General features: G+C 44.2%; 19 protein-coding genes and 3 long non-coding RNA genes across 46 annotated transcripts; 15 read left to right on the forward strand and 7 right to left on the reverse strand.

The window, feature by feature from the left end:
* Positions 1-10,608: 10,608 nt before the first annotated feature.
* On the reverse strand, positions 10,609-28,785 carry LOC115252135 (uncharacterized). The gene is made up of 3 exons (XR_003890579.1): positions 28,648-28,785; positions 17,552-19,748; positions 10,609-14,733 (listed from the first exon to the last, which is right to left on the reverse strand). It is a non-coding gene; the product is annotated as an uncharacterized lncRNA (long non-coding RNA).
* onecut1 (one cut homeobox 1) lies at positions 15,645-25,019 on the forward strand. Of its 2 annotated transcripts, none has more exons than XM_029846563.1 (2): positions 15,645-17,220; positions 19,995-25,019. In XM_029846563.1, the coding sequence occupies exons 1-2, from the start codon at positions 16,161-16,163 to the stop codon at positions 20,282-20,284; spliced, it is 1,350 nt and encodes a 449-aa protein (XP_029702423.1). In that variant the 5' UTR covers positions 15,645-16,160; the 3' UTR covers positions 20,285-25,019. The 2 variants fall into 2 exon arrangements, with proteins under 2 accessions (XP_029702423.1, XP_029702422.1); XM_029846562.1 differs by having other exon boundaries at positions 15,655-17,235.
* On the forward strand, positions 26,343-48,709 carry atosa (atos homolog A). 2 transcript variants are annotated; one of them, XM_011609725.2, is made up of 12 exons: positions 26,343-27,608; positions 41,724-41,908; positions 42,144-42,340; positions 42,960-43,085; positions 43,236-45,096; positions 45,182-45,307; positions 45,565-45,644; positions 46,445-46,541; positions 46,711-46,869; positions 46,975-47,043; positions 47,250-47,443; positions 47,534-48,709. In XM_011609725.2, the coding sequence occupies exons 1-12, from the start codon at positions 27,578-27,580 to the stop codon at positions 47,685-47,687; spliced, it is 3,279 nt and encodes a 1,092-aa protein (XP_011608027.2). In that variant the 5' UTR covers positions 26,343-27,577; the 3' UTR covers positions 47,688-48,709. The 2 variants fall into 2 exon arrangements, with proteins under 2 accessions (XP_011608027.2, XP_029702421.1); XM_029846561.1 differs by lacking the exon at positions 26,343-27,608 and adding an exon at positions 28,765-29,051.
* A 370-nt stretch (positions 48,710-49,079) lies between these two features.
* Positions 49,080-52,116, forward strand: arpp19a (cAMP-regulated phosphoprotein 19a). Its single transcript, XM_003969566.3, has 3 exons — positions 49,080-49,270; positions 50,311-50,433; positions 50,758-52,116. The coding sequence occupies exons 1-3, from the start codon at positions 49,214-49,216 to the stop codon at positions 50,926-50,928; spliced, it is 351 nt and encodes a 116-aa protein (XP_003969615.1). The 5' UTR covers positions 49,080-49,213; the 3' UTR covers positions 50,929-52,116.
* A 556-nt stretch (positions 52,117-52,672) lies between these two features.
* myo5aa (myosin VAa) lies at positions 52,673-83,659 on the forward strand. 10 transcript variants are annotated; one of them, XM_029846302.1, is made up of 44 exons: positions 55,555-55,698; positions 60,326-60,436; positions 60,713-60,884; positions 61,411-61,555; positions 62,278-62,434; positions 63,279-63,422; positions 64,314-64,395; positions 65,272-65,379; positions 65,510-65,616; positions 65,826-66,091; positions 66,173-66,254; positions 66,346-66,486; positions 66,862-66,987; positions 67,576-67,659; positions 68,310-68,312; positions 69,057-69,212; positions 69,389-69,486; positions 69,623-69,709; positions 69,828-69,936; positions 70,014-70,225; positions 70,382-70,538; positions 70,631-70,870; positions 70,959-71,207; positions 71,766-71,859; positions 71,944-72,089; positions 72,228-72,341; positions 72,467-72,601; positions 73,213-73,269; positions 73,378-73,605; positions 74,967-74,975; positions 75,630-75,730; positions 75,827-75,883; positions 76,829-76,909; positions 77,604-77,802; positions 78,307-78,372; positions 78,719-78,812; positions 78,901-79,050; positions 79,183-79,337; positions 79,421-79,510; positions 79,600-79,750; positions 79,823-80,105; positions 80,182-80,356; positions 80,729-80,809; positions 80,969-83,659. In XM_029846302.1, the coding sequence occupies exons 1-44, from the start codon at positions 55,666-55,668 to the stop codon at positions 81,119-81,121; spliced, it is 5,688 nt and encodes a 1,895-aa protein (XP_029702162.1). In that variant the 5' UTR covers positions 55,555-55,665; the 3' UTR covers positions 81,122-83,659. The 10 variants fall into 10 exon arrangements, with proteins under 10 accessions (XP_003969614.1, XP_029702163.1, XP_029702167.1 ...); XM_003969565.3 differs by lacking the exons at positions 55,555-55,698; positions 74,967-74,975 and adding an exon at positions 52,673-52,939; XM_029846303.1 differs by lacking the exons at positions 55,555-55,698; positions 68,310-68,312 and adding an exon at positions 52,673-52,939.
* Positions 83,660-84,363: 704 nt separating this feature from the next.
* Positions 84,364-91,032, forward strand: gnb5b (guanine nucleotide binding protein (G protein), beta 5b). Its single transcript, XM_011609717.2, has 13 exons — positions 84,364-84,433; positions 84,935-85,084; positions 85,789-85,900; positions 86,542-86,678; positions 86,869-86,910; positions 87,304-87,380; positions 87,534-87,666; positions 88,788-88,931; positions 89,022-89,113; positions 89,214-89,262; positions 89,390-89,486; positions 89,772-89,938; positions 90,113-91,032. The coding sequence occupies exons 2-13, from the start codon at positions 84,959-84,961 to the stop codon at positions 90,122-90,124; spliced, it is 1,188 nt and encodes a 395-aa protein (XP_011608019.2). The 5' UTR covers positions 84,364-84,433; positions 84,935-84,958; the 3' UTR covers positions 90,125-91,032.
* A 1,135-nt stretch (positions 91,033-92,167) lies between these two features.
* On the forward strand, positions 92,168-95,201 carry bcl2l10 (BCL2 like 10). Of its 3 annotated transcripts, none has more exons than XM_003969562.3 (3): positions 92,168-92,294; positions 93,074-93,538; positions 94,299-95,201. In XM_003969562.3, exons 2-3 carry the CDS (start codon positions 93,077-93,079, stop codon positions 94,419-94,421), a joined length of 585 nt encoding a protein of 194 aa, XP_003969611.1. In that variant the 5' UTR covers positions 92,168-92,294; positions 93,074-93,076; the 3' UTR covers positions 94,422-95,201. The 3 variants fall into 3 exon arrangements, with proteins under 3 accessions (XP_003969611.1, XP_011608017.1, XP_011608018.1); XM_011609715.2 differs by having other exon boundaries at positions 92,214-92,313; XM_011609716.2 differs by lacking the exon at positions 92,168-92,294 and adding an exon at positions 92,387-92,588.
* A 1,466-nt stretch (positions 95,202-96,667) lies between these two features.
* Positions 96,668-129,397, reverse strand: trpm7 (transient receptor potential cation channel, subfamily M, member 7). 3 transcript variants are annotated; one of them, XM_011609713.2, is made up of 43 exons: positions 129,224-129,397; positions 118,435-118,514; positions 117,577-117,615; positions 116,611-116,818; positions 116,171-116,384; positions 115,243-115,367; positions 114,975-115,146; positions 114,002-114,176; positions 113,392-113,515; positions 113,086-113,158; positions 112,096-112,196; positions 111,520-111,654; positions 111,383-111,436; positions 111,155-111,295; positions 110,852-110,983; positions 110,457-110,734; positions 110,147-110,375; positions 109,784-109,939; positions 109,317-109,460; positions 108,036-108,164; positions 107,614-107,865; positions 107,103-107,277; positions 106,073-106,205; positions 105,811-105,989; positions 105,607-105,739; positions 104,707-105,509; positions 103,694-103,782; positions 103,500-103,593; positions 103,263-103,339; positions 103,147-103,184; positions 103,038-103,066; positions 102,747-102,800; positions 102,315-102,359; positions 102,150-102,215; positions 101,198-101,481; positions 101,007-101,089; positions 100,554-100,759; positions 100,404-100,455; positions 100,214-100,320; positions 98,687-99,860; positions 98,494-98,588; positions 97,613-97,689; positions 96,668-97,398 (listed from the first exon to the last, which is right to left on the reverse strand). In XM_011609713.2, the coding sequence occupies exons 1-40, from the start codon at positions 129,224-129,226 to the stop codon at positions 99,748-99,750; spliced, it is 5,724 nt and encodes a 1,907-aa protein (XP_011608015.2). In that variant the 5' UTR covers positions 129,227-129,397; the 3' UTR covers positions 96,668-97,398; positions 97,613-97,689; positions 98,494-98,588; positions 98,687-99,747. The 3 variants fall into 3 exon arrangements, with proteins under 3 accessions (XP_011608015.2, XP_029702159.1, XP_029702161.1); XM_029846299.1 differs by lacking the exon at positions 129,224-129,397 and adding an exon at positions 119,333-119,703; XM_029846301.1 differs by lacking the exons at positions 96,668-97,398; positions 97,613-97,689; positions 98,494-98,588; ... (21 more) ...; positions 109,317-109,460; positions 129,224-129,397 and adding an exon at positions 119,333-119,716 and having other exon boundaries at positions 109,799-109,939; positions 110,154-110,375.
* On the forward strand, positions 129,244-131,175 carry LOC115252072 (uncharacterized). Its single transcript, XR_003890510.1, has 3 exons — positions 129,244-129,361; positions 130,729-130,788; positions 130,982-131,175. It is a non-coding gene; the product is annotated as an uncharacterized lncRNA (long non-coding RNA).
* Positions 129,926-138,388, reverse strand: sppl2a (signal peptide peptidase like 2A). Of its 3 annotated transcripts, XM_003969561.3 has the most exons (17): positions 138,202-138,388; positions 137,224-137,334; positions 136,882-137,064; positions 136,335-136,424; positions 136,107-136,240; positions 135,854-136,002; positions 135,668-135,764; positions 135,026-135,127; positions 134,282-134,363; positions 133,976-134,050; positions 133,649-133,705; positions 133,264-133,317; positions 132,177-132,276; positions 132,012-132,092; positions 131,724-131,884; positions 131,133-131,166; positions 129,926-130,411 (listed from the first exon to the last, which is right to left on the reverse strand). In XM_003969561.3, exons 1-17 carry the CDS (start codon positions 138,253-138,255, stop codon positions 130,371-130,373), a joined length of 1,605 nt encoding a protein of 534 aa, XP_003969610.1. In that variant the 5' UTR covers positions 138,256-138,388; the 3' UTR covers positions 129,926-130,370. The 3 variants fall into 3 exon arrangements, with proteins under 3 accessions (XP_003969610.1, XP_011608014.1, XP_011608013.1); XM_011609712.2 differs by lacking the exon at positions 133,264-133,317; XM_011609711.2 differs by lacking the exon at positions 131,133-131,166.
* A 5,868-nt stretch (positions 138,389-144,256) lies between these two features.
* Positions 144,257-147,876, forward strand: LOC101077044 (gonadotropin-releasing hormone II receptor-like). Of its 3 annotated transcripts, XM_029846364.1 has the most exons (5): positions 144,257-144,617; positions 145,286-145,864; positions 145,951-146,155; positions 146,604-146,983; positions 147,743-147,876. In XM_029846364.1, exons 2-5 carry the CDS (start codon positions 145,313-145,315, stop codon positions 147,779-147,781), a joined length of 1,176 nt encoding a protein of 391 aa, XP_029702224.1. In that variant the 5' UTR covers positions 144,257-144,617; positions 145,286-145,312; the 3' UTR covers positions 147,782-147,876. The 3 variants fall into 3 exon arrangements, with proteins under 3 accessions (XP_029702224.1, XP_029702222.1, XP_029702223.1); XM_029846362.1 differs by lacking the exon at positions 147,743-147,876 and having other exon boundaries at positions 146,604-147,299; XM_029846363.1 differs by lacking the exon at positions 147,743-147,876 and having other exon boundaries at positions 145,303-145,864; positions 146,604-147,299.
* Positions 147,877-148,377: 501 nt separating this feature from the next.
* On the reverse strand, positions 148,378-164,173 carry LOC101076818 (EMILIN-1-like). Of its 2 annotated transcripts, XM_011609710.2 has the most exons (14): positions 163,725-164,173; positions 161,765-161,890; positions 159,064-159,311; positions 157,404-157,663; positions 156,976-157,143; positions 155,763-156,677; positions 155,319-155,670; positions 154,978-155,205; positions 154,651-154,899; positions 154,178-154,369; positions 152,469-152,567; positions 152,284-152,301; positions 151,995-152,120; positions 148,378-150,994 (listed from the first exon to the last, which is right to left on the reverse strand). In XM_011609710.2, exons 1-14 carry the CDS (start codon positions 163,856-163,858, stop codon positions 150,672-150,674), a joined length of 3,438 nt encoding a protein of 1,145 aa, XP_011608012.2. In that variant the 5' UTR covers positions 163,859-164,173; the 3' UTR covers positions 148,378-150,671. The 2 variants fall into 2 exon arrangements, with proteins under 2 accessions (XP_011608012.2, XP_029702177.1); XM_029846317.1 differs by lacking the exons at positions 159,064-159,311; positions 161,765-161,890; positions 163,725-164,173 and adding an exon at positions 158,199-159,034.
* A 3,769-nt stretch (positions 164,174-167,942) lies between these two features.
* On the reverse strand, positions 167,943-211,282 carry vps13c (vacuolar protein sorting 13 homolog C). 4 transcript variants are annotated; one of them, XM_029846297.1, is made up of 86 exons: positions 211,078-211,281; positions 209,916-209,959; positions 208,661-208,703; positions 208,110-208,205; positions 207,902-208,003; positions 207,080-207,142; positions 205,974-206,039; positions 205,714-205,823; positions 205,546-205,605; positions 205,412-205,471; positions 205,060-205,140; positions 204,291-204,348; positions 204,032-204,159; positions 203,576-203,682; positions 203,293-203,467; positions 202,321-202,383; positions 202,102-202,237; positions 201,671-201,765; positions 201,428-201,570; positions 200,497-200,689; positions 200,282-200,396; positions 199,469-199,605; positions 199,068-199,188; positions 198,854-198,971; positions 198,650-198,782; positions 197,869-197,941; positions 197,626-197,720; positions 197,263-197,416; positions 197,083-197,162; positions 196,791-196,850; positions 196,451-196,601; positions 196,231-196,347; positions 196,045-196,148; positions 195,728-195,895; positions 193,429-193,733; positions 193,131-193,278; positions 192,884-192,992; positions 192,675-192,796; positions 192,435-192,591; positions 190,135-190,214; positions 189,952-190,011; positions 189,600-189,744; positions 189,218-189,337; positions 189,038-189,141; positions 188,297-188,464; positions 187,759-188,063; positions 187,502-187,646; positions 187,166-187,304; positions 186,947-187,071; positions 186,276-186,442; positions 185,937-186,190; positions 185,574-185,800; positions 185,408-185,500; positions 185,012-185,242; positions 184,723-184,854; positions 184,395-184,484; positions 184,033-184,188; positions 183,647-183,911; positions 183,251-183,411; positions 183,057-183,178; positions 182,249-182,546; positions 181,736-182,125; positions 181,181-181,285; positions 180,694-180,849; positions 180,489-180,614; positions 180,276-180,409; positions 179,997-180,123; positions 179,399-179,634; positions 179,128-179,272; positions 178,903-179,043; positions 178,746-178,827; positions 178,512-178,581; positions 178,307-178,418; positions 178,016-178,129; positions 177,817-177,944; positions 177,023-177,104; positions 176,527-176,640; positions 176,192-176,267; positions 175,148-175,311; positions 175,021-175,066; positions 174,803-174,926; positions 174,125-174,239; positions 171,831-171,922; positions 171,434-171,557; positions 168,431-168,511; positions 167,943-168,346 (listed from the first exon to the last, which is right to left on the reverse strand). In XM_029846297.1, the coding sequence occupies exons 1-86, from the start codon at positions 211,175-211,177 to the stop codon at positions 168,248-168,250; spliced, it is 11,160 nt and encodes a 3,719-aa protein (XP_029702157.1). In that variant the 5' UTR covers positions 211,178-211,281; the 3' UTR covers positions 167,943-168,247. The 4 variants fall into 4 exon arrangements, with proteins under 4 accessions (XP_029702157.1, XP_029702156.1, XP_011608011.1 ...); XM_029846296.1 differs by having other exon boundaries at positions 207,065-207,142; XM_011609709.2 differs by lacking the exons at positions 205,974-206,039; positions 207,080-207,142 and having other exon boundaries at positions 211,078-211,280.
* Positions 210,534-214,673, forward strand: agrp (agouti related neuropeptide). Of its 2 annotated transcripts, none has more exons than XM_029845623.1 (4): positions 210,534-210,542; positions 213,972-214,111; positions 214,210-214,307; positions 214,387-214,670. In XM_029845623.1, the coding sequence occupies exons 2-4, from the start codon at positions 213,973-213,975 to the stop codon at positions 214,555-214,557; spliced, it is 408 nt and encodes a 135-aa protein (XP_029701483.1). In that variant the 5' UTR covers positions 210,534-210,542; position 213,972; the 3' UTR covers positions 214,558-214,670.
* A 1,309-nt stretch (positions 214,674-215,982) lies between these two features.
* On the reverse strand, positions 215,983-217,629 carry LOC101074582 (chymotrypsin A-like). Its single transcript, XM_003969560.3, has 7 exons — positions 217,494-217,629; positions 217,246-217,349; positions 217,087-217,166; positions 216,809-216,887; positions 216,547-216,727; positions 216,313-216,446; positions 215,983-216,216 (listed from the first exon to the last, which is right to left on the reverse strand). The coding sequence occupies exons 1-7, from the start codon at positions 217,543-217,545 to the stop codon at positions 216,055-216,057; spliced, it is 792 nt and encodes a 263-aa protein (XP_003969609.1). The 5' UTR covers positions 217,546-217,629; the 3' UTR covers positions 215,983-216,054.
* Positions 217,630-218,823: 1,194 nt separating this feature from the next.
* On the forward strand, positions 218,824-220,696 carry LOC101074356 (chymotrypsin B-like). The gene is made up of 7 exons (XM_003969559.3): positions 218,824-218,981; positions 219,118-219,221; positions 219,296-219,375; positions 219,610-219,691; positions 219,893-220,073; positions 220,182-220,315; positions 220,419-220,696. The coding sequence occupies exons 1-7, from the start codon at positions 218,930-218,932 to the stop codon at positions 220,578-220,580; spliced, it is 795 nt and encodes a 264-aa protein (XP_003969608.2). The 5' UTR covers positions 218,824-218,929; the 3' UTR covers positions 220,581-220,696.
* Positions 220,697-222,986: 2,290 nt separating this feature from the next.
* Positions 222,987-224,848, forward strand: LOC115252056 (chymotrypsin B-like). Its single transcript, XM_029846370.1, has 7 exons — positions 222,987-223,140; positions 223,277-223,380; positions 223,455-223,534; positions 223,761-223,842; positions 224,045-224,225; positions 224,334-224,467; positions 224,571-224,848. Exons 1-7 carry the CDS (start codon positions 223,089-223,091, stop codon positions 224,730-224,732), a joined length of 795 nt encoding a protein of 264 aa, XP_029702230.1. The 5' UTR covers positions 222,987-223,088; the 3' UTR covers positions 224,733-224,848.
* A 2,300-nt stretch (positions 224,849-227,148) lies between these two features.
* On the forward strand, positions 227,149-229,003 carry LOC105417243 (chymotrypsin B-like). Its single transcript, XM_029846371.1, has 7 exons — positions 227,149-227,294; positions 227,431-227,534; positions 227,609-227,688; positions 227,915-227,996; positions 228,199-228,379; positions 228,488-228,621; positions 228,725-229,003. Exons 1-7 carry the CDS (start codon positions 227,243-227,245, stop codon positions 228,884-228,886), a joined length of 795 nt encoding a protein of 264 aa, XP_029702231.1. The 5' UTR covers positions 227,149-227,242; the 3' UTR covers positions 228,887-229,003.
* Positions 229,004-231,298: 2,295 nt separating this feature from the next.
* Positions 231,299-233,154, forward strand: LOC101077910 (chymotrypsin B-like). The gene is made up of 7 exons (XM_003979246.3): positions 231,299-231,446; positions 231,583-231,686; positions 231,761-231,840; positions 232,067-232,148; positions 232,351-232,531; positions 232,640-232,773; positions 232,877-233,154. The coding sequence occupies exons 1-7, from the start codon at positions 231,395-231,397 to the stop codon at positions 233,036-233,038; spliced, it is 795 nt and encodes a 264-aa protein (XP_003979295.1). The 5' UTR covers positions 231,299-231,394; the 3' UTR covers positions 233,039-233,154.
* Positions 233,155-234,549: 1,395 nt separating this feature from the next.
* Positions 234,550-236,420, reverse strand: ctrb.3 (chymotrypsinogen B, tandem duplicate 3). The gene is made up of 7 exons (XM_003979245.3): positions 236,266-236,420; positions 236,026-236,129; positions 235,872-235,951; positions 235,556-235,637; positions 235,174-235,354; positions 234,932-235,065; positions 234,550-234,828 (listed from the first exon to the last, which is right to left on the reverse strand). The coding sequence occupies exons 1-7, from the start codon at positions 236,315-236,317 to the stop codon at positions 234,667-234,669; spliced, it is 795 nt and encodes a 264-aa protein (XP_003979294.1). The 5' UTR covers positions 236,318-236,420; the 3' UTR covers positions 234,550-234,666.
* Positions 236,421-238,403: 1,983 nt separating this feature from the next.
* Positions 238,404-241,267, forward strand: galr1b (galanin receptor 1b). The gene is made up of 3 exons (XM_003979247.2): positions 238,404-239,121; positions 239,523-239,588; positions 240,585-241,267. The coding sequence occupies exons 1-3, from the start codon at positions 238,450-238,452 to the stop codon at positions 240,894-240,896; spliced, it is 1,050 nt and encodes a 349-aa protein (XP_003979296.1). The 5' UTR covers positions 238,404-238,449; the 3' UTR covers positions 240,897-241,267.
* Positions 241,268-245,816: 4,549 nt separating this feature from the next.
* LOC115252063 (uncharacterized) lies at positions 245,817-247,763 on the forward strand. The gene is made up of 3 exons (XR_003890498.1): positions 245,817-245,858; positions 246,934-247,101; positions 247,702-247,763. It is a non-coding gene; the product is annotated as an uncharacterized lncRNA (long non-coding RNA).
* The last annotated feature ends 31,262 nt before the right edge of the window (positions 247,764-279,025 follow it).

A 279,025-nucleotide genomic window follows, 5' to 3' on the forward strand; every position in this document is an offset into this window, starting at 1 on the left:
CTGATCAGAGGTGATATTATTGACTGAAAGCTCAGGCGGCTGAGCTTTGAAAAGAAAATGAAAGTAAACTGAAATGGCTCCAAAACGCCAATAGACACAAAGTGCAGCCAAGAAAACTGTGTTGTGAAAAGCTCTCTGTGTGTCCTGGGCTTTTTCTGACACTCAGCAGGAAGAAGGGGATAAAAGTGTCTTTAATGTAAGTTGCTTCAATCCCAGCCATTCAGCAGCATTAAGAACATCTCCTTAAATAGACCTTTAATGGATTGTTGGTTAATATGAGAAGAAATGGGAGACGTAACAAGACGACAACACTCATACTTTAATTAAATGCTGACAACATATTTATAGTGAACCTCAGTTTCATATGTAGGTATCATAGAAGTCACAGTATTGTCAAAAAAATGTAAGCTCCAATAGAGTTTGTCAAAAAAGTGTGTGTGTGTCTGTGTGTGTCTGTGTGTGCGTGTGTGTGTTTATACTTGGGTTTTTAGGGGCAATAATGTGTAGTTTGATGGGGGTTTTTTGGCATGACCTCACCCATCGAGGAGCGCTCACATGTCTCTAATCTCTTTTAGATGCCTTACCTTCCCATCATGCACTGTTTTTTCCTCGTGGCCCCTGGGTAATAAATCTAATGGTCTAAACTTCCACCCCATCCCCTCACTATCTTTCCTCCCCCCCAAAAACCTGCTTGCTTTATGTTCTCTCGAACTTCGTTACGCTGGGCCAGAAAGGAGTGATTTCACAGGAATATGTATACATCTGCTTTGATTTTTGTCTACTTTTTCGCAATATGGCCCTGCTGTAGTCAAATAAAGATTGATTCTTTTGAGCTTTTTTGTGCATTAGCTTTTAAACTTGAAATGGTATTTGCAGAACCTGGTTGTGATCAATGATATAAATCACGGTTTAAACTGGGATGTGATATGTAGTAGTGGAGGAGCGCGTTCTGACAGCTAGAGAGGTTTTATGTTCCAGATTTAGAGTCTGTCTGTCTGTCAGTCTGTCTGTCTGTCTGTCTGTCTGTCTGTCTGTCTGTTTGTCTGTCTGCCTGCCTGTCTGTCTGCCTGTGTCTCTAGTGGCATTGCCTATTTTTATTGTTTTTTCTCTTACTACTTCAACCTTTAAAGGGCTAAAGAGATAAAAGCAGATGGTCCATTTCCTCTCATCTCTTCCTAATTACTCCTCTTCATCGTCATCTTCATCACCTGCCTCTTTATTTCTGAGAAAGCCTCTTTAATGACTTGGTTTGATGTCCTGTCTCCAACTTCAAGGAGAGCTTCCTTGAAGACCAGCAAGTGGCTTTTCACCAATACACATACATATAGACTGCACACACGTACACACACAGACACACGCACAGACACACACAGATGGCCCCTGTTCCTGCCTGTCTATTGTGTGTATCTGCAGCCTTTAAGAACCTTGAGGACTGTCTTAAAAGCATGAAAGCGGTTCTAAGCGAGATACAAATAAGAACACACACTAATGGCCTCACATTAGCCACCAGTGTCAAGACACACACACACACACACACACACGCACACGGATCCACTTCATAGGGTCTTTTCTTCTGTTTCAAAAACTCTTTCTTTGGGACTAATTTTGTAAGGTCAAAGTTCTGAAAATGTGCATCTGGCCTCGGAAGTCTGTACAACTCCTATAACTCTGTATCAGACTCAAAAAGAACTTCTGTATGTTTAATGGTTCACAACAAAAGCGAAAGCGAGGCATATTTCTTTGAAATTGCTTTTTACTGCAGCTTTTCGGCACAATTGTATAATACCAAATAACAAATACAAGTGTCCTTTCCCTTTTAAACAAAACTTTGCAAAACTGAAAAAGACTCTTAAACTATGACCCTTTTTTAACTGAAAGAAGAAAAAGTTCTGCTTGCCTCGCATCGCTGTTTCAGCGTGCTTTGACATTTTGTTCAAACACAACCCGTGAAAAATCAAAGCTACTGTTCAAGAGCCAACCTTGTAGATTCATTCCTTTGTCTCCCCTCTCTTGGACTATGTCTCTTGTCAAAGGTGTTTGACCGAATTTTACCAACGTGGCAGATTGTTTTTTGAGCTGTACAGAAGTAAAATTGCTCAGTGGAGAATCTAGCTTAAGAATAAAATGCATCCTGGTATTTGTCACTGTCCTATTTAAGGCCCTTTTTCCTCAACAAGCATTAATAAAGGCTGACGTATCTACACAGCTTTGTAGCTCTAAAAGGGACAATCCAGGCACCAAACTGTGAGGAGCCACACCGATACAGGGCAAACATATCTGGTCTGGTTGAGTCGGACTAACAGTGTCAGGCTAACAAAGTGTCTGAGAAAGAGCCGAAAACACTCCATCTTGGACCGAGTCATCTTTCTGACTCTCCGCTTTTTCATTTCACTCCCGTCAACATTCCCTCGCTGCCGTACCAAAGACAAAGTGGCGGGATGTAACCACTCAGTGTTCAGAGGTTGCACTGGGATGCTCTGCACAGACCTTGACTGACTGTGGTTCTGTGTCTTGAGGGGGGGAGACCTCTGCAGACCAGGAGGGGGCAGTAGTCTATATCTGTCAGTCAACACAGACTCACAGATATCTGTTATGTTAGATACTGCGAATACACTCTAGCGCTTCCTCATTGAATCAGTGTGGTTGATAAGTAGACAATGTGTCAGAACCAAGGCTGCTGGTACTAGAGGAATGGAACAGATTATAAGAATACCTGATTCTACTGCAGCAGGTTTACGTCCATCTGTATTCTTATGTGCTGATTTCTTGTGTGTCCCACAGGGGTTAGAGTTACACACAGACACCCAACACCTGTGTGCTGGTCTTGTTGATGAGACTACTGCTCCATGTAGCTTCCAAGAATGGTTAAATGCACCCAAAGGTTTACAGGACGGTGCAGAGGTTTTTACTCTAGCATGTCAATTTCTTTGAGAAATGCATCAAATGGCATGAATTCTGTAGATGCTAGTAATGGCTGTCAGCTGTTTTGACGCAGATTCGGTTGAGACCATCTGCCTTTGAGATCTCTCCCAATTTCAGTGGGTTAAAAGTCAAGATTAAAATTTGCTATCACACAAAGGTCAGTCTCACCTGAGAGAAGCTGAATCATCAAACAACACAAAACGTCCTGCTCATTACGTCCCCTGGCCCATTAATAAATGAGAACAGAAATATTTCATACCACAATTCATAACAATGATGAATGAAAAGCCTTTTTAATCCTCTGAATTGTCTTCATAGAGGAAAGTTGTTTTTTTTATTAATCATTGCATATCTCCATGTCATATAGTCTTGATAACTTCCTTCAGTCACAAATCAAACTGATTTAAGTTTCAAGGGCAACTTTATTTCTTTCTTGTTTTTTCTTTTGTCTTCTGCTGCATGTGTTTGTGAGCGTGCTTGCATGGCGGCAGCCTGCTAGGCTGCGGCGGCTGTTGGTGCCGGGGGACATTGATTTTTTTTTTCCAATCCCCCCCCCCCCCCCCCCCCATGCCTCTGTTTTCTATGGGATTTTGACAGAATCATAGCACCATGGAAACAAAGAAACTGCTTTGTGACAGAGGAAAACCTTTCATTTCAGCTGGAGTGAATGGCGGCTCGCTGCTGATAACAGCATGGGTAATCACACACACACACACACACACACACACACACACACACACACACTTTCAAAAATTGGCACATACACCTATGTGGGACTGCAAAGCATTCACATGGAAGGTTAAAGTATGATTGTTGCACGTGATTGGGAAAATAAACAAGTCAAAGGTCCAGTTTCACTAAGCTGATGTTCAAACATACAATCTCAACAATCTTAAGCTCTGCCAGCAACCACTGGAGTTAATGTCAATTCAAACAGCATTGCTGACTGTATCATAGATGTACATGGACTACTCTTTATTTTCTTCTTGTTCTACTTATTATAATACGAACTAAAAACATGCAGGCAAACGCACATAAATAATATTGTGAATATTTCACTGCACAAGATTGTATATAGAGACGTAAACATGCTCAGACTATAGATGATGTCGTTTATGTCACTCAGAGTAATAGCTCAATCACAAATATGTCTACAATGTGATTATAATGATTTGTTTGGACAATTCCCGGCATAGTTTGAAGCAAACGTAATCCAGCCAAGCATCTGCAAGAAGAGCATCCTAACAGATAGGAAGCAGTAAGAGCAGCGAAAGTCCAGAGTCAGATTGCTCTTCATTAAGCGATTTGACCCCAAAATATTAGATTTCAGAGATTCTATTGCATTTAGCATCTTTTCTATCATTATTGAGATGACGAGGGATCAAATCGATTCCGTGTCAAATTAACTTGAGGAACACCAGACTGCCAGGCCTTCTCTGTGTTTGTGCATTTGTGCGTGCACATGTTTCCAGATGTGCCTACATGCGCTTAAATGAAATTATTGTCGATGTGCAGGCATGTGTCTTGTCTTCTACAGTGTTCTGTGATTGTGCAGTGTGTGTGTGTGTGTGTGTGTGTGTGTGTGTGTGTGAGAGAGAGAGAGAGAGAGAGAGAGAGCATGTTGAGATCGTCTGTATTGAGCTGTTGGTGAAATGTGAACATCTCTACTGAGAGGCTCCACCTGTACCAGACCAGGCAGACAGTGGTCAGTGGTCACTGAGCTGGACAATCTGTCCCGTATCAGCCTACAGAGGTTAGAGACGGCATGTCCTCATTGGCTGAGAAGACGATGTTCACATCGGCTCCAGGAACCTCAATCTGGTTGTTTGTTGACGGGTCTTTGTCAACTGTTCGGCATAACTTCATTTAATAAACTGTCATTTTTGTAAACAAAATCTGATAGTCATTTTCAAGGATTCGTCATCGATCCAGACAAGATCTGAAATTTTCTTTGTTCGTGCACAGAAGCGCGTCGTCTGCAGCATTCCTGATTGCCTCATCAATCGGCACAATTATACGTGTCTGGACGGAACAATAACTCTTCAGGCGATGGGCCCCAGCATCCACGCAGCAATTTGTTAGCGTACAAGCACAGGAGAATCACACAAACACGACTGCAGTTGGCTGTTTCGTCACGCCGGTCTTATACAAATAGGCAGGAGGAAGCTGCATTTAGGGTCAACAGAGAGAGAAATTGTGGGCCTTTGGATGCGCTGAAACAACTACAATGACAAGTCTTCAATCACCTGAATTAGAATAAGCTCATCTAGGAAGCGAAAAACCGTTTTAAATGTGTTGTAAAACCGGAAATAAAAATACTCTAGCAGTAAACAACGTGCGTTCAATAAAGAGTTTGAAAAGTACGCACAATTCAGAGTTTGAAGGTGACTCATGTCCTCAACCAGAGGGAAAGACAGCATTTGGTGTTTTGATGTGCATTCCCCGCGTCACTTTGCCCTGGCCTTTCCAGGATGACTCGTCTCATCTGAAGCCACTCACAGCTAAATGTCCCATCTGGTAACATTTCCACGTTTCCCCGCCTTAAATCAATAACAATAATTTTCCTAAGACCCTTATGCACGTACACACACACACACTCAAACACACATACACAATGGTGGGTCTTCTCTTCTTTGTTTCAGCCGCTATTTAATTTGATTGCCATTTGCGTGGATCTCTGTCCTTTAAGCAATTGGCTGTGGAATTGCCATTTGAAGGAAAACAATACGTCCGCTGCGCATCCTTCTCATATTCTCATCACTCGGGCGGATCCTTCGATTGCTTCCATGCCGATATTTCTGATTTGCAGCTCGTTTTTCGAGGCCTTTCGGCAGCCCCTGCAGACCTATACATTTGTAAAACAGCTCCGACGCATACAGGCACCAACACAGGCGCGCACACCGGCCTCCATTTTAGCTCTCTGCAGTGGCGGGTTGGGCTGCGTGATGGCCGATGGGGCAGGCGCGTGCAAACACGCGACAGACAGCATCCGTTCCTCCCTTTTTTTGCTTTTTATCTGCCTCACACATGTAAACTGTTCTCTCTGGGCGATTGATTTGGGGCCGGCGTAGCCGAGGCAACGGCGAGTGATGCGTCGTTATAACTGTATCCAAATGAGATAATTACTCAGCCCCTCTGCTCCCTCACTGGTCGGCCAGTTAGTTAAACACGCATTGGGGATTATGATGTCAGGGAGATTAAATGATCAATTACACGCATAATGCAGAGTGCACGCTCCCTCTCCTACTCTGAAAGGCACGCGTAACTACACACATGCAATCACAGGCAGGGAGTGGACATGTGTCAGTGTCGTGTGTGTACTGTATGTGTGTTGGTCAGTGGTTGGTTGGTGGGTTGGGGGCCCTGGCTTTTGACCTTGAGCTTAGGGGTCAGGCAGCAGACGGCCAGCCAGCTGGACATTTCCATCTCAAAGACCCCCGAGGACCCCTCAGCTCTATCTTTGCACACACACATGCACACTCTTCTAAGTTCCCCTCCCTCCTTTCACTTGTATCTCATTTTCTCCTGCTGCGGATGGTCGGATGGTTTATGAGTGTGGAGGAGCTACAGCCATTCATTTCTCTCTAACTGGGGGTCTAATGGAGAGGTCTACGCTGGAAACCTGAGCTCTCACTGAGTAATGAGCCACTTTTTACTGTCCTGTGTGTACGTGCACCTCGCCTTCTGTGTGTTTTCCTTTGGAGGGTCTGTGCAGCCATGCTCTGACCCTGTAAATGATGTCTCTCCTCCCTTAGCCATGGTGGGTCTTTACTGCTAATATCCTCTGATCAGATCTTGGATGGCATAGCCCACCACTGGGCCTGGACTACCTCCAGACCAACAGCACGCTAATATGCCTCAATTGACTGTGGACTTCTCTGATGAGTGAGGAGGGGTCATACCCAGCGCACCCCTCCCTTGAACTCAATAGCACACGCGAACCCCCGCTGACTGCCTTTACCCTCTCTGAAGGGGAGAGGAGGCAGCAGGAGCAGCAGTTGTGTATATAGAGGAGGGGGCGAGCAGGGAGGCAGCCACTTCTCCATGGTCTAATATGGTTAGAGGAGGCCTGATCAGTCATCCCAACCAATACTAACCATGTCGTTGGGCCTCGTCGCCCATCTTCCCCGTGCAGGAGCCATTGAAAGAAGCGCAGCACATTTACTGTACCTGCAATTAGATTTGCTTTGGTATCCTGCTGAGAGCAGTGGAAGCCCACTGGATGGAACGCTTGTGCTTTGTCTTTGCATGTGTATTTAATACGTAACACACCATACATGGCCAGTTTTAATGTACGTGTAAAACTATATTTGAAAAGTAAGTCTTCCTGTGACCTCCTGCGTTTTTTAAAAATAAATTATGACAGATATCAATGGTGAAATCAGCACCCGGCTTCTCGTGCTAACCACAAATTACAAGATCCAGGAATGAATCCAGACCTTCCAAGACTTTTGAAAGTTACTTGTGATGAGACCAGTGATGTAGAAACGTGATGTAACCCAAGAGCAGCTGTAGACACACCTCTCCCTGGCCTTTGATTTAGTCACCTTAATTTAACCAGCATTTAATCCAACCTTCTTCCTACTTTACCAAGTTTATTGAATCAAAGGTGAGACTTCTCTCTGGACACCCAAGACCCCAAACCTGAAATCTTCTTGCTGTGTGGGAATGGATGTCACCCATGAAAAGGCCTCAAGTCTACCTGAATTATAACCCCATGATCAATCTCGCTATTGTGCACTATAGCCATGTATAAATAAAGCCATGAGAAGAGTTTGGGTAGCAGTTAAATGGATCCTCACATTCTATTTTAGGGGGTGTAAAGTAGAATTAATGTAGATCTTGGCCATTTACCATCCTGACTTTAACCAACCGCAATGAGTTTTTAAAGGCTTAATCAATAGCAGCTGCAGCTGGACCTCAGCATCAACATAAGGCGAGCCGTACACACGTGTGTGTGTCTGTAGTAACATATTAAACACCAGTGCTGTGTGGTGACAGCCCAGTAGTGTTTGACTAGTCCTTTGAGAAGGTGGAGGATTGATAATGATTTAACTATTGAAGATTACTGATCAGGAGAATACAATAGAGAGGCTGATAACTGCCTCTGTGTTTGCTGTGCTGGTACTGGGACCAGAACACACACGCGCGCACATGCACACACATTGGTTCATTCCCATCACCAAACTCTGGTGTGTGTCTGTGTGTGTGTGTGTGTGTGTGTGTGTGTGTGTGTGTGTGTGTGTGTGTGTGTGTGTGTGTGTGTGTGTGTGTGTGCTGTGTGAACCTATGCTGTGCAAACACTGGAGCGGTTTCGGAGGGAGGCTCGTCAGAATGCACATACACAGATTACATTCCCTCATTCTCCCATCTTTTCTCTCCTCTTCTTTCTCCACCACGTGCTACTTTCTACACTTGATACCCACAAACACACCTCTCTTTTTTCTCCCCCACCTCACTCTTTGATTTACGGCTCCTGGTGCCTCTCCACACCTTGGCAGCACATTAAGAGCATTTAAACTGTAGCCGTGACTAAACAGGGGTCTTTATAGAGCCGGGCCGTGCATCTAAAGCCCATTACAGCTACATCAGAGCTGTGTAACAATGACTAATGAACAATAGATATCATGAGAGACTGCGCAAAATCAGTATTCACTGTTACTGAGACCTGTGGATGTGTGTGTGTGTGTGTGTGTGTGTGTGTGTGTGTGTGTGTGTGTGTGTGTGTGTGTGTTTGGGGGGGCAATCATAACGCCACCAATCCTTTTTCCCCATTTAATATGAGCAGCTCTTTCTGCTGTGTTCTCCTGCACAATTCTGGGTTTCAGTCAGTGTGCTTGTGCGATTGCTGCCCTTATTTGTTCTGTGATATCCGAATATTTTAATGCACAGGGTCAACACCCCCGTCCTTCAGTCTTTAAGGATTTCAATGGCTTCGCTCAGCACCGAAAAGTTGAACGAGAGGATGGAAGTGGTGTAATCCCATAATGGCAGGTACATGATGAGAGGGAAACCCATGTAATCCTCTTTTAGATGCAGCTATCACTGTCTTTGCCCCATCCTCTTTCCCTACTAATCCCTCCACCTGGAACCCCCCGACCCACACCCCTGCCCCCTCCACCGGCACACACACACGCAGGTGTGTACGTAAAAACCACTGCATCGGTCACTAATGAGAGCTAATTGATAAGATTAACCTCCACTACGTGGCATTTTTTATACTATAATTCTACACCACAGCCTCTCCGGGTCTTGTCTGTGATTGGCTGATGTTGGAAATAATCTTAATTAATTGTACATAAAAGCACACATGCCCGGTCACACACACACACGCACACACACACACAGTAGGCTTCTTTTGTGCAGAATGCTGTCAAGCACTCACACCTGCACACATACTGTACACACACACACAAAGAGAAGACAGTCTCCAGTCGACAGGAAATATATAATCCTTCCTTTTTCCAAGATATAGATTTTCAGGCACAACTAAAGGACAGCAATCCTTGACCTAACCACTGAGCACCTTGTTAACTCTTCACACACTGTGCGATGGCTACGCCTCACTTTGAACAGGTAGGTATTAAATGTGGCACCTCCCGTAGTGTAAGTGTCTGAGAGCTTCTTAAGTGATCAAGAGGGACCCTCCACTTCAAAGATTTATAAAAGTTTAAACAGGGATCTCCACATTTGAACTCGTCATTCTAATGGAACACTGCACTCGGTTTATCCTCGGCCCCTCGTAGTGTCGTGGAGAATCCTGCTGTGTTGTTAAATAAACAATAAACCAACCTCATCAGGATGGAAACGTGTAAACTGAAATAGCAATTCAAGTAGAAAATTCAGTCAAACTTGCAAGCATGAATCCTGATTCATTTATTATTTGTCAGTGAAATTCGTCTTTTAAATGCTGTCAACCGAATTATACAAATGTAGCCTTTGTGGGATGAGATACTGTGGCGGATTAAAATCTGCCTTTGTGTGCCGGATGGTTGATCAGTGCCAAACAAAGCACCCTCTTTTATTTACCTTATAATCCTGTCCCATGTGTGTACCTGCAAGCACACTGACCACAGAGCCCTCGGGCCAACGGGTCGCCTGACCTTTCACCCATGACCCCTTCCTCAGCTGGCCAAACTCTAACCCCGGAACAGATGGATAACGGACTGGATGCTTTATCTGCTCTTGACCACACGCTCCTTCTCCCTGCCTTCCCCACAGCCGCTCCTTTCACCTTCTGTTGTCCTCCATCTCTTTTCCTTCATCTCTCTTGTCCTGCTCTGCCTTGGCCAAACTCCCAGAACCACCTTTGCTTCACTTTCTTTTTTTTTCTCCCCCATTTCTATAATTCCATTTCCTCTGCGAGTCCACAGCGGTCATTTATTTAATCACATCATTTTCTCCATGCATCCGTCCTCATTCAGGTGCTCCTATGATTTGTGAGCAGTGTTATAATGCTGAGTTTAATCCCTGATACGCATCTAAGATTATTCTGATTTACACAGATTTTTTTTAAATCCCATTTTTATTTGCTCACAAAATGATGGATTGACGCCTTTTTCTGTGCGTAATGCTGATTTTTCTACCATCCTTTGTGCCCTCTCTGTAGTTGTAATGTAAGAAAAGATTCAATCTCTTATGATTAAAGACTAATTTAATCAATGGAGGCATAATCAAGGCACATGAGAAGTTTAGTGTTACATGATACCCTGGCGTGTTTATTGCATTAATGGAAATATGCTTAGAAATTGAGTCACTGAAGCATCATTTAACAGTTCTCAGAATTTAGATTTTTATATTTGTGTAAAATAATCTTATTGCTGCCTCTTGATGAAAAAAAATCCTCCTTCTCTCTGCGTGTTAATATCTGAGATCATTATAAACATTTATGCAGCAAAGGAGCCTCCCGTGCCAAAGGGGCTGACGCTCAGGCGGATCGAACCTTTCGATTGATACAGAAACAATTTGCATACTGATTCTCTTTCAGCGCGCACGGATCCATAACAACACCAGCCAGCTATTCAAATGCGCCTGCATCGAGAAAAGCACGAAGAGAAGCTCCGCAGCCGCAGCAGGAAAAGAAAGGTTTTGATTACGGGAAGGATAATTCGCCATCGGAAAAGAAGACACCTGCAGCGGCTTGAGTCTGTTTATCTCCGCCGAGGCTTTGGGGACTCTACGGCTGCGGTACGAGCGGGAGTGGTGGAGACCGAGGGGTGAGGAGGCGGACGACGAGGCGCAGACGGGACGGACGCGGCGACGCGAGCGCACCCGCTGCTTTTGGTGCAGCTCGTATGTTGGAGTTCAAGAGTTTACATGAACGTTGGTGTTAAAGCTGCAGCTCTGCAGCAGCGCGGGAGGTTGCTGTTGAAAATGTGGTACAGTCGCACTGTGTGTGCGTGTGTGTGTGTGTGTGTGTGTGTGTGTGGGTGGGTGGGTGTGCGTGTGTGTGCGCGCGCGCGTGTACTTGTGTGTGAGGGGCTGCGCTCGTGTGTCCAGAACAGGTCTTTAAGTGGACATTTTGCACCCTGGCACCATGTTGAGGAGAAAGAAGCGCCGTCAGGTTTTTGACGCAGCAACAGTCTGCGCCTCTGCGCAAAACCCAAACTCCACTGCACATTTTGACCTGTAACGTCTGCACACTGACGCCAGTTTAGGAGCAAACCGCTTATGCGGAGTAACAATAGGAAAGTGAAATGAGTGATTTTACTGCCCCGTCAGTCAGTTGAAGCCAGACAGGCGCATTAATATTAACCAGTGACTGATAATAGCTATGAATGATCAACCATAAATGCGCATACTTGTCTACAGACGCATACTTTATCTGTGTCATAACACAGGATCTGACATGTTTCCGAGTTCCTTTTATGACACAGGGCGCTTAGAAAAAGCTGCCGTGATTGTGGCAATCCTGCGCTTTCATCAGTGTCAAGCAGCCTCGTGTTGTGAAAATACTGTTAAAATACAGCACAAACTGAGACGCAAACCTTCCATTAATGTGAAAACAAAGTGGAATTGAATAGAATTTTAACATGATTCTCATCATGTTGGATATTTTACAGTGTCAAATGATTTATCCTCCTTTTTCCTTCCTTTACAAAAACGTTTAAAAGTTCATTACGTGGACATCCCTCATTTAAACCTGAACAAATGTAAACCAAATATCTGCACAACAGAAAATGATTTTCAAATTTAATTTAGACGTCAAAGAAAAAGAAAAAAAAACAGAATTGTGATTATGCTTTAAGCCTCCCCACAAATATTGGTAATTCTACCAATTTCTACCCTTTTTTTTCTGGTTTCCCTAAAGTGATTAGTGCTGCTGCTGGAGCCTCCGTGAGCTTAAGAAGTCATTTGGATGTGAAGAGCGCGTTCAGAGCGTCGCGGTGGGGCTGGTTTGGCTATCGTTGACACGGTTTTGTTGTCGTAATTAGAGTCTCACCAAAGTTACAGAGAGTAATTGGGCGGCATATGGACACTTTAATGTAAAGTGATGCCTTGTTAATTTCACATGAGTGCGCGAATCAGAGCAAGTGACGCGGAATAACGCGAGGGCAGAGGCAGTTGATTTACCCCTGAGCAAGGCAGCAGGTCCGGCATCTGCTGCTCGACCTGATGGCATTTTTTATTAATTAGACGAGCATTAAGGAGGGAGAGGAGGCCAAAATTCCTCAATCGGGCAAGATGGTACAAAATAATCTTGTTATTTATTCAGCCATACAAGTTTGTGCATGTTGTTACTGACATTTACACGTTTCCACAGAAGAAAAGCAAGAACACCTTTAAAATCTCTATTCGGGGATTAAAAAGAAGATGTTTACTTTGGATTTAATCCACCGCTATACTGGTTTTAAGAGCAAACCATAGTTTTCTGTATTTTATTGAAAATACAATTAACGTCATAATGAATTTAAATCTAGATTTAAACAGACAGAACCCGTATTGATTTTGCCAATAATTTATATTTAGAGGTTAGTTGTTGAAATAAGCGTCTAATTTAAATAAAAACTCTTTGACAGCCAGGCCTGTTTACGTCCAAAATGCCAAGGGCAAGGCATATTTATAAAAACCGTGTATTTTCAGGTTTTCTCCCTCCACCAAATCAAAGGCAGTAGCCTTAGTTCCTCCAGGAATTATAATTTTATTCAGTATTGATTGGCGCGGTGTGGTGTGTTTTCAAGGCCTGCGCTTCAAATACGCTGTAAAGGCCAACACCAAACCCTGCAATGCTCGCTTAAAGATAAAATAAATGCAAGGGCATAACTTAATATCTCCAAGAAATGTAAACACTTGACACATTTTCAGCTTATATTATTGATCTTGTATGGCGAGGATTTGAGGGACGCGCCGAAATTAGTTTTTTTTTTTTTTTTTGCAAATGAATAATATTAATGGTGCTCAGGATTTAAAATGTGAAGCAATAGATTAGGTCGTGGGTTCAAAAAGGATAAAACAAGACTGATATGATTTATTTTCGAAAGGCTAATTCGGTTTCCCCACGTTCTTCCGCCCCTCTGTCATATTGTCCCATAAATGAGAATGCGGGCCAAACTCCAGTTACCTCATTTGTTAGAGTTTAGTTTGACCAAGTGCCATTTAGCAAAAGGCGTGTTCCCAAACAAGCTGAAATTGTCATTTGGAACATCTATAACGTCTGCAGCGCCGTGTCACTCTGCAGAGCTGCTGAAATATTGATCCGCAGCTCCTCTCTGCTTCCGCTCGCATGTGCTGCTGCAGGAATGATGCTGCCCATTAAAAAGGTGGGAACTGTTCCCTCAGTTCAGGTGCGCAGACCTTTCGTGGCTAAAGGAAAGTGAAAAGAAACGTTTGGATTTCTTTCATTTTCTCCTCAGATATGCCGTTTGCATTCGTCAGCGGAGCAGAAATACTTCCCTTTTCATGATCCTAAAAGAAAAAAAAGGTGGCCCTTACAATCTCTGTAAAGCAAATGTCACCAGCTCTCGGGAACAGGCCTATATCTCGACATAATGGCCGTAGAAAAGCCAGCACACATAAACAGACAGGCCGGGTCGTGCAGACATGGCAGCAGCATATCGATCCGCATGAGTATGTGTAGATGAGCTCTGCTGCCATGTGAGGCCAAACCGTAACCTTTGGTGCTCTTTGCATGTGTCCGCCCGCTTGTGTATTGAAATAACATCAGGAGAAATGAAGCGGTGCTGCAAGAATACGAGCTATCGGCAAAGATGGTGTTTTAAATGTAAAAGAATTTCAGTGAAAACAAGCAAACAAAATTTGATTCTTAAAAAAATGCAATATTTTGACAATAATACAGAGACAGGGTGGGTTGAAAATAATGTGTGTGTGTGTGTGTGTGTGTGTGTGTGTGTGTGTGTGTGTGTGTATTGTTTGCCGGATGTCAGTCCTAATTTGCCTGCTTCTGTAAAGTCCATTATGTCCTCAGGACTATACGGTTGGACAACCACAGTTGGAGGAATTAGTGTTCTTTTGTCTCGACACACGTCACACACACGCCGTTGACATTGACTTCACATCAGAGACAGTTTAACTTCTTCTCTTTTTTTTCTTTTCTTTTATTCGAGTCATTCAAGCGAGCGCTGGGTCTATTGTGGGGACCCTGACAGATGCGGGGGCCCTAGCAGGTCCTGGACAGGGAAAAGTCTAAAAGGTTAATCTGTCCCCCCGCAGATGTTGGCTTTGGGAGTCTTGAAGCGTCACCTTTGACATGTCCCTCATTCGGCGGGGGGTCCAGCAGGACACTGACCGCTGCAAGCTGTCACTGCGGCCGGCTGAGGACGCCCTGCCAGAGCTCTATAGGATAAGCAGCTCCTGACATGGAAAAGCAGGAGTTGGCTATTATCCGACTGCAGGTTTTGAGGTGTTTAACACTCGGGGATCACAATGCATCAGGACAACAGGACCATATGATGTGTCATGTCATTTCCGGCGTGACTGTGGTTTTTGCATATGTGTGTTTGTATTTTTGCAAGTTTCTTTTATGAAATAAATGTTGGTTTTTTTTGAAAAAGTTGTATGTTTGTGTCTTGTTATGTTGTACATTTTTGTTCTTCTTTAAAAAATGTTTCTCTGTCTCTCTCTCACACACACACACACTCACACACGTACACAGAGTGCTGGGCTTGGTTCGTTAAGCCTAATGGCTGAACAATAGTCACATCTGCTCTTCTTTTTCTATCTAAAGAGAAGGTACCGCAGTCCTTGTTTGGTTAAACCGCCACATATTTGACAGGACCGCGCTGTTGTGCGTGCGTGTGCGGGGGCGGGAGCAAGCTGCGTGACTATCCTTGTAGCTTCATCCAAGTGTGCATCTCTGTGCTGCGAGTGTTAAAGAACAGGCAGTGTCACAGTTAAGGGTTGATTAAATCACCCTTTGTCCTTCATCCCCTCATGTCACAGCGTATTCCCCGTATTGTTTTGGGAAGAATTAAATTGGGGTTTGGGTTTGTTTTCTAACCTCACTGGTTAAAAATCAACTCCAAATGAACCCGGAAGTTTACTTCATTTGCACATAATGATTTAAGGAGGACTGAAGGTAAACTCTCATTAGTATTCTGATGAATTCTCTTCCACGAAACAATCGCCAACCAGGCCGATAATCGCAGTAACGAGCGCTGGAGGATTGTGTTGAAATCCATCGATATGCATTCGCAACATTTTAATAAAGGCTGCCCGATATGGCTTATAGGGGAGCCTTAACAGCGTTCCACACCATCTCTTCCTTAATAAGTAAAGTGACGTCAGAGAAGACGGTAGCGCGTGCGCGCGCGTGTGTTTCAGAGAGAGGGAGAGAGGGAGGAAATGACCACTCGCAGTGCGCATGTGCGGGCGCGGTTCTGCGCTGCGGTGGAAGAGGTGCCGGAGACACACAACTAGAGAGATGGCGCGGCACCCGACCGGAGCGCAAGGAAAGCTGGTTGGCGGTGGGGGGGCTTGAAGCATACAGAGTAGAAGAAGAAGAAGAAAAATTCGATAAATAAATAAATAATTAATTAAATAACACTATCGAGAAAAAGAAGAATTTGGAAATGGAATTTTCATCCTGCAAATCCCAGCGTCAGACGTATCACAATTAAATAGGAGCTTGTAAGTAGACGGAGGACGCAAGAGCGGGAGGCTGCTGCCAGAAGAAAAACAGCAACAAAAGAGAATTGAACTTTGCCGGACGTGCGGACTTTTGGACATCAACTAACTGCGGTAGGTCAGATAGATGGTTTGTCCACAGCGCTGCCCGGATCATGAACGCACAGCTGTCGATGGAGAATATTGGCGACCTGCACGGAGTGAGCCATGAGTCCGTGTCTGGTCATGGAGAGCTGCTGAGTGTCCACAGTCCACATTCTCGTCCGACCCCCAGGGGTCTTGGCCACCGCACTATGGGCATGGCGACCCTGCTGGACAGCGGAGACTATCATCCCGGCCACCCCGGACACCTGCATCCTGCCATCAGTATGTGTGAAGCCCCCCCTGGCATGAGTGCGAGCAGCACTTACACCACCCTAACCCCCCTGCAGCCCTTACCCCCCATCTCGACCGTGTCGGACAAGTTTCCTCCACATCACCACCACCACCATCATCCCCATCATCCTCACCACCCTCATCCCCACCAGAGAATCCCCGGAAATGTCAGCGGTAGTTTCACGTTAATGCGGGAGGATCGGAGTCTGGCGCCTATGAACAGTCTGTATCCCGCATATCATCACAAGGATCCCTGCATGGGCCAGAGCCTCTCCCCGTTGTCTGGATCGGGTCTGGCCAGCATACACACGAGCCAGGCAGGAATCCCTCCCTACGCTCATCCCGGTGCCGCCATTCCCGGTGAGAAGATGCTCACTCCCAGTGGGTTTGAGGCTCACCACCCGGCCATGCTGGGCAGACACACGGAGCAGCACATGAGCTCCTCGGCGGGCATGGTACAAATCAACGGCCTCCATCACCACCCGCACGCCCACCTCGGTGCGCAGGGACACGGCCAGGGGCTGGGGAACGGCCGGGAGCAGGCCTCGGGGCACGGGCAGCAAGGGGGCGGCGGTGGAGTGGGCGTTTCTGGGGGGCAAATGGAGGAGGTGAATACCAAAGAAGTGGCGCAAAGAATCACCACGGAGCTGAAGCGCTACAGCATCCCTCAGGCCATCTTTGCCCAGCGAGTCCTGTGCAGGTCCCAGGGGACCCTGTCCGACCTACTAAGGAACCCCAAACCCTGGTCCAAGCTCAAGTCCGGCAGAGAGACCTTCCGCCGCATGTGGAAATGGCTGCAGGAGCCTGAGTTCCAACGCATGAGCGCGCTCAGGCTCGCAGGTGAGCGAAGCCTCGGTAAAGCCCCCTTTTTGTTTTATCCTCTGAATGTTGTGTCGAGACTATGGACCGGATCATTAGCCCCTAATGCTACCGTGGAATATATCAAGAGAGATTGGAATAAATTTAGATTCATGCTTTCTTTCTAAGAGATTTTGCCCGCCCAAAACATTAGTGTTATTTCTAAACCTCACGGTAGCACTCGGGACAAATGTTCCCCCAACACCGGCAGGGCAACATCATGTGTCCAGTTATTTTTTAGAAATGGCTTCGAAAATTGTTTATAAAAAAGAAAAAAACACCCCGCTCTCCCTAAAGTTGACAAAAGCCTCACCAAACAGACGTTTCTGCCCCAATTTGGCATCCTGACATCGATACGCGCAGCTGTCGGTCTCCGCACTGATTTTCGGGGTTGTGTGAAACGAGCGTTCGTGTCATTTTACCTCAAATTATCGACCTCGGGACTGCGAGCGGAAGTCGATCCTCTGCCCAGAAATCGTTAGGAATGTGTTTATTTTGGTGTAGATGCAACTGATCGGTCCTTTTGGCTTTGTCCTGGATGTAAACACTATGAGGACGAGATGTGTGTGCGAGTGTGTGTGTGAGTGTGTGTGTGAGTGTGAGTGTGAGTGTGAGTGAGTGTGTGTGTGTGTGTGTGTGTGTGTGTGTGTGTGTGTGTGTGTGTGTGTGTGTGTGTGTGTGTGTTGTTTATATGCTAGAAAATGACATTTGAAAGTCAAAAACGGCGTGAAATGAGTTTTGCATAACGTGTGATTGGACAGAGGGAGGACACGTGTTTCTGTTTGGGACTAAACTCAGCCTGACTCGGCTCCTCATTAACTGTTGGACCTCTGTATTAATTTGTCCCTGAGGTACACACGAGTCAATTAGGACGCGTAATGAGGCCCAGATCGCACGTGTGCGTTCGCATGCACCCTGCACAGGATATTTGTGAACGTTTGCAGACCTGATCAATGACGTGCAAATGGGCTTGTTGGCGGGTGCAAACGCGAGGCTGCAGCCACGCTGCCTTGCGTTCAGTTGCGAGGCACTCAAATGCAATATTTTTTGCAGTTTCAAACATGTGTGAGTGCGTGTGTGTGTGTGCGTGTGTGTGTGTGCTTTAAAGCTTTCAAAACTTCATAAAATGATATTTAAAAGGACATTTAGCAAACTGTGCCGTCAGTGTTTTTGAAGCAAATTATTTGCAATGGTTACCACGAGGATTCTCCAACATTTTCAAATTTCGTGTCAACCAAATTCATCCTTTCTTGAACGGACAATCAGAAATGTCAAACTATCTGTTCAAAGAGAATCGCAACCGGGATGAGGGAGGATAAATCTTTCAGTTAAAGACACAATTAATTAATAGTCTGGGCGCCATTTTATTGATCCCTTCGTTCCTGTGCGAACCAGATATGTGATCGTGTCCTGAAGTAGATGTGATTTTATTGATTTGGGCCTTCTGAAATTAATCTCGGCCCTTTTCCCACGTATTCAATTATATGAATTGAATAGAATGTGTGGAGTAGGAAAGATCGACATTTTGAACGGAAGCAGCTTTTGATTCAATAATTAAAAATTGATGGTTACTATTCATACTATGCTGTGTTCTTTAAAAGTGGATGTCACCCGCCGGCGGCAGCCAAGTGTGCGTGTTAGAAGGTGTTCCTGACAGCACAAAAAGTCTGTTTGTTGTTCCGAGACATTATGAAAGTCGCGGTCTGTGTCAGTGGGCCCACTGTGTGCGGGTGTGTGGAGTTATCTGTGTGCTTGTAATGATTAGCTGGGAGCTGCACTAATATCTGCTGTTTGCGTGCGTGCTTGCGTGCGTGTGATCTGCGTGATAACGAGGCTGTTGTTATGTTATGTCCTGGGAAAGGCCGCCTCTCCGGCCGGGCCTCTGGTTCAGGGGCCCGGGTCGCTCCGCGGTGGCTCCTGCTGTCACAGTGGCCTTCACTCGGGCTGATTTATAACCGCTTTTACACGAGGAGCTCCGACTCTCGGTTAATGTTTACCAGCGGTGGAGACATCGGGCTGCGAGGCAGGGCTCGCCAAATAAGCCTGGTTTCATTATTTAATCTGAAATGTTTGCATAATCAGGCTTGTGGTTTCCCGGTGCTCACTGAACTTTGAAGGTTGTGACGGATTTGAAAATAAAAAAGTACATCAAATAAATGTTGTAATCCCATTTAGTAATAAAGTCAAGCCATTTATTTGCTTCCAAGTGTTGGTCATTTCTATAACTGGAATGATTGTTTTTTTTGAATTATTTCCTCCTCGAATCAACGCTCAGCAACTATTTAGTAGCTCACCGCTGACCCCTTGTGGCCACTGTTCATTAGTGTGCCCCTGCCTGGGTGGGAGTGCAGGGTGGGCAAACAATAAGTCAGGGCTGAGAGAGCGATCAGGTGATGGGAGGTTTGATTTGATGGTCTTCCGGCTTCCTGAGGTCCTCTTAGCAGAGCTGTGGTTCCTTTTCCCTTTCGTGGCTGTTTTCAGCACCCTGGACAGCTCCCATCGTTTCCAGACTGAACCAGCAGAAACAAAAATGCTTTATCACCATCAAAAGCATAAATAAAATGGAGTCTTCTGCTTATTACTAAATGTTTTCTTATAGTTTAAAAAAGCCAAATAATTTTTATTTTTACGGTTTCCCTTTTGGACACATGCTGTTGTTGCTGCTGTTGTCGTTGTGCTGTTATCTAGCATATTTTGCCCTTAGTTGCTCGCACTTGTCCTCTAACTGCTGTGTCCCGTCCCTGAATTGTCCAAAGCATGCAAGCGCAAGGAGCAGGACCACGGACGGAGCGAGCGGGGGAACGTGAGCAAGAAGCCCCGGCTGGTGTTCACGGACGTTCAGAGGCGGACTCTCCATGCCATCTTCAAGGAGAACAAGCGTCCATCCAAAGAGCTCCAGGTCACCATCGCCCAGCAGCTGGGTCTGGAGCTGGCTACGGTCAGCAACTTCTTCATGAATGCACGCCGCAGGAGCCTTGATAAGTGGGTGGATGACGGCTCTGGTCACCCAGTCAACTCTGGGTCGAATGCCTGCACCAAAGCCTGAAGGACTGGTTTGACTAACTCATGGACAGACTCAACATCGGTGGAAAAGCTTTAAAACTAAAGACAAAGAGAAACTTAAAAAGACCTTTAAGCAACATTTTGCCCTTAAACCTGTACTATATTGATATTTATAGTATCCAAAGATGAAAAAACAAACCAAAGACTTCTTGTTTGACCTGCTTTGAAATGTTCATTTCAGCCACACGTTTATGTGTAACATACTGCAAAAAGACTACAGTCTTATCCGAACACACAAACACAAACTGTCAATGGTCTATAGCTTTACGACCCCCTTCACACAACCCCCACCCAGCATCAATCTGTCTTTCACCATCTTTATCTTTAATCTGTTTGGTTGGTTTAAATGATGGGTCCCTGAATGAAGGTTTAATCAGCCTATCGGCAGTCTGACCTACAGCTGTCCACAACTCTGAAAGACTGAAGGCGGTGCTCCGGCAGGATTGGCTAGTATGGGAAGCATCCCAACACGTAAATTGCTAAGCTCAAACCCAAATTTCAGAACAAACCCCCCCCCCCCCACCCCCACATGGTAGTGCTTTCTTCCAACATGCTGAAAAGTTGAACAATTTAAAGAGATACCAAAGCCTTTTATAGCCCCCAAAGCCAAGACATCAGCCACTTAGGAACCTGCTATAAAGTTGACCAAAGAGAATATTTTGTAGTTGATAATCTTGAGAGTGTTTTACCTCATTTCCTTCCTGAAACTGACTGTTAGTTCTGAGCCACAGAGGAGGATGTTATGAGACACGATCCAGCGAAGAGTTGCAGCTAAACATGTCACAAACATGAGAATTAGTGAGGACATTTGCCTTAGAGACGCCTTCATGACCAACCTGGCTAATGGCCTGTGAGCGCACATGTGCTTGTTAAAGTGAGTTACATTAGCTTTAGCTGATACCTACAAATCAAGCTCAAGTTGATGTGTTCAGGTACAAGCGGCAGGCTTTCAAACAGTGTGGGGTCCCAACGTAGCGGTAGCTTGAGAGACAAAACGTGTGGCTGCTCTAATAATCTGCATTTGGCATCTCTTTGTTGTCATCGTGCTTCGTGAGTATTTGATCCTTATCGTCCCCGGGACGTACGATGGGTGCAGGGGACGATAACAATGACGGAATCAGCTTTGGGCGCTCACAGCCGCGTCAGCACACCACATCCATACGAAAGCGCCCCACCCAGCCTGTCGCCGAACCCCCCGCCCCTCACACCCAACCTCAACCAACCCCCTGCGAGCTATGCATTTCAGCAGTGGGAGGAAAGCACTACACAGGGTTCGCCCAGGGCGGCGGATCATTAAAAATATCGAGCTGGCCCCTTGCCGTCACCCTCCTCGATGACCGGGGCGAGCAGCTCTACATTCATCACAAACAGGCGCTGAAGGAGAGAGGAGGAGAGAGGGAGGGAGAGCTGCTTCTTTATTCTGGAAGGGGAACGAAACCAAAAAAAAAAAAAAGCTGATAAGCAAAACAACAAAAAAATGTGTCAAGACCTGCTGGTGTTTTATAGTATGAACCAAAGATTCTACCTCACTCGAGTTCCACACATGATTTCTATCACTTTGACGATACCAAAGATAACCAAAGATTATTTCTCATTGCACGGCCTGCGTGAGTGGTGGTAAAAGATGTTGTCTGTCTCCCCTCCCCCAGCCCCTTTTTCTCTTTTCTCCTCCCCATCTCTCTCCTCTCCTCCCTCATCCCCACCCCCCACCCCTCCCCATAACCGCCTCCCCACCCGCGCTCAGCCCTATGTGCCCCTGCTATGCGTGCTCTTGTTTCATCTGTGCTCTGATTACAGCTCCATAGGTAGTCGTGCTGATGTAGCTATGGGCAGATATGCTGATCCAGGCCATAGATACACACAAGTGACCACACAGGTGCCTGCGGGGGTTCTGGCGAACAGCACGCTCAGCCTATAAAAGCATCGTTTTACCATCGTAGGTGCAAAAGAACAGTGTTGAAATTGAAGAGGTACCCCCAGCGTGTATCTATCGGCGGTCTTATATCAGCCCACCAGTTAGGTCGGACACCTTCACGTGACACAACAGGCACACAAGCCGACAGCCGTGGGCGGAATCAGCTACAGGCAGACGTGTTCCTGAAAGTAGCAGAAAAGCAGAAAGTAGACATGTTGCAATCTTTCTAAAACTCCCAGGACGAGTGCCTTTGCTTGAACCAAAGTGTTAAACCGCAGTTGACCTCTCACCTTTGACTCTGTGAATACCTCAGCCTGCAGAAGGGCCACCGCCGAAGAAACAAGGAGGAACAATTGCTTTTCTTTCTTAATCACACCGTGGTGCTTTCCGCCAGCGCAACCATGCAATGAAAAACATACCAAAGGAATTTCTGTTGTCCAGCTCTACAGATTACACCAAAAAGTCTGTGTCCCCCACCCCCCCTTCCTCTCTCCCCCCACCCCCCACTCCTCTGTCCCCCTCCACCCATCCTCTTCCCTCCGCTGTGCGTCGGAAGGCCCAGCACTCTGGCCGTGCATGTCTTTACCAATGTCTCTGAATACCTCATAGTAATAATTCCTTTGAATTCTGCATCGGGAGGTCTTTCTCTGAGGACGGCAGAACTCTGCTTGCGTTGTTACTGTTATTGTTACTTCAAAAAAAAGACAAAAAACCCCAAAAAAATATCAAAAAAAAGAAAAAAAACGCTGTGTGATGATCTATTTTGTAGGCTTCCTTTTTGGCAGAAGTGCTCATTTCCAAATCAAGGAGGACAAGTTTCAGGGTTGATGTATGAAACTTAAGGGATGGAGGGAGAGATGTATTTTTTATCAGACATTGGCTCAGGCCAACATTATGACGCTAGACTTGCTTTTACAGGGTAAAACCAACTGCTGTGATATTGTGTTCATATTGCCGCTTTTTCTCTACTCCTGTGTTGTGACTTTTAATTTAATTGCATTTTTGTAATGTTCAACACTGCTTTTAATTTATGCATTTGTAGGATCTTTAGATTTGTACATAGTAGAATTTATGGGGGGAAAAGAAAAACCAACCAGAAAAAAAAGAGCATTTTATGTTACAGCCTTATTTGCCACCCCCCCACCCCACCCACATGCTTAGATATGACAAAGTAGTTTGTATTATTCTGCAGCTGAATCCTAGTCGGCATTTCAATGTGTGTTTTAAACACTGCCAGAAAGAGACGGTCGATTTGCCAATGAAGACAAAGTTATACAGGAGCTACTTTGTTGAACTGCTGGCAAAAAGCAGTGTGTGTGTGTGTGTGCGTGCGTGTGCGTGTGTGTTTTCTATCCTTTTATTTTTTTAAAATACATTTATTTTATGGATATTACTGCACATCCAAAGATTTTTAAAACAAACCAAAAAAATTGGGTAAAAAAAAATGTTAAAAGCACTGGCATTTGTGAGGTAGACTTGTCGAGTTTTGATTTGCCATTCGCACGGGTATAGAATGTAGAAGGCGTAGGGCTGTGTAGGCAAGCTGACTCTACCATGTGGGGAATCTCCTGCTCCGTGTACAATCTGAAGCATCACAACGGGGCTGCAAGTCCTGCTCACTTTGCTGCCTCACGCACAGAGTGAGGTGGAGCGAAGGCTGGGCAGCCGGACTGCCGAGGGGCCGTGCCACGGAGCCGGGTCTGTTTTTAATTGCCGTGGCACAGCCACCTCGCTCCACCTAGTATCTGTTCTTTTGGTACGTACTCGTGTGATGACCATGAGCAAAGTCTAATAAAACTGGCTGAATCAGTGTGAGTGTGTGCGGAGGTAATCTGTTGTTTGGGGAGGACAGACTGGTGTGTTTTGACTGTGGACTTTTTTTTTCCTAGTCTGCTATCAGTGGTGTGTGTGTGTGTGTGTGTGTGTGTGTGTTAAGTGCATATAACCACAGTGAGTCTGACTGACTCTGCTGTTTCCCTGTCAGAGGACAGATGATATCAGCCTGTTATGCACCTCAGTTAGTCACCAAATGTTAAATTAAGGTTCCTCAGTCCTGTTATAATGACCGAATGGATGATGCTCTTCTAATTTTTATTACTTTCCTGTTATTTATTTATTCAATAAGGAGTTCCCATATGATGGGTAGCTTGGCTACAAGTCTCATAATAATAATGCGGCGCCTAAGACAATCATCTGGCTCTTTTACGCTGGGGAACGTTTCACACCCAGGGGGGTGTCCTCCAGCTATTCATGTACAAAGATGCTTGAAGGGTTTTGATAAACAAGCATATTTCTTGCCATGGCCATTTTAGGACTAGATTACTGTAGTTGTTCATCTTGCACATGCAATTCAAACCAAAATGTCGTCGTTCCCAGCAGCCTTGTGCTCTCGTCAACCTCGATCTCTTATGCTTTGACCTTCCCGGCTCACGAGGCTTCTACGGTTTTTCAGTTTGTGTGCGTGTGTGCGTGCGTGAGAAGGATCGAGAGAAAGTCTGACGGACTGATTGCGTGCGAGCATGTGCGTGCCAGAGAGGCAATACCATCAATGTTACCCTCAGATGTATAACTCCATGTCTAATGATTTGATTTGCCATTGCTGTTTCCCAGGCTTTGCTACTGCTTTCTCAGTGCCGTGCAATATCATCTGTTGTGATTGCTAAGCAAATGGGGGGAAAAAAAGAAAAAAGAAAGAAAATTGAGAAGCAAGTGATGATGACATCCAGCTTTTTTTCAGTGTTCAAATGTTTCAACATTTCTGTAGTCACAAAAAAAAGTAGAAAATAAACAGTTGGTATTTCCAGCTTTGTATTCTTCTTCTTTTATCAATGAGATTTTTCCTACTTTTTGAATAAATGAAAAAATAAAATAGGACAGGTCCGGTATTAGGGTTCTGGGGTTTGTTGTTAGAGTTTAATTTCAGTGCATTCTTGTTACATAGTTCAAAAGATTAAAAAAAATACCTTCTTTGACCAAATCATTGGATAAATTGTGTTTTGTTTGACTAAATCATTGAATAAGCAATGTTTCTTACAGCTAGTCAAGTGCCTCCACAGATAAAATGCAGTGTGAGGGATCAAGTAAGATGTGATACTCTTATTATACAGCAGTGTCACATCAAAGGAAGACCGTTAATAAATATGTCTCCACCTGAAATTCAGCTTCAACATGTTTATTTTTACGTGAACAACGCAGGCTGAAAATGGTAATTAGTATTTTCCTCATTGAATGAAGTAGTTATATGTGTAATTACGCAAGATTAAAGCATCCTGAAGGCAAACAGCATGATAAAACTGGAGATATTTCAAGTTGAGTCTGTACCATTAGTTAGACTATACAGCTAAACACTGATGACAAACTTTAGACACAATTTACGGGTTCAACCTTTACTTTCACTGCGTTATTCAAAAGCTGCCGCTAGATGGAGACGTGACATGAGCTTTTAGAAGTTCCATTGGCCAACTTACATTATTAAAGGAATGTAAGATTTGTCACAGCTATACTTTCAACTAAAACTTTTACATTTAAAACAGTGCTGTCGGGTCAACCATCAACTATCGTCAAATATGCTTTTTAGGGGCAATTTAAGACGACTTTTTGCAACTGTAATAGAGCTTTTACCTTGTCGTCACCAGAAGATCCATAATGTGACATGATTATCCAAATCACAAGCCAGCAAAATATAAGGACAGTGCTCAAACTTAAAACGCCAATTATATCACTTTCCAAATCCAGAGAAGCCATTATTCAATAGATCTACACATGAAATCTCTCTTACTGTTGAATACGCAACTAAAACGATTTGATTTTAAATGTCCCAACTGCGTAAATGTTACTTATAGTGATGCAACTGTGTGAGAGTTCTGCAGGTGTTCCGCACGCGTGCGAGATGTCGTGCCACGACATAGAAGAGCATTGTATTAAACACACACGATCTTTGGGTCGTGCGATCCAAACAAGGCAGAACAAAATGTTCACCGAGGGGGGAAAAAGGAAGCCCTCACGTGCGCACGTGAGCGCGCATGGACTTCCACTGACCAATCAGCTTGAGGAGAAAAGCCCCTCAGCGGCGCGTGCCTTCCCCTCACGCCAAAAACGTTTATTGTCAGTAATGTTACAAGACACCGCAGAAACGCCGCCATCCCGGGTTAGTGGATCGAAAATAGATCGCGGTTCTTTATCGATCTCAGAAGTTTGTTGTCGGTCGCTCTGGTTCTGAGTTCATGCGAGGCTGACAAAGCGGGAAGTGACGTCAGGGGCTGTTGTTGGGACACGTGACTACTGGAGCAGCGCTGATCTGTTTTGACAAGCAGTGGGGAGGGAAGTGAGAAGGGGAGGCCGACTGTGAGCATCACGACTCGGAGGAACCACCGTTCCTTTCATCCGAATTTCGCCTGTTTATTATTAGGATTGGCCCCGAATTCTAGATTTACCTGCCAGACCTGCCTGTCAGCGCTAGAAACGCCACCGTTGCTCGGTGAACGCTCCCGGAAGCCGCGGAAGTCTTACGGACGCGTTCGAGCACAGGAGTCAGGCTATTTGTGTGTGTGTGTGTGTGTCGGTTAGAAAAGTTTTAATGAAGAACGCAAAAGGAGTCGGCACAGGTGGCGTTTCTGGTATCAAGTAGCTGGTGACGAAGAGAACGCCATGGGTGTTTAGAAAGTGGGTCCTAACTCTGGGAAATTCACGGTTTCGCCAGGAAAATGATACCTTGAAAATGTCGTCGTGCGACTGACCACCGTCCGTCATTTGGACTCGGTGTTCGTAGCCGAATCGTGTCTACCTGTGCTAATATCGCGGAACGCAGCCAGATCCGTAAAGTTGGTCGTGTCCATCTTCGTCTCTAACGACGTTGCGTTAGCCGACGTTCGGTTCTGTCGGGACTATTATGAGAAGCCAGTGATGCAGGAGCGGACTTAGTGGGGGGAAAATGCATCGCGACGTAACTGTGTTTCAGGTGGTGGAATTTGAGACGGGATGTAGAGCACCGTAGTCAGCTGGTGAGATTTCACAAGGAATCGGATTGGTTGCTCGTTAGCAAGCAGACTGGCGGCTCGATCACCTGAAGCTAACTACTGCTGGCATTCGCGATCAGCTGTCTTTGTGTTAGTTGAACCAAAACAGCGCGACTCGATGGAGGCGTACAGTAGCATGCTAACAAAGCTTGGCTTTGTTATTGGATAGGGGGCAGCTGGGACTAACACGCAGGCTTCATAGCTGATATTGTCGCTTGGCTAATACGGCAGGTCTCAGTCAGAAGGTTTGAGGGATCCAGGCACCGTTGTGTTGCTGTCAAGGCTTTGTGTTACACGCAAGACCCAGAATACTAAGAAGAAGCCCCCCCCTCCCCGAGGCGACCCGATGACACTGGATAACATGAAGCCCGAGCGAGGTATGTGGAGCACCAGCAGCACACAGATACACGGGGGTTGTCCTGGTGATCAGCGGCCAAGCTGTGCAGCTCTTCCATCTTTATTCCTCTTACTGTATATTCCTGTGAGAGCAGAATCAGGCCAGGGAATTATGCAACAGCTGGTCAGCCTGGTGACTGGTTGTGTGAATGAACAAAAGCCTGACCTAACTGGTTGGGGACGTATGACAGGGCTGTGATGCTTTAGTTTTGGACGTTAACGTGTGTGTCCACAGCTCGCGTTCCGGAGCTCTTGTTTTGACAGTCTCACAAAAGGCTGCTGCAAAAGGTCTTGACACCCACCCTGCTGTGGAAAAATATTCAAAAAAAAAAAAGAAAAAGGCTCCTGCCTTATGTTCCACAACCTGCTTACAGGATTCTGTGTGTGCAGGGCGAGGTGAGACAGACAGAGCGGACACCTTTTGCAAAGCATCCATGGTAATTGTACTAATGCATTCATTTGTAAAAACACCGCAGTGCTTTGATTCCCCCCCCCTTGACACTGTTAGGGTTTGATGTGCAGGCCCCGTGTTGTGTAAGCTACATGACAGTAATCTGATCTGTTTCATCAACACAATTACGGTGTACAACAGAGGAGGAAAGGAGCAATGTTCCCAAACCTGATGAGATTAGTGTCAGTTAATCAGGGATAGTCTGTGTGTTTGCACAGGCCACGCAACTGCCCCGACTGGGACCTTGATTAGAATACGGTACATTGATAATGGGAGGCCGCAACAAACCATAAACAGCCAATACGAGACAAGGACTTAAGTCCTTACTTTGTCTTGAGTGGGTAGGATTCCAGTATTTATATCTGTGATGTCACTTGCCAGAGTGAACTACATGAAACGCACCGCACGCTCGGCCAAATGTTAAGTGCAAACCGAGTCCCTTCTGATGCTCTGCGCTGCGGTGTTGAGATTATATGTAACCTAATGCTTCAATAATCGCATGTGTGCATGTGCGCAAGCTTCTGCAAATCTGTTTATGGATTGGCACTGTGTCAGAATGGCTCGCTCACCCTCGCGCTGTAATTACGAATGCTTCTGCCAAGGTGTTCCACAGCACTAACTTGTTCTCTGACAGGCAGACGGCGTCTTGCTATTGTTATTTCGGAACATGTCGTCCCATTCCTGAGAGGGTGGTGGGTCGAGGGGTGGTTTGAAGCAGATGGTAGTCATGGCACCTTTCTTCCTTTGCCTCTCAACTCTTCTTCCTCAGAGAAAGGGGGCTGTGGGGATGAGCGAGCCCTTTTACTTAAGAGCCCAGGCAACAAACAGATTGAAAGGAACAAACGGGTAGTTTCAGTGCTCAGATGCTGAAACTGGAGGCACCGAGGAGGTCACCTTGTAAGGTTGCAAGCCCAGACATGTCTCTCTGACGTACTGTGTGCAGGCATGAATAAAGTCACGACCTGCTGAACAGGTGGGTGTGAAATGTCAAGCCAGGCTAATTTTTTGGGTGTTGAGGTTCAGAATGAAGCAACTTCTTCATTTGCCCCAAACTAATATAGCATTTGATAGGTTTAAATATATCAATGAATGCTACAAATAAACACAAAAATTTAAATGTAGATCTTTCCAGGGTTGTTACCAGTATTGGAACAAACAGTCAATGGTAGCACTGGATAGCAAGTGAATGCTAAATGGTGTTGGAAATCCTGTCAATTCTTTGGTTATTGTCTTAATTTCTGAATTTTCAAGGCAAAGTTTTAGCACATATTTATAAAAGACAAACTTGGTTCATAGCTGGGTATTATATACTATATATGAATAATAATGACAATACTTAATTTTAGTGTATAGATCACAATGTAATTTAAGGATTTAATATTATAATTGCCAATGGTGAGCTTTTATTTTTTTATCTTAACTGATTAAAACATGCAATTGCATTCATTAAATAATAGTCAAGGAATTTAAATCATTTTTATGCAATATTATGGTCAGATTATCTAATAAAATGCCAAAAACTAAAGAAATGTAGTTAGCCAACGTGATACATAAATGATTAAAGATACTAAAAGACTTAAAATCAGTCCTCTTTTTACCTCTGTTTTTGGATCTTTGCATGAATCAGGGCTAACCTGCAGTTTTATGACCGTCTTGTTTTTGTGTAAGTTGAACAGTAAGTCTCAGGGTGTGTTTGTGTGTGTTGTGTATGTGGCAGCATGCAGTTGTGCGGTGGGGGTGCACAGCCACGTTGCTCTTGCTCCTATTAAGCCCCGGAACGCTGCACCACATGGTCCAACTGTCAGTCCCCATTCCATGAAGGTACATATGGAAAATCCATGATTTGTTCCCATTAGGCATTGAAAACGTGTCTTATCGGATTTCACGCTGCTACTGTCCAGCCACGGTTACGTTTTAGTCATGCTTTCATTTCTCCACGTAGTAGGACCTTTTAAATATTCTGTAAACTGTGAATGCGCCTCAGACTCACAGTCAACAGCACATGTAGAGATGACCAAGGAATCTGTGGCATGACCTGCCATCAGACGAACCGCAGCTTCCTCCTGTGTGAAACCCTCAGTCCTTCATATACAAGAGCACCTCCAGCTCACAGACAGACAATTCCTCCTCCTGCCTCTTTCGTGCACTCAACCAGATTCCAGCTGCCGCGACACGTCAGAGCCACATGTGAGCACATCAGATGCATTCTCCGAAGAGTCCCAGATAACATGCCGTTGTCACACAGCATCTGTTCTATCCCCTGGTGCTTTTTTCTGGCCGATATTTCACACCACAGTGCACATCAGAGGTACAAGATCAAGATTCAGTTAGGCTATTTGGCACCGGGTTAAGCTGGCATTCAACTCTACTGTGCAGCAGAATCTAAATGTCAATTTATTTAAAATGTACAATTATCTTTTTTAGTTACTACACACACACACACACACACACACAGAGTTAACCTCATTCATGGACATTTTGACCGGTTTGACAACCATTATGGGAACTCTGCTTGGGTGCTGCACTGGTTTTAGTAATCAGTCATTCCAGTCCAGCATTATCTTACATAATCACATAATCGCTGCAACCCTACATGTGTATTGGCTCAAAGTCATACACGCAAGCGCAAGTACATATTTAGCAACATGACTCAAGGTCAGTACACACAAAAATATATCATGCAGAATGGCTGCTGGGCCCGGCTGGCAGTAGGTCACGTTTCTGATGCCAGGGTGCCACTGTGTAAATGATGTCATTTGCTCGGTCCCCTCCTTCCACCCCACTGGCTCCTCATAACCAACCGGTGGCCTGCTCTACAGGAATAGGAAGATAGCCATCTGGACATGGTGGTTTAATCATGGTAGGGGTGACAACGTGGGGACTGTGTCGCTATTTCTACAATCTGTACAGCATGAGCCCTCTTTAGTGTTAGAGCTGCCAGAGTCGCCGTTTGTACACGGCTATAACCCAGCGATTATAGATGCGTCGATTTTTAATTAAAAAGGGGCCGGGGTTACGTGCAACTTGGACAATTAGCTGTTGTTGTTGGGAGCCTGTATCGTCTTCAAACATGTCTGCCTGAATTATTTCATTACACAGTTGAGTGGGCTCAGCTCATACCCTGACATAGGACAGACAACTGTAGGGATAAACTGGGTAGGAGCCAAACCAGTACTCCCATACACGAAATCAGGTGTAAAATTCTATCAAGCCAGTTTTAGGGGCTATTGTCTAAATACAATATTTAGGTATTTTAAAACTGTATTTATCAGAAGCAATCTTTTGCAGTAACCTGTCAACAGAAGGGGCTGTTTGCATAAATATGTCTTCTGGTCTGTTCTCAAGATGGTGTCTATTAAGCTCACAATGGAGACATTGGTTATTAATAACAACGAGGTTAATTTAAAACTTCTTTCCATGATAATAATGATCATAACAAGACGTTTTAAATAATTAACAATCAGGTTAATTTAAAACTTCTTTCCATGATAATAATGAGCATAACAACCTGAGTGTTTGTTGTATTAAAACTAGGTTACTGCCATTTTTCACCTGTCTCAGGTTGTGCTTTGACGTCCTGGCCGAGAGCGATGCTATTGAGGTAGCGGGGGTTAAAAATCAATAACGCGTAAATCCAGCTACGCCGTAAATGCGTTAAATAGGAGTTAGAGTTTGGCACAAGCATGAAATATAAGAAGTACTTGAAAGCAAACTGGTGATCAGGGAGCCTTTATTTTATTGTAAATGACTGGCAAACAACTCTTTCAGGATAATGTCGGGGCTTGTTCTTATTCTCACTAAGACTGGTGTTGTGCCCAGCTCTTCCCCGTCTCCCACACACAACCACTTCAGTTTTATCTGCTTTTTTTGGGTCTTGGAGCTACACTGCTCAGATTGCTCCATTTTAACTCCCCTTTTTCAGAAAGTGGCAACAGCAGGAGGAAGGAGGTCAAAGGCCCCTAAATCTATGTTGGAATAGGGGTCTCTGGTTACGGCGAAGGCTGGTTTGTCCTACTGCCCCAGTATCCTGTTGCCACCAGTGGCCATCTTGCAGAAATTGAAACTGGTGTAGTTAAGTATTGGTTTCAGATGTTGCCTTTGGTGGGCGACGGGTTTGGCCCAAGTGATCCCATCTGTGCACATAATCCAGATTGTTGGCGTCACAACCAAGAAACCAAACGTGATTTCGCTATGGGTGTCGGCTTTACTTAAATTAGCAAAGCCCACTATGGCTAAACCAGCTATACTTTTCCATAATTGAGAGTTTCAAAGGGGGCAGATTTACTGTATGTTTCCAAAAGGGGGGAGGGAAGAACAGCACAGAGGGGTCAGACCCCTGCCTCCAAACCTGGTGTTTCAGCTCAGAGAGGCAGAGAGGTGATGAATTGGTGTAATCTACACCATCTTCACACATTTGCTTGCCTCATTGTTTCTCCTTTGTGGAGTTTTTGCATTAGTATTCATGGGTGTTTTACATCTCTGGAAAATGTATTGCACGTTTCCTTTTTCATTCACTTTTGCTAATGCGTTCACCTGGGAGCCGCTCCGTGCAGACAGCAGGCTTCTCTCAGACACGGAACTCTTTGGAATATTAAATGAAAATCCTTTTCAAGGACTCCGGTTAAGTGCGCTGTTGCGTGTAGCGCGTTCAGGTTTACGTTTAATTCATCACAGCACCGGCTGGATTTTAATTTTAAACCTTCTCTTCGCTGTTTTAATGTGTGCCGCTTAATAGCCCCTACAGACTGTTTGGTGCTCTATCAATTTTTCCTTTGTTGCCAGTGTTTTCATCATAATTTAGTGTTAAAACACTGCAAGGAACCTGAACACTACAGTTGATTTAGGTGGATTTGGGTTAAAGAAGATAACCTACCTTTATGGCTGAAGGCGGCGGTAAACTAGATGACCCATTTTCTGCATTTAGAGCTCGATTAGATAACAGGTTTTCCCATTAACATGAAAATGGTAAACATTTACAGAGATTTGCATTGTAGAAATATATAAGAACGGTTTCCCCAGTAACTGCAGCGTTACCCAGAACACCACAGTGAGCTGGCCTGAACTGGCTGGTGTGTTCGACTTAAAAATAACCTAACGTGACAAATGGTGCCGGAGAAAGACCTTCCCGACCTTCCGTGTTTTAAAGGAAAATGAGAAATGCCAAAGTACCTTTTAGGGGAGTAGAGTATCTTGCGATTATGGCCAAGGGGGAGAAGTCTAAGGACACTACTAAGCAGTAAATGTACAAAGTTAATCTGGCATCTAGACAGCAAACTTTAGCCCGAACTCTCCTCATTAGTTAATAAACAGGGTGAGTTTACAGGATTACACAACTATGGCTCATGTCTCTGTACAATGTTTTGATCCACTTTCATCTGTCTTGAATATTTGAATGCTGCCCAACCTATATATGCGCCGCCAACAACATCAACAGCGATAAGGTTTACAAGGACACGTCGATAACGCTGTGAAAGTTCAAACTGACGGACAAAACAATTCTCTGAAAACTGGAGTGTTTTCTTTCCACATCAGCTGAGTTGAATTTTGTCTGTTGAGTTCCTTCACCTCACGATGACTCTCCTTTTCGGTTTTTTTTTCCTAACCAGATGCTTGAAGCTTGTTTACCATGTGACTTCACTAGTGTGCAAGAAGCCCCGTGTCCCAACAACAGCTCCCTTTATGACTGCTAAATGTGAAAGGGCAAGGTTGTGTGTCAGTCTGAGTTGAGTCTGTGAGTGCATTGTTCGATGAGAGCCGCAGAACAATAGCAGCAGAGTTCACAAAACAGCTCAAGGGTTTTCCCTCAGCTGGAACTAGATGGACACCTCCCAGCCAATCAGGGCCTGTTGCTACAAGGACTCTAAATCTGCCCTGTCGTTCTTGCAGAGGGGGGAAAGAGACAAGCACCTTAGGAAGCCAAAGTCCAAATTTTAGATCAGTTAACCAAGTGGAATAGTTTTCGCCTTCTGTTAAATGTTCACTGACTCTTGCTGTGCTCCAAAGTAGTTGCTTCACAGCCCTGGTCAAGTTTACCGAGGAATGGAATCAAATCCTTCCACATTTGATTCACAACAGCCCCAGATGTTTTTCACAAAACATGGCCAGAATCTGAAAAAAATGTATTTGCCAGAGAGCAGTCAACAAATATAGACTGCTCAAATTCTAATTAGCCATTAAATATTATATAGAAATATGTGGCACCGTCTCAGACAGTTCTGTTTACTTAGTGAAGAAAGTTATACGTGGACAAACTACACCACTGAAGGAGGTCAAGGCCGCCGTGATCCCTTCTCTTCTTAAGGCTGTTTCAAAAAAGTAGTTTTATCTTTTTAATGTCCTTGAAACTGTTTGTACATTCAAGTTCAACACAGAACTCGTCTAGATGAGCTCTCCCAGTGTTCCTGAGAACATTTTTTCCATAGACTTGGCAGACTTCGCCACTAATTCTAGTCTTATTTAAAGGGAAGGCAAACAAAAACAGGAAAAGTTAGCTGGCAGCGATGTGTGGTAATGCTTTAAAAAAAAAAAAAAGAAAAAGGTCTGGGAACTCGGCTGGCCTTGTTATTAAAGTGGAAATCTTTCTTGCAATATTTGTCTGTGGCTCACAGAGTTGCAACAAAAGACACAAGATTGACATCAAGCAATAAATACACACCCACACACATAAAAAGCAAGTATGATCACACAATACAGTGTAACAGATGGACCGAGTTTGCCGTACAATTGTATGGTTTTCCCTGAGAGCCCACAGACGCGATTCAGTACACAAAACAACAAAGTTGTGTGTATGTTCCCAGTGTGTCACACACCCGCTGTGTTCTCCTTCAAGCCCACTGCCTTATGCAAAGATGCACGTTGGCGCAGCTCATTCCTACACAGACACTCTTCAGTAACCGTGACGGGCATGTTTAACTCAAGGTCTTGGTTGCCTTGGTAACACTTATCCTCCCCTCCCTCTTTCCACTGGTCATTGATCACGGTTCTCCAGGACTCCCAGGTCAATCACATCTCTCCGGTTTAATTGTGTGCTGAGGGATGATCCAACTCCCTGTCTTTTAGCAGCTTTTCTTCTTCTAATGACAAGCGTACAAATTCTCTTCTTTTAGCTTTCCTGCTTTTGTTATGACTTGTACATTTCTCATGTTATTTTAGACTCAAAAATGTTCCAGGTCATTGAGGCCCCAGAAGTATTTGAATCCAAACTCCAGATATTTTCACAAGGCTGATCTATTAATTGTCATAATTCCCTCAGTAGTTCTCAAAAATAGCAATATTAAATGGATACTTAAACCAAAAATAATAATTTGTAGCTCACTCTCAACTGAAATAGCTCCCAAACAACAACTGAAGTAAACAGTGACAGATCTACCAAGCCTGAAATAAATAAAATAAGTTGTTCATCGAGGGCTAATTATTGCAGTGCTGGACAGACACTGCTGGGGTGCAGCTGTTGCGAGCTCTTTTGGACTGTGTACCAACATTAATGCAACACCAGTGCTAGCTAGGGAGATAACGGTGCACGTCAAGGGCAAATGAAACAAAACATGGTGTGTCATTACGTTTTAAGTTGAATTTGAATGTCAAAGCTACCGAAAGGCAGCATAAAATCCGATGTATTGCATTACTACAGGTGACTTTATTAAAAAAAAGGCAAATAGTTTTAGGTTTTTGGACAAATTCCGTCTTGCAGTGACACTGTAACACATGAACACCGGCACTGAAAATGATGGCGAGGGGCACAGCCAGAGCTGCCGCTACTTAAAATGTGCTCGTTTCCATCGTATTTGCATTTAAATTCTGTGTTTGGGAAGCGTCTGTGTGCTCTCCCGCTTAAGGATTCACCTGGTGAATGCAAATAGAACTTACCATCACAGTGAAGATTTTCTTCTTTTTTAATTTCTTCAACAATTTACCCGGCAGAAACGGCATCTTGATATTTTATTGCTTTATTGTGCATTAGCAACAGTGCACATAGAATAAGTGATGAATTATTAGGCTGGATATTTCCTAAAAGTAATCATGCCGTTGATTTTATAACCTTGTGCTTTGAGATCAGGCGGAGTACAATAGAGGGAAACTAGGAGCTACTAAGTTGTGTCTATATTTACCAAACCAGCAGCTGCAGTAAGAAGATTTAGTGAAGAGGAGCAGTCCTTGTCTTTGCACATTCTCCTCCCACATTCTCCTCTGCACAGAAGCTACCTGCAGGACCTACGTACCTGATGGGTACATGTACACGCTGTATATTTTAACAGGGCTACATCAGCAATGTTTCAGCTTCATATACGCCAGCTTCTTGGTCTTGTCTCTAGTCCAGTGATGCAGAGGGGCAGGGGAACGTAAATTTGTTCCTGCTTCTTCTGCTTAGTCTGCACAGTCCCAGATATGACTTTCTGTTCCCTTGTTCAGCAGCTTCATCAGACGCTGAGAGTTTCTGGACAGTGCAAATTTACTTCAAACGTCTTTGAGGTGTGAAATGAAACGGCGTTTTGTGCTTGTCTGCCATAGACGAGCTATTGGCTTTTATGAATCAAGGTTTCATCCTCAGAAAATCGAGAACAGGTTTTTCTAACAAAAGATTTGATGAATCATCCAACACCTGTGAGTTAAATATAAATATATATATATCTTTTAATTATATTTTTATCTAGGAAGGCAGGAGTGAAATACAGTACATGTACAAAAGATTATTTCCCCTTGGAATGAACCCTAAGAGGTGTGTCAGATCAGTCTCCAGGGCACATAGGGAGGCTAAAAACAGGCTGTGTTCCAGTCCTCTTAACTAAAAACCAATGCTCCAATTATTCCAGATTTGATACAAAGTGCTGAATATTTTAAGGTAATTCTGATCCAGTCCTCTTGCGTAGGTGGGCCTGGACTGTCCTTGAGTTAAAAATGATGATTTGGGGGGAAGTGGGCCTTTAGAATTGATTTTATTTGTCTCTTTAAATAATCCATGTGGCACTGTTGTTCTTCGAGACAGAGAGCACCACTGTGGGGTTGTTCCAGCTCTACAGGTGATACCAACAGTTCCTCAGGTGTATCACATCTGACCAACCCAACATGCTGTCATGGACTTTGAAGCCTGAGTGTTTATGTTACGGGATGTTTAAGCTCACCCACAGCAGACAGTTGCCAGTGGTGCTCTGAAGCTGATGGTCCTCTGGCGTCCCCGCTTCATTCTCGATACAATTACACTGACCTCTGTTCTCTATCTTCATCTTGAGAAAATTGCTTCACCACCCCTGGAGCAGTTAAGAGCATTAACATTTTGCTCAGGGGATCCTAAGCAGCGGCAGCTCCGGACAGTTAAGCTGCTTTTCCACCAAACAGTTCCAGTTTAGTACAATCAGGACGTGCCGGTTAGCTTGCGACTCGCGGGACTTGTAGGCAGTTGGGCTAATCATTCAAATAACAAATATTGTGGCCATGAAGTCCACGACTGACAGAGCAGCCTTGGGATTTGGCTTGGTTGTTAATTAACAACATGTTTTCTTTTCTCTCTGCCACCGAGTGATGCATCAGTAGGTTGGCTATGGTGACGTGCTAGCCATGCAGCAGAACTAAAGACACAGGTGATTCACCACCTTGTGTTCTATCAAATGATTATGCGTCCGGTAGCTAGGTCAGAAATATTTTCCAGACTTGAGGATTTATTTTGAGGACTGACAAATTAATGAGTCGCCTGTTGATTCTTATGACTCCCTGCAAGTTTTTACAAGAAAAGGCGGAGAAAAGGAGGATGGTAGCATCTGAAAGTATTTCTCCTCTGCTTCATTAAATCTGATTCCAGCCTCATGACTTCTGATAGGCTTCCTGGAGGTGCTGGATCAAATCCCAGCTGTCTCTGGGGGAGAGGAAAGGATGGGATACATTCTAAACACATCCGTCACAGGGCCTATCCTTAATAAAATAAAATAAAAATGACCACCAACAAATTGAGTCCATTGGCGAGGCTCGCTGAGAAGACTCCGCTAAAAATGAATCACACCAAAGTGTGTGTCACCGTGTGTGACTGAGGAGCCAAACTTGGTGTTGGCTGTTGAAGCTGACCTCTCTTTTTCCATCCCACACTGCTTTACGCTGATTCGAGGAACCAAGGACACAAACAGCTGAGGGTTTGTGGCTGAGTGTGCGCACGTGACTGGCTGAACCCGTCAGTCTGCACCCGCGCTCCAGCTGTACTCGGTGTCAGGCGGTCACGGGTCTAATAATAAGAATCCTGAGTCTAAATCCAACCTGTTACATAAGTTGCAATGTTGAGGAGAGGGCCCGCATGCATGTAGAGGAGTGGGATCAGCTTTTCCATTGTGTTCTGTATTTAAAAAAAGCCTCTTGGCTTTAGACAACAGTCATTTAGGCTACCTGGTTTCTACCCTGAACAAGGAGACGTGTTCATATCACACAGTTTAACTGCTATCCGGTATATTTTTTTGTGATTAATCTTTAGATTTTTAAAGATAATTCTGGTGTGCTGAAAGATGTTTTGACCAAAAAAGAACCAGGAGTGTGTGGGCAAACTACTATAATGTAATTTACAGTGTGTTAACCAGGCACAAAGCTGCTCTCACTTATTTATTATGAATGATTTATGTTACCAACTATTTGGAAGCGATCATACTTCCATCAATGCCTACACCTTCCTGTACTTGCGTCTCAGCTCACTTGGAACCAAGCTGGTATTTAAAGTAAACTACCAGCTACTGTAATTTTTCAGCAGAAAACCATCAAAAGTTATTGAGAGAGTACTGCGGTTCTCTGGGTGTAAATATGGAGGCTTTGCTGTCATGCTTTACTCCCTAATGTTATAAACATACCCTAATAAAGACACCAGAGCAAAAAGATATTTGAAGGTCTGCTCATCTGTTAGAATCGTCATTTGCATGTGCTATGATATCCTCTGGTTCACATTCAGAAGAGGACTTGAGGAGAAACAGGTCAACTGAGTCAGTAATCTCCAAGAAATCCCCTCTTAAAACATACGTTATTGCAAAGCTTTTTTTGACTATGCTTGACTTTTTCTTGTTTGTCTCAGTGCTAAGTGGGAGAGAATGTAATTAGAAGAAACCAATTTTGTGCTCTGGACTTTGCTTTTTAATGCTCAATGATGAACGAACAATGCACAAGTTCCCCATTTCCTTAATTTTATTGTGTTGATACGATCATTTTATTGTCATTAGACAAAGACGGATATCATTTAGGCCTTTGTTTCCATCCGTAGGTGTGTGAATATGTTGCTCACAGAGTGTGTTTCTTGGCATCATTGCGTTTGTCTCAGGAGGTCTTTGTGTGTGTTTTGTTAGGTGGTATATACTTTAGGGATTTTGCGTCTGCGTTCTTGAGCCTTTCCTACAAAACACCCGCTGTGCACACACAATTAGGTGATCTGTCTTTACATTGTGTGTGTGTGTGTGTGTGTGTGTGTGTGTGTGTGTGTGTGTGTTCAGGGGGGGAGGGGGGTTCGTATGTAGCACATCATTTCCCAGGGGCTGCTCTTTATTCCTCCCATAATCACTTTTTTTATGTCTCCCTTTATCCATCCATGCCTTTAACCTCCTTTGGAGTTTCATCATATGCTAAATCATCTGGCAAGACCATGAACTGGATCATGGAAGTGTTGACTGCAAATATACCATAGCCACCGCCAGTACAATGTATGTAATGGTCTCGCTGAGGGTGATGTATGCTTTGACCTTGAATTTTGACTTTTCCCATATATTTTCCCTGTGCTGTGTCTGCTGTTTCCTTTGTTCCGGCCTTTTTATTACAGCCTGTAAAGGAAAGGCAGTTGTTACTGAATATAGCCTGCTTTATCTCTCTCCGGCCTGGTTTATTCAGTCTACAGATGACTAACAGACCCCCATCTTGCCTCTTTTCTTCACGCCCTCCCTCATGTTTTGTGTTGGACTGTGCCTCTCCCCACGTGCAGCCGCAGAGGCATAAAGACGTGTAGGAGGAGCTCCCTGGGAGTAATGTGTGTGAGTGGCTGCCTCAAGTGCTACACATAGTCACATATATAGGGCCAAGCAGCTTGTAGCTCACACCTCTGCACTAGCAGCCGAGGAGGAACACTGTTGTAGGCAGAGCCTCTAGTGTGAGGAAGCCGGGTGATGTTCTGCCCTAAGAATGAGATGTCAATGCAAAGGTTTGCTAGTCCATTTTATAAACAGACATACAGTGGAGTTTAGGATATTCTGGGAGAGAAAGAATGGGTCATTTATATATGTATATATTTTATACTTGTGCTGGTATATGTCAGATGACATCCTGTGGCATTTCGGGAGTTTTTTCTAGATAGGAGGAAAGGATTAAGACAGTTTATATCTTGGTTTTCAATTAAAACACAATAGTTTTTACCTTGATTTGCTCTGTAATATGCCAAAAATGGATTCATTTATTTTAGGAATATGAGAAGACAACATCCGCGTTGTGTTTCCTCAGTGAAAGATTGATTGGGTGTGCCTGACCTGGTCATACTGCCATGAGTAACCCAGGGCCACCCAGAAAACACTGCAGTCATTGGTTCTGCAGAAGAACTGTTGGCTGTAGTCTTTCCTGTTTGTTTGTTTGTTTGTTTGTCAGCAGTCGATTCTGACTGCAGTGATGGGCTGAATCATACAATAAGAAATATCTGAAGATAAATCACTCTAGAGTTACTACACTGTTGCCCACAGCTGTGTGTTTGCTCACACATCGTGAGTAATATTCTGTGTGTGGGGGGGGGGGGCAGAATTGGGCTGGCTATCTCTTGGTCTGCTTCTTCAATGACAACTGGCTTTACTCTCTTACGGCAAAATTTTCCACAGCCAAAGAGATTTCATTCATCTGATGTGAAAGTGGCTCTTCATAAGATTCCGTTTGACTTTCAGATTGAAAGAGGAGGTGAATGTCTGCTCTCATTTGTCTCTAGCATTTTAATGGCTTTCAGGAAATGTCTCAAAATGAAAGAGTGTGTGTGTGTCTGTGTGTGTCTGTGTGTGTATGTGTGTGTATGTGTGTGTATGTGTGTGTCTGTGTGTGTCTGTGTGTGTGTGTTGGGCAGGCTAGAACTGAGGACCTTTTTGGAAAGTAAGGACTGTAGTCCTCACAACTCTGGAGGTCTATTTTGGCACGTTAGGATCACTGTTTTATGTCAGTAAAGGTCATCACAAATATTGCAGTACAAGTGTGTGCATGTGTGTGTGCTGACCTCTTGGCTGACATGAATTAAACCCATATTAACTAAGCCTGCATCCTGAAGGGATGGTTGAGGCCCATTAGCTACTGATCAATATGAGGAAACTTCACAGCCTTCAAAACGATGTTCAACAACCTTCAAGTTTGCATGTGATCGACTGTAGCTCTCGACTGTTCACAAGCTTCCTCTGCAATTCTCATTGATCACATGTTAGTTGATGAATGGGCCTCTGGACTCCTGTTATTTTAGGATGAATGCAAGACTGTGTGGAACACAAAAACGAGATGTGAACATGGAAAACCTTACCAATCGTTGCATCAATATAGTCACACGGAGATAATAAGTGGGTTTCCTCTGTGATGTAATTGCATGCAGCAGCTTTGGTCCCAGGGTAGACAGATATGCTGTTTATCTGTCAGTAAAGCAAAAAGAAAAACCCAATTTCTTCTTTCCTTCTTTCTGTTGCAGATGCAAACGAGGAGTTTTTTGAATATGATGCGGAGGAGTTCCTCGTTTTCCTGACGTTGCTAATCACAGAGGGACGGACGCCGGAGTATTCCGTGAAGGGCAGAACTGAGGGGCTGCACTGTCCGCCTGCCCAGTCAGCCATGCCACCTCTTCACAAGCATGAATGCAGCGACAAACTGCCTCAGGTGAGCAATCCTAATGCACGCCCAATGTTTGTTTTGAGTGTTTGTAGTTCTCACGTCGGGTATTTTCAGACATCAGCGACTCCCCGGAGCTTCATAAAATTAATGGGGGGGGATTGAGCTTTAAGTGAAGCACTTTCCAGGTCCCATCTGCTTTTGTCCTAAATTTCAAGGCCAGGTGTTGACATCCAGTAATAAGCGCTAACCCTCCACCTTTATCTGTGCTATGTTGGTACAGTGTCGGCAGGCGAGGCGAACCCGTTCAGAGGTGATCCTACTTTGGCGAAACAACATCCCCATCATGATTGAGGTCATGCTTCTGCCAGACTGTTGCTATGGTGATGAGTGCCCCCCAAGTGACCCCATCAGTGACCCAGTCATCAAACAAGATGCTCTACTGTTGGAAAGATGGACCCTGCAGCAAGTTCCAAGGCAGTAGGTCACACACTCACTGATCTTGCAATTTAACTGTGGACAATATTAAGTTTTGCTAAATGTTAAAGTATTTACCCCAAAGTTACCTCTGCTGTTTACCAAAGAAATACAGTAAATACTTCTTTATGTTGTGCAGGCACTGTTGTAGAATGAAAACATCGCAAAAATTGTGTAATTAGGTTTATCCTACTGCTTTTCTTAGCTTTCCTGTGATAATAAACATGAAACAACAAAAACAAGCACAGCAACCAATGATTTGTGAGGGTACAGATATCTCAAATGTTGCAAAGGCCTTTGGGGACCATCTCAGTTCCGCTTAGCCCTCAAAAGACGATCTCCAAAGACTGAATGTTTCACAAATACAATAGTCTACAGAGCAGCAAGAACAGGTCGACCATAATAACGTTAATGCTTAAAAAAAAGTTTGTCAGGGGGTCAATTATCCAATTTTTCTTGGCTCTCAGTTTGTTCATTAACCCAACAGCTTGTCCCATTTTCTCCTCTCATGTGCCGAACAAAGGGGCATTAGAAATGCACAGATACAACCTTGAAACATTTGTCCTACTAACCTGACACACTGGCTCATTTCTTCTTGCCTTGCTTGTTGTCCTTTTAATAGAAGTGGTGATCGCTTCATAGAGGAGAAGACTCTCCTGCTGGCCGTTCGATCCTACGTTTTCTTCTCTCAGCTTAGTGCCTGGCTCAGCGCTTCCCATGGCATCGTCCCGCGAAACATCCTGTACAGGTGAGACTCGCCTCAGATCTTGACACCATTTGGTTTCAGGTTTACCCAATGCTTCTATGTATTGTGTAGATTCTGTGGTAGGTATCTTGCGTGCTCTCGGGTGATTTTATTTTATTAATTAATGACAGTTGCTTTCCCTCTGTCACACAGGATTAGTGCTGCTGATGAGGACTTGGTTTGGCAGTTTTCCCAGCCTCCGTCGGAGCACATTTTCCCCATCCCCAACGTGTCCCACAGTGTTGCGCTGCAGGTCCGGGTCCAGTCGCTCCCCCGTCAACCCACTTACCCCAGTTTGACCTGCAGTATCCACACTGGCCTGCCTCCACTCTACAGTAAGACCCCCAGCCTCAACCCAGCCTTCAGCAGCAATGGTGGTCTGCCCACCCCAAAAAAGACCCAGGATCCCAACAAGGAGAGCCTCCTTCAAAGCTCTATTATGTACAATACCAGCAACATGTCTAGCCTTCTGCTCAATAGTTTACCAATTCCCAATTTTCCTATAAACAGCATCCCCATTAATAACCTTCCACACGTCCCAGTGCACACGTCCCACACCAAGAAGGGCCAGGAGCCTGGGGAAGAACACTTCTATCAGAATGGAGAGCTTCCGCAAGTCAGCATTCCTCATCATCAGAGTTCCACCCTTTTCCACACATCTTCTAACTCCCCCACTCCCTCCCGTGCCCATTCTCCTTCCCCGCTCTCTACAAGTAAAGCAGGAAAGTGGCTTTACTCAACTTTCAATGGTTCTGCTGATCCTGCACAAGTAGAGGCCTATGGCTCTGGCACCAATGGCACTGAGAGGTCAAAGGGGCCCATCCCTGAACCGCTGAAAGCTTTTAAAAATATCTCGCTGACAGAGCCAGCCCGCTGTCCCTCCCCAAGGCCTGCAGCGACGGAGACAAACCCTTTGATTGGCTCGCTGCTGCAGGAGAGACAGGAAGTTATTGCCCGAATCGCACAGAGGCTTAACTTTTGTGATCCCACAGCACCCCCGCTCCCTCTTGGCCTTTTCACTTCTGACAGCTCTCCCAAAGCCACTTGGGCCAGTAACCATGACAACATTACTGCCAGTAAGACCAAAGAGTCTGAGATGCCACCCTATGAGTCCGTAGGCTGTGGGTGGCAAGGTACACCCATAGCCGACCCTTCTTTTACCGAGAGGAAGAGCTGCTCCCCCAAACCCTCAGCCTGCAGAAAGCTAAAAATGGTTGAGAAAGGAGATGGAGAGATTGGTAGAAACAGGGAAAGGCAAAGTGACAAAGAAAAGGAAAGGGACAGAGAGAGCTCTTTGATCACACAAGCAGTACAAGACATCACCAGACTTATCCAGGAGAGACTGTCTGTCCCCTCTCTCTCCCCCACACACAGCAGGAGCAGCAGCCCTTTGCACCACACACACACAACAACAGTCACACACACTGTGCGCACATACATACACACCACACACACGCCGCAAGCTTGCTCTACCACTGCCACCAACGGCTACACAAACGGCCACGTGCCCAGCCACGAGCCTAACAGAGGGAACGCGCGCGCCTCTGTCCCTCATGCGTCCATTTGCACAGACAAGCCCCACGATGATCCAGGGACTGAACGCCACCCACCCCTGGCTCTAAATGGTGCTCACTTTACACTTGAAGAACCCTCATTAAGGAGCCAGTCCCACCCTGAGGCTGGTCAATGTTTACAAAGTTCTCTACAGGACAGGGTCAGGACCCCCAGCAGCCATGATGCCCCCTCTGCCTTCTCTGTCCCCGAAAAGAGCCTAAGGAATTCCCAAACCTCAAATTGGACTTGTAATGATTCCAGCACAGCCATGAACTTTAACATAAGCCACAATGAGCCTCAGTTTCAGTACCAGTCCCAGACACAGATTCGTATGAGTGGCCAGGCTCCCGCCTCGTCTTCCTCCTCCTCCTCCTCCTCTTCCTCACAGGATGAGAATCAGGCACCCACAGAGTCTGGATGCTCCATTAGTCCAGATGTTGCTCCTCATTCTATGTTCCAGGTAAGAGACGACTGCTGCTCATGAATTTTCTTTCAAGAATACGTATTATAATGTTGATATTAATGGTGTTTCCTCTTTGCACCAGCGTGCTCACAGCCCCTCCCCCCTGCGCCCATGCAACAGCTGGAAGAAACAAAATCGCCACTCATTAGATGCCACAGCCACTAAGGCCTTTCACCCTCGTACTGGCCTGCCACTGCTCTCCAGTCCAGTAAGAAACACACCTGCTCTCCGCACCATAAAAAACCCCATTGACACTTTCGCATGAATGCATTTGACTCATGGACAAAACTTGTGTTCACCTTTTAAATATTTCTTGATTAAGAGGTTGTTGATGCCTTCATTGGTTATAATAGCAGAATTCTTCCAACCTCAGCCGGATGTTAAAAACATAAAAGTAACATTTTGTGTTGTAATGTCTGTACTAATTGGTGTGTGTGTGTGTCTGTGTGTGTGTGTGTGTGTCAGGTTCCCCAGAGGAAGAATCAGACTGGCTACTTTGATAGTCTCCTCAGCTGTAAGGTTTTGCCTTGGGCCACTGGGAAAAGGTACCTGCTCTGCCACTGGGATTTTATTACACTGTCCCACCTCTATACAGGTTGAACAACCATTCCCAAGGTTTCAAGCAACATCTCAGTTGTTAGTGTTATGATTTAAAGTGTTTTAGGCCATGAACAACATTGATGGAACTGTTTAATGTCAGGGGAAGGATGTGGTGGAGCTATTTGACAGAGGACAATTGATAGAGCTATTATTCAAACCTTAGCACTCTAATATTGCTTTGGATCAGCAACAGATTCTAGAAATTATGTGTATGTGTTGTGAGATCAGACAATAAGAGTATTGTTCTTGGCTGTGAAGGCCAGGTCAGCCCTATTCTGCTGACTAGTCTTCTCGCTGCCACCTGCTGAAGCTCCGCTGTCCTATCCATCTAGAACGGAGCACATTCAGCTCAAAATGGCAGACAAAACTGATTTGGCTTTGTGCGCACATGGCCCTGCCTACACGCAGCTGATGTGGGTGGCAATGCAGAGCTGCTTTACAAGCAGATGTAAGATTTTAGCTGTCAGTCAGATGCCAGATGAGTTCAGGTCAGTTTAACTGTTGCTGAGAAAAGTCATCTCGCCTGTTTTCTTTATTTATGTGCCTGTTTGGAAGAGTTTGCTCTGCTGAAGCAGTGGACACAAAAGACATGTCTGCTGTGTTACATCATTTCAAATCTATTTACATATAAATAAGAGTTCACCACAGGCTTTGTTTACACGTGTCAGAGATACTTGTCAGCATGCTCTTTGACTGCCTGTGTACTTTAAACATGTTGCTCAAGTGTGTGTTTTTATGTTTGCAGGGTGTGTCCAAAGCGAGAGGGGTACGCAGATGAGTCACAGCAGCAGTTCAGCGCCAGCGCTCCACCTGCCAGCCTGAGCCTGCTGGGAAATTTTGAGGTACCGCAGACAAACACAGTCACAGCTTCAGTTCAAACAGAGCCAGGATCCAGAATGGCTGCTGTCGGCACCGATTGGTTGCTTGGTCACTGCCGTCTTTGATTAAACCGGAATCAAACTTGGATAAAAACACTGATTTCTGATGTATAATTGAACTTAAAATCTGTAGGAATGTGTGCTGAACTACCGCCTGGAGCCTTTAGGAGTAGTGGAGGGTTTCACCGCAGAGGTCGGTGCCAGCGGCTCCTTCTGTCCCAGTCACCTGACCTTACCTGTAGACGTGTCGTTCTACAGTGTCTCAGATGACAACGCTCCCTCACCATATATGGTAAAACCGTTTCTCCAAATAGTTCGATCAGAGGTTTGGTATTTGGTTTGGTACCATCCGGTCTTTGCGCAAGCTCCGATTTTTAAATTTGATATGTTTTTACAGGGTGTGATAAACCTAGAGTCTCTTGGAAAAAGAGGCTACCGTGTACCTCCGTCAGGAACCATTCAAGTGGTGAGGGAACCTTTCTGTTGTGTTTTACAAACGTGGACATTTTCAAGTATTTATACCTGTCACGCTGCTTGAGGCTGATAACAAAGAGACCCCTTGTGGTTATAGAGGTAAACTGCCATGCTGCCGTACAGGCGTGGCTTAGTGTATCTTTGATGGTATTTTTTTTTAAATACGCCTTGTTTAGCGTCTACTTTTCTCTTTCTCAGACCTTATTCAACCCCAACAAAACGGTGGTGAAGATGTTTGTTGTGATGTACGACCTACGAGCCATGCCAGCCGGGCACCAGACTTTCTTACGCCAGAGGACGTTCTCTGTTCCTGTCCGCCGCGACACAATCAATCAGAACAACAAGAAGCCCCTTGGCCACGGACGCACCTTGCGCTACCTCATTCATCTGAGGTGAACCGGCTGACACATCGTCCTTTTTTGAGTTTAGAACTGTTGTTTTGTGCCCTAATTCACCCTCCTCATCCTATTGATCCCCACCAGGTTCCAGAGTTCCAAGTCTGGGAAGATCTACCTCCATAGGGACATCCGCTTGCTGTTTTCCAGGAAGTCCATGGAGGTGGACAGTGGTGCTGCCTATGAGCTTCAGTCTTTCACAGAGTCCCCCGTCGATCCTCCGTTCTCGCCACGCTGCTGAGACGCCCGCCACCTCTTCCACCGGGGCCTCAGCGGCACATCAATGCCAGCGATAGACTCTCACTCGGCCATGGCCCTCGGAGAAGGCTTTAAAAGTGAACAGATCCAGAGTCAGAATTCAACAAGACAAGCTGACCATTGCCCAAAATCTTCAGTTTCTTCCCTTCTGTCACCGAGAACTGACGCGGGGGCAGCTGAGACGCTGGGAGACTGGTCAGAAGTAGAAGCTTGTTCTCTGTCTGGGTCAGAAGCTGCTGGTTAATGAAGCCTTACTGTACATGATGGGTAATCATTTCCCTCCAGCGTCTGGCAGGAGCGGAGAGACGGCAGTGGTTGTTTACCCTTAAACGATTTGAGCAGAGTTCAGGCAACATTGCCCTGTCTATCAAACTAAGAAGGTAATTGGACCTGTCAATCTTATTTTCTTATAGATTCAATAGAGAACATGGGCGTTTCAGGGGAAAACATTTTGTTTGCAATCCAAAATGATTAGATTGATTGGACTGGAAACAACCATTTAGTTTCGCCCCAGGGTTTCCTCACTTTGGGTCAGAGCGAGGGTGGACTGACGGGGGAGAACGTGACAGACCGAGCCACAAGATGGTATTAAAGAAAGAAACGAAAGGACCGAATAAAAATATTACGGACCACTATAGAAGCCGAGCAGAGTCGAGGTCGATCCAGCCGAAAGCATCACTGCAGAACATCAAAAGTGCACTGTGGATTCTTTTTCTCATTTTAACTGGAAATGAATCAGAAAATAGTAATATTCTAATACTTTTGTACTGTTACAGAACCACTTTCTTGAAAGTGTTGCAATAGAAGAGTAACTTTAGTTTAGTGTTTACACATTCACTCAGTTTACTTAACCAATTTATTTAATATTTAAATTACTATTTCAGTTACTACTTGTAACGTCTGTCATGCTAAGGTAATGTAGTGCAAACTGTATATCATAGTATGTATTTTTGACATTAATATTCAAATCTGAAAAAATATATATCTTCTGAAGCAATCATGAAATGCTGTCTGGGCTTTTGTTGTTGCTAGACAGTAAACGTGCCTCTGATAAGTACAGTAAAGCTGCATCCACTGATGTATTTCTTAGGTATCTTATTCATCCATCAATTTGACAGCTCCGACGTGATGAAGGTTGAAGAAAACGTCTCTTCAAAGGTTACTAATGATCAATAACAACCATCGAACGGGACTTCCGGCGGGCCTCTGCGCCGCCTGGTCCCGTCACCTTTACATAACGGCAAGATTTGCTCGGACAAATCTGCCTTTTGTCCCAACATATGGCTCCAACAGCTGATCGCTGCGTTACGCAATGTAAATCCGATTCCGGATTGAAATGCGCGCGCCCGAGCGGGCGGGCGGGAGCGCGCCTGGTGTCTCCGCCAGTGACGTAGTTCTTGTGCGGAATCGTGAGCTCGTCGGGACTCGTATGGGTGAAGGGAAGTCATAGCAGCGCGGGATTCGCGGCTCACTCCACTCGTCCGAGGTCACCGTAATCTAGAAAAGAAAATGTCGGGGGACAACGAAGACCCGCAGCCGGCTGAAGAGTCGCCAGTTGACGAGAAGGTATCGTAAACCGTGCTGCAACAGGAGCGACTTTGTTGTGGTGCCACGTTAGCTTAGCTTCGCCGTTTCGTACTCGCTATTGTTGACTGTTATTCTAGAAAACTGCGGGTTCGAATGATGCGTTTTTCACCTTGTTAAGATATTGTGCTGCCGGCTCCCTGGTGAGTTTTTTTCAGTCGCTAATGGAGCAGATATTTCGAGTAGGCGGCGTGAATGTCAGTGGCGGTAGCGTTAGCAGCTCGCCATTTTCCTAGCTAACTGTCATGACATTCATACACACGGGGAACAGCTAGCATAGCGGCTAACGCGATTTTAGCTAAATCTATCGGATTTATTTTTATGCGGTCATGGACTCTGGTTACATTAAGGTAACTGGCTGTCGCAGCTTTACTTCTTACATGTGGCCAACTCTACTTCCAGGGAAACAAATGACAGCTCCGAGAAGATTGGTTTGAGGCATTAGCGGCTAATTTCAACCACTAAGGGCTAGGTTCCCTCCGCAGGGTGTATTAGTGACTTTGTGACAGTCACAGCGACGTCTATATTTTATCATATTGTCATTAGATTGTTATTACATGCAACTAGACAGTACTGTCGGCTACTGTGGTAGAGAGCTGTGGGAGGAATATGTGGTTATTCTGGGTTGACAGTCTGATGATGTCCTATTCGCAGTTTGAAGCAATTAAAACTGGGTGGATGTTTTTCCCCTGAACATCGTGGTCATTAATAGCATTACAAATACATATTAGCAAATACAGTTTTTTTGCAGGTGTTTTTGATTGTATGTTAAGATATTATTGTTGTTGTTGTTTACTATTGTGCTGTTTACTCCTGAATGATTATGTCATATGCTCCTTACTGTGCTCGCCCATGTGTGGAAAATATTTATGTTGAAAGTGTTCTTCAGTCTAGATCTTAACCATAAATGACATCATCATTCTAATTATTTGGATGAGGAAATTCTCAATTCTTGATGAAAACTAATTTATTGCGAGTTGAGTTTTCCTTAGGTGGCTTTTGAACGTCTCTCCCTCCCCCAGGAGATTCAGGACAAGGTGATCAGTCCTGAAAAAGCAGAGGAGGCCAAGCTGAAGGCCAGATACCCCAATTTAGGAAACAAGCCAGGTGGCTCTGATCTGCTTCGAAAACGCCTCCAGAAAGGAGTGAGTCTTCTCTGATGGGTTTTTCCTCTAAAATATTTAGAGATGTGTAATTTCCTGCATCGTGTCAGATGTTTTTGCCATCTTAATCGTTGTGTAAACGGGGCCTGAACCGGCTTAACGACACCCGGTGCACAGACGGACTCATCAGGTTCCCGCTGACTTTCAGGCACCTCTAATTTGCTAAAATTACAGTGTAACACACTGAGTATTTGGTATCTATTTACCAAACACACGAGGGAATTACCATCCGGTCTTGGGTCGTGGTGCTGTGGGTTGATTTTGAAAAAAGGTTTTCACGTTTTTTTAATCTCACCTCTTTTCCAGCAAAAGTATTTTGACTCCGGGGACTACAACATGGCCAAAGCCAAGATAAAGAACAAACAGTTGCCCACGGCTGCACCGGAGAAGGCCGAAATCACAGGAGACCACATCCCCACCCCCCAGGACCTCCCCCAGAGGAAACCATCTCTGGTGGCCAGCAAGCTGGCGGGCTGATGTCCACAGCGGCTCCCCAGCACCCCTGCAGCGCCTCCCAACCGTAGCCCTCTAGCTCACGTCTGCAGCGTTACCTCTCCCAGCCCTCAGCACCACCTGTCCCCCGCTTCAGGGCCCCACCCAGCTTCTGTTTTCCAAACCCTGCCCCCATTACAGCGACCTACCCCCCCCCCCATCCAAAGTGACTGCTCCTCTGTCCTCATACGTTTCCATGTTGCATTGATGATGATAAATCCTTTTCCTTTGATGTACGATACACAGAAAGACAGGGGTGACGGTAATAACAGGACTGTAGCGCCTTTGTACAGCCATCGTTGGGGCGGAAGAGCAGCAGAACATGCTCTTGCATGGTTGGAGGGCTTTAGTGTGGTCGGCAGGATCCCTTCATGGGGAATTGTGTGTATATTTATATATATTTGTTCATTCTGGCACAGGAGCAGACAGCCTTTTAGTGTTCTACATCCCATGTTCTTCGACTGTCCCTATTCAGACATTGACTGTCACGATGCCTGAAAGCTTAGAGAAACCCAGAGGCTCTTTGTGGTGGGAGCTCTGGCGGAAGCTGTCCTAAAGGACCACGTGTTGGTCGGCCCTCTGAAAGTGCATGTGTGACACGAACCTCACCAAGCTTCGCTCCAATTCATCACGGTGCTTCGCCCACAAAATGATGCAGAAGCTGGGAAAGTAATACGAGAGCGTGCCAGCACCGTTTCAGATAGAAGATTCCTCCTTAAAATTCAATGTTCCGCTTTTAAAGTAAGAGGCCAAAGTTAGTGTTACGTCGTGGAGACGGGGTCACCACAGCTGAGGAAGACGGTGGTTTGCCGCAACTGAAGGACCATTTCTCCCCAGCAGGGGGCAGTGTTTGTCCCGTCCGCTGCATTAATAAACGAAATCAATAAGGGAGAATAAACTGGGAGCAGCTCTCAGCACTGGGAACAAACAGTCCTATGTGTTCTGTTCAGACACTGGAAGAAATATTTTAAATCTTATAACACTTAGGTTACAGTAGTTTTATCTTTGAAATGTTGCGCTTTGGGGGTCCGTTCTGACTGGACGACGTTGAAGCAGTGATGAGGTGAAAGTAATGTACAACTTCGTCGGTCTGGTGTGTGCATGTACATGGCTGCCCTGCTGTCACTTGGTGCCATTTTGTTGATGTAAATAAAATAGTTTTGCACAAATGTTTAATCTTGTGTCGTTTTAATGCACAACGGTGGCTACATATTTTGGTAAATTACGGTTGAAGTCATTGTCTCTCTGGCAATCTCAACTCCAGAGGTGTCACTAGGGTAGATTTCACAAATAAATAAATATTATAACATATTAGCTGCGAACCAGGGAGGATGTTGGTTAAGTCACATGTACAATCACAAGTGTGACCAAAAATGAAGTAACAGGTGCAGAACATTTGGTGGAGGGGCGGCTCTTAAAAAACATTGTAACCATGAATGAGCCTGGTCAAGATGGAAAAACCAGAGCGGCGCATGAGAGAATTTACCGCGGTCAACACACATTTAACCTTGATTATACGCACCAAATCAGTCATGTGATGTGTCGTTTTTAATATACTATAACATGTGCAACCACAAAATACACATATTGTGTGACTATAGAATAATGGCTGATTTTTTTTTTTAATTGACTGTCCAAAATATGACATGAAATGATTTGGTGTAGTTTCGCATCTGCGCCTCCTAGGGGGCGCTGTTTACCCGAAGACGGCGGTCCTCCCGGGGCTGAATCATTTCATCCATCGTACCCAGAATGCAAAGTGAGACGCCGAAACCTCGCGGCGGCCGCAGCCTCGATCCCTCCAGGTTATCATGACCACAGGAGAGTCGCCTTCCAGTTAAACCCCGACGCGCAACAAAGGTTTTCCTTCCGCGTCCGCTCCATGAACGCGCGCAGCCGGTCCCATGCAGCGTGGATACCTGGCGGATTCGTAGCCCAGATTGGAGAGAGGATCTAGCGAGGGATCGCCATGGCAGCCTCAGAACTGTACACAAAGGTGAACCAAAGTGAACATTTCTGTCGGTGCATGACGGTGTTGGCGTGTCGGCTGCGTAAATGCCAAACACCGGAGGCTGTTGTTGTTTGTTTGTTTGTTTTCGCGTCGCGCTAAAATACGTGGACGCATTTCTGAGTGATGTCGGTTTGGTTTTCTTGTCGGGGGGGGTGAAAAAAAAGCCCTTTTGACAACAGTTCCGTTGGTGGTTTGGAATGAATGACAGTGATCTTGGAACCACATTTAAACCCGCTGGACTGAGATTAAAAATAGAGCCTTCACGTGCACAACAGCGGCCAGGCGTGTGCGCGTTTCACATGCTGTTTAGCTTAGTCATTTAAAAAAAATAATACACGTGTCATTTGCCACTGTATTTCCTCATCCAAACAGCATAAATCTGCCCCCCGGGCCTTGGTGCTCCCGTCCTCCCTCACCGGAGGCTACGGTGATGCAAAGGCGGTGCCAGCGTTCGCTGAGACGCGGCTTTGTTGATATTTAAGCCTTCATGCTTGGCTTTAAATCAGACCTGCACATATAAACGCCCTTTTCTTAGGTGATACGCGGCCTGGTCCCTTTTCTCGGGCTCATGCACGTGTTTCCACGGCTGACAGCCGACCCCTGTCACTTGGGTACCGCCGAGATGCTGCGTTGAGCGCCGCATCCTTAGCTTAGCATCCTCCTTTAGCATCCAGGATGTTTTGACCAGCAGAGGCCCCGAAGCCTCCCTGCTGCTGGAAAAATCCCAAATGCTCCCTGACAACATGTCAGTGCTGCTCGTTGGCACGTTGGTGAGGTCACCAGTGGTCCAATCTCTTCTGTGTCTAACATATGGGAAATTAAGACTGTGTGTGTGTGTGTGTGGTGTGTGTGTGTGTGAGAAGGAGATGAGTCACCCATCCCCCTGCTTTAAAAAGCTTTATTCCATTGCAATAAGGTTGGAGATGGGACGTAGCGAGCGTCAATTCTGATGATTGAAATCCCCCCTGAATCAACACAAACTGCACTTTCAGCGCGATGTCTCGTGCTGCTGGCGTGGTTTCCAGCCGCTGCTATCTCAGCGGCTTCAGACTTGTGAAGACCAATGGTGAAAGAGCAGAGCTAATAGTTCTCTAATCCAGCTGGCAAGGGATTGATCTCTGCGGGCCAAATGGAAAGTCCGCTGAGACGTCTGAGCCTCTGATGTGAGGAAATCAAACCTGCAACCTTCAGGCCAACATTTAGCTTGTGTTTCCTTCATTGACTCTGGCCCACAGGTTTTAAGGTTGCCTGGAAATGCTGTTTCTTTACAAGAAACAAATCTTCTGCTTTGAATGCCACAGTCTGTTTTAAAAAGTTTCGCCTCCCTTCATTTTCTTTGGGCTGGAAAACACTCCAGTCTTTGTGTGTGTGTGTGTGTGTGTGTGTGTGTGTGTGTGTGTGTGTGTGTGTGTGTGTGTGTGTGTGTGTGTGTGTGTGTGTGTGTGTGCTTGCAGTATCACATCATGGAACATTTTGGTGGATGCAGATAGAAAAGTTGTTTAAAGATGGTGAGAGTGCATCTATGTATGTCAGCGCGTCTGAGATGGACTATATTTGAGGAGGAGCGGAGTTGGATCTGGTTATGTGGTTATAAATAGGTGAGCTGTCATTAGCTGCAGTTCAGGGAGCTGAGTGGAGGCAGGCTGTGGTTGGCTGATGGTGACACACTAAAGAACGGTGCTCTGTAGGTTAAATAGTGAGTCAAATTATCCAGATGGGCCCTTGATACTGCAGCTGGTCCTTATGAAGCCTGTGGTTATATTCCAAGAGGGTTTTCCACATTTGAAGGTCGTTGCAGGGAATATCCGCAAAGAAATATAGTAGATCTTTCCTCACGCTCCGTAAGGGGCTCGTCTCCTGGTAGGTCCCCCTTCTGAGAGCTCAGACCCAGTGTGAGTCCCCTCTGCTGGCCTAACATCAGCCCGTGTGCCCTGCTCACCACTGTGTCCAGTGTTGGTTCTGCCTGCAGTGGGTTGCCCTCGCCGTCCCTCGTGTGGCCCGGAGGCCGGGGCCTCGGCGGTGAAGGGCAGGAAAACACCTGCTGCCACCCGAACACGTCATGGCGATGATTTGGTTGTTGTGGAAAAAGACCCAAACCAGCGAGTCTGCTGTGTCCTCGTTACCGCCACAGCAGACGTTTCCAGTTTGAGCCAAATGTTTGACGTTTGATCCGGACAAATTTGATCTGAGCCATCTTTAATCGCGTTAAGCTGATCGAATGTCTGCGGTTTATTTGCGCTCTACCCTTGGATGTAATTAGGAGCGTGTGCTTTAGGTTTCCAACATTATGGCGTGCGTATTCGCTGGCGTGCAGCCGCCGCAGCGCTCGCTAGCTGGCTTTAATATTCTGGAGCGGTTCTAATATTCAGGAATATCAGGTTCGAGTTCCCGACAACATTTTGAATTGTTCTGTCATCCCCACGTCGATGTCGACGTGTTTCCTCGTCGTGGCTTTGCCGCCGTGCTCATGTGACGGAGGGGGGGCGTCCAGATGCTTGACAGACAGCAGGGACGGCCGCTGGTCGGTCACAAGACGAGGACCTTCAGGGAACATTGGTGAACGCCACTTGTGTCTGCAGGCACAATGGGGAGGTCTCATTGCAGCAGCTCCTGCTGGAGCTCAGTGCTCGATCCGCCACCGTCTGGTCTGCTGCTGTGTGGGGCTGGAAGCCAGACGTTCAGCATGAGTTAGCCACCTGGTTAGAACCAAGATGAACTGGGAGTTGGAGTATATGTACACTGACGTAAGTCTGCTTCTCCTCCACCTTTTCATGAATCATTCAGTTCCTCTGTAAAACAACGAGAAGATACTTTTGCTACTTTTGCTATTTGGAGATCGTGGATTTGGTGCAGCATGGATCCCCAATCCTAGCACACCCTTGTGTAGAGGAGACCATTATATTACTGTGACTGGGTACGGACGCTCGTAACAGAACCGGACTTTACTTTAAGTTTTATGTCATTAATCGAACACGTCTGGGGAACCCTACATGTTTATTGTGTGCATTCTTTGTCCACAGTAGATCACATGTTTGCCTTTAAAGGCAGGCTTTTATTTATGGGCGTATTTAGTCAGAGAAGCTGACTCTACAATTTCGGGATTTTCACACTGTCCACCATTTTTTAAAGCTGTTGTTGTCTTCGAAGTGGAGGAATCTTGTTTGTCACAGCCCATCGTAATGACCTGGTGAACCCCCGCGACTCAAAACTGAGTAAAGTTACGTGATTAAGTGCTGGGCAGCTTCACTGCGTTTAGTCAGTGGTCCTGATGTGCAGTCCCTGGACGCTGGCGCGCTAGCTGATATAAGAAGGGGCACTGTGGAGCATAGCGAGGAGAGCGCAGGGCTTCTTCCCAAGGCAGCCCTCCAACAGTACCCGGGTCTGTGTTGCGGCGTCATGCTGTTGCGTCTGTCCAGCTGAGCAGAAAAACAGCAGATTCTCACATGAGTGGCATCATGTGACGAGGCCTCCGCAGTCTGGGACTCCGCTGATGACTTTACTGGGAATTTGGTGAGCCCAAATGCTATTGGCTCGCCGTCGCAGCATCGCTTGATTCACTTACGTCCTCCCGGTTCCAGACTTAATATGAAAATTGGATGATCTTCATAAGACGGCATTTGACTTCAGAGTTTTCTGTTGACTATATATAACTCATTAGTAGAATTGCCTCAGGGTAGGACTTGTAGGATTTCCATTTGTAATGCCAAATGTGGGCAGGGAGAGCAGGGATTTAAGTTCTGCAGACCTGTTGGTCCTGGTGGGAGGGAAGCCCAAGGAGCTTCAGGAGCCGCGGCAGGCCACCGTGCCAAGAGTGAAAGCTCAGTCCCTCTAATCTGCTCTTGACTTTGTGCAGAGACGTAAAAACTTGACCTGCGCGCCCTCCAAACGTGCACACATACGCACAGCGTGCACACTCGCCAGTGTCTTGGTGAGTGTCCCCTCCCATCCTCAGGCTTGATGTCAGCCGAGCTGCTCAAGAGGATCAAGAGATAAAGGAGAATTCACTTTAACGATTGACTTGCCTTTATGTTTATAAATTCCAGGCATCTCTAGTAGGCGTAATTACACCAAAACAGTAATTCTGCTAACACCTTTTACCTGTAGGGACAATTACATCTTTACATAATTACAATATTCTGCCTTCCTTCTTTGGTTGCATGAAAGGGAAGGAACCACTCATTCTATTGTGTCAACCATGTCACTCCAAGAAAACCCCCACAACCGTGTGTGACTGTAATGTAATCACGGTGTCGTTGACTCCAATAAGATTAGGCTGTGTTAAACCCCACGTTAGCCTAATCTGGTCTTGATCCTTTATCTCAACATAAACCAGTATTAACGTTGGTCTTCCACCTTGCAGAACAGACATTTTACTGCTGGGAGGTGATATAGATTAAAATGTAAATAAAAATGAAACGTGTGGTTATTTTTGAGTGCATAGACATAAAATGCTATGTAGTAATTCTCGTATGCATCTATAGTTCTATGTATGATTAGGTATAAATCCCAAAAACAGACATTACCAGAAACGGTTTCGTTCTCTTCAGTCTCATGAAACAGCACTTAAACGTGCGTTGAAGGTGAGATCACACTTACGAATAGTGAAACCGTCAGATCTGCTGGTGATAGTTGGTTCTGATGTAGTTGGACATTTAATTACGCTCGCTTTCACTGACATTTAAACTCCGCCCACCTTTGTCTCGAAAACGTGACCGTGGTGTCAAACTGGCCACAACCTCAGCCTGATTTTCATTAACTGGGCAAAGTCAAACTGCCTTGGGAGATCAACCACCATTTTTGTTATTGCAGTCTGGTTCATAACGCCGCTGCCACCATCTTTGACACACGACTTTGCGTCCCTCCGTCCTCACTCTTCTGACTCGTCACATTTGCTGCTGTGGTTCTTGTTGAGATTGTGGAGAAATTTGTCCTTGAAATGTGTCTCTGATGACTGAATTTTATTCTTTATCCTGGGGAGGGAACTTATCGCCCATACGGTTCATATATTAAAACACTGTCTGTCTCGGTTTATCTCATATAGGTCAAACTTAAATGTGTAGGTTGGTAGTCAGCAAATACATTTTCAGAATAATCCAGCATTTGACACCTGGCATATGAAATGTTTGGGGGTTAAGAGATGGTTTGAGGGTTGGTTCGGGACTGGGGGGATGTATTGTGCGTAAGTCCTCACAAAAATATATGTATAAGGATGTGTTTGTGTGACAGGGTGATAATGGGGATTAGCAAGCGTGCTAACGCTGTGGCGCTGCTATGAGGTGCGATGCTGCCTCAAAACTCGGTGGAGCTATTTTAAGCCATCGTCTTTCCCCCTCTTCCTCCTCCCTCTCTTCTCCAGTTGCTAGGAGGCTCACTGATGGGATGGTGTCCTGCAGGGACCAAAAAGGTGAAATGATTAACAAAATGGTGGAGTTGGAGCGGAGATAAACAGAAGCACAGGTCCCGTGTAAACAGACTAGATTCAAATTAAACCCATTTCCCTTTATTTTTAGCTGCTTTGTTCTGCGGCCCTCAAATATTTGATTTATATATATTTTTGCTGATTTGATGTATTTAAACATCATGTTTTATATTAAATTCCTGTCATTATTATAAGGGCTCGTTAAAATATAGACATACACACATTTATAGGAGAACAGCCTGGTGCTGTGGTGTAAGCTTGATATCTAGATTCAGATTTTATGCAGCTGTGTTAGCTTTGTTTCCCCTTCACATGTCAATAATACCAACATATCTGCTTTAATTCTTTGTTATTAGTCAAATCCAGTAATTAGGTGCTTTAATATGCACACGTGTGACTCCCTTCCCTCTTTAAGTCTTTTCATTCATTTCCGTATGACTCCCGGCGTCCCTCCGTCTCCTCTTCCATTCATCTGCTAACCTAAACCACACGGCGCGGGATCTCGCCACACTGGTCCGAGGCTTCGGCTTCCCTGAAGCCAGGAGATGGAAATAAAAAGAAAAAAAGGAGGGTAAAACTGGAGCAGGCTTTGGGTTTAGAGCTTTGAGGAGGAACCCGTTTAGTCACACTCTGATGGCGCTGTGCCTGAACATTCTCAGACAGGAAGTGAGGACGTGTGAGCCTGATGTCATGGTTCAGGTAGTGGATAATGAAGCCGCATTTAAAGTTAAGTGACTTTCTCTCTCGTCCTGCTGGTGGACAATGAGGTCTCGCTCTCTCTCTCCCGTCTCTCTGAAAGCGTCCTCAGCCGTTTATGTAACGGCGCCAGAGGAACCCAACAAGCCTCCTCATACACTTCTGCAGCAGCAGTCCTGCTGACGCTTGCGTGCACGTTTGGTTTTTATAGTATTTTTCTCAAATGAAAGCTCGTCCCATCAAACGAACAGCTTCAGCCGGTGCGGTCCAGTTCGTATACTTTGACACATCCATGCACGACGGGCCCGCGTGGGGTTTTTCCTGCGGTAAAATCTGAAAATATGGATTTTGGTCTGGCTAAACCTTCCTGAAACGACCTCCTGTGTTTTCATACATCTGAATTCCTCAGCCATGTGACTGCCAGGCTTCATCACCGTTTGCACCACATGTCTGTGATCAGCTGATTGCCTCCAGTCACAAGTCTGTACAGTTTGATAGTAGTGTGTGTGTGTGTGTGTGTGTGTGTGTGCGTGTGTGCGTGTGTGCGTGTGTGTGTGAGAGAGAAAGAGAATCTTAAGATATAGTCACAACCACATTCTTCCCTGGTATTCAGCAGTTTGTTCCCACAGATTTACAGGCCATTAAGAATCTCCTGGACCATAAAGATGGAAATATTGCAGGATTTCTCAGTGGCTACATAAAAACCTACCACATAAATGTTGCAGCCTGGTGTCTCACCATTCCATGAATTGGGGACTCCAGGTTTAGTTACACTCGCTCCACCAATCAGGTGACTTTTATAGTCCGCGTCGATCTTAAATTGATGTTAGTAGTGCGGGTACATTTATCACACATTGGCTTCAATCGTATTTCTTTCTTCAGTAAGGTTCTTCTGCGTCTCGATCTAGTTAGATGACACAATTTAAAAGATTAACCTGGGGAATCCGTCAGGAAGTAATGAGCTATAAACAGTCACTTTCTCGGCGATTCAATTGAATTGAGCCCATTTTAAGGGGCATCAGAACAGAAGGGACCTTTTTAGAACCACTGGAAAGTGGCAGCCAGTGATAATGATCCTGCAGACCTAGCATTTCCTAGCATTTTACTGTTGTTAGCAATGAACTCTCAATAATTAGATGTCACTATTTTCTTCATTTAGTGTTTTCTAGAGTTCTGTGTTGTTTTCTGTAAACATGCTGTGACATGAAGCAACAGGCATGTGGATACATATTTATTGTCCTTTCTACACTCCTCAGACCGCTCGGGTGTGGATCCCCGATACAGAGGAGGTGTGGAGGTCTGCCGAGCTGACCAAGGACTACAACAATGAAGACAGCTCCCTGCAGCTGCTGCTGGAGGACGGAACGGTGAGGATTGAGTCTCCTGTTTCTTTCGCTCTCTTTCTCTATTTCTCTCCCCTTAGCGTTGCCACGGATGAGGGCTGCTTGCATAGATGCCCTGAGAACATCTAATGTTCTGCCTTAGTCTCAAAATAGTCTCAATAATAATAATGTTGGAATAAATCTTGAGGCTTTTCTGTGTGTAGTTTTCTGTCTGTGTTCCAGCTCCCAGATGGTCTGTTGTGCATAGAAGTATGTAAAAAAACCAAAAAAAACGACTGCACATGTATGTTTGATTCTCAGAGCCTCGAGCACCTCCTGGACCCCAAAACAAAGAACCTGCCTTACCTGCGAAACCCTGACATCCTGGTGGGCGAGAATGACCTCACAGCGCTCAGCTACCTCCACGAGCCAGCCGTGCTGCACAATCTCAAAGTCCGCTTTGTCGACTCTAAGCTCATTTACACTTACTGCGGTAGGTAGCGCTTCCCTCACGTGTCACAACCTTTATATGATGAAACCTCGGATGGATTCACCAGCACAAATGTGTGATTTACAACCGAAGCGACCGTGTTTGCCTTTTTGCTCATTTATTAGCAGATTAATTGGCCCCCTCAGCATGCATTATATTGTCATCGGCCTGTAATAATGAGTAAATGTTCCTTAGATTGCTAGTGCTTGTCATTTTGAAACATCTGCGGTTGTTATTGACCGTTCACACTGTAAAACTTGCATGCTTGAAACGACCATCATGACACATATTTGCCTTTCTCCGCGTGGCCTGTAGGGGGCAGACTTTCCCCCTGTCTAGTTTATCATTGTACTGTAAAGCCACATAAGGCAAAATTTCCAAAGTCTGTCTTAAACTTAGCTTATTTTCATAGCATTTATCAAATGTATGTTGTTTCTCTTGAAATAATGAACCATTTAAATGTTACCTTAAGACCCTGATACTTCATTTATGTCTATTTCATTCCACGTGTTTGCGTTTTGGGTTGCAGGAATCGTTCTGGTGGCCATCAACCCTTATGAAACCCTTCCGATCTACGGTACCGACATCATTAATGCTTACAGTGGTCAGAACATGGGGGACATGGACCCACACATATTCGCTGTGGCAGAAGAAGCATACAAACAAATGGCCAGGTTCGTATGTGTGGAGGAGAGACCCGAGGGGTCCTGGTTCTGCAGGTTAGTTTGTAGGTCAGAACAGAACCAGAAATAGTGATTTCTGAGTGATTTCTCAGGTATGCATTAGAGGTGCAAAACAGACTTCCCTCTCTATGTCAAACATTTCAAAAGGCTTCGTATATCGAGAAGCCACAGAAAAACAAATTAAATCAGACTCCATGTTCAAGGAAAAGAAGGAAACGTTTCAGCAGATGCAGCTTTCCTAACAGGAAGAAAAGAAGCAGCAATTACTGAGCTCACACCTGAAACCAGGAATATGAAGGGCGCTCAGCAGGGGTACGATGTAGCGGCGCTGGGTTAGCACATGCTTTGCCTGCAGCATCAAACATGTTCTGTCTCCTCCGAGCTTTAATTGACAGGCCATAATGACACTACTCTTGTTCTCCTGTTTTCTCTTAACACCACTTGCTCTCTTTACCTGTTGCCATCACGTAAAACTGAGCTGCACTACAGCTGAGGATAAGGAAGCTGGCCTCTTTTTATCTGTAACATGCACAACAGCACGATGTTTAGTCTGAGCTGCACGCTGAATAACTGAGCTAGCTATAGGAACGGGAGGGATGCCAGGCTTTAAGTCCGCCTCATTATTGTTATACAGCTGTTTAAAATCTTGGCCACTGTGGTTTTAAACGTATTGTCCATTATATTGTTTGGTTTGGGTTTTGCTTTTCCGCCAGGGATGAAAGGAACCAGTCCATCATTGTAAGCGGGGAATCTGGTGCGGGAAAGACGGTCTCAGCCAAATACGCCATGAGATACTTTGCCACGGTCAGCGGCTCCGCCAGCGAGGCCAACATCGACGAGAAGGTGTTGGCTTCCAACCCCATCATGGAGGTGAGGACAGTTATGATCCTAAAGAGACAGACATGTCCTCTCTAGCTTCAGAGATCAGGAACATGCAACGCCTTCTGACACTGCAGTTGCTCTACTCTGACTCTTACTCACTTTATGGAATGCGAATCATTCGGGCTGAATATTATTGTTTGCAGCGTCATATCCTCTTTTCTCTATTTCTTCATTGCTGATTCCCTCCCTTCAACTCAGTTTCACCACTTTCACTCTCTTCTCTGTGATTTATCTGTGTGTGTGTGTGTGTGTGTGTGTGTGCGTGCGTGTATTGCATTTCCTCCTGGAGAGTCATAACGATGAGGAGGGAGAGAACTCTCCTGTTCCCATATGCCACTAATCCCCTCCCTCCTCTAGGCCCTACCATCCCCCCTCCGCAGCCGCGGTTTCTCACCGCTCTTCACCGTCATCCTAGTCACCATTTTCACCTCGAGCCAATCTCAGACGAGCTGACTCCGTGAAGAGAAAGCTTTCTTTTATTGTAGTGATGTCATTCCTGCCTCTTAAGCGTGGGCGCAGATGGTTGCATCAGCCTTTTCCGTTATTACCCAACACGTGAGTGCGTGTTTACGCGTGTGTGGCTGATGGGAGCGGGGAGTGGAATACCTGCTCTGCTGAAAGGGTCCTTGTCTGCACTGAATGGCCGAGTGTTCTTAACTCGCCAAGAACGTCCTGTGTTCCCTGCTCAGGCACTAATAACCCTGAGCGGTCCAGCATCCACCCTGTGTTCCACCCTGTAGGAGGAAAGTCAGGGTATCAAAATAAAGACGCAGGTCTTGAGCCGCTTTGTGTAAAAACTGTCCTCACACATCTATTGCTGTCTGTCACGCAGGCCATCGGGAATGCAAAGACAACCAGGAACGACAACAGCAGTCGTTTTGGGAAATACATCGAGATCGGCTTCGACACTCGCTACCGCATCATCGGCGCCAACATGAGGACGTATCTACTGGAAAAGTCACGCGTGGTCTTTCAAGTACGAACGCACACAATCGAGTTTAGGTACAAATGCTTCAGTCGGACTTGAATTTCTGCAACAGCAGCTGGAAAAAAGGGAGCAGGATGTTAGAGTCGGAGTGTGGAATCACGTGTTGATATTGAGCATGTTTTGGTTTTAAACTGTCCCTTAAATAGGTGATGGGACATACGGTTAAGTTATTAATGATACAGGTTTCACAAAAGAGGCCAAAGCACACATTTGAAGCTGGTTGAGGAGCTTTGTCTATTTATTCTCCTCTACACTGGTTGATCCAGTTGTTGAGATAACACACACATGCACGAGTACACGCACACACACGCTGCTGTCACGGTCAGAGCTTTTGAGGAATGAGGACGGTGCTGTGAAATGTTGCCTCTGCATTTTTCACATGCTAAGCTCAGCTATCACCCAGTCACAGATGCATGTTTGGGTGTGTGTTGTCCTAATGTAGGACGCTTTCCCAGGACACACATCCGTAGCTCCCCAGGGTGCAGGTATTTCTGTCTGACAGGTGGTTCTACTGGATGGAACGGCACCTCTCGCGTTGTGTTTGTGGCAGATGCAAATCTAATAGCATCACTATCATGTAGCGTCACCTGACCCGTTGGTAATAACGTCCTTCAGCGAGATGTTAAACCAACAACAGCTGCAGTGGAGCTTCCAGATGTGTGATTGTGCAGCAAGTGTGACGTACATTCACAGTCAGTGGTGAAAGGAGTCCTCATGAATGAGCTGCAGGTTGGACACGCTTGTGAATATGTGTGAATTCATTTAATTTAGCAATACAATACCGCATATTGTATGCATAACATATGGTGCACATGCATTCCTTTATACATTAGTTTTAAGCATGATTCTACTTTTTCTGATTCTGTTGATTTATTGTAGGCGGATGAAGAGAGGAATTATCACATCTTTTACCAGCTCTGCGCTTCGTCCCATCTGCCGGAGCTCAAGTCTCTGAAGCTGAGTAAGTCTCTTCCATATATCTATACATCTGCACGTAATGAATGACAAGCTTCGGGCATTTGGGGGTGCCTTACCTTTAATGTCAGCAGTAAATACAGAAACAGACCTTTTGATGAGGAAAACTGAAAATCCACCTTTTAAATCGGCCGAAGGCTCAGTCAAACAAAACAGTGCTTAAAAGCTCTGTTTGCAGAGATTTCACTCATTTTAACTGGAACTGATGCAGCTCATTGCAGAGTAAAATCCAATCATAAATGTGCGTTTTCCCCTCTGGAACTGAGAACAATAACTTGCCAAAACAGGCCTGTCAGACAATAGATTAAAGGCAGATTAGATATTACATTTTCAGTGGGTTTGGATTTATCTCTGTGGGTGTACAGACTCTCATACAGAAGCCCCCCTATGTGGACCTGCACCTGCTCATCCTAGTAAACACACACACACACACACACACACAGCTGGTGTCTTTTCCTTTCGTGCTGACTTCCTGGCCCAGTTAAAGGAGCTGTTGTTGCTCAGGTCAGAGCGTGACGTCTGCGATGGTATAAAGCCGTCCATTGTGGAGGTTTTAACATCATTTTTACGTAAAAATGGTCTCTTTCTTTATCTTTAATAAGCCTGAACAGTGATAATCATCATGGAACCACATGTGCTTTGCTGTTAATCTCGAGTCAGTGATCCATTTTCACCCTTACTTATGAGTTAGAGTGCCCAGCGTCTTCAGAACCTTGGCCATTATCTTGATTTGCAGACTATCCTGTTGACTCAGTGGGATCCTTAATCACAAATGAATGTGAAGGAGCATGTCGTGAATGCACAGTTGCGTTTGGGTGAGCGCAGTATGAAGCTCTTGTATCACTCTTTTCTCTTGGCTCAGGCGGTGCAAATGAATTCCTCTACACCAGGCAGGGCCGCAGCCCCGTTATTGACGGTGTGGACGACACCAAAGAGCTCAGCAACACTCGGCACGCCTTTGCCCTCCTCGGTAACACGAGTCTCCTTCATTTAACGCACCAGAATGTGCACCCTAATCCTGACAAATCTACTCTCGTGGCGGTTGCACTAGCCTTTCACTGCTTTTAGGCACAGATGTGATGTTTTGGATCCATTTGCAGGTATTAATGAGAGCTCTCAGATGGGCGTCTTCCGAGTTTTGGCTGCCATTCTTCACCTGGGGAACGTGGAGATTAAGGACAAAGACTCTGACAGCAGCATCATCGCAGTGAGGAGGACACAATATTGCAGGACTCTTAGTGTTCTGTGTTGACTGATGATTAGTTTTGCTTTCTAATATATTGCAGTATCTCAAATTAAGTGTAATTTTTAAAACAACATCAACACACGCAGTCACGTTGCTACTAAGCACATTAAATACTGTCTTCTCTTCAGTGGGTTTGAGATACTTGGATTCACGCTCTTTCCTCCCTGCAGCCCAACAATGTCCACCTGACAGCATTTTGCAACCTTGTGGGCGTGACCTACCAGGACATGTCTCACTGGCTGTGCCACAGGAAGCTAAAGACGGCGACCGAGACGTACATAAAGCCCCTCCCGCGTCTGCAGGCCACCAACGCCCGTGACGCTCTCTCCAAACACATCTATGCCAAGCTGTTCAACTGGATTGTGGAGCACGTCAACAAAGCTCTCATCACCAACGTCAAACAGCACTCCTTCATCGGGGTTCTTGACATCTATGGGTAAATTTCTATAAATTGACCACGTGATGAAAATATACACACACCTACAGAGACCTGAATAAATCTGCTCTTCCCTTTAAGGTTTGAGACATTTGAGATCAACAGTTTTGAACAGTTCTGTATAAACTATGCTAATGAAAAGCTTCAGCAGCAGTTCAACATGGTGAGTAGGAGTGTTGGGAAGAACCTGACAGTATTTCATTTATTCAGAGGCGTCTTCATCACCATATGCACATGTGTGTGTGCTCCTGCAGCATGTATTCAAGCTGGAGCAGGAGGAGTACATGAAGGAGCAGATCCCCTGGACTCTCATTGACTTTTATGACAATCAGCCATGCATCAACCTTATAGAAGCCAAGATGGGCATCCTTGACCTTTTGGATGAGGAGTGCAAGGTAAACAGGACCTGGCGCGCTGAAAACCTTTCCAATAATTAGCTAATTCTCCTCATTTTAAATGATTCAGGCACTCAGGATGCTTCAGAGAGCAGCGTTTACAACAGATTAAAGAGGGAATGTCTCTGTAGCATCCACTCAGTCAGTAAATTGCTACAAATACTCATTTGAGGTGGCCTCAAATGAGTCAAAACATTGTTCAACGTTTTGAGGGCTAATGCAAATACTATAATTAAGCTTTGATTCACTACAGTGTGATGCCCTCATATCATCTTAAATACTTAAAGGTTTTCTTCTCTTCAGGTGCTTTAAGCAACATGTTTACATGTTTCTTCAATGAACATTTCCATTGTGTCTCCTGCGTTTTCCTACCAGATGCCGAAAGGGTCAGATGATTCGTGGGCTCAGAAGCTCTATAACACTCACCTAAAGACCTGTTCACTTTTTGAAAAGCCCCGCATGTCCAACCGCGCTTTCATCATCCAACATTTTGCCGACAAGGTCTGTTCTATTAGCATTATAGCGTTTTTATATGCCCAAAGTCAGCGTTGTGAATGGTTTAATCGCTTCAGGGAGTCCATGTTGTGGGCAGAAGGTGTGTGTTTTAGCTCAGCAGACAACAGGTAAGGACAGATTGCTGCAGTGTCTGCTGCAGTGCTCGCATGTTTATTTTTAGTATGGCCGGAGGACTTTCAGTCGTCATTGTTTCACATTAAAAACAGTTTAAGCAGTGAAATATTTGAGTGTGTGCTGGTGTCTTCCACATTAGTGTGGCAGGAGAAGTGCTGCAGAGTTGGGTTTCATGTCCATTTTTAGGTCCTCACTATAAGGTTACAGATAAATGGGTCAAGAACTAATGCAGACCTTCCCATTTTAGTCTCCTGATATTAGAATAGAAGGACACATTTTCTAACCATGACTAGTCTTTCCACCTCTGTCATATAAGCATAATTTGGTTAATTTATTTGTCAAGTGCTGATAAATGCCATCAGAAATGCAGTAGATGCGAAGTAAAAGTGCAGCAAAGGCCCCAAAAAAGGATGAAATGGAATTTCAGTCATTGTAACAGACTGTTTGTTTGGTGGGCAGGTTGAATACCAGTGTGAAGGTTTCCTTGCGAAAAACAAGGACACGGTGAATGAAGAACAGATCAACGTGCTGAAGGCCAGCAAGGTGAGCACAGCCACAGTGTAACATTATGACAGCCCAGTCGGAACCGAAGCTGTCCATACATTCATACATGCCAGTAGCACAGTTTAGTGTTCAGGGGAACATGTAGCGCCTGCTGGTACCTGCCCTTTTTACTCATGTGAAGGGCCAGCGCCCCCACTGGCCAAATAAATTATTGTTACTTGGTCAATTTAAATAAACAGAACACACACACACTACTTTGACTACACTCAGTATTTTATTGAATTCTACATCATTTATTTAACTATTCATGAAACATGATTTCAGGCTTACTGCTTCAGTTTTTACGTCCCTGAAGGAGAATACAACAATGAAATGTTTACAAGAGCACTGCTGGTTCAGTCAGAACGGTGTATACATGTGACACAAATCATGTTTAAACCTTTGTTTTCACAGTCATTTCATTCAAAACAACACTCGTCACGTATCTTCATTCCGCGCCAGCTCCACCGTCGATCTTGTCTGATGCCACTGCAGCCCTCAAAGGGCCTTGAGCTGATTTTGATTTTAGACTTTTGCTGTTTCCATTCAACCATCCTTATTGCCATTGTGTTTTCTGTTGTTGCCATGTCTCAATGTGTTGTCTATGTATGTCTGGTTGTGCCCTCATCATGACAACACCCTGCCAGCAGAAGGTAAACAGAGGTGTTCTTACAACACTTGCCTGTGCTTTCCTTTCCCTCCATCCCTCCCTGCCTCTGTCCTCCTGTCTAACACTGACTTATTATCTACTAACTACACTGAGGACTGGTGAACTATATGTGTATTTGTTAGCTGCATGGGGAACATTAAAGACTCTCCGGGAGGACTAAAAAGAGGGGGAGGACATGAAACACAAAGAAGAAGGGTGTTTTTATTTGATGACAGTGCTGCAGCCGTGCACAAAGTTCTGGCTGAAGCTGGTGAGTGAGGCTGCATGGCAACGCTGGGAGAACAGTGGGAGGACCTGAGGTTTCATCCTCACATAACATCAGTGTTATATAAAATATGGTAGCATCACAGGCTAAATACGTGTCTGGTATACCAGTAATGTAATAGCTATGTATGGCCACGGCTAATCATTATTCATTTTTAACCACTGTAAATGTAATGAGCACTAACAAACATTGTGCCATCCACTTACACATCTAGTTGAGACACTTATGCCACATTAACTCATGCTGAATCAAGTAATCATGCTATTTTTCTTAATTACCAACCGAAGTATTTATAATTGATGATGAATGCTTTTATTGAAGCTGTGATTGTGCTTTGTTTGGCTGTGTGCAGTAGGGATCTGCATGGATGCTGCTCAGTGAGAAGCCCTGTGTATGCGGCACCGCTAGAGTAAAGCATCTCCCCATCATTGCACCTCTAAATAACCTGCCTGTGCTCCACAGTTTGAACTGCTCATGGAGTTGTTCCAGGATGAGGAGAAAGCCACCAGCCCTACCGGTCAGGCCCCCGGCACCGGAGGCCGGACCCGCCTCAGCGTCAAACCCGACAAGAGCCGAGAGAAGAGCAGCAGGGAGCACAAGAAGACCGTCGGCTGCCAGGTTGATAAGACCCCCCCCCCCACCCCCCGACCACTGTGCTCAGTCCAGACTGAGTTTTTGTTCTATTAAATCATTGTGTTTAAAAGTTTGCATTATACACAATGTATAAAATATTCCTGGCACACCTTAAATGTGCCCTGCTTTAGTCACATATGCTTTGGTGTCCTCCATTTTAGTTCCGTAATTCTCTGCAAATGCTGATGGAGACTTTGAACGCCACCACCCCACATTATGTGCGCTGCATAAAACCCAATGACTATAAGTTGGCCTTCACGTAAGTCACCCTGGACGACCTTTGTCTGGTTTTAGGCATTAAATCCAAGTGGAACTTAAGAATTTGACCTTCCTTTTTATTTTAATGCTTTCTGGCTTTGCTGTGGCAAATAATGTTGTTCTGTGGATGTTGGCAGGTTCGATCCCAAACGTGCTGTGCAGCAGCTCAGAGCGTGCGGCGTCCTGGAGACCATCCGCATCTCTGCTGCAGGTTTCCCATCCAGGTACTGTTTCGGTGCCGCTGCCAGGGTTGAAATCTGATGAGGACAATGATCTTAAATTTCAAATCATCGGGATATCAGGAGTTGCTGAAACATTTCTTTTCTTGTCCCTGTTGCTCAGATGGACGTACCAGGAGTTCTTCAGCCGTTACAGAGTGCTGATGAAGCAGAAGGATGTGTTACCTGACAAGAAGCTGACCTGTAGGAACGTTCTGGAGAAATTAGTTCGAGTCAGTCAGACGCCTTCGGTGTCAACCTTTCGTTATCGGTTTCCTTTCAGCTTCTGATCCCTGCCTGTGTTTTTCAGGACCAGGATAAATACCAGTTTGGGAAAACCAAGATTTTCTTCAGGGCCGGCCAGGTTGCCTACTTGGAGAAGTTGAGAGCGGACAAATTACGCGCCGCCTGCATTCGCATCCAAAAAACCATCCGCTGCTGGTTGGCACGCAAGAAGTATCTGCGCCAGCGAAGCGCTGCCATCACCATCCAGAGGTTCACCAGAGGATACCAGGCTCGCTGGTGAGATGATCCTTCAGGCTGGTCAGCCACACAATGACACCTGGCGGCCAGTGTTTGATATTTAGTTCTGTTGCAGTTCGATTGGTGATAAATTTGAAGTAATATGAACGTCAGTAAGGGTGTTTAAAGAGATGATTTCATCGTGGTCTTCCTCAGCCTGGCCAAGTTCATGCGACGCACTCGAGCAGCCACCATCATCCAGAAGTACCAGAGGATGTGTGTGGAGAAGAAGCGCTACAGGCAGAAACAGGCTGCCGCTCTGGCCATGCAGACGATTCTCAGAGCTTACATGGCGCGACAGAAGTACCAGGCGGTAGGATGCACCTGAGAACTTTGGATGGTGGAGGAGCAGTGCACTGGTGATGATGTCATAATCACATCTTTTGCACCTTTTCTGCACTGTAGCTGCTGCGGGAGCATAAGGTGGTGATCATTCAGAAGCACGTTCGGGGCTGGTTGGCGCGCTGCTGGTACGAGCGCTCCCTCAAGGCCATCGTGTACCTGCAGTGCTGCATCCGCAGGATGAGGGCCAGGCGCGAGCTGAAGAAGCTGAAGATCGAAGCCCGCTCAGTGGAGCACTTCAAGAAGCTCAACAAAGGAATGGAGAACAAGATCATGCAGCTGCAGAGAAGAATCGACGATCAGGTCAGTTTCTAAATGTTGTCTCGATTTTTTCAAGTATTAATATATTTTGGGTATTTTTCCTGATGTCTGGTCAACCTCATGTCTCCAGAACAAGGACAACCGGTCCCTCAATGAGAAGCTGTCCAGTCTGGAGAATTCCTACACGACAGAGAGCGAGAGGTTACGCGGCGAGCTGAGTCGACTGCGCGGGGTGGAGGAAGAGGCGAAGAACAAAACCAACCAGGTGTCCTCACTGCAGGAGGAGCTGGAGAGGCTGAGAAGGGAGCTGAGCACCACACAACAGGAGAAGAAAACCATCGAAGACTGGGCTAAGACCTACAGGGACGAAATGGAGAAGGTCAGTCAGAAACCCAGAGCCGTGTCCAGATTTATCTGGAGCCCGGGACTTCTTGACTTCAACCCTTACTGCACACATTTCATGATGTCTGTCTAATAAGCACTGTTAATTGATATATTTATTTGTTTTGGTGATATTGAACGTTATTTCCCCTCCACATAGTTGTCCAGATATAGTCACTGTCCCCTGTGCACCTTCCCAATTAATCCAAAATGCAATTAGTGGTACTCGGTGAGTTTAGGGTGGTGGTGTTAGTCTTAGAGGTTCAGTAGAAACAAAGGCTCCTGTAGTTTTCTGGATCAATGGTGAATATAAGCAATAAACAGTCATGCCAGTGTCAGAACAAAACAAATGTTCCCTAATTTAGGAGCCAGAGCGATCCAGGGGGAAATGTGGTGGGCAGAGAGGGCCGTGTTGGCCAGAGGCAGGTGAGAACAGGAGGTAGATTAGTTCAATACTGAGGTCAATACATGGTGTCTTTGTGTGTCAAAGAGTGTTTCCTGAACATGAGTTAAGGTTTGATGAACTGTAACTAAATTTGTGGGTTTGTGTATGTAGATGGTCTCGGAGTTGAAAGAACAGAATGGCTTCCTGAAGAAGGACAAGGACGACTTGAACAGATTGATTCAGGAACAGAATCAGCAGATGACAGGTATGTAGAAATAATGCTCTTTTTTAGCCTTATATAAGCTCTTTCTTTAAGTTCTCCGCATCTACTCCCCCCCCCCCCCGTCAGAGAAAATGGCCCGTGCGATCACGCAGGAGACCCAGCAGCTGGAGATGGATCTGAACGAGGAGCGATCTCGCTACCAGAATCTCCTGACAGAACACCTTCGCCTCGAGGAGAAATACGACGACCTGAAAGAGGAGATGACCTCCTTGGTGAGTCTCCCTCTCGGAGAGATCTACATCTACATACCTTTTTGACGCAAATTATTTTATTGATTTTTTTTTTAAAAACATATGTTGGACTCTTCAGTGAAGAATTAAATGGAATTAATATTTTTGTGTGACATCTAGAAGGTCTCCAAGCCTGGTCACAGGAGAACAGATTCTACCCACAGCAGCAACGAATCAGAGTACACCTACAACTCCGAGTACGCCGAATTGGAAGAAGGTTCCCGCGCCGCCGAAGTAAGAATGTCCTCATAAAATAAAGTTGGACGTCGCCAGGTGTTGAATGAAGATTACAGCTGTTGTGTGTTTGCTTATCCTGTGGAGAGACGTTGTGCGCCTACTCTAACTTTGGTGTCACGCAGGATGTCACACGGGGAATGGACACCTCGCTGACCCTCAAGTTACAGAAGCGCGTCACAGAGCTGGAGCAAGAAAAGCAATCACTGCGCAATGAGCTGGAAAACAAAGAAGATCAGTTCCAGCGGGCCAGAGCCAGGGTACCGCTAACTACACGTCACTCATCTCTTCCTTAAGCAGCTCGCTGGTGTATTTTTGATACAATGTGTTAGACGGCCACAAACCCAGGTGAAGTTGCAGCGAGGACAGCAGAGAGACTAGTTTTGTTGTTGCTAGGACTAGGACTATTCTGAAATATACATTTTATTGACGTGAACGTTACCTTCAATGATGCAGCCATTAAAAGTGTTGGTGTTTCTGAGGAGGCACCATATGCTCACTCCATATGGTTCGCCATAGCGTTCCCTACAGGACCGTAAGTCTCTCAAAAAAATCATTGAAGTGCTGTTTAGACACTATCTTAAGGTCTGTTGACACACATGCATCTTAACAGCAGTCTTCAATGTGCTCCTTTTCCATTTTCTCTCTTACTAATGTTAAAGATTATCACTTTTGTTATGATTACTTTAAGGTAGGAGTTTGTTGTTGAGTCTCACACGTGGAGTTATAATATTAACAGGCAAAACTGTGATATATGGTCATTATACCACAGCTAAGATGGAATCAGGTGACTTGACTTCACCTTTTCCATTTTATAGTATTGAGTTTTTCAATGTCCTAAATTTTTAACACCTATTTTATGGCTTTTCAGGATGACGCTGAGCTTAAAAAGGCTCGTGGTGCAGAGCTGGAGTACGAATCCCTGAAGGTGAATCGCCTGATCCAAAACATCTTTATCACGTTTATTTACTCCCTGATTTCTACCCGTGTTTTAGTCTTTATGTCCTCGTCTCACGCTAATGCTCTCACTCGTCAGCGTCAGGAGCTGGAGTCAGAGAACAAGAAGTTGAAACATGACCTGGCAGAGATGAGGCAAAGTCTTCTGCGAGATGCGTCTGCAAGCGCTGGAGCCCCCGGCTCTCCCGCTTACAAGGTGCTCCTGGAGCAGCTCACTGCCTCCTGTGAGGAGCTGGACGTCCGCAAGGAGGAGGTGCTGATCCTGCGCTCCCAGCTGGTCAGCCAGAAGGAAGCCATGCAGCACAAGGTAGAAGAGTTTACGTCCTGTGCTGTTCCACCTGTCTGTGAACATCTGAAGACTGTGGTCTGCTGCTGCTGTGCTGCTGGATGATGGCAGATAACACTCTGCTGACATCCAGCTTCTTACATATGTGTTGTGTTTTCATGCATTCAGATTCTTTGTGTGTCTGTTTGTACAATTTTTTAAAATAACAACAGCCACCAGACTAATTTCTTACCTGAGATGACCTTTTTGTGGCAGAAGCAAAAAAATATAGCATTGCCTAACTGTTAAAACAGAAAGTCCCATGTTTACTAACTGGACAGACACAAATACCCAAGGGAATTGAAATAACAACTGCGAGTGCAGCCTGTGTATGCGGCAACATCCAGCATGGCCTGGAGATCCACTAAATCGTGGGGAGGAGAACAGCCGTTTGCGACAGGACCCCAGACCGTTCCGCTGTCAGTACATGCAGGCAAAGGAGGAGGATAAAGCTGGTGTGGCTAAGATTGATAACATCAAATCACTCACAGTCAGGAAGAGTGGCACAGAGAGAGAGGGACAGAACGCAGGCAGCCAGCATCGTATTTTGGATTCACTAAGAAGATTCTCAGGCAGAAACAAAGTGGATGGCTTGACTGCACACAAGACAATGTTAATAAATACCTTAATGCCACCTACAGTTACATCTGGGTGGGTATCAAACAAGACACAGCTATAACAACATCAGGGGAATTAGGGGCCAGCGAGTCCAGAAGGAGGTCCGAGCAGGGTTGGAGGAAGCCCGATACTACCTGAATTATAGGAGGCAGAGCTAAAACACCACCCGAACCAACCAGGAGGCCTTTTGGCAACAGGGTCTGACCATTAAAGGTGGACCTTGGGTAACAGTCAGGCTAGACATTATGCTCATTAACTGTTCCTGAGGAAACAGTTAATGAAGGAGGCCTTTGAGTGGAAGAGCTGTCCCGTATGTGTCGAAGCAACAGTCGACCCAATGTGACTCCATTGAGGTTGGGTGCTGAGACTTTGCAGGCCAGTCACTCTGGAGAGCAGTGAGTAAACTGGGGCTGCTCGGCCAGCGCAAAAGTAAAGCCATCAATGACATCACTGATGCTGCAGTGAAGGTGACGAGATGGCTGTGGTTCAAGCAGGGAGACTTTATAAGCCACTCAGAGAAAAGCTGGGACCGGATCGACCCTGGCTGGGCCGGGCAAGGATCTCTGATCCAAAAGACCCAATGACCCCATGTTCCATCACTGATGATGTGTCTTCGCTGCACCTAAATGGTTATGTAGATAATAACTAGATGTTTTCACTACTACCCTCAGTGTGTCTAACGCTCCCGTCTCCACCTTCTCTCCTCCATCCATGCTTGCCCACAGGATGAGAAGGTACCGTTTAATAATCCACCATGCATGACTGTTGCCCCGTCTCACACAGCGTTTTTTGTTTGTGAAGCCTCCCAGAACGATTTTGAGCAGTTGTTTCCATAACTGCAGTCACGTGACAACAATGGTAATGATAGGAGCACTCGCCAATGGAACTTCCTGCACAAGCATGAAGTCACGTGACTGCTGAACGAATCCAAACACAAAATGTGAATTGGAGGAAACAAAAAAAGAGGGTTCACACAGAGACTCAAGCTGTGTTTGTCTGTCCTGTCTGAATGCATTTATGGTTTTGTTTGACTAAAATTCAGTAAGATCATCGGCTGTTTTACAGCACTTTTATGTAAGAATGAGTCTGTTAAGCACACGCTGAAGACGTAAAACTGTGACATCAATAGTTCCACGAACCTTACTCAAACTAGCATGACCAGTGGGCTGATTCTCCACGTTCAGCAGCACAGTTTGTCTCATGAAGAGATCCTGTGTGTTTAATGTTTCTTCCCTGTCAGCCCGAGAGTTGATGACGCCACAGTAAAAGGACAGTCGCAGCCTGCAGCTTCACTGTAGCTAGCAGACAGCCAGGAACACACACCGATACTTAGGAGTCTGCATCTGTAACGCGTAAAATCATCCCACAGTGATGTCTTTTATTTCCAGGAAACCATGACGGAACCGTCAGTCTACGCCCAGGATGTGTCCAAACTGAAAGACGCTGATGAGCTCAAGCAAGCTTGCATCGGCCTCAAAGACACCAACAGGTACGCCCTGGCCTTTTCTCCAGTCACCTCCACTCCTGCTGTTACTGTGGCATTGACATACAAGGAACGTGTGGCTGTGAACCTTGTCCCGTGCAGATCTGCGCCATTCATGCGTAGTTCCCTGGAAGTCAGTGATCTCCTGAGTAGGCTGAGGTAATGAAACGTGGCCCATGCATGATGGAACGGAGCCTGCATGGCCACGTTGGTGCTAAAGATGAGGCTGAGCGTTGCTGATTGTTGATAGATGGGGTAGATCTGTGTCCTAACAGCATGTGGAGTCACGTAGCACCACAAGCACTACAGTAGAGTTCTTCTCTGCTTTAACCAGCTGCCGTTTGAGATGGTAGAACATGTCTTTGTCTTTGAAGAAGAGTTCTGGGTTGTTCTTCTGCATGGTTTTCAATGCTGCATGTTGGTTTCTCTCAAACTTAAAAAAAAATCTAAAAAATAGAGGTTTGAAGGTGCTTCAGCAGTTCTAGTCAGTTTGCAATCTTTACAACGCAATTTTTTTTTTTTTTAAACTGCAACACAAAAGCATGGATATGAAACATTTTCTATATATTCAGCTTTTACTAACGAGTAGATTAAGAGATCGCTTCCTGAAATGTATGCATTTAATGATTTAGGGTCATGTTCCTTTGGTCACGTTACCCAGAATGCCTGTGGTCTGTGGAGGCACCATCAATAAAACAGTGACCATGAATTTACATCATGTTCCCTATTCGGAGACACTTCAGCTCCATGACCCTAAAAAGCTGCATCCATGTGTCGTGCGATGGAAACAAGCCTTTTATTTTATGCACAGCCCCTTTAGGTGACTGCGGATGTCTTTTTTTCTGTCTTTGGTAAAGACCTTACCAGGCTCTGTTCCCATGTTGCCTTCTGTGCTGTTTTTCTCTCTTTTCAAACATACAGACATCATCTAAACTGCAGCAACACAAACACTAGTTTTGTCTGTTTCCATACGTTTGTCTCTAACACCGTCTGCACACGCGCCTTGCATCGTGGTTTTGTTCTCTGCACACATCTCCCCATCATCCTGCAGTTTTTCCTTTTTTTGTGATGTGTTAATGTTCCTCTGTGTTGTGTGTCGGTCAGATCTGCTGCTCCAGACCTCCATAAGCTGAATGAGGACGGAGAGCTGTGGCTGGTTAATCAGGGCTTAAAGGAAACCATCAGGTGTCCCTGATTTTCGAGCATGATGCTTTGGCCCTTTGAAAGAAAAGGAGGAGCACTGTTCATTCACTCTATCACTGTTCCATCAGCCTCTTTCTTCACTGTCTGTCCTAATATCCGAGGGGAGATCACTGTAGACCAGCTTGGTGTTGGGTTTTTGGGTTGTTTTCTCATGCTGCTGCTGCTGTTGTCTGTTCCAGGGTACCTTATCTTGTTGCTAACCTCGTTTGCCTTGTGGATCCAGGTGCAATAGTTGTTAACAATGTTACTACCATGTTACAATTTTACACACGTCACTATATCAGTACTGATCATTCCTACGGTGTGACGGTAACTGTGATTCGATGTAAACGTGACTTGAGCACGTTAGTCTGATGAGGCCGATGCAGATTGGTGAGGCGGTGCGTCTCTTCCTCTCGGGTCGGCCTGCTTCAGCACTTCTCGGCAGATATTAATGACTTTGCAGAATGAGAGTTTCAGCTCTGTGCTGCAGCAGCATGCTGCTTTCCTTTGGTGAAAAGCTCCACCTGCTCTCTATCATGGGTTAAGGCTCTGTCACTGACTGCTGTTCCCTCCTGTTCATGTTCTTTCTCGTGGTTGTTCCTTGCTCCCACACATCGCCCCGCCCTCCTCCCCTCTGCCCTCCTTCCCCGTCCCATGTGGCCCTTCCCTTCCTCATCAACTTTTCAACTTCAAGGTTGCTGGAGCACCAGCTACAGACTCAGAAGCGATCTTACGACGTGGAGGTGGAGGCGCTGCGCGGCGAGCTGCAGAGCGTGAAGGAGGAGAACAACCGCCAGCAGCAGCTCTTGGCCCAGAACCTTCAGCTGCCTCCGGAGGCTCGCATTGAAGCCAGTCTGCAGCACGAGATCACACGGCTCACCAACGAGAACCTGGTACGCTGCTGCGTACAGATAATAAAAAAGAGAATTAATGTATAGATTACTAGAGAAATAGGCATAACACTGGTAGTCATGGATACATATGAAGTTGGATGTGGATATTTCCTTTGAGGGACCAATGATTTTAGAAAAATCTAGTTTGTTCCATCCTGCTCTCAGGTTAACTTGATTTCAGATATAGATCAAAACAGCTGTTAGATATAAGTTGAAACCAAAATTCACATTCAAGACACTTTAATCTTTACATCGACAACATGAACTTTTTCTGTGACTTTCAGGCGCCAATCTGACATCTCCCAGTATTTCTAACAAAGTGAAATAATATTTGCTCTACATCAACTTTAGCTTTGAATGGATGGTGATAAAATATTGAAATTAATTATGTATAACAGAAATATAATCTTCGTTTCCCACGCATGAACTCGAGGACCTCAAACATCCAGACACATACGCACACACGCACACACACTTATGTGTATGAATGATGTCACCTGACAGGAACTGTTGGCCGATGACCCCACAGCCTATCAAGAAGCTCGAGTCATCATCTTACGACGGATGGTTGTATGTAGAGACGTGGTCTGTCTGCACGTGTGCCTGCATGCGTTTGAACTAACGGAGGTTGTTTTGACTCAAATAGAGCTGAGCGTCGCTTTAACTCTTCACTGCAGTCTCTGTAATTCACAGCAGCCTGGAGCACTTCCCTCTTTTCCTGTTTAATATAGATCAGCAGTTCCTGTTATGATTCAAACTTTACCACCAACTAATGACTCTTTTTCCAAAGAAACTTTTGCATATGGGGCGCTACAATTCCCCAAAATGCGTTGTTACACCAGTGGGGGGCAGTGTTGCTCATCTGAGCAGCCTTTCAGTTTGTCCTCACAGTTTTCTTTTTTCTTTTCTCTTTCAGGATCTAATGGAGCAGCTGGAGAAGCAGGACCGAACCATCCGCAAGCTGAAGAAGCAGCTGAAGCTTTATTCCAAGAGGATTGGAGAGATGGGTGGTAAAGGACGCGCTCTGCTCATGTTTGTGTGTCCGAGAGCTGCTGTCCAACGTGTCGTCTGATGTTCTGTCCTTTTGTTCTCTGGCAGCGGGTCAAACCGAGGGTCAGACGTCTCCAGGTCAGATGGTGGAAGAGCCGATTCATCCAGTCAACATTCCTCGCAGGGAGAAAGACTTCCAAGGGATGCTGGAGTACAAGAAGGAGGATGAGCTCAAACTGATCAAGAACCTGATCCTGGGTGAGAACCAATAACAATGAGGAGGGAAATGACGTCCATGGATTAGTAATAGTGTTTCACAGTGTATTACTAGATGAGAGAATCTGCTTCACCTCCTTCCATCAACAATCTTTTCTGTGTGCGTCCCTCCAGAGCTGAAGCCCCGAGGCGTAGCCGTCAATCTGATCCCAGGTCTGCCGGCCTACATCCTCTTCATGTGTCTGAGACACGCAGACTACGTCAATGACGACCAGAAGGTCCGCACCCTGCTCACTTCCACCATCAACAGCATTAAGAAGATCCTGAAGGTTCGTATCAGACGGATGTGGGATGTTCTGGCCGACTGTCGCCTCTCTTACTGACTCCACTTTGTTCTTCTTCATCCCACCAGAAACGTGGAGACGACTTCGAGACCGTTTCCTTCTGGCTGGCGAACACCTGCCGCTTTTTACACTGTTTGAAACAATACAGCGGGGACGAGGTGAGTCAGTCCCGAAGGACACAGTCACCGCGCCGGACCCTGTAATTTCTCACTGCAGGGGTCCGTCTGTGCTTGTGTCTTTGTTTCAGGCCTTCATGAAGCACAACACATCGAGACAGAACGAACACTGTCTGTCCAACTTTGACCTGGCGGAGTACAGACAGGTGATCAGTGACCTGGCCATCCAGATCTATCAGCAGCTGATCAAATGCATGGAGAACATCCTCCAGCCCATGATCGGTCTGTGCACACGCCCTCCTTTGTTAATGGACACGGATGGTGTGTGAAACTCACTGAGCCTGTTTCCTGCAGTCTCCGGGATGCTGGAGCACGAGACCATCCAGGGCGTGTCGGGGGTGAAGCCCACGGGTCTGCGCAAGCGTACGTCCAGCATCGCCGACGAGGGTACCTACACCCTCGACTCCATCCTACGGCAGCTCAACACCTTCCACTCCATCATGTGCCAGCACGGCACCGACCCCGAGCTCATCAAGCAGGTGGTGAAGCAGCAGTTCTACATCATCGGGGCCGTCACCCTGAACAACCTGCTGCTGCGCAAGGACATGTGCTCCTGGAGCAAAGGCATGCAGATCAGGTGATGGAACTGCTCAGAGGAGAGGCCGGTCACAGGAAGTGTTTGTTTATGGACTGATGTGTGCGTGTGTTTACAGGTACAACGTGAGCCAGCTGGAGGAGTGGCTCAGAGACAAAGGTCTGATGATCTGTGGAGCCAAGGAGACCCTGGAGCCTCTGATCCAGGCTGCACAACTGCTGCAGGTGAAGAAGAAGACAGACGAGGATGCCGAGGCCATCTGCTCCATGTGCCAAGCCCTCACCACTGCTCAGGTAATCTGCCCTAGTGTGCTCCGGCTCCATATGGTCCAGGCCAGAGTTTCTTTTCAACCGCAGTTTATCCAAACTAGGTTAATAAAGCAGAGAAGGAAAGACAACTTTATTTATAGAGCATTTCATTACCACAAAACTCACTGAAATAGAATTTTAAGAAGAAACAAAACCATCAGTTTAAACATATTGACAATGCTCAAGTACTCAGCATTCACACACTAATGCTGCCTTAAAACATCAAAGAACGGGACAGGAAGTGAATCCTCTGTTAAATGGGAAGCCGTTGAAGTGATCTGAGTATTGGAGTCACGATGATGTCTTCTTGGACCTTGTTTTGTTGAGATAACTTGAGATAACTGTTTGATGTCACAGATCGTGAAGGTTTTGAACCTTTACACCCCGGTCAACGAGTTTGAGGAGAGAGTGTCTGTTGCGTTCATACGCACCATACAGGTACGTGCAGTTTCAAGGGTAAGACAATGTTGCTCCTGAAAACACCACTTTATATTTACTCTATTACGGTTTTTTACATGCTTCTTACATTTCACCATCTCTTGCATTTCACCAGCAGCGCTGACTGAACTTTCACCTGTTCCCTTTTTCTGCCCACAGACTCGTTTGCGGGACCGCTGTGAGACTCCTCAGTTGCTGATGGACACAAAGATGATATACCCCGTCACATTCCCGTTCAGCCCTTCCTCCCTCGCCCTGGAAACCATCCAGATCCCCACCTCACTCAATTTAGCCTTCCTTACCCGCGTATAAACACACCAAAACTAAAATCTGCTGGTTTTACCCCAACATAAATAAAGTCTGATTGGTGTCTACTTGAACACCCGCTGAACCGTCCCCTTGCATCGGCGCGTCACTTCTTTCCTCTGGTCACGCACACACACCTCTGTGATACACATGCCACCATCCATCTCCCACTTGTGTAAATAGCTCGCCTCATAGAGAAGCCGCAGGAGCTACATCCAGATATCCAACAATGGTCCCAATATAGATCCTTGGGGTACACCACAACTAGAACTAAGACCAGCAGGTAGCTCACCATTTGCCCCTCCTCTCCGAGATGATATATACCCCCTTCAGATTCCCGTTCAACCCTTCCTCTCTCGCCCTGGAAACTATCCAGATCCCCGCCTCGCTCACCTTATCCTTACTCACTCGCGTCTACACACAACAAACCCACAATTTGTGTTTTTAACCTAAATTAAATAAAGTCCGGTTGGTTTTATTTTGAACACCCGCCGAACCGTCCCCTTGTATCTGCACATCGCTACATCTCTCCCCTCCCACACACACACACACACACACACACACCCCCGGTATACTGTTGTAACACAGTAGGTCAGTGTATTTGTCTCGTTATCGCGTGAGATTTTACGTGCTGATGCGAGAGGGAAACCTGAAACGTGACACTCGCGTACAGGAATGAGATTTCACTTTGATGTCAGACATGATGAAGATCACCTCCTGGAGCAGACAAACACAGCACACACTGTACCATGTTATTTATACGTATGCTTATAAATATGTGTTCGTATTATATGATGTGTTTAATTTATTGCATTCACTTCTGCCCCTATGCTTTAAGATTGTACAACATGTCTGACCGCGTTGTTGTTGGCAGGTTTTTGGCTCCATCCTCATATTAAAGTCGGCATCATCAGTAAATGTAGTTTAAGGATTATTTGTTAGCCATTTAATCGGGTTTCTCGATACACCTCCCGGGTTTTTGGCAGATGTAGCGTGAATTTTAGCCGACGGGGGAGATTGAGCCAACGTTGAAGAGTTTTGACCTGCTGCTGTTTCTAGACCAGAGCTGAGCGCCGCATGTTGTTTCCTTACGTTATCATGCAAGTGCGGCTGTATCATCAGGAGTTTGCACTGTCGGATCTTTCTTCTCTTATCTCTGGTTACGGCTCTAAGCAGAACTTTGAAGATGTTTTATTGTTGTGAAGTTATTTATTTCAGTATTGTCATGACACTTTCTCTTATAAAGCCATGCGTCACTGAGGAGAGGGTCTCTCTTCTCCGCCATATTCCAGCGCTGTTGCTAGCTGTGTCAGCGGACAGATTGCTCTCGCTTTCTCTCCTTTTGCCTTCCTGTCTGTAGCAGAGAAATCAGAGTTTTCCTCACCAAAACCAATAGAACAGGTAGAACGTTTGTGCTCAGGGTAGGATCTGTGACCTGCGTGGTTTTGGTTTTGGTAGAAGAAAAGCCTCCATTTGTTCCAACAACAACAGCAAATCCTTGCCTTGTCTGCATTCTCCTTGCTGCTTCATGGTTGCACTTTTACCTCCTCAACTCCTGCTTTCTTAACCAGCAAAATTTGCCTTTTTCCCCCCCTAACATGAACCTTTTTCTTTGCCTGCTTTTATTACAGTGCTCACATATGAAAGAGTTTGGGATTAGACCCCAAAATTGGCTGTTTTCATGTCGGCGACCCTCTGACAGACCAGTGCTGATGACATTATCAGGATATCAGAACGGAGGAGTTTAGCATCCGAGTTGTTTAATGTTGCACATGTTAATATCCAGATGTTGCCATGGGGACCACATCATCCATCTGCCTTTTCTTTGTGTTTGGTGTAACGTGTAGTGTAAACAGTGCATATCTGCAGTCTGGGGCGCGACAGACTGAAGTAGTCGCTAAAGCCCACGAATGTTCCAAACATTGTTAATAAAGTGTGTTCTGATCTTAGCTGCACATTGTGAATGAAGCCTTATCTCAATCATTTGCTCTGTAAAGGATGTTTATGACCAATATTGTGGTGTTATCTTCTCTTTGTTTTTTAAATCATCTTTCTTGTCCTGCCATTATTGTCAGAACCCCCATCACACTGGTTCATTCAAATGCACTTTTTTAGCAATTCGCTTCAACTGTTCTTCCTTTAATTCCCCCCACCAGGCTTCCTCCTCCACGTCGCACAGCAGCCTCCCTGCTCACATCATCGTCATCATCATCATCGCGCGTTGATAGTCGGGAGAGAAACGGTCCACCGCCAGTTGAGCGATGTAGTTTTCACGCCCAGGAGTTTCTGTAGAATACGACGTAGACACATGTCACACAATCGTTGTTCTTATCAGCATTAGAGTTTATTGTGCCATTAAAATAAATATATAAATATAGTTATAAAGTCTAAAGTCATCACCCTGGTTTCGGCCACGCCGGTGTGAGCCCCGCTTCCCCTCTGACCCCTGTGTACATTTGACAAACTGGACTGTTGGTAGTCTTTGGTAGCTGTGATTAGTGAATGTGTTCACCGTTTAGAAACTTAGACTAAAGTGTCAAATCTGTAAAAGAAAAATAAAAAACAAAAGCTCATTACCGTTGGACTGTCTGCAGCAGCTTCTTTACCTCTGTGCCAGTCGATGCCTCGGTCATGTAAATGAGAATGTAATCATGGATGTCACATGGTGCAGTTTCATTTGATTCCAGTTTACACTTTGACTCAGCGTCGTTCTGAACAACTGACATGTGCTCCTGTGGCTAAGCTAAGGCGTACGGATCAGGTGATGGAAGCCTCCCCACTGCTCAGGTAAACTGTCCCGTGGGTCAGTGCTCTGCATCCACAGAATCCAGGCCAGAGTTTCCTTTCAACCGCAGTTGGTCTAAACTAGGTTACTACAGTAGGAAAGGAAAGACAACTTCATTTATAGGGTATTTCATCACAAAGGAACTAACTGCTTTACATTAGAAACACGTTAGAAGAATTAGAAAACATTAAGTCGTTCAAAGAAAAGCAATATGTACTTAATCGCAATGCTGAGAAATAATGTAGTTTAAGGAGTATTTGTCCTTTAATCACATTTCTGGCAGAGGTGTTACACACATTTACTCCAGTTTACACCTATTGGATTCATTCAGAGCTGAATCGGTGGGACTTTCCTCACAGTTTTAGCCTCCAAACTCAGGTCTGCAGCAGTAAAAGCTGAGCGGAGTCGCAGCTTAAACACTAAGAAGATTACCACCTTCTCCTCCTTCTCCCCCTCAGTCCTCTCCCACACTAAAGTCAGTTCCTCAGGTCAAACACCTGCTGCCCACAGAAGAGCAAAAACATTTCTGCCAGGTAAGATATTTTTTTAATGTCTTTGACATTGCTGCTGGCTGTTTACTGATGTTCATTGATGGTATCATCAGCTGACAATGGAGACATTCCTGTGTGAGCGCTATAACCCAGCAGAAACAACAAAAGTCATAACTCATGTCATTGTTTGACACCTGGATAAGTTTAGCCCAAATTTGTGTTACAGCTCATAGTTCTGACTGTTGCATGGCTGCCAAAGATGTGAGATAATGCTTGCGACAGATATCTAAAAAAATAATGGTTTCAGACTTTAATATTCAGCTGTTACTTAATATTTAACTGAACCGGGTTTCATGTGTTTGACTGGACCTGTGCAGCACTTAAAATAGCTGCTGCACTCCTCTGGAGCTCGCATGGATCAGGCTGGAGTAGATTAGCAGCTACTTATCTCCAGACACAGAGCTAGAGAGAGACAAACGCCAATAAAACCACCAGCTACACTCACGCTGCATGCATTGATCTCCGCGTCCGGGTCGTCGACAGGCGCGTCGCTCTTCCTCTGCAGCCATGTGCGACCAGACGTTTGTGGCGGCCACTTTTGGCCCCTGCGACAGCTGTGCGAACCCGAGTCCACTGATGAACATCTACATCAAGAACGAGCCCATCAACTACTGCTCGTTCTGCGTGGAAATGGTACGTGATCAACCAGAACTCACTGAAAAATAAAAAAAACAGCTCAGTGTAAACCCCTAGGAATCACTTTAGGACATACGTCTAACTGGCTTCTGTTCTAATTACTGGAACATATAAATGAACAGAATTTTTTTCCACTTTCAACACCTCCCGCATGATTAAAGCTCTTCTGTTTCACTCTTGTGAGGAGGACTGTTTATCTTTATGATGATAAGAGAGACACTAGATGAGTGTCGCCATCTCAGAGTGATGGTTCGATTTACCGACACCGATGTTTGAAATTAAAAAAATAAATAAAGTCTCACTAGAATAAATGATGAATGCTAAATTAATAATGATGCCAGTGATCAAATATTAACGAAACAGGCAAATATTAATGGGAAAAAATAGTGAATCTAAAGTATTTGCTGTTGAAATTGTTTTATCTATGTTGTTATAATCTGGACTGACTCGTTTGGAGCGTTGACAAGACTTTTGAGTGCGAAGAAAACAGAGAAATGTATCATCAAAGCAGCATAAAGATGCAAGTTGTAGGCTGGGTTAAGAGTGGGAGGAAGAGCCAGAGCTCCTCATCATCAGTGAAAGCTCTCCAGTAACTCGCCTCCCCCCTCCTCCCCCCTCTGTCCCCCCGCCGCCGCTCCTCCGGTGCTCCGCCGCTGTGTCGCGGTGCTCCGCGGTGCTGCCGCCGTCCTCTCCGGGTCCAGATGGCCTGTCGGGAGCTCCAGAGGGGAGAAACTCTGGCCAGCCTGAAGCGGGAGAGTGACACCCTGAAAAAGAAGCTGGAGGAGGAGCGGGGCAAACTCAACGATGTGGAGTGTAAGTGGATTTTAAAAAGCAACGTTTATCCGTCAGCTTAGAGTTAAAGTTATGAAAATATATTTTTGAGTTACGGTAACCTCATCTGTTGCAGATTATTAATTCTTGGTTACGTGTTGATTATAAAAATCAACACGTAACCAAGAATTAAATAAGAGTCACTCCAGTGAAGAGTCTGCAGTTACTTGACCTCGCCACGAAGAGGCGCTCTTCTAGAAAATATGCTATTGTAGTCATAAATATAACAAAATGGTTAAAGTACTATTTATTTATACTATTGTAGTCGTTTGGTCATTATAAAAATATCCCGTTCAATCCATGCAAGCATGTTAAGAGTTCTCTACATCTCATTTTGTGGAGTTCCTCAGGTGTGAACTCATTAGTTGCTGTTGTTGTGACTTTACGTTATTAGTGTGTTTGATCAGCCACAATGAGCCTTCGACAATAACCCAACAAAGTTTTATGTAATTAAGCTGTTTAATAGTCATATATAGTAATAGACATACTAATAGATCTGATGTATCTAGTACAGATGCAATTTTACTTAAAGGTGTGTGTGTCTGTGTGTGTGTGTGTGTGTGTGTGTGTGTGTGTGTGTGTGTGTGTGTGTGTGTGTGTGTGTGTGTGTGTTTGTGTTTCAGTGCATCAGGTTGCTGAGAAGGTCGATACTTTAGGGGCACTGTCATTGAAGACCAAACGTGTGCTGAAAGGTCACGGGAACAAAGTGCTGTGCATGGACTGGTGCAAAGACAAACGCCGTCTGGTCAGCTCCTCTCAGGTACACACACACACACACACACACACACACAATATTCCAACACAAAAATCAAATGAAGTTTGATTTCTATGCTGTTTAACACAACAGACCTCACACAGATTCAGATTCTTGGCTACAGAACCATAACCAGGCGTCACGTGTTCCTGTTATTGCATTTAAACTGATACTGAATCGTCTTTTTTTTATCCAGGATGGGAAGGTGATCCTCTGGGATGCGTTCACTCTCAACAAGGTGAGACATGTACAAGTAGAATTGCAAAAATGAACATGTGTTAAGGAAAAATACCACTGTCTTTAATAGAAGAAACAAAAACGACTTATTTATCTCTACTGATGTTGATCTTCACATCTGTTTTAGTAACTATATTAAGCAAGTAGGAGAGAAACCATTTATGAAATGTGCGTTCAAAGATTATCCACCCATCTGTCCCCCCGTGATGGCCGAGCGCCACGTAAATGGCAGGCAGGGTCCGTGCACGCAGCAGACGCTCACCCTGAAATAATCCCCTTTAATGCTCGACACATCCCCATCACTGCAGCCATGGCAGCGCGTCACTGCGCTCTTCCTTTATACTTTTATCGTTTTGAATGTTAACAGATTGCCTCTGTTGTGTGCATGTGACAGGAGCACGCTGTGTCCCTGCCGTGCACGTGGGTGTTGGCGTGTGCTTATGCTCCGTCAGGCTGTGCTGTGGCGTGTGGGTAAGTGAGACATTCGCAATCAATAATAAATAATCTACAACAACGAATTGTACAACCTGTTTTTAAAGGATCAACATAGTTGCTTGGTTGCATTGCTTCTTGCAACCAGTTGTTTTAAACTGTAAATGATCCCTTTTTTATCTCCATCCACAGAGGATTGGATAACAAGTGCTGCGTGATCCCGTTGTCATTGGACAAAAATGAGAACTTGGCTGCAAAGAAGAAATCTGTGGCCATGCACACCAACTACGTGTCAGGATGCAGCTTCGTTAACACCGATATGCAGGTGGGGCCCTCAGGTTATCCCTCATTCACATTTTATCTCTGTGCTGGGGTCCCGAGAAATCACTCCTGTGTAGATATTGATCATTGGATGATTGCGTTCAGACGTGCACATCTTGAAACGAAATAAACATTGCGTGGGGAAATCTTTCCCATCAACAGCAGGAAATATGTGGCTGCTTTAAAGAGGCACAAAACAGTTTGTTCACACCACTCCTGCACGTTGCCCCTGCGGGGTCCTTCAGGGAGGGAGGGATGGAACAGATGAGGGGTGGGGTGGGGGGAGAGGTCTGCTGTCCTCTGTGTATTAATAGATGCTGAGTGGCTTTTATCTGGAGAAGAGTGGAACAAACTGATCTGAGAGCAGAGCATGGAACACATAACGCACACGTATGCGTGCACGCACACTGAAAACAGACCTCGGGTTTTTCATTAGAGGCGTGTACATGTGTGAGATCAACCGGTGAACCCCTCCCTGTCGCTGCCTATGATGCAGACGCTGACAGATGTAGATGTGTGTGAGGTTGCTCCATGTGTGTGTGTGTGCGTGCATCAGTAATTGTGGCCCTTGTGATAAAGTGCACGCAGGATGTGGCCTCCAGCAGGAGCTCTCTAATCCGTCGCCCTGCAGAGCTCTGATGTCCGCATGTGTCTTTAAGTGCTCACAAATCACCGCCATTTTGGCATTTTGGGCGTGCAGCCAGTCGTCCGTGTGCGAGAGCTGACGTGCCGGTCGTTTGTTATAGAATTTTCTGCTTCCTTCCTTCTGTTCAAATGAAACTGAGTCAGTTCCTCCCTATTTCTGGACGTTTTCATGTCCTGCTTGAGGGTTTAAATTGAGAAATTCCATGTTGAAATCACATGGAGAGAACCACAAGATTATTTTTTAAAGAATATTAACATAACAGACAACCGGCATGTTTTATACGTATATAAATATATATTTTAGCATTGTTGAACATTAAAAAGAGCACGAAATTTTGTGACTTTCATTTTAAACTAAAGAAAAAAGTCACAATATGTTGAAATGTTTATGTTGGTTATAAAAATGTATACATAAAACAGTCACTGCTGTGTGTGTGTGTGTGCGTGCGTGCGTGCTGTGTGTGTGTGTGTGTGTGTCAGATCCTGACCTCCAGTGGCGACGGCACATGTGCCCTGTGGGATGTGGAGAGTGGGCAGCTGTTGCAGAGTTTCCACGGTCACACAGCTGATGTTTTGTCCCTGGATTTCATCCCATCTGAGACGGGAAACATTTTCATCTCTGGGGTGAGAGTTTTGTTTTTGATTTCAGACATGACAGCAGCAGCATTTTCTGGGACTGCGTTTGCTTACGTGTGTTTTTGCGCACGTCAACAGGGCTGTGACAAAAAGGCCAACGTGTGGGACATGCGCTCTGGACAGAACATCCAGTCTTTCGAGAACCACGTGTCTGATGTAAACTGTGTAAAGTGAGTCTGATAGGAAATGTTTAAATCTTCAAGCCTCCTCAGGAGGAGTTCACTGGTGCAGCAGGGCTAACTGGGCTAACTGGGCCGTGTGTGTGTTCAGGTTCCACCCCAGCGGTGATGCGTTCGCCTCTGCTTCTGATGACGCAACAGTGAGTCTCATCATAGGTTTAGTCTGGATTTTAGGATGTTCGCTGTCATTTCTCCAACATGTCTGTCGCACCAGAACCTCTACTGCTCATTTCATGTCTGGATCACTTTGTCTTTCCTGGCTTTCAGTGTCGTTTTTATGATCTGCGAGCTGACCGAGAGGTTGCTGTCTACCAGAAGGACAGCATCATATTTGGTGCCTCCTCCCTGGATTTCTCTCTGAGTGGTGAGGATTTTCGAAGCCCGTTTAAAGGCTAATATTCTTAATAACCCACCACTGAGAATTAAATATGTTAACTTGTGATTTGAAGGATGATGTGGGAATATTAAAATTTGTATTTTCGGTTTACCTCCTTTTTAAACTTGTCTCTGATTTGAATTAAGTCATTTCTTTGGAATGATCAGTTACCGAAAGCACCAAAGGAAAATTTTGATATTTTGGTGACCAAAAAAAACGATCCCTCATCTGTCCCACTTCCTGTTTTTCTGAACTTCCCACTTCTTTGCACAGGACGCCTGCTTTTCACTGGGTATAATGATTACACCATCAACGTGTGGGATGTCCTGAAGGGATCTCGGGTGTCTGTTCTGTTTGGCCACGAGAACCGTATCAGCAGAGTCAGAGTGTCACCTGACGGCACGGCTCTCTGCTCGGCATCCTGGGACAGCACCTTACGGGTGAGCAGGTGTTTCCCTGCGCAGATGATATGGGGTTGAGTCATTTAAAGAGTTATATTAAGAACAGGGTTCTGTTCTAAACACAACTCCTAGTCAAATCAGTTTCACATGTTCATTTTGTGGAAATGTAATTAACTGGTTAATAGTTTATGATTTATGGTCTTGTCTTTGCAGATTTGGGCCTAAAGGTTTTTCTGCAGTGAAGAGAGCAGCAGCATGTGACTCCAGGTTCCTGCTAATAGGATTCATATGTTTTTATAGCTTGATTATGTATACTGTAGTTTTCTCTCTCTATCTAGTGACTTTAAATCAGCAATAATCACAGTAATAAGTGATTGTTACAGTTTATTTGTACCAGAAACACAGGAAATTTACAGGTATAAAACAATTTCCCAATTTTATTTTATTTTTTTTAGCTTAAACTATTTAAAAGTATAAACTTATAGTTACATTTTGTGAGGGGAAACAGATTATCAAACAGTTTTTGAGTGTGAATGTATGAACCAAATGTTTGTCAGGATTTCATCAAATGTGCTGCAGCAACAGTGAAAACTGACGTGGAATAAAAAGGTGCAAAATGTGCAGCTCGCAAAGACTTGGAGTTTTAAATTGTAGGAATTGTTGTATATTCATTAGAAATCTAATTTGTTCTGTGATTTCTTCTCACAAGTCTCCTATGTACATTCTGGAACACCCTTAACTCTATCTAACAAAGAATCTGATAACTTTATTTAACCTTTGTCCTTTTGTTGTTGTTTGTTTATTTATTTAAACAATTATTTATATTTATTTTATTGCACCATTAAGGGAAAACAGAGTAACAGATGGCAGGATTTAAGTTAGCAATGTTTGTTTGTTGAGATAATTGTGTTCAGGAACAAACTGGTAGAGTTTTGGTGGTCTCCTTGCGACAGGGGGCAGCACTTAAAAAATGAGAATCTTGCTTGAAGTCAAGTCCTTCAGTGGGGTTCAATTTGTCTTTAAGAAATAACCTCTAAGATCAAATAACTGTGAACAATGTGGGCAAAAGGACCAATGTCAACAGTTTTTCCCTGATGGACACCCCCTAAAGGGATCAATAAAGTACTCTTGTTGTAAAACTGCGCATTTGATCGTAAAAACAACCAACCAAAAGGTTCCACTGCTGGATGAAAAATCCATCAGGTCAGCATTTAAACCTGCATGTTGTTTTGAAAGTGTTATTTCTAATAGGTGACTCACCAAATTGCCAACGTGTTCAGTAAAACTGTGGGAAAATACCGCCACCTCCAATTGTTATTGATTCAATGACCAGCTGCTCACTATTCCACATCTTTTCTCATCGTTGGTCAAAGATCAGCCGTCCACATCATCACATTACATCAGGCAAACTGACAAATTCAAACAAGTTCAGAATGTCAAGAGTCTGTGTTGGGGGCCGAAAAATGAACTCAAATGAAGAGGCTTAAAACGTGGGAAAGTAGAGGGAAATAAAAGAGTGTAGGGAAAATGTAAAACCAGTAAAGATGATGACGTATGAGCAGGAATTACCCTAAAAAAGATGCACAGAAACTAATATTATGCTTTGATCTGCATTTCATTTGAATACAATCGCTGGTGTTTTCAGTTCCTCATATGCTCATTCAGTGGTGGGTGTTTGACTGGAAATGAAATAACCTTAAAATAATCATCTGGCTGCTAAAAATAAAACATTTTAAAAAAGTTTTACAAATCGGAACATTTATAACAATACAAACCAACAAAACCAACACCCAAAAATCTTGTTCGAAATGTATGAAAGTGAGGCATTTCCAAGGTGCAATATATTGACCTAGATGAGTTTTTATTACCAAACACTTATTATTTTTGAAGTATTTTACAGTAAGCCCACAGGGTATGAACTTACTGTTCTGTTTGGAGCAAACATCTATCACTATTCTGAGGGCAGCTCACCTTTAACCTTTCCCATCCCTCTGCACTGGTTTTCTACACCTGGTTATTTGTAATTTGTCCAATGAGCTTTTCTATTTCTCTTTCAATATGAGTTCAGCACTAAAGCTCATATAGAATCAACATCCAAAGACAGGAAGATTATTTGATTTGTACAGTCACTAGAGACGCTTTACTTTGTTTAATTTAAAGCTTGAATAGCACAGAATAGTTTCATTTCTCGGAACTTTCGACCGGTTTGCCTTTCGCGGGGGCTTCGACTTTCGTTCGTAAGGTTAATTTTCGGGGGATTCTCGGGCGGATGCAGCGCGTTGGGGGCGGAGTCACGGCATAAATGGTGCGCCGGCTGAAGGGAAGCGCCGCGCGTCGCCTGCCTTGTCTCCTTCCGCTGTCCGTACTTGCATAGAGCAGTCACACCGCTGGGAGGGTAAGCTTTTGTCTCCTCTGTACGTCCAAACGCGGATTCACACGCGTTCTTTCTTAACTTGTTGTATTTCAGAAAATCATACTTGTTGTATTTGAGGTGGTTTTAGTGGCGCTAAACAGAGCGGGGTGTCGTAAATGAGCCTGCCGCTGACGCAGCTCGGTTGTCGCTCAGAATGAGCTCCTTTGTGTCCTCCATGATGACAGATCAACGCTTCTTGTAGCGGAGGACACGGCCGCCGGTAGCCGGATTTTAGCTGGTCGACCTCTGGTTTAAGGAGAACAGGGATAACACCAAGTACTGCTGTCTTTTCTGTCGGTTTTTTGTGGGTATTATCATCGTTAGCTCGCATCATTCGACTCGCTTTAAACTGCGCATTTGCTGTTCGTTGCGCCACTGCTAACATTGACCAAAGAATTCAGCGTCAGAAAATTAACACCGGTTTTTAATCATCTGAAAATATCAGCTCAGACGGTGCGCGTACAGAAAATAGTCGCAGCTGTTTCAGATTTCTAGAATAATGCTGAAAATTGGACGGGGTTTAAATTGATGCTGCATGAGCTTTGTGGGGCTTGTGGGTAATGTAGTTTTTGCGCAAGAACGGGCAACGGTAAATCCCCTGTTGGACGTGGAAATGGGCCTTTAAACGGTTGGGTTCGCACTAGTTCAAAACTATTTTGGTAAATCGAGGGCAGATTTATACTTAAAAGTGTGGTTTGAATGAGGAACAAATGACAGGCACTCAGAGTCCTCAACTTTTTTTTTTTCCCCTCTGCGTGTAGAAAATGTCGTGCGGGCTGTGGAAAGAGACCCTGGCTCTTGCAGAGGACTACCTGTCCCTGTGCAGCACAAGCCAGTGTCCAGCCCCTCCACCTCCCAGCGAGTCGGCCACTGCCATGAGGCACCTGGGTCAGGACATGGAGAAGCAGCACCAGGCTCGGTTCAACTCCCTAGCTCAGACCTTCCTGAGACAGTGCGGGCCGGACCTCTGCTCCAGCCTCAGGAAAGTGATGGAGGAGCTGGTGGGAGATGGACACTTGAACTGGGGAAGGGTTGTATCCCTTTTCACCTTTACTGGGGTGCTGGCCAGACTGATGCAGGAGCAGAAGAGCACAAAGCCGGGGCTGGACCCTGGACAAGAGCAGCAACTGGGACAGGTGCCCGAAAACTGCAGGGGACTCGCGGAGACCATAGCAGACTATCTAGGAGAGGAGAAGAAAGACTGGCTGCTGGAGAATGGCGGATGGGTGAGTTGTAACAACATGTCTGCCTCTAACCTGATGAAAGCACAAAGATGGTTGTGTGGAACTGGTTGCGTCAGCGCACCAATTACAGATAAGATAAGTGAAAAGCAGAACTATAAAATAAAACTGCAGGCTTGAAAGTAGTACTTGTTGGAATCCACCTAGTTGGATTGGACTGTTTACTTCCTGCTCGTGTTTGCATTCAGATCTTGGTGGTTTCATCTTGCCTGCAGATGGGAGGAGTTGTCCTCCTTCTCATGTGGCTGCTCCGATTATCTGAATTGTAGAGCAGAGCTCAGATCTGACGGGCCCAAACTGCAGCTGCAGCATTTGTATAATCAACAGTAAAATTCAAACTGGAAATACAGGAAAGGTTTGGTCACAATGGAGTCATGGTGTCAACAATAAGCCCAAAGAATAACTTGGCCTTCATTTCAAAAAGAAAAGGCTCCTTTCTCTGGCTGCTGGTTCGCCCAGACACGTAACTCAGCAGATGGGCGGCGTATTACCAGTCAGAGCTTCGCCGATGGCCTTATTATAAGTCGGTGTGGTTTGACTAGGAAAACAAGCAGCAGGTGCACTCGTCTGTCCTCGGTTTTAAAAAACACGAGGGAGAAATGCAGCTGGGGTGAGCGACAGCAGGTCTAGCTTAGGTTCAGTTCAACCTGCGGAACTAAAACCGTTGCTGTTTTGCTTTCACTTTAGCTGATGGATATTAACTATTCCTTCTGTGTCCCCCCCCCCCCCCCCAATTCTCTCACAGGAGGGGTTCTGTAAGTACTCCCTCGCTGCCAGGGAGGTGAATCACGACTCGTCCATGAAGACCGCACTGTTCGCCGCTGCCGGGGTCGGTCTCGCCGGGCTCACGTTCCTCCTGGTGCGCTAGCGAGCCCCCCCGCCGGTGATCGTCCCCGGCCACGCTGTCCTTTCATTCAGCACACTAACGTAGATGTTAAAATTCCAACATCGATGCTGCAAAAACGGGCAGAATCTGTAGTGAATTCAGGGTTGTGATCGGACGTCATCAGTTGAATGTTTGCACACGCTCGGACCCAACAAGCCACATTCTGTCACCCGCTCCTCAAAGATTGTAAAACACAATTCAATGCCTTCAGAAATTCGAGAGTCGGTGGCGTGGGTTTCATATCGTTTAATGAGAAGGTGCAGTTTTCTGCGCGGAAACCCTCTTCATTCAGTTTGTTTTTCAGCCGTGCAGCTAAAAGATTTAAGTTTTTTCCACTTCTGGTTTTATGTTTTTAAAATTGTCAGCTGCCTTTTTATTCACGTGTTTACCTGATTTGTGTATGTGGTTTAGAGCCATTCTAGTGTACAATGTATAAATTAATATATTATATTTATATAAAATGAAACAGTGGCCCCCTTTTTTTTTCTTCCTCTAACCGCTAATCCAGTGAATCGTTGAAATCCATCCTGCATTTCCGTGAATGTGTGATTTCCCGAGGTTTCCAGATCTGTCCTGACCAAACACGGTGCTACGAAAGGTGGAACCTACCAGGGACCAATCTGATTTCAAACATCCCTATTAGAACAAACTGTTGCTATGGCATTTATCTCCCGCAGATCTCTTGAATTTTATATTTTTTACATTGTTTTGTTTAATTTATTTGTCACTTTTTTTTTCTAATAAAAGTAATCATGGACTCTGGCTTCCTCTGGCTTTCTGGCTGTCTCAGGATGTGACGGTGCCTCCGCACACCCAGACATGGTTATAAATAAGAAATGTTCTGCCGTCTGTCTACACGTTCCTCTTCACATTATTATACAGAACGTACACAAAACAGAGAAAGCTAAACACCGGCACAGCTGCAGATTAAATTCTGGATTTTATTTTTTTTTCTTAAACACCCGATTGCGCCGGTCTGTCTTTAGTCGCTAGAAAGTTTCACCAAACCTGAAGTTTATTAGTTAACCTGCAAGAACCCCTAAATTTAGTTTAACACAAAATTCTGAATGGTGAAAATGATAAATGGATGATTATTGCTTTAAAAAGTCACATCAGCTTTGTTGGTGACCCGTTGAACCCTCCACCCCAGTTTAGTCTGAAAAATCCTCCTTGACTGAGCAGCAGACTGATTTATTGAAAACAAGATGATTAATGTGGGATTGTTTTTGAAAAGATTGCCAGCAGCTCTGCACCACAACAGGCTTTTGCCCGTCCATATGTTGGTATTGATCTCTTTAAAGGACAAATCTGAATGTTTTGCACTCGTCTTTTTTTTGATTCCCACAAAGGCATTAATCTCTACATGGCCTTTAGTCTCCGCTCTTGCCATCAGAGCTGTGGGATGTTGAGAGTAAGCGACTGGATATCCATCGACCGTCCAGAGGGATTATCAGGAGCAGCTTATATCACACAGCTGCAAAGTCTGTGACCTCGGACAGACAAATTCAAAACATCTGTGTGTAAAACCTTTTGGAATTTCATGGTTTTCTGCATTCATTGGTCATAAAATGGTATCTGACATATTTAACATTCCTTAAATATTAACACAAAACATATTCCTTTCTTTCTTTGTTGTTGAGTGGTGAGTAATTCACTACTTTATCCTGAAGAGCAGACACAGATGCCTGGACAGGAGCAGGCAGGGAGCCTGAGTTCTCCTCTCTTAATCTCCTCAAAAACTTCTAACCTGTTTGAACTTCTTTATCATCGTGTCTTTCCACAGTCAACAACTGAAAACCACCATGTAATGACCATTATTAGCATTTTTCCTACTGTGTACTTGAAGTACGATATGACCCTGAAATTGAAGGAAAAATCATCATTCTTAAGGTAATGGAGAGGAAAGCTGGTCGTGAAACACTCCCCACCACCACGGTGCATCCTTCAGGTGAAGTCCTTCCTGTGCTGTTGAACATAAAGTCATTGATCTATTTATAAAATGATTCTGCTATTATCATGCAAAATATTTTAATTATTTGATCAGAAAATTCTTTTAAAATTTACAACAAAGAAAATTATTTTTCTTGTTGCTGCACCTTTTCCCACCATAACTCAGCATTAAATAGTCACATAGTTCCCCCAAAAATATTCTCTATTGCATTGTTGAAATTAAATAGATCTTGAAGATAAAGGAAATACAGAGGAGAGAATAAATTGCACACTGCACATAACCAAGTTTTACCTTTATTTAAAAAAGACCAGGAATAGTTGTTTGATCAGTCTCCAGCTAACAACCAGTACAGGCTCCCAAACCATCAGCGATAAACTACAAATTATTATCTTTCTTTTTCCCCAAGTAAAAAGGAAATGTTACATTTTGGTTCATTATTCATATTCTTTTAACTACATTATTGAGTGATCTGATGAGAAGATTTAGTTGAAAGTATAAAACCATGCTACATTATTAAGTATAGAAGGCATCTATTCCCAAAAAGTCAAAGCATTCCATTTATTATCTGTTGAATGATTTAAAAGCCTGTTTGTGATATACCTAATTTAATTTGATAAACCCTTCCAGAGAAAGCGCAGTAGTAAAGTGGGCTTTAGATGGCTGTGATGGGAGTAGTTCTTCAGGCTCCTTTCAGCTGAATAGCTTCTGGAATTCTTCGTGTACACACCGTATCTTTTAGTGTGTACAGTCATAAACAGAAATGCCAGTCAGTGTCTGGCTCCTCAGAGTCGCTCCCATCACCTATCTGTACTCACACTGAAAAGATTTGGTCTGCTGCTCCTCACTGCACTTTCAATTTTGCAAATTATGGTAATGTTTGTGATTTTGTCCTGAAAGGAAAAAAATGCACCATATTTCTCTCAGTGTGAATACAGAGGGGCCTCCATCTTAAGGGCACTTGTGAAGATCCCGTATAGGCTACATCTTCTGTTTAACTTTGGTCACAATCTGGCCAGAAAAAGAAAAAAAAAGACAGTTTCATTGTCTCATTTTACTTGAACCTCATTTGGTCAATTTACTCTAATCTGAATTTTATATATTACATGGATGGCATACACTAACTACCTTTTGTTGTGTTACTATAAATGAATAAATATATTTCGTCCATGAAATGCAGGAGTTGCTATATTGTTGACAGTAAATTCATGATGCATTCACTGACCTCCGAAGGCTGAGGAAAACTTCCCGTTTCCAGCTTGGAAAAGACCAATTTACCGTCCATGGAGACCTCAAAGGAACCTGTTGTGGAAATCACGGTGCAATTGTGTTAGCATCCTAACTGGGAAGGTGCTTTAACGCTGACAGGTTTAACGTGCATCGCGTCACAAAGTTAAATGCACATCACCAAATTATGCGTATACAACTATTACAAAAATATGTTGGTTTAATTTTTTGAGAAGATGCCTGTACCACTTGCTACCGTTGCGAATTTTCCACATTAACGCGATTCCCTTCTTCTGTGTTTGGTTTCAAGCATTTGATTGGTCACTTTCACTTCCGCCTTTTCTCTTCTTCGGCGCTTAAAAATATGCGGAAAGTAAGTAACAGGAAATGAAAACTCGACAGAAGAAGTCTCTTTTATTTCGGAATAAACGGGAACTCATGCTTCCTGCTGTTCCACTTCTGCTTGTGCGCAGTTTTTCTGACCTAGTATAGTATTCTGAGCGGACTTTTTTTTGTAAGACATGCCAACTTAGGTGTTACTTATTTTTATTATTATTATTATTTTTGTTGAGTTGATTCAGTGATGTCCTCAGGTTATTTAAAGGGGCTAAAATCCTGTTACTGGTGTTTAAAACATGCGTCCCCATTCCAACATGTGTTTTATGATAGACTCTGTAGTTTGAAATGACAAGATAACAAAACACGAAAGAAACAGGATTCCACGTGGAAACAGCGCCGCCTTGTGGACTCCCTTCGCTTTAAACCTTTTGACGTCACAGGGTTCGCGTAAACAATGTTAAATGTCATTTTATTTTACGTTGTACTTTCCCTCCTTTTATATCGACAGAAACTCCTAGAGAGTTGAGTGAAGGATCTTACTTGGTCTCCCACGGAAGGAATTGACCTTCACACCAGGAATCTGACTGAGCTCGGCCGCCAATTTCTGGCTTCGGTTAAAGTAACCTCATCCGCTACTGTCGAAACAAAGGATGCAAAAAGCAGCTGACTGTATGGCTTTTGTGCATTAAGATCAGTAAATTAATGAAATGAAAGGCAAAATGACCCAACTGACCAATATTCGATGGTGACGACTGTCATGGTTGTGTTGTGGTTGATGTCCTCCTCCTTCAGTGCAGACAAGCAGAATAACAAGCTCAAAATGTGGTTTATGGACTGAAGTCAAGTGGAACACACCCAGTAGGAGGGCAAATGCGTGCATCATGTTTTGACTGGAAAATCCAGTCTCATTCTAAATTCAACAAGTCCACAAATTCAGCTCATGTTCAAACAAATCTATTATCGTGCTCCTCTCAAGACTCTTCAATATTAAAGATGGGAGCCAAGACAGCTTTTTGAAATTTTATTTGTTTAAAATGATATCCAGTACAAAATGTATACATGTAATACCCACATCATTGATCATTTCCCCTGAATAAAATATTTTAATCTGCTCAGCCCGTGCCAGATAATAGTATCTATAAGATACACTATAGATTGTAATTTGCTCATACAACAGGTGATGACAAAGATAAAACCATAGTACCTTCGTAACAATAAAAACTATCAATATTGTGGTGGACACATTGTCAAAATAATAAAATGACACACACCATTCTGTAAAGTTGCATTGCAATCTGCCCATTTTTCATCAAGCCTTTCAAATTCATGTCCGTCTCCTCACCGAGTCAAAACAGTTGTGATATTAGTGCAGACACTTCTAATAATGATCTGTCCAACGGCAGGTTGTCCTCTGCCATCATAGATGTACAATGCACTTAAGATTTGATCTTTTTCTTAAAACAAGGCAACTTGTCAACTTTATAATAAATAAAAACCCTTCTAAAATGATAATGTACCTGCCCATATATCCAGTTCATTTACATGTATTTGCATTTTCATAAAGTTGTACAAAATACATTAAAAACCTGTCCCCCCCGCCACCCTCATTCATGAAAAAAAAAAGGTTAAGATGCTTGAATCGTGTTCGACATTTTTTGTGGAGAATGCCAGCAATAACACAGTGTGCATGCGCCGACTCATGGAGAGTCTTCCAGTTGGTTGGCCGGGCTCCTCTGCTCCTTGGCTTTGACTCAAAACGTAATAGTTGCTCTCCTGCGCGGCCCAAACACTCCCTCATAGCATCAGTTTCATCGACTGAGGAGACTCTTTGACTCCACCGCCTGAGTTTGGAGGCTCCTCCTGTGGGAACGTCACCTTGTCGGGCGTGTAGTCGTTCCTCTTCAGATCTGACAGAGACACAAGGTTGCTGTGTCACTGTGTTCTATCATCTTCATTCAATAACAGACAAAACCCTTGTAAGCCAGAAATATCAAGGGCACCAGGTAGTGGTAATACATTATTATCATTATTATTATTATCTGGGAGCTCAGGCAGTGTAAAACCACAGACGTGCACCAACAAGAGCACAAAACCTGGTAAATTTGACACTTGCAGATAGAATTAGTGATATTAGTAGTTTGATAGTTCCGATGTTTGAATATTCTTCTAAATACATCTGCAAAAATGGATTATTTCTTCAGCTGAAATTCTGAGCACTCCCCCCCCCTTAGAGTATAAATATAAAGTGTGGATTACTCACCGGGGAGCTTGAGTTTCCGGCAGCAGGAGTTGCAGTTGTGTTTCGCTCTGAAGTTTCTGATGGCGTCGTCCCCCAGGTTGGCAGGTCCAAATATCATATCACTGGACCTGCGGTCACAATTAGTGCAGACGTAAGACTAAAAAATGATCTTCTGGTAATCACTCGAATATAAAAGCCATGGCTGACTCACCCCTTCTCACCACTCTTAATAACCGAAGGATCAGTCAGAATCTCCCCAACACCTACACACACACACAGACAAACACACACAAACATGACAACATCAGCTTTGAGAAGTGCGCATTGATTCTGAGGGGCTCTGTCTGCTGAGTGTTATTACCCTGGAGGTCGAGCACCAGCAGCTCCCCGCGGGTGTACTCGTAGGTCCAGTGGCTGAAGGCCAGCATGGTTTCCTCCAGCAGATTGGTGGGGTTGATCTCCTCTCCGTTATTGTTGTTGAACTTACGGAACTCCCCAGTGATGCACTCTTCTATAGCAAACCACTGTCCAGCAGAGTGGCAGTAGAGCAGAAACACCTCCAGAAACCTGCAGAAACCAAATCATTGCTGAAGAATGACAATATTGCTCCTTTTTTTATTTATTTGAGCATGTAAGAATGCAGAAGAGCGGGGTGCGTGGCTGTTGCGTCATGTCATTTATTATTGTTCTTACTGGGAGTATAAATGGAACCAAAAGTCTCATCCTGCATTTAAAAAAAAACAACACTGTTTTGCATCCCTATAGGTTGTTGCCATGACTACGCATCCACGCACCCTCCTGTTTGCGCTCTTACCTCGGTGAATAGGGAATAGTCTTCGGCCTGATTTGGTCGAAGGCAAAAGTCAGCTTCTGAGCAGCTCGTTGCTGCTGGATTTCCTGCAAAGACACAAGGGTGACGAGCGTTAGCGCGGCCGCACCAGCTGATCAGAGCTGCAGGTTTCACCAACAGCTCTGGGCTTTATGAGGTGACAGAAAGTGTCCTACCCTGAGACAAAGATGCAGCACAGTGTCCTCCTTGTAGATGCTCTGCCAGTTTTGGACCACCCCAGGAAGGAAGGATTTGACTATGTACAGATGTCCTGGTTTCAGGATGTCGTACTCTGACCACGTGCAGAGCACCTTGAGGGCTCGTCGGAGTCCTCCGCCCATCTCCTCTTTACTGAGAAACTCGATTTTGGCACAGAGGCCCTTCTGAGTCCAGGAAGACATGCTGTTGTTGATGGTGTTGGGGGAGCTCTCTTCCAGCCGGTACACAGTCACCGGCTCACCTGACAGGACAGAGCGCCAGGTCAAAGGTCACGGTCACCAGCAAAGCTTATTCTCTGGGATTTGATCTAATAACTCTTCGGTTGAGTTCTTCTGTGACAACTGTCAAATAATGTGGCTTATTTGCATCCAGGACCACAAGCAGAAGAAAATGTTTAACCTTTCGGCATAAAAAAAGTCATAAAAAATAGCTTGCTGAGACCCGCCAGTATCAAGCCTTGTTTACAGACAATAAACAACACTGGTTAGTCTGGTTGCAGTGGAATCTTTGCAGTTTATTGAGGGTGACCTTATTACACTTGTTGAAACACGCCATTTCTCTGCAGCTGTTTTCTGTTGTGAAGAATCCCAGATGTGAAACCTGAGCTCAACGCCTTTGAGAGCAGACTGGAGTTAAGCTGCATTCTAAAGGGTTTTTGGTCCAATGGTTTCTCATTGTGACTGGACTAATACAGCCCCAACATACCATCCCACAATCAGAAACAGAACCCGTGCTTCCTTAACGTGGCCAAAACAAAACAAAAGAAACGGCGCCGGTACACACCCACACGGTGTGACTGTTTGGTGCGACTCTGCACTTCCTCATTCTCAAACTGCCATTTATTCGATCAGTAAGCAAGTTTCCCCCATTAGGTGACATAGCAGGGCAGGCACCGGATTTCACACCTACCTCTTGGGGGCACGGGGGTGAAAGGGATGCTCTGGGACAGCCTCATCAAGTTGTTGCGTTCCACAGCTACAGCCATAAAAACAAGCAGAAAGATTCAGACAATTTTCCTTAAAAGCATGAAAAGAACAGAAAAACCGACAGAGCAGCTTATTTTTCAAGACTCACCTGAGTAGTGATAGTTTTCCACGGGTTTAAAAGGTGAGCCAATAGCTACAGAGAAAGAATTACAGAATTAGAGCGTAGACAGAAATAGTTGGCTCTATTCCCGCTTCAACCACTAGACGTCTCCCTAAAACTACTACAGCAGGTCAAAGGAGTCAGTTGTCCCTGACAGTTTGCTTTTAAAGGGGCTGCTGTCTTGCCATATTGTCTTTACTGCAACTTTTCTCCTCCAGCTCATTTAAAGTACCAACAAACAGACAAAACCTTTACATGCTGATGTAAAATGACATAATCCTACAGCCAAACCAAATTAAGGAGTTGCAGCTTTCCGTACTATTTGGCTTACTGATTCAATTTAGACATATTTAAATAGAAGATTCGGGGTAAAACAGCCTGTTACGTTGCTGCTATTTACTCCACTGGTGGGTTACTCACAGTCCTTTCTGGCTCCGAGGTGGGTGTGTCTCGGGGGGTAGAGTGGAACTGCGGCTGTAACCACAAAGTGCGAAGAGCACAGTGACGCTTTCTTCCAGAAACACGAGCAAACACACATGAAAGGTTTGACCAGTGCGCGTTTACGGCGGATATCGTGTCGAATCCTTCTCAAACACAGAAGTGGAAAGCAAACAGAAGCCGCGAAGGCGTTTCTCTCGTGTGAGGAGAGAAACGTTCAAATGGCAGGTTTGAATCTAAGCTGGATGGATTCGTTCAAACAAAGCATCTTACCGCTCGGTGCGTCTTCTCCGGGCATTTCTCTGGAAAACACAAGAGACGCCACTTGAAACAAACACAATAACAGACATGGATGCACATTAATGTCCGGCAGGGCACTTACAGGCTGGTGGCTTGGGCTGATTTGACCTGAACTCTTTCCTGAAACGGCAAACCATTAAAGAATTAAACAAAACGTTAAAAAACGAGTAACAAACGAGGCAGAATTGTTTTCAATACCATAGCTGAAGCCCTGGGGTCCTCCTGAGTGGGGAGGTCCTCAGCTGACACTCTGCTCTGGTCTTTCTCTGGGAGAGCTGCAGACACACAGTCACCAATTACCCACTAGAACTCTCAGATCCACTCATGTAGCATCCTGCTAACACAGGTGAAACTCCAAGTTTGAAGCTTGACGGATCATATCAAGCATCTGTTGGCAGTGTCAATGTAGGTTCAAGTTCATTAAGGTGGGCTCACAGGAGTCAGGATGGAGGAAAGTTGGGCTTTTGTCAAACTCTGTGAAGCCGGCATAGGAGTTGACAGCTCTGAGACCACGACATTCAGGTGAAATCTGAGGATACGAGGAGGATGGAGGGACACAGACAAAATGTTCAACTAAAAACATCTAGTTATTAAAGGCTTAAAACTTTATGTTCTATAAACACACTCACCAGTGACCTGGGTCTGGTTGCTGGGCTGTGCTGTCTGCTGGAACTCTCTTTAGGTGTGGAGTGCTGAAGCTCCACAATGTCTTTATGCCCTGAAAAATGAACAAACATTCAACATGTGTAGTGATGCAACCTTTGGCGAGGTTTCGTGATCTAAAGGATTAACTTGGCTTTGATTAAAACATTCCGAACAAAGACAGGAAGGACACTTTGCCCAGTCTGGAGAAGGATTATGACGATGATTACAGATTTACTCCTCCCCTCACCTGAATTCCAAATAAAATCTCAATTATGATGAACTTTGTGTTAAAAACCTCATTCAGCTGATATTTCATTCATTCATGCTCCATTAATAGCATCAGGCATCACAACCTTAAACCCAAACACAAGCAACTTGGCAAGGCTGGAAAGAGTTCAAGAAGGAGCCATGGAAAGGCAGGAAAATGCACCAGTTACAGCTTCACCGGGGTCCTGATCTGGACAGGGAAGGACCCAACCACCAGGCAGACGCCCCGCTCGACTGAGCCTCAAACCTCTTGTTGCGTTTGCCTTTGTTTCAGCGTCGATTTGGTCAAGTGTTGCTTCAGAAACACTTGGATCCTCACAGCAGGTCGCTGGAGAGGCAGGTGCTCCTGACACATCCCAGTCCCTGCTCTTCGTCTTGCAGCGCCTCCTGGGTGCTCGTGCGTGGTTACGAGCGCGACCTGGGACGGTGCCCTCTCCGCGGGCGCGGCATGGCGATGACTCTGGAGCCGCTGGGACTTCGCCGTCACTACTCTGTATGCTCAGAGGTCCTGGTCTGCCCTCGTCATCGCAGAATGCCTCATTAATGTATCCCCACCTCCTCCCCCTCTCTCTAGGCCCCCTTCCTAAACCTTGTGCATTTTCAGTGCAAGCAGGCAAGCAGGCAGGCTGGGCAGAGCCCGAAGTCTTAGAGATAACCACAACAGTGGGATACGCACACACAGAGTTTTCACACTCCCCCACCTCTGACCCACCCTCAGTCTTGTACTCACCTACAAATGCCCCAAATTCTACAGGGCCGCTGTCTGCTTGAGGTTGCTGCTGGTAAAGCCCAGCCAGGGACAGTTCTGGGTGGCTGGAACCGCTATGCTGCAAATGCGAGCTGCGGATGTGGCAACGAGTTCCCGGGGAAGGTACATTAGGCAGGCTGGATGGGGAGTCGGAGAGGCCCGGCTCTTGTGGACGGGTCAGCTTATTCTGGGTGAGAGAGTGGCCCCGGGGATGCAGCTCTGGAGGGGAAAAGACCGCTGCACTTTGGACAAAGGCACTGGAGGTGGTGCTGGCCGAGGTGCCAGCCTCTACAGAAGGGAGCCCGAGCCCAAACAACCCCTTCCTCTCTGGACTCAACGTTATGTTCAGGGTGGGGTCCAGCCCCTGTGCTGCTCCAGTGCTGGGACCGAATCTCCGGCTGCCTTCTGCTCCAGCCCCACTCCCTACACCGATCCCGAAAAGAGAATCTGCCATGTTAGTTCTGGCCTGTGGAAAAGACGAGCCGAAGAAGGCCCCCACACTGCGTTTTCCAATCACGGACGATTTCGAGTGGGGACCAGTGTCTGTTGTCACGGGGCCAATGCTGGGGACCACATTCTTGGACAGACTGAGCTCGCGGGTTATCTGATTGTGGACTTTGCTGGCCTCTGATGCCCTCTGGGCAGTGAGAGTTTTCAGAGTGTCTACTGTCAGAACGGAGAGGTCCTGCAGGTGGCCGATCTGAGAGTCCAGAGTGTGCAAGGAGCGTTTGATAAATGTAACCTTGTTCCCGACCTCTCTGAGCTGCATGCACATGGTCTCAACCCTGCAATGACAAAAGGCAGTTGAGTCATTTACTTCCAGTCCCCGACTTTCAATTAACATATTTACATTAAATTATACAATGACTTGAACATTCTCACCTCTCTGAAGTGGCACGTATGCGCTCTTCACCTCCCGAGTGGAACTGATCCTCCTTTTCATGGAAGTATGTCTCCACGCACTGCTCCTCGAAGTCATGAAGCTTCTTTTGGTCTTCCTCAGTCAGAAACAGCTCTAGAAGAACAAAGGCGGTCAAAACATTAAATCCCTCGATACGTGTGAGTTAGAACATGATGTAGCCATACTTGGTCCATAGGTGTTCTCCTTTTTCCTCTTCCTGCACATGCAGAAGAGAGAGTAAATATGGCAGAGCAGGATGACAGGCGGTGGGAGGACAGGTTTCTCATGGTAAACCATAATGAAGTGGTAGCGCTGGTACTTCCACACCAGATTGGAAATGGACTTCACTTGCAGATACACATTGCTGAAAAACAGCACGCAAACAATAATGACTATGGTGGTGATGAGAACTATGAGAAGTGCATATGGCAGCGGAGGATTTCTTACTTAAAGAAGGCGATGAGGAGGTTGACCATGAGTATGTACTGTACAAAGAGGTAGACTGCTTGTAGGAGAGGAGTCAGCCACACTCCTGTTGCGCACAGCTGCTTCGCTAATGGTTCAGTATTGTTGGCACACACTGGAAAATGGAAAAAAGAGATTTCCACCACATACAAGACTCAAGTCCAGCACATTTGTCATTCTTAGGATGTAAAAGTCTCACTGGTAATTATTCTCACTGTTCTTCCTGACAGCATTATTCTAGCATAACTTCTCATTAGCAGATCAAAAGAACATAATTGATGCTTTTACATGTCTTCTCACTTGCATTACATTACACGTTCCCACTGCAGAGCTGATATCCTGCAGAGCTTAGAGGTGGGGAATTTAAACGGTGGTGACCGTTGGTGAGGCTTTGTCAGGGAAATGGAGAAGGTAAGTTGATCCTGTCTCATCCAGTCTCATGTACATTTAATGGGAAAGGTTATACTCCCATTATGATTGTGTTTATTTAATATAAGTTGACTGTCAAATTTTCCATTGGTCCGCATTTCTAGCATAATGATGTATAAGTAGTGTGTAATCTCATTCTTATTAGGATAATGAATAATAGAACTACCGTTTCAGCTTTCCCCAATATTCTCAACTTTGGGGCATTTTGTGCAACATTTCACCTCCCCTCTGCTCCCACCAACTTATATTTAAAATCTGATGCAGAAATTTGAAAATCAACCCTTTGACTCTGAAACCCACTCTTGAATCAGGCTAGAAGCTCCAAATGAGTTGCTATGGTGACTGGATCTGAAGACAGTGTGCTTTTGGTGTTAACTGTCTCTTACATCTTCACCTTTTTAACCAGACCAGTTACAACGCGTACCTTCTGCGTATGAACCACGTTGTGAGGCATGAGTGGAAATCTGTGCGTTTGATTCCCAGCGTTGGTTTTGAGTGACAATCAGTAATCGTGCTGTGGGAAGACTTTAAATAATGCCAGCCTTACCCTGAAAACCCTTCCTACCGTCCTCATTGTCCTTACCATCGATTTCATAGGCATACACTTCTCCGTACATCATCCAGTAAGGCTGGAAGACAACATCTTTGGCCAGTGTCCAGCTGGGTTCCTCATCTGGGTACAGAATAGCTTTCCTTGGTACGCCAAAGCTCAGCAGCACTATTGCCATTATCACCACAATGTAAAACATATTGGCCACCTGAAAGAGATGCCCAGTGAGTGAGACATGCACTATTATGAGATTACTTCATTTCCCAACATCTTAACAGGAAGCTTCTTGAATTTTATTCCGGTGTCACGTGATTCGAAGCATCGTTCTGTGGTGACACGTCAACGGCAGGAGCCATTATGAAAAAGAGCAGCTGAAAACTATGAATGTCTATGACGTCTACATGTGAACGACTGCACAATGATGATGAGACTATTGCTATTCCATTGCATCCTCTTCATCTCCGCTGTGGTGTGCACATGCAGACTAAAACAGCAGAAAACGGATGATTCTGCAAACAGGTCGGCAAAGATCTCTCCCTCTCACCATTTTAGCGATCATCATGACGTATGGTCCAGCTTGCTGGTTGACGGCCAGGATATCCATGAGTCTCACGTACCAGAAGATGATATTGAGACAATAGACAATTCTTCCGGGGATAAAAACATCTCCCCCTGCCAACCTCAGCCCGAAGCCAATAAAGAAGGTGGTGATGGCCAGAAAGTCACATATATTGAAATAGTCACTGAACCACACCTTTATCTTTTGGCTTATTTTGCCTGCTTCAGACATAAACATCTGCAAAACAAGAGATGTAAGAAAGACGATGATAGTTAGCCGGCAGTCCTTGGTCAAGTTAAACGCTACTCTGAGATTTGCTTCCATATAAATACATTAATTACTGTCATTATCTTTAAATTATAGAGCCAGGCAACACACGTCTTTAAGAAAAGATCAGCTGCACGTACCTCCCGAATTTTCTCAATGGCAGAGGTAAATATGTAGAGGATGACCACCCACTCTTGAGGAGAAGGCCAATCGGGCATTTTCACCAGCACGACATACGAGTAAATCATCAAGAATCCCAGGTAGAAAAGCTGGTGGTGGAGGCAAAATAGTAAGAACAATTTCCTTTAAATGTATAACACATGAAAGATTACATTTTACAATATATTGTAGAAAATACTGGACAGAGCAACCAAAGCCACATGCTGCGCCCTCGATAAATTTAGCAGGGGCCCTCTCAGGGGGCTGGAACTCATCAGAGCACGGCGAGTTAGAAACAAACAGTATTTTGATCTCTGCACCCTCTGAGGTCAGCTGGCCTTTGGCCACTTGGATAAGAACTGTGTGTGAGACAAAAGTTCAGCTGCCAACTAAGGTTGCTCTTAAATGGAAGAAGTGAGGGGGGTGGTTATGTAATAAACAGGACATGAGAATTTCTGCCTAACTTGTATCCAGTATTTTTAATACCAATGAATGAATCTATTGAAGGACTCTAAACAAGAAACAAGCACATGCCGCATGACTGTTTCCCACTGGTACATGAAATCCTCACTGAGGTTTACACAAAAAAGCTCCTTTCTATTTAAAGCTCCGTTACCCATTGTTCAAACTGTGGGAATGTTTGAAAACATCCATACAGCTAGGCAGGTTACACACACGTACCATCGGTGGGAAGAAGGCTACGGTTTAAAAAAAAAAAAAGGTTGAACCTTGACATAGGTGCTAATTGGTGGAAAGTCTGCCATTAACAAGGATCTGATGGATCCTGCTGAGCTGCACTAATGTAGTAAAGTCAGGGATTGGAAGGAGGCACTGCAGATGTAGATAAGCCAGGGCACAGGCTTTATTACGCATGCAAACAGTTTGGGTGATAATATCAGCTGCTCGCAGTTTCGTTCAGCCTGAAAAACAGTCCTGTTCCTGCAAATAAAGGTCTGAACGACGACTCTCCACCTCCTGAGAACCAGCCTCAGGCTGGTGTGTCTGAATAAACATAAGACCAGGTGATGAGTGATAATCCCGTACACGCTTGTGAATCTGACAGCACCAAAAAAATGCTTCTCCAAGACAATTCATTGGCCACATCCTTACATGCTCATGTCATTCTTCTTGAAACAAAAAACAAGAGACGAACACCCTCCCTGTGTAGTGCCTATGACCGAGAGCTCCTCTCTGATAAACAACCACAATGGTTGGACATGATTGTGCGCACGAGCCTGAGATCTGCTCTGTAATCTCCCTACCGTGTTGGACCAAAACTTGACAATCGGAGCACGGTAGAAGGCATAAATTTTCCTGGTTAAAGGCAGCTTCCTGGAGCGAAACTGGGTCTCCGTGTCGTTCTTGGCATCCATGTGATCATGGGATCTGCTCTCTTTAAACACATCCTGCAGCAAGATTAGAAAGGCTCAAATCAGTCAAACAATAGATCTCCTCAATTACCCATTTGTGACTAAACTTTGAGAATACTTGGAATTGAAGGTTATAAATTCCAGTGCCAAAACCATAATTCATTCTCCATTTTCTGAACATTTGTATAACTAAAAAAGTCATTAACATCAAGTAGATGACTGTTTGTAGATCATTTATATTTTTCCAGGAGGTTGATGATTCTCTCATTAAATTATTAGGTATTTAAATGCAGCTTGTCACATTTAACTCCTTTTATTACAATGAAAAAATTCTAAAATAGGAGAAAAAGAAAAATCACCATTTGAATGTCATCAGCAACATTCTGGAAGTTGTTTTCGCTGTCTTCCATGGTCATCTGGTGGTCGTCCTGGCTCTGAGGGATGTGAGCCATCTCAGCCTTAGATTTGTATTCCAGCAGCAGGATGGCGGGAGGCACCAGAATACTCAGAATCACCTGGGAACAAATACACACTATTGTGAATGTATGCTAATTTTCAATGACAACTAATCATGCCCATGTGAACTTCACTAAAAATAAATTTACCATGTTACAGAAAAAAAAATCCTATTGCTCCTGAGCATCATTTATAAAAACATCAGCCAATCCAGAATTGTCCAGCTTGTCATTCAATACCAAATAAAATCTAAATGGAGCATGAACCTTGTACCAGGAGTTCTTGCGCATGTTCAGCCTCCCCATCCACATGTCTGATAGCAACATCTGGGTGCAGGTATGAGCTACAAATGGCCGCAGGTGCGAGGAAACGGCCAACTTTAAACAGGTGGAGTTGCTCCAGTTCTTGAGTTCATAGGTCAACAGCTTCATGGCCATGGTCTCATCCTGCCTGAACGACTGCTCCAGAAGGTCCACTGCTAAGGTTCCAAACTCACTGGAATAGAAAGAGTCCCGACATTAAGTATGGGGTCAATTTAATCTGTCTGGTTTATAAAATGCCAAACAGGCAACATACTTTGAGTACTCCTTAAGCTCCTCTGATGTGTCGTCCACCACGTCGCTCTTTTTGGCCTCGTAGCCCATCGATCTGTAAAGTTTACAGGCCACCAGTGCCTTTGCCATGTTTTCTTCACCATGCTGCCAGAAGAAGAGTGACATTTTCTGCCTCTTCATCAGAACAGCCCACACCAGCAGCTCATTGAAAGGGTAGGGAAAGCGCCGTGTCTCTGGGTCGTCTATGTCCACAATCTCCTCTTTGCTTCTCTTTTTGTTCTGGTCACTGGTGGACTCCAACTGGGAACGGTGGGGAAGGAGGGGGGGGGGGGGGGGGGGGGGGGGGGTACAGACTCAGCCCCGTGATTCCTTACACACAGAAGTCTCATCATTCCTCTTGGATTGAAAATGGCTTACCTTGGGCTTGTATGGCTGTGCAGTTTTGATGAACTGGTTGTGCCTCGTCTTCTCCTTCTTGTCAGCCTCCATGCTGAAGGTCTCGTGATTCCTCCTCAAATGAGACCCAGGAGCAGAGTGCCTCCCTGATCTCTGTTCAGGGTGCAGCAGAGTTAACAAGTGAATGGACACGACTCCAAGATATTAGGTTGAATTAAAAAAAAGAAAGAAAATACAAATGGAACTGTCTCAAAATAATTTAGAAGACATTCACAAAGTACAGGCAAGTGCTGAAAGTCAGAAATTAAACCACTACAGACTCACCCTACTGTTGCCATGGAGATTGTTGTAGATGATGCGGAAGCGTTTCCTGGTGTAATTGCACCTATAGGTCCCTCCCATCAAGTACTCAATAATGAGGCCGATATCAATCAAAGTGATCTTATAGTTTGGGGGCAAATGACTCTGTGGGACGGCACCAACAACAGCATGAACCACCAAAACGCTCTGGATCAAACGTAAATAAGAGATTTCAGGACGACCGACACCTACCTGCTTGACATCTCTCACCAGGTGGAGGAGATTTGGGTTGTTTCCAGGTTGTTTCTGCAACAGAAAAACAACATCTTAATTAGAAAGCCTAAATCCACACTGTTGTTGATTTATGTTTAGTAAATGCAGGAAATTACAGTGTTGTAGAGCTCCTCCAGCCGATTGATTGTCAGGAAGCGATGCATGCTAACACCATTTTCTATGAGCAGTTTCACAAAATCCACCCTATCCATCACGAGGGCGTCCAACATTGCTTGCTCTAAGGAGCTCACCTACACAAAAATAAAGAATCCATTGCTAAGTAGTTTTCATAATAAATTAGTTCCAATATAATAAACAAGTGCAGGAGGAAAAGCCAAAAATCTGGCCAGATTACAAAACACACATAATAAACTTTAATAAATATTATTCATCTTCTCACTGTTACAGAAAGCAGGATTCCCCAAGTTTTAAAATAAACATGAACAGTGAGGGCAACTTATAAAAACACTAATGAAAGGGTTCATGTTACACTCAAAAGCGTTTCATGGCAGCCTGCCCACGTCGGTCCCTCGGCTCCTCGCAGTGCCGAGGGTGGTCAACGGGGATTCTGGGGTCACTGCTGCAAGTCCAAAGGTTCGGCACTAATGCTAAGCTAACCAAACATCGTTTAAAGATAGGCTAAGGCATGCACGCAGGCGCGCACACACACACAAATAAACACACGGACATACCAAGAGCTGCTGTCCATAGACAAACACATGGTTCTTGGCAATGTCTACACGGTCCCAGGCCAGAGTAAGGACCAGCTGATCGAAGGCAGATGCGTTTGTTCCTGAAACAAATAGGTGCAACATAGAAATATATCCTCATAAGTAAGTAAAACACAGCTACGAATTCACAGGCATGAAAATCTCCAAACCGTATTTTCAGTTAGCCGGCTAGCGGGATTAAAGAGGGTTATTAGAACACAGCCCGAGCAGTAATGCAGTCAATTACACACTAACACAGTAATACGGCAGATTAAACTCCCGAGTAAATCCCTATTCAGTCTAGTATTCTCTTCCACAGTGATCTGCTTTACCGTGATCCAACAGCCATCTGAATCAAAACGATCATAATCACAGTGAGGCGCTTTTACTTTTACTGCAAAGCTGGAATGTGGGGATCTGAGACGGATAATAACCAAGAAATCAGCTTGTTGATAAGAAAAGACAGCTTTCATTTTCCTTTTCATTGGACGTTTCAAGGATAGCAAGAGGATCCCCACTGACTTTACTTTTCAGTAATATCAAAAGCTGAAAAAAAAACCATGTTTGTCTTGTTTGCAGCTGAGCCTGTTTCACCACAGCATCAATCAGCACCAGTCACTGCCTTGCTCCACGTGAAATAAAGGTGCACTGCTTTGTTGCAATTTGTGCCCCTTTATATTCAGCACAAAGTAGAGGTGCAGTGAAATAAGACAAGTAAGAGAGAAGTGGAGTTTGAAGCCCCGTGACTGTGAGACACCCGAGCTCCTGAGCAACACACAGTGAAGGCAACAGGAGGGGAGCAGTGTTCTCAATGCATATCTATTTCAGAATGAAAACATCACAAAGTCTAAATCTCCCTGTGCCAACAAGCTCAGCGTACGAATAGACTGAATCAACATTATGTAAGTTTAATCCTCCAAGAGAAGGTTGAGGGAAGAGGGACAAGGTTCAAAAGGGAATTCGTTTACTAACCTTTCAGTAAGGCCCTCAGAATGGCAACATCGATGTCCTGGTGCTCCTCGGAGCTGATGTGAAACACCGTTATCTGTTTGCAATGAAATAAGATAGCACTTAATAACAGGTTCCCACAGGCATTCTCCAAATATTTCACGGCCGTTTGATATGCGATATCGTCGCCTGTCAAAGCAAACAAGATGATCTTCAAAACTCGGTTCAATTTGTCTTTCACTTTTTCTATTTTCAGTACAAGCGGGAAATTTGCTGCAGGACGGATGGGCTACAAGCAAATTTAAAAACCAGTTGGAGAGACAGACGCACCAGCTCTTTGCTCTTCATGCATTCCATCAGAGTCTGGAAGAGATGGAAGGCGTCACTTTGGCTGAAGTTGAAGGTTTTCTTGATGGTTGCAATGATGTCAGCTTCGACCCCATCAGGAAGACGTCTGTGGGAGAGTTACGGTCAAATGTACCTGCTGTTAAGGCACCGTGTTTAACTATCCCTTTAACAATAATAGTAGAATATACCAGTGCTGCGACTGTCCAAATGAACCCAGCTCATCTTAATCATATGGCTCAATAAACCTTGTTAAAACACCTGCCGATACATCAGGACACTTCGTGCCAACAAGTTCATAGTTAACAGTCATACTAGATGATTATCTATTACTGGCTCACAGGGAGGGATTTGGACTTTTATAGGGTCACATTATCAGTTCAATAAAGACATTTCCAAGTAACCGGTGACGGATTCTTTTAAACCCTCTTATGGTATCGTTGTTCTAACAGACACAGGCAGTATTACAACAGGACAAAATAACTTTACAATACTTTACACCGATTCATTCATCTTGTGTGTATTTTCACTGAAAACAATCAGGGAATTCTGTGGCCGTTCGTTTTCACTGCGATTGTATCAACACGTGCCGTACCCTCGTTCCTCGGTCTGCTTGTGGACGTAGGCCAGTATGTCAGCAGCGCGGCCAGTCCCCTCACACACCACCACTGGGACAGGAGGACTCTCCTGGAGGTACTCAAGCACCGTCAGGATCACATTGGGACCCCCCTCAAAGATCAGGGCCACAACAGGAACGCCCTGACCAATACCTAAGAAGAGGGAGGAGATACGAAGCGTTACATTCTCTTTTTCCTCCAGCAGAACCAAACTCACAACCGCTCCACCCAAGTGTGTTTGTCAGGGGGTGTCGTGATAATGGCCAGTGTGCAGTTATCATTCAGTTACCACCACACACCCTGAGTTAATGGTTGCAAACTGAAGTTCAGTCTCGTCTAAAAGGTTTGTCAGGATGGTTCGCTGTTACAATTAAAGACGCCAACACACACACACACAAATATGTTTACTGGTTTTACTGGCTGTACTTCCACAGCCTAACTTCCTGAACCTGGTTCGATATTGATACACCGATGGTGCTTCCACAGACATACAATATGTTACTTAATACCCCTCCCCCAAAAAACATCAGTTAGAGAGTTAAGTTTGTAGAACATATTTTAATACTGAACGCACACACAACCTTGCTTAATTACTTTAAATTAATTGTTGTCCTGGTTATCTTGTGCTTAAATGATCTGGATTGCAGGCAAGTATGTAGAATTATCAATGTATCAAAACAAGACTCAATTAGACGACTTTAAAAAGCCCTCAATTCCAAAAAGTGTTTCCCTTTGACGTCATTAATTTCAACCATTTTAACCTCCAAGACTGTTATTTTGGCTATAAGAAGACGTAATTAGGGTCCTGTTTTTTGGCTTTGTTAGTCAAATGTCGTCACTGCATTAGCTCAGCAGATCTAGAGTGTTTTTGCGGATGTCATGTTAAACCTCTGGAAGCACGCAAACAAAGAAAATTGCTGTGCCCTGCTTTAAAAGGCTGGTTTTACTCACGCGCATGGATCCTTTGAAGGTTGATGTGTTTCTCTAGTTGCCGTCGCAGGTTGACCTCGGCACCATACTTGCCCACGGTCCCGTCGTCCACCAGGAGGAAATGGGAATGGAGACTGTTGAGAACATTTAGTTTGCTGAGCGGATTCAGCAGCGTCTGATACGGAGCAATAATCTGAAGGAGGAAAGGGAACAGCAGGGAAAACCAAAAATTAGTGACATTCTTAATTAGACCAGGCAATAAATGCAACAATATGAAGTTGCAACTCACGTCTCTGCCGATGAGATCGTTCCTGTTCTCGATGACTCCCCAGGGTGCGATCCCAATAGTGCAAATTTTCTTTGAGGATCTTGAGAAGTGCTCTTTGAGAGCATCCCCCACATGCTTTGCCACTCCTGTCGGCAGCAGCAATGGTCCAAATTATTTCTTCATGTAGAATTAATGTTTCTTTTCACAGAATTATTGCTGGCTAACCTTCCACACACACACCATGCCCAGTTCTGAACAATGAATAAAAATATCCAGGGCAATTAAAAGACCAAAGCCGGTAAAATATCAAGCATGAAGCTACATCAGGTACTTGATGTTATTCCTGCGGGTGACTCGGACACCGCACTTGACAGCTAATGGATCTCAGATACTAAAGAGCCATGCTAAAGCAGGGGAGACCGGTCTCGGTGCCAAAGTCATTTAAAGTAATCACTGGTCTGGGTAATTGACCCTTGTGAGCAATGATTTAAACACTATGATCAGACCACATCATCTCCACACCGTGCTGTGGCTGCAGACACAACTCAGCTCGGACACAGAGCTAAATGACATGCTGGGAACCTGGTATTAAACCATATGCCTTATCAGCATTTCGCCCTGATGGTGGTTATCCATGTGTTTGTGTAGGGTTGTGTACAAGTTAAGACAGTCGGGAAAAGAATGCCCGATTAGCTTCCGTATCCATTTAATAACAACACTGGTGATTCCTCAATACACACAGTAAAAGTTAAGTTATAAAGCTGTCAGTTTTTTAAAATACTTCCAATATACAAAGTGTATCTTTCCTTTAAAAAAAACAAAAAACAGATCTAAACCAATTATAAACTTCCATTTAGTTTAACCTCTCTCAGTTATGCATTGTTCTCCCCAAAAACAATCCACCCACCCAGGTTCTAGCGCAGTAACAAGATGGTAAAAGGGCACATACCGGTGTTGACCCCTCCGGTGAGGATCCAGGCCCCGGTGGTGACCGCAGCATTGATGAGACCTTTGCCCACCACCTGCTTGATGCGTGGGTGCAGCTCAAAGTTCTGAACTCCTCCGTGGACAGAGATGAGAATCTTTGGGAGTTCCATTTGCCATTCTTTCAGCATCAGCCGCAGAATGCACTCTGGCCGCGTGTCGTAGGACAAACGCACATACTGGTGTTTGGACATGGGGAGAAATCACGTCAACAGAACACAAAGCAAAGGCACAACTACAGTCTGCTGCGTTGGTTTTGATGAAATTAAAATAATTTCCAAATTACATTTCTAATCTTGTTTTCCCCAGCAGCAGTGTGCTTAAGAAAACAACTGTAACCGGTGAATGTAAAACTTGGCACCTCTTTAAGTTCACACATCAGCAGTGGAGAATTTGACCTCCTACCTTGGCTCTGTATGAATGAGACCCTCCCTGGAAGTTGATGACACCATAGGCGTCAGTAGGGCTCGCTTCTGTGTGTTTTTCCACTGACCATTCCTCAGCCGCTGAAGTGGACAGGCCGGTGTTTTCACCCAGCTTCACATCCGAGTATTTTGAGGCCAAGCTGGCTGTGAAGCCAACATGCTGCCTGACCAGGCGTCCACAGCAGCACCTGGAGCAGGGAACAGAATTGCTTTTAATTCATACCTCCTACTTATCACAGCAACAAAGATACAGGACTGTTGGGAGGGGGGGGGGGGGGGGGGGGGACAAACAGCAACAATAATTACGAGCCCGGCATTATTCTCAGCACAATAATGACCCGACGCTTCAAAAGGAGGGAGGCAAATATTCAGGGTCGACTTTTCTAATGCTTGTTGGCAGATCTGTTCTACTCATCTTTCTTCAACTGTTTACACTTCTGACATCCCAGCCAAATCTGAGGCCCAGTCAGCTATTGCAGCAGCAGCGATATCATGTTTGGCTCTTACACATGTTGCATAACGCATACAGTAGCAGAGCCGATACCATTAGATACTGGCTCTATAAGTCTACTGGAAAACAGAACACAGCTGGAGAGGATATTTTTAAATAAGGTATATTCTGAATAGGTTCATTAGCAACAGCTGGGGCATTCAGCTTACTACAAATGTTTAAAAATATCATTTTAGCAATATTGTTTAAAATTCTTTTGAGTTATTTGTATGCGCTTCAAGGCATTATGTTAAAGAGTCAATGTGCATCCTGACACTCGAGACCTCAAAGTTAATGGTTTCCTGGGGAGGGCTGCTGCTGTGTGGAGCTGCAATGTAAAACAGTTCGGAGGCAGACCTTTTCTGGTGTAAAGTAACCCATTAGCAGGAATTCTTTCAGGCTTATCCTGTCAGGTAATAAAGATTTAGCACAACAAAAGACCAAACGGGTGCTTACCGGACTAGCTGTTGGCAGACCTGGCATCCTGGAAGGCATCTAGAAGAAGTTCACAGGAACAGATTTCATTTAAATGTGGAGGGCATTTGCAAATACAATAAAGACATGCTAATGTAACCTGGTGAGAACAACATTCCCAGTAGACATTTGAGGACATTTAGGAAGGTTATCAGTCAGCTAGGCAGCCAGGATAGATTGGTCTTTAACCAGGACAGAAACCTGCCGAGGGCACTCTCTTTCTCATTGACCGGACTCATGCAGGTCATTGAACAGTGATAAATGGACCCATGTTCACCAACACGTCTCAATTATCTTTGAGAAATATCACGTACTGCAGTTATGGAAGAAAACCCTGCAAATTATTGATGCAAAGGAAAACACAACTGAAAAGGAAAACTGGATCAATGGGAGTTTATAGGAGAAGAGGAATGTTTGTAAAAGGATAACCAAGAACAACACAGAGGTAAACATACATGCAGTTGGGCAGGAATCCTATTCTTTTCATTTTTTAGAGTTTCTTTTATAATTGAACAGCACCCAGGGCAAATATGAATACGAATGGGACTTCACCGAGCCTTCTAAGCTTCCAAACCCAAAAGGAACAATAAGGAATAAAAGAGGAATTCCATCACAAAGACTGACAAACGTCGATGCGTTCAAAAGATTCATCACTGGTCTTCCCTTTTAACGCTGTAATCATAGTGACAGACATAAACACAGAAAGTATACAGAAACAGACTCATTTACTCTTAGCGGAGCGGTGGTTAAGGTCTGGGCCTTCTTTAACACACACCGTGTAATTACATCGTGTCCATGGTAATCACCACTAGAGAGAATGCAGAAGGTCTGAGCCCATACCTGTGGGGGTCCTTTGACACTGGAAGTATGTACACGCATTCCCTCTTGCTGAAAGTGCTTTCTATCCAGGGTTTCTTGGACTGCGGACAAAGAGAATAAGTGACCTGATGTGAGGGACAGCAGCTGATCTGATTTGTGTTGTTCAGATACATTCAGTGCAGTTTCAGGCAGATTTCACAACAGAGCAAGTCAAAATTCAAAGGGCACGTGAAAAATGTTTTATTAAATAAGAACATTTCAGAGGAAATGCAGCCGACAATGTTGCCATGTTATTACCGGCAGTAAAACTGTATCACTGCCCCCAAAACAAGGATTTGTGTCAGGGGAATTTTCATTTAATGCCCCATGCCTTATTGTTCCGCCAGCACAGCCACGAAGGATTAGCACCATTAATCCCTCCAAGCATGGGGGCCAATTTCATGAACTGGCGGCAAACACTGTCACCCGCCTTCTGCAACAAAGAGCTTCAACAATTCCTAAAACTCACACAATGGTATTATTCCAAGGGGTGACGGAAAAGCTGTGAACCGGGCAGCTCATATCTTATTTTCTGCGGCGTCCGCGGCAACAACAAACGCTCCCCGACAGCCAAAGTTTCCACACAGAAACAGCCGGGAGAGAGTGTGACATTTTACCTTCTCTTCCTGTGCTATTACCACTGATGATTAGTGTAATTACCTGTTAAAATGGCTATTAGTAAACCTTTAATCTGAATTCTCTAGAGACCAAAAGCAACTTAAAGTTGTTTTTCTTTTGTTTGGAAAATGACACTAAAACCAAAAGCGGTTTTCCTACAGTGGAGACTCTGACGAGATCACACATGGCAGCTCAACGCACTTCTCCCACACAAATATCTACAGGCGACGCCACAGCCTGATGGATGCCACTGAGTATGTACCTGGACGTCCTCCTCTTCGTCCCTCTGTTTAAGACTTTTGTACAAGAACATGTCGAGGCTCCTCCGTGCATCTCCAGACCAAACCACAGTTACCGCAGCCTCCTCCTGAGCGGCGGACCATCAGCAGCTCATCACTGCACTCCTCAAAGGCTCCGACTCTTGGGAGACCTGAACTCCGGGTCCACGCAGGAGTCAAAGTCTAGAGTTGACTCACGGATCCGGCCGGAGTTAAAAGCTGAGTGATCAGCGAGAGTTCGGCTCTTACAGACTCCATCCACTGTTAATATGTAAGAAGTCTCTCTTGGGGCAGATGAATGTGTCTGAGACCAACTAGATATTATACTGCAGAGGAAGAGCCCAGGGAGGCGGGGTGCGACAGGATTAAAGGATGGGCAGAGGCCTCAATGATATATACCTAGTTGGCTACTGAAGACACTAACGACTGTGATTCATCCCACACACGCACGAAACCTTCCCACCGACGCCGGCACCACTGATTATACTTTCTTATTCTCACAGCAGCGCTGGAGGACAGTTAGGGAAACCTGGAAACAATCAACAAAAGCCTCAAAATGGTGGATTCACTTCATTTCATTTTAAAGTTGATCATTAGAACAAGTGTCCTAAAACATGCAAAGTTAAAGTTTTCGCACTCTCTCAATGCTGATCAAGGATTTAGAATGATACCTAAAATGTAAATATAGACATTCACATTCGACCTGATCAAACGTGCGATGACAAATGTCGTTACAATGGCCGAATCAACCATGATGAGCATTGATTGGATGGTTTCTGCTCAGACAGAAACCATCAGGAGCTCTGCTGGTTTCAAACAGCAAGTCAGACCTAAAGATCTAAACTTTGAATTTCTCCAGCCTCTTATCTAACGTTCAAACATGGCAGCGTGACTTCTGCCAGGAAGTGAGCAAGCACACAGTATTTCACAAATTTCAAACAACCAGCTTTGTCCGTTCGGTTAGAGTTAGCCACCTGATCAGCGGACGAGCTCTAATTTGGCGTATTAGTGATCCAGCACCTATTAACAGTGATAAAAGTCAAAGCTAATGAGTTAAAAGAGGTCTAAGTCAGTCAGGCACTGTTAGGTTTGGCTGCGGTTGCAGCTCTGGTTAAATGGAAAACTGTCCTCATCTCAGACTACGAGTACGGAAGGGAAACGGATTCACTGGCCCGCGTACGTCAACTTTAGAGGGGTGATACACCCTCTTCAGGTCTGCATCTTTTACCAAATGGTGTCACAGAACAAATAACTGACAAGTCAGATTGGACTTCCCCCAGGAGTGAAGAGTGGTGCACCAGTGACGCTTTAGGTGCAGACATAGTTAAACACATTATGCGGGCGTGGTGGTCTGACTAAAACAGCTCTACAATATTTACTTTAAGTCTGGGATTAGTCAGACTAACATAATAAATTGACTTATTTGAACATCATGTGGTGTAGCGCCACTAAGTTGCTGCTTGCAGAAGATAAAGAGGTATCAACTCAAGATATAGGAAACATCACGAGTGCTGGAGTCTCTCTTTTAGTGGAACTACATTCAGTTTGTCCATGCTTTGTCGACATCAATGCTAACGAGTAAAAAAGGGCTCATATTGTACCCGGACGACAACAGTATTTAAAGTAAACAGCCCATTGGAGCTAGAACTACATAAATGCATCAACATATAAAGTGTTGCATTCTGGGAGAATGCTTTGGACAGAAACACAGGGTCATGTCGATCCGACAGGATTGTTTGGGAGGATACGGCGTTGCTGTACCCAGTTAACCTGTAACCATGGCACCTGAGAATGTTAGGCAACAAAAGACTCGATCACATTACAGCCCCTGCCAACACACACATGCGCACACACACACACACAAACACACCCTCTCTCTTCCTTTCTAGTCTCTTTATCTGACTTTAAAAGTTGTATGACTGTTGTTCACGCACAGATACACACACACGTGCACACACATGCACACACAACTCCACTGGAGCTCTTCCTTCCCTCCCTTTTCACCGGTGCTACGATGTAACTATTCCACCCACCACTCCCGCCTGACGAAGTTCTGGGAGCGATAACATCGAGCTTGGCAAGGGCTAGTATAACTTTAAAAAAGGATGTGGGAATTATTTGACTATCAGCAGCACAATGTTTTAGAGTGAAAGAGCAGATGTTCACCAATATGTTCCTCTTAAATTGTAGTTGAACTATAATGACCTCGGGCCTCCCACCTCAGCCACATTCACAGGGGATCAGTCTCACCTGGAGTCCTCCTGAAATGGAGGAATAACCCCCCACATCCGAGGTTAGGCATTTGCATGAGCTCAGCACTGCCTGTAGGTTTGCTCGAATTCACCAACATTACGGCCTAGATATGACGTCAAAGCCCCGTCTAACATATATTCATCTTCCTGCTACTGAAAAACAACAACATGTTAGAGTTTAATTACTGTGTAGATTCAAATGGTGCCCAATTATCGTTTTTGTTTGTCCTTTAGGTACATGGGCCTCCAAAAGGAGCCCCCCCGAACCAAAAACAGGGTCAAAACAAGACTTTTCTCTTTGAGTGTCACGTAAAACGACCAAAGGTCACAGGGGTAGAACCAACAGAATGGATGTGCTTTGGAGTACTGCATCTAATATTTTAAGAAATGTCTGATAATTATAGAAAACAGATTATATCGATATTATCTGAGCGTCAGATGCTTTGAAGGCACTCAGCTGAGACAGAATGACTCAGTAATTTCCATTAACTCCATCTAAGGACCATCTACTAACACTAACACATTATGCCTTTCTATACTAAATACACACTGCTCAAAAATATTAGAGGAACACTTTTTAATCAGAGTATAGCAACCTATCAGTCAAACTTCTGGGATATTGATCTGGTCAGTTAAGGAGCAGAGGGGGTTGTTAATCAGTTTCTGCTGCTTTGTTGTTAATGAAATCAACAACAGGTGCATCAGAGGGGCAACAATGAGACGGCCCCCAAAACAGGAATGGCTTTCCAGGTTGAGGCCACTGATACTTTTTTCCCTCCTCATCTCTTTTGGCTGATTTTTTACTGACTGACTTTCTCTTGCTGTAGTTCAGGGGTGGGGAACCCCCGGCCTCCGGGCCGTATACGGCCTCCGGGACCATTTCTACCGGCCCGCAACGCAATAAGATTTTTATATTTTATATGTGCACTTATACAGTGGGACCGTTCGCTAAACTCCGCGAGCTGCGAGTAGCAGCGGTAGCGTATTTTAGCCTTTCGTATCCTGAAATTTCTTTCGTAACAAGAGGAAATATTTTCCCGTTTTCTGAGACAAAACGGACGGTTATGTTATGTCCGAGACAAGGTCAGGGTCAGTGAACACAGCATGTGATGTACGTAGTGGGCTGGACTGATTGACACGGACGAAAAATGCATAGCGAAACACGCTAAACTCGACGAGTTGAAAGGACAGATGAGTTTGGATAAAATTAATGCTCTTCGTCGGAGTTTGGAGGCTCAACAAGCAGCTTTCACACGACGATGTACCGACAGAGAGAATATTACGCGTGCAAGTTTTGTGGTGAGTGAATTAATAGCCACGAAGCTGAAACCTCACGCCGAAGGAGAGTTCGTGAACGTGCCTCGTAGCCGCTGCTGAGGCGCTCGCGCCGGACAAAGTAAAATTGTTTCAAAGCGTGAATTTTTTTTCGTGAATAACTATTGAACTAAGACATATATTGTTATGATTCCAGTGGCTAACGGTATGTTTTTATGGTCAAGGAATCTAAATATGAGACTTAGTAACACAGTGGTTATAGACTTTTTTTTGTCTTTTTTTTTGCATCCCTAGGTATGTGTTCATAATAGTATGGCCCTCGGAGGACTTTATAAAAATTGAAATGGCCCTCGATATGAAAAAGGTTCCCCACCCCTGCTGTAGTTCTTCATTTGGCTTGGATCAACATCTGTTAATAGCATGGTGCGGTACCTGGACGCTACAGAGGTTGCACAGGTAGTCCAACTCCTCCAGGATGGCACATCAATACGTGCCATTGCAAGAAGGTTTGCTGTGTCTCCCAGCACAGTCTCAAGAGCATGGAGGAGACTCCAGGAGACAGGTGGTTACTCCAGGAGAGCTGGACAGTAGTGATGGGACGAGCGACACTGGTGCGTCAACACTGTGCCGAGAGCTCAAGAGTGAAACCCCATATCGGTGCGTGTATCGCTTTAAGAAAGAATCACGTGACCGATACAATAATTGTATCGTTTGGATGTGCCGCTCCAAAGTGTGTTTATAAGGAAACAAACTGTATCGACATGTCGTGGGTTTGTTGGATGGAGTTTTGCAGTTGCATGATTATGGATCGTTCTAAGAAGTTTTCCCCAGTGTGGAATAATTTTGATCTTGTGACTCCAAACAAGGGAAATATTTTTCTCCTTTGAGCATTGTTTACTGTTGTATACAATTTTTAACGGTGGCGCTTTATCAGTTTATCAAGTGAATGACCTGTGATACATATGATAGTCAAGTCAAGAGCCTTACAGTTGCTTTATTGATTTTATAGGGTGTCTATTTTTTTAACAAGTGAATGCAAGGCGCCACCTTAGTCTTTACTCTGTTCTAGTAAGAGGTTTGAATTGTTTGTAACTTTTTATGTTATTGTAGGTGAAGTGTCGGCTCTGCTCCACTCCACAGAGCTCTCTTACATCAATAAGAGCACTTCATCAATGCTGAGGCATTATAGAGCTCGGCATGGCAATGAAGAATTGGCAGATACTCGTGACAGAACCAGAAAACATATCCACATCTGCATCAACTTGCACTTAAAACTCTCTGCTCACCATCGTCATCTGCACCGTGTGAAAGAGTATTTTCTAAGGCTGGGGAGCTGGTGTCTAAGAGGAGAAATCGCCTCCAAAAACTTTTGTTTCCCAATAAAAATTCATAAACTAATCACTTTTTTGTATTATTTCATATGATTTAACAGTTAAGTTAACAAAGAATGTGTGTACATAAGTAAGAAATTGTAACTCTGAATTGTAACTCAAATTTGCTATATTTTACATACCAACTCAGTTTAGCAAACAAGGAATTCCTTTACCTGCAATCATTTTATAACTACTGCAGGGGTCACTATCGGGTGACCAACACAGTATCAATACAGTGCCGACACAGTTTGTGTAGTGTGTCAATACACTCCTTGAGGTATCATCGTCCCATCACTACTGGACAGGGCCGTAGAAGGTCCTTAAACCCTCAGCAGGATCGGTATCTGCTCCTTTGTGCAAGGAGGAACAGGATGAGCACTGCCAGAGCCCTACAAAATGACCTCCACCAGGCCACTGGTGTGAATGTTTCTGACCAAACAATCAGAAACAGGCTCCATGAGGGCGGCCTGAGGGCCTGACGTACTGTAGTGGGCCCTGTGCTCACTGCCCGGCACCATAAAGCTCGATTGGCATTTGCCATAGACCACCAGAATTGGCAACTATGCCACTGGCGCCCTGTGCTCTTCACCGCTGAGAGCAGGTTCAACCTGAGCACATGAGACAGATGTGAAAGGGTCTGGAGATGCTGTGGAGAACGTTATGGTGCCTGCAACATCATTCAGCATGACTGGTTTGGTGGTGGGTCAGTGATGGTCTGGGGAGGCATATCCCTGGAAGGACGCACAGACCTCTACAGGTTAGATGATGGCACCCTGACTGCTATTAGGTGATGAAATCCTTCGGGATGAAATCCTGGGACCTGTTGTCAGAACCTACGCTGGTGCAGTGGGACCTGGGTTCCTCCTGGTCCATGACAATGCCTGACCTCATGTGGCTAGGATGAAGGAAGGCCCCCACGTTCACCTGACCTAAACCCAATAGAACACCTCTGGGACATTATGTTTAGGTCCATCCGGTGCCGCCAGGTTGATCCTCAGACTGTCCAGGAGCTCAGTGATGCCCTGGTCCAGATCTGGGAGGAGATCCCCCCAGGACACCATTGGTCGTCTCATCAGGAGCCCCGACGTTGTCAGGCATGCGCACAAGCAGGTGGGGGCCACACAAACTACTGAGAATCATTTTGAGTTGCTACAATAACATTTTGGCAAAATGGACCCGTCTGCTACATCATTTTTCACTTTCATTTTTGGGCTGTCTTTGATTTCCCCCCTCTATAGGTTGATCATTTTCATTCCTATCAAATTATGTGGCATCATTTTGTTACTAATACATCACCTACTTTTTAACCAGGAAAGATAATCAAGATCACCCCCCACCCCCCCCACCCCCCGGGTTTAGATCTGACGTGTTTTCGAAGTGTTCCTCTAATTTTTTGGAGCAGTATATTTTAACCTGAAGTCTATCTTTCCATTCATTAGCATGCTAGCCTCACCGGAATAAAAGATTCGAGTTTAGATAAGATCCTTCTTTATGTCTTAGGATCCCCATTAGCATCGGCTAGTCTTCCTGCTGTCCCAGATACATTCAATATCCACATTTTCATTCTCCCTTACATGCAACAAACGTTATACTTTGAGTAACAGTTGCCAAAACACAGGAAAGTCTAAAAGCCTTCATTTGACAGACATCACAAATTTACAAAGTCCCTTAACGTCACTCAGATTTCAATCTGTACTTCAGTAATACCTAAAATATAATATTAACACACAAAAATCACAATAATAAGCACTGACTGAAGTTCCCTTATCCATTAAATTCTAAGTGATAGTGTTTTAACAGCCTTTTAAACAGATCTTTAGTACTTTCATGAGCAATATGAACAGCTGAGACCTCCAGCCGACCATAGTTCTGGACAGAACTGTTCTCTGTATCACACCCATCTCTCTCGGCAACACAAACCTCCTTTCTGATGCACTCTATCGATAGCTATGTTGAGCACAACGGGAGACTCATCTTTCATACAGTAATTTGAGCGCTCGTGTCACAAGTGAATTTCTTGGAAAATGTAATAAAGCATAGGTAAACCTATAGAGTATCGTGCAAGGCGGCTTTACAAGAACAGGCTACAGCGGCTTTATTTTGAGCTACTTCACTGAAATATCAAGCTAAAGGACAATGATCAAGTTGCAACAAAGCCAAAGTTTGTTGAAAATTACAGCCTCAATTTGTAATTATTATCCAAAGTTACACTCAGCACTTAAAACTTAGCAGTCATTGCAGTCATGAGACCCACGTGACGCCCCCCCGCTCTCTCACATACCTCCTCCAGACACGGCTCTGAAAGCATGCGGTGGGACGGCTGATGCCCTGCCGGCCGACACGTACACACCTCCAAGCAGCTGCGTAGCACAAATGTAAAGCACGTGACGGCCGTCCTTCTCCATCTTGGGGTGCTGACGGAGCCAGCGGGGCCTCGGGCTGAACCACTATGGTGACTGTCGCAGGGATGCCGAGTTCAGGGCTCAATATGGCCCCGACCTTCAGACATACGTGTACCTCCTGCTGCCTGTGCCAGCACAACACGGATGCTCCCCAGTACGGTTTATTCAGATGACTCTTGTCTGCATGTGAAACAACAGGAGCCTGGTAGAGATGATGGCATACCCACCAAAGAGGACTTAAGTATTGGCTGGATCATGAGCTCATCCATCAAACGCATCACGTTAATCACGTCTGAACGAAACCGTCCTCATCCACCTGCTTGCTGCATGCCCAGTATGTGTAAACTGGCCAGGATTTAGTTTCCTTCCCAACCTGAATAATATTCTCACCATTCTAAAACCTCCTTTCATACACAAAACAAGCAGAACAGGACAGATTTTCCTGAAACCCCAGTTTGGGACAGCTAGAGAACTTTATCAGCCATCTTCACATTAGCGTGTGTGTAATGCAAATAGATAAACGCCAAGAGAAGAGGCCAAGAAATGCATGTCACAGCTACAAACACACACACAAACACACACCGCGAGTGCTCAAGCCTGTTCTGGATGTCAGATAAGTGCTTAAAGCCCATAGCACTCAGAGAATTAAACCTTGAGCGGATGGCCAAAGGCACCACCATCCAAGAGGAAGCAGACCGGCGTACATTAATCACAGTTTTATTCTTGACTCGGCTGGGTAGTTCAGCATCGCAGTCAGCAGCAGCCCCAGAGTGTCTCTCATCCACTCTTAAGCTGCTGCATGTGACCAGCCCATGGGAAATGTCAGAGTTCTGCACTATGGCCAAAGATGGGCTCTGGATCCACTGGCATCACCACAATATGGCCAATATAACATATACTGGTGTCATCTTCAGACATCGTCGTTCTGCATTTGCTGGCTGTATAAAACACAGTATGGTGATGTTTTTAAAGTTTTTAAAAGGCAAGGACAGACTTAAAGGGGGGAAAAGATGATTTTTGCCTGAGTAAAATGGAAAACCTTCAAGGTCTTATTTATTCCACTCCACCTAATCTCACCATCTGATCCAATTTTCCATGCAAAAGTGCACACAAAACAACACATTTTATCTTAGACTGCAAGATTCTCCCCCTCAACTGCAATTAATATCAACTACTGTTTCATCTGGTTATTTTTATTCATACTATCTATGATAGTATCTATCAATGAGGAAAAGTTACGATCATGTCAATACTAGCTAGCAAAGCAGCTTTTGTTCCAGATGATTTTTCACCTTAATTGCATCGATGAGGTCACAGATGGAATGAGAATTTTGATTTGGACATGTTAAAAACAAAAAATGATGTTCTGGAGTTGAACAGCCGTCTGCACCCGTCTGCCGGTGGCGTTTACCTGCCGTTGGTGATAACAGCGGCTCCAGCAGGGAGACCACCGTTTCTGATGAATGTCAACAACTGGGAGGTCCATAGAAACTGGTCTATGAGCTCCTTCTGAACTTTGTAGATTCACATTGTCGGGTGGGGATTGAGATGGTTGAAGGGCCAAATGTTGGCCAGGGACAGCAATGTCCAATTTGTGACATTAGCAGGATGCAGGATGCAGGATTGGGTGTTGGTCCAGATGTATTGATACACATGAGTTCAATCGTTTTTCCGTTCTTGCTGTATTTTGTATTTTTGAAAGGGTTGAAGATAATCGATCCCAGCAGTCTCAGACAGTTGACATTCCTTGAAACACGGTTGTAACACACCAAGTTGCACTTGCGATCAAAGCGCGATTATCCTCGCAATATCAAAACGTCGACGTCTCTTTCGTCCTTTGTTCTTTACGTCTTGTTTGAACGCATTTCCGCGTGAGACCCCGGCGGGCAGAAATCAACACGCCAATCACAAAACGCGTCTTCACACCCGTCCCCATCTGCACCATGACGATTGAGCGGTTTAAACTGCAAAGTCCACATCGATCCGTCTGCCTGCCACTGTCCTGCGTGACCGCTGTCGAAAGCCCCGCGTCCATCTGCAGACGTCGGTCGGATACTTACAAATACAAATTCCACAGCCTGAATGAGGGCAGTTAGACTTAAATCTTTCTTATGGCGCTCCTGTAAGCGTTTTATACGCAACCTGGCTGCTTGACGGGTGTCCTGTCGAGACAAGCGTCTCTATTGTCCCCTTACCCCCCCAAAAAAGAAGCCGCTGCTAACATCAGCCGCAGCAGCTGTAGTAGCTAGTTAGCTCACGATAAGTGTCTAGCATGTAGCGCTAGCGAGCTAGCTACTTAGCCAGCTAACGTTACGTCTGAGATTCATTTCGGGGACTTTATCACGCGCCGATAAGCGTCACTAATCTGGTCGGGATGGAAAAATTCTTTGAAGGGTACAACCAGAGTGTCCGAAAACACGACAAAGCCCCCCTCCCCGTGGTCTCGGTGCGGTCCCTGACAGGCAGGAGGCAGCGTGCACGGGGGGACCTGCCAGTCAAAGGGACCAGTCATGATCGAACCTCGGTGCCGACTTGACAAGCGCATAAAAGCCAGAGGACCAAAAGGCACCTACCATTCTCTTCACCGTTGAGACTCAGGAAGAGACGCGGCGTGGCCTTTATCCATCTATCGGTGCTGCTCGTCGTTAGCCCTGGAAGGAAAGCCCGTTGGACGTAGGAGAGCTTCGCGTCGGCTGCAGCTCCAACGGAAGGTTGGTTTTTCATAATTGTGCGACTCCAAACTGACGCTGCGTGACGAGCCGGCTGAGTCAGCCAAGCCCCGCGCGCGGTCACGTGTCTGGGGCGGAGCCAGCGGCTACACGTGCGCTCTGTTTTACTCCCCGCAAATGGGAGGTAAACACATCCCGCACTCTCACCGGGAGCCCGGACCAGCCCGAGGTTACGGATTTAACACTAAGGATCAAACGATCGTTAGAATACAAATGATTTTTTTGCTCTTTTTATCTATTTATTTTAACTAGTTATGGTTTGGAACCAGACTTTGATTAGGTGGTAATAATAGTGTCCATTTTCCGGTCAAAGCATTGCTAAGAAAGTCAAAATATGAAGGTAAATGTGTCTTCTGGGTGGTTATTCTACAGCAAAAACGTCCCAGTTCCTTTTCTGCTTGGCTGAAAAATATATTTCAGCAATATGGCGTTGAACAACCCTTCATGTTTGTTATAAAAGGAGGTAAAAATCAATTTAAAGGCTTAATCAAAATTATCCAGCAAGAAATGAAAGCTTGGACAAGACCAGAAAAACTCACACCTCACTTTAGATTTAATTCAGTTTAATATAAGGCAATAAAACATACAAACAACTTACACAACACGACCCAGAACAATAATAAAATGTATTATTAGTGACTAAGGAATTAAAATGTCATCCCAGCCCCACCCCTGATGTAACTGTCAAGCTGAGAGCTATAAAGTGCGTCCCTGCTGTATGTAATCACCAAAAAGGCAGCTATTTCAGTATTTTTTTCTAAAGAAAGTTGAATATTTTAGGCACTAAAGGAGCCTTGTGATCACTTAAAAAACAAAAGCTCTGTTCCAAATACACAATATTTATCAGCCTTTTAATTTGTCAAAAGCTATTATTCACAGCAACTCAAAATCCACTTTACTTTCAACATTCAGGTGATCGAAACCGTATCTTCCCTTGCATTGCAAATATAGTATTAAAAAGCATCCAGCAGTTTTGTCTGTGATCAACACATCAGCATTTTTGTCCTCCTATGGAGCAGTCAGTTCTTCCCTCTAAAAGGATAAAGGAAAACAGTCAGTTATTCATTCCAGTTCTTGGAATAGCCGGGATGAAATTCATAAACACATGACGGAGATGTGCTGCTATTTACATTAGCCATAAGAGAAGAAATGGCAAAAAAAACAAAACAACTGCAAGCACCAACATGCAGCGAGACGCACAAGAATGCTGTCGACTGCTTGGAAGTTGGAGTTAAATGGTTAGCCTTCCAATGATGGAAGAGAGGCATTAATGCAGACAAAGAATGATGAAAAGACTGTAGAAATAAAGATGGGGGTTATATTAATTATTATAATTATTCGTTTTCCAGGGCCGTGGTTGTAACAAGTGCACCTTGGAAGGTGAGAACTCCTCCTTCTGCTACTTGGAGGTACATTTTTGGTCAACTAGAGACACCTAGTGGTCACTTAGAGTAAACCAATATATATATATATATATATATATATATATATATATATATATATATATATATATATATATATATATATATATATATATTAATCATGCAACAGTGCGTAATGAATATTGATTTTTTTTTTTTTACGTGTTTTTTTTTTTTAAAGGTGTGTTTTTACATGTCAAGTGTGTCTCTGAATATCACACTGACCCTGGAAATCTGGCATAAATATGTGGTGGGGGGAGAAAAGGGTACTGCAGTAAGCAACAGTGGCAGGATAGATGCAGTGGAAGGATCTGCAATGACGAGAATCACACCTGGCAGCAAAGGTTCCCTTGATGATTCCAAGACCTGGTGAAAATGAACCCAGTTCAGAATGATCTCCTCCCTACGTTTTGTCTCTTATATACACGCAAACATGCTCAGAAACGAAGATAAAGCGTCAAGATGAAAACCAACTTGAGGTCTGCTCATTTTGTCACATTTTCTTCCTTTACCTTCAATAATAATGATACCCAACATACATCGTGTGCTGTGAACCAGGAAGTCAATAAAAGACACGTAAACACAATCACGATATTCGCAATACGTCGAGCAGGAGAACAGACTCAACTGATCACAGGAAGCTCTAACATTCCTCTTACAGGACTGATGTTAAACACATGGACCAAATTGTCAGCGGCAGCCTCGGGTGTCCAACATGCTCTCAATTTACAGTCAGTTTATGGTTAGTGTGAGGTTACGCAGTGGCAGCTCTGCAATCAAAGCTTTATTATTGTATTAGTCATTATTAGCTGCAATGTTTCAGCTCGTTAAAAGTACATTTTTGATGTGGAGTGTGCATAAAACTGAGACCTGTTTAAAAGGAGTGCGGGGAAATGCTTCGGAAAATGCTTTGGCGCCCTCACCTCATAGGTGGTTCCTGTCCAGAACTGCCTCATCTCTTTCCTGTAGCCAGCCACTGCAGCGGCGGTGATCAGGGTGAAGGGAACCAGGTAGAGCAAGGCAGGCTGGCCCATTCCAGACAGCAGCATCACAGCAAATGTCATGATTATTCCCAGCAGATAAGCTACAGGAAATTACAGACACACACACATCCAGAGAAGGAAAGAGGAACATAAACAAACAGCAAAGTCAGGTCATGATCAGGTCTGGATACAAAAGAGTCTACAGATTACAGGTGAGCAGCGATGTACCTATGCAGGAGCTGATGAAGTAGACCTTGTTTCTGCTGTTGATCCGGACGTCAAATCTGCTGCAGTAGGCTACCAAGAGACCTAATAAAGAGGATGGAAACAACCTCCAGATAGTTTTGCTGATATTATAATACCAAAATCGTATACTGATGTTTTGAATCTCACCTGGAACGATGATATCTCCAAAACCAAGAATGGAGAACTGCATCCCGCACATGTTCAGAGCCCAGGCCGAGAAGCGCGGCACACGCATCACCACCGGCAGCTGGGGAGACAAAGCTTGTCGTGACTCTGACTGTTCACGCTGGTGTAGCAGACATTTCTGCACATCTGCTTTGGAAACATGGTGTCAGGCTGAGCTGAGCAGTAGATACACAAATTTACATGGCTCATATAGCGCACGCTGACCTACTGATGAGATAAATACACAGATGAACAGAGAAGAAACAAAAGAGGAAACAGAAATCACATGACAGAGATATTTTTGTCAATTATGGTGGCAGCAAATGAGGAACACTTCTCTTTCTCACTTGTGTGATTTAATCCTTTGTAATGTTAAACAAAATGGAATGATACGACATCACACTACATGCTACAGCACATGGTTCAGTTAATTATTGGCTTTATGTCCAAAACCTTAAGCTCTGCTGCAGGATAACGCTCTGAAATACTTGGCATTCTTTTGGACAGCAAAAAAAAAGCTAGTTTTAGTAAAAGAAACCAGGAGCACATATTCCAAAAGTAAATAACTGAGCCCATTGACTGGCAAATCTGTCGGCAGAGCAGCTGGGTTTAAAGAAAAGAAAAAACCCTAAAGGGTCTTATGAGACTTCAGACCACTTGATAATCATGTGAGAGCATGCTGGTGTGGTCCTTTCTCAGATTCAAGATATATAAAACATTGTTTTCACAAGTAAACCACCACTTATTCCTCACCAGGCTCATGGCTGCTAGAGTATATCCCAGCAGGAATACTTAATGGAGGCTTATCACAGGACACACACTTCACCCAGGGGGAATTTCAGACATGAATCAAGCTAATGTGCATGTTTTTGGACTTTGAGGGAGACTATAAACATCAAATGCATTATATATTATTTTATCATTGTTTTCAACTTAAGTGCATTTTTATTTTGCACTTAATTAGAATTTGTCAGAATGCAGTTAATCAGTGCTTTGTTGGTAAAAAAATAAAAAAAAGCACAGTAACCTGAGTCAAGGCAGAATGGACAAGCAACAAATCAAGCCTTACTTTCTCAGAGGGAGCCTGGGGTTCAGCAGGGACCTCCACCATGTTACTTTGTGTCTAAGACAGAGCCCACACAACCCCAGTTCAGTTAGTAAACCAACCCATTGCACCGTTGATAATGTGCAGATTAGTTAGGTTGTTAAAAAGAAAGCCAGACCAAACCTCAACGTGAGAAAGAGGAAACTCTTTGTTAATCATCATTTTGTCTAAAATGATTTCTTGAATCAGTTGAACGTGAGTGATAATATAGCAGCTGACATCAAAGGGTATAAAATATATAAATATACAGGCACGCATACAATTTGTTCCACCCATCCTATGATTGAAAATGTTTCAATAAGTTAGTGGACCTCCACCTCCAAGTCTAATCCTTTGCAGAAGTTCTTACCCTCTCTCCTGCAGCGTCGGGGCCAAGGGCAACCTGCACCATGATGCTAACGCCATTCTGTTGACGGAGAAAAAGCCTTCACTGAGATGTTAGATTAAAAAACAGCCCAAACTGGAACTGACTTCATCTATTATATCATCATCACATTGCAACATTACAGCTATAGGTCCATTTCCTGTTTAATTTTCTAGCGTGTCATTTCAGTCAGATTTCAACATTTCAACAACAGAACCGCTAACACAAAAGCTGTAAATACAATTCATTAGTTGACAATTCCTGACGTTTTATGTCAAAGGCAAAAGAACCTGAAAAGAGAAATGGACATACCTTGGTGAAGAATGGTGTGATGAAAACGAAGAAGACATCATAAACAAGAAGGAGGCTCAGCAGAATAACACAGATCTGCAAAAGGCAATTATTAGACCACTGCTAATCATTAGATGCTAACATCTGCCCTCTATTGGAAAAAATACTTATCACACATGAACCTTTTTATTCTAGTAAAATAAATAAATATTTTGTATCAAAATATATACATTAATTTACATAATAACACGTGACAGCACTGGAGGGAGAAGCTCCAGACTAAGTGAAAAGCAGATGAAGGGAGGAAGCAAATTTCAAGTGATGTACTTTGAAGTTGGACAGTGAGATGGTCTTCATGAAGTTAAGGCAGAATGCAATTCCAAGAAGGTCCTGCAAGATCCAGATCCAGCTGCAAGAGGGAGAGGGAGGGAGGAATGTGTGCATTAGGTCACGCGATTTGAAATAACATTTTCTCCTGCAGGATACAAACGGGGGACGTGCAGGTTTCCAATCTGATCCACTGTGTTCGAGTTATTCACGTTTCTTCGTGTGTGATTCAGCTGAACTGACAGACCTCATTGGTAGTCAGTCGTAAGCACTAGCAGCCTGCAGGCAGATAATAGCCAAGAGTTTCCTTCTTCCCCTTCCTTGCTGTATTTTACTGGTCTGTGCAGATCCAACAAACATGGATCAACCTTTAGCGCTTTTGCTCCCATTACATACTGTATCAGCACAGACGAGACAGTGTCCGGCAGTGAAATGTCCAATCTAAACATGCCCTAAATTGATTCTGATGGTGTTTCTTATCCAAGGTCCCCTTTATGTTTTAAACTTGAGATACCTTGTCATTAAAGTGCTCGCACTGGCCAACTCTGCCGAATGACTCCATACAATATAACTGCTTTCTAAATACGCTAAACTATAAACTTTGCGCAGTGAGACATGGGAATAAAAACACTGAGATAAATCAGCATTGCCACGGAGACCAAACCTAAAATCGCAAACCTTTTCCGACATCCTAGAAGGCTGTTGGCACGCTTTTGTTCTGACAGGTTAATGACTCAAACTCACCTGTCTTCATTCCTGTAGACTCCCCAGACCACAGCGATGCTGATGCACACAGCTGCCAGGACCAAAGACCGCAAGGACAACTTGCAGTTTTTAATAGAGAAGCTAAAAAAATACAAGTACAGAAAGTCAATTTAAAAAACGGTGGCAGCCATGAGTAAAAAGACACGCAGAGGCTCTGTTAAACTGCTTCAGACTACGAGCACAACTTCCATCGCATTAGAATAGTAAGAGAAAAAAATGATCATTGGCATAACCTGTGTGTAAATTACTCATAATTTGAATGATAACATTGAATATGTCACTACAGTCCAAAGAGTTGCAGGGAACCTCTTGATCCTGAGATTCCTGCTAATGTTGTTAAAACAGAACCGTATGTCTGTTGTTCTATACAACTGCTCACACATGAACTGAGCCTGGTGTGGCCATGCAGGCCAACAGCCTTAGAAACTGCTGCCATCATGCTTGTGTCACACACATCTCTTGTAAACAGATCGAAGCTGGCAGCAGCGGATACTAGTAAATGTACAAAAAAAATGTTTTTCCACACAGGAAACCAATGATTAAATCATTTCCTTAAGTAAACACATTTGCTCGCAAGTAGGAGCTACTGTGAGACGATTAAAAAAATAATAGCTTTCTTACCTCACAGTGCCACAGCCAATGACGTCCATCACGGCGTCCAAACAGCTGAACAACGCAGAGGCAGATGCCAGGCAGAATATTGCAATAATGACATAAACTGGGCGAAAAAAAGAGGGACAACAGAAGAATGGATCATGTCAGCAAACTCCTGTGGGTGCACAAGTGCTGGTTTGCAAGTCTACTTACCCAGGATGTTATAGAAGAAGTACATGAGGAGCAGCATCACGGACATCAGGCCCACAAAGATGATGACCTTGAGAGGAGAGTAGAGGAAGAGGTCGCCACCCTCTGCTCTGCTGTCTCCTCCTCCTTCTAGGACACAGTCCAGTCGATCCCTTTTACAAACAAACCGATAGTTATAACACAGTGAATCTGGAATCAATCAGAATCATCTCTTCAACTGGTTCCTTCAGTTCACCTGTGAGGAGGAACGTCTCACCTCTCACATGCTCGGCACCAGCATCCACCCAAGGTGACCGTGACAACAGCAATCAACAGCATGACGACGATGCTTGGATCGATCTTTGATTGCGGGGGAGCGTAAAGCTTCACCTGCATATTTTCACCAAAGACCTGAGGACATATGTAAGAATTTATCATTTATTGACCTGAAATGATCTCATGCCACTTAATTAGGCAAGTGTTTTATTTTTAATAACCAACAGACCTGCTGAGCATCCAACAAATCCCTGTACCTCATGAGAGCCAGAGGGATGTGGACAGATGAATATTCAGAGACATTGGCTGATGGGGTGATCTGAAGAACACAACAAATCCAATCTGATTAGATCCATAATAAAGGTCTTGAGTCAACTGCACAGAGTTTGGTGTAGTACAAGAGGGAGAACACACAAGTAAACAGTACATTCATGAGGAAGTTCATAGGAGGAGCAGCGTCTCCACACCGTTTCAAACATGGGAAACATAGAAACAGAACAATCATAAACTGCCATCTGGCAGGCACAGTCACCGCTGTCCTGCCAGGACATTCTAACCTGAGCAGGTGAAGCTGTAGGTTACAGGAGATTTTTGTATCAAAAAGAGGGGGGAAATAGCCAGTCCAACAACAACCATGGTGTTTCATTTTGTATTTCCCTTAAAGATTTTGTACTAATATCCAAAGTAAAAAAAAGACCAAAGCTATGTTAACTTGTAAAGAAGATTTTTATCAACTGAAGTTAAAATTTGGGTTTACTTAAGAGTAATTGTCTTACCAGCGTCGTGTTGCTAGCCAGAAGCAAAAGCGTTGCTCCAAGGCTTTGGGCCACCACAGCTTTCTGGCTGAAATCGCATACCCCCCTCATCACCACCAATGCTTTTCCGTTCACCACTTCTGGTTGGATCCCAGTGGCATCACACAGCAAGGTGGAGGTCAGATTCACCAGAGGATACTGCAGCTGGAAACACACGTGCACAGAAACAGGACAAGGATAAAACTATGCAGCCTGGCAAGGATTCTAGCTTCTGGAACACACAGGAGGTGTGTTATATGCACACAACATAATTATTTAAAAAGGTCATAGTTACAGAAGAGTGACCCAAATGAAAACACTTACAGCAGCATCAAGTGTTTGTGACAGCGGTGTCCAGGATTGGTTGTAAACAAGGCAGTATTCCTTATCAGTAACTCCATTTGAAATGTGCAAGATTCCCTCTTGACAGTTTACCTGGTGGCAAAAGAAAATCTTATCTCACGATTTCAAACAAAAGTGAATACACCTTGACGATAGCTCTGTAATATTCTGTAAAGGACATGCTGGCTGGATGTAATTACAGCTGACCTGGGAAAAAACATTGTTTGAAGCTGCGACAGCTTCAAAGGTCATGCAAATAAATGTGTGGGCGTTGGAATATTTATGTTTTAGCTATGCTTTATGATGTTTTGTGCCCCAGCTCTCTCTTGTACACTTGAATTCAGTCTAAGTCACCCTTTTACCTGGTTATTGGACAAAGCTGCATATGTGACAAAGGATCGCAATAAAGACGCCGAGTTTTAAAAGACAAAGCGGAAGAAAAAGCGTGACTTAGTCAGCAAACCTGTTCATCTGAAACGCCATTCCTGAAGCAAATGATTAATCTCTCAACATACTGCAAATGCTTTTACTAAAGTTGGTCTCTCTCAAGTTTATCTTGTTATCTTGTTCCATTGCCAAATAGCAACAATACACCAAACATTAATAACAGAAAAATACTATTAATAAACACAGAACAGTAGCTACATGGGAGATAGATAGATAGATAGATAGATAGATAGATAGATAGATAGATAGATAGATAGATAGATAGATAGATAGATAGATAGTTTTACGGGATTTGCCGTCAACTATAACAACCAATGCTAGTTTAGCGTCACTGGCAGCGACCTTTTGTCTCATTTGCCTACTCAACTGGGTCTCTACCACGGAAATGTCTCTTAGCGACAGCAGGATTTCGGTGTAGCCAGTCAATAGTCGACGTTGGACGGCTGCCTTGACAGCGAAACCAGCCTGAAGCTGTTTAGTTTCTCTTTCTGTTGTTAGCGTCCGTCATCTTACCTGCGAGGCCAAGACAATGGCCGTAAAAACGACAATTCTGACAGCCGTGTCCATTTCGGTAGCATTCGCTTTTTGTAGGTTCTGGTAGCGTCAACATTCATGGGCTCCTGTGCAGAAACCCGACCGACTCACAGGTTTCGCGTCTTCTTCTCTCTTCTCCCTCAGCTGCCCGCCACTTCCTGTATTGGCTCGTGACGCTGACGTCAGTTCCTATTGTTCTTTTCTTTTGCGTCGCAGGATTGGCGGCCTGCTGCCCCCCACAGGTGGATAACTTTTATTGCCCCACTTGCCCCTTTCAGAACCGAATATTTTACTATTTATTCAAACTGGGAGGTCTGGCAGTAGTGCTTTGCAATAATTTTTTTTTTGCTTTGTACCAGTTATTATGGGCAAACATAGCTCAAAGAAGAAAAAGAAAAAAAAACTGTGGCTCACACACACTGATTAATGAGAATTTGACCTCTGAGTTTAATCTTTACACTCTTTGGGTGGTCACACACAACCCCAGCAGCAACAGGGATTTGGTGCCTTGCTCATGGGCACCCAAGCGGTGACCCATCCCAGTGTTTGAACCAGCACCTCTCTGGTTACAAAAACAATTTGTTTCCTGTGAGTTACAAGCTGCCGAAATAAGGAGAAAAGGGTGAAATAGAGGAAGGATCATGGATTCAACAGGCACAAGATAAAATAAAATAACTTTGAATATGTGCACGATGTTACAACCATGCATACGACACACGTAAAACACGAGGACAGAAAACATATCAGGCAAGCCTGTCAGAGAGGAAAATGTAATCGGGAGGAATGGGGGTGTTGTCTGCCAGAGAGGAAAATTACTGATTTTGCTGCAGGTTTTTATAAAAAATATTCCGACCTATGCCTGTTTTTGCAGCCAACATCCCAAAACCAGCTGAGCCTGTGCAATGGGGTCCTGAGCCTTTTGCCACCTTGCCCCCTCATCTCTGGAACTCCCTCCAACAAGAACAGCAGTGCTCTCTCCCTATTCAAATCTGGCCTGAATCTCAACTTTTTCTTTTATTATTATCATTCTTATATTGTAATATTGTTGTTATTGGTTTTAGTCTCACCTCTGACTCAGCTGTTTGGATGGATGCTATCTAATGTTGCTTTCATCCCAAATATTCTTGTTCACATGAATTTCTTTGAGAATTATTTACATTGCGGAGAAAAATTGTCTCTCAAACATCAACACTCTAAATATACACATTTGTCTCCTGATAATGCCACAGAGCATGTTTGCAGGCTGTGAATCACTCCATAATGGTCGGAGTTTGTCAGTTCCGATCTTTCAAAGAGCCCCTCATATTCTTCTTTTGGCTTTGCATCAGTAGCCCAATGCTTGACTCATGCAGTTCGCCCCGTCACTGCAATACAATCAGCTTGTCAGACGTAATCATGCTTCTAACGATGACCTACACACTCATGGGCACCAATTAACTCATAAATGAATGTTCACTCAGCCAAGAGGTAATTATGCACATTGAATTCATTTGAATTAATCCGATTCACAAGGAGATTTTCCATCTGACTCATTACCAGTGGTCAAATCCAGACATTAGTTCTTCATACTAACATGATCATTCTACTGTGCCTATATGAGGTATAGAAGAAAAATAAATGCATATGAATGAACACAGCACGCAGCAAAAACCATTCTACCCAGAGTGCAGCATTTATATCAGTATACCAGTGATCAACCTGGACATTAATGGCCTTTTTTTGATTTCTTCATTTCATCCTAAGATGATTGTGTCTTCTTTTACAGCAGAGAGCAGCAGTGAAAAGCAGCCATATGGGGAAGAAGATTGTTCAACCCTGAAGCTCTGCAGCAGCTGTACTGCTTCATTTAACCCTATTTGGACCCCTTTGACATCTATAGCTTGAGGGCTTAAAATTACAGGGTTATTGGATTTCTGTTTCCTTTTGACTGCTCCGTGAGCCTTTTGATTGTTCAGTTCATTTTGATTGTACAGTTTTTGAAGCAACAGCAAGAAATCCCCACTGATTTGAGAATCTCAAGTACAGATTTTGGCAGATGCTGCGAAGGGAAACTTTAGATGAGTGCTTTGCATGTAAGTCTGAATGCAAATCTCTGCTGTGTTGATTACGTCACATGCACTGTGCAAAGTACCACACACCCATACACACACACTCTCGTGCACACACACACACACATTAGACATAATACATTACCCTAATCTTAATCCAATTCTGACCTCAACCTTAAAGCCATGTTTTAACCCTCAAACACCTGTGAGGTAATGGGGACCAGCCAAATAAGTAGTTTGCTCCACAATATAGAGCAACTATAAGGACACACATATGCACACACGTGCATAGTTGTTCTGAAGAACCATGTGGTGAAGTTTGATTTGTGCTGTGTCTCTTCTCTGTTTGCTTCTAAAGATATCTTCATTTACGTCACAGTGAAGATCCCTTTCTGTGTCTCTCTGCATCACGTTATTGATGATGAAATAAGAGGAACAGCAGATTGGACAAACAGCAGAATTCCATGATGAAAACTGTGGAGTGCAACCAAGACCCGGGGCTCGGCAATTCATTTAAAAGACTCTTAAACTTTAAACAAGCAAGCCACAATATTATTGTTATAATTTACTGAGAGAGAAAAATGCTTTACTTGCATATAGAAAAGAGTTACGAGAACGCTCAGTTACAGCTCGCCAATGACACTTTGACAATGACAAATAAAACACACTTTTTAAAAATCATGCAAGGCAAGAAACCCATTCAGATATAGATCCCAGTGCTGCAACAAAAGGCTAGTTTGAAACAGTCCAATCACCAAATGTTGCGTTCACAATTATTTAAAATAAAAGCTGCAAAAAAACTGCTGCAGAATTAACAAAAGACCCACAAGGACTATTACTATTAACTAAATTAACAGATGAAGAATATTGTTCCTCTGAACACACCTCTCATCCAAATCATCCTTCAATAATGGTTATTTTTTGCAGCGTAAAGTCACCAGTTGAGAAGGTTTTCAAATGGCCACTGTGCCCCCCCACCAACAAATGCAAAAGATGCCAATCAGAGGCGTTTATTGATTAAATCTCCTGCGTTTTCATTGTGCCCATGCTGCCGGTAATCAATGCTCGCTGCGTTTTAGTCCACAGTGTCTCAGGTCAGAAACGATGCCAGGTTCTTTCCATAGTGCTCCAAACACTCCGCTCGCCTTTGTGCATCCACATTCCTCTCAGAGATTGACGCAATCACTTTGCCCGATCAATACTGAAACCATTTTAGCTTGATATTGTGAACCTGAACCTTTCGGTTACTTTTAATCAAACCTGTTGTTTGGTTCTGTTGATAAAAAGAGAAGTTAAGTTTCTTAACTTACGTTTCAGTTAAGTTACCTACACATGGTCAGTATTTGCCGGTAATTTTCAAAAATATTTTAATTAAACGAAGACATCGATTCTTGCATATGTTCAAATCAAGGGCTATATTCCACTTATTTATCCAGGATGTCCGGTTTAATCCCTGACCCAGTTGTACGCTGACTTTTGGCCGGAAGAGGTACCCGAAGCCTTGTTTTGGGTCAGCTCGATCTCTTCCTGCCTGTGAGCTGACCAGCATATTAGTTCTCCTCAGCGTTACAGAAGGACATTAATCCGTGGCGATGAATCAAAAGAGCTCCTGCGCCACAGACACAAGCGTCACCAGACCCGGAAGGTTTGGTCCAACGCACAGTAAACAAGGTTCCAGCTGCTCAACCCTCACAGAGATAGATGAAACAATTATTCCTGCCTGATTAATGAACACGCTTGACTCTTTCTGATTGATTGATTGATTAGCCACAAGTCCCGTTAGGCATGAACAGTCGGGAGCTGGACAGTCAGCAGCAGGACTGAAGGTGTCGCATCGAACCATTCAAATATGATTATTCTGAAGTGAGAATGTTTGGTTTTGTTCCACCACTGAGCTCTGGGAACATCTGCAATCTCTGACCTCAGGATCAAAGAAAATTGTAGAGCAAAGCCTAAAGAGGCTAACTGCAATTTATTTTTACAGGAGTCACATCATTTTGATAAATCCCATGTTTTCCTTCGGTCACGTGAAGATATCTTGTCCTTTGATCTGTCCTTCCCATCAACACTGCAGTTGAGCATCTCAATCCCCCCCAAAAAGATCAAATTTCCACCTCACTTCATTTCCATGTAACAACAGCCAATAAGGTTGTGCAGCTTCAAAACTCACCTACTCCAACAGCACTTATTCTTCTGTGATGACATCTATTTGTGGCAGCTTCCTCCTAAAAATGACTATTAAAATGTCACACAGACAGGAAACCCTTTTCTCAAAAGGCCCTGCCGCATGTAGTGACACATTACTTACAATCCGGTTACGCTCGCATTTATTCGAGGCAAGAGATGTCGGCGAGAACGCCGAGACAACAGGAAACCGCCGAGCTTTTAAATGTTTCTGCTTTATCAGAGTAATTTAAAAGCTTTCACGTCTCCGTTGAAGAAACCAGATGGACACAGTCTTTTATTTTCTCCTCAATGGGGATCAAACAGACGCACCGACAAACGTGCAGGTGTGTGAAAGCTGCCGTCATTCACGGTGTTCGCTGACACCCAGGCTGACATCACGCCGGGAGCAAAAGCTCACTTGTGTCACAGTATTACAATTATTCCGCCCTTCAATTTATCGTGAGGTGAGATATGCACTAATGTCAAAGGTCACGGAGGGGTAATGGGGCTTTGAATGTATAATTGTGTGCTGACAGTGGTCTCAACTCTCCCCCTTTCCCATTTGACATTTCTTTTCAAGCTGAAATAGACAATGAGAATATGCCTGGAGTGTGTTTTAATTAATCCCTGCCACCTCTCCTCATCACACTGACCTGTGTTTAACTTTCAGTCAGTTATTGCCATGGAAACAGAGCACAGTCGTTAGACTCCTTCTGACATTATAAAGCCTTGCTGTGATTATGAGGATCCTACAGCAGATGTTCTGAATGAGTGGTACCACAAATGGCCTTAAGGCAGGATGATGATGATGATGATGATGGTGGTGGTGATGATGATGATGATGATGATGGTGGTGGTGATGATGATGATAATGATGATGATGATGATGACGATGATGGTGGTGATGATGATGATGATGGTGGTGATGATGATGATGGTGGTGGTGATGATGATGATGATGTTGGTGGTGATGATGATGGTGATGTTGGTGGTGATGATGATGGTGATGATGGTGGTGATGATGGTGGTGATGATGATGATGATGATAATGATGATGATGATGATGACGATGATGGTGGTGATGATGATGACGATGATGGTGGTGATGATGATGATGATGGTGGTGATGATGATGATGGTGGTGGTGATGATGATGATGATGTTGGTGGTGATGATGATGGTGATGATGGTGGTGATGATGATGATGATGGTGGTGATGATGATGGTGGTGATGATGATGATGATGGTGGTGATGATGATGATGATGTTGGTGGTGATGATGATGGTGATGATGGTGGTGATGATGGTGGTGATGATGATGATGATGATGGTGGTGATGATGATGGTGGTGATGATGATGATGATGGTGATGATGATGATGGTGGTGGTGATGATGGTGGTGATGATGATGGTGATGATGATGGTGGTGATGATGATGATGATGATGATGATGATGATGATGGTGGTGATTATGGTGATGATGGTGGTGATTATGGTGATGATGGTGGTGATTATGGTGATGATGGTGGTGATGATGATGGTGATGATGATGATGATGATGATGATGATGATGATGATGATGATGATGATGATGACGACGACGACGACATTTGGCATTATTAGTAGCAGCAGAATTTGAAGTTTATGGTGGGGGGAGGTCATTTAAAATATTATATGTACGTACATTTAAATGCATCTTAAATGCTGAATGTAATTTGTCATATTTTTTCTTGCGTTTTTAAAATTGTTCCCAGCCGGATTTGAAGCATCCAAGTTTTATTCTGTAATGCTGTCTGTAATCCAGATGCTCTCCTGTCGTTTAAGAAGCCAACACATTTTCTTTTTCCTTAGATTTGTGAGTAGGGGGCATCTAAGAGCTGAGAGTCCACCCCGGTGGTTGCTGTAGCAGCCTGTGATTGGTGGGTCCTGGCGCATAAAGACGGTGGATGGCAGAAGCGCGGAACATCTGTGGAACCTTTCGAGAACCTGCGTGATTGATGCACTTACGACAACCAGATGGAGGGATAAAGGACGGCCAGTGACATCTCCGACGAAGACTGCTTGTTTCTCTTTATTTTTTAATATATGTACGTGCGGTCCAAGAAGTCCGAAACCCGCGTCTTGTGCGTAATTTCGTTTCGCTTAATATAATTCGGATTTTCCCCCCTAAATATAAAGCAGGTTTGTATGTCTTAAATGATTATCCTTAAGCTGTCTTTAAGCATTTGTAATCACAGAGAATATGAAATATACGCAGATTATGATTTATTTAGTTTCCTCATGCGATAACTGTCCTTACGAGGGCAGGTTTTTAATCTTTTTTAAAGTCTTATAAACGTGTAAAATATTTACCAAAAATAAAACAAACAAGTCTGCTAAGTGACAAGTTGATGCATTGATTATTAGCTCTGCAGACGTTCTGCCATTCTTTATTATGCAGGCTACATTTTTAGACTCTTCAATATTCCACAGCGATTCCTCCTCTTTTTCAGGAGAAATGTGTGTATACCTGACCCACGTGAGCCATCACCGAGATGGTGCTGTAGGATTTAGCTATTTTAAAGTTTCAATGAGTCGATGCTTCTGTTGTGTTTTAATAGATACAGAATCCACAGATCCATCTATGCTGGTTTATAAACCAGGAATTGTTGACCAGTAAATACACTGGGCGACACCGTTCTGCATATTTATGTCTGTAACTAAGGCTTGCGTGTATGTCATTATTAATGGGTGTTTCCACAAATGTGTTCTGATGCCCCTCACATGCTCCATAATTCCCTGCTCTGTGTTTTGCTGATATTTCCTCTCTCTGCTCCGGCTCGGCATCCATCTTCATGGTGGATGAGCAGAATGTGTTCTTTTTTAGACAACAGAAGATGAATGCCACGTTGTGTGACTCTATGTCAGCAACCATGTTTCACTTGGCACCGGAGTGCCCTCTGAATATCAGCATCAACTATTCCTGGCCCTGGTCCAACCGGACGGCGATGGAGGGCACCCCGCTGCTGCCCACCTTCACCACCGCGGCCAAAGTCAGGGTGGCCATCACCTGGATCCTCTGCGTCGTCTCGGCCTTCTGCAACATGGCCGTGTTGTGGGTGGCACACAGCGAAGGGAGGCGAAAGTCCCACGTCAGGATGCTGATCGTCAACCTGACACTTGCCGACCTGCTGGTCACCTTCATCGTGATGCCTGTGGACGCCATGTGGAACGTCACCGTGCAGTGGATCGCTGGGGACTTTGCCTGCAGAATGCTGATGTTTCTCAAGCTGCAGGCGATGTACTCCTGTGCCTTTGTCACCGTGGTGATTAGCCTAGATAGACAGTCGGCCATTCTCAACCCTCTGGCTATTAATGAGGCCAGACAGAGGAATAAAGTCATGCTGACCGTGGCGTGGATCATGAGTTTCGTGCTCTCCCTCCCTCAGGTAAGGTACCACTGGCCTAGTGCTCTTAAGTCCACTTCATCTCCACCGTTTGAGTGATATTTGTGTAATGAGTGTCCCTCCTGCAGATATTCATCTTTCACAGTGTGACCATCATCCTTCCTGAGGACTTCACCCAGTGCACCACCCGTGGGAGTTTCCTGACACGCTGGCACGAAACCGCCTACAACATGTTCACCTTCTCCTGCCTTTTCCTGCTGCCGCTGGTCATCATGATCACCTGCTACACCAGGATCTTCTTTGAGATCTCCAAACGAATGCAAAAGGACAACTGTGAGAACAATTTGTTGTTTTTTTGTTTTTCTTAAAAAGAGAGAAAAAAGACTGCTACTCATGTACAATAGTTGAGATTGCAGAATTTTTTCAGTTTTGAAAAGGTTGTGCATCCGCTGTAAGGTGCAGAAACACATTCACACCTCTTTGGACTGAGGAAGAGAACGGGCAAATCAAAGGCCCAAGACTCCTCTTGTTAGGACACATTATTCTAGGTACATATACAGCTGTGGAAATAGCGAAAAGGCAAAATAAGCTAGTAGCTGTTATTAACCCGTCATTTTGTTTGAATATATTTGATTTACTACAAGGAGAAGTCTAAAAGCCTCAGAGCTTTCAATGCCATTATCATTTTACTAAAAGCAAATTAGTCAAATGTAGTTGTCCCGCACCAAGAATCTCTATGATGCACCAGCAGAACATTTTTCTGTTCCTCTTCTGCCCCCAGTGCCCTCCAATGAAGTGCATCTGCGGCGTTCCAAGAATAACATCCCCAAAGCTCGGATTAGAACCCTGAAAATGAGCATCGTCATCGTCACCTCCTTTATCGTCTGCTGGACTCCCTACTACCTGCTGGGTCTGTGGTACTGGTTCTTCCCGGATGACCTGGAAGGGAAGGTCTCCCACTCTCTGACCCACATTTTGTTCATCTTTGGCCTCCTCAATGCCTGCCTGGACCCCATCATCTACGGCCTGTTCACCATTCACTTCCGCAAGGGCCTCCGGAGGTTTTTCGGCAGAGGCGCTAAAGCGGCAGAGCTGGACAATAACACCGTCATAACTGGGTCTTTCACTTGTGCCACAACCTTGGTGCCGCTGAGGAGGGAGGTGAGCTCCGTCAGCTGCGAAGGGTCTGCGTGCAGCGACAACCACACCGGAGCGTCGCTGAGAAGCAAATGTTTAATGATGACACTAGTCAGTAGCAATTAGCAGAAAGTTCACTCAGCCAGGAGCTAACGATGCTTATTGAGCCACACATTTGAATTCACATTTGGAGACATTCCAACGGACTGATCACTAATGGTCAAATCCAAATTTTAGTTCTTGTTCGTACCAACGTAATCAATCATATGCGACTATACAGAAAAAAGAAATAAATACAGCAGCATCTCACCAGCGTGCAATGTTTAATCAGGATAAAAGTGGACCAACCTGAAATTATCAGTCTCTTTTAGATGTCCTCACTTTATTCTACCGCATTTGTGTCTTCTTTAATGGCAGAGGAAGTGCGAGCAGTGAAAAGCAGCTAAATGGAGGGGAAGATTGATCACTCTCGAAGCTCTGCAGCAGCTATACTGCCTCAATTGAGCCTCCTCAGCTAGAGAATGGGAGCGTGAAATCACAGAATTATTGCTTGGATTTCTGTTTCCTTTTGACTGACTCACTGCTGTTCGCAGAGCCTTTCAATTGTACAGTGTTTCTGTCTGACACAAGAAATCCCCACTGATTCGAGCAGCTCACACATGCAGAGAGGACCATAGTCTGGCAGATGCTGGGAAGGGAAACTTTGAATGAGCGTTTTATTTGACTCAATGTCTAAAAGTGAATCACTGCTGTGTAGTGGATGCCTCTCTCTCTCTCTATCAGTTACCCAGCTCCAGACATTGGACACACCCCAGGACTTGATCAACCCTTGGGAGAGGGTGTGTGGTGGTAATGGCTGAAACACCCGATGACCCCCAGGGTCCACTGCAGATGATGTGTCCAGCAGTTCAGGTCTATTTGTATATATTTGATTGAACTGAATTCTAATTAATTACATACACTTAAAAAGTAAATGAGTTTTAAAAAGAATCCACCAAAAAGACCTAATAAATGACGCCTTTTATGAACCTTAGTTACCAATGATTATGAACAACCGCGACCCACGATGCTTGCAGCACCAAAACAGAGCCGACCATACAGTCCCATTTCAGCGCTTTGAAATAAGCCCAACCATAAAAACAAACAATTCTAACATTCCTAAAACAGGAACCAGGAACTCAGACTAATACATCCAACAACTGTCATGTGGTGGCCAGTACACTGCCTCTGATCCCTAAATAAACCTTAAAGTCCTAACGATGCAGAGGATCACTGGGTTCCATCCCAACCCAGATTAACCCTAGCCTGACCTGACCCCCAAGCTTTCCTGATGGACTGTGCCATGGACCGGCTTCATCCTACGTCTGTGAGACATTGTTCTAACCTGAAATCAGTTTCAATTAAAAAAGCCAAATAAACATTAAAATATGATTTATTGTATATGATGTGCACTCTCTTATAACATTATACATTGTGGAAACAAAACAAACGTAAAATCAGATTACAACACTTTGTATTAAGAAAACTAAGAAGGCTTCAACATCCTAAGTGTCCTATAGTTTCAAGTAAACGATATCATAAAGAAAAATAATCAACTGGACGCAGAGTCAGGAGGAACACAGTGAAATATCATTAGTTAATAAGCTTCAAAAGCAGAATCACAATCAATGTGTTTTGTCTGTGTTTCCAGGCACATGTGATGTCAGAGAAATCACTCTCAAAACCGAACAAAACAACACGGTAAATATACGTACAAGATACACACAGAAAATTAACTGCCCTTCAGTATAGCTGTGGAGCTATTTTGGGCTTCAGTATGTTGCTCAAGGACACTTCCACATGTAGTATGCAGGGGTCTGCCATTACACTAAACAATCTTTGTGTCACTTAAGCAGCTGCTGTCCTGCCTCAGCTAACGGTGTGCAACCAAGTGAACCTGAACTCATTCAAATATTCAACATATTTGAAATAAACAAGATCAGTGTGTGATTGTGTGTGTGTGTGTGTGGGGGGGGGGGGGGGGGGGGGGAGTAACTAAAAGTTTGTATAAAGGAATCTCAGAAAATTGCTGGGTTGAGAAAAAAAATCAATTTCACATTAAAACCCCTTACTATTAAGCCAGAACTATGTGCTAAGGGCCTAAATACTTGACAGGAAATAAGGTTACATTTAATAATGTAACGGTTGTTTAACATTCATAAATGAACAGTGATGAAACAAGAACATCACTAATACTTTTATTGTAGCATCCCAAGAAATGAAATGTATAAAATATATGTGTGTTTGTTTTTCTGTAACTCTAATAAACCTTTTTCTGTGATTTATGTGACTTATTTAAGGTTTTTGCCACTTCATTTTCACCAATCCAACAATTACAATTACAACAATGACTTATTATAAAAGGAAATACATTAATTGCATGCAACGTATAGCTAGGGGGGAATCACATAACAAATCTTTATTTACTAAAACAGTAAATAATGTCACTTCTTTAACCAAGTAATCTTATGCTTGACAGTTTTGATTGATTACTGGTTAAAAGGTATTTCTTGTACCTTATATGTAGTGTTACATGGAGGAACAAGTGCTACCAAAGCATTTCATTTCACAGCTGATTAAATAAACTTAATATCTATATATATATAATTTTTTCCCACTAAGACAAATGAATTTTGTAAACTGGGACAGGTGTCCTGTTTTTAAAAAGTGCATTAGGGGCTCACTTCTCAAGCTAAGACCAATGTCTATGGAAATGTTGAACGTTTCTCCAGCCACACCTGGACATCCTGGAAATAGAATCAACACAACAGGTGGAACGAGGCTGACTGGAACAGTGGAAGACGTTAATGTAAAGACTCAAAGTTTGGCTGAATTTCCTCCTAAGCTCAGAGTAAGCTCAGAAGACCTTATTAATGATCCACTTCTTATGGTTGTTATTCTTTGGCTCCATTTTTCAAATCCTCAAAACACAAACGAAGTGAATTTTGCAAAAAAACAAAAACACAAGTTTGCTGCACCTTGGCTTAAAAATGGCAGGTGAGCTTCGGTGTGCAACGCTGCAAGTGTGGTCCACCCATCAGTCATCATCAGGACAGAATTCAGAGGAATCTGATATTTCCTTCTCCCTAAACTGTGTACGTTCTTTCAGCGAAGGATCGTTTCAAGTGAAATGTGTGACGCTTTAAAAAAAATGCTAAAAGTTCAACAGCGGCTAGCGGCTATATTAGATTAATTATATCTCATTTGTTTTTTGTTTTTTTTAAAAAGAACAAGAATTGCTCACGGTTTGTCCATAGGAAAGGCTAAAGGAGCTGGATTTTTCCATCCAGGTTGGAAAACATACCCAACAATCAATTATAAACACATGAAAAACATCTAATTTTTGATGATTGTGGAGGTTTGTCTATAACTTCATATTATTCATCTGTGGTTGACGGGAACGTCTGTATTCACACCTTTGATGAGCTCATATGATTACGGCACCTGGTTGATGATTACCGTGTGATACTCCTGCTTTGGCCTCAAGATGTTTAATGCCACGGTTACTAACACGATCAGAATTTAAAATCAAATAAACAATGCCTGCCAGATCATAAACGTGTTCTCAAAAATAAGGACAATTATAAAAATATCCTCTGTCCTAATCCTGGAAATGATTGCAATTTGCACATTATTGTTCATGAATCAGGGCTATTCAGGTCCTTGGTAACACTCACATGACTTCATACAATAGCATGCCATTAAAAACTGTCAGAGGCTCCCCAGCATGGGCCAGTTTACCCATTACCAGATCAATACAGACTGTGTCTCCAGCCTGAAGAGGCAAAATTATGTTGAAGACAGCCAGAGACCCGGGAATGGTTTTAGCCTCGGCCACAGGGTTATTCTCTAGGCCTTCAGGCTGGTACCCTTCGGAGTTCACCCGGGCTATTCCATAATTTGACTTGGACAGAACAGCCTCAAGCTTCTCGTTCTTGTGACCAGTCAAGATGGCGCTGAAGAAATAACGTCCATCTACAGGTGCTGTGAAAATGCCTGAAAGTAACAACATCACAACAGTGACATGTAAAACCAATGGCAGAAAAAACAACCTCCAAAATCTAAAGCAGGGAGTCCCCTGACCTGTGAGCTTCAGAGCTACTTTTAAATCAGTTTTTGACGAGGGTAAGATGCAAAGGTTCCAAGGGAAAAGAAGGTGACTCTTCTCAGAGTTCTGAATCGAGGAACATTAATGGAAAACTCAAAGGCTGAGGGTTAAGGACCAAAAGGGCTGGACTGTTGCCCAGTGGTATAAAGTCTTTTTCCCCCCAGTAGGAATTTAATATTGGGTTTCATTAATAAATCAAGGTCCCAGCTTCTGTAGGTAGAGTGTAGATGCATAGTGATGGTGTGTTTTAACAGGTCAAAGGTCAGCGCAGCCTCCAGCAGCACATTTTACAGCACGTAATGATTGTCCTGAACAATGTGGGGAATCTATAAGCTATTGTGATGAAGAAGATGGTGAGCCCAGACCCAACGATGTAAAAGGGCTGAAGGTCACTATCAGACCAACCTGGGCTTCAGAACACTTCAGCAAGGCCACAAGCTGATCACCTTCATGACAAAAGGAGACTTGACCCACTATAATACTGCACATGTCAGTAGGCCAACATTTCTGTATAGATTTTTTTCTTATGTCGTAATTAGCAACAATAATCATATTTTATATTTCTGACAGAATTTTGTGGTCTCATGAAACCTCTTAATCAGTTTATGTGTAATGAATTAGCTTAATATGCAAATGTAACTATTGGAATCACTGATGTAAATCGATGTTTTATTACTATGACTTTTTGAGACGTGTCTGTGTGTCTGTTTCAGACACGTCTCTGTTCAGTCAAATTGAAGAAACTTCAGTGAGTTGCCAAACTATTGTAAATTAGAAGTGCCACAGTTAAATATTCCTATAACAAAGCTGTTTAAGCCTTTAGATTTACTTGTTGTAACATTCCAATGTTTTTCCCTATGCAAATTGAGCTGCGATTTGAACTTTTACCTGTCCTTGGATCGTAAAAGTTGCCCTCATTGACAAAAACCTTGTCAAAGAGGATGGTTCCAGTCCTCTCCATGGGAACAGTGAGGGCCACAGAGAACGAGAGTTTGGGTGCGTGAGCAGGCGGACCTGAAAAGACACAAGAGTGAAAACATGAGGGCACATTTTGACAATAAAAGGTGAAAAGGGAACGGAAAGAACCATCTAATTCATCAATACATATTACAATGTTATGTTATGTTTGTTTGTTTGTTTGTTTGTTTGTTTGTTTGTTTAAAGAAAACAATCATACCTGCTTCACCTTTAGGACCTGAAAAAGGTAGAGAAGCTGTTACAACATCAGCAGCACAAGTAATAAAAGCTCCTCAATATAACAAGATCTTACTATGACCAAAAGATTAAATGGTGGAAACAGTAATGGTAAAACAAAAAGAATGTTTTAGGAAAACAACATATATAAACCTATAACGATCATACCAGGAAATCCTCGTGCACCAGTTTCACCCGGTTGTCCAGGAGGCCCTCTGGGACCAGGCAATCCAGGGAGACCAGTTTCTCCTTTGGGTCCAGGCAGGCCTGTTAAGGAATGATAGGATCTAGCTGCTGCTTAATTGGTATAAACCCTATTCAGAACGTTTGGGATCAAGGCAACGGGTGAAACTCAACAGGTAAGAACCAACCAGGACAATCGGGGAAGATAACGCCTCCACAAGGGGAAGACATACATGACAGAAAAAGCCTTATGCTGTAGTGGGTTGTCTGGTCGGCGTGGCTTCCTCTACATTTAAACATTCAACCCTCTATCTTCCTCGACAGGTACTGCAAGGTCCAAAAATGCCAGACAACTGTATGTCACATCCTCACGGGTCAAGCTTGCTGTAGTAACCTCCAATTCAGCCCTACCCATGTTGTCCATATATCTAACGTCTGGGAGGGACATGATTCGTTTGAAGGTGGATAAGACCTTGATTTCCTCCACGTATAGACTGGCTGCTATTATTGAACCTATGGCAAAGAAATGTTTTTGCCTCCTTTCTTCTGTATTGGGAGGAGGTAGCAGCATCTCAAAGGTCCAGTTCAGCTCTAAGTTCAGACAAGTTCTATTAAAGAATGTGTGGTCCTGTAATACACGTTTTACTGATTCAGAAGCCCAGAGCCTGACCCCCAAACAAGCAACAGTTCCTTTTAACAGGATGAAACCAGGACCGGGCTCAGATGGGGGGACCCTCCTGCTGATGGCTGGCTGAGTAAAGGAGGGGGTGAAGAGATAAAGAAGGAGAAATTTCCTTCCCAGGAAACGTCCTGGGAGTTCCGGATGTGAGTTGGGGTTTCATACAATGTTAAGCTACATTGTTGATGCTACTGCCAAGGTCTAAGCGGGACCTCCTCCATGAGTATGTTGGAAGGGAATCTTGTGAATGCCCATCTGTAATACAGGGTTTTATCATTTGCTTTTTTGCTTTTTCCAGCTGTTGTAAAAGGTTTATTACCCTCTCTTGAGGTTCTCAGTGAATAGTTTTCCCACTTTCTTTCAGCAGCCCATTTGACTCTGCTAGAACTTAAAGAGCTGTTGATATTGTCCTTGAATTTCCTCTGGAATGCTTCCTCTCCTCAGGTCAGTTCTGGCAGCACTGTGCCCCATCACCAGACCCGGCGTCCAGGTTTCTGGTTGTCAGCAGAAATTAGACCCATTCAGGCTTCAAGATCGGATAAACCCGAATGGATAGACTGGCTTTTATCCACTGATATAGACCTGGACACCTGTTTTGCAATCATCCCGTCCTCCTACTGTTATGTCCCACCTGAATCTAGCAGTTCTGCAGTCAATAATAGCAGGGATGGGGTTGCCAGACTGGCCCAAGTTTGGAAGTGGTTTAGTCCTGTAGCCACATTTAGTGTTGGACTAATACATGTCCAATGTGTAAGACCCCCTTTTACTTGTGCACAGACTTAGGATATGTGGTCTGATGACTATTAGTGGTCTCATAGGGAAATCCAAGACCCTAATTAGAATTAGCATTGGTATCTGGTAGCATCTATCTCTCTCTCTTTGTCTGACTGTTCTTGGAAAAATTGACTTGTTTCTATAATTGTTCTGTTGGACCTTTAACACAGCGGGATCGACATGAATTTCTTTTGTTAGGCATTACAATACATTCAGGGTAAAAGAAGAAAGCCCAACTCACCATTGATATTTTGATCATATAATTTTTGCAACTCCTTAACGACGACATTCACACTGGAATTTAAATTCTTGATTCTGCTGTAGACATCATCCTGATTCTTCTTCACAGAGCCTAGGATTCCATCGTGGTGGACGAGTGAATAATTTAGACCAGAAACACTTGTCCACAAACTGGATGTCTGTTGGTTAAATCCTGCACATTTAAAACAGACAAAAAAAAACATTTTAGTAAAACAGTGAAAATGGGCGTACACTGTCAGTCTGAGTCCAACCTGACAGAGCTTGGCAGGATCTGCTCGGAAAATATCAGGATATCCGCAAATCCAGGTGTGCAAATAATGTGACCTGATACTAATGCAGACTGGGAACTGTAGCTGCTGCCAATGGTGCTTCAATAAAGTATTGGATAAAGGGGTTGTGTAGGCTGAAGAGGGAAGGATCTTTGGTGAAAAGTTAATCAATGTGAACTCCTACCTTCTTTAAACTTGATGATGGAGTCAAAGACGCCGTCCAGCCTGCCGCTGACGTCCTCCAGCTTTGACAACCTTTTCTCCAGCCCATCACCAGACTTCTTGCACTCTCCCATCTCCACCAGCAGCATGTTCTCAAACCTCCGGATGTCGCCCTCCATCCCCTCAAGATTTTCACGCCTGTCTTCAATATGCTCCCTAACCTCCTGCTGGATTTTGTCTAGCTCAGAGATTATCTTATCTTTTGTATTTCCTGAAAGGTGTTTGAGGGATAATTAGTCAAGGATGATCGGAATTGAAGGAAAAATGTATATGGGCGAGCTGGAGTTACCAAGGTCGGTGATGAAGCTGCCATGTTTATGCACCGTGTGTTCGAGTCCTTTCAACGTGTCGTTGATAGAGCTGAACGTCAGGATGACCTCAGACATTTCGCCTTGTAGCGTCTTCAGCTGATTGTTATTAAAGGAGCCTCCGAGCACACTGTGGCCATCTAAAGGTTTTTCTGCATCCAACCCAGGTCTTTGTACGCTGGTGTCTCCTTTAGTGCCAGAATCCTCACCTGACAGACAAACGTTTAACACATGAGCTGCACAATAAAAGAAATGATTGCAACTAAATTGTTTGTACTAGATGTAACCACGTTAACTGTGGCTATGTTACACTGACAATCACCCAGTTGCTTGATGTTATCCTTTTGCGTGCCCGAGTTGTCTCGACACTGGCTGACGCAACCCTTGATGTCTTCCCGCAGCAGGTGGACTTCATCCTCCAGGTGAGAACATACCTGGGAGCAGCCTTCCTTTCCTGATTCCAGCCTCATCTGGATTCTGTGGATGGAAGCCTGCATACGCCCCAGTGCATGTTGCGAATGATTCTTCAACTGCTGCAGCTCTGCCTCCATCTTTCCACACAGGTCACAGCCCACCCCCAACAGCTCCACCTCCGTTACGATGCGATTGAAATGTTCACCATGATCTCCGGTGAGGGTCTTGATCTGATAGACATCCTGGCTCAGGTCCAAAACCTCAGAGATCACAGTGAGATGACATCAATATTCATTATATTCGCCCTCGAAGTGGATCTAGTCTGTGTCACAAAATCAAGTCTGTTTCTCACCTTGTTTTGCAACGAGTCTCCAGAGACCGAGAGATCTTTGATTCGGGTATTAAAATGGCGGATCTGATTCTCATTGGCAACGACTCTCCACTCCAGTGATTTTTCAGTGGTATTATGTCTTTCTCCTCCCACTCCAGATAAACCTCCCTCTTTATTCCCAGTGATGGCCCCTCCCACGCCCCCTGTCGATTCTTCTTTTCCGCCTTTTGACCAACCTCCTGTTTCATTTAGAGGGTTACCACCATGTTCTCCAGTCTCAGACTCCAAACAGCCGCACTTCCTCATTCTCCAGCTCAAGAGAGAGGTATTGTTTTCCATATTCAAGAGCTTCTTGTGATGGTTATCCACCTGGTCTTTCACAAGGCCCAAGTCCGTCTCCCCAGCTGTGATTCTTGAAAGCTGGTAGTTGAACCGATCCAGAAAGTTAACCCGGATGCCCTCCAGTTCTTTGTTAACGTAGTTTTTGAGCTCATTCTTCACATTTAAACAACTTTGCTCGGTATTGTGCCACGTTTTATTCATCTGCTGCTCTAGATCTTTTAGCCGACTGTCCAGTCTATCCTTGGTCACGACAACACCACCAGCCCCCGGTCCTTCACCAGCAGTAAACCCACCTCCCACCAAACCACTGCTTTCATTTTTACTACCGCCAGCTTGTCCCCTGAGCTGTCCTTCCAGGTGGGTCTGCACACCATCAATATTCTCCATGGCTGAGCTAATTTTGCGCTCATTTTGAGTGATGCGGGTCTGGAGGTCACCGATGGTGTCACAGCACTTCTGTGATCGTTGTGCATCCTCCTGGAGTCCCTCTAGGACCTGGCGATACCGTACATCCATGAGATTCAGCTCCTTCTCCAGAGCACGAATCCTCTCTTGGTCTTTCTGCTGCTGCCTGAGCAAATTCTCTACACCAACCTAGAATAATAATAAGAATACTTTTATTTGTCAGCATACGTCTGCTTACACAATGAAATTCCGAGGCACACAAACGCAACATAAAAGGTCTCTTGTAACTGGGGATCGAACCCACCACCTTTGTGTGAACCACTGCGTCACCATTCCGTCTTCCTTAAAGCCAATTTACCCACACCGGCATGCATGTTTCATATCAACTGTGATGCAGATTGTGTTCTTAGATGTGTTTGATTCCAGATTACGTTCCCACACCATCTAGTAGCCATACTGTTGTTGATGAATGGCTGACTACAATTACCTGACAAGAGCTGCAGGACAGGGACACCCTTTTCTCCAACTCTCGAAGAACCTCCTCCTTCAGCACGCTCAGCCTTCCTCCACTGACTCCTCCTCCAGCCTGAACTCCATCATCACCTTTCCCGTTCACCAGGTGGTTATTGATACTGACCAAGGTTTTATCATGGGCCTGTTAGGGAAACATCCGGCAGATGGGGATTTCTGCAGTGGTGATTTGCTTTCTGTGTAATAGTATTATAGTTGCACTTTCAGCTGCATGTGAGTTCAGCAGCATAAATTCGACTCAGGTGGGACATCGGACAAACTGAACAACTGCTTTCAAGTCTGTGTATCGAGAACGCTCCCTCTTATTTAGTACAGTGAATTTAAAACATTAAAACTGTTATGTATGTGTAAATTTTCTCATCTAAAGGAAAAAAGAATGGCTACCTGTGTTCGATTGTCTAGCTGATCCAGTTTAGTCTTAATGATATTAATTGTTTCTTTGATTTCAGGCTGCGCAGCGTCAGCCGGGTTTCTTCCTCCTGAAATGGTGTCGCTCCCTCCTCCTCCTCCTCCTCCTCCTCCTCCTGTGATTCTGTCGAGCTGCAGGAAACGCTCATTTAGGGTGGACTGAAGGTTCTGAAAGGTCTTGGTGAGACTCTGGATCTTCTCCTCCAACTGTGTCATCTTCTTATTGTCACTTTGTCCTACGGAGAGTGTGAAGAAACAGGGTCAAGGCCGGCACAGCTCAGACCGACCAATCGGGTCATCCTTAATTGGGTGTCTTTTTAGATTTCTCTACTTACCAATGCTTGGTGCTAGAGTCAGAGCTATAGGTTTATCTATCTATAAGGTGTGGAAACGAATTTGCAGTGATGAATGAACAGTGATCCAGTGCAAATTAGATTAGATTAGGTTAGATTAGATTAGATTATAAAATGAAATGGGGGAGCAGTGAAGACAGACATCTACCTCCTACTGAGTGAAAGCAAAGATTGGTCCAATGGAACTCTGACCAACCATAGTATATAAAATAGAAACATAATAAACGTGACCCAATTGGAATCCATCTGAGAAATCTGATCTGGACCAGCCTCGTGCTGTCCCTTTAATCCTAGTGTCACGTGCTGGTCTCTTTAACAAGGCAGCTGTATCAGAGGTCCAGCAGAACCAGTGTAGAAACTAGTGCATTTTCTGAAGCTCTGAAATCATCAGGAACTTTATCAAAGTGCTGTTTCTGACCTGTGGTGACAAAAACACCTGCAGGTGGTCCAGTAACTGAGCCACCTCTTCATCCTCTCAAGAACTTTGAAGATAAAAGGAAGGTTAGATACAGGACAAGAGTTCACTAACGTATCTGGTTCAAATGATGTTTTTAATCAACGGTCTTACTGCAACCTTGCAAGTGAATGGTTCATAATCTGTGGCTAAAGAGCAATTAATCTGGTCAAGAAGAGAAGATAAAGAGGACTTCTCACAAAAATCTATGAGTTCCAAGGACCGTTCTGATGCTACTTCAGCTAACATTTTTCATATATTTTTCCAAATAGTCTTTAGTGAAAAACCTCAATAAGTTGGTTCCTTCACTAAAGACTTTTGCTCCACGGCATTATGACTCTCAGCCAGTCTGGCTATGGTACTGAAAAGAAACACAGGGTTGTTAATTTACACCTTGACATAACGGTGTAGCCCAAACATCCCACTAAATAACCGGTACTACTATATACCACTCTTATTTACAGTCAGTCAGGTTTGAAGCCATTATCAAATGTCACAGTAGAATGTTAGCTGTTAACTTTTAACTGGCATAAGCTGATACTTAAATGGACAAAAGTCACACTTCCAATGTAAATAAGACATTTGAAAAAAGTTAGGACATCTTTACACAAGGATAAAAAGATATTCAGGACAAGAGGGTGAATTCTATAAAATAGTATTACTCATGTTGATCGACCTTCACTCGTACATGTGAGATATTAAAGCATTTTTCAAGAAATATATTTTGATTTACAACAACCTGACTATTTAATACTGAATTTAAAGGTTAACAGAAAGTGTACAATACTGACCAACCAGAACAAAAACACGTGGACAAAACTCTATTTACCGTTTTGTCCTCCATTTTCGACAGTTCCAGAACTGCCTCCTCCGAAGCCTCCTAATCCATGACCACCACCACCTCCTCCTCCATAGCCTGGTCTGTGCTGAGGCCTGGTAGCAGGAATTTGACTTCCTGTGCTGCCAACTGGGCCATCATTGCAGTCCTCTCCTCGATAACCATGACAACACTTCCACTCCATATCTGTCACAATTTTGTAGGCTACTTTGTATCGTGGCCTCATATAGGTCCGATATCTGCAGAGGCATAATTGAGGGAAGGAATGTTCACATTGATGACAAAATTAGACCTTATTCGCAAACAGTGACGAGTTTGTGCTCAAACAATAACTCAAGTGTCTAAGATTAATGTAAAAAAAGGGGTGTTAATTAGAGAACTGGAAATATGGACTCTGCTTTTAGCAGCTTGTTCTCAAATGGTGCTTTTTTACAGCTTCAAGAAAATCAGATTACACACAGAGGACTTTTAAAATAAATCTAAAGACAGGAGGAACCATGCTGCTACAGTCCAAAAGCACAAGTAGTTGAAAATACTGTCAAGAATGACTTTTTTTCTTCTTCATAATACAAAGAGAACTCCTAATGTGAAGACTGGTAACTGGTGACATGGCACAAATCATGGGTGGACAGTTGACGGATACGTGTGTAGATAGTGATCAACCAACCAAAAAACAAACATCGGCACTGAAGACATGATCAAAATTAGAATAAAATCAGATGTTTGTTGTTTTACAGATCTGGCAGAAGTCATTTCCAGAAGAACTTCACTGGAGTTCAACTCATATGTAAATCCAACATTAAAACTCAAGTGTTTCACGTGGTTTCTTCCATTTTGTGCGCATTAATTGAGAACATTTTCTTTTAATATTTTAGGTATTGAGCTGGTCACTAGGTCAGGATATTACCCTGCCTCTCCCTGAAGGTGGCCGGGATAGGTTCCTATGGAAAAATCAGTAATCCATAGGATGAGCTGGTTGTCCAGGTGAACGTGAGCTGTTAACTTAGAAGTTCAATGCAGCAAAAAAAAGTCCACCCATAGGAGCCTTATGATGGTGTTAAAGGAGTCCAGATGTTTGTGGATGGGGTCCAGTATAAACATCTTCACATCATTCGCTCCCCTGTCAGTCCTGTATCCAAACTGGGTTCATCAGGGGCAATTCTGATGACGTGGTTTTTAACAGTCCTCTCAGAGGCCTTCTCTCCCAGGGAGGTGGGAGCGACAGACCTTAGATCATTCAGAACTTTTGCAGGGGGCCTTTCTCCATATGGGGATAACAGTTGCATGAATCCAAATTTAGGGTAAAGTGTTGCAGGTTATAGAAGTCTGACACAGGTGATGAGAAAAAACAACCCAGCTGCTCAGCAGTGTCCTGGGGTCCAAAGACAGGAGTATAAGACATTTAGCACAGACGAAAAACATGAATACACAAGTAAAAAACTTGCTGCTGTCACCACCAGTCACCAAACAAGCAGTGGCTCAGAAGCACCAGTATTCAGCATTCCCTCAACCCCTATTGACAGGTAGCTGGTTTCCTCCAAACATGGTCTTTGGACTCAGGGCCTCTAAGGAGAAGGTTCTGTCTGGACACTGTTATAAAGATGTGGTGGTGTGGTCCATTCTGTAGCTTATAAAGGTCAGCCAGAGGTGAAGTAACATAACTAAACTAACAATAAGATGGGAAGATGTGCAAATGTGGTGAGTAAATCAGGACAGAAAATGAAAACTATGGCAAATGTAGAACATAATAGGTGGGTGTTTGGGGTGTCATTGTGCTGGGGACAGGAAGGCGATGGGGGAAGAGCAGAGAGAGAGTTCAGGTGGATGAAACTGTCCTTCAGCCTGCTGGTCCTGGCCCGTAGATCCGCTGTCTCCTTTCTGATGGCAGTACAGCTGGGTGATGAGTGGGTGGGGGTCCCCCGGGATGCAGAGGGCTTTTTTGGTGAGCCCAGGCCTGTAGATGTCCTAGAGGGAGCGGAGAGGCAGTGCAGCACCTACAACACGGTGATGCTGCTGGTCAGGAGGTTCTCGATGGTGCCACTGTAAAAGGTGGGATGATGGAGGCTGTGGCTGTAGCTGTAGCTCTCCCCAGTGTATCGATAAAACTGGGTTTTCTTGGCCTGTGCTGTGGTGTTGACAGTCCAGGAGAGGTCCTCCCTGAGGTGTGCACCCATGGAGTTGATGCCCACCCACCCTCGTTGCTCCAGAATCCTTCAGTTTTACTATGTTGGAGGCCACTGGGTTGTTGGAAAGCTTTAGTGCAGCAGAAATATTTTTTGTAGCCTGTTCCAGATTTGTGACTCACCACGATCCTGCTTCCAATCCTCGTGGTTTGGGTTTTACTGACAATGTCAGCTAGAGCCTTGGCCCTCAGGCAAGAGGCGAGGTCACCCTGGACAAGTCTCCAGCTCATTTCACGACTGACGCACAAAGGCAAACCACCATTCACACCTGAAAGCAACTTAGAGTAGCCAATTCACCTGATCTCCAAGTCTTTGGAGTGTGGCAGGAAGCCAAGTGGACCTGGAGAGAACCCACATGGGCACGGGAAGAACATGAACACACAGAAAAGCCCCCAGAACATTCTTGCCATGAGGCAACAGTGTTAACTGCTAATGTCAACCACTGTGGGGGGTGCGTGTGTGTGTGTGTGTGTGTGTGTGTGTGTGTGTGTGTGTGTGTGTATACTCACAGCACAACCCTGTTGCACTGTGCACTTCCCCAGCTGCAGGGATGATAATCTGGCTTTACATATGTTTCCACTCCATCTTCAACCATGCAGCTCACAGTCTTTGTCACAATAAATGCACACCAGTTCCTGTTCAACACACAACAAGAAGTCATGATAATACACACTGTTGTTTTGGTGAATGTGCACAATGAACTGGAATCGTGTCCAGTTTGGCACCATCTGATATTTTAAAAATATCGTAGGATCAATATGAGACCGACTGATCGGTCACGTGGCAAAGAGCAGCTTTTCACCTCAATTGACGACTATGAAGACGTCAGTGTAAATTAAGAAATGATTCACAAACAGGATGTCAGACCCACATTTGGGACGGACGACCTGGGGCCCTGGGTCACAAACTCACCCATGAAATGTTCTACAAACACATCTTCAAAAAGAAACTGACCCTTTGAAGTCCGGTTTACAGCTTTTAAATTAAATTCCACTTCATTTCCAGAGCCTTACAATCGGTATCCGTAGGGAAAACGATGGAAAACTGTGCAGTTTGAATTTTTCACAGCCTGGGAGAAAAAGCTACATTCCAAGTTTTCCACTGACACTTCAAATGTTATTGTTTGGAGCTGTGTCACCACGTCCGTCTTTACTGGGAGACTTTAGTGACCTTTAAACATCTCTGGTTGTCAAGCTAAACGAAGACCAGTGCACCTGGTCCTTTTAATCTGGTCCGGTATCCCTCAGACCCAGCCGAGGACCTCTAGATCAGACTGTGTAACCGTGTGTGTGTGTGTGTGTGTGTGTGTGTAATCTCAAGAAATGTTAATTGCATGTCAGTGATGTCACGAATGTGTTGATGGTGAATAAACTCATTGTTGTATCAGCAGACAGACGCAAGGAATTTAAATTCAATTTTCTGGAATCCCGAAGCATGACTGTCTCGGTGTTTAATGCAACTCAGCATGAAATTAATGTCACACAGGAAGTGAAAACTGGCCTAAACTGGCTGAGATAAGAGCAAAGAGAGGGTGGCTGTTGATGAGCAGTCAGGATAAAGTGTGTGTGTTGGTGTGTGTGTGTCCTTAACGTGTCTGCCTTCCCTCAAGAAGGGTGAGCAGAGTCAATATCCTGCAGTACATTGGCCACCATTCACCAATTTATCAATAAATAAGTTTGTGCTAGATGCTAACACAGGAATCTCTGCTGATAAGGGATGATGTTAAAGGAAGGTGACAACTTTATACAAATGAAGGGATTTAGAAATAAGATCCTTGATCTGAGCTGTGTCGGAGTTTAGATGTCACATCCTGTTACACTCACTAGACACTTTAAAGGGTGAAAAGGAATTTAAAAGGGTTTAAAAACATTGATATGTGTTCATTACAATTGCTCCTCTAGGTGTTCCACAAAGGTCTGTGTTTGGACCTCTAATATTCACTTTTCCTTCACTTCTCTTGGCTAATGTTAATGTTATGTAGATTAACTCTTTTGTATAGTATTTATCACTGTTAATTGGGTGGAAATAGTCTCAAGCCTCTTTGCTCTGTCCATGTGTTTCACCTGGGGGCCGAGTGTTTCTCACCTGTGGCCTCACCTGCTCATCCCTCATCATGCTGATGAGAACAACTCTGCATGTCAAGAATCTCTGTTCTCTGTGCTACTGCGAAACTTGTATAGTCCCAGACCTCGTCTGCTGCTTCCATCACCATCATCATCATCATCATCATCATCGGTTATTCTGTATCCTCTCGAGTTTACGTGTTTTTGTGGCGAAAATGTATTCACATGGAAAGTAAGCTTCAAATTTAAATCATAACTGTAACTTTACACTGTAAAAAGTTTATTACTTTAATTTGTTTTGTTTTTTTTCTTTCAGTTTGCCAGAGCTCCTGGTCTGATCCCACCGTAAACAACAGGACGTCACCGCTCCGGTCGAGACGTCATCTGACCTGACGTCACTGCCTACCTGTGCCTGCTGGCAGCGCGAGCTCCGTGCGCGTGGCCGCTAGCGTACAAGCTGTAAGCGGGTCGCGGCGCGAACGCGCTCCTTGCGTGTCCGAAGGTCCACAGCGCGAGTAGCGGCAGAAGTAGTGCGGCCATCCTGCGGATCGATACACGAGCGCGAGATATCGACAGCTGATCAGTGATCAGCTACTCATCTGGGCGGAAACACGCGAATCTTTATGGAAACAATGTTAAGCGGGTCCAAGTCCGTCCGGCCACCCGACCCATGATCCGCAGTCTTCTTTGGACCCGTCCCGAATCCGGATTCTGTTGAAACCTTTAGAACAGGATTCACTGGGGTTTAATCCGATTTAATCCACTCAAAATCGATCCATCTGGACCTTTTCACATGAAACAAAGAGAACGTTGCAACAATCTGAACCGACACCAGCTGCTCCTCCTCTTCATCACTGCCCCCCTCCCGAACTGTTCCCACCCCTCCAGAACCGTCCCCGCCCCTCCCAGAGGAGAAACCAGACACGTGCAGCTCTGGGGTGACACCTGGCCCCCGCTTTTATTGATCAGTCAGACTCATTTTGTACTCAATAATAAAGCGTCGAAGACGTTTTAGCCGACATATGATCCGCTTCTTGTTTCATTATTTTAATGTTTAAGTTCAAAACACTCAAAACGTTTGATCAATTTTGAAATCACGATTATTGCGGGTCATGCGGAGTTAATTCTGAGCTTCTGAGCATATACAGAGCACTCTTTTCCACTTTAATATAAAATACTATAGCATTTCCTGTTTATAAATGACTCCGGTTGAGTCATCGGTCACACTTAATCTGGGAGTGAGATGTTAGGCCCCCAAAACTGGGACTATTTCCCGGAGTTTGTCTTCATCGTTAACGCAGATAATTAAAACGTTATCTGACAATTTGTCCTCCTCGAAAAAGGGTTTTCTTATATAGAGAACCTTTACTGGTTTTTTCCGCATGCAGGTAAGATTCCTTCAAGACATCCAGGACCCCGTCGTTCCTTTTCTTGTCACGCGCTCGCTCACCTGTGCATTGTGGCGCGCCACTGCGGCCACGTGGTCAGGACCGGGAACTGCACCGGTTCGATAAACAACCTGCCCAGATGCGCAACAAACGCATAACTTTTTGTTTCTGGTAGTTCCTAAAAACACATGTTACTTCTTTACTACCTAAAGCCAGATGTTTATGCACTGCAGACAAATGTAAACGTTAACGTTTGCAAACAGCTGAGACTTTTTCTCATGTGCACAAAAGGCTCATTTCTCTCCACTCTGTGTCACTGTGAGATGATCCACCCACCTGACAGGTGTGAGATAGAGAGCACGGTTATTGCACAGGTGTGTGCGCGTCCGCCCCGTCTCTTCATTTAGGACGAGTGTTCCCCAGCTGTAATGTTCTATACAGGAAGAGTGAGGCGGAACACATGTCAGGATGTGTGTACTTGTACTGTACACATGCTGTTGTGGCTCAGGTTGAAGTGATGGTTAGCAGATGTTTTTACAATAAAGAGAAGGGAAGCGAAACCTACTGCGCCGCTTTCCTGTCACAACCTGTAATTAATAGTTCAAAAACGAAGTTTATTTAACAGTTGACCACAGCGAAATATATTAACATTATTTATATTTACAAAAACAAATATCAAATTGCTCAATTTAAAAAAATCCTACGTCACTGATAAATGACGTTGAGGAGCACGTTAGAAGTTCAGCGTTTAAGGGTCCAGTTAAACCATTACTGGTAGTTACTGGTTAATGGTGGAGGATAATTACCAGATGGGGCCACAAGTCAAACCTTCATTGAGGGAACGTTCTAAAAATAGTTACATATCGGGAAAAATACCAGAAGGAGAAGGAAGGAGAATATTTGGCAGGTTTCCAGCGATGATGAAATATTATAATCTGCTGACTGCTTCCACTGGGACACTTCCTGTCGGCCCTTTCCAGACGTCTTATCTTGCGGAGGAAAATGTGGCGTTTTGGCCTGCAAATAAACTGTGAATAAAAATACCAACAGCGTTTCTAAGGAGACAAAACCTCAATCGGTCCGGACGACCGATTCATCCTGAAACCCGGTTTCTGCTTCGGAAATGACGTCATGGAATTTATAATATACAGATGCTTGAAATACTTGATGCTTCCAATATTAGGGGAGTATTTATTGTATATTTGGGTGCAGACATGGAAACATTGGACTAGACTCTAGAGTTCCGAGTTGATGCAATAATTCAGTTTAAGATGAAGGTCGACACACAAAGAAGCTTCATGTTTAGTCTGAGGCTGCTGCAAATATAAGCTGAAGGGGTCAGAGGTCAAGGATCAGGGGTTAGCCACTTGTCATGTTCCGATCCCAAATAAAACTCTCTTTACCAAATATAGTTTTTTTTTTTAAATGGTAGATTTTTTTCAACTAATAAAAAGAAGGGGGGGGAAAAAAGGTTTATCTTAAAACTGTTGTGCGTTCAAATCAACAGTTTGTTTTTGAGGGTGAAGAAATCAAACATCCTCCGCTCAGTCTGAAAACAGCTGGAAGTTATTACCACACACACACACACACACACACACACACACACACACACACACACACACACACACACACACACACACACACACACACACACAGTGTTTTACCTCCCACAATTGTGATCTAATGAGTTAAACATCCAGCAGAGAACAAATGGGTCTCTGCTGGTTGCTGCTGTTCAAACATTTGTCTCTTAAAATCAACTTTATGCGACAATAAAAGCTCTTCAACGGCAGCAAAAACTGCAACAATGCAAAAAAAAAAAAAAAATCAAATTCTGGCTGAAGACAGAATAGAAACATTTATTTCCTGGTCATTAGAAGGAAAACTATGTTTCCCCGGGGGAAAAAAGGAAATAGACTCTCCAAGTTAGAACCGTCCAAATATTTAGTGCAGGGGGAATATTCTGGGACGTCATTGCAGGAAAAATCTGAGAGTTCCTAGGAAAGCACTAATAAACTCAGAGTGAAAAAAAAATGAGAAGAAACAAGAATACTTATAAGTCTAAAATGAACTCAGCTCAGCTGTAAACGCTGTGGCCCCCGGCAGGTCAGTGAAGGCACCACAGCTAATAGGATGGAGATGATTGAAGTTGGTAAAATTGGAATCATATTTTTTTCAGAATTAGGTTTTTAACTGTGGTTCTGAGGGATGCAGGACTGGTTCTACTGCTGAAAGAGGAATATAAAGGGCAGTCAAGAAGATCAGGTGACGAGTCCAGGGGCTGCATGAGTTTTTGGAGCATTGAGAACAGATGATGCTACTAACACAGCTGGGTTTGGATCTGACAGCTGAGTTCCCCTAGTGGTGAATATGAATTATGCACATCTCCTTGTGAACAGACAGGCCGACTATCTTTAAATGAAGTTCAGATGTTTGCCAGGAGCAGAATGGGATTACGACACAGATCTGGGTTTCACTGGAGCGAAGGAGCCCAGAATAGTTTGAAATCCAGAGTTATAGTGCGAAATCAGTTCCTCGGGAGTGGATCAATTATGAATTTCCACAATGAACCGACACCAGAGCAAAGAGAATCAAGGTTATTGCCCTTGATTTTACACTGGATTCAATGGAGCTGAAAGCTGGAGCAGAGACCTGCGAGGAAGCAGCTGATATCAGGAAGTCCAACCAGGCTGGAAAGACAGTGCAGATGCCGGTGAGAACAGGAGCGGTATAAGACAGGATCTACCCCACAGGGCAAGATCTGAGGTGCAGGTGATGTAAGAGGGCAGCAGGTAAAGCACACATGGAACATTATAACCAAGTAGCTGACATAGTGACAGCAGCTGGAAGCAACCCGGTTCTACGAGTGCTACAGTCGGATCGGGTTCTCTGTCTTACCAGGTAGAAATGCGTACCTTGTCTACCTGGTAGGACAGAAAACCCGGTCTGTCTGTGGCACTCGTAGGACTGGATTATCCCCCCCCCCCTTCCCCGATGTACAGGAACATCTGGACAGTCTGTACTGGAAACGTCCAGCTCAAAGTGGGACACACTTCCAAAAGTGGTGAATGACAGTAACAAGATCCTGTTGGACTCCCCCACACAGGTTTTTTAGTGCCATCATCTTGATGAAGTAGATCGTCTCCACTGACTGCACGGACCAATCAACCTTCTTCAAGGTGACCTTTAAGTGTCACACACGTTATGATAAAACACCCAACAATAATCACAATTCATAGTGTAAACAAATTATTTTATTATCCAATTTAAATCATCAATAAACCAAAAGTTGATTAACGACAAATAATATATTATAGAAAGCTGACAGATGTCGTATTTGAAAGCATGATAACAGCAAATAATTAACAATAATCAACATTCCCACGACAGATGGATTCTAAATATTCATTTTAGTGCAAAAGAATTTTATAAACGAGTGCAGCCTCTAGCCAAAAGTGAGATGCAAGTTTAAAGCTGTTGTTCTCTTCTGGATGGTGCGGCAGATGGTCAGAACAGGAAGTTCCGGCAGGATGTGATGTCACTAGTTGTTGGACATTTTCAGGAAGCGCTGGGACTTCTGTCTCGCCATGCGATGCTGCTGACGTGCCAACTGAGCCTCCAATATGGTTGCCTTCAACCTCTGCAGGTAACCATGGTAACCGGGTGAGGGTCAAGTCCACAACGAGACACAAACGCAGACACAGGCGAACGCACTCACACCTACCTGAGCTGCATGTGGGTCTCTCAGTTGGAGGGTTCTCACGGACTCCTGATCGTCCCGCTTTAGCATCAACTTCTTCTGCTCCTGACAGACAGACGGACAGATTGATTCAACAGACACCCAAACATAAACCGTGTTTGTGTCACTAAAGTGCACGACATGAAAGTGTCTAATCATCCCATCACACACGGTCTCCGCACACCCACCTGACCCACCAACCATATAGGACAAGGTTCACAGAACATTTGGACTGACACAAATGCACAATACATGACTGGATTGTGACCCTGGAAGGCACCATTGCCTCCTCCACAGTAACTGTCCACACCGGTGTCCCTCAGGGGTCTGTGCTCGGCCTGCTCCCCTGTTCATGCACGATTGTTTGGTGACACACGGCTCCAACACCATCAGCAAAGTTTGCTGATGGCACAACTGTCCAAAGGTCCGAACTCCAACATCCTCGTGCCAGAACAACAGCCTCCAACTCAACATCAACAAAACCAAGGAGCAGGTAGGGGACTGCGGGAGGCAGCAGGGCGGAGGCCACGCCCCCCAGCAGTAACAGCAGGAGAGTGGAGAAAACTGAACTGGGGCAGCTTCAGGTTCCTGGGAGTTCGCATGACTGAGAACCTGATCTGGAGTCACAGCAGCACCATCAAAAAAACACAGATCTTCAGCTGCATCACTGTCTGGTACAGCAGCTGCTTCACCCTCGTCAGGAAGTCCTACAGAACATCATCGGAACAGAGCTTCCGTCCAGGTAGGAGCTCTCTGCCCAGAGCTGCAGGAGGGCGGCCAGTTGGGTTAGAACCGACCCCCAGCTGCCCAGTAACAGACTGGTCCTTTGGTACTAGTTTACCCTGACTGCACTTGTTACAAAGAGAAGATTTAGACTGACTGTTGTCGCGTGACACAAAGAGACACAGGTGGTCTTAAGCAAAATTTCAGGAGAAATTCAAAAAAGAGGAACTTCAACAGAAGTCTGAAACTTTATATAAGAACAAACAAGGAAATCTCCTTCCAGTGGCTCACTGTGAAGATGTTGGCTGACACACACACACACACACACACACACACACACACACACAAAAAGTCCCTGAGATCTTAAACACTGTCTGTTCTCCCTTCGGGCAGCATGTTAGCAGGGCGCCATGATGTGACCCCAAGAGGGCCGATCTTTAATAGATCTACTTCCCAATCACACGTGAGCCTGGAGAACATTAACAAGCTGAAGTAAAAACGGAATATATTTGTGACCAGAACTTATTTATATTGGGCAGATTAGTCACCTATAATACCAAACCTCTGATGTAGCTCTGTAGCAAAAACACATACCTGTTTTTCAAGGCTGGTTGTTATAGCGACTCTCTGGGGAATAACAAACAAAGGACACGGCTGCACAACATCAATAAGACGTACATAGCTGGATGGGTCACACCGGGTTGATAGTTGCACGACTAGAAAGTCATTTCCCATAGTGCATTTGGTTGCTGCTGCAGAGCCACAGTTCAGTTCCCATCGCAGAGTTTCGATGCTCTTCAGGCACCGTTTGAATCATAATCTCACACAGGTCTCTGTCGGTGATGTGGGATGGTTTCAGTTCTATTTCCTCTGGAAGAGCTCTGGTTCAAAGTTCTCCTGCTACACAGACATGAACCATGAACATATTCATTGGTGCGTTTATGCTCTGAAACCATTTTAAAAAGAGACTCTAATCCCACCTTACTGATGAATCACTAAAAAAACATCAATAAATTATGGAATAAAATATCCAAAATCACCAATATTAATCATCGACAGCCTGATGATAATTATTTATCTGTGTTTTAGGGTTTTCTGCATTAATTTGTCAATGTCAACCGTATTAACAAATACAGTATGAAGTAAATTTCCATGATTCTCTCCCTATTGATTCTATTTTTAAACTACCGTTCTTAATACAAATGTTCTGTTCTCAGTAACTGTAGTCATCCTAAAATCCTCAAGTGACTAAACATTATTGAACGCACTGTGTTCAGCCTCTCTTCTAAGCTGCTTTGATCGTACCGCTCTGTAACTAGGCTACAGAGACCAGACTAAGACCAAAAGGCGCCATGTCGCTCTCAGTGGTCAAGAAATTGATGTTTATTCCAGAGGATTGTTCATCTCTTCAAAAGACAAAAGACTCGACCCGCGCAGCGTAAACATGCTTGGAGCGGACAGAGGGTGAAATACGCCCTTTCATCCACCAGAGGGCGCCGCTCCATCGAATTAATGGTGAGTTGAAGACTACTATGGAGACAATAACGTCTATTATTAACACAGGGACATCCAGTCTCCAGCACTGACTGCTGTGTAAACTGGTTGCTGACATGTCAGCAAAGCTTCCTGACCTCCGTCTAAGCTGTGATTTTCTGGCTGAGCGAGTGGAAACTTGGTACTCCAGTTCAAGTTGGCCGTCTTTGGCCACAGCCTCTCTGCAGTGCCGCCAGCTGGTGCTGGAGTTCGAGCTTTGGGACAGCTGAACTGAGCCAGGGGTCATCTATCCGAAAGAGCTTTTTATCCTACCTAGTTATAACAAAGGAAACTTGAAACCCAGGAGAAAGCAGGTGTCTAACTGGAAGAGGATAAAACCCTGCTGGTTTGTGGGCCGTTAGACTGGGGTGGCCACTGTATTAGAGCACACAGTGACATTCACCCGTGTGTGTTTATTGTGTCCAAGCACAGGATTGTGTGCAGAAAGCAGCATGTTGGAAACATGGCTGGAGCAGTGAGGTTAGGGGATGGCTGGCCTCTCTGGGTTTTCTCCAGCTTCAGTCTCATTATTGTCCAGTGAGCAGCATTCACCAAAATGAGTCAAGCAGCTCCATCCAACCTTAACTCCAACCCTCATCTACCTCCAGGGTCAATACTTCCTCCTGTCCTCATTGCCAGCGTGTCGTACTACTACAGGTGTCACTGCATTAACACTCAGAAATGTGTGGGTGTGCTTGTGTGTGTGAGTGAGTGTGTGCGGTGTATTTGTACCTTGAAGAAGATCTTGAGTTCAGATCCTGAGACAGCCATTGGCTGAGAAAGGTTCTCCAGCAAACACTCCCATTCTTTGTTAAAATGGCCGACAAAATCGATCTCTTTCACACACAATATCCTCCTGGACAAAGACAGCAGACGAAAATGAACAACATGAAAAGACAGACGGACAAAAGACAAAAGGTTTGAATATAAAATGCAGGCGGTGACTTGGAGCGCACGCACGCAGTTCAGTGAATGTAGCAAAAGACGATGCATTTTATTACAGATGGTGTCATGGAGGCAAGATTAAAGACTGAGAAAGAAAATCATCCCGGAAACAGAAACAAAACACAACATGATGGAACGGCACAGGAAGGGTGATGAGGAGAAGAGCTGGGCGGCGACCACGCACCTGTTGGTCACCATGATGTTGGTCTTTCTGTGACCAGCAAATGGAAAATGGCCTCGGAACACTTCCCCCTCTAGCTGTTTGATTTGTGAACGCTGGAAACACATGCACACACAGAGGTGACACACACATGCACACACAGGAATTCACAATGTGTGTGTGTTTTTTTATAACAAATATTGATCCCAATTTGACAGACAAACTATAACTGATTGCATATCTTAAAGAACAAAAATAATATTTCAGATTTATTTCAGATTTCGTGACACCAAAATACACGATATGCTGGCACAGAGACACAAACGTGGCAAAACATGCAACAAATGTACTGGTGGGCTTAAGACAACACCTCAGGAAATTAATTCTGTACAAAATTGTTCCACAGTGGAGCACTGCATATAGATACAATGAGAAGTAGCAGCCGCTCCTCAGTAGGGAGCCCTGTTACTGTTGGCTGAGGTATGAGACACAGACCAAATCATGCATAGAACCCTGATTCAGTGCAGCAAAATATAATTCAATATCTAAAAACTTGATTTATAGGTTAGATCAAGGTCAGCAACAGTGTGCTCAGCACAGCCATGATGGCTTCGTGACATTTAGCAGAACATTTAGCAACCTTCAAAACACCTTTTAAAGCAGTTTTAAATCAGTTACCTAATATAATATGATAGAAATATTTGTTGATGCTGCATTATAATTTCCATTCATATCAAGGCTGCTGCTATAGATTAGAACAAAGTGATCAATAACTACAGATACACAAGTAGATTATTGAGGGAAAATTTGTCTGAAACACAGCGTTTATGTCTAAATAGCTGAAAAGTTGATCCACTCAAACCCGGTTAATCCTCATCAGACTGCATGGGACAGAAAGACAAGAAAAAAAGAAACACAACAGGAGAAAAAAAAGAAGAAGAAATTAGTTAGAAGCAGAATATTAGTAACGGTGTTGTGATTTATGCTTGTTAAAGAGGGAAAGCAGGCTGAAGGAACGCGACTAATACTCACAATAATAAAGCTGAAATTTCATAAACTTTATGTCAAAAAGGTTCTGTGTGAAAACATATTTTCCAACACTTGACGCCGTGGATGTAGTTAATAAAGCAAAGGGAACACATCATCGTCACAGTTCAACCCTGAGTCAATCACACTTCAGGGATATAAACTAACAGAGCAGCAACAATGACTGTGGATCAGTTTTTACCTGCTGGTGTGCAAATGGGGAAGAAACCTGGTGGAGAGAAGAGGCAGTTGGCCAGAAAAACCCATTTAAAGAACGGTTATGTAGGTGGTGCCCTGGACCGGACCCATCTCCTAATTATTTCTGGTTGATTCAGGATCGTGGAGGCAACAGAAGTTGCATTCACAGCAGCACACCAGGAGAGGTGAAGGCAACTGCAGCGGCCCAGCAGCAGGACCACTCTCTACTCCTCTGGGTAGCGAGGAGATGTCTGACCTCTCGAGAAGGACCTTCTCTATGAGGGTGGCAGGAGCCCTCCGCCATCGGCCAGATGAGATGACAGACAGCAGGTTTACCATCAGCCCCCTGTTATCTTCACAGATAAGAGCAACTTCACACTCAGCATGAGTCATGCTAGCTAGGGGTAGCCCTAATGGCTGCTGGGTACCAGGATGAGACCCTCAGACCTAAGTGGGCCTTGGGGTTTCACTCTGGTGCACGACCATGCCCACCATCATGGGTCTGAAGCGTGTCAACAGCTCTTGGAGGATGTAGACGGTGTCGCTATTAACTGTTCTGACTGTTCATTAGACCTGAATCAGGAGGGAAATGATACTCTAATGCAGGTCTGGGAGGAGATCCTCCAGAAGATCATCCCTCGTCTCATCAGAAACCTGCTCAGATGTTTTTAGGGAGATCATTCAGCAGGACAGCAGCTCTTGGACCAGCATGTGATCTCCTTTGGTTCTTACACTGTTCTGCAATGATTTCTAAAGCAATATTTCATTGATCAAGCTCAATGATGACTGATGTGTTCCCTTCTTCTTTTTTTAAACAAGGCATGTGATTTTCCCCGACACTGGCATCTCTGATTGTGGCCAGATAGACTTACAGGTGTCCCAGTCATGGCAGCAGCGTAGCAGCAAACGTGTAAATCTTACACTGAGAAATAACATCAGCAAGCAGAAGAAAGCTGGAAAAGGTTTGAGTGGTCCAAGTTTTGTGGGGGGTTTTTCTTCTAAATTAAACAAAAGAATTGACCCTAAATGACACAAACACATGTATGATAGAGTTTTCTGCCTGAAACATAATGGAAAAAGTCAATCAGTCTAACCTGGAAGAGGTCGAAACCCTGAGACTCTGTTGGGTCATATGGTCGTATGATCCCATCCTCTTTGATCAGACGCGCCGGGCGAAGTTTGGTCACTTCCTCTGTTGATTCTGCCACTCTAAGGTCACACGTGCACAAAAACACAGAGGCACAACACTTGAACACACACAAAAACATTCATGTATGCTCACACGTGCGCAAAAATCCAAACCAAAAGACAAGATGTTATTTCAATGTAGCTGGACGGCTCCACTTAAGACTCCACTAATCTACCAAACTTGATTGATCAGGTCAACATGAACATTGCCGTCTTCAAGCGTGTGTCCCTTTTCATTTAAATATAAATGGATGGCTGTCCTGTGTTGGACGGTGCGTCTGTGTAGCGGCTGTTTGGTCTCACCAATGTACAGATCTGTCCATTCGTCACTGCTCTGGGCAGCATAAACCAGCTTACTGGGTTTATGTTGGGCTGTTTTGTCCTTTGGGTGGAACCGTCTCTGAGTGTGTTACCAGAATTACAGGTGGCCAGTTGTGTTTGTTAATAATACTGTTATTATGTCCTCAACACGCTTCATAATCCCAAAGCTAAAATAATTCACACAATAAATATCAAACTGGCTTCTGTGAGAGAAATAAATCCCAGAAACGTAGGTAAAGTAATTGAGAGAGAAGAACGTCTACCTCTGGATGCCCTGAAACGTGCTGCTCGCCATGTCCACGATTCCTCCTGTGGGGCGAGCGACCACACCCACCAAGCCTTTACCGATGCCTTTAAAGAAACCACTGGCACCCTCCTTCTTGGCTCCTGCACAAAATAATTTACCAGTAATTATCTTCCAAATTAATTTAAGTGAATAAAGAATGCAAAATGGATGTAGTGATCAACTTTAAGGACCTACCCTCCACAGGCTTGGTGACAATGCCTGTGACTCCTCCCACAACACCCTGCACGGAGACAGATGACACAGACTTTCAATCTGATGGATTCTGCCACTAATGAAATATTGTAAACACTGCCAACTGCACCTTCAGAAGTCCTTTTCCACCTTTAGCCAGACTCTCGGCAAAGTCCTTCGGGGGGCGGTTCATCTCCTCTCTCCGTTTTTGTTGGAAGTCTTTATCCATGGTGATGGCTGCCAAACCTTTACCGACTGAGCCCGTTATCCTGGAAACCATACCAGCAGCACCACCTGCAGGCCACGAAAACAGGGAACAGACTAGTTACCAACAAAAGCTGACCAGTTACTAACTGATGATTACCAGCCCTTCCCTAATCATATTTCCAACAGAAACAGGTCATTGGTTGTGTTTGACCTTTGCAGCTGTTCTTGATATTAGCAACACTCCATCGGATAGTCTGACTACTTTATTCCTGTCTTGACTCTCTTGGTTGCCATTTGACCACATTTGTTGAGACTGAGACATCTGGGTACTGCCTGGTGGAGTGGATCCACAAGTCCACGTCTCACTATTGGCTACACATCATTGGTAGACTTCCACTCGCTTTTCACAGGGTAGGAAACTTATTCTTGGTCCCCGACTACAGAGGTTCCAGGTGTCCAGCTTGGTAATGAGCTTATTTCAGGCTAGCTGCTCTTGTGTGAAGCCTCTGTGCATTGCTCATGCTGTTATTGGGGCTTGGTACCAGATGTTGGAACACTGGCCTACTAATTGTTGTTGAGATTGTCTTGATGAGTTATTCTGAAGAATCCACTGATCTCAAATATTTTAGATGTACCAACTCCAGTCTGAGGAATGCTACTCCTTACGTGAGTATTCCTCCAGTTGCCCTGGTTCCTCAACACCTGACTGGATCTTGTTGACTAGAGTAACGAGGCATTATGACTTGTAAGTTAATCACTCATTATGAAGTAGACAGGAATCAGCAGCATGGTTGCATTAAGTGCCTTGGCCAAGGGCCCTTACTGATTACTGCTTTTATCCATTCCAGGATTCAAACCCATGCCATCAACATCAACATTAGTGGGGTTAACCACCGATTGATGACTGGCTCATGAATATTAAAAGCAGAAAATGAAGCAAAAGTCCAATATTTGTCAGGCTCCCTACCGACTGTGTGACCAAACAGGCTGCGAACTCCGATCACAAAACCTTCTGCAAATTCTTCTGGACCCTGAACGGCACCCTGAAAAAATACAAAGCAAATTACATTTAAAACCTAAACCTAACACCAATGAATGATACCATTACCTATACAGTGCAGAGTGTATGTGATAAACACCAGAACTGTGAGGATTGCAGCAAGTCGCTGAATATGTATGTAAATGATATTCTTTACTGCTACTATTCTCATCGTCATTGTTATCATTTAATAGCAGTAAGCGTAGCACCATAGTAGTTAGACCTTCAGTAAAGTCCAAAATAAGAAAATGCTTATTTTGTACCTGGAACGGTTCATAGAAGAAGGCTTCCACTCCCTCAGACAAACCTCGGATCAGGCCAAATGGGTTTCCCAGAACATCCAGTCCCAAGACAAGGACATACATCTGCTTGAGAAACTGCAATAAAAACAAGTATATATTTTATATTTGTATATAAGTGTATATCTTTAAATAAAGGACGGTGAATAAAAATCAGAATTGAGATATTGCGGTTTTAGCACCTGTCATATGCGGGACAGTATCTTTAAATAGTTGTAAAGGTGAGAACTTATTAAAAGGTCCAAAGGAACTGAAAAAACCATCGAATAATTAACCATTCCCATGCTAAAGCCAGAGGGTTGGGTTTGAGCCGCAAACTTATTTACGGTAATTGAATTCTACAAGCTTCACTTTGTTAACAATTTCTTTTGTAAAAGGAGCAAAGCAAGAGGCGGCTGACTAAAGAGGACACAGAACACAAAAGATTCGGGTGATAAATATGATGCAGGGGTAACGTCACCTGTTCGCTGTAGTGTCTGACCACAGCCCACATCAGCTTCTCCTGACGGTAAAACTGGTACTTCACTTCGAAGAAGGCAAGTCTGGAGCAAAGGATGAGCTTATTATAGGATTAATAAATAAAGTCCAGACTCCTAAACAACTGATCATTAAAATCTTTAAGAGTTTCCTTCATTGGCTGCCAATAAAAATCCAGAACTGACTTTAAAATCCTTCGATATGACCTTGGAGGTCAAGCTCCACCGGCACCAGTCAGCACAATATTATTGTGTTTTCATTTGTTCTTTGTTGAAGCATTTAGTTTTATGCATTGTTTTATCAACTAACAGGCAGACACAGTCTCATCATACGCCTCCTTTGGCTTAGACCTAACCCCGTCACAATTTCACACGGTTCCTGGATCGCCAAGGAGCTCAAGGAGATCTTGAATCATTAAAATTGCCAAGTTGAAGTCCAAGAACCAAGTGGAGCAGGGATTCATGCAGGAGGGCTGCCCTAAACTGATCATAACTTAATCATAATCAGGCAAATCTGATTCACAGTAAACTAAAGTCTGAAGGGATTAGACTATGAATGTACCGCAGCACTTTAAGAAAGTATGCAGGCAGAATTTCCCAGCATGCTTTGAGATCATGTGGAACGGTTTTGCAAACATTACTCAAGTCAGGATCTGATCATTAAATCAAGCATTTGTAAAAAATGACTTGAAATAGGATGGACCCACATTTGGCGCTTGGTCTGAGACACCCACAATGCACTGCTCTAGAAGAACGCAGAGAGTATAAAGTGACTCACTTAAAAATGAGATCATCAACATCTGTCAGTGTTGCTCCAATACTTTTTAGCAGAAGGTTCAGAGACTGAATGGCTTCTGCTTCCTGACCTGAATCCTCACCGGAGCCCAGTGACAGGCTGAGATGGAGCTGTACGATAAAAACATTCATGCATTAATAACGATCACCAAACATGACTATTTTACATCTCATGCTCTCACCTTTATAGGGGAGATGTGAAAATCTTCAAAGAAATTGAGTCCCAATGTGTCGGAGAGAGACGCCTCCATCAGTTCAGCCTGCAGCAGCTCCAGATCCTTATTTAAGAGCTGCGACTGACAGAGAGAAATAGGAAAAAGCTGAGCATGTTGTGACCACGGAGTTCCAAACAGTTACAGACACGTTGAATTCTGCAGCAGTACAAAACATCGGTACCACACGATAAAATCCTGCCTTCTGTTCCAGTATGAGGGTGAACAAAGGCCCCAAACTACCATGATGCCTTGCTTTACCTTCTGTCTGTCAGCCTGGGTATCAGTCACAGGCGTGAACAGAGCCAACAAGGCTGCCAAAAAATCCTGATCAATCTTCACGGCCATCTCTTGAATCAAGGCCATGAAGTACCTAAATCAGCAAAAACAGGAACACTGGGCGTTTCAGCAGGATTGAACCAATCTGAATTTGACCACCACACACATCAAACAGGTAAATACTAACTTGAACTGCATGACGGTGCTGTGCTTGTTGAACCGGGTGATGATAGACACATCGATGAAAGGTTTTGGTTCTGTAATGGCAAATACCTTCTTAGAAAGGACTAAAAAACTGTAAGATCTGAGAGTCAAAACAGGACTTAAATTAATTAGATCAGAGAGGAGGAAAATCAGTAAGAACAGGGAATAATGAGCTTAGTAGGGTTGTCTATAATGTAAAAGGAGTAAGAATGTCCACCTGAGTCTAGTGCGATGGATTTTGGAGGAGGAACTGGGTGGAAAACAATTGGAAATATGGCTCCTGGCAACTGGTTGTCCACCTAGGAAACAGGTTGGTAGCTCATCTGACGTGAGGGAAATATCTGAGTGTATTTTTCTGGTGAGTGTGTATTTACCTGCAGCCAGTGCAACTGGGCCCTCAAGCTGCGCTGGTGGTCTGACTGCTTGAACTCCACTTGGATGCCGGGAAGAAAGTTTCTCCTCACCGAGCAGGAAATTGGATGACGCATCATCATAGTTGATCCACTAAAGTTCACCTGACAGCACAGATGCTGAAGTCAGTGCCACAAACTCAATGGCCTATCCCAGAGAGGGTGTCTGTGATAGTTTTACCCACTGACCTCCAAGTTAGTGTCTAGTCTGACCCAGCCTCCGCCCATCTCCCCACTCAGTTGACTCTGGTAGGCTTTCTCCAGTGCATTGATATTCTTTTGGCTGAAAGGCTTCCAGCGATTCTTAGGCTTCATCTCCCAAACTACGCCTGAGCTGTAACACACAGATTTTATTGCAATAATCTGAAAGACAGCTAGCAAACAGAATAAACTGTCATGTGACAATCCTTTGAAGAAGATTAACATTATTTAATTCACTGTCCAGGTCTGTGCTCATTACCTGGTGATGCCGATGTAGGCGATCTCCTGACGCCGGCTGTTATTTATCAGAGACAGCCCAAGGTTTCGCAGGGACACCTTCACTTCCTGTTGGAACTGCTCAAGGTCCTCAGCTTGTCGAGCCTTTGTCACCACAGCCAGGTCCTCTGTAAACAGTAGCACCCGCTGACGTCCATCCAGGAAAGAAACCCAGTGCACCTGGGACAGGCCATCGTATGTCAACTGGCCCAGCTCATCCTGAAACAAAGGTCAGACCTCAGATGAAGAACAAAATCATTATCTCCTCTTGTGATTTTTTTCTAATTCTAAGGGAATCTGTGTCTTTGATTTCTTTATGAATAGGACTTGGTGCTCTGGAAGTAGGGATTCAGACACCTGAGGTAATCTATTGTGTCTCTTCCTGGTTTGCTGCGCCTGCATTTTTCTCTGCTAGTGTTCAGGCAACACGAGGCTTGTTAACCACCCTCTGCCTCATCATTTTTAGTGTGTGAAAGGTTTAGTTATTCCTTGGCCTACTTTAGTTTCTTCTTCTCTCAGATTTGATCATTTGTGATAGCTTGTTCATTTCTATTTTTTATGGCAAAATACTAGTATGAAACCTTCAGAAGATCCAGCTCCGCAGAGTGCACCATGCAGCTCCAGCAGAGTTTCCGGTCCCCTGCTGGGTTGTCCCAGGCAAACAGCCGAGCTTCACCTGGTTTTAGCTCGTGGGCAACATTGGAGCCACTGAATGGAGGACAGAAATTAAGATTTAGGTTTGCATTGATAAATGTATGTCAATACACAACATTGTCAATATTAGTAGAAACTCTTCACAAATATAATTTTACGTCTGTGTGTGTGTGTGTGTGTGTGTGTGTGTAAGCCCACATGCTGACCTCTGCCTGTAGTTCACAGTGACTGAGGGTGTGTGATTGACCAGCAGAGCCGGAGCCGCTCCTTCATAATAATCACTGAAACCAATCACTGTTGAAAAGTCGGTAATGTTGATGTCAACAATTATACCACCAACCTAAAAAATAGAAGGCACAAATACGTCTTATCAAGAGGGAGAGCTGTGGGTAAAGTAAGGGCTGTGATCAGAGTCTAACCATGTCAAGGCTCAGCAGGGTGCCATTGTCCTGCCGGTTAAACATGAAGTGCTTGGAGGAGGATTCCGAACCAACCACACGGAGACACAACTTTCCAGAAGTGTTCTCTGGCCAAAAAGGGAGGCACTACCAAATCCAACAAAACAAGCTTAAAACTTCAAAATACCCTAACCAAACGTTATGAACACCTTTGGTAGAAGTTTACCTCTGTAGAAGAGATGTAGTGCCACCTGGTGGAGGAGTGCTTGGTCACTTCTCCGATCTCCAGCTCAAAAGACGACCTGTTGACCAGACTGAAGAATGGACTCATGGTTACGATCCTTGTTAGATTAAAACTGCTCATCCTGATGCTGACTCCAACCTAGATGGACAAACAAACAAACAAAGAGTTATAACTCAGGACAGCCGGACCACAAAACACCTCATCAGTTCTAAAAACAGTTTATAGTCTAACTAATGGTTTATAGTTAACTGTTGACAGTGTGAATGGTTGGCTAATAGAATTCCACTGATTAGCTGGGGCTGCTTGGGTAGTTGTCCTAGCAAAGCATAATGTGTGTCTGAGGCCACCTTCTATTGTATCATTTGGTGCGTTTTCCTCAACACTTGGTCATCTTCTGAAGAAATTTGTGAAAATGTTTAAAATAAAGGAAAATTTGAACATCAGTTTGATGGAAACTTTGTGATATTACCAGATAATCCATGTTGCTTGCAGGACACTGAACACAGCCATAACTTCCCACGGTGTCCAGGGAGAAAGCATCAGACCAGGAACTGTTGGAAATGCACAACTGGAGCTAAAAACAAAAAAAGACATGCAGAAAAAACTACATTTACTGTACTATAAAACATCCTTTTAATACTCAGGAGAGCCCAGCATAAAACAAAAATTCTTGTAAGATTTGGTGATATTAAACACTAAAATTAACACCACATCAAACATCTCAACTGTGATATAAATTTTGATTCGGGAATGTTGGTCGTACACTACTTTCACAGTGCATTATAGGATAATTTGAGCCACTCAATAGGGTACAGAGATCTCCACTTAACATTTGGACAGCCTACAAAATGGCAGATTCTTCCAGTTTTTATAGTTTAAATATATTCGTCCTTACAAACATGACTGTCCATTCCATTTTGTTTTTAATCCCACTAGGAGAGAATGTTATTTATTACATTTAGGAAATTATTTGATGGGAAAAGAGAGTTGCCTCGACAGGGCCACTTGTAGGGATTTTTCTCACCTTGCTCTTGCTGAAGAGGTTCTTCTTTCTGAAGGAGAAGAGGATGATGTCCCTGTAATCAGCAGGATGTTTGACGTTTACATTCTCAGCCTTGTACTGCAGCACTCGAGATGTTTTGTTGATGATCCAGTATGGGCTGAATAAGGACAAGGTCACGCTGCTCGTTGTCCTCATTACATGAACACTGACGTCCACGGTCATGTTGGTGTCCAATTCGCAGACGAGGGAAACGCTGAAAAACTCGGTCATTTCCTGATGGATTCGAATGTGTCCGTGCCAGTTACGACCCTGATACTTAATCAGAACCAAAGACACAATTTCGCCAGTGACCCTTGCGTTCAGAAGGTCTGCTGTGCTTCCCTCTAGAAGGTCATAAGAGTCAACTGAGCTCTGAGAAGAAAAAAAACACAATAATGAATGAGATCTGTTCAAAGTTCACTAATGGTCAAACTTCAATAATTTTATGGGTCTTTAAATGACTATTTTTGGCTGTTGCTGGGGAAGTTGATGCACCTCCATCATGTAGCGGACGGTGTAGGGGAGCAGGTTCCGTAGTGTGACCACCGGGAACAGATGAATGACATAGGCAGGATCCCAGTCCTCCTCTCCTTGGCTGGCAATGTGTCGCAGATCATCGGAAACGGCCAGGGTGCTAACCGTCAGCGGCAGGAGGCCGCTAATCGTTGACGGACAATGTAGCACAGAACGCACCTCCGAGCTGCAGTGCACCTGTTCCTTCCAAGAGATGCAGGAGGAGGATGGTGCAAACTGGCCGGTAAGACCTCCTGAAGGGCATACAAACAGCTGACATCTGTAATGTAAAAGAAAAACAAATCAAAAGCACCTGAGGACAAGTTTCCCATCATTGCAAAGACAAAAGATGATAACAATTACATAATAATTACTTAAATAATTTGGATATCAACGAACCACACAGTACAATTAAACAAAGGTCATATGGTGCAGCATGGTTATTAAACCCAGCTGCAGCATTATCTGACAAACACCAGCTGTAATAAAACTGTGTTCTGTCCAAGAAAGAATCCTTCATTATAATTTGAAACACTGGATGACTGACAACATTCATTTACAAGAACTGGCTTTTTTGGTCCATCAGCTCAGTTGAGTGATATCAGAAGTCCAAATGAACTGTAGCAGGTTTGGGTTTGCGGGTCATGATAAACTGGAGAATTATGCTTTTGTCTCTCCCCCTGAGTGATCTGTGCCATGAGGTATATGACGGTAATGATGAATGGGAGGGGCTTATTCATTCACGCTATCATTAATAACACATTTGTAATGAGTAAGAGTGTGACGCTACCTGTATGAATCTAAAGTGATGTGAAACTCAGTGTCAGGCTCAGCCTCTCCGACACTCTTAAGGTTCCTGGATGTTGGACAGTATTTCATGATAGTGAAAGGCATGGAAAAATGGTTTATTATCTTAAAAAAGAAAGAATACACGGTTAGAAAGCGCCTTTTCCCCCTGGAACCATGAATTTAAATTTTTCAAACCTGCAGCGGCGCACGGACAGTAACGACTTTGTTTCCATCGGCAGCATCGACCTGCAGCAGAACAGAAAGTGCCTCCTGCAACATCGGACCCCGAATATTATACAGACGCCGGCCTGGTTTGTCAACAGCGATGTTGGAGATCTCACTGTATCCAGTTGGAACTACAGGATTATAAACACATTATCTTCATTTCAACTCTTCACTTAATCTCCAGCAAAAAACACTGCATTAAAAAAGGACCAGACTTTATCTTTTATCTACCTGTGAAATATGCTGTTAAATTCTACTGCTAAACAACACAAAAGGTGTTTCAGTTGGGTCTTAAATCAGAATACTGTAGGTGTTTGGAACTTCAGGACAAACAAGGCAGAATTCTGAAAAGCGAAGCATTCTGACCGATGGTGAGGTTGAACAGGCAGCTTTCCTGCCGTTGCAGAGTCGACAATTTTCCCCGTGATGATGATTCAAATATGGTGTGCTCCAGGTCTATGCTCTGATCTACAGTCAGCTCGTGGAATCTTCCCAGTGCTGGTGATCCCATTACCCTCAGGTTGGCACCATGCCGAACAATCAGAGGAATTCCGAGGCAGTTTTTGATGGTAAAAGGTGCCTTCTCCTTCAGAAAGAAGTTAAAGTCGCTGGTAGCAGCCTCTGAGAATGCCTAATCAAAGCACACAAGACAAGATGATGGTGCCACCTACAGTTACACATTTTCACATATGCAGTAGTTTGTGGTCAGAGATCTCGTGCTGAACTTCCAGAAGGTGCCATAAGCTATTTACCTTGGTGAGGTTGTGAAAGACAGTGAGAGCGCACTGCGAGACGGTGACATTCATGGTGTCTGTGGAGCAGATGCTGATGGCAGTGCGAGGCTCAGGCAGAATGATGAACTCATCTCCGTGAACAGGACTCTTGTCTTGGATTGGATTCGTCCTTACCTGTAGAAAAAAGATCATTAGCTGATACAAGGCACAATTCAGTGATATTTTAATTTAATCTTAAAGATTCGACCGCGTATATTAGCTCTAAGACAAGTTTTTTTGCATCAGAGACTCTTGCTTCATCTGATATTGATATTATAAAAAAGTATAAAAAACAAAATTTCTCTGGTGGAAATGATCAAATCTTCAGTTGTGATATTTACCTCCAGCTCCAAGTTCCACCTGCGTTTGCTATTGTCAACTCGTTCAATCAGAGGCTCCCACACAGCGTGAAGCTCATTGAAATAGTTCACCTTAAGGACACAAAGGTACAAAATCAAACATCTTTCAGGTCACCTCAATAGTTCAATATTCATTCTTGTCTCAGTCTAAACTTCAGCTTATTTGAACATCATCCTACAGGACACCACTGAAAACTCATACTCTTGCTGACTTTTAAAGGTTGATTCATTGCTAACTGATCCAAACGTCCTGTTTCTGCTGGGATATGTGTGTATATAGGTTGTACATGTGGGAGACAGCAGCTCTCACCTCCAGTGTCATGTCACCTCTCAGCTGGAGAAGAGATGACCAATTTTTGGCCAGTCCATTGAAAGAGGACTCTGCCAGCAAGAGAGGGACTGTCTGATGACCCAGACCAGATTCCAGTGTCACCTGGAACACCTGTAATAAGGGAAATAGGATCCTATCAGAGCTGTAGGGTGTCTGCAGAAAAAAACTTAAAACAGGCATTAACAGGCATTTGATGGAAAGAAATCCCTAGCTAGAATGGAGGTAAAAATGTGACGTGTGTGATAATTTCAGAAATTCTGTGTGGCACCTTGATCTGTGCAGAAAAGTTCTCGCCCTCGTTGCAGTGACTGGCCTCTTGGAAACTCTCGGTGACCTCTGTGGCCTCTTCCACTCCAAGGAACCAGTAGTTACAGTTGTTAATGTTCAAGACTGACCAGAGATCCCCAACGTTTGACTTAACTTCCTCCTTTTGTTGCTCTGTCTTTGCCCTCATGGCAGCTGTTATCGTCATCACTGTGTTGAGCATGAACGGAGAAATCTGCAGGAAAAACACAAATTATTGTCTGGAACAGCTCCAGAGACCTACACATTCTATTGCGCAAAGACCAACTTTGACAACATCTTTTAAGAAAATGAGATCTGGGAACATTTTAATCTCTTAATCTCACTTTCAAACATGTTTGAATAATGAAGATGGATGCACCTTGACAATGACTTCCTCCACTATAACTGAACCAGTCAGTGGTTGGTTGACGTGGCTTTTGGTTTCCATCACGACGGAGCAAGGTCTCAGTACCTGTAAACACAGTCAGACTGGTTGTAACAGACAGGTTATACTAGTGAACATAGTAGGTGAACCGGCATCTTACTGTGGTGATGGTCTTGTCATCCTTGTTACGGATGAATGGGCAGGCCTGGACCTTCAGTTCCCTGAGGTTGGCTCTCATGATCTGACTTGAGTCAACCTCAGTCTGCAGGGTGAAATCACACTGAAATGAGGCAAGGAGGGCAGGTGCATCAGCCTTCATCAGGTTGGCTACGAACACCACCTCGGGGTCCAACACCACAGCTTGCACGCGTGTTTTGACTGCTGCCGCTGCAGAGAGACCATTTTATTGATGAGAAAAGTTTTGCAAGATCGCTGATTTTCAAAGACTGGAACCACGGATCAGTTCTAAAAGCTGAGGCTATTTCATCTATCTCATCTTACCAGGCCCAATCTCTGGTCTTACCGGTCTTAGAGCCTGTTTGGGGTTCTGAGGTCTCTCTCAGTGAGAGTTTGTCACTCAAGGCAGAGCTCTTGTTCATGGAGTCACTTTTAGGCAGAGCCTGGACGAAGAACTCTGTGACTGCCAAAAGGAATTCAATACTGGCACACAAGTACAGTTTCTGCAGGACTGCCACCAGCTCTCGGCCTTCAGTATTCTGTCGGTAGGTCACATCGATCATCGCCTCGGAGCTTTCCTCATCTCGCTGCCTGATCATCCTGCCACCACAGTACAGGTAAAACTAAAGGCTGACCAAATTATTGTTCTGAGGCTGGGAAAAACTAACAATAACATGAGACTTACCGAGAAGTGACCCTGTTCATGCCAGCCCTCAGGTCATCCAGTGTGCAGGTGCTGAGGACAGTAGTCACCTCCACACAGCCATTAGTCCATAGCTTACCTGAAGTCTTCAGGAGGTGGAGGGCAAACTCAGCCAGTCTGAGATTCTGTTGATGCTGATGCTCTGAGGGCTGGAAAGAACATAAATATGGTCGCTTGGTCAGATAGATAGAAATTAAAAAAACTCTAGTGGGTCACGTGGTCCACCAATGGTCTACAATTTTCAATCAACCGGCCTCTTCATGACAATGATGTGACAGGTCAATGCTATGGATCAGAAGATGTTTAGACCAATCCTTCAGACCCCCAAATCTATAAATCCAAATCAGCTATCAGGACAGTAACTGTGTGGAGTGAGAAAGCTACCTCAATGCTGCAGGCAAGGCTTTGATAGCACAGACTGGGGATTGGTTTTACAGTGGAAGCTCCCACATAAAATTCCCAAAGGTTCACATACTTTTTCTTGCCACGACTTTTAATGCACAGCTGACCTCACGTGCACCCAACAGGGCTCTTTGAAGAGTCAGATGTGAATGTGCAAATTTGTCCTAGGTCATGATGAGGACCTTGATTCTGATTGCTCTCATAACTTCAAAAGGAAATTAACACCCAATTTTTCAGAATCTCTCACTGACCTGTTTGGGGTCATTGCCATACAGAACCAAAGAAAGAGACTCGATGTTGACAGTGAACCTCATGGTCTCCAGGGAATCCCCCTCTTCATCACCACTAACTGACGACTTTCCAACATGAGCTGAAGCTAAAAGTACATCGAAAATCCACCAGAACAGGGAAATGAAGTACCTTGAAGAGGATGTTTGTACACTTGTCAGTTTCAGTCTGCACTGACATACCTGTGGATGAACTTTCAGATGTTTGCAAATGCACGCTAACATCCTGTTTATGCGAGAGGTGTCCCAGACTGCTGGCCTCTCCCAAATTCTCCAGTGGGATTTTCAGGAGCATCATCAGGTCATCCTGGCTCAGCTCCACCTGCAGACAAGCAGGGTCCAGGTTAGCAACAGACAGCAACGAGACCCAGCTACTGAATAGCAACATCCAGAACAATTTCAACGTCCCACTTAAAGTAAATGCATAAAATCCTATAAGACAGTGAAATGGTCGCTGAAACATATAAACAAAATGCTCAAAATTCATATCCAGCTTCTGTTTCCTCTAACCCCTCCTACCTTCATGGGTTTCAGATCTCCAAACACTTCCACAGCAACCATCTTCTTATTCCAGGAAGCTGCCAAGTTTCTTTTAATATTCAGGTGCAGATTTACTGGTTCCAGTAGTTCATTTGGCAGGCCTGATATCTGGTCCACAGAGGTTCTGAAGAAAAAATGGGAATAAAACTATGTTCAAATATAGAAGGCTTAGAATCAAGTTTTAAGTTGAGACATGATGAATTTGACATCACTTCCTGGAAACTGGAAATACCCACCTGGAAAGTTTTAGTTGCGATAACTGAATGTCCAAGTTGTCTATGATGGCTGGCAGTGGGCAGCCATCGATGGGCAGTAGAGAAAAGCTGTTTCCAACCTTAATCAGACCCAGGTCCATCACAAGAGCATCCTGGGAGACGGATGACTGTGGGACGATGATGAGTGGAGCCTTTAAATTTATGTCCATGGACAGACGAAAACTCTTCTGCGCAAAGTCTCGAACACTGGACGCCGCCTTCTCTGCCGCCTGAGCAGTTGCTGCGCTCAACGCTTCTCTGGCCATTTGAAAGCTGTTGGTGAAGTTCTGAAAGAAAACAAATCAACAAACGTGAAGAATTTCAATTTATTTTTTTAATTTGCAATGATGAACTGGCTTGAATTGCTGTTATATCAGAACTGGAAGCCATTTTACATTTACATCAAACTTAATTTTTCATAGATTTCTTTTCTGAACAAATTGATCCAAATAATTTAATAATCAACACACCTCCTTGATTTTAAAGTCCAAATAAATTATTCCTTCATCCACAAACTCACCAGCAAAGACATGAAGAACTTGTGCAGGTAAACCACCTGGATGCAGCTCATATTCAGCTTCAATCTGCCATCAGTTTTGGATGTATCAGTATAGGCTGCCCCCTCGGTAGCATTAGGCATCAGACTCATTGTGAAGCTGAAAACCTCGTTACCAACGATGGACACGACCTCAACGACAGAAAGAGTTCACTTTATTCAATCTGACTCAAGCAATGAACATTAGTTGAAGTACAACTCATCGGCAATGAAGTGTGTCCTAAATGATCAGAGTTCCATTTAAACAAGGGTAAACAAACTGGGTTTATGTTATTTTTGGAACACTTTGCTGTGTAGCATCCATCACAAAGGTTAGCAAATGAATATCATTGCAGCACATTTTTGAGCTGAATTCCTAATATCCTCAGAGACCCAGTTGAGAAAACTCTGCTGTCTTCTTGACTTTTCCCACAAGCCAACACCCGCATAACATTAAGTGATCCTAAGAAAGTGTTTTATGCTGGTGGTCTTGGGTCTGTAAACTGTTTACGACAGCTAACTGGAGCTTTATGAGTCTGCGTGACACAATAAAAAATATAGGTGGGAATTCTGTTGTGTACCGGGCTGAGTTGACATGAATGTTAATACTTAAATTTTTCTTTGGGCGATAGTAGTTGTAAAATGTTATCCAAATAATGCTATATTGGCAAAATGAGATGTGGTGGACTCTGTCTCACAGAAATCACTGTAAATAACAGAACATACCTTCTTGTGGATGCTTTTTGAATCAGCATTTAAAACAATGAAATCTCTCAGACGGGCTGATATTTGAGTTTGTGGACCTTGCATCAGGATAGACCCATTTATACCTGAGGGAAAGGAAAGAATGGAAAATATTAGTTACCCTCGACACCAAGTTGACAAATGTCAGTTGCCCTTTTGTACCTTGGATCTTAATGTCAGCTATGTTGCAGTTCTGCTCACACACCATGATGTTAAAGGCTCCCAGTGACATCATCACTTTCAAATTGATGATGTTGTCTTGTGCAGGTAACGGCATGGTGGCTGAAGGGAGATGAGAGGTTACGACCTAGTTAATAAACCAACAGTTGATCAAGCTGGAGGTTGACAGCAACCACACAGACTGGTACCAATTCCCTTTTGAAAGCGCATGATCTTTGGTTCAGATGTTCCATCTATGCAGTTAATTTATAGTACTTCACATTGTCAGACATTACCAATGTAAACATATAAAGTCATTACATATCCGTCACTCCCACATCAGTAATGGAAGCCATTCTACGGAGGCATTTTTATTGACACTGACTTGACTTTGTGGCCAACATCTGGTCCTCTGTTGTAGGTCTGATCTCTCTGTCGGTGTTTCCAGACGACAATGCAACAGACAGGAAGTTGATCGTTGACAGCAGAGCCTCACTGTGCAGTATGAGGTCCAGAGAGTTGAAACTCACCTGGAGAGAACAATGTGCAAAGATCAGCAATGAAAAATAGTCTTTAAGAAAGAGAATAAATCAATGTTTTGTATTATACTCGTAATATGAACAATGAACACACATAAACTAAAGAAGAGGTTACAGGGGCTCTTAGCTTAGTCCCCTATAGGCTGGAATACCACCAGCCCCAAAACAAATGGAATATGATGTAAAACAAAAACTCACATTGACCATCTGTTCAGTATTCTTATAGACTGATGAGAAGTTTGGTCCTGATCGGTCAGCCTGAGTCAAACAAATGACAGTTAAGGTGACCAAAAGGTTCAATTTAAAGTCATCAAATCATTTTACTATAATCGCAAAGAATATTTCGGACAGATAACCACATAAAAATACTGATGTCATCACCTTCAAATACTGCACTTTGAACAGTTCGGCTCCAGGCTCCACAGAGGAGCTGATGAGACACAATGGTTGTCCACTTTGGTCTGAAACACGATATTCACAGTCATTTCTACATTATCAGTACATCTATGCATGCTTCTGCTGCATCACCCAAACAGGAAGTCACATCTTTGTTTTATTTGTTTTGTATAAAGGTAAAATGATCACTGGCCTGGTTTCCATCTAAATGTGAAGCAAATCTGAAATGTCACAAAAATAAAGGAAAAAAATGCACAATAGATGCAAATTAAATGTTTAAAACAGAGAATCCACACTATGTTATCCTGACATGGTGGTATTGGCAATGAAGAGGGTGTAAAAGTAGGAGAAAATGAAGCTACAGATCAGAGGAAACTCACAGTCAAACACAGTGGAAAGACGACAGTAAGGACCGGTTTGGACACTAAGGAGGGGTTCGGACAGATTCCATTAAGAAATTTCTGCTTGTCTTCTAGTATTAATCACACCAACAAGAAAACATAACGCAGAGGTATTTCCTGACACATATTTCCTACATTAGAACATATTTGACAAAGATGTCTTGTCCCATCAATCAGAAGCCAGCGTTCCTTGAGGCAGTTGTATAGAACTCTGAAAATGAAAATGATTGATGCCCACAAAGCAGGAAAAGGCTGTAAGAAGATAGTAAAGTGCTTTCAAGTGCCCAGTTCCTCAGTTTGGAATGTAATGAAGAAAGGACAGTTAACAGAAACTGTCAGGAATGGGTGAGACAGGACTCTGATGTGGACAGTTTGTGTCTTTTTCGCATACCACACAGGCAGTCAAATCCAGAAACACAGACAGAATCAGGTCCCTGAGCCAAGCACTTGTACTTTAAGCCAAAACTATCCAACACAACGAACTAGATCTAAGGAGGACAATGAGACGTGGGTGAGACTGCTGTGGGCATTTAGGGTTGGGACAGACAGAAGCAGGGGGCCATAACTCTGGGGCCACAATGAGCAGATGTGTGTTTGAAACTGAAGACACAGAATTAATTGAGGAGAATCTGACAGAAGTAAAGACTTTAGTGAGGAGGAATGGAGGAAAATCCCTAAAATGAGACACTTGTGCTTCAAAAAGCAGTTAAAAGCTGTAATACTGGCCAAGAGGGGGCACGAGTAACTACTACCTAACGCTTGCTACGGCCAATTTTCCTTTTCTGTTATTCTGTTATTGTGAAAAATGCTTTTGATTAAAATTTAAAGGGAATATGTTATCTGAGCTCTTCACATTAACAGACATTTTGACCTGTCGGGCACAACTTTTAGCATGCTACTCTACATTGAACTGCGTTGCATCACTGCCATACAAACTGTCCTCCCCAGCACCCTGGTGTAACTCTTTTCAAGGATCCTGAGAAGAGTGATACAGTCATGATAAGCCTTCTGGTCCACAACAGAGCCCAACACTCTTCCTCCATGACCTCACTGCAGCCATACTTAGCTTTTTCCCCGAGTCGAGACTGTGCATGACTTTCACTGAATGCTGTCACCTGTCTTTATCTAATTCCTTTGGCTTGAGGCCCATTTCTAGTGTCCAGTAGTTGGTTGGTGGGGTGCTTCTAGGACTAAAATGAATTACATTAAGGCTGCAGTTCCAAACTGTCCAAACAATGTCAGCAGGAAACATGGCCCCTGCAGGACCCTCCCACAAAACCCTAACGGTTTGTTTAAGTCTGCCAGGTCTGCCTGCCTGCAAGTTTCCACTAATATCTGATCCAGCTCTCTAGCTCCACTTTTTACCTGAACATCTAGAACATATGGCAGCAGCTCAGCTGACCCGTGTATAAAATGAATCCCTGAGCTTTGTCCTCGGGAGTCAGGGTGCCAACCACACTTATGGACCTTATCAAATTCACACTTGGACTGAACAAATTGTGAGCTCTCCAGCAGGTGCTGAGCCTATTTGAGGGCATCTGCTCTAGAGTACAGCCCTGAAAATCCTCAGATTTCTATTCCCGGAAAAGCTAATATTGATTGGGTCAGACTGAATGGTTTAATGCAAGGATCCAGCTTGCTCAGTTGGCTGCATGTCGATTTAACATGCACCGCATACATTTGCTCCGCCCACACATCACATCCAGTGGCATAGGAGAAGCCAGTGTCACCTGCTGTCTACTACAAGTGCTCAGCAGTTAAGCAATATGAAAACAATTTTGGTAATACGTCGTTTTGCTTCTGCAGACACTTCGAGTGGACTGTACAGTTCCCTAAATCCTGATGCCTATAAATCTTTGATGGTAGTCTGCAAAAGTGTCTGACCTTTGAACTCCAGACTCTTCATGGTGACCTCTTTGATGTATGTTGTGGCACACATGTCAAACTTCCTGACTTTGATGTCAATGCCCAGATGGCTAACATGGAAGACCAGGAAAGGAAATTCCTCCTGCTCTCTGAACTTCTTCAGGGTCAGCAAGGCCTTTAAGAGGAACCAGCAAAGGCCGGATGAGTTAGTTAGGTGACATAGCAAATCGATTTTGTAAGAAAAATAAATCAACACACCTCCTTGATTTTAAAGTCCAAAAGAATAATGATCATGTTCTCAGTTACGTTTCCATTGGTGGCTGCCAACACATCTTCAGATTCTGCCACCTCCAACTGCTTTTCAGTAACCTCCACCTTGTCTGTGGATGGTAACAGCAGTTTTCGCCCTCAAATACTTTTATTAAGGCACAAACAGATCTCCCATCAGCAGTAGTGAATAAATCTACCTTGCACCATCTGCCTTTTGGCATCGATGCAGTGTTGTGAACTGCCTTCTCCGATGTTCTCCACCAAGATCTTCATCAACACAGAAAGGTCTTCCTCACCCAAATTCATCTGCAAACAGTTTTAGGTTTTAAAACTGACTGAAAAATTTAAAGACATCGGTACTTCCTGTCATCATACAGCAGTAGATTTACAGTTGAACATCAGAGGGAATTTGTTGTCAACAAGATGTTTAAAATAAAAACCTACGCTGACAGACTGCAGGACACCCTGGACTTGGACTCCAGGAAGTTTGCCATACCAAGAAGCTGCCAGGTTCCTGGTGATGAGCACTTGCAGGTTGATTGGCTGGAGAATCTGAATGTCAGGCTGAGAGCCTTCCTGCTTCAGTGTGGTTCTAAAAACCATTCATGTTTTGCAGCAGCAAAGAAAAACAGTTAGTAGGTTCAAAGCCAGTCTGACACCACAGAGAGAAAAAGATGCATTTATTTCACACTTTTCTTTACAGTGAGTTCTCTCAAATTTTCTCAGAATTGTGAATTGTTACCTGGACAGTTTCAGCTGAGTCAGCTTCACATTCATCTTTTCCACCACCACTGGCAGCGAGAAACCTTCAGCTTGCAACAGAGAGAAGCTGTTTCCCACTGTAATCATACCCAGGTCGATCAACACGGCATTGTGGGAACTGGAGGACTGAGGAATGATGATAAGTGGAGCCTTGAGCTGGATGTCCATTAATAGGCGGAAACTCTTCTGCGCAAAGCCACGGACTTTGGACGCGGCCCTCTCCGCTGCCTGTGCAGTCGCTGTGCTCAGAGCTTCTTTGGCTATCTGGAAGTTGTCGATGAACATCTGCAGGACGCAGATTCAGATGATGAGGACAAGGCAAGAGTCACAATGAAGAAGCCAAGGCAGAAGTAAGTGATGTATTTACTGTCTGGAAGACTGTCAGTCTCTTTTGTTTCATACACAGTGGAATCAACGGAACCTCATGAAAACTGTTTTTTTTTAATAAAGAGAATATTTTGGATTGACACTAGTTCAGAAGAAACCAAATAGACTAATCTTTTTCTAGACTTCAGAGGTTCAGCTCAATCCCATTACAGGCACTTGAAACAAAAAAGTTCAAACAGTGTGGAACCAGTTCAGTGAGGGAGGTGAGGTCATGTGATTTACAAAGTAGAGGGTCGGTGACAGTGAAAACTAGCGAGTTAACTGCCAAGCGCTGATGAAGAAAGTGAGTTCTCATAGTTGTCATGATTGCATGAAAAGCTCAATGGTTGTATCGTCTATCACACTGATTCAGACTGGATTCACTTATTCACATAAGAGAAAGCCAAAGATGAGAGCTGGGGGTGAGGGTAAACCTGTTCACTGAGACTATAATTCATCAGTCATTTCATAGCAAATGAACATTCTGGGGAACAGCAGGTACAGTGGAGTCCCTGAGTGATGCTATAGCAGAAGCCTTGATGCATATGAAGCTATACCTCATCGGCAGACGAATACTGAAAGCTAAAAGAAGCCTGAAAAAAACAAAACAGAGGAGAGACAAGAAAGATGCATCTGGAAACATAACACCCACATCATGAGAGAAGACACTGGAAACATGAAAGGAAAGAGACGAAGTCCTCCGTATAAATGCAGACACTTATTTTAGTAGGAGGATGACAAATCTGGCTCAACCTGAATGCAGAACTGCAAACACAATGCGGCAAGTTAAGTTTAAAATGAGCTAAAACTTTATGAATCCTGTAGGAAAACATTTTTCCAAAGTTGCAACACAATTTCTTACAAGATTTAATAAAGTTCTTATCTTAAACCTAACTTAAGGAAGACCATTTTAAAAATCTGTTCAAATAAATCCCCTGACAGGACAGAAGAAAGAATGATTTATAACTCTTCCCATAATGACCATTTGATCATTGCACACTAATCCGGATTAAATTGGAATGAAAAGGTGCTAACGTTGTGCACCTGCTATGCATTTCCAGAGTTCCATATAGTTCAAGTTTTGCACGTATCTACACACAAAGGCAGAAAGACATTGGTATATACATGTCTGTCTGAGACTATGGGAAAGTTTCAAAACTTTTCTTTTCTTTTCTTTTTTTTTTTTTTTTTTTTTTTTTTTTAACCAGGTGATCCAATCAGATGAAAAAAATTGAAAGTCAGTAGAAGAGTCAGCTCAATAATCCACAAAAGACAGGCCAGAACAGGAGGGGTGGGGAATTGGGTTTAAATACACAAGAAGTGGAGTGGGGACAATTACAGACTACTGAAATCTATGGAGTTTAAGAGATATAGGGAGGAAATAGGAGAAGGAGGATGGGGAGGAAGAGAAGGAGAAGTTTATGGAAGAGAGGACAAAGCTCAGAAAAAACTTAAACGCAGACACTTTCAATGGAAATTGGCAGTGAGATCCATCTGCTCCTATTATATGCTGCTGTGGTGATGTAGGGACAGACAGAACTAATGGACCTCAGACATCAAGATCTACAAGCAGCTACATGTGTGAAGACAGCTGCTAGTAAAGAAGCAACCATGCAATTTTACAGGACATCACCGTGTCTCCTACAAGACACAACACTCAACATCTGATAGGTGGACGGCTCAACTACACCACTTGACCTCTTTAGGACAAATTCCATAGTGAAACTCTAAAGCATATCTTAAATCTCTGGTAGACACAGAAATGTAACTTATTAAACTGACGAAGCTTAAACTAAGAATTACTATTATTATTAAGGTTGGACAGCACATGTGATCAAAAGGTTTACACGAATGTGTTTGTTTTTCTCATGTGTGAACATATTTAGATGTATGTGTGTATCAGCATGTCTGACCAGCAGAGACATGAGGAACTTGTGCAGGTAGATGATCTGGATGCATCCCAGGCGCATTTTGACCTTTCCGTCCACCTTTGACATGTTGCTATAACCATCTCCCTCTGTTGCCCCCGGAAACAAAGACAGTTCAAAGTTGAACAACTCCTCACCAACGATGGATACGGCCTACGGGTAAGCAAGAAACAAGGAACCTGATCAGCAGGATGAAATATAAAGATGTGTAAAGTCATCATTGTGGATGCTGTAGTTGTTGACATTTGTATTGCATGTACTATGTGTTCAGGTATCATAATACATATTTTTCTGCTACTAACCTTCCTGTGGATAGTGTTGGGGTTGACGTCAGTGACCACGACATCTCTGAGCCGAGCACATACCTGCATCTGCTTCGCCTGCACCAACACTGATGCGTCAATTCCTGCAGAGGCAGTTGTATAATGTGGTAAACAGGTTCCTGCCCAGGAACGCAGCCGCTGCGTGTGCTGAAACATGTAACCTACCTTGGATCTTGATATCAGCAATGTTGCAGTGGTCATCGCAAACCTCAACATGGAAGGAACCCAACATAGCGTAAAGCTTTAAGCTGAACACGCCACCATTTTTGGCTGCTTTAAACACTACGCATAAACCCACACACAAACACAGAAGAAACATTAGGGGTCAAAAATCACATGAAAAAGAAAACACCACCAAACCAAAAAAAGGATGTTCTTTGCTTACCTGAACGACCATGATCACTCTTGTCTGCCTGTTTTTTGGTGTCTGGATTGCGGGCAGTAGCAAGTTCCGAGGGGAATATGCTGCTCAGATACTTGATTGTTGACAGGAGAGCTTCAGTGTGGAGGAGAAAGTTTAAAGAAGAAAACTCCACCTGAAATTAATAAAGACATTTCATGCATATAATGATGAAATACTGTAGATGAAGTGAATAAAAAGAAAACTTTTTTCTTTTACATCCAAAAAGTGGAAGAAAGAATATTTCTTCATGCCCCTTGAGGAATTTTGAAAAAAAAAATAAAAAAAATAACTGTCATCCTATTGCTATCAACTTCGTCTCTACCTTCAGCATTTGTTCAGTGTTGCAGAACACAGTCTGAAAACTGGGACCCTTTGGATCAGCCTGCAAAATACAAGACAAACAATGTACATTGATACTGATCATCTGCATCATAGGCCTGTTCTGTGTAGCAATCTGCAGATGGGTTTGGGGTTTAGGAGGAACATCAACAGCGTTATTAGAGCAATAATTACATTGTCAGCCCAAATATAAACCTCCTGAAGTATCACAAGAGAATTTCTACTGTGCTAACCAAACTACTTCCCCCTCAAATAATCGTTGACGGGGAACCCACCTTGATGAACTCCACCTTCAGCAGGTTGGAGCCCTGCTGATCTGAGGAACGAATCAGATGGAGAGAACGACTGCTGCCACCTGAACAAGGAGCAGAAGAAGAGTAACACAATGCAGATGATTGCACTGTGAAGGCCAGCTGATTTTTCAATGCTGCTATAGGTGGTAGAATGTTGGTGACCTGGTGCATCACAATAGTCCAGCGTGACTCGGCGTAGGTATGATGTAATGCTGAGGTCAAAGCTCCGGCCCTTCCCTTCAGCTCCCAGCTGATAGATGCTCAAGGACAGAACAGGTTTCTCCTGGTCCAAATGACGAGTTAGCTCCAAGAGTACCTGAACACATCACTCCCGTTACTGTTTAGCGTCAATGTAATTGCAGTTTATTAAAGGAATAGTCTGAACAGGCTGTTAATCTTAAGTGTTAAACATTATGATCTGTAGCATAGAAACACCATATTGTGGTGAAGGGACACCCCAGTATGGATGGGGTTCAACCAGCTCTGGGATTAACTTTTCCCTGACAAGAACAGCCAACGACAAACCTCTTTGACTTCAAACTTGAATTGAAGGTTGGTGAGCTCCTCCAGAGTTTGCTGCTGGTGTTCTTCATCTATTGATTTATCACTGATGTCTGAATCTACCACAGCAGTAAAATGTAATCAATTAAAACTGAATAATACCAACTGGCGGATTATAAAAACAATGTTCGTATGCATTACTAGAAGTAATATTTTATTTCGATTCAACAATGTCGATGTATCAATCACAGCATCAACAATACAAACCTGTTTCCATAGCGTCAAGAAATATTGGATGACGGCCAAGTACTCCAGATCGCTCGTGTACCAACAACGGCATCTACAAGAGAAAAAAACAAACAAATGTCGGGTCCGTTATTACTTTAACAGTTACACCGTTTTCATCATATCAATATGGTCCAAGTCTAGTTTTAATTTTCAGCTTTTACAAAATTAACATGGTTACTATTTTAGGATTTACTGAGAGATTTATATAAGAATGCAGACAACCATGACCACTGATAAGCCTACCTGAACAATTAGATGAGTTCATTACTATTGTTTCCAACAATGAACAACGATCCATGTTTGCCGATGGCAATGCAATAGTTGAGGTTGGATTTGGTCGCCCAATATGAGTCTGGTCTTACTTGTGTATAAACACTTAGTTTATAAGTATTGATAAAAATTCTTGATTTTTAATAGAAAGGTACTACGTAAAAGAAGTACCGGTAGAAACGGGCAAAAAAAAACATAGAAGTATGCAAAAAACAAATAAAAACATTATATGTCCTCATGGTGCAATTATTTTATTTTCACTCAAAAAAATCCAACTTGGTTTGTGTGTTTCTATCTAATATTTTTATTTTTGGACAGTTTCTGTTTCACGTAGGGCTGAGCAACTTCTCTAGCTGTGATGTTATTAGCATATACCACAGCCTGTCTTATTAGCGGTGCGCAAACACGAACCTCGCGACCTCTCAACTGCGTGGAGCAATAAAGTTAAGTTTTACGCCTACACGTGTGATCAAAGGTGTGAGAAGTTTACCTTATCTGTGGAAGTGTGAGAGGTGGAGCCCACGTTGGGTAGCGGGATGCTGTTGACCAGGTTCAGAATGTTTTGGATCTTCTGATCTGAGATTTTAATGTGCATCAGGGGCAGTTCTCCTGAAACCTTGAACCTGAAGCACAAATCAAGATTTGATGCAACAATTACAGGGAGGGGCACTCATCCACAGGTATGAAATCCTACCTGGGCATCCTGGCATCCTTCTCTACCATACATTTGCCCAGCTGTACAGTGAAGTCCATTGGATGGAGGATGTGTTGTACTGATGACCTCTGTAACCGAGCTGACTTCCAGCTCTCACCTACAATTTATTTGATTTTGAATGGCAGATTTAGCAAATAAAAAAAAATCTCTGAGGCAATTGTGGCTCTTTAATGTGTGTTCATAATTCATCTACCTGATTGGCTGTACAGCAGCTGGACTCTTCGTAACTCTATACTGAATCTGTCGTAGGCTCGATCCATAATTTCCTCCAGAGAGGAGGAGGGAAATGGAGCACTCTGTTCAACACTGTTCAGCTGCAAAGAGAGACAGAGACAACTATAATTATAACATGGGAGAGACGTTTGTCATCAGGGGGGCATTCAGTAAACTCAACATTCAAAAGAATCATGTTAGAAACTGTGGAGGTGCACTCTTAGTTTAGAAAGGTAAATGTCCATGTTTGTATCATACTTCTCACTGTAATACTCATCTCAAGTGACATAAAAAAACATCTACTTGCATTTTCTAAATTAATGAAATACATGATGGTCAACCTCTTGCCAAGAGGACAGCTTTATTACTTAAAGAACTCACCTGAAAACTTCCAAAATCAATAATGATGAGGTCTGATGTTTTACTATAGAAGCCAGACTTTGGTATCAGAAGGTAGGATGGCTTTAGGTCAATCCTCAGGTCTAGTACTTTCCTGGTCTCAATGATGTGAGATAAACCTGCAAAGATCAGAACCAGACTGCTGAGCCAAATGGACACAAACATTATGTTCTATTTTTCATGCAGCGTGGCCAAGGGTCATACAGCTGATGCACAGCTTTCTGTGTCAGTCTTCTGACCTAAACATCATTGTACATCTGTGGACAGACCTCAAGAAAGTAGTGTGTGACAGTCAGTCCAGAAATGTAACAGAACTAGAAGATTTTTGTGAGGATGAATGGGGAAAATCCCTGAAGCAAGACCTGAAACACTCCTGGCTGCAAAAAAGTCTTTAAAATCTGTGATACTGACCAAAGGGGGGCGCTACCGAGTAACAACTATGCAGAGCTGGCGTGGTCTACTGCAACTGTTTGGCATGGAAGTCTCCTCCAAAGGTGGTGATGAATGATTTGGCTAAGACCGGGTAGCGTGTGCAGATACAAACTGACAACAACTGTGTTGGTGGACAAAAGGCACAGGAAGGCTGATGATAGATAGAGGTGTTCATAGGACGAAGGGCTGTGACCCCCCATAGTGGGTTAGAATGCAGCAGATTCCCAAAACTACATCTGAGCCCTGTGTCCAGAAAAGTGCAGTGCTAGAAACAACCAAATCCCTCTGGGAAGGGACCCCAGCTCGAAGGAGGAATACGTCTTTTTAGTGGTTTTGAGAAAAAATAAAATGTGAACCACTGACCTGTGGCAGTTTTTTCTTTGATCTCCTCCAGTTTGGAGAGTGTGGCTGTGGTCAACACCTCCAAATCCAGCCCTTTCTCGGTCTTAAAGAAATCAGCCAAACTGTTGACTGTTAGCTGTAAAATAAAATGTATTAAAGAAAAATCACTGACTTTCTGCCCCAATTGACACTTATGACACAGGTAGTCATGTAAACAGACGTTATGTGATAATTACTGTGTCATAGATGATCTCAACAGGCTGGGAGTAAAGTCTGAGCATCTGGTCAGCAGAACTGTCCTCAGGGTTTAACTCAAACACAACACTGAGCAGCGAAGAGGAATCTTCACCCACAGAGGCAATAAGAGAAGGTACTGTCCCCTGCTGCTGTAAACCTGTGACATACCAGTGCTGCAATGTTGCTTCCACCCTGAAAGAGGAGACAAAGGTTTCATATGTTACCACGCCTTTCAGGCAACCCTGGACCATGAGGCAAAAAAATGTACGTGCGTGGGCAGATAAATATTGAGGGGGTGTCAATGTTGCCTTTATACTATTAAGCAAAAACTGCATAACATATTAGTGTTAGTTCAGAGGGGAGACATTCATTTCTATCTTTAGTCTATTTAGAGTTAAACAGTTTTTACTAAAGTAAAAGAAAATGCATATTATGCAGATAAAGTCAAGTGGCTCGATTTTTTCCCCCTAATTTATCTCCTCGTTGGGTAACAATGCTGTAATTTGATTATCTGCTCCTGTCATTTTATGTTTTTAACCTAACCCTACTTATAACATTGGGCAACTGTGTTGCATTTAACCTTATTGTGTATAAATACAACATGCTACTTCCTGATGCAGGAGAACCACACTCTTTCCTGCTTAATACACAGAGGAGCACCAGTTCAACAGAGGATAAAATCACAGTGGGGGGGGGGCATAATTTTTTAACTACAACTACACACAAAGGTAGTCTGAAAAATGGGGGTAGCAACACTTCCCAGGGGAGGACCGGGGCTTTCTGCCTATGCCTACATGCATAATGATCCACCATACAAACATGATAAAATGGGCTAACTGTGTTTGTTTTTAATCTGTTTTATTATGAATAATCTTTATTTTTGATCTGGCGTCACTTGAGTGACGCTGTGTATGGTGCTGGGGTTCTCACCTGAAGGCCTGGGCTCCAGGTCTCTGTGAGATTTTGGTGCTGAGGTCAACCATCTGCACATTTAGGATTTCTGGAATATCACTCTGTTCTCGGATAGTCACTGAAGTCCTCAAAAGCTGGAAGGTGATGACCAATGCTACATACTGCACGTAAATACAAAGACACAGACTTGTTGATTACTGGGGTTTTGTCAAGTGGCATTTATGTTCCACACATAACTACACCCACAACAGGTATGTTTACCTCTTTAGGTAAAGCAAGATTCTGGGAGCTGCCACTATAGCCAATAGCTGTGTAGAGTTTCTCTTTTTCCTCAGCTGTCAAGAGATCCTCCAAACCTGGAGTTGAACATTGAAGATTCTTTGTGTCAGTTATCTGCTCAGGACTAACATTGAAAATCACCTTTAAACCCCCAACTCCATCAGAGCAAATCTCACCTCAACATTTCACAAATTATGTATAGGTTTTACTTTACGCTCAGACTTAAATCAAAGCATGTATAAATAGTGATAATATGCTTAAAATCCAAATTGGGGAGTTCCTCAAGGATGCCCTCTATGTTTCATAGATATGTACTGAAAATCTCCAGGTCATATCAACAGGTGACACATGTGACAGCTTAAATGTGAAATGATGAATGTCACTGCTTGTGCAAAGATGAAGCATTCAATTACTCTCTTTGTCTTTGCTCTCTTCTTTTTCCGGTTCATCCTTTTTACTCTTTCTACCAAAAAAGCTGCTGAAGAAACCTCCATGTTTCTGTCCCCCTGTTGCCTTTTTTGACTGCACCTTCTGTCCTGACCTGATCACCTGGAGGAGAATAAGAAAAGTGTGATGAAAAAGATAAATTAATAAAACAGTTCAGTATGATCATCATTCTTCATAAAGTTTACCTCCATCTGAGCCTGTTGCCGAGCCAAAGTAATGTTGAACACATCTAGAACTTTCTCCAGATCCTGACAAAAACAGAGTACAGTAGTCAGATTAAACTCCACTGGAATGACACCAAATCTCCAAGATATTAAGATATCCTGTGAAAAACATGCAGGGAATCTCGTGCCACACAAGCCAGCGTCATTATAAAAAACTATGCTACCAATAACACTCGTAGTGGAAGGAATTACTACTGACGGCCGTGTCACCGTGTGGTACAACAGCACAACTGCTACTGACAGCAGATGCCTGCAGAGTCTAATGAAGACTGCTGAGAAGGTCACAAGGTTTCCACTTCCCAGTCTGCAGACATCCACCAGTGCACGGACTGGTCACACTGCTGCCCTCAGGACGGCAGAACAAAAGGGAACATGTTGATTCACCCCTTTGAAATCAGCATTTGGCAACATTCACAGCTGGCCCAGGTTTTTCTGCAGACTTCACGATGTACGCTATCTTATAAAAAGTGTGCCGGAAGTGGTTAAGCAAAACATGAGCCAGCAAAATGGCTGGTGGTCCAGCGTTTGTGTACTTTTTGCTCTTTTCCCTCTTGCAAACCCTTCGTATATGGAAACCGCAATGCCAATAAAAATAATAGCTGGGACACAAAGTCCTGTTATTGCTGATGCAGGAAGGGCAGACTCTAATAATTGCACCCGGGGTCGCGTTTCACGTTACATACCAGTCAGAGCAGTTAGTTTTTAATTTTTAAACTTCCATTAAATTTTAAACTCCCGCTAAGCTGGTCAGAACTGAAGAAGCCTTTTGGATGAAAATACATCTTCAAGTTTCATTCAACAGTCCAGCTGACTCTAGCATTTACGACCTGATTGAATTAGAACCTTCATGCACATCCACTGAATCCTTTCGCCAGCTGATCCTTATCAAATTGTTTCAATCCTGTGATAAGGAGTTTCTTTACATTCCAGTACCTGAATCTGTTGCTCTGTGTCCTGGTTCACTTTGCCAGAGCTGACAAGTTTGGTCTTGTATGCTGTCCTGTAGGCTTTAAGGTTTTGTCTGTGCTGTCTGATGTTGGACCAGGACCACATGCGACTGACGCGTCTGATGTGGACATCCATGATACCATTGAAGGCATAATGCCACCTTCCAAAAAACAAATACACAGTCAATAAATACTTGTATGTTAAGTCAAAGTCCGATCTTGGGCTGACATTAGATGAGTTGCAGCTAAATCTTCAGGATTAAACTAACCAAAGTTTGCAGTTAGTGTGGACAGGGACCTCAGGACGAAACTTCCTGTAGGGGGCATTTCTCACCATGTAGTCAATGGACTCCAGCATCTCCACCATGGTGAGGTACTAAGAGACACACCACAGAGGACGTCAACAACACAAGGGAAAAGGACAGGCAACAGGGAAGTGACTCAGCATGATAACAAAACATGTAGCACTACGCAATAGAAAAGACAGCAAAGTAGGTGACAACAAGAATGACATGACATAAATGCAGTGAGTTTACAGAGCAAAACAAAGCACCAATAAAAGAAAAATATGTTTATTACAAAAGCCTGACTTAGGGAAGGACGTTCACATGTTCTCACCTGGCTCGACTGTCTCACCTAGTTGGACCCACCTGGCCTGACTGTCTCACGTGATCTCCCCAGACTGACTATCTCACTTGACCCCATCCCTGGAATTTCTCAGTTACCTGAGCTTTATTCATCTCGATGGCAATGTTTTGAACCTCCAGGTTCAAACTGGCTTTTGGACTCTTTAGTTCCAGCTCAGCATTTGGGTTGATGCACATTTTAGCTGAAGCAAAGATCGGCTTGAAAACTACAAAAGAAAACAATGAGAAAATGATCTGTTAATCACTGACTGATATAATAGAACTCAGTGGGGCTCAGACCAAGACCAGGACATGTAGTAGAACTTGTGGACTAGACAGTCAAGACCAGAAGACTCACTGTACTGGTAATGAGGGAGGGCCTTGTCCTTACTGCTGATGGAACACTTTAACGCCTCCTGCACGAGGAGGAGGAGGAGGAGGAGGAGAAGGCAGAAAGAGGAGGAAGGAGGGCAGAGCCAATTTGGTTAGAGTGCAGGAAAAGTTTCATAAACATTCAAAAATGTCCATTATCTTCATGGGTCAAACTAATTGATGGTTCACTACGCGGTCACATTACATAGATTGTTTAGCATTCGGGATATTCCCTTTTTGTCAGATGTTTAGTTATTCCTCCTCCCTCTGTTGTGAGTCATTGATACATTCTCCTGGAATCTTTCTCAGATTTAGGCATGTCTGTCTATCCATCCATCTACTACCACTTTACCGCTTAACAGTTTGGTGGGGGGAGCCTACTCCAGCTGCCATTAGGCAGAATGTGCGTTACATTTGTGTCACCAGCTCAGTGCAGTATGATGACACCATCTCTCAAAACTGGTCATAGAAATCAGCATCTTGTCATGTTCCCCTTTGTGAAGGAGCATTTTATAAGTCCAGTGGCACCAGATTTTACAAAAAAAATTAAGTAACTTGGCCCAGGTGGGGAGTTCAATTCCCATGTGTGAAATCAGTACATCATTTCATCCAAAAAATGAGTTTTGGAACTAAGAAATAAAATCATCCAGGTGTGGGTGAGACAATTTTGTTGTAGATTTTATAATAAATTTAATAAGGAGACTGAGAGACAAATTAACTGTTGTTCAACACCATTTAAAAATAAGTTAACTCACCAAAATATCTTCTTGTGATCTTTTATAAAACATGGGGCTGTTGACGTTCCAGTAGACACAAAGACACTCAAGACAACCCAGCTGCAAACACAAGCAACAGTGACAACGTTCTGCCTCCACGGCTGAGCATCACAAGTACAATCACAAACAGTAAAAAAAAAGAAAAAAATCAAACAAAAAAAAAGAAAACTACAAGATTTTGGAAAGAAAATAGCCATAATATCTGAACAGTAAATATAAACATTAGTTGTGAGATAAAAGGAATAAATAAAGAAAAGTTTAATTGCTGAACCGAACCAGCAAGGAGTAGAGCGTAAATGTACGATTGATCGGCTGACTGACTGATCGTCACCTTATAAATGATCTTGGCAGCTTCATTCAGGATGCACGCTTTCCAGTTTTCATCAGTGGTCTGAAACACAACACAGCGATAAAATTGAGTGCGTGCATGTGCAGGGTCGTGCGAGTGCGAGGGCCTGGTTTTACCTGCAGGCTCATCTCAGACAGTGTGATTCCCACACAGATGGGGTGTAGGGGGTCTGACAGCTGAAACATAGAACACTTACATGACAGCAGATCTAATAAGACTCGCCTACTGATCACTGGGATTTGAATCTAAAGCTGGATTGAGACCTGCGTCTTGTCAATACTCACGTCGTCTTCATATCGAATGTGGATGCTGCTGATCTTCACCTGCAAGTTTTTGATCACCTGAGTGGCCAGCTTCTCCACAAACGTGTCCTTTTTCTCCTCCTGAAGTTTCTCTGTAAATAAATCGAAAAGAAAGCAACCGTGCTCATTCCCATGTCTCACCCAGGTAATGCGAGGACCCTGTTCATGATGTCGCCCGATATACAGTCGCCTGAGTGCCAGCCGGTGGAGTTGCACCAACGAACATAAAAATTAAAGCTCACCTGTTCTGTTGTCATGGCGTTTCAGCTTCTTGAAACATTTTTGGGTTTTTTTATATTTTTTCAGTCCTTTTGAAATATTGGCAGCGTTAAAAGAAACAACCGTGCAGTTAGTAAAAGAAAGTTGGAGAAAAAGCATAAAGAAAAAGGCAAATATCTCCACCAATAGGATAACAGCAATTTGAGGCACCACCGTACAACACAACACACTACTCAACACTGTACTACACACCACACAAGACTGTGCTAGAAATTGCTGCACCATTCTGGGAAAAATGTCAATCCCAATTTTCTTGAATTGAGATCACAATTCTCCATCATATTTCCCCCCCAAAAAACTTCCACAATACAAAAGAAACATTCAAATTGATATTCAAGCATGTCAAACAATCAGATTTCCTAAGAGCATAGAGCAGATTTTCATAAAATAGGGTTGTTAGCAGGAGCTGTAAAAGCTTCGCTTTGGCAAAAATTAAATATTGGAAAACATCTGAATATAGACATTTAGATGTGATACTAATTTAAGTGAACTCCTGGAGCTGTTCCACAATAAAATTCATCATTTGTCACATGCAAGATATGTGTTGATTAGGCCAGGAGTCATTTGTTGACTTGCTCTGAACTTAGTTAGACGCCTTCAGTTGATATAATTATTCTCGTTAAGCAAAACTACAAAAATGGGAAAAACTGAGGCATACGATATACATCATTGAGATACATAATTCCTTTTCTGTGTCACTTCTTAAAAATGGCCAAATTTATGGAACTGTCTGTCACAGCTTGTCATAATGATCAAATTTTAAAGAGATAAACCCTTGAGATACATCAGTCTTTGTGCAATGAATCGTTATAAGTTTCACTTCTTGAATTGGATTTCTGAAAATAAATCAATGTGGTGAAATTCAAATTATATGACATTCACTAGAACTTCACACTGAACAAAACAGTGTTCCACACTACAAAACTACTGCACATCATACAAAACAGACAAAAAGAGTGTTCTACACACAGTATCATACCGCCCAATTAACTATAGATTGTACTATACTGTACTATGTGTGTGTTTTTGTGTGTGTGTGTGTGTGGGCACGTGCCTCTGTGTGTGTTACCATGGTGATGTTTCTTGTAAACAACAGTCTCCAGACTGAAGATTAACTCTCCAGTTTGAGATGCTGACAGCAGAGGGAGCATGAACGGCAGAGAGAGCAGTTCAATATAATAATTATAATTTAACCAAATCATATATATTCATATATTTGACCCTTTGACCATCACACATGATCAGCCACTATATAAAGGTGATAAAACAGGAAAATAGGTGCTCAAAAACAAGTCAGAAGGATTGTCTTAGTGCAAACAGGAAGATTTAATAATGACTTAATGTTGCATTTAAAATACAAATGACTATGTTAGAAGTCATGTTGGTAATCCTATGAATTCTCCTCTGCCAAACGGGTAAAAAACAAGGATAAAAATTTCACAACTCTGATTTTTCTCAGCTTATTCAGGCATAGGACACCAGAATTTTGCAACTAGAAATACATTTTCTGAGGTTGCTAGTCACCAAGTCTTACTGTTGACTTGTCGGATGTCAGGACTTAAAAAAATAAAAATAAATTATATGATAGTGCTTTAGTTATACGCTTTGTTAGACTTTGAGGAAATTTTAATTTAGGTGTTTGGAGCTTTCAGTTTTTGCTGAAATTAAAGCCTTCATTGCGACAATTTGTCATGTATTTTCATACAATAATAAATGTATACATTCACCAGGACGAGGCAAACAATGACACAGCCAGAGACTGAAGAAGTTTAAAATCATCTGAAATCTACAGATCGAGCGGTAGTAGAGAAAAGACAGGAAAGTGAAACGCCAAAATAGGAAGTAGAAGAAACAAGAAGAGGGTTAGTTACCACAGACCAGCCTGTCTCACCTCTGCGTGCTGCCATCTGTAGAGCTCCTTCAATGCGCTGGAGTTCTCTCTGCTTCGCCTCCTGCTGGAAATGCTCTTCTTTCGCCGCATCATATTTTCTTGCTACAACAATTAATTAAACACGGTAAAAGTCCTTTTTATTACAAGATATGCATTTTCCTAGAAGCATCACCTTTATTCAGCTTTGAGGCCTTTGAACAAAACTTACCAGCTCCAGGAAGGACGAGTAGATACAGACCATCCAGTGTGGCCACCACAGCATCATTGTAGAGATTCTTCCAGGGAATTTTCAATGTCAGCTTCCCTGAAAAATCACGGATTCTCTTTAGGTTTAATGTTATTATCTTTGTGCTATAAATTGATGGAAGGCGTCCTTGCCTGACTTCAGCAAGTCATAGATAGAGGAGAGAAAGGATTCATTAACTGTGCAACTCTACTGCTATCAAGGTTCCCTTCACTTCACATTCCTGTTCACAGTATTTTGTGAGAACTGTTTTCAGGTCCTATGCAAACAAACCAAGCAGTAGCTTGTAAAGAGGCAGTTCCCCATTTCTGGACATGAAATCTGCGCTGCTAATCTTTAAGAAACAAGTTTTCCAACCACAAATAGGGTAAAGAGTTGAAGCTGGAATCCAACACTACTCAGTTTCTAATGTATAGTATGAGCTTATTGTGCTGGCAACAGGTTTTGCAGCCATGTGATTGGGTCAGTCAGTAACTCTGTGAACAAATGCTGAGAAGAAACCACGAGGAACTCACCAATCTGCCCAGCCTTCACCATGAATGGAACATCAAACTCATTCTGAAACACAAATAATCACACAACCACTCACTGAGGTTGAAAAATAAATAAAGTGGAAATACTTGAAGGCTATGGGATGGGCAAATCCAATCCTCAAGGGCCAGATTCAAGCTGGGTTTTCTATCCTACAGGCAGACAACCCTTTCACCTGCGGTTCCGCTTCCCCTGGTGAAAACAGTTTTCTCCTGGTAGGGCATAAAACCCAGCGTGAATCTGGCCCTCAAGGACTGGATTTGCCCATCCCATTACGCCTGTTGTTTTTCATTTTTTTCCTGTATTTTTCCTTTACACTCACTGTCAACCTGTTACATATGTTATCACGTTACAACATGTCAATCACGCATCATTACGAAATGACTCAAATTTTTTAACACACAGTACACTGCATAAATATTAGCAACGGTGCTCAGTCAGTCAAAAAGGTTACACCTCAAACATGAACATTTAAGGAAGTGAAAGTGAGTTTTAGGCAGTGGTATGAGAATTTTCTGGGTGCGCCCAATTATTAGGCAGCTTTTAGTGTGTAGAATTATTATGCAACTCCAAGAAAAAGATCGGGCAGTATTCCCGTCTCACTTCTTCTCCTTCATTTAAAAAAAAATGGCCAGTGTAGCCACCCATCTTTTCAAAAAGAATCAAAAGTCATCCATCCATGGAGTCTGTCGGGGTCTTCAAGTTCTCAAGAGGGTTAAAGTCAGACACAGTGGAGTACTTTGATGCATGAGATGGGGCATTGTCTTGCATAAAAATAATGATCTTTAAGGATTCACTGACATTTTCCTTAACCACTGTGTGCAGTGTCTACTTCCTGTTCCTGGTCACTACATGTTTGATCTTTAGCAGTTAATTAGCTACCACATCCCTCCAAAAGTTTTGACTTTCTCGAGCCTGTTTGATCTCTATTCTGGCCCATTTTGCTTAGTATGTATGCACAATTGATACAGGGTGTTCATCTCCTACCACCACACCCATTACACAATTACACAAATGCACATTATCTAGAGAGAGTTAATCCAAATGTCATTTAAGTTTATTCAACTTTGAAAAACTTTAAAAATCTCCCAGCCTCAGGTTTCCATTCCGAATAAAGTTACAACCACCAGTGGTGACACCACTCTGATATGAAAGCGCCGTGTAAAGATCAATAATCATGTGATGAAAGTATGACCTGGTCTGGACCCGAGCACCCGTGGGTGCAATCGTTCTACTTACCAAAGCATTTTCTTTCACTTTGAGATTTTCCAGCACAACATTTCCTTATGAGAGAGAGAGATAGATTAAATCAAATTTTGCTGATGATGAAGGACTGTGTCCATTTCCAGCAACCATCACAGCCTAGAGATGTGCAAAGTCCAATATGCCTATAAACAAAAAGAGCAGCACTGGGAGAGAATTTATTATTTGTGCAGTGCACAAACTCTGTATTTAATGGCTGTTTTCAAATACAGCTGCCCTGCAGGGGAAGGTTCCATGGACACATCCGATCCCTCTAAAGGTCAACACAGAAAATGTGTGAACACGGGTTAACTACAGGAAATGCATCAAATATCATCAAAGTATCATCAAAGAGAAAAACTGAAAAGAACCAAATCACGTCTGAACATCATTACATGGCTGATGAATAATGACCATGTAGCACATGATTAAGACTAAACCACATTTGACTGATGAAGTCATAACAGATCAGTCAGGTTTTTGTTTATTCCCATGTTGTGGAGAGATAAAAACAGAGAGGAAGAGAAAGGTGGACAAAGACTGGGAGTGTTTGATAATTCCTCAAGGAATCCAGTTCATCCAGTTAGTTAGGTAGTTAGTTAGGTAAAACCAAAATTATCCGAGGTATGTACATAAACTGTTTTGTCAAATATCCTTAACCAATTAGGAAAGAGAGTTTTTACTTCAGTTTGCCATCATTTGCGCACATTTTGCTGGAGTTCATCATGTGTATGGACGATTCTTGGAGCAACTCGCATCATAGATCTTAGGATTTTGTTGGTGTTTTAACAATTCCTCCCACCAACGGGCGTGTGAAAGAGGGATGAGTGTGTTGCGATGATAAGGAAGCCTCGTCATCCTGCCAAATGTTGAACTTAAGTAGCAGAAACAACTGTGGGATCTCTGATTCGGGACAAATGGCGCACAATTACTGTCGCTCCTGTCAAACGTAAAACTCCACAAAACGCGACGTGTTAAAATTAGATTAAACATATAACTATACTTAGTTGCTTGCGTGGATAATGCCAAATTTAAACCGACACAGCACGGTTATCCCTACTTAATGTCTTGCGTTTAGAAATTTTGGAGCTTTAAATGATGCGTTTGTTTATTTTCTTGACCCAAGTCCGTGTAGCTACTAGCTAGCTGCTAAGCTCACCTCCCCAGATCCCGATCTTCAGCTGAGACTTGTCAAGGTTCTCCACGTAGTCGCCAATGAACCTGTTGAGCAGGTCACTGACCAGGGACTCGAACACCATGACTTTCAACCCCCGGCTCTGACCCTATGCAGGGTCGCCTTCAGCACTCCGCGAATATCCGTTTCAGCGATATGAGATCGAGTCTCTCTGGAATCGATTACAACTACGTCCTGCAGAGAGAAAACATCGATCGGACAAGTGAAAGCACTCATCCTCAATTCCCACTTTCACTATCACCTCTCGAGATGATACAAGGTGGGATACGAGATGATTCCAGGTGGGATAAATCAAGATTCTCTAAAAGAATTGAGACTTTGTGACCTCAGAAGAATTAAGTGACATCAGCAAATCCCTTGTCACAAGTCATCAAACAGTGGCATCACCTTCATCTGTTCTCAAGCGTTTAAAAACCAGGCGAGAACTTGTGTCACCAAAAAATGCTGTTGACAAAAACCACATTGTAAAGAGATTTGTGGCACCAGTGACCACATCCTGGTGGTAACAGTTTAAAGGAGCGCTGCCGGCTGAGTTTTTCTTGTTCCAAAAACTACAAGTACAAAGTATACTTGCATAAAGCAACGTCCAGACATGCAAGTATACAACTGCAAATTTTTTTGTCTCTCATCAGAGAGTCGGTGATCCTCCATGACCTCCAGCTTCACCCCAGTAGCCCCGGGGTGGATGGTGTTAATGGTGCTGCAGATTTAACCTCTGTGTGTCGCATGTGTTCATAAAGTTACATTTTGTATTTTTTTTTCAACTTTACATATATGCATATATCTGCTGTGAGAGTTACAATATAGAACACTGTTCCATAATTGTTACCATGTGAGATTTCAGTAATGTCATTACTGAAGCCAGCTCTCCCATAATTGGGACCAGCCTATTCTAAGTAATTTCTTTAATTTAATTTGTATGAAGAGAAATATTTTTCAGCTCAGTGAACAAACTACAATAAGAAAATCCCAGCAATGCTCAGCTATGCTGAGGACAGAAAGATCATGATGAAGAGACAGAAAAAATACTCCTGCTCAGCCGAGGAGGAGAGAATGGTCACCTTTGAGAAGAAAACATGCTTGTTAAAAACTATGTTGAAAAACTTTCCCACAAGGATTACAAAAAGGACATTTGTCCAAAACTGTAGGACAAAGAGACAGAAGTGTTAGAAGCAATGTCTGCATGGTAAATTGTCCACTGGAGGCCACCAGTCCATTTATGAAGGGGGTTCTGTTTCCACTTTTGCCCAGTCACAGTGGGAGGTGACATCCAGCCTTCCAGATCATTTCAGGCAGTCCATGTACTCTCTAAGAAAGGTTGTTAAAATGTGTACCCTCCCCGTGACCCTGAATGGGATATAGCGGAAAAGACAAGGCGAGATGAGCAAAACAGGAACACAGCAACAACTTATTATATGTACCTCAAGGTAACATTTATTATTTCAGGACCATTGTCAATTTATTGATTGTTTATATTACGGTAAATACAACACAGAAGTCTCTTAAATGAACACTTAACATTAACACAACCTCTGTTTTACCACATGAAAATGAATCAACTTGTTTAAGCTTGTAAAGGTGAAAACAAATCTCAGAGCTACACAAAATTAAAAAAAAAAGGACTCCTCGAAACACTAGAGCACCTGAATTTGAACCTGGAATTAAATCTTACACCTACTTTTAAAAAGTAGCTTTAGTCTAAAAGTTAATGATTTCTAAACTGAACAGAAAAAACATTCCTTAAAAAGTCTAATATCTTGCCAGAGCTCTCTGGTGATGGTGGGTGTGGCTCCTTACAGTGGTCAAATCAATGCAACAACCACCATTACAATGCACCGTCTAGGTTCAACGTCTACATTTATCGTTGATGCACAGAGCCCCAATAAAGAGCACCAGTAAAATATTTCCCTATAATTTAATTTTTCAACACAGTCTTGGTTCCATGGCCCAGTTTTGTGAATCTTTGCCCTGTTAATATTCAAGGAGACCACTTCCACAGGGTAACTGGAACCACAGAGCTGTTAGCCTCTAGGGGAAGCCAAGCTGCCACCACAGCAAAAGATACATGAAATATACGTCAAAATCAAAATCTTTCTGGAATAAGTTTGATAATTGGTTGAAATAAAATTACTCATTGACCTCATACATTGCCATGGTAACCGATTGTTGATAAAGGCAAACATGTTCATTACGAATGATTGGCTGTTGATGGGCTGTAATGAGCACTCTATTCAACTGATGATGTCAACAGCGTGTCACAGAACCATGTAGTACAATTAGGGAAAACAAGGATGAAGTTTTCAATTCAACAACTGATTAAAGATAATAGAAGTAGAGCAATGAACCAGGTGACCATATGTTCACTAATCAAATAGTGATTTTCCTGCTAACATACCGACCACAACAAAAAACATGCTGACACAAAAACACGGAGGCATAAAGGCACAGAGATGAGACCCGAGCGCTTAACTGATGTCCTGAATCCAAAACATGTAGAAAAAAAACAAGAGTTTAGTGTTTGTAATGTCATTTCCTGTTTCGTATCGCTCAGATTTCAGATATTGCGGTTATAGTAGCCCTTTGTAACTAGTCATGTGACTTCCTGGGGGTCTTTATAAGCTCTTCATCCCCTGAGAAAGTTACAGAGACTCTAACAAGAGACAGGTGAGTCACCCTCTGTCTGTCTGTCTGTCTGTCTGTCTGTCTGTCTGTCTGTCTGTCTGTCTGTCTGTCTGTCTGTCTGTCCCTTGTTTTAATTCTTTCTTTCTTTCTTTCTTTCTTTCTTTCTTTCTTTCTTTCTTTCTTTCTTTCTTTCTTTCTTTCTTTCTTTCTTTCTTTCTCTCTCCCTCCCCCCACAGCATGTTCCACTCTGTGCTTGTCTGTCTTTTGTCCTTCAGTCTGTTGCATGTGTCTTCTTCTTTGGTTCATGGAGGCATCCAGCTGAATGATGGTCCTGCTGCTGGCCGTCACGCAGACCCCCTCTTCCTGCCTCACAGAGGTGAGAACTTCCGTTTGTTCTGATCTATGTAGCACCAGCTGATCTGTCTTCAGCATTTTAAGTTGTCGTTTTTAACAGTCCTGGTCTCTGATCTGCAGACAGAAACCAAGCCCTTGATGCCATGCATGAGCCCACTCCCCCCCATGCTGACTCAGTGGAGGATTCCTTCATGGTGGATGATGATTCCTATGATGAGGTCTGTGCAGCTAAGTTAAAGAATTTCATCTTCTTGATATGTTTGTTTGTTTGTTTACTTCCTGGTTGCATGCTTGCAGCTTCAGGGTCGAGCCATGCGCTCCCTGCGTCGCTGCATCCCCCATCAGCAGTCTTGTTTGGGCTACCCGCTACCATGCTGTGACCCTTGTGACACCTGCTACTGTCGCTTCTTTAATGCTATCTGCTACTGTCGCCAAGTTGGCCACAACTGCTCACCCAGACGCACCTGACCACAGATGATGTCACACTATAATGGGGATGCCCTGATGACATCATGAGGATGTGTGCATACAAACGATTTGCATTTATTTCTCTTTTATGTGTAATAAATAAATAAAAGTGCAAACTTAATGTGTTTAGTGTCAATGAAATTCTTAATGTGTGCTGACTGATTAATGATCAATCTCTGAGGTAGTCAAAATGCCATTAAAAAATTAATTTAAAGACCCCATGTGAACATGTTGAATTGGTTTAAATCCCACTCAACCTGTAGGAGTTCCTCTGTTCTGATTGATAAACACTCATCTTTATATGCACCTCTCTATTACGGGGTGTGACAGGGGTCCATTTTTGGACCCATCTTTTCTACATAGATGCTACATATAGTTCTGTGAAAATTATATACAAATCCACCCAGCCCTTATAGCAAATGCACTGGGATCACATGGTTCTCTAACTGCATGAAACAGTGGTTGTCAAAAACTTTCCCCATTTAAATGAAAGCAAAACAGTCTATTATATTTGCCTCATGGGGTTTGCACAAAAATAGTGTCAAAATTTCAAAATGCACTCACTGAAACAATCTGGCATGAAGCGGAAAATGTAACTGTTATTTAAAGCCGTCTTGGGAAGGAAACCAGGTGTGCCAGCTTTCACTCTGCCAAGGAAAGAAAACACAGAAAGGGAGGGGACGGAGCAAAAAACAACCACGATGCATCAAGGACACACAAAAACCACAACAGTAACATTTGAAAACATATTTAAATTTGATATACTAAGTTGTGGTGAAATGGAACTTTTTCAGCTTCAGCTTGAAGCAAAGGTCAAGATTCCTCACATCACTCTGAAGAACTGGTCATTGAAATGTTCAGTAGTTTGGAGTCAACAATAATTTTCTGTCTGTCTCCATCTGGTTCATGTAAGTGGGGTCACAAAGCTCCTGTCCTCTACTGGCTCCCAGTTCTGGACCAAATTTCATTTAACATTTAAACACTCAAATGGCCGACTACTTTTTAGCTCAAAGGTCAAGATGCAAACAGCGAAATGGTTGTGCTTTTGGCTTTTCCTAAACTATTTAACATTTGACCCTCTGATTCAGATTTAAGATTCTCAAATCATCTTTTTAGACTAGATTTTGTAACTAGTTAGTAATGACATGAACGTTTTATTCTTTTATCTCTTTCACTTATGTGATGTTTTTTATTTGTGCTATTATCTCTACTTTATTATCTCTATCTTTACTTAAGGTGAAGCACTTGTAAAGTTGTATACGTTGGTGGTTGATCATTTGATTGACTGGTTGATTGACTTGGTTGAACAACATGTTGACTGCAGTCAACATGTTGAGACGTCCACTTGAGCTACAACCTCTATCTATTAGCTCTTTATATGCTGTTCTGCCTGTTAGTGTTTCTTTGAACAGAGTTTGATTAAAATCATGACAACAAATAAAGTCTCTTTTAATGTTTTTTTTTTACTGGGGAAGGTTCATATTAGGCATTCCCAGCTCAGTTGGCAGCAATGATCTGGTCCATCCAGGCACGCAACATGGTGACACGAGCGTACACACCAGGTGAAGACACGCTGCAGAATCCACTGCCCCAAGACACAATACCAACCAGAGTCCAAGCTCCCGCCTTCTCACAGACCAGAGGACCACCGGAGTCACCCTGAAAAGGGACAAAAAGACGATTAACAGGGAACAAGACTCTACAGTCACAAAGTGTGGCCTGCATGCGCAAAACATACTTCAGCCTGAGACCTACCATGCATGAGGAGGCTCCGGAGGCTCCAGCGCAGATCATCAGATCTGTGATCTTGCTGCCCCAGAACTGACGGCACCTCTCATTGGTCAGCAGGGGGAGAGCAGCCTGTTGCAAGAGAGCTGGGGTGTCGGGAGCTGCAGCAAACAGACACTAATGAATTAAACACAAACCTGACTCCACAAAATACACGTCCTCAGAGAAACTCCAAACCTTAGTTCTGTGATTAGCTCTTACCATTGTAGCGAGTCAAGCCCCAGCCGCTGGTCACACACCTCATGCCACCAGGGAAGTTATCTGAGGTCTCAGCCACGCACACAGGTGACACGCGTACGTTCAACTGGGCGGGGCTCGCCAACTTGATGAGCAGGATGTCATTGTTGATGGTGTAGCTATTGTACTTTGGGTGTTTGAAAACCTGACAGGAGGCGACATTCAATTAGAATTCCACTCTACGAGTTGGTGAAGAAGAGTTGAGGATCTGTTGAGCGTCACTCACCTTTCCAACTTTCATCACCTGGATGGCCTCGTTACTGGAAGAGCGATCATGCTCTCCAAGGATCACACGGTGGGACGTTCTATAGGAGAAAACAACATGATGTGACCTTTTACTATCTGTTTAGAAAACTGAATATTTTCAACATGGCACCATCTTTAATATTCAGTGAGCCATAACTGGTGAATAAACAATAGAAACGTCAACAACGTACATGTTTTTATTGGTCAGGCTACAAATTAAAGGTTGGTAAGATGTTACATGGTGACTTAGATGTTTACCTGACATTGCAGTGAGCAGCTGTCACCACCCAGTTCTCATTGATCAGAGAGCCCCCACAGAAGTGAAAACCAGTGTAATCCTGAAACAAACAGTGTTAACTCAGTGTGTGCATACGTGTATTTGTGCACTTATATGTGTTTGTATGTGTGTGTGTTTACCTGCAGAGACACCTGCCAGGGCCAAGAGTGAGGCACTGCCTCCTCACCATTAACAATACGAGAGTATCCGGTGATAACAGGAGAGATGCCAGGAACGCCGCAACCTGGTGAAAGGATGGCGTCATCATATAAGACAATGTATTAAGTTGTTTGATGGATGTATCTTTCGTCTAAAATGCTTTCAGCTGGTTGTTACTGTATGTTTACATTTTACTCGGCAAGTGTTACTGTCTTAAGGGAAGTCTCACCGTAAGTAGCCCCTGCAAGGGCAAGACAGGAGAGGATCCACAGGAAGGCCATGGCTGGATGTGTTTGTAACGTGTTAGTGTGGAGCTTTTATTCAGCTTTGAGCAATGTGATTGGATAAGAGAGCAGGGACATTTTATCAGGACAGTGGGAATCGGGCAGGTGGAGATTTCCAACCAAGGGGAAAAAAAGGAATATTCTGGAGCAATTAAGTCTGACTCAGTTTACTAGTTCTAAAAACATTCAGTTTAACAAACATGGATGAACAAAGTTGTTTCTTGAACTAATGCCGCTTCTGGGATTTTGGAGAGTCTCTGAGCAATGATGACTTTCTCAAGAATTTTTCTCAGAGGTTAGATGTCATTTAGAGAGAGAGAAGTGCTCACAATGAATAGAACTTCTTTAAGCAACGTTATTGTGATGAGAACCAATGGATGGCTGGTTTGCTGAAGAAATTGTCAGTTTAAGTTTTGTCTAACAGAAAGAGAAAGTGTTTAGCACCAAATGCAATGATCTTAGCTTTGTCAAGAATTTTAAAAAGGGATATTTGAGATCGTGCAACACTTTAAGTCTTCAGAAAAAGCCACTCTCCAACATTCCCTCACTCCTGGACAAAACGCCCCGGTCCCAAACTGAAGGGGGCATTTCATCCCTTTCTGGAGGGGTGATCTTGGGTTCTGAGGGGTAAATTTGTATCCTAACGCTCAGCTGTGAACCATCCTAGTGAGAGTTGAAAAGCCAACAGATTCATCTGCAAAAAGCAGAGAAAGGATCCTAAAGCTACCAAGCCACAAAGGCGGCGCGTAGAAATTATATCCAGAAAGGTTATAAAGAGAATCTTGTCAAAGGGCAGCCGTGGTGGAATCCAGCCCTCAATGGAAACAAAATGTGACTTTCAAAGCACTGTGACACTAAGGGTCAAGGCCTGATCATAAAGCTGCTTCTAAAGCGGCTGTGTTCCAAGAGAAGTCAGTTCAGTAATGGAAAGACTTAACCATTGAAAGTGTATATGCACGATTGGACATGTGCATGTTTCCCAGCAGTGTTTATCAGTCAAACCTGACAAACACACACTCGACATTCCCATAAAATGGACTTCATATTCTCTATCATGATCTCACATAAAATTTCTCTGTGTATAAAGTGGACAAAAAAAGAAAGAGTAAGCTATGTCTCTCATGTGACTGTTTAAAGAACATTCAGTTTCCATGAAAATAAATGTACTTTCTTTTAGTCAGTTTCCATCCTCTCCATAATATTTCAGCCAATCAGAGAGCAGCAGGAGACCCGTGAGAACTCTGCCGCCACCTCTGGTCTGATAAGCAGCTGACGGCTGAGCTGGACAATCAGAAAGAACTCTGATTGGCTGAGAGCCACCAGAGGACGGGAATAAAGGAGCAGCTCTTTACGACAGCGCTTCATCATCAGCATCGCCACCATGGCCTTCCTCTGGATCGTGTCCTGCCTCGCCTTCGTCAGCGCCGCCTACGGTGAGAATCAGTCATTGTCAGGCTTGAACCTGGACTCTGACTGTGAAGAGATTCTGTTGTTGTATCACACAGGCTGACAGCTGAAAACAGCACGGTGCTGCTTTCATGTGTCTTACTCTACCTGTCCTTTCCTCAGGCTGTGGCGTTCCCGCCATCTCTCCCCAGGTGAGCGGCTATGCCCGCATTGTCAATGGCGAGGAGGCTGTCCCTCACTCCTGGCCCTGGCAGGTGTCTCTTCAGGTGAGTCAACTGACAGTAACACATGCTGCCCTTCCTTTTCCTCTGGGTCTGACTTCTGTCTGGTGCTCTCACAGCAATCCAACGGCTTCCACTTCTGTGGAGGATCTCTGATCAATGAGAACTGGGTGGTGACCGCCGCTCACTGTAACGTCAGGTCAGCTCAACACAACATGCCACAAAACCACTGGTGGCTGTCAGCCGCGAGCCAGTTTGGTTATGCTAAACATGTGGTTGTGAAAAACAGCCCACAGAATTGGCTCCATGTGAACAAAAGTTCGGTGATGCTGTCAAAACACAAGAGTGAAGCTTCTTCACACCAATAGCTGATTTTTTTCTTTTCTTCTGTGCTGGATCTCTTGTTGATGCTCTGCTTCCTCTTTTCTGTTAGGACCTACCACAATGTGATTGCTGGAGAACACAATAAGGGCTATGGCTCCAACGAGGATGTCCAGATTCTGAAGCCTGCCAGGGTGAGATACAAAAATGATCAAATCTTTTCATTTTCTTGAGTCGTATTCTCCATTTCGAGATCACGGGGAGGATGCTTGACCCTATTCCAGCCGCATATGGGCGAGGGCAGGGTACACCCCGAATAACTCACCAGCTCAGTACAATAATAATCTAATCTTTTTTAATAATTACACCTCCACACCCTCCCTGCTCCTCTCCAGGTGTTCACTCATCCCAGGTGGAATGCCTACACCATCAACAACGACATCGCCCTCATCAAGCTGTCCACCCCCGCTCGCCTGGGCACCAACGTGTCTCCCGTCTGCCTGGCTGAGGCCACCGATGTCTTTGCCGCTGGAATGACCTGCGTCACCTCTGGCTGGGGTCTGACCCGCTACAATGGTGAGACTAGATCCACTGAGGTCATGCTCTCAGTTGGACCGCCTGTACATTCACAATAGAGGTTCAACAGGAACTGCTGTGACTGTTTGCTGTGACTGTTTCCCTCAGCTCCCAGTACTCCCAACAACCTGCAGCAGGCTGCTCTGCCTCTGCTGTCCAACGAGCAGTGCAAGAAACACTGGGGCAGCAACATCTCAGATGTGATGATCTGTGCTGGAGGAGCTGGAGCCACCTCCTGTATGGTGAGGACCCACCCACCTGTCTCACGTGTCAGATGTGTCTCTGTCAATGTTGTTTTATACTGTTAAAATCACAATATTTAATCACTGCTTTGTGATCTCTCAGGGGGATTCTGGTGGCCCTCTGGTCTGTGAGAAGGATGGTGCCTGGACTCTGGTTGGTATCGTCTCCTGGGGAAGCAGCCGTTGCTCCACCACCACTCCTGCCGTCTATGCCCGTGTCACCATGCTCCGTGGATGGGTTGACCAGATCCTCGCCGCCAACTAAACCCTCACAGGCAGCACGCTAAAGGCTTAACCTGTTGGTTCTGAGTCCTGAACCTGCCAGGCCCAGTACGACTGTCAGAAGTTGAAAATGATCAATAATAAAAACCATTAACAACAGCTCCATGTCCTTTCAATTTTTGGCCTTGCAGTCGAATCTACGAATGATTCCAGTAATCAGCTCTTTCTCATCATTACTATAAAGACAGTAGGAATGATTAAAAATCCCTGTCAGGGGAGATGAGGCTGGGAAGAAGAACAGAAAGAGGAGCAGAACAGACACATATATAATTGATGATGTTGCCGATAGACACTGGAGTTATGGCTACTCTTATCCTCAAAGCCTGAGCCCAGAGCATATCAGGCTGAGCTTGGTATTTATTCAAGACAAGCTCATTTGTGGGCTTCTTTTCTACACAACAGATTTTTACACAGGATGTGAAATATTTGAGAGTTGAACAACCTGGCTCCTGGCTTATTTAGCTGAAGTCCACAGATGTCAGCATTGCCGGAAATTTAAAAGACCTCAATAAAATGCAGAGAGGACACTATATGCAGATGTGAGACACTTATTGATTACTAGTAATTGGTGGTGGATGGCAGCTGGGGGAGCAATCTGCAGAAAATGCTAATCCCAGGTGGAGGCAGGGCCACAACAAACCTCTTGAACCCTGAAACTCTCCAGAACCACCAGGAAGCAGGGATCAAGCATTAGAATGGTTGGAGGGCAGGAGGGGAGTCAAGATGGCTCAGAGTTAGGTACTCTTTCTCCCATCTGGAACCACCTCAACACATAAACACCTGAGGTAGGGACCAGAGAAGGTCGATGGCTGTGGAACACAGGGTTCCCAGGACTCGACAGGCAACGGTCCAGACACTGGCTGAACAAAGTCTCATTGGGACATGAAGATAGTAATGGAGCTAACCTTAACTATGTAGCTAGTTAGGTGGCCGGCTTCAAGTGGTACAAACCAAACAAATGTGTTCCCGACAGGTGTTTACAACACCATTAACAATTAAATGAGTATAGATTTATAAGAGTGTTCTATGTCTTCTGACCAGTGGATGACATTGTTTCCCCACAGAGTAGAAGATTTGATGATTAGATCTCAGAAAGAGAGTTTGTGGAGACTTGGTTTATTTGAAAAAATGTAGAAGAAGAAAAATGTTTTCTCTGTGTATACATCTGATTATTTTGTTTTACTAAAAGAATGTTCAAATAAATATGTAGCACCACGCTGATGTCTCATCAGTCTGTGGAACGTTACATAATCATCTCTCTGGTGGACTTAAACGATCTTCTCAGCTCTTTGACTGCTTCAACCAGCAACTCACATGTGTGAAACAGACTCAGACCTGCCCTCATTTATGTCAGATAAGTCCTGCTAACACATACGGTATCTGTCAGAGGTTTCTGCTTAGAACTATGGGGTACCTCAAGCTTCTGATCTGAGTCATTTTGAGCACCTTTAAAACTTGGTCTGAGCAAATGTTGACATATTTAATTGGAGAATTGGGAAAAGTTGCAGAGTCTGAAGACTTCGGGTGTGTCTGAAGACAAAGTGAAGCAGATGTAATGAATGAAATTCACAAAAGATAAAAACCATGATTTCTTTTTCTGCAAAGAATCAGCTGTTGTATGTGAATCTGATTTAACACACGTGTTCCATCAGAACTGCTGAATGTGCACGTTATCACTGTGTCAACAGATGTGATCCGTTGACACAGCAGCTCCTGTGTGTGTTTTCACTTCTTATAGAAAACCGACTCCGCCCTCAACATGATGTACAGTTACAGCAAATGAACAAAAAAATTAATTGTAAGATTTCAAAAACAAACTTATGTCACATCTGAGTTATTTAAAAAAAACATGTTTCCTGTTATACCACAATAAACTCAATAAATCTCTATCAACACACTCAGCAAATACTCCTTGATCATTTTAATCTAAAAGATACATTTCCTGTAGTAATCATTACCAGGACCCAGGACAATGAGGAGCCAGAACCTCTCCAATGACAACAGGACCAGTTTACTGAACCATGAAAAGTCAGAGTCTCCATCCTGGAACCATCAAGGAGGTCTGAGAGGACAGGAACCATGTTTTATCTCTCTGACTAGATCTATGTTTAGAAATGGAAATCAAAGAGAATTCTTTCATGCAGTTTGTTCTCTGGAATCTGTTGATGATGTTTCACTAACACAAATATTTCTGATGTCTATGTTAAATATTTCATCAAGCTTTGTCTCATGTATGACTGTTTAAAGAACATTCAGTTTCCATGAAAATAAATGTACTTTCTTTTAGTCAGTTTCCATCCTCTCCATAATATTTCAGCCAATCAGAGAGCAGCAGGAGACCCGTGAGAACACTGCCGCCACCTCTGGTCTGATAAGCAGCTGACGGCTGAGCTGGACAATCAGATAGAACTCTGATTGGCTGAGAGCCACCAGAGGACGGGAATAAAGGAGCAGCTCTTTACGACAGCGCTTCATCATCAGCATCGCCACCATGGCCTTCCTCTGGATCGTGTCCTGCCTCGCCTTCGTCAGCGCCGCCTATGGTGAGAGTCAGTCATTGTCAGGCTTGAACCTGGACTCTGACTGTGAAGAGATTCTGTTGTTGTATCACACAGGCTGACAGCTGAAAACAGCACGGTGCTGCTTTCATGTGTCTTACTCTACCTGTCCTTTCCTCAGGCTGTGGCGTTCCCGCCATCCCTCCCCAGGTGAGCGGCTATGCCCGCATTGTCAATGGCGAGGAGGCTGTCCCTCACTCCTGGCCCTGGCAGGTGTCTCTTCAGGTGAGTCAACTGACAGTAACACATGCTGCCCTTCCTTTTCCTCTGGGTCTGACTTCTGTCTGGTGCTCTCACAGCAATCCAACGGCTTCCACTTCTGTGGAGGATCTCTGATCAATGAGAACTGGGTGGTGACCGCCGCTCACTGTAACGTCAGGTCAGCTCAACACAACATGCCACAAAACCACTGGTGGCTGTCAGCCGCGAGCCAGTTTGGTTATGCTAAACATGTGGTTGTGAAAAACAGCCCACAGAATTGGCTCCATGTGAACAAAAGTTTGGTGATTCTGTCAAAGTGAAGCTTCTTCACACCAATAGCTGATTTTTTTCTTTTCTTCTGTGCTGGATCTCTTGTTGATGTTCTGCTTCCTCTTTTCTGTTAGGACCTACCACAATGTGATTGCTGGAGAACACAATAAGGGCTATGGCTCCAACGAGGATGTCCAGATTCTGAAGCCTGCCAGGGTGAGATACAAAAATGATCAAATCTTTTCATTTTCTTGAGTCGTATTCTCCATTTCGAGATCACGGGGAGGATGCTTGACCCTATTCCAGCCGCATATGGGCGAGGGCAGGGTACACCCCAGAATAACTCACCAGCTCAGTACAATAATAATCCAATCTTTTTTAATAATTACACCTCCACACCCTCCCTGCTCCTCTCCAGGTGTTCACTCATCCCCAGTGGAATCCCTACACCATCAACAACGACATCGCCCTCATCAAGCTGTCCACCCCCGCTCGCCTGGGCACCAACGTGTCTCCCGTCTGCCTGGCTGAGGCCACCGATGTCTTTGCCGCTGGAATGACCTGCGTCACCTCTGGCTGGGGTCTGACCCGCTACAATGGTGAGACTAGATCCACTGAGGTCATGCTCTCAGTTGGACCGCCTGTACATTCACAATAGAGGTTCAACAGGAACTGCTGTGACTGTTTGCTGTGACTGTTTCCCTCAGCTCCCAGTACTCCCAACAACCTGCAGCAGGCTGCTCTGCCTCTGCTGTCCAACGAGCAGTGCAAGAAACACTGGGGCAGCAACATCTCAGATGTGATGATCTGTGCTGGAGGAGCTGGAGCCACCTCCTGTATGGTGAGGACCCACCCACCTGTCTCACGTGTCAGATGCGTCTCTGTCAATGTTGTTTTATACTGTTAAAATCACAACATTTAATCGCTGCTTTGTGATCTCTCAGGGGGATTCTGGTGGCCCTCTGGTCTGTGAGAAGGATGGTGCCTGGACTCTGGTTGGTATCGTCTCCTGGGGAAGCAGCCGTTGCTCCACCACCACTCCTGCCGTCTATGCCCGTGTCACCATGCTCCGTGGATGGGTTGACCAGATCCTCGCCGCCAACTAAACCCTCACAGGCAGCCCGCTAAAGCCTTAACCTGTTGGTTCTGAGTCCTGAACCTGCCAGGCCCAGTACGACTGTCAGAAGTTGAAAATGATCAATAATAAAAACCATTAACAACAGCTCCATGTGCTTTCAATTTTTGGCCTTGCAGTCGAATCTACGAATGATTCCAGTAATCAGCTCTTTCTCATCATTACTATAAAGACAGTAGGAATGATTAAAAATCCCTGTCAGGGGAGATGAGGCTGGGAAGAAGAACAGAAAGAGGAGCAGAACAGACACATATATAATTGATGTTGTTGCCGATAGACACTGGAGTTATGGCTACTCTTATCCTCAAAGCCTGAGCCCAGAGCATATCAGGCTGAGCTTAGTATTTATTCAAAACAAGCTCATTTGCGGGCTTCTTTTCTACACAACTGATTTATAACACAGGATGTGAAATATTTGAGAGTTGAACAACCTGGCTCCTGGCTTATTTAGCTGAAGTCCACAGATGTCAGCATTGCCGGAAATTTAAAAGACCTCAATAAAATGCAGAGAGGACACTATATGCAGATGTGAGACACTTATTGATTATTAGTAATTTGTAGTGGATGGCAGCTGGGGGAGCAATCTGCAGAAAATGCTAATCCCAGGTGGAGGCAGGGCCACAACAAACCTCTTGAACCCTGAAACTCTCCAGAACCACCAGGAAGCAGGGATCAAGCATTAGAATGGTTGGAGGGCAGGAGGGGAGTCAAGATGGCTCAGAGTTAGGTACTCTTTCTCCCATCTGGAACCACCTCAACACATAAACACCTGAGGTAGGGACCAGAGAAGGTCGATGGCTGTGGAACACAGGGTTCCCAGGACTCGACAGGCAACGGTCCAGACACTGGCTGAACAAAGTCTCATTGGGACATGAAGATAGTAATGGAGCTAACCTTAACTATGTAGCTAGTTAGGTGGCCGGCTTCAAGTGGTACAAACCAAACAAATGTGTTCCCGACAGGTGTTTACAACACCATTAACAATTAAATGAGTATAGATTTATAAGAGTGTTCTATGTCTTCTGACCAGTGGATGACATTGTTTCCCCACAGAGTAGAAGATTTGATGATTAGATCTCAGAAAGAGAGTTTGTGGACACTTGGTTTCTTGGAAAAAATGTAAAAGAAGAAAAAAAGTTTTCTCTGTGTATACATCTGATTATTTTGTTTTACTAAAAGAATGTTCAAATAAATATGTAGCACCACGCTGATGTCTCATCAGTCTGTGGAACGTTACATAATCATCTCTCTGGTGGACTTAAACGATCTTCTCAGCTCTTTGACTGCTTCAACCAGCAACTCACATGTGTGAAACAGACTCAGACCTGCCCTCATATATGTCAGATAAGTCCTGCTAACACATACGGTATCTGTCAGAGGTTTCTGCTTAGAACTATGGGGTACCTCAAGCTTCTGATCTGAGTCATTTTGAGCACCTTTAAAACTTGGTCTGAGCAAATGTTGACATATTTAATTGGAGAATTGGGAAAAGTTGCAGAGTCTGAAGACTTCAGGTGTGTCTGAAGACAAAGTGAAGCAGATGTAATGAATGAAATTCACAAAAGATAAAAACCATGATTTCTTTTTCTGCAAAGAATCAGCTGTTGTATGTGAATCTGATTTAACACACGTGTTCCATCAGAACTGCTGAATGTGCACGTTATCACTGTGTCAACAGATGTGATCCGTTGACACAGCAGCTCCCGTGTGTGTTTTCACTTCTTATAGAAAACCGACTCCGCCCTCAACATGATGTACAGTTACAGCAAATGAACAAAAAAATAAATTGTAAGATTTCAAAAATGAACTCTTTTGTCACATCTGAGTTATTAAAAAAACATGTTTCCTGTTATCCCACAATAAACTCAATAAGTCTCTATCAACACACTCAGCAAATACTCCTTGATAACTTTAATCTAAAAGATACATTTCCTGTAGTAATCATTACCAGGACCCAGGACAATGAGGAGCCAGAACCTCTCCAATGACAACAGGACCAGTTTACTGAAACATGAAAAGTCAGAGTCTCCATCCTGGAACCATCAAAGAGGTCTGAGAGGACAGGAACCATGTTTTATCTCTCTGACTAGATCTATGTGCAGAAATGGAAATCAAAGAGAATTCTTTTATGCAGTTTGTTCTCTGGAATCTGTTGATGATGTTTCACTAACACAAATATTTCTGATGTCTGTGCTAAATATTTCATCAAGCTTTGTCTCATGTATGACTGTTTAAAGAACATTCAGTTTACATGAAAATAAATGTACTTTCTTTTAGTCAGTTTCCATCCTCTCCATAATATTTCAGCCAATCAGAGAGCAGCAGGAGACCCGTGAGAACTCTGCCGCCACCTCTGGTCTGATAAGCAGCTGACGGCTGAGCTGGACAATCAGAAAGAACTCTGATTGGCTGAGAGCCACCAGAGGACGGGAATAAAAGAGCAGCTCTTTACGACAGCGCTTCATCATCAGCATCGCCACCATGGCCTTCCTCTGGATCGTGTCCTGCCTCGCCTTCGTCAGCGCCGCCTATGGTGAGAGTCAGTCGTTGTCTGACTTGAACCTGGACTCTGACTGTGAAGAGATTCTGTTGTTGTATCACACAGGCTGACAGCTGAAAACAGCACGTTGCTGCTTTCATGTGTCTTACTCTACCTGTCCTTTCCTCAGGCTGTGGCGTTCCCGCCATCCCTCCCCAGGTGAGCGGCTATGCCCGCATTGTCAATGGCGAGGAGGCTGTCCCTCACTCCTGGCCCTGGCAGGTGTCTCTTCAGGTGAGTCAACTGACAGTAACACATGCTGCCCTTCCTTTTCCTCTGGGTCTGACTTCTGTCTGGTGCTCTCACAGCAATCCAACGGCTTCCACTTCTGTGGAGGATCTCTGATCAATGAGAACTGGGTGGTGACCGCCGCTCACTGTAACGTCAGGTCAGCTCAACACAACATGCCACAAAACCACTGGTGGCTGTCAGCCGCGAGCCAGTTTGGTTATGCTAAACATGTGGTTGTGAAAAACAGCCCACAGAATTGGCTCCATGTGAACAAAAGTTTGGTGATGCTGTCAAAGTGAAGCTTCTTCACACCAATAGCTGATTTTTTTCTTTTCTTCTGTGCTGGATCTCTTGTTGATGTTCTGCTTCCTCTTTTCTGTTAGGACCTACCACAATGTGATTGCTGGAGAACACAATAAGGGCTATGGCTCCAACGAGGATGTCCAGATTCTGAAGCCTGCCAGGGTGAGATACAAAAATGATCAAATCTTTTCATTTTCTTGAGTCGTATTCTCCATTTCGAGATCACGGGGAGGATGCTTGACCCTATTCCAGCCGCATATGGGCGAGGGCAGGGTACACCCCAGAATAACTCACCAGCTCAGTACAATAATAATCCAATCTTTTTTAATAATTACACCTCCACACCCTCCCTGCTCCTCTCCAGGTGTTCACTCATCCCCAGTGGAATCCCTACACCATCAACAACGACATCACCCTCATCAAGCTGTCCACCCCCGCTCGCCTGGGCACCAACGTGTCTCCCGTCTGCCTGGCTGAGGCCACCGATGTCTTTGCCGCTGGAATGACCTGCGTCACCTCTGGCTGGGGTCTGACCCGCTACAATGGTGAGACTAGATCCACTGAGGTCATGCTCTCAGTTGGACCGCCTGTACATTCACAATAGAGGTTCAACAGGAACTGCTGTGACTGTTTGCTGTGACTGTTTCCCTCAGCTCCCAGTACTCCCAACAACCTGCAGCAGGCTGCTCTGCCTCTGCTGTCCAACGAGCAGTGCAAGAAACACTGGGGCAGCAACATCTCAGATGTGATGATCTGTGCTGGAGGAGCTGGAGCCACCTCCTGTATGGTGAGGACCCACCCACCTGTCTCACGTGTCAGATGCGTCTCTGTCAATGTTGTTTTATACTGTTAAAATCACAACATTTAATCACTGCTTTGTGATCTCTCAGGGGGATTCTGGTGGCCCTCTGGTCTGTGAGAAGGATGGTGCCTGGACTCTGGTTGGTATCGTCTCCTGGGGAAGCAGCCGTTGCTCCACCACCACTCCTGCCGTCTATGCCCGTGTCACCATGCTCCGTGGATGGGTTGACCAGATCCTCGCCGCCAACTAAACCCTCACAGGCAGCCCGCTAAAGCCTTAACCTGTTGGTCCTGAGTCCTGAACCTACCAGGCCCAGTACGACTGTCAGAGGTTGAAAATGATCAATAATAAAAACCATTAACAACAACTCCATGTCCTTTCAATTTTTGGCCTTGCAGTCGAATCTACGAATGATTCCAGTAATCAGCTCTTTCTCATCATTACTATAAAGACAGTAGGAATGATTAAAAATCCCTGTCAGGGGAGATGAGGCTGGGAAGAAGAACAGAAAGAGGAGCAGAACAGACACATATATAATTGATGATGTTGCCGATAGACACTGGAGTTATGACTACTCTTATCCTCAAAGCCTGAGCCCAGAGCATATCAGGCTGAGCTTAGTATTTATTCAAAACAAGCTCATTTGCGGGCTTCTTTTCTACACAACTGATTTATAACACAGGATGTGAAATATTTGAGAGTTGAACAACCTGGCTCCTGGCTTATTTAGCTGAAGTCCACAGATGTCAGCATTGCCGGAAATTTAAAAGACCTCAATAAAATGCAGAGAGGACACTATATGCAGATGTGAGACACTTATTGATTACTAGTAATTGGTGGTGGATGGCAGCTGGGGGAGCAATCTGCAGAAAATGCTAATCCCAGGTGGAGGCAGGGCCACAACAAACCTCTTGAACCCTGAAACTCTCCAGAACCACCAGGAAGCAGGGATCAAGCATTAGAATGGTTGGAGGGCAGGAGGGGAGTCAAGATGGCTCAGAGTCAGGTACTCTTTCTCCCATCTGGAACCACCTCAACACATAAACACCTGAGGTAGGGACCAGAGAAGGTCGATGGCTGTGGAACACAGGGTTCCCAGGACTCGACAGGCAACGGTCCAGACACTGGCTGAACAAAGTCTCATTGGGACATGAAGATAGTGATGTAGCTAACCTTAACTATGTAGCTAGTTAGGCGGCCGGCTTCAAGTGGTACAAACCAAACAAATGTGTTCCCGACAGGTGTTTATAACACCATTAACAATTAAATGAGTATAGATTTATAAGAGTGTTCTATGTCTTCTGACCAGTGGATGACATTGTTTCCCCACAGAGTAGAAGATTTGATGATTAGATCTCAGAAAGAGAGTTTGTGGACACTTGGTTTCTTGGAAAAAATGTAAAAGAAGAAAAAAAGTTTTCTGTATACATCTGATTATTTTGTTTTACTAAAAGAATGTTCAAATAAATATGTAGCACCACGTTGATGTCTCATCAGTCTGTGGAACGTTACATAATCATCTCTCTGGTGGACTTAAACGATCTTCTCAGCTCTTTGACTGCTTCAACCAGCAACTCACATGTGTGAAACAGACTCAGACCTGCCCTCATATATGTCAGATAAGTCCTGCTAACACATACGGTATCTGTCAGAGGTTTCTGCTTAGAACTATGGGGTACCTCAAGCTTCTCATCTGAGTCATTTTGAGCACCTTTAAAACTTGGTCTGAGCAAATGTTGACATATTTAATTGGAGAATTGGGAAAAGTTGCAGAGTCTGAAGACTTCAGGTGTGTCTGAAGACAAAGTGAAGCAGATGTAATGAATGAAATTCACAAAAGATAAAAACCATGATTTCTTTTTCTGCAAAGAATCAGCTGTTGTATGTGAATCTGATTTAACACACATGTTCCATCAGAACTGCTGAATGTGCATGTTATCACTGTGTCAACAGATGTGATCCGTTGACACAGCAGCTCCCGTGTGTGTTTTCACTTCTTATAGAAAACCGACTCCGCCCTCAACATGATGTACAGTTACAGCAAATGAACAAAAAAATAAATTGTAAGATTTCAAAAACGAACTCTTAAGTCACATCTGAGTAATTTAAAATAAACATGTTTCCTGTTATACCACAATAAACTCAATAAATCTCTATCAACACACTCAGCAAATACTCCTTGATCATTTTAATCTAAAAGATACATTTCCTGTAGTAATCATTACCAGCACCCAGGACAATGAGGAGCCAGAACCTCTCCAATGACAACAGGACCAGTTTACTGAACCATGAAAAGTCAGAGTCTCCATCCTGGAACCATCAAGGAGGTCTGAGAGGACAGGAACCATGTTTTATCTCTCCGACTAGATCTATGTTTAGAAATGGAAATCAAAGAGAATTCTTTCATGCAGTTTGTTCTCTGGAATCTGTTGATGATGTTTCACTAACACAAATATTTCTGATGTCTGTGCTAAATATTTCATCAAGCTTTGTCTCATGTATGACTGTTTAAAGAACATTCAGTTTACATGAAAATAAATGTACTTTCTTTTAGTCAGTTTCCATCCTCTCCATAATATTTCAGCCAATCAGAGAGCAGCAGGAGACCCGTGAGAACTCTGCCGCCACCTCTGGTCTGATAAGCAGCTGACGGCTGAGCTGGACAATCAGAAAGAACTCTGATTGGCTGAGAGCCACCAGAGGACAGGAATAAAAGAGCAGCTCTTTACGACAGCGCTTCATCATCAGCATCGCCACCATGGCCTTCCTCTGGATCGTGTCCTGCCTCGCCTTCGTCAGCGCCGCCTATGGTGAGAGTCAGTCATTGTCAGGCTTGAACCTGGACTCTGACTGTGAAGAGATTCTGTTGTTGTATCACACAGGCTGACAGCTGAAAACAGCACGGTGCTGCTTTCATGTGTCTTACTCTACCTGTCCTTTCCTCAGGCTGTGGCGTTCCCGCCATCCCTCCCCAGGTGAGCGGCTATGCCCGCATTGTCAATGGCGAGGAGGCTGTCCCTCACTCCTGGCCCTGGCAGGTGTCTCTTCAGGTGAGTCAACTGACAGTAACACATGCTGCCCTTCCTTTTCCTCTGGGTCTGACTTCTGTCTGGTGCTCTCACAGCAATCCAACGGCTTCCACTTCTGTGGAGGATCTCTGATCAATGAGAACTGGGTGGTGACCGCCGCTCACTGTAACGTCAGGTCAGCTCAACACAACATGCCACAAAACCACTGGTGGCTGTCAGCCGCGAGCCAGTTTGGTTATGCTAAACATGTGGTTGTGAAAAACAGCCCACAGAATTGGCTCCATGTGAACAAAAGTTTGGTGATGCTGTCAAAGTGAAGCTTCTTCACACCAATAGCTGATTTTTTTCTTTTCTTCTGTGCTGGATCTCTTGTTGATGTTCTGCTTCCTCTTTTCTGTTAGGACCTACCACAATGTGATTGCTGGAGAACACAATAAGGGCTATGGCTCCAACGAGGATGTCCAGATTCTGAAGCCTGCCAGGGTGAGATACAAAAATGATCAAATCTTTTCATTTTCTTGAGTCGTATTCTCCATTTCGAGATCACGGGGAGGATGCTTGACCCTATTCCAGCCGCATATGGGCGAGGGCAGGGTACACCCCGAATAACTCACCAGCTCAGTACAATAATAAAATCAATCTTTTTTAATAATTACACCTCCACACCCTCCCTGCTCCTCTCCAGGTGTTCACTCATCCCCAGTGGAATCCCTACACCATCAACAACGACATCGCCCTCATCAAGCTGTCCACCCCCGCTCGCCTGGGCACCAACGTGTCTCCCGTCTGCCTGGCTGAGGCCACCGATGTCTTTGCCGCTGGAATGACCTGCGTCACCTCTGGCTGGGGTCTGACCCGCTACAATGGTGAGACTAGATCCACTGAGGTCATGCTCTCAGTTGGACCGCCTGTACATTCACAATAGAGGTTCAACAGGAACTGCTGTGACTGTTTGCTGTGACTGTTTCCCTCAGCTCCCAGTACTCCCAACAACCTGCAGCAGGCTGCTCTGCCTCTGCTGTCCAACGAGCAGTGCAAGAAACACTGGGGCAGCAACATCTCAGATGTGATGATCTGTGCTGGAGGAGCTGGAGCCACCTCCTGTATGGTGAGGACCCACCCACCTGTCTCACGTGTCAGATGCGTCTCTGTCAATGTTGTTTTATACTGTTAAAATCACAACATTTAATCACTGCTTTGTGATCTCTCAGGGGGATTCTGGTGGCCCTCTGGTCTGTGAGAAGGATGGTGCCTGGACTCTGGTTGGTATCGTCTCCTGGGGAAGCAGCCGTTGCTCCACCACCACTCCTGCCGTCTATGCCCGTGTCACCATGCTCCGTGGATGGGTTGACCAGATCCTCGCCGCCAACTAAACCCTCACAGGCAGCCTGCTAAAGCCTTAACCTGTTGGTCCTGAGTCCTGAACCTACCAGGCCCAGTACGACTGTCAGAGGTTGAAAATGATCAATAATAAAAACCATTAACAACAGCTCCATGTGCTTTCAATTTTTGGTCTTTCAGTAAAATCAATATATTATTCCAGTAAACAGCTCTTTTTCATCATTAATAACAAAACAGTAGGAATTACTGAAGTAACACTTGAAAACAATGATCTATTATTGTTAAATTCTCAATAATTTTGCAAGAAAATCTCTTTACATCAAGATTAGCTAGATTCCTGAACTCGCCAGGCTCATTACTACTGTCAGAGGTTGAAAATGATCAATAATAAAAACGATTAACAATAACTCAATGTCGTTTCAATTTGTGATTTTACAGTCGAAACTGGGGAACATTTCCATCCTAACAAGTAGGAATGAATACAAATATGCTCCGTTTTGTCTAGTTTGGATGGGGTTGTCAACCCCTTTTCTCAAATGTTGGTTTTGGGTTCGGTTGTCAAATATCCTTTGTGTTTTGATTTAATCATGTTCATAAACATGATTCAATAAAATGAGTGTTTGCATCCTTCTGCATCTTTGGGCCTTTCTGAGCCACATAATAGAAGATGAGAGGTTATAACTATAAACGTGGTCATCAACCTGAGTATATGTGCCCCGCAATGAACTGGCACCTAATCATGGACATTCAGTGTGATGAAGACAAAAGTCTTGGTTGAATTGTTCACACAGTTTGCAAACCCATCTCAGTGCAAGCTGTAACTCTGATTTAATGTGACTATCTGATGGAGCCGATAGGACCATATCACCTTTTATAATTATGGGTAACTTTGGAATACTCAAACTCTGAAAATTGATGTAAACTAGTAAATAACGGGAATGATAACCTGCTTTGAGGCTCTCCTCAATCCCTCAATGCATTCCATTTTGGATTCAGGGTTACATGCTCTCAGCTTAGGGGAAGAGGGAGCACTTTGTGGACATCAGCTCTGTGCCTGTGGAGTGGCAAAATGGGGTGATGGGTCTCATCTTCAAGAAGGGAGACCAGAGGTTGTGTTCAAACAACAGAGGGATCACACTTCTCACCTTTCCTGGGAAGGTCTGTGCTTGGGTACAATAGAGGAGAGTGCAACTGTGACTTGAACCTCAGACATCAGAGCAATGTGATGGTTGTCCTGGTTGTGCAATAGTGGGCAAGTTGGGCAGTTAGGTTAACCATTATACATGCATTTTGTAGATATAAGGCTTATTGCATGACCAAGAAGCACCCTGTGGAAGCCAATCCAGGGATATGGGGTGGAACTCAGAGTCCGGATATTTTATTCCAGCTAATCTTAAAGATGTAAAGACATTTTCTTGCAAAATTATTGAGAATTTAACAATATCAAATCATTGTTTTCAAGTGTTACTTAATTCCTAAAGAGCTGTTTACTTGAATAATGTATTGAGTTTACTGAAAGACCACAAATTGAAAGGACATGGAGTTGTTGTTAATGGTTTTTATTATTGATCATTTTCAACCTCTGACAGTCGTACTGGGCCTGGTAGGTTCAGGACTCAGAACCAACAGGTTAAGGCTTTAGCGGGCTGCCTGTGAGGGTTTAGTTGGCGGCGAGGATCTGGTCAACCCATCCACGGAGCATGGTGACACGGGCATAGACGGCAGGAGTGGTGGTGGAGCAACGGCTGCTTCCCCAGGAGACGATACCAACCAGAGTCCAGGCACCATCCTTCTCACAGACCAGAGGGCCACCAGAATCCCCCTGAGAAATCACAAAGCAGTGATTAAATATTGGGATTTTAACAATATAAAACAACATTGACAGAGAAGCATCTGACACATGAGACAGGTGGGTGGGTCCTCACCATACAGGAGGTGGCTCCAGCTCCTCCAGCACAGATCATCACATCTGAGATGTTGCTGCCCCAGTGTTTCTTGCACTGCTCGTTGGACAGCAGAGGCAGAGCAGCCTGCTGCAGGTTGTTGGGAGTACTGGGAGCTGAGGGAAACAGTCACAGCAAACAGTCACAGCAGTTCCTGTTGAACCTCTATTGTGAATGTACAGGCGGTCCAACTGAGAGCATGACCTCAGTGGATCTAGTCTCACCATTGTAGCGGGTCAGACCCCAGCCAGAGGTGACGCAGGTCATTCCAGCGGCAAAGACATCGGTGGCCTCAGCCAGGCAGACGGGAGACACGTTGGTGCCCAGGCGAGCGGGGGTGGACAGCTTGATAAGGGCGATGTCGTTGTTGATGGTGTAGGGATTCCACTGGGGATGAGTGAACACCTGGAGAGGAGCAGGGAGGGTGTGGAGGTGTAATTATTAAAAAAGATTGGATTATTATTGTACTGAGCTGGTGAGTTATTCGGGGTGTACCCTGCCCTCGCCCATATGCGGCTGGAATAGGGTCAAGCATCCTCCCCATGATCTCGAAATGGAGAATACGACTCAAGAAAATGAAAAGATTTGATCATTTTTGTATCTCACCCTGGCAGGCTTCAGAATCTGGACATCCTCGTTGGAGCCATAGCCCTTATTGTGTTCTCCAGCAATCACATTGTGGTAGGTCCTAACAGAAAAGAGGAAGCAGAACATCAACAAGAGATCCAGCACAGAAGAAAAGAAAAAAATCAGCTATTGGTGTGAAGAAGCTTCACTCTTGTGTTTTGACACCATCACCGAACTTTTGTTCACATGGAGCCAATTCTGTGGGCTGTTTTTAACAACCACATGTTTAGCATAACCAAACTGGCTCGCGGCTGACAGCCACCAGTGGTTTTGTGGCATGTTGTGTTGAGCTGACCTGACGTTACAGTGAGCGGCGGTCACCACCCAGTTCTCATTGATCAGAGATCCTCCACAGAAGTGGAAGCCGTTGGATTGCTGTGAGAGCACCAGACAGAAGTCAGACCCAGAGGAAAAGGAAGGGCAGCATGTGTTACTGTCAGTTGACTCACCTGAAGAGACACCTGCCAGGGCCAGGAGTGAGGGACAGCCTCCTCGCCATTGACAATGCGGGCATAGCCGCTCACCTGGGGAGGGATGGCGGGAACGCCACAGCCTGAGGAAAGGACAGGTAGAGTAAGACACATGAAAGGAGCACCGTGCTGTTTTCAGCTGTCAGCCTGTGTGATACAACAACAGAATCTCTTCACAGTCAGAGTCCAGGTTCAAGTCTGACAATGACTGACTCTCACCATAGGCGGCGCTGACGAAGGCGAGGCAGGACACGATCCAGAGGAAGGCCATGGTGGCGATGCTGATGATGAAGCGCTGTCGTAAAGAGCTGCTCTTTTATTCCTGTCCTCTGGTAGCTCTCAGCCAATCAGAGTTCTATCTGATTGTCCAGCTCAGCCGTCAGCTGCTTATCAGACCAGAGGTGGCGGCAGTGTTCTCACGGGTCTCCTGCTGCTCTCTGATTGGCTGAAATATTATGGAGAGGATGGAAACTGACTAAAAGAAAGTACATTTATTTTCATGTAAACTGAATGTTCTTTAAACAGTCATACATGAGACAAAGCTTGATGAAATATTTAGCATAGACATCAGAAATATTTGTGTTAGTGAAACATCATCAACAGATTCCAGAGAACAAACTGCATGAAAGAATTCTCTTTGATTTCCATTTCTAAACATAGATCTAGTCAGAGAGATAAAACATGGTTCCTGTCCTCTCAGACCTCCTTGATGGTTCCAGGATGGAGACTCTGACATTTCATGGTTCAGTAAACTGGTCCTGTTGTCATTGGAGAGGTTCTGGCTCCTCATTGTCCTGGGTCCTGGTAATGATTACTACAGGAAATGTATCTTTTAGATTAAAATGATCAAGGAGTATTTGCTGAGTGTGTTGATAGAGACTTATTGAGTTTATTGTGGTATAACAGGAAACATGTTTTTTTAATAACTCAGATGTGACAAAAGAGTTCATTTTTGAAATCTTACAATTAATTTTTTTGTTCATTTGCTGTAACTGTACATCATGTTGAGGGCGGAGTCGGTTTTCTATAAGAAGTGAAAACACACACAGGAGCTGCTGTGTCAACGGATCACATCTGTTGACACAGTGATAACGTGCACATTCAGCAGTTCTGATGGAACATGTGTGTTAAATCAGATTCACATATAACAGCTGATTCTTTGCAGAAAAAATAAATTATGGTTTAATGTCGTGTAAATTTCAGTATTTTACTTTATTTTATTTTATTTTATTTCTTTCAGACACACCTGAAAAGTGGCAGACCCCTTTTCCCCATTCTCCAATTAAATATGTCAACACTTGTTCAGACCAGGTTATAAAGATGCACAAAATAACTCAGATTAGGAGCCTGTGGTACCCCATAGTTCTACGCAGAAACATCTGACGCGTATGCGTTAGCAGGATATATCTGACAGATATGAGGTTGGCCAATCTGAAGATCACCTAGAGAAACCCACCCACCCACTGAGTGTGCACAGCAGTGATCCTGCTGAACTAAACAGTCTGTTTCACACATGGTGGACTACATGTGAGTGGCTGGCTGAAGGTGTGAAAGGTCTGAGAAGATCATCTGATTCAGAAGAAAGATGGTCGTGATAGAGGAGATAAAGAAGCCAAGGAGAGTGAACCTGGAGCTTAGTTCAAAAGCATTCCACCTTCCAGTGTTTAGGTCTAAAATACCTCATATCTTCCTTTAAATGTCTTTATTTTTAGCCCTTTGTGTCATCTCAACCACTAAAAGTCTCATTTTTACACAGTTTCTGGCAGTCGCGCTCACATATTACACCAGCTGTCACAGCAGTGAAGATTGCTCAAGGACACTTCACCAATAGGCCCAGTATCCAACCAGCAACCGCCTGAGTGAACGGCTGATGTACAACCACCCCAACCAGATGGAAGAGTTAGTGATGGCAGTTGGATTCTTGTGCTATAAAAGTACTTAGGTTCTCTTACTTTAGGGGGTTACTACTCTCCTTTGCTTTCCTTATATGTTATTTCCATTATACTCACTTAATCTTTGGTAAAAAACTTATTTTTGATCGCATTACCATGTCAGTAAAGTTCCAAATGAGTCCGAGAGACAAATGGAGGAAAATCTCACTTCAACCTGAAATAAATCTGGAGGACAGTAAAACTCCCAGGAAATGATCCTTAATATTTCACTGCCAAAGCGATGAAAAATGGCATGTTTCCTGCTGAACTGCTCACGCCACGACACGAGTGTGTGTCCGCGCTCGTGCGTGCGTGCGGGTGCAGGGGTGCGGGTGCGTCGTGGCAGCGGTTTATTTTGAAATTCCCCACAGGAAAGACGGTGGGATTCCTTTGAAAACTTTGATGCCGGTCATGGAGCCGGTCCTCCAGGCGCCACTTTCCTAACTGCCCGTCTCCTTCGCGGACCTCCAGCATGCTGCTGCTGGGGAACCATTCAGTTCAGTTCATGGAGACCAACTCGCCCCCCACGGAGCACGAACCGCCTGGGATCGAGTCGGTGATCGTCCCTGTCGTATTTGGACTTATATTTGTGGTCGGAGTGATCGGTAACTGTCTAGTGATGGTGGTGATCGGGAAGGTGAGATATGGGAGCAGGGGTAGAGACACTGGGGGACGAAAATCCAGGAGCCCCACCAACCTCTTCATCCTGAACCTGTGCGCCGCGGACCTCCTCTTCCTCTTCTTCTGCGTCCCGCTCCATGCCACCATCTACTCGCTGCCAGAGTGGGTGTTCGGAGCTTTCCTCTGTAAGTTCGCGCACTTTTTCTCCACCGTCAGCATGCTGGTCAGCATCTTCACACTCGCCTCCATGTCCGTGGACCGCTACATCGCGGTGGTGCGTTCTGGGACGTCTATTCGAAGCCGTAAGAATGCGCTGTTCGGGCTGTGCGTCATCTGGACCTTGTCTCTGCTGTGCTCCGTGCCAGTGGCGCAGCACCAAGTTCTCACCAACCACCCGAGCGCTCCTAACAGCACCTTTTGTTGGGAAGAGTGGTCCGGAGCCTCCAAACACACCTACAAGGTGTCGGTGCTGCTGCTGGGCTTCCTGCTGCCTCTGCTGCTCATCAGCTGCTGCTACATCCGGGTCAGTCCTGCAAAGGTCACCACCAGCAGCCGGAAAACATGCCCACCACCCCATCCACTTTTTGACAAACATTACTGTTTCCTATTTAGGCTGAGGGACAGGGTGGGGTAGAGGGTTAGGATCTATCCCAGCAGTCAGCAGGTGGACACCCGGGCAGGTGATCAGGCCATCACAGAACAACACACCTTTCTCTTGCACAAACAGTGAGGGAGAACTTATACCTGGACGTTCATGGGACGGGCTGGAGCTACCTGCCGTTGGGCGAGAGGCATGGTGCACCCTGGACAAACCTCCGTTCACAGATATTATCATCCCCATTATTTATTTGATGAAGATGAACAGACTGATCTTTGAATGTGTGTATCTGTTTAATGACATTATTTCATTTTCTCCTCCTCCAGGTTTTATTCCATCTTCACAAAAAGATGAAAAACATGTCGAAGAAATCGAAACACTCCAAAACAAAGGTATGCAAGTCCTCCTCCTCCGCCCCTTGATGTTGGCTGTAGTCTGCGGCTCTGGGCTTCTGTCAGGGTTTGATTATGACATGTGTGCATCTGAAGCAGTTCCAGACGTTCCGTGTCACCCTGACGAAGATAAACATTGTAGATATAAATGGCAGGAAGTGGGTGTCATTTGTTGACGTCCAGCATGTTTAACGGTTTTGACGCTGCGCAGACGTCCTGCAGCCGACGAGTTTACAGTTGAGCGTGTGAGGAGCAAAGGCTGCTGGGTAAATATTTACAATAAGACCAGAGAAGAAGCCATCAGACTGAACATTTAATCTGTTGATCAGACAAGGTGAAGGATGAACTTGTCACAGTTTACCTTTGTTTTAAAGATTTTCCCTGAACTTGTGAATTTGAGCCATTTCACGATTATTGTTATTTACGGAACATTCTCCCCACTGGCGTTAGCCAGGCTCGTCGGTCTGAAAATGACAGTTCGAGGACCCCCAGGTGAAACATGTGTCACCATTCCTCGTGCTCCTCAATGGTCGTCAAATCCCTCTGAATTGGTCTCTCATTACCTTGGATCTGTTTATGCTACTGGCCAAAGTTTAGAGGTAACTTCACCGTTGTGTTCACAAATGTATCAATGGCAAGAGGCAAACTTTTGTCCTGTAGCTTATATCTGACAGTTTGAGGAGCAACGACCTCTGAGTTCCTCAGACCAAAGACCAGAGGTGCTCATGCTTTTGCTGCTGCCATGGTGACAACGTTCTAACCCAGAAAGTGTGACCCTGCCCCTCCTTTACTATCCTTTTTTAATCATCATTATTCAGATGGAACTGTCCTGCTGTGGTTCAGAGATGTGCTTTAACAGGAGGGTTTTTAAGGTCTACACAGGTGTATGGAGATTAGTTAAAGTTGAAAATCAGTCATTAATGTAAATATTTCTAACCACGAATGCACAGCAGGGAGCACATCTTACTCTCTGGTGTTTATTTCCCGGCTTTGCAGACTGCTCAGACTGTTCTCCTGCTGGTCGCCGCCTTCACCATCTGCTGGATGCCCCATCACATCATCGCCATGTGGGTGGAGTTTGGAAGATTCCCCCTGAATGACGCCTCCTTTGTCTTCCGCATTGTGTCCCATTGCCTGTCGTACGGAAATTCCTGCGTCAACCCGATCCTCTACGCATTCCTGTCCGAGAACTTCCGCCGGGCTCGCCATCAGGTCCTCACCTGCCGCTTCCTGTTCCCGCCTCCACCCAACAACAAAGTGACTCGTTGCCGCATGGAGAACGGCTCCATCACACACTCCACCATCTGATGATGAATGACACAAACGGCAGGTGTCCTCAGGGTGCACAGGTCCACCCCCCCTCCTCCCCCCTCCCCCACCTACCAACAAAAAGGTTACACAGTTCATCGTTGCAAATAAGAACTGGTTATGGAGTTACCTTTGTAAACAAAGGTTACCTTTTAAAAAATGAAAAAAATAATTATGCAGAACAACATAAAACTGTTGAAAAAAGAGGTATTTCTAATAGCATTTAAGTGTCTTTTTGTGTGGTTTCACGTGGATAAAAGTTTAAATGTTTCATTTCCACTTTCGGACTGAAACTGTCTGAATCCTTTTTCATTATTTGTGCTGTTAAATCTTTTTCTTTCGACGTTATATGATTAAAATCTACCTGTTCACCAATGAGTCTTTTTGCATTGCAGTCAAGTCTCTGGAAAGTGAATATCATTTGTTATAAATATAAACCTGACTAGTTTAGAAAAACACACTTTCTGTTTAGTCTGACTGCAGCGCTGTCAGGATGGAGTCGCTGTCAGGCTTGTGATGTTCTCCTGTGGCCGCTAGATAGAGACAAAGAATTGGCATCGATGACGTCACAACAACCTGACGCGCAGAAGTTAAAAGTGATCGTGACAGTAAATGTCTAAATTCGGTGTATTTTTACAACAGCCTGCATGTGCTGGCGGTGCTGTTCGACAGCACACACACACACATCTAAAATAAATAACCACAGGGACTCGAAGGGGCTTGACAACAGCCACTTGGTCTTAGTGGGATAAGGACGGTCGCATTTTCTGATTCAACATTAGGGTTAGCATTAGGGTTAGGGTTGGAGTTAGGGTTAGGGTTGGAGTTAGGGTTAGGGTTAGCGTTAGCATTAGGGTTAGGGTTGGAGTTAGGGTTAGGGTTAGCATTAGGGTTAGGGTTAGTGTTGGAGTTATGGTTAGCATTAGGGTTAGGGTTAGAGTTAGGGTTAGGGTTGGAGTTATGGTTAGCATTAGGGTTAGGGTTGGAGTTATAGTTAGGGTTAGGGTTGGAGTTAGGGTTAGGGTTGGAGTTAGGGTTAGAGTTAGGGTTAGCATTAGGGTTAGGGTTGGAGTTAGAGTTAGGGTTAGAGTTAGGGTTAGGGTTGGAGTTATGGTTAGCATTAGGGTTAGGGTTGGAGTTAGAGTTAGGGTTAGGGTTGGAGTTAGGGTTAGAGTTAGGGTTAGGGTTGGAGTTATGGTTAGGGTTGGGTTAGGGTTAGGGTTGGAGTTAGGGTTAGAGTTAGGGTTGGAGTTAGGGTTAGGGTTGGAGTTAGGGTTAGCATTAGGGTTAGGGTTAGAGTTAGGGTTAGTGTTGGAGTTATGGTTATGGTTATGGTTAGGGTTAGGGTTGGAGTTAGGGTTAGCATTAGGGTTAGGGTTGGAGTTAGGGTTAGGGTTAGGGTTAGTGTTGGAGTTATGGTTAGGGTTAGGGTTGGAGTTAGGGTTAGGGTTAGCATTAGGGTTAGCGTTAGGGTTAGGGTTGGAGTTAGGGTTGGAGTTAGGGTTAGCATTAGGGTTAGGGTTGGAGTTAGGGTTAGGGTTAGCATTAGGGTTAAGGTTGGAGTTAGGGTTAGGGTTAGCATTAGGGTTAGGGTTAGCGTTAGGGTTAACGTTAGGGTTAGGGTTGGAGTTACGGTTAACGTTAGGGTTAGGGTTGGAGTTACGGTTACGGTTAGGGTTAGGGTTGGAGTTAGGGTTAGGGTTAGCGTTAGGGTTAACGTTAGGGTTAGGGTTGGAGTTACGGTTAGGGTTAGGGTTAGGGTTGGAGTTAGAGTTAGGGTTAGCATTAGGGTTAGGGTTAGAGTTAGAGTTAGGGTTAGCATTAGGGTTAGGGTTAGGGTTGGAGTTAGGGTTAGGGTTGGAGTTAGAGTTAGGGTTAGCATTAGGGTTAGTGTTAGCATTAGGGTTAGGGTTAGCATTGGGGTTAGAGTTAGGGTTAGCATTAGGGTTAGGGTTAGCATTAGGGTTAGGGTTGGAGTTAGAGTTAGGGTTAGCATTAGGGTTAGCGTTAGCATTAGGGTTAGCATTAGCAATAGGGTTAGCATTAGGGTTAGGGTTAGGGTTGGGGTTCAGGGTTTCTGTGCACTGGCCTACTGATCGGACTGATGGCAAGGTGTGCAGGTCAGAGTTACCTCTCAATAGGGGTCAAGGTTCGAGGCCGGGTGTGGGTGGGGAGGGGGAGAGGGGGAGGAGGAGAGCAGGTTACTCCAGTCAGATTATAAAAAAATAAAAATAAATTAGGAATAAAATAGAGAAAACAAAGTTATGTAATAAAAGCAGGGTAGAAGATAAATAAGTCGATCAATAGGTAGATAAGAGACTGGTTCGGCTTGTAAGAATATTAAGTTGTTTAAATTGGCTGACTGGGAAAGATAAGTTCTATGGGTGTTCATTGAGGCCATGTGGTGTCTTTGTGCCTAATTTGTTGATCCATATGCGTTCCGCTCTCCTCCTCTGTCCCACTGTCCAGCAGTTATTGGTTTCCAGCCCCGAGATAATTAAGGTGGCTGACTGGATGCTCTTGGAAGTGCCGGACAAGGGTGGTGCCAAGTCGACTTCCTGCTATATTGTAAAGGTGCTGTGTTAAACGGGTATGTATGGAATTTTGTGTTTCACCTATATAATGTTTATTGCAGAGGGTGCATGTGATGATGTAGACTACGTTGGTGGAATGGATGGAAGTGAGGCCTAGCGTGGGGAACCCTGTACCAGTGTATGTGTTTTGAATGAATTTTCTGTTTCGGTAGTGTTGGCTATGTCTGGGTCGGGGTGTGATGAATTGGTCCGGGAATTTGGATGTGGTGAGTATGGAATGGAGGTTTCTGTTTTTTCTGTGTGCTAGGATGATCTTGTGGTTATAGAAGGCCGGATGTTGGTGTAGTATGGTTGAAAAGTTTTGTTTAATGGTGTACTGTAGGGTTGTGGTTCTATGTGAAAAAGTAGAAATGAGTGGTATGATTTGTGATTTTTGTGGGAAGGCTGAGGTCTGTGTTCCTCGTTTTCCTCCTGCATCTTCTCCCGTATCTTGGCCACCAGTCCACTCCTGTGTCCACACATGGCAGGTGCTCCGTCTGTTGTCCAACCCACCAGTTTTTCCCGAGGCAGCTCCATCTCATTTCCACATCTTGACACCTCTTCATACAAATCCTGTCCTGTGGTTGTGCCGTGCACACGACGTAACGCCAGGAACTCCTCTGTCACGTTGAGGCTGGAGTCCCCTCTCATGTCGCTGCTCTCATCCACAGCCAGGGAAGATGCCATGAAATCTTTCCCCTTTTTCTCCAGCTGCTCTTTTAGATTGAGGGACAACAATGGTGTTTCTGCTCAGGCTCCCATTTAAAAAGAGTTGCCTTTTGTCTGGGCAAACTTGGTCACAAACTTTAAGCATGCAGTGTTTGATGAAATCCCCCTCTGGAAATGGCCGGGCTGATTGAGCGATCTCTTCTGCCAGAATCAAACTGGCCTTGACAGCAGCCTCGCTTTGAGATTTGGCTTTTCTGAACAGAGCCTGTCCAGATTTGAGGCCTGGTTTTAACTCCTCAACCTTCTGTAGCTTTTGTTCCATGTCCATATTCTTGTCTTTGTCCGCGTGTTTAGTTTCATGATGCCGTCTCAGATGATATTCTTTCATTACCGCCACCCTTTCTCCACACAGAAGACACCCAGGTTTCCCAGCTGCCTCCGTGAACATGTACTCCCACTCCCACCTTGTTTGAACCCCCGGTTCTCAGTGTCCACCTTCCCTTTTGCCATTTTATGGGTATCTGAACGTTAACTTTTGCTGTTATGCTAATGACTACTGATAAATAATGAAATGAAGCCACCTCCCGCTCAGACTGTCACCATTGCATTGTGGGAAATGTAGTATTGGCCTGTGCAAAACATCTGCGGCCTGTGGGCCGGTTCTAATAATAAATCAATATCATCCCGGGGGCCATAGAAAACTCTCGACCTTGACTCTGACATATGAGCTTTAAATGATTTCTTTTGACTCCCATTTATTTGGCTGTTTGGATATCATCTTTGCTAGTGTGTGTGTGTGCGCACGCTCTATGGAACTGGCATAAAGGATGTTAAAATTAGTCTAAATTAGTCTAAATTAAATAAAAATTCATCCATTCATCATTCTGAACAGGCGGTGTTTGATTAGAAACTCTTTCTGAACTCTGGTGCTCTGAAACATCTCTGCTTCCATTTTCAGCTGTTTTTATTCTCAATAACATCAAATCATCCATCCATCCAAATCGTGGTCCTGTTGGACCACCAAAGGACAAACACTTTCCATTTAGCATGGACAAAAAACCCCAAATCCTGTTTAGCAATGAAGCTGTGGGGAGAGTTTGAGGAGCATTTTTGAGGAACACGCTGCCATATTGGGTCCAAGCTGCTGGGGTTTTTGTTGTTTCCAGGTGAATCGGGGGGCAGCGGCGTTACCGCCTGTCTCTGCCCCCCATCTCTCCCCGTGGTCGTGGTCACGCCGGGCATCTTTACTGGTCCCGTTTTAAACAGGTTCTGTTGGGAACAGGTGTTCTCCAGAACTGTATTTCAGGCTGCTGTGCTGAAGGGCTGTTTTCAGTAGCAATAGAGCCAGAGTGTGCCTGCTTCATATGAACCCCCCCAGGCCGTGCTTTCCTCCTGGCTGAGCCATAATCAGCTCTGGATGGACTGGTTCACGCTTGGACTGAGTCAAGATTTGATAGCTTGACTGATTCTTAAGTTTTTGATCAAACCCCCATCTGCTGATTCCAGGAGATCTTTAAAGGATCTCAGAGCTTCAGATTTATGAAGCCTGCTCAGCCCCCGGCAGCGCTGATGATTGTTCTGAGAGGCGCTTGTGCTGGATATGACGCGATCCAACCACAAACACGTGACGTGTAGAGGAAGAAGAAGCGAAAGTGAAAGTTCTCAACTTCGGGCTCCATCTTGAGTGACCGAGCCCTGATGGAAAACCTCTAATATTCAGGTAGCATTTGGTTCTTTCACTGCTGCCGTCTCGAATCAATGCTCCGCTGCGAGATGCGGCTTAATAAGCTGCGTGTTCGCAATGAGCGTGCGCGTGTTTCGGACACACATTGCGGCTGGTCGACGGGAATGTTGTGACGGATGATCAAACTTTGTACCGTGTTTCCTCTAACTGCGTTTTCCGCTAACCCTGAGCCAACATTTTAGAGGCTGAGGAAGCACATTTTAATACTCACAATAAGTCGACAATATTATTTGCAGTTAGTGGACAAATCCACGGAAAGAGGGACACAAACGCGACAGTTTTAGCCTCCTCTCTTTGTCCCTCTACCAGGGGGACAATCAATCCTTTATTTAAAAAAGGAGAGTATGTAAAGAGGTAGAGATCAAGGCATTCCATTTTATTGTTTTAACAACTGGTTCTTTGTGGAATATGAATTTGTTATTATGGATTGATGAAATGTGTTCTGTTTTGAATGAAGCAGTCAAGAAAACGAAACGAAACCTAAACCCATGGTGTTTTCATATTTTTGGTCCTGTACATGTGGTCAGATAAGATTAGTCTGAGCAGAATTGGGTGTTTTTTGCCCTTTGCTGTGTGTCATCTATTCTATTCAGCATGTTGGGTTGCTTGACTTCTGTTGGGTTGTGGCAACTTGATCATCACTTCTGAGATATTGACACACCTTTTTCCTGAGGCTGGCTCCAATGCTGCCAACACACCTGGCCATGGATATGGTGGGACTTCTGTGATGAGTGGGGTCAGAGGTGGTGGACAAGCTCTGCTCCAAAACAAGCTTGCTAGATATGTTTGGGATCTCCTCCACCACAACCACCAGCTGCAACTAGTAGCTGTGCACGCCATGCAGAGTTTTGACCTCTAGGTCAGGCTACAGATGTTTTTTCCAGCACCATCATGTGTTTTTTTCCAATATATATGTGGCCTGTATGATGTACAGGGTGACATCATATAATAGATTTTGATGTGAATGAGCCGACAATACGTCATTGGACAGACCTCTGCTTGTGTTCATGCTGAGAATCATGTTCTTTAATCTTCTTTTCTGTGTCAGCAGACTGTTCCTGCTTAACCATTTAGACTCACATTTAAAAATGAGCGAATGTGTGATGGAAGAGGAAGAGAGAGCAGAGTCCACAGTGTCCAGCAGTGTGTCCAAGAAGAGCGACAGGTCCAAAGGGCACCCTATAAACTTCGGTATCGAACCTCAAGGCTCACCTTTAAAGTAAGGTTTTCTGAACCACAACTCTGCCTTAGAACATTTCACAACCATACAAAACATCATTTTGTGGGTATTAGCCTCGACTATCGTGAAAAATGAAATTCATCAGCTCTTTAAAATGAAATGGTGCACAGTCCTTTCACCATGTTGGCCTGTGGAAAACCAGTGTTGTCGGCCCGATGGACCAGCGTCCCCGTCGTTGCCGGACCACCGTTGGCCACCAGTTGGGTTTTGGGATCAAAGTGGGGGCGTTTCCTGTATCCGGTTCTCCTCAAGGATCCATGACTACAACATGTTGCTGCAAGTGCAGAGACGTTTGCTCTGGAAAGAACTTTAGAGCACATTCAGTGCTGCAGGATGAGGGGCTGGAAAAGGTGCCAGTTCTTTTCTCACTGCAGGGAACAGTTAAAAAAGCAGTTTAAACTCTGAAAACATGAAAATGATACAGAGACATCATTGATTTATTGATTCAGTTGTTAGCAAGAATGTATTATAAATGTTCCTGTTTGATAAAAATGCAGTGAATTGGGATTATTTAACTCCAACCTGTACAGATTATTTACCTTCATCACAGTCTCATCACTATTTCTGATGTTTCCTCAGGATGGACGAGGACAGAGCAGAGTCCACAGTACCCAGCTGTGTGTCCCTGAAGAGTGACCACTCCAAAGAAAATATAATAAACTTCAGAAGTTCAGAGGAAATGTAAGAAAACTAAAGCGTGATGATGTGTTTGTGTGACAGCTGTTAGTCACATTAACAGCAGCAGGTTGTGAGTTTATTATTGGAGATGTTTAACACTTAAACCTCAGACAGTCATATAGTTACAGACTTAATGTGAATATTGTTGATTAGAAACAAGAATCAGGTTTAAACTGGAAGATGAATTCAGACATAAATGCTGGAACAATATTGAGTCTTGATCAGGTTCTTTCATCCTATAAATCAAAGGACTAATAGAGATGTGTTTCATAGTGAGAGGGGGGAGCACATCCTATCAAACTGGGACCAGGCAGCTCCACCAGGAGAGTCCTCATGTTCACAATCTGGAAGCAGATCTGGAGATGCTGAAATGAAGCCCAAACAAAGTAAAATTGTTCAATATGAGATTTAATTTGTGATGTCATGAATTTGTAGTTGTGTTGATGATTTATTATAGATGGAAATCATTGGTTTACTTATTTTCAGGAGGTGATCTGCAGGAGGTGATAGAAGGTCATAAGATGAGTCTGAAGAGAAGATGTGAACATGTGACTGAAGGAACTCATGAAGCAGGAAGTGGAACCCTGCTGAACAAGATCTACACTGAGCTCTACATCACTGAGGGACAAAGTGAGGAGGTGGACACACAACATGAGGTGAGACAGCTTGAGAGAACCTCCAAGAAGAACATCCAGGACACTCCAATCAAGTGCCAGGACATCTTCAAAGTCTTATCTGAGCAACAGAGACACATCAGAGTGGTTCTGACCAACGGTGTCGCCGGCGTTGGAAAAACCTTCTCAGTGCAGAAGTTCAGTCTGGACTGGGCAGAAGGTTTGGAGAACCAAGACATCAGTCTGGTGCTTCCGCTCTCATGGAGGGAGCTGAACTTGATCAGAGATGAGCAGCACAGTCTTCTCTCACTGCTTCATGTTTTCCATCCAACATTACAGAAGATCAGAGCAGAAGATCTGACTGTCTGGAAACTTCTGTTCATCTTTGATGGCCTGGATGAAAGCAGATTTTCACTGGGTTTCAACAAGCATCAGGTCATCTCTGATGTCACACAAGTATCATCCGTTGGCGTGCTCCTGGTGAACCTCATCCAGGGGACCCTGCTTCCCTCAGCTCTCATCTGGATCACCTCCAGACCTGCAGCAGCCTATCAGATTCCTCCCTCGTGTGTTGACAGGATCACAGAAGTACGAGGCTTCACTGACTCCCAGAAGGAGGAGTACTTCAGGAGGAGGTTCAGTGATGACGATCTGTCCAAGAGAATCATCTCACACATCAAGGCCTCCAGGAGCCTCCACATCATGTGTCTGATCCCAGTTTTCTGCTGGATCACTGCTATAGTTCTGGAGGACATGATGACCAGAGACCAGAGAGGAGAGCTGCCCAAAACCCTGACTGACCTCTATTCACGCTTCCTGATGGTTCAGATAAAGAGGAAGAAGCAGAAGTATGGAGGAAAACAGAGACCAGAGGAACTGACTGAGGCTGATAAAGAACTCCTTCTGAAGTTGGGTCGGCTGGCATTTAAACATCTGAAGAAAGGAAACATCATGTTCTACTCAGAAGACCTGGAGAAATGTGGACTGGACGTCTCCGAGGTGTCGGTGTACTCAGGAGTTTCTACAGAGATCTTCAAAGGAGAGAGTGTGATCTTCCAGAAATCAGTCTACTGCTTTGTTCATCTGAGCATTCAGGAGTTTCTGGCTGCCGTCTACATGTTCCACCTTTACACCAGGAAAGACACAGTGGTTATAAATAACTTCCTAAAATTCTCGAAACCAAACCGCTTTTCCAGGTTAACATGGTTGTTTACAAATTACGATCCAGTCACATTTCTTGATGACTTCCTCAGGAGAGCACTAATGAAATCTCTTGAAAGTAAAAATGGCCACCTGGACTTGTTTGTTCGCTTCCTTCATGGTCTCTCTCTGGAGTCCAATCAGAGGATCTTGGGTGGACTGTTGGATCAGATGGAGAGCCACCCAGAAACCACCCCGAAGGTCCTCAACAACCTGAAGGAGGTGAACAGTGATGAAATCTCCCCAGACAGAAGCATCAACATCTTCCACTGTCTGATGGAGATGAAGGATCAGTCAGTCCATCAGGAGATCCAAGAGTTCCTGAAGTCAGGGAAGAAATCAAAGAGGAGACTGTCAGAGATCCACTGTTCAGCTCTGGCCTACCTGCTGCAGATGTCAGAGGAGGTTCTGGATGAGCTGAACCTGCAGCAGTACAACACCTCAGATGAGGGACGACGTCGCCTGATTCCAGCTGTGAGGAACTGCAGGAAGGCCGAGTAAGTAAAGGTTTCTGGCGTTTAAATCAAGCGAGTGGATCATGTCAGGCAGCAATACCCCCTCCAGTGGTCATTCCTTCAATTCTTTATTTCCATTGCAGCGTCCATAAATTTAAAAAAAACAAAAAACAATTCATTCAGAAATGTTCAACACTGGCTGGATATAAGTTCAAAGTTCAATCCAGACAAACCAACATAAGGCAGGAATAATAGGAGCCACAAGTTAACTGATTATCATGAAATTACTGTCATGTCATTAAATAACTTTTGTTTGTTTGTATACATCGTATTCTAACGACAGAAAAACACATTTTAACTAATGACACGTGACTATTTTGCTTCATTTGTTCAACGTAAAAACAGCCGGCCTCGTTGGTTTAAATGGGTGTTTTAGGTCTTTGTGGCGGTTCCGTTTGGAGCCTTTATGTGACCCACAAAGTTGTTTGACCCTTTCCACACCCGTTAGGTGGCAACTTCATCACTAGCAACAAAAGGTGCAGTGAAAATGATTTGAAGGGAAACAGGCAGATATAACAGAAGCTGAGGGCAATCGATGCAACCAGAGACTCTGATGTCATCGATCGGATCGCTGAATTAAGACTTGACGCACCATCGTACAAATTGGATGAAATGCAAAATATCCAAAGAGCCGATAGACAGATAAAAAGATGCACGTTTCTTTAAACCATTTGCTACAATCATTTTAAATATTGAGTAATTATGAGCTGTTCTAAAATAAGACAAATGTTAAGAATAATTCAGTTGCATTTCAGATCTGATGGTCGTTCAAACTGTTGCTCTACGGTGTTGAATTTAGCTTTTCCAGGAAATGAGCTACATTTGTGTTGAGGTAGATTCTCAGATAACTTGATTAGAAATCCCAAAGTTTGACTCACTGTTTTTGTTTCATGCACAACAGACTGTCTGGTAGTTTTCTTTCAAAGAGTCATTGGGAAGTTGTGGCCTCAGCAATGACGTCAAACCCTTCTCATCTACGGGAGCTGACCTTAAGCGAGAACCAAAACCTGACAGATGCCGACGTAGAGTTACTGTCTTCCGCAATGATGCATCCAAACTGCAGACTGGAGACGCTCAGGTCAGGAGGCCTCTGTTGGTCTTTTCTAAATTTCTTTACATTTTCTGCTTTTCTCTTCATTTTCATATTTAGAAATGTGTTTTTATTTGCCCCATTTATTCCTTATCCAGGCTGTCGCGCTGCAGTTTATCAAAGATCAGCTGTGACTCTCTGGCCTCGGCGCTGAGGTCCAATCCCTCCCATCTGAGGGTTCTGGACCTGAGTGAGGCCAAGCTGCAGGCTCCAGCAGTGAAGCTGCTCTGTGGTTTTCTCCAGGATCCTCTCTGTGAGCTGAAGACTCTCAGGTCAGCTTTCTTTTATTTTCGACATAACAACTAAACAATGAAAGGCTTCAAGATAAACTCCATTGACTTTTGGAGAAGAGAAGTTTAGTATGAATTTAAATGAGCCATTGAAAGTCAATTTTATAGAAACATTTTAACTGTGTTGTTGCTGTAATATCCCAGTTTATCAGTGGGGGGCCAGAGCTCTCCTGACTCCAAGGGCCCTGATTAAATAATGGAATAAAATGAAATAATGATTTTGAGCAAGTGTAATATGACTTTTCCTCCAATAAGAGATCATTTCTTGCCATGATTCCTTATCCAGGCTGTGGCGCTGCAGGTTATCAGAGATCAGCTGTGACTCTCTGGTCTCGGCGCTGAGGTCCAATCCCTCCCATCTGAGGGTTCTGGACCTGAGTAGGAACCAGCTGAAGGATCCAGGAGTGAAGCTGCTCTGTGGTTTTCTCCAGGATCCTCTCTGTGACCTGAAGACCCTCAGGTCAGTCAGAGATGATCCAGTACTTTCCCAGGTGTAACGAGTTAGACAATAAATGTTTACATGTTTGATCATTGTTATAAACGTAGTGTTACAGTTCTCAGAAAAAAGACCACACAGGACAGATTTGCAGTATTAAATTGGTTGTGGAAATCTGTCCCATGTGAGGATGGTCATCAATGACTAGAAAGGAAGTATCAGTTGTAGATTTGTCTTGTTTTATTTTAGGCTGGCCACAAAACCGCCCAAACATTCAGACCAATCAAAAATGGTTCTTAAACTAGAAAACCCAAAAAGAAAGCTGCTGCAGTGTGCCATGCCCCTTCTCTACTGAGAAAAGCCATCCCAAAAAGAGAAAAGCCCAAGTGTGAAGTGAGCGCCCAGTTAAACCTTGGTACCAAAAGCCTGCAGTCATTCTCATCTTAGGTGGCTTCATTCCAGCCAGAAGCCCAAACCTGCCTCCCTCTTAAAGGGGCAGCAGGTCAGTCCAACCACAGAAACCTTCATGAAGATCTGAAGCTTTCAGCATCCACAATTGTTGCACCTCACTTCCATTGGAGTCCAAATCAGAAGTCAACAAGTTGATTCTACACCGATTCTACACAATGCAACCATTTTAAAAATGTTTCCATCCATAAGTTTTCACACATTTTTATATAAATCTCTTTGTTCATCGCCTCCTTCTTTTGTAATGATCATTAAAGAAAATGACCTTATTTGAGTTTTTCTCCTCACAAATAGGACTTTCTAAGAACGATGCAATAAATGCAGCTGGCAATCTAAGACAATATGGAAGTATGTGAATATAATAGTAGTGGAAGTAGTTCATAAAATAATACATTTGCTCTTCTCATCGAATCTTTCTATGTTATTAAAGAAAAACCTGCTCTTAGTCAACAACATCTAAGACATCAACCAAAAATCCTAATTTTCTACAATATAATGTAAAACAGTAGAGAAGACTCTTTCTGCAGAGACACTGGTGGCAGGAATGCAGAAGTATCACCTGCTCAACTTGGAAGGTGGAGCAGAAACCACCAGCTGAGAAGGTCCTCAGCGAGAGGAAGTGGTGGAGAACCATGAAACTTGCTAAGCTCCACCTCAGCTCCAGAGACGGGCTGAGCTGGAGCTGTGGCACCAGGTATCGCCCAGAAGAGCCTCCAACAAACAAGCTCTTCTCTTGGGAGGAGAGGGCTTTCAATCTCAGCTCAGTGTGCTTGTCTCTAGTAGGTGGCAGCTGCACCTTTTCCTGAGCTCCTTGTTGATGCCCTGAGGGGAATTGATGCTTCTGCAATGTTTTCTGGCAGCATTGAGCTTGCAGTGGGGCAATCAAACACACTGTGGGGTGGCTCTCTTTCCTTCTCTCATCTGGAGAACAAGTGACACCAGCTGCCAATCATTGTTGGAGAAATGTGCAGTCAGGGGAACTATGCGTCCAGACTATAGCCACCCTTCCAGCATCCAGCAGTGTCTAAAACCTTTGATTTGGTTTCACCAGAGAGTGTAGGGATTGCAGGGTCGGTGCAGCATCGCCCACAAGCTATCAGGAGTGGGTCGCTTTGTCCCAACTCCTGACAAGAGTTGAGTGCTACTGAGAAATGTGGTCTCACAAACTTGGAAGGTATTTTGACCCACACACACTTTACATACGGTGTAGATCTTGTCCAACCGCCCTGACAGAACCCTAAATACGAACATACGGCAGATAAGCCGGTGCAGGACGAGAGGTTTGTTGCTTGTAAGCTGTGTTTTGCTCTGGTACATGTTGATTTTTATTTGTCTTCTCTCAAAATAATTGTTATTTTAGCCTATGGGGCTGCAGTTTATCAGAGACCAGCTGTGATTCTGTGGCCTCAGCTCTGAAGTCCTACCTCTCCCATCTGAGGGTTCTGGACCTGAGCCACAACACGTTGCAGGATTCAGGAGTGAAGCGGCTCTGTTCTGGACTGGAGAGTCCAAACTGTAAACTGGAGAGGCTCAGGTCAGTCTTCATTTTTCTACCTATATACCAGCTGCTAAGATGGTGAAGTGAGGCTGTTCTCAACACTGCTGTGATGCACCACATTAAAAAAAATTCCTTGTAATATCGTTAATTCAAGTACGACCCAACTAAGAACTAACGTAGGTTTAGTACTGACGCAGATAACATGCAGACCTGCACCGTATAACCTCATCCTGCATTTTTCAGATTAATTGACTGCAGATTAACAGAGATCAGCTGTGGCTCTCTGGCCTGGGCGCTGAGGTCCAATCCCTCCCATCTCAGAAAACTGGACCTGAGTTGGAACCAGTTGAAGGATCCAGGAGTGAAGCGGCTCTGTGGTTTTCTCCACTCTCCAAACTGCCGACTGGAATCTCTGAGGTAAACACCATTCTCAAAAATGTCCATTATTCCATCCGAGGGTCCTCACACTTTCTGAGTGTGTGTGTTGTGCCCAGTTCCTTCAGGAGGGAGGGCCACACGGGGACCACTTATTCATGATAAATTGATTTAAGGACAATGAAAAAGCCAACAGATGGTAACCAAAATTAGACAAAACTAGGTGAGGGTGCCTGGTAGACACCAGCCAACGAGGAGGGAGATGGTGAGGGAGACAGGAAGTCATCTAAGACAGGTTGTGCCTCTCCTCTTCTTTCCTCTCCTCTTTCCCCTCCTCCTCCTTCTCCTCTCCTCTACCTCCCCTTCACTCTACCTCTCCTCTCCTCTACCCCTCTCCTCTCCTACCTATCCTATCCTCTACCTGTCCTCCCACCTCTCCTCTCTCTTTACCCAGCCGGCCATCAGCAGGAGGGTCCCCCTACATGAGCCTGGTCCTGCTCAAGGTTTCTTCCTGTTAAAGGGGAGTTTTTCCTTGCCACTGTTGCTTGTCTGGGGTCAGGCTCTGGGATTCTGGAAAGCGCCTTGAAACAATTTTGATTGTATAAGACGCTATATAAATAAAGATTGATTGATTGATTGATTGATAGAGATGAGCCACAGGTGAGATGGATCTCCATGATGAGATGGGAGGGAAAGAGGTGTGGAGAACCTGGGAAGAGTGAGGGCCAGAACAATATAGATTCTCCTTTGGAACAGTGCAAACCTGAGAGGTTGGAATTGTGGTAATTACATATTACTATCATTTTTTAACCTGTTACTAAATTAAATATTTACAGATCATGCCTTTGATTAACCTTTCAGATTAATACTGGTTTCACTTATAACCTTATAAAAGTTTCCCTTCTTTATTTAGATTAAGGAGCTGCAGTTTATCAGAGATCAGCTGTGGCTCTCTGGCCTCGGCACTGAGGTCCAATCCCTCCCATCTGAGGGTTCTGGACCTGGGTCAGAACCAGCGGAAGGATTCAGAGCTGAAGCTGCTGTCTGATCTCGTAAAGAATCCACACTATGGGCTGGAGACATTGAGACGGTAGCTGGTTGAAGCCAGTCAACTCCCGCTCATCTGCTGCATCACTCACTGACCACTGGTGAAGAGCATCTGTGGAAACATCTGCCGTCTACTCCCTCCATAGATGAAGAATTCAGTTTTTAAAAAGCGCTGGTGGACTTTCAGGAGATCAGTCGATGGTCGACAAAGCAGAAGCAGCTTCGCCTTGAAGTTAAATTAGTTCCTGGTATCACACAATGCATCCTTATAAAGTTCTAAATGGCTCCTCGGCCACTCTTATAAGCATGGAAACATTCTCTTAATTGTCTCTTCAAATGTCTGTATTATACGTTACTATTTTACATCATGCCTTCAGAATCTTTAGGGTTTAGTATTTACTGTCTCTGTGACATGGAGCATTGGAATATTTCAGCTGCAGCCAGCAAAAACCCATCAGAATGACGGCTATCGGTGGGAACCGCAGCTCATTTGACTTTAGTCAGTCTGTTCAATGTTATAGGATTGATTGCAATATAATAAAAACTATGAATAAATGTGGGAAATAGGAAATAAAAAGAAGCAAAATGACCACATAAAACTCCCATGAATACTGTAAATTTAAAGATGTCAAGAATGGAATATCAGCTTAAATTTAATCAAACATAAAGTTAAAAGGCCTCCTTTAAGTTTACTGCAAAAATAAACACAAAATCAAGAGCGACACGCGCCAAAAACGTCTCATTCTCTCTTCTGTCTCCACTCATTCTTTTATATTCTCTTAAGATAATGGGGACGGGGTCGTGTGATAACAAAACAAGCTAATTCGGGACTATATTGTTGTTGCAAGAACTTTGGCTCTTCAGAAGTTTCTATGTTGGTTTCCACAGATTGTGCATCCACTAGAAACTCAGTGTTTTTGAGGAACTACCAGGAGTGGCTGGAGTGGAGGCCAATGACGCTATAGCTACATATAGCTACATATAGATCACCGTTATCCTCAACCCAAAAGACCACCAGTTGGCGCAGCAATACTAAAGATAGGAGGTTGTGATCGTTGCGCAGACGCGGAGTGATATCACGCACAAACGTGCCCTATGTTCTATATACCGTATGTTCGCGACCAAAGGGCGCACCGTATTAAAAGGTGCAGCCTCAGTTACGGGTGCTATTTCTGTATTTAACACATACATCAGGCGCTCCGGATTATAGGGCGCGGGCATGGTAAAACATACCGCTACCATAGCTTAAAACATGCATGCTAGCGCGTATTTAGCAATTTTGGGAAAGCCGGCAAGTCGAACAACCGACAACAATGTTTCCAAAATTAAAATTTTCGTATTTTGTTATTAAGCCCCGGAGGGTTGAAGCAGGACCGCTGTTAAAAATGTATCAGTCCGCGCTTCCAGTTCTGGTGCAACGTCCAGTTCTAAATGTATGAATCCGCGTATTGACGTTTCAACGCCCCATCAGTAAACAGAGAGATTTGGATATAGTCCCCCTGAGGTGGTGTTTTTAGAGCAGTTCTTAGCAACTTTCTCTTTGCCTGATAAGAGGTCCAAACATTATTTCACTTCCCTATAAAATACTCTAAAATTTGCCATTCAAGATCAGATCCCACCAGGTATAATTCATCCTCTACATTTTCACAATTTCTTATTCTGTCAGGCTGTTTTTAAACCTTTGGCAACATCAAATAAAGCACTCAACTGGTATTATGTCAGGCTGGTTTACATCCCATTAAAGAAGCCAGCAGAAATAAAGCACAACAGTTACACAGACTACGCACAATAATATAGAGGATATAAAAAACAGTGCTGAGATGGGTATGTGTCACTTTAGTAAAATCAAAGCATTTTTCTTTATGTGCCAGCAATGAACACAATCTAAGAAGTCTCTGACACTAAACATATGGAGCTCCTATAGAACAAACTAAAGATTTGTTGTTATTAAGATAAAGAAATGCAACATTTCCCCCAGAGAAACGATGGCGATGGAAAAAGCCCTGGCTGTGTGTGTGCATCACAGCAGGCGTGGGTTCTCCTCTCTGGAGTCATGCGGGGCTCCTTTGAAGGGCAGGTGAGGAGGTTGGTTACAGATTCCCCTCAGAAAGATGATTACGGTGCCAAAGGTCATCACCGGGGTAACCAGGAAGAGGCAGAGTCGGTCTACTGTACGAGCGATGCCGCTCCAGTTATCCTTCTCCTGTCAGGACCAGACATTTACGCCACTTTTGATCTTTTTAAATCAGACTTTGGGTTGAGGACTCTGTTAGAACCATCTGAGCTCATTGTAGTCGTTCTTGTTGCGCATGTGTTTAATGATGTAGTGGCTCCATCCACAGCCGGCTTGATCTCTGCGTACAGCTGATGGCTCCTCCCTCTTCTTGTGGTTTCACAGCTCCACACAGACACCAAAGCTCAGAACTCAAATGAAGCTACTGATGCTTCTATATCTCATGTGTTTAAATGTTTCTGGAAACGTCCTGGCAGCGTGTGTGACTCGGGTCACCAGTCCGTGTCTCCCAGACTGTTTCTCAAACATCAGCTCACTGCGGGACTTCACACTGTCGTACTCCTCAGCCGAGGCAATGGAGCCCACTGAGCTGGATCGCCGCGGTAACGCTCCATCCCAGTATGGCTCTGCCTCAGCAGGGCGGGACATGCGCAAGATGCGGGGTAATCGCTGGAGGAAGAGCTGGCAGAAAAAGAAAACAGGATTTGGAACCCTGATACTGATGTGTGTATGTCTGTGTGTTATAGTGGAAAAATCACATGTTCATATATCCATATATAGGGTTAGGGTTAGGGTTAGCATTAGCATTAGGGTTAGGGTTAGCATTAGGGTTAGGGCTAGGGTTAGGGTTGGAGTTAGGGTTAGCATTAGGGTTAGCGTTAGAGTTAGGGTTAAGGTTAGGGTTAGCATTAGGGTTAGGGCTAGAGTTAGGGTTAAGGTTAGCATTAGGGTTAGGGTTAAGGTTAGGGTTAGGGTTAGAGTTAGGGTTGGAGTTAGGGTTAGCATTAAGGTTAGGGTTAGCATTAGGGTTAGGGTTAGGGTTGGCGTTAGGGTTGGCGTTAGGGTTGGCGTTAGCATTAGGGTTAGCATTAGCAATAGGGTTAGTATTAGGGTTAGGGTTAGGGTTGGAGTTAGAGTTAGAGTTAGAGTTAGAGTTAGAGTTAGAGTTAGAGTTAGAGTTAAGGTTAGGGTTAGCATTAGCATTAGGGTTGGAGTTAGGGTTAGCATTAGCATTAGGGTTGGAGTTAGGGTTAGGGTTGGAGTTAGGGTTGGAGTTAGGGTTAGGGTTGGAATTAGGGTTAGGGTTGGAGTTAGGGTTAGCATTAGGGTTAGCGTTAGAGTTAGGGTTAAGGTTAGGGTTAGCATTAGCATTAGCGTTAGGGTTAGGGTTGGGGTTAGGGTTAGCATTAGGGTTAGGGTTGGAGTTAGGGTTAGGGTTAGGGTTAGGGTTGGAGTTAGGGTTAGGGTTAGGGATAGGGTTAGGGTTAGAGTTAGGGTTAGGGTTAGCATTAGGGATAGGGATAGGGATAGGGTTAGCATTAGGGTTAGGGTTAGAGTTAGGGTTAGGGTTAGGGTTAGCATTAGGGTTAGGGTTAGCATTAGGGTAAGGGTTAGTGTTGGAGTTAGGGTTAGCATTAGGGTTAGGGTTAGGGTTGGAGTTAGGGTTAGGGATAGGGTTAGGGTTAGCATTAGGGTTAGGGTTGGAGTTAGGGTTAGCATTAGGGTTAGAGTTAGCATTAGGGTTAGTGTAAGCATTAGGGTTAGCATTAGCTATAGGGTTAGCATTAGGGTTAGCATTAGGGTTAGGGTTAGAGTTAGGGTTAGAGTTAGCATTAGGGTTAGCATTAGGGTTAGCATTAGCTATAGGGTTAGCATTAAGGTTAGGGTTAGGGTTGGAGTTAGGTTTGGGGTTAGCATTAAGGTTAGCATTAGCCTTAGGGTTAGCGTTAGCATTAGGGTTAGCATTAGCAATAGAGTTAGTATTAGGGTTAGAGTTAGGGTTAGTGTTAGGGTTAGGGTTGGAGTTAGGGTTAGGGTTAGCATTAGGGTTAGGGTTAGCATTAGGGTAGGAGTTAGGGTTAGGGTTGGAGTTGGGTTAGGATTAGGGTTCAGGGTTTGGGATAAAACTTTTTTTTGCACTGGCCTACTGATCGGGAAAGCAGGGGAGTGCGGAGGGTGAGGGCCCCCCCGGGGGGGAGCGATTAGCCAGGGCTCGAGAAGTTCCGGGCAGGATAGGGGAGAGAGTTGGATCGCCCAGTCAGAGAAGACTTTGGTGGAATGGCGAGTAGGTAGGTGGTTAGGATTGACCTTGGGGTTGGGGCAAGGGTTAGGGTTGGGGTTAGGGTTGGGGGGGAAGGTAGGGGTTGGGGTTAGGGGGGTGTAGGGGTTAGGGTTAGGGTTAGGGTTTAGGGTTAGGGTTGGGGTTGGGGTTGGAGTTGGAGTTGGGGTTAGGGTTTGCATTAGGGTTATGGTTAGGGTTAGGGTTAGCATTAGGGTTAGCATTAGGGTTGGGCTTAGGGTTAGAGGGTTAGAGTTAGGGTTAGCATTAGCATTAGGGTTAGGGTTAGGGTTGGGTTTAGGGTAGGGGTGGGAGGGGTTAGGGTTAGGCTTGGGGTTAGGAAGGGAGCTGGGTTTGGGGTTAGGTTAGGGTTGGGGTTAGGATTAGGTTTGGGGTTAGGGTTGGAGATGGAGATTGGGTTAGGGTTGGGATTGAGATTGGAATCTGTGCTCAGTGCAAATTTAAATTACGGGGGTTTCAGGAAGAAGTTGTCCGCGCCAGCTAGCAAATATGAGTCTTGCTGTATAGGGGGTCCAAGTGATGTTGTCTTTTTCTGTAATGAAGAGGTGGTTTGGGATTTCCGACAGTGTTTGGTAATGTGTTGTCATGGTTTCGTTGATAAGTTCCAAATTGTCCTGTTGTGTCTGTGTTAACTGGGATGAGTAGTTGAGGATGGGAAAGTAGGCTGCTGCATTGGGAAAGGTCCGCTTAGCAGCACGGAATAGGCCCCTTAGTTGCTTGATTGTGGCTTTGCTTGGGTCCTGGTCTCTGTTGTTAATGCCTATGGCAAAGATTACGAACTCGGTATTCGGGTTGGGGGGGGATTTTTCACAGACTTTGAGGAAATGGTAGGCATTTGCTCCGGGGTAACTGTCTATTTGTATGTCTGGATTGGTGTATTCGGGGAAGTGGTGAACGTTGGAGTCACCTAGGATGAGGAAACTTTGATTGCTTTTGAAGACCCAGTCCTGGATTTTGTGGTTGGGTCTAGCTAAATGGTAATTTGGCCTAAAGGTGGGAAGTGTTGAGGGTTGAGAAGGGCTAGGAAATACAGATGGCCAACTGTCACTTGGCTCTGGAGAAGTAACTGGAGGGGATGAGGGGGACGGAGGGGAAGAAGGGTGAGTTAGGTTTGGGTCAGTGGATGTGCTGGTGCTCTGGGGCTGATGAGCCAACAATGCAGACTCCCCCGATGTTTGTGGGGAGGTAGGAGGCTCAGATAGGGTGGTCTGGCAGTCAGCATCGACTTTTGGCACCCTGGTCATCATTTTGGCCTGCTTCGGCCTGCATTGTGATGGGATCCCTAGCTCAATCAGATCCACCTGGGCACCAGCGGAAGGTAGCTGTGGGGAAGAGGGGAGGATCTTGTCTGGGAGAGAGACAGAGACATTGGAGTGAAAACTGTGTGTGATTAAATTGTGATCCTGTGTGGTCGGCTGGGTGATGGGGTGGTGGGTATCTGTAGCTATTATGGGTAACTTGGGTGTGGTGGAAATAATTTTACCAGGTTGTTCAGTAGTGAAGGAACTTGTAGGGGGGACGGGTACAATGGCAGGAACTGGGTCTTCCTTAGGTGGAGGAGGCCCCCAGGTGACCCGCTTGGCCGTAGGGTTTAGGGTGGATGGGTCTGGAGAATTGTTATGGGAGAGTTCTGAAGGTGGTGTCGATGTGCCGGGAGGGATCTTAGGACGTGATGTAGGTTGCGGGGTGAATAGTGGAAAGAAGGCCGGTGTTTTACTGGGGCCTTTACTGACTGTGTGGGTGGATGACGTTGCTATTTCAACAGTGTGTGGAGGGTGATGTGAAGGAGTTGGTCGTGGTGAAAGGTTTTCTTCAACCACTTCCGGGATGGTGGCTAAGGCATGGGTTGGTGGGTTGTTGGTTGTAGCTTGGGGTTGTGGAGAAATAGTGATGGCGGTTGCTTCTTGGCTGTCCTGGCAAAGTGTATGGAATGTTTGTAATGAAGTGGCCGTGAGTCTTGGGCCATAGCGCTTATGGGCCCAGCCGGTGGCTATTTGGGCTGCTATTGTGTTGAAAGGTGATATAGATATGGACCTGATTGTGTTTGCGTAATGTTGGTGGAGTACAGACATTGTGTTTTTCATCCACTGATTAGTGTTTTCCTGGATCTTGTTGCGTGTGTCTATTGTTGGAGTGGAAGGTTTGATGAAGTCTGTGAGTCTATGTACTTGTCTTTTCATACCTAGCGGGAGTGTGTCAGTAGTAAGTGCAATGTCCATGATTTCTTTGTGATGTATTGCTTGTATCAGTTTGAAATATTGTTTGCTAGTGTGTCTAGTGTCTGGGTCTGGTGGGTGATTGAGTGGGATGGGGTGTGTTGGGCGTTGTGTTCTGTCCTGTGGTGTCATGGAGAGGGATGTATTGTGTGTGTACCTGTATGTGAAGGTGGAGCCATTCTCAGGTCCATCCCTGTGTGTAGATGCTGTCCTGTGTGAATGAAACATGTGGTGGAAGGGCTCTTACCTGCTGATGCTGGTGTTTGTAGCTTTCTTCCCAGGGTCGGTCTTTCCGTGTTCGACGTAGGTGGGTGTCCTTGGGTTACTTTGAGTTCCTAGGATCTTGGTTCAGTCCTAGTTGCCGTCGTTATTCTGTTTATAGTCCGCTGGAATAGAACTTCCAAAACAGTTAGTGGCGCCACTTGGAGTTTAAAAATGTTTCCAGGGGAGTCATTTAATCGATCCTGGGCTGGCAGAGCCCCCCACCATTGGATTAAAAGTATCTTTATTTCAATTTCAAAGGTTTAAAAGCCAATAAGAGTTAAAAGCTTCCGTAAAACAATCTAGAAAATTTCTGTTAAAAGCAAGTTAAAAGCTGGTCCAATTACCGTAAAAAGGACAGCAGAGCTAGCACACAGAGGTGGAAAATCCCGACATTTCGCAATTGTGTTGCTTCATCAGGGGAGAAGCCTGAGAATGGCTCCCGTGTCTGTATTAAAGGTGTTGAGGGAGGGTGAGTCCCTCCCCCCGGCTGGGATAGGGTACTAAGGGGGGTCTGTGGAGACTTTCGGAGGGAAAAAGTGTCATGGGTTCTGGTTGGGCGTTATGATTTGAATTCTGGAGGGAAAGTGACTGATTGGATAATTGGGTGGAAGGTGTGTTGGGGAGAGTTCCTGTGTGGTAATAGGTGTTTTGCAGCACAAAGCCAAAATGATTAGCTCAGCCGGATAACCCTTGGCTGCCAAGCGGGCGAAGCCGGTTCAAGACCAGATGAGCCCGCCAGGGGCCCCTCCACCCAAACAGTTTCCTCGGGCGGTCTGTCTTTTAGGTCTCACCGCAAGTCCCCAGTGAGTTTTAAAGTCCAAATTTGGACTATGAACTACCGATCAGTGGCACGGGCATGGTTGGAGTTGGGTTAGGGTTAGGGTTAGCATTAGAGTTAGGGTTGGAGTTAGAGTTAGGGTTAAAGTTAGGGCTAGGGTTAGGGTTGGAGTTAGGGTTAGCATTAGCGTTAGGGTTAGCATTAGGGTTGGGTTAGAGTTAGGATTAGGGTTAGAGTCAGCATTATGGTTAGGGTTAGGGTTAGTTTGAGTTAGGGTTAGGGTTAGCATTAGGGTTAGGTTTGGAGTTTGGATTAGCATTAGGGTTAGCGTTAGAGTTAGGGTTAAGGTTAGCGTTAGCATTAGGGTTAGGGTTGGAGTTAGGGTTAGGGTTAGGGTTGGAGTTAGGGTTAGGGTTAGCATTAGGGTTAGGGTTGGAGTTAGGGTTAGGGTTGGAGCTAGAGTTAGGCTTAGGGTTAGAGTTAGCAATAGGGTTAGGGTTAGGGTTAGGGTTAGGGTTGGAGTTAGGGTTAGGGTTAGGGTTGGAGTTAGGGTTAGCATTAGGGTTAGAGTCAGCATTAGCATTAGGGTTAGGGTTAGTTAAGGTTAGTTAGAGTTAGGGTTGGAGTTAGGTTTAGGGTTAGCAATAGGGTTGGCATTAGGGTTAGGTTTGGAGTTTGGATTAGCATTAGGGTTAGCGTTAGAGTTAGGGTTAAGGTTAGCGTTAGCATTAGGGTTAGGGTTGGAGTTAGGGTTAGGGTTAGGGTTAGAGTTGGAGTTGGAGTTAGGGTTAGGGTTAGCATTAGAGTTAGGGTTAGGGTTAGCATTAAGGTTAGCATTAGCCTTAGGGTTGGCGTTAGCATTAGGGTTAGCATTAGCAATAGGGTTAGCATTAAGGTTAGGGTTGGGGTTAGGGTTAGGGTTAGCATTAGGGTTAGGGTTGGGTTAGGGTTAGGGTTAGGGTTAGGGTTGGGTTAGGGTTATGTTTGGAGATAGGGTTAGCATTAGCATTAGCCTTAGGGTTAGCATTAGCAATAGGGTTAGCATTAGGGTTAGGGTTAGGGTTAGCGTTAGGGTTAGAGTTAGAGTTAGCATTAGGGTTAGGGCTAGGGTTAGGGTTGGAGTTAGGGTTAGGGTTGGAGTTAGGGTTAGGGTTGGGGTTGGAGTTAGGGTTAGGGTTAGGGTTGGAGTTATGATTAGGGTTAGGGTTAGAGTTAGATTTAGGGTTAGCATTAGGGTTAGGGTTGGAGTTAGGGTAAGCATTAGGGTTAGGGTTAGCATTAGGGTTAGGGTTAGCATTACGGTTAGGGTTAGGGTTGGAATTAGGGTCGGAGTTAGGGTTAGGGTTAGGGTTGGAGTTAGGGTAAGCATTAGGGTTAGGGTTAGCATTAGGGTTAGGGTTAGCATTACGGTTAGGGTAAGGGTTAGGGTTAGAGTTAGGGTTGGAGTTAGGGTTAGGGTTAGAGTTGGAGTTGTAGTTGTAGTTGGAGTTAGGGTTAGGGTTGGAGTTAGAGTTAGGGTTAGCATTACGGTTAGGGTTAGCATTAGGTTTAGCATTAGCAATATGGTTAGCATTAGGGTTGTAGTTAGGGTTAGGGTTGGAGTTAGGGTTAAGGTTAGGGTTAGCATTAGGGTTAGGGTTAAAGTTAGCATTAGGGTTGGGTTACGGTTAGGGTTGGAGTTAGGGTTAGCATTAGGGTTAGAGTCAGCATTAGCATTAGGGTTAGGGTTAGGGTTAGCATTAGGGTTAGGGTTAGGGTTGGGTTAGAGTTAGGGTTGGAGTTAGGGTTAGCATTAGGGTTAGAGTCAGCATTAGCATTAGGGTTAGGGTTAGGGTTAGTTAAGGTTAGTTAGAGTTAGGGTTGGAGTTAGGGTTAGGGTTAGCATTAGGGTTAGGGTTGGAGTTAGAGTTAGGGTTAGCATTAGGGTTAGGGTTGAAGTTAGGGTTAGCATTAAGGTTAGGGTTGGAGTTAGGGTTAGGGTTAGGGTTGGGGTTGGAGTTAGGGTTAGGGTTGGGGTTGGAGTTAGGGTTAGGGTTAGGGTTGGAGTTATGATTAGGGTTAGGGTTAGAGTTAGATTTAGGGTTAGCATTAGGGTTAGGGTTAGCATTAGGGTTAGGGTTAGCATTACGGTTAGGGTTAGGGTTGGAATTAGGGTCGGAGTTAGGGTTAGGGTTAGGGTTAGGGTTGGAGTTAGGGTTGGAGTTAGGGTAAGCATTAGGGTTAGGGTTAGCATTACGGTTAGGGTTAGGGTTAGAGTTAGGGTTAGAGTTAGGGTTAGGGTTAGGGTTGGAATTAGGGTTGGAATTAGGGTCGGAGTTAGGGTTAGGGTTAGAGTTAGGGTTAGGGTTGGAATTAGGGTTGGAGTTAGGGTTAGGGTTAGATTTAGGGTTAGGGTTAGCATTAAGGTTAGGGTTGGAGTTAGGGTTAGGGTTGGGGTTGGAGTTAGGGTTAGGGTTAGAGTTAGGGTTAGAGTTAGGGATAGGGATAGGGTTAGGTTTGGAATTAGGGTTGGAGTTAGGGTTAGCGTTAAGATTAGAGTTAGGGTTAGCATTAGGGTTAGGGTTAGCATTAGAGTTAGGGTTGGAGTTAGGGTTAGGGTTGGAGTTAGGGTAAGCATTAGGGTTAGCATTAGGATTAAGGTTAGAGTTAGGGTTAGCATTAGGGTTAGGGTTAGGGTTAGAGTTAGGCTTAGGGTTGGAGTTGGACTTAGGGTTAGGGTTAGGGTTGGAGTTAGGGTTAGGGTTAGGGTTGGAGCTAGAGTTAGGGTTAGAGTTAGCAGTAGGGTTAGGCTTAGGGTTGTAGTTAGGGTAAGCATTAGGGTTAGCATTAGGGTTACCCTAATGCTAATCCAAACTCCAAACCTAACCCTAATGCTAACCCTATTGCTAACCCTAACCCTAACTCCAACCCTAACTCTCACTAACCTTAACTAACCCTAACCCTAACCCTAATGCTAATGCTGACACTAACCCTAATGCTAACCCTAACTCCAACCCTAACCCTAACCCAACCCTAATGCTAACCCTAACCCTAACCCTAATGCTAACCCTAACTCCAACCCTAACCCTAGCCCTAACCCTAACTCCAACCCTAACCCTAGCCCTAACCCTAATGCTAACCCTAATGCTAACTTTAACTCTAACCCTAACGCTAACCCTAACCCTAACTCCAACCCTAATTCAACCCTAACCCTAACCCTAATGCTAACCCTATTGCTAATGCTAACCCTAAGGCTAATGCTAATGCTAACCCTATCTCCAAACATAACCCTAACCCAACCCTAACCCTAACCCAACCCTAACCCTAATGCTAACCCTAACACTAACTCCAACCCTAACCTTAATGCTAACCCTATTGCTAATGCTAACCCTAATGCTAACGCCAACCCTAAGGCTAATGCTAACCCTAATGCTAACACTAACCCTAATGCTAACCCTAACTCTAACTTTAACTCTAACCCTAAAACTAACTCTAGCTCGAACCCTAATCCTAACTCCAACCCTAACCCTAACCCTAACCCTAACCCTAATGCTAACCCTAACTCCAACTCCAACTCCAACTCTAACTCTAACTCTAACCCTAACCCTAACCCTAACCCTAACTCCAACCCTAACCCTAATGCTAACCCTAATGCTTACCCTAACTACAACCCTAAGCCTAACCCTACTGCTAACTCTAACCCTAACTCTAGCTCCAACCCTAACCCTAACTCCAACCCTAACCCTAACCCTAACCCTAAGTCCAACTCCAACCCTAAACCTAACTCTAACCCTAACCCTAACCCTAATGCTAACCCTAACTCTAACCTTAATCCTAATGCTAACCCTAATGCTTACCCTAACTCCAACCCTAACCCTAACTCCAACCCTAACTCTAATGCTAACCCTAACCCTAATGCTAACCCTAACTCTAACCTTAACGCTAACCCTAACTCCAACCCTAATTCCAAACCTAACCCTAACCCTATCCCTATCCCTAACTCTAACCCTAACCCTAGCTACAGGGTTAGCATTAGGGTTAGCATTAGCTATAGGGTTAGCATTAGGGTTAGGGTTAGCATTAAGGTTAGCATTAGCATTAGGGTTAGCATTAAGGTTAGGGTTGGAGTTAGGGTTAGGGTTAGCGTTAGGGTTAGGGTTGGGTTAGAGTTAGGGTTGGAGTTAGGGTTGGAGTTAGGGGTAGGGTAAGGGTTAGGGTTAGCATTAGGGTTGGGTTAGGGTTATGGTTGGAGATAGGGTTAGCATTAGCATTAGCCTTAGGGTTAGCATTAGCAATAGGGTTAGCATTAGGGTTAGGGTTAGGGTTGGAGTTAGGGTTAGGGTTAGCGTTAGGGTTAGAGTTAAAGTTAGCATTAGGGTTAGCATTAGGGTTAGGGTTAGCATTAGGGTTGGGTTAGGGTTATGGTTGGAGATAGGGTTAGCATTAGCATTAGCCTTAGGGTTAGCATTAGCAATAGGGTTAGCATTAGGGTTAGGGTTAGGGTTGGAGTTAGGGTTAGGGTTAGCGTTAGGGTTAGAGTTAAAGTTAGCATTAGGGTTAGCATTAGGGTTAGGGTTAGGGTTAGGGTTAGGGTTGGAGTTAGGGTTAGGGTTAGGGTTGGAGTTAGGGTTAGTGTTAGGGTTAGGGTTAGGGTTAGGGTTGGAGTTAGGGTTAGGGTTAGCAATAGGGTTAGCATTAGGGTTAGGTTTGGCGTTTGGATTAGCATTAGGGTTAGCGTTAGAGTTAGGGTTAAGGTTAGCGTTAGCATTAGGGTTAGGGTTAAGGTTAGGGTTGGAGTTAGGGGTTAAGATTAACATTAGGATTAGGTTTAGGGTTGGAGTTAGGGTTAGGGTTGGAGTTAGGGTTAGGGTTAGCAATAGGGTTAGCATTAGGGTTGGGTTAGGGTTATGGTTGGAGATAGGGTTAGCATTAGCATTAGCCTTAGGGTTAGCATTAGCAATAGGGTTAGCATTAGGGTTAGGGTTGGAGTTAGGGTTAGCGTTAGGGTTAGAGTTAAAGTTAGCATTAGGGTTAGCATTAGGGTTAGGGCTAGGGTTAGGGTTGGAGTTAGGGTTAGAGTTAGGGTTGGAGTTAGGGTTAGCATTAGGGTTAGAGTCAGCATTAGCATTAGGGTTAGGGTTAGGGTTAGTTAAGGTTAGTTAGAGTTAGGGTTGGAGTTAGAGTTAGGGTTAGCATTAGGGTTAGGGTTGGAGTTAGGGTTAGATTTAGGGTTAGGGTTATCATTAGGGTTAGGGTTAGAGTTAGATTTAGGGTTAGCATTAGGGTTAGGGTTGGAGTTAGGGTTAGCATTAGGGTTAGGGTTAGCATTAGGGTTAGGGTTAGGGTTGGAATTAGGGTCGGAGTTAGGGTTAGGGTTAGGGTTAGGGTTGGAGTTAGGGTTAGCATTAGGGTTAGGGTTAGGGTTAGAGTTAGGGTTAGAGTTAGGGTTAGGGTTAGGGTTGGAATTAGGGTCGGAGTTAGGGTTAGGGTTAGAGTTAGGGTTAGGGTTGGAATTAGGGTTGGAGTTAGGGTTAGGGTTAGATTTAGGGTTAGGGTTAGCAGTAAGGTTAGGGTTGGAGTTAGGGTTAGGGTTAGGGTTGGGGTTGGAGTTAGGGTTAGGGTTAGGGTTAGGGTTAGAGTTAGGGATAGGGATAGGGTTAGGGTTAGGTTTGGAATTAGGGTTGGAGTTAGGGTTAGCGTTAAGGTTAGAGTTAGGGTTAGCATTAGGGTTAGGTTTGGAGTTAGAGTTAGCGTTAGGGTTAGGGTTGGGTTAGAGTTAGGGTTGGAGTTAGGGTTGGAGTTAGGGTTAGAGTTAGGGTTAGAGTTAGGGTTAGCATTAGGGTTAGCGTTAGAGTTAGGGTTAAGGTTAGCGTTAGCATTAGGGTTAGGGTTAAGGTTAGGGTTGGAGTTAGGGGTTAAGATTAACATTAGGATTAGGTTTAGGGTTGGAGTTAGGGTTAGGGTTGGAGTTAGGGTTAGGGTTAGCAATAGGGTTAGCATTAGGGTTGGGTTAGGGTTATGGTTGGAGATAGGGTTAGCATTAGCATTAGCCTTAGGGTTAGCATTAGCAATAGGGTTAGCATTAGGGTTAGGGTTGGAGTTAGGGTTAGCGTTAGGGTTAGAGTTAAAGTTAGCATTAGGGTTAGCATTAGGGTTAGGGCTAGGGTTAGGGTTGGAGTTAGGGTTAGAGTTAGGGTTGGAGTTAGGGTTAGCATTAGGGTTAGAGTCAGCATTAGCATTAGGGTTAGGGTTAGGGTTAGTTAAGGTTAGTTAGAGTTAGGGTTGGAGTTAGAGTTAGGGTTAGCATTAGGGTTAGGGTTGGAGTTAGGGTTAGATTTAGGGTTAGGGTTAGCATTAGGGTTAGGGTTAGAGTTAGATTTAGGGTTAGCATTAGGGTTAGGGTTGGAGTTAGGGTTAGCATTAGGGTTAGGGTTAGCATTAGGGTTAGGGTTAGGGTTGGAATTAGGGTTGGAGTTAGGGTTAGGGTTAGGGTTAGGGTTGGAGTTAGGGTTAGCATTAGGGTTAGGGTTAGGGTTAGAGTTAGGGTTAGAGTTAGGGTTAGGGTTAGGGTTGGAATTAGGGTCGGAGTTAGGGTTAGGGTTAGAGTTAGGGTTAGGGTTGGAATTAGGGTTGGAGTTAGGGTTAGGGTTAGATTTAGGGTTAGGGTTAGCATTAAGGTTAGGGTTGGAGTTAGGGTTAGGGTTAGGGTTGGGGTTGGAGTTAGGGTTAGGGTTAGGGTTAGGGTTAGAGTTAGGGATAGGGATAGGGTTAGGGTTAGGTTTGGAATTAGGGTTGGAGTTAGGGTTAGCGTTAAGGTTAGAGTTAGGGTTAGCATTAGGGTTAGGTTTGGAGTTAGAGTTAGCGTTAGGGTTAGGGTTGGGTTAGAGTTAGGGTTGGAGTTAGGGTTGGAGTTAGGGTTAGAGTTAGGGTTAGAGTTAGGGTTAGCATTAGGGTTAGCGTTAGAGTTAGGGTTAAGGTTAGCGTTAGCATTAGGGTTAGGGTTAAGGTTAGGGTTGGAGTTAGGGGCTAAGATTAACATTAGGGTTAGGTTTAGGGTTGGAGTTAGGGTTAGGGTTGGAGTTAGGGTTAGCATTAGGGTTAGGGTTAGGGTTGGAGTTAGGGTTAGGGTTAGCAATAGGGTTAGCATTAGGGTTAGGTTTGGAGTTTGGATTAGCATTAGGGTTAGCGTTAGAGTTAGGGTTAAGGTTAGCGTTAGTATTAGGGTTAGGGTTAGCATTAGGGTTAGGGTTAGGGTTGGAGTTAGGGTTATAGTTAGGGTTAGGGTTGGAGTTAGGGTTAGCATTAGGGTTAGGGTTAGGGTTTGAGTTAGGGTTAGCATTAGGGTTAGAGTTAGGGTTGGAGTTAGGGTTAGCGTTAGGGTTAGGTTTCGCATTAGGGTTAAGGGTAGGGTTGAAGTTAGGGTTAGCATTAGGGTTAGCATTAGGGTTAGGGTTAGGGTTAGCAATAGGGTTAGCATTAGGGTTAGGTTTGGAGTTTGGATTAGCATTAGGGTTGGGTTAGGGTTAGGGTTGGAGATAGGGTTAGCATTAGCATTAGGCTTAGGGTTAGCATTAGCAATAGGGTTAGCATTAGGGTTAGGGTTAGGGTTGAAGTTAGGGTTAGGGTTAGGGTTGGGTTAGAGTTAGGGTTAGGGTTAGGGTTGGAGATAGGGTTAGCATTAGCAATAGGGTTAGCATTAGGGATAGGGTTAGGGTTGAAGATAGGGTTAGGGTTAGCATTAGGGTTAGGGTTAGGGTTGGGTTAGAGTTAGGGTTGGAGTTAGGGTTGGAGTTAGGGTTGGAGTTAGTATTAGGGTTAGCATTAGGGTTAGGGCTAGGGTTAGGGTTGGAGTTAGGGTTAGCATTAGGGTTAGCATTAGCAATAGGGTTAGCATTAAGGTTAGGGTTAGAGTTAGGCTTAGGGTTGGAGTTGGATTTAGGCTTAGGGTTAGAGTTAGGGTTAGTATTAGGGTTAGGGTTAGCATAAGGGTTAGCATTAGGGTTGGAGTTAGGGTTAGGGTTGGAGTTAGGGTTAAGGTTAGCATTAGGGTTAGGGTTAGGGTTAGAGTTAGCAGTAGGGTTAGGCTTAGGGTTGTAGTTAGGGTAAGCATTAGGGTTAGCATTAGGGTTAGGGTTGGAGTTAGGGTTAGGGTTAGAGTTGGAGTTAGGGTTAGGGTTGGAGTTATGATTAGGGTTAGGGTTAGAGTTAGATTTAGGGTTAGCATTAGGGTTAGGGTTGGAGTTAGGGTAAGCATTAGGGTTAGAGTTAGCAGTAGGGTTAGGCTTAGGGTTGTCGTTAGGGTAAGCATTAGGGTTAAGGTTAGGGTTGAAGTTAGGGTTAGCATTAGGGTTAGGGTTGGAGTTAGGGTTAGGGTTAGGGTTGGAGTTAGGGTTAGTGTTAGGGTTAGGGTTAGGGTTGGAGTTAGGGTTAGGGTTAGCAATAGGGTTAGCATTAGGGTTAGGTTTGGAGTTTGGATTAGCATTAGGGTTAGCGTTAGAGTTAGGGTTAAGGTTAGCGTTAGCATTAGGGTTAGGGTTAAGGTTAGGGTTGGAGTTAGGGGCTAAGATTAACATTAGGGTTAGGTTTAGGGTTGGAGTTAGGGTTAGGGTTGGAGTTAGGGTTAGCATTAGGGTTAGGGTTAGGGTTGGAGTTAGGGTTAGGGTTAGCAATAGGGTTAGCATTAGGGTTAGGTTTGGAGTTTGGATTAGCATTAGGGTTAGCGTTAGAGTTAGGGTTAAGGTTAGCGTTAGTATTAGGGTTAGGGTTAGCATTAGGGTTAGGGTTAGGGTTGGAGTTAGGGTTATAGTTAGGGTTAGGGTTGGAGTTAGGGTTAGCATTAGGGTTAGGGTTAGGGTTTGAGTTAGGGTTAGCATTAGGGTTAGAGTTAGGGTTGGAGTTAGGGTTAGCGTTAGGGTTAGGTTTCGCATTAGGGTTAAGGGTAGGGTTGAAGTTAGGGTTAGCATTAGGGTTAGCATTAGGGTTAGGGTTAGGGTTAGCAATAGGGTTAGCATTAGGGTTAGGTTTGGAGTTTGGATTAGCATTAGGGTTGGGTTAGGGTTAGGGTTGGAGATAGGGTTAGCATTAGCATTAGCCTTAGGGTTAGCATTAGCAATAGGGTTAGCATTAGGGTTAGGGTTAGGGTTGAAGTTAGGGTTAGGGTTAGGGTTGGGTTAGAGTTAGGGTTAGGGTTAGGGTTGGAGATAGGGTTAGCATTAGCAATAGGGTTAGCATTAGGGATAGGGTTAGGGTTGAAGATAGGGTTAGGGTTAGCATTAGGGTTAGGGTTAGGGTTGGGTTAGAGTTAGGGTTGGAGTTAGGGTTGGAGTTAGGGTTGGAGTTAGGGTTGGAGTTAGCATTAGGGTTAGCATTAGGGTTAGGGCTAGGGTTAGGGTTGGAGTTAGGGTTAGTATTAGGGTTAGCATTAGCAATAGGGTTAGCATTAAGGTTAGGGTTAGAGTTAGGCTTAGGGTTGGAGTTGGATTTAGGCTTAGGGTTAGAGTTAGGGTTAGTATTAGGGTTAGGGTTAGCATAAGGGTTAGCATTAGGGTTGGAGTTAGGGTTAGGGTTGGAGTTAGGGTTAAGGTTAGCATTAGGGTTAGGGTTAGGGTTAGAGTTAGCAGTAGGGTTAGGCTTAGGGTTGTAGTTAGGGTAAGCATTAGGGTTAGCATTAGGGTTAGGGTTGGAGTTAGGGTTAGGGTTAGAGTTGGAGTTAGGGTTAGGGTTGGAGTTATGATTAGGGTTAGGGTTAGAGTTAGATTTAGGGTTAGCATTAGGGTTAGGGTTGGAGTTAGGGTAAGCATTAGGGTTAGGGTTAGCATTAGGGTTAGGGTTAGCATTACGGTTAGGGTAAGGGTTAGGGTTAGAGTTAGGGTTAGGGTTAGGGTTGGAATTAGGGTCGGAGTTAGGGTTAGGGTTAGAGTTAGGGTTAGGGTTAGATTTAGGGTTAGGGTTAGGGTTAGCATTAAGGTTAGGGTTGGAGTTGGGTTAGGGTTGGGGTTCAGGGTTTGGGTTACAACTTTCTGTGCACTGGCCTACTGATCGGACTGATGGCAAGGTGTGCAGGTCAGAGTTGTCTCTCAATAGGAGTCAGGGTTCGAGGCCGGGTGTGAGTGGGGAGGGGGAGAGGGGGAGGAGGAGAGCAGGTTAATCCAGTCAGATTATAAATAAAATTAAAAATAAATATAAATAAAAATAGATTAGAAATAAAATAGAGAAAACGAAGTTGTGTAATAAAAGCAGGGTAGAAGATAAATAAGTCGATCAATAGGTAGATAAGAGACTGGTTCGGCTTGTAAGAATATTAAGTTGTTTAAATTGGCTGACTGGGAAAGATAAGTTCTATGGGTGTTCATTGAGGCCATGTGGTGTCTTTGTGCCTAATTTGTTGATCCATATGCGTTCCGCTCTCCTCCTCTGTCCCACTGTCCAGCAGTTATTGGTTTCCAGCCCCGAGATAATAAGGTGGCTGACTGGATGCTCTTGGAAGTGCCGGACAAGGGTGGTGCCAAGTCGACTTCCTGCTATATTGTACAGGTGCTGTGTTAAACGGGTATGTATGGAATTTTGTGTTTCACCTATATAATGTTTATTGCAGAGGGTGCATGTGATGATGTAGACTGCGTTGGTGGAATGGATGGAGGTGAGGCCTAGCGTGGGGAACCCTGTACCAGTGTATGTGTTTTGAATGAATTTTCTGTTTCGGTAGTGTTGGCTATGTCTGGGTCGGGGTGTGATGAATTGGTCCGGGAATTTGGATGTGGTGAGTATGGAATGGAGGTTTCTGTTTTTTCTGTGTGCTAGGATGATCTTGTGGTTATAGAAGGCCGGATGTTGGTGTAGTATGGTTGAAAAGTTTTGTTTAATGGTGTACTGTAGGGTTGTGGTTCTATGTGAAAAAGTAGAAATGAATGGTATGATTTGTGATTTCTGTGGGAAGGCTGAGGTCTGTGGGTCCGGGACTCCCCCTGAATTGTCCTCTATGTTTGTGGGTGTGTTAGGGTTAGGGTTAGGGTTAGGGGTAGGAGGGGGGTTGGGGTGAGGGTTGGGGTTAGGGTTAGGGTTAGGGTTAGGGGGGTTGGGGTTAGGGTTAGGGCTGGGGGTAGGGTTAGGGTTAGGGGGGTTGGGGTTAGGGTTGGGAAGAAGGTGGGGGTTGGGGTTAGGGTTCAGGTTAGGGTTAGGGTTAGGGAGAAGGTTGGGGTTAGGGTAAGGAGGGGTGTTGGGGTTAGGGTTAGGGAGAAGGTTGGGGTTAGGGTAAGAAGGGGTGTTGGGGTTAGGGTTAGGGAGAAGGTTGGGGTTAGGGTAAGGAGGGGTGTTGGGGTTAGGGTTAGGGAGAAGGTTGGGGTTAGGGTAAAGAGGGGTATTGGGGTAGGGGTTTGGGTTGGGGTTTGGAGGAAGGTGAAGGTTGGGGTTAGGAGTGGTTTTGGGGTTGGGCTTGGGGGTAGGGTTAGGGTTAGGGAGAGAGTTGGGGTTAGGGTTAGGAGGGGGGTTGGAGTTAGGGTTAGGGTTGTGAAGAGGGTGGGGGTTAGGGTTAGGATTGGGATTGGGGTTGGGGTCAGGAGGAGAGGTGAGGTTAGGTTTATGGGAAGGGATTGTGATGAGGTCAGTGACTGAGTGTAGTGGTAGGGAGATAGGTGTTGTAGTGAGGTGTCCAGAATGAGTGGGAGCGAGAGAGGCCAGTGTGTCGTACTTAATGCTACGAAGGAGGCGTTTTGAGTACCCTCTTGTGCGAATGCTTTGAAAGAGTGTGCTGGTGGCATTATGGAAATCAGTTATGTTTGAGCAGATGCGATGAAATCGGATTATCTGAGATTTAACTATAGCTTTAAAAGTGTGTTTTGGGTGATAGCTAGATTTATGGAGAAGGGCGTGAGTGTCTGTTGGTTTGAAATAAACTTTTGTCTGTAATGTTTTGTGTGTTGCCTGGATGATGTTAAAGAAAACAGTGGTGTCCAAAAAGTTAATTTCTTCCGTGTCTATTGTGTGTTTGAGTTTGATGGATGGATGATGGTGGTTGAGGGTGTTAATGAATTCCATGAATTGTGGGATGGTATATGTCCAGATGCCAAAAACGTCATCCAGGTATCGGAGGTAAAGAATTGGTCGGAGGGGGCATTTGCTGAGGGCTTCTCGCTCCCACTCACTCATGTAGAGGTTTGCGTATGAAGGGGCAAATCTTTGGCCCATGGCTGTTCCATGTGTTTGTAAATAGTATTGTTGGTTGAATAGGAAGTCATTATTCTTGAGGCAGAGTTCTATTAACTGTAATAATTCTTTGTCCGGTCTAGTGGGGTCTGGATGTTGGTTGAATATTCTATGTAGTGCCTGTAAGCCAAGTGTAGTGTCTATGTTGGTGTATAAACTGTCTATGTCTAATGTGAAAAGGATGGAATGTGTCGGAACAGCCATGGGTTGAATGGTGCTGATGAAATGGTAGGTGTCTTTGATGTAACTGGGGTGAAGGGTGGAGAGGGGGCCTAGAAAATGATCGATGTATTGGGAGAGATGATATGTGGCGCTATTGCAGTCTGAGACGATTGGTCGGCCGGGAGGAACCTCAAAGGGGATGGTCCAGGTTTCCGGTGGCTTATGAATTTTCGGGAGCAGATAGAAATAGCGTGGACGTGGATTGTCTGGTCCAAAGAGGTATTGTTTCTGTTTAGCAGTGATGTATCTTTTATTGTAGAGTGTCTGTATTATGGTTCTGAGTTTATATTGTATTTGGGGTTGGATTGTATCTGGCAGAGGTGTGTAATGGTTTCTATTGGCTAGTTGTCGGTTCCCTTCCATGAGGTATTGTTGTCGGTCCATGATGACCACCTTGCTTCCTTTATCGGCTGGTTTTATGATGATGTTGGGGTTGTGAGAAAGTTGTGTCAGGGCTGTGCGTTCTAAGTTTGATATGTTATCCTTAATGTCTGTAACTAGTGTAGTGTGTTTGAGGGCTTGTGTGTTTGTATGGATGAGTTTCTTGGTGAGGTGGTGTATTGTATTTGATTCCGGCTCCCAGTGTGACGGGTAAGTGAATTTAATGGGGTTGTTTTTGGGGTGGAGGTGGAAGTAATCAATTAATTTGATTTTTCTGTGAAAGTTGTATAGGTCCCTTTGAAGCTCCTCCCGGTCGAACTTGGTGGGGTGAGGAATGAAAGAGAGGCCTCGTTCTAGCAGTTTTCGTTGGTGGATGGATGGGGTGAAGAGGGTGGATAAGTTTAAGATATTGGAAGAGGAGTCCCAGCCCAGACCTCTTCTGTTCACTGGTTTTGTTTTGAGCGGTGTCATAAATTTAGATTGCGACACCAGTTTTCAAAAATCCTTTCGGCCGTAGCCGGGGTCCAATGAATGTTGTCCCTTTCCGTTGTGAAGGTGTCCTGAGGGATTGCTGGGAGTGTGGGGCAGTATGTGGCCATAGTGTTATTAATGAATTCCAGGTTATTTTGTTGTTCTTGGGTGAGCTGTGTTGAGTAGTTTAAGATTGGGAAATAGATGTCCGCATTCGGGAAGGTCGACTTGGCAGTACGGGACAGTAATTTGAGTTGTTTTATTGTTGTTTTTCTGGGGTCCTGGTCTCTATTGTTAATTCCTATTGAGAAGATCACGATTTTGGTATTTGGGTTTGGGAGGGTCTTTTCACAGATTTTTAGGAAGTGGTAGGTATTAGCACCGGGGTAGCTGTCCAATTGGATATTGGGATTGGTGTGTCCTGGGATGCGCTTGATATTAGAGTCACCCAGGATGAGTATTGGCCTCCTCCCTTTAAAGGACCAGTCCTGGACTTTACGGTTGGGTCTTGCGATGTGGTAAATCGGTCTGTATGTGATCCTGTCGGGAGATGTAGTGTCCTGGGGAAGTTCCAGGGTGGGTGGGGGAAGGCTGATAGCGGGAGAAGGGGTGTTTACTGATGTCGGGGAGGGGTTGGAGGATGATACAGTGGGAGGTGTGTGAGGAGGGGGGAGGCGATTGTGTCCGGGCTCTGTGGTGGGGTTTACAGAGGAAAAAAGTGGGGGGGGGGGGGGGGAGAAGGGACAGGTAAGTACAGAGTCAGTAGGTGTGCTGGTGCTTTGAGGTTGGCGGTTTATCAATGAGGACCCCTCAGATGTTTCAAGTAAAGTGGGGGGCTCAGAAAAGGTCGTCTGGCAGTCAGTGTCGACTTTTGAGGACCTGCTCATCATTTTTGCTCCCTGGAGGTTGTATTGTGATGGAGTGGACAGTTGAATCAGGTCTTTATGAGTTTCGGCAGGAGGTCGCTGTGTGAAGGAGGGGACAGAGTTATCAGGTGAGTGGGAAGAATCATTTGAATGGGGACTGAGTGTAATAGATATGAGATCCTGTGTATTGGTAACTCTCGACAGTCGGGTTTCTGAGTAGTGGAGTTCCGCTGTTGTTATGAGTGCTTTGGGTGTGGTGAGGGCAGTTTTGGTCAGTTGTCTGATGCCGGGAGGATCCATGGGGGGGATAGGTGAAATAAGGGGACCCTGTTCTTTGGGTGGGAGGGGTCCCCAGGTGACTCGCCTGGTTGTTGGGGTTGAAGTGGGGCTGTATCTTCTTCAGACAGTCGGGTTATAAGGACAGCCTCGGCGCGTTCCACCGTCTCTGGGAGAAGGCGTCTTCCCAGATGATGCCGTGCCCAGTTGGCTGCTATATGGAAGGGTTGTTCCCAGTCAGGGTTCGTAAAAGTTGTTAGTTTAGTTATTTCTGTTTCAATGACCTCCAAATAGTGGTCCCTCAGAATGAGCAGAGTGGTCACAGCCCAGTTCTTGGCGTTTCCCCAGATGAGGTCCATGGTGTTGTCCGATGGTGTCGAAGGCTTGATGCTTGTAGCAAGGGTTTTTGTCATATTTTCTATGGTGACAGGAGGTTTATCTCCGGATACATTCAGTAGGTGATGCGTGGCCTTGATGATTTTATGGAGTATGCGTACCTTGGCTCCAAAATCACGGTCGGTGGAGTGTGTCGTCACCTGTCGGTCCGCGTCCGATGTACGCCACCATCGTCGATCCGGAGCACCTCTGTCACGTGATCGAAAGTTTTGTGGAGTTTTTTGATGTCTGTTTAAATGCTGATTAAATCTGGAACATTGATTAGTTTTATCAGCTTGTCTGTTGATGTACTGTGATTTTCCCGCGCCTCATTGTCTGGAACGGGAAGCGGAGTAGGAGGCTGGCCTCGAACAACCGAGGCATAGGAGCGCTTATGGCCGTGTTGGACGTTTTGGTAGGTATCGTGTAGATGTGTCTAGGAGGTGGCGGTGAAACATACCTATTTCTTCTTCGCCGACCACCATAGTGCACCGTCGTCCAGCCATCTTGGTCATAATGGGCCATCTCCGTTTAAGTCGTCCTGATTTAGATGTTAAGATTAAGGAAAAAGCTGACTCTTCCAGTACTGGAATAAAAAACTTTTTAAATTTATTGCTCCAAAGTGAGCACAAAAGTTGCAACATTTCAGTTAATATGAACCTTCTTCAGGCTAGGGTTTGTTGGATCGCGATACCTCCTGTATGTAGCTGCCGATCCGCGTGTTCGTTGAATGAAGACTTCGAGAAGTAAAGTACCAATTTCAAAATGTATTTGACAATAGAACCAATTCCAGATACAAATATTACAGAGCTCCGGGCCAGTTCATAACCCTAGCAACAACAAAGTTAATTGTCAGGGCACGAAGTCTGACAAGCTAACTATCCCTTGGCCCAGTCCTTTATAGTCACACACATGCAAATTCACAATGTCCATGCAATCCCCCGCTGAGATGTCCCCGTCCTCTTCCTCCAGTCCCTTTGGTGTTGGTAGAGTTCTTCTCTTCCATTGTTTTCCCAGGCCAGATCCCATTCTTCATGCAAATGTGATCATCATCAACCCCCCTGATGTCCTGTTTACAATGAGTGTTTGACACCCCCTGCCTGACTGGCTCCTGAGATAACAGTAGATCAAACAACAATCCTGCAAATGTCTCTGTTCTTAATTACATTTAGTCTACCTTGCCTAACTTCTAAGGGAAGACAGGAACATATGGTGAAACACATAACAACAAGATAAAGACAATTCTCAACAATCCCCCTTTTGGCCTAGCCTAAGCTAGGCCAATACAAACAATTCATTGACAACTCCTCTTGATGTAATGAAGGATAATAGACGTTTAATCATGGTGCC

The sequence above is a fragment of the Takifugu rubripes genome, chromosome 13, assembly GCF_901000725.2.
Source record: "Takifugu rubripes chromosome 13, fTakRub1.2, whole genome shotgun sequence".
Classification (NCBI taxonomy): domain Eukaryota; kingdom Metazoa; phylum Chordata; class Actinopteri; order Tetraodontiformes; family Tetraodontidae; genus Takifugu; species Takifugu rubripes.

Bases quoted from the DNA above. Each gene is read 5' to 3' on its own strand.
- onecut1 (XM_029846562.1), top strand. From the start codon at position 16,161: ATGAACGCACAGCTGTCGATGGAGAATATTGGCGACCTGCACGGAGTG. The intron at 17,236-19,994 runs GTAAAGCCCCCT...AATTGTCCAAAG, and splicing joins CGCAGGTGAGCGAAGCCTCG to CATGCAAGCGCAAGGAGCAG.
- atosa (XM_011609725.2), top strand. From the start codon at position 27,578: ATGACACTGGATAACATGAAGCCCGAGCGAG. The intron at 27,609-41,723 runs GTATGTGGAGCA...TTTCTGTTGCAG, and splicing joins TAACATGAAGCCCGAGCGAG to ATGCAAACGAGGAGTTTTTT. The intron at 42,341-42,959 runs GTAGGTCACACA...TCCTTTTAATAG, and splicing joins CTGCAGCAAGTTCCAAGGCA to AAGTGGTGATCGCTTCATAG.
- arpp19a (XM_003969566.3), top strand. From the start codon at position 49,214: ATGTCGGGGGACAACGAAGACCCGCAGCCGGCTGAAGAGTCGCCAGTT. The intron at 49,271-50,310 runs GTATCGTAAACC...TCCCTCCCCCAG, and splicing joins AGTCGCCAGTTGACGAGAAG to GAGATTCAGGACAAGGTGAT. The intron at 50,434-50,757 runs GTGAGTCTTCTC...CCTCTTTTCCAG, and splicing joins GAAAACGCCTCCAGAAAGGA to CAAAAGTATTTTGACTCCGG.
- myo5aa (XM_029846302.1), top strand. From the start codon at position 55,666: ATGAACTGGGAGTTGGAGTATATGTACACTGAC. The intron at 64,396-65,271 runs GTAAGTCTCTTC...CTCTTGGCTCAG, and splicing joins GCTCAAGTCTCTGAAGCTGA to GCGGTGCAAATGAATTCCTC. The intron at 66,092-66,172 runs GTAAATTTCTAT...CTTCCCTTTAAG, and splicing joins GGGGTTCTTGACATCTATGG to GTTTGAGACATTTGAGATCA.
- gnb5b (XM_011609717.2), top strand. From the start codon at position 84,959: ATGTGCGACCAGACGTTTGTGGCGGCCACTTTTGGCCCCTGCGACAGC. The intron at 86,679-86,868 runs GTACACACACAC...TTTTTTATCCAG, and splicing joins GTCTGGTCAGCTCCTCTCAG to GATGGGAAGGTGATCCTCTG. The intron at 88,932-89,021 runs GTGAGAGTTTTG...GCACGTCAACAG, and splicing joins GAAACATTTTCATCTCTGGG to GGCTGTGACAAAAAGGCCAA.
- bcl2l10 (XM_003969562.3), top strand. From the start codon at position 93,077: ATGTCGTGCGGGCTGTGGAAAGAGACCCTGGCTCTTGCAGAGGACTAC. The intron at 93,539-94,298 runs GTGAGTTGTAAC...ATTCTCTCACAG, and splicing joins TGCTGGAGAATGGCGGATGG to GAGGGGTTCTGTAAGTACTC.
- trpm7 (XM_029846299.1), bottom strand. From the start codon at position 119,383: ATGTTCTTGTACAAAAGTCTTAAACAGAGGGACGAAGAGGAGGACGTC. The intron at 107,866-108,035 runs GTACGTGCAGCT...CTTGTTTTGCAG, and splicing joins CCATTGAGAAAATTCGGGAG to ATGTTTATGTCTGAAGCAGG. The intron at 101,090-101,197 runs GTAGGACACTTT...GTGTCTTTGCAG, and splicing joins TGCTGCATCTTTGTCTCAGG to GAAATCCAGCAGCAACGAGC.
- sppl2a (XM_003969561.3), bottom strand. From the start codon at position 138,255: ATGGACACGGCTGTCAGAATTGTCGTTTTTACGGCCATTGTCTTGGCC. The intron at 134,051-134,281 runs GTACATCACTTG...TGCCTTTTGCAG, and splicing joins TCTCACTGTCCAACTTCAAA to ATCTGTGTTATTCTGCTGAG. The intron at 132,093-132,176 runs GTGAGATTCAAA...CCTCTTTATTAG, and splicing joins TGGAGATATCATCGTTCCAG to GTCTCTTGGTAGCCTACTGC.
- LOC101077044 (XM_029846362.1), top strand. From the start codon at position 145,313: ATGAATGCCACGTTGTGTGACTCTATGTCAGCAACCATGTTTCACTTG. The intron at 145,865-145,950 runs GTAAGGTACCAC...TCCCTCCTGCAG, and splicing joins TCGTGCTCTCCCTCCCTCAG to ATATTCATCTTTCACAGTGT. The intron at 146,156-146,603 runs GTGAGAACAATT...TTCTGCCCCCAG, and splicing joins ACGAATGCAAAAGGACAACT to TGCCCTCCAATGAAGTGCAT.
- LOC101076818 (XM_011609710.2), bottom strand. From the start codon at position 163,858: ATGGCCGCACTACTTCTGCCGCTACTCGCGCTGTGGACCTTCGGACAC. The intron at 155,671-155,762 runs GTGAGAAACAGA...GTGATCTCTGAG, and splicing joins GAGACTCGTTGCAAAACAAG to GTTTTGGACCTGAGCCAGGA. The intron at 154,370-154,650 runs GTAGGAGTTCAC...TTAAATGTGCAG, and splicing joins CATCATCAAGTTTAAAGAAG to GATTTAACCAACAGACATCC.
- vps13c (XM_029846296.1), bottom strand. From the start codon at position 211,177: ATGGTGTTCGAGTCCCTGGTCAGTGACCTGCTCAACAGGTTCATTGGC. The intron at 208,004-208,109 runs GTAAGTTTTGTT...TAATTGTTGTAG, and splicing joins ACTCGTCCTTCCTGGAGCTG to CAAGAAAATATGATGCGGCG. The intron at 183,179-183,250 runs GTTTGAAAAATT...TTCTTTTTTAAG, and splicing joins CTGTCCGTGCGCCGCTGCAG to ATAATAAACCATTTTTCCAT.
- agrp (XM_029845623.1), top strand. From the start codon at position 213,973: ATGTTCCACTCTGTGCTTGTCTGTCTTTTGTCCTTCAGTCTGTTGCAT. The intron at 214,112-214,209 runs GTGAGAACTTCC...TCTGATCTGCAG, and splicing joins CCTCTTCCTGCCTCACAGAG to ACAGAAACCAAGCCCTTGAT. The intron at 214,308-214,386 runs GTCTGTGCAGCT...GCATGCTTGCAG, and splicing joins ATGATGATTCCTATGATGAG to CTTCAGGGTCGAGCCATGCG.
- LOC101074582 (XM_003969560.3), bottom strand. From the start codon at position 217,545: ATGGCCTTCCTGTGGATCCTCTCCTGTCTTGCCCTTGCAGGGGCTACT. The intron at 217,167-217,245 runs GTAAACACACAC...TGTTTGTTTCAG, and splicing joins CCTGGCAGGTGTCTCTGCAG to GATTACACTGGTTTTCACTT. The intron at 216,888-217,086 runs GTAAACATCTAA...TTTCTCCTATAG, and splicing joins GCTGCTCACTGCAATGTCAG to AACGTCCCACCGTGTGATCC.
- LOC101074356 (XM_003969559.3), top strand. From the start codon at position 218,930: ATGGCCTTCCTCTGGATCGTGTCCTGCCTCGCCTTCGTCAGCGCCGCC. The intron at 218,982-219,117 runs GTGAGAATCAGT...TCCTTTCCTCAG, and splicing joins CTTCGTCAGCGCCGCCTACG to GCTGTGGCGTTCCCGCCATC. The intron at 219,222-219,295 runs GTGAGTCAACTG...GTGCTCTCACAG, and splicing joins CCTGGCAGGTGTCTCTTCAG to CAATCCAACGGCTTCCACTT.
- LOC115252056 (XM_029846370.1), top strand. From the start codon at position 223,089: ATGGCCTTCCTCTGGATCGTGTCCTGCCTCGCCTTCGTCAGCGCCGCC. The intron at 223,535-223,760 runs GTCAGCTCAACA...CTTTTCTGTTAG, and splicing joins GCCGCTCACTGTAACGTCAG to GACCTACCACAATGTGATTG. The intron at 224,226-224,333 runs GTGAGACTAGAT...TGTTTCCCTCAG, and splicing joins GGGTCTGACCCGCTACAATG to CTCCCAGTACTCCCAACAAC.
- LOC105417243 (XM_029846371.1), top strand. From the start codon at position 227,243: ATGGCCTTCCTCTGGATCGTGTCCTGCCTCGCCTTCGTCAGCGCCGCC. The intron at 227,689-227,914 runs GTCAGCTCAACA...CTTTTCTGTTAG, and splicing joins GCCGCTCACTGTAACGTCAG to GACCTACCACAATGTGATTG. The intron at 227,997-228,198 runs GTGAGATACAAA...GCTCCTCTCCAG, and splicing joins AGATTCTGAAGCCTGCCAGG to GTGTTCACTCATCCCCAGTG.
- LOC101077910 (XM_003979246.3), top strand. From the start codon at position 231,395: ATGGCCTTCCTCTGGATCGTGTCCTGCCTCGCCTTCGTCAGCGCCGCC. The intron at 232,532-232,639 runs GTGAGACTAGAT...TGTTTCCCTCAG, and splicing joins GGGTCTGACCCGCTACAATG to CTCCCAGTACTCCCAACAAC. The intron at 232,774-232,876 runs GTGAGGACCCAC...GTGATCTCTCAG, and splicing joins CTGGAGCCACCTCCTGTATG to GGGGATTCTGGTGGCCCTCT.
- ctrb.3 (XM_003979245.3), bottom strand. From the start codon at position 236,317: ATGGCCTTCCTCTGGATCGTGTCCTGCCTCGCCTTCGTCAGCGCCGCC. The intron at 235,952-236,025 runs GTGAGTCAACTG...GTGCTCTCACAG, and splicing joins CCTGGCAGGTGTCTCTTCAG to CAATCCAACGGCTTCCACTT. The intron at 235,638-235,871 runs GTCAGCTCAACA...CTTTTCTGTTAG, and splicing joins GCCGCTCACTGTAACGTCAG to GACCTACCACAATGTGATTG.
- galr1b (XM_003979247.2), top strand. From the start codon at position 238,450: ATGCTGCTGCTGGGGAACCATTCAGTTCAGTTCATGGAGACCAACTCG. The intron at 239,122-239,522 runs GTCAGTCCTGCA...CTCCTCCTCCAG, and splicing joins TCAGCTGCTGCTACATCCGG to GTTTTATTCCATCTTCACAA. The intron at 239,589-240,584 runs GTATGCAAGTCC...CCGGCTTTGCAG, and splicing joins CGAAACACTCCAAAACAAAG to ACTGCTCAGACTGTTCTCCT.